The following is a 288,358-nucleotide window of genomic DNA, read 5'->3' on the forward strand; positions in this document are numbered from 1 at the left end:
ATAAAGTGAATAGGGCCAGAATGTCCCTTTCCCCACCACATTATTGCCTCTAAATTGAGCTCTCATATCTCCTCCATCTCCAAATATGCAGTTTCTTTCCCCCCCACCCCCCCATCCCCCAAGTGCTTTTTTCCCCCTCAACTTCTCTTCCCAACCAAAAAAAACTTTCCTGTACTGGAATGCTTTGCATGCTCCTGAATAGGTTACAAGGGAAAGCTTGACTGATAAGCTGATCTTCCTCTCACCTCTAACTTCCAACTCTCTCTCCCATCACCGCATTGCTTCTCTGAACTTTCTTCTCTTAGTGCTCTCAAGCTCGAGGTGCACTCGAGGGGGAGTAGGAGGAAACATGACTCTGTTTCCTCCTACTCCCCCTCCCCACTGCGTCCTCACAAGTCTTGTGAATGGCTTCCTGACTTCTGCCTGGGTTGCTGAATCCGTGTGCGTGTTTATGAGGCGTGTCTCGGGCAGCTTTGAATATAATTTCGGTCCACAAAACTGGTTTCATTTCTTCGTTCAGCTGTGAAAAGTGAACTGACTCTTCGAACCGTTCCACTGAGTTCAGTGAAAGGATTCATTTTGTTCACAACTCCACTTTCCTTTCATACAATTGTGGTGAATTCTAACTGTTACAACCCTTGGCCGCCTCCTGAGGAGAAATAAAATAGCCTTCATCCTCCCCATGCTCATCAAACTCTTTGCTTATAATTGCTCCTCAGTGAGTCTTGCTCTCATCCTCCTTTCCTATGGGTCCCATGCCTACCATTCCTTCAGGCCTCTCCAACTCCTTGGCCTATTCCTTTACCTGTTGTCAGACTCCGCCACTGTGAAGTGCTCCGGGAGGCTACCCCGAGTGGAGGGCGCTATATAAATGCAACTTGTTGTTGTTGCCTACTATCAAGGAATAAGACTATGGGGGGGGGGGGGGGAGTCCGCTTGGTTTGAAAAGAAATGCCTCAAATCTCCTGGAATTTTTTGAACAGAAATTAAACCAGTAGGTGAGTGCAATCCTGTAGAAAAAAAAATACCTTGTTTATAGTTTCAAAAGGCATTTGATTAGGTCCTAGATGTGAGATTTTAGAAGTTAAGAGTGAATTGTGAACCAGTCAGCTCAGTTGGCTTAGCAAATAAGAAACAGCTGGGATAATAAATGGAAAAGAATCGAAGTCTGGCGAGGGCCTGATTCGGGCACTGTGCTGCTCTCATTCCAAAACACAAAAGGACAACACTGCACTGCATTATGACACTTGTCTAATCTGTTTGGGTGGAAAATGTACATTTGTGGTGGCCTTTGCTGCCAGAAACCTGTGACGAGGGAAACCAGGCTCGTTCCATCTTATTTTCAAATAAGCCCCAGGATACAAGCACGCACCTGACAGCTGAGTGGCTGCCAAGGATATTTGCACAGTATTGGTATTGTTGCTGTTCATGTCGTGAGGCCGGAGAAACTCCCTGCGCAGACAGACACGTGAAGTGTCATGGTTGGACAGAACCGTTCGCAAATTGAGTTTGAGCACATAATGTTCAACACAATGCAGGTTGTACACACTGTGAGGGATGGGATAAATATTTAAAGTGCTCATTAATTGACTTGAGATTAAAGGAGGATTCATGCAGAGGATAGTGAGATGGTAGAACTCGCTGCCTGAAGTGCTGGTTGAATCAGATAGGATGCATGCATTCTCGAGGAAGTTAGACCTTCACATGAGGGAGAGGGGAATAGAAGGGTGTGGGAGGGAGTAAAGGAATGTGTGGAGACTCGTGTAGAATATAAACACAGGCAAGGACTGGTTGGGCTGAGTGGCCTGTTTCCATGCTGTGCATTCTTTGTAAGAACCACACTGCACCGTTAGTACAAAGAGAGGTGTGTGGTTCTCTGGCAGTGAGTATAAATCATCTCAGTTGTGCAGCGCAGAAACCATTAGCTTAGATTTCAAAAGTGCTGGACGACCCTTAAAGACTTTTAATGCCAATGAAGAATTAGCAGGAAAACTGGCTCTTTATTAACATTATCGGGGGTATAACTCTGTGCCCAGCTTGCGATGCTCCACTGTCGACTTTGCCAAATTGGTGCTGTATTACAGTACTGTACACATGCTTAAGAAGTGATTAAGCTTTTAAAATATACTTTTGTTGAAGAGGTGGAAGTCTCTTTTTGGTCTGGAAATAAACTGACTGCTGTTTTCATTGTTCTGGAGGCAACAATTTTTCAAGTCTCTGTTGCACTTGCCTGACCTGGTGACATTGCAGTGAAATTAATTCCACTTCCAGGATGCGGAGTAACAGGACATGCAGACCTCCCTCAGTGCCAGCCCTTGTAATTGGGTTGTGTGAAGCCTAACAGTTTTGAATCATGAAATAAGTGCTTGGACACACATTGGTACACACGAGAATCTTAACTTGCACTGGAACTGTGCTGTTGAAGAGAAATGAGATCGACTGAATTATCTTGTGATAAGCAAAAGTTGGTGTCCACTACAACCTCAGATAAGAACCAACAATACAAATTGATACTCCTTGTAGCTTTCAGCCAATGCCTTCAAGGTCTCTCCTATGCCAAGCAAAGTTTATAATGCTATATTTTATAATGAGGACATTTACCACCATGTTGTGGATGCAGAGCATAAGGACCCCGGGTGAGTTTGCCAACAACCCATTGTGTGCAACTCTACCAGAAATCGTAGAATTATACAGGACAGAAGGAGGCCATTCGGCCCATCGTGTCGGTGCTGGCTCTTTGAAAAGAGCTATGCAAATCAATCCCATTCCCCTGCTCTCTCCCCATAGCCCTGCAAACTTGTCCTCCCCAAATAATTATCTACTTCTCTTAAAAGCTGTTTTTGAATCGGCTTCCACCACCCTTTCAGGCAATGCATTCCAGTTCCAAATAACTTGCTGTGTGTAAAAAAAAAAATTCTCACCTCCTCTCTGTTTTTTTAACAACTATTTTAAATTGATGTCCTCAGGTTACCAACCCACCCGCCAGTGCAAATGCCTGGAATGGACATTCAAAGCTGATCCAATCTGGCCATAGGTCACTTATATTTAAAAACAGGCATGAGAAAGACAGGTTTATGTTGTGATTGACCTTTAATCAGGTCTCTGATGAATAGTCACGCTCGAAATGCACTTTTAGATACTGACTTGCCTGAGGTACATTTGCAATGATTCCAGATTTTTAGTCTCTACTGCCTTTCTTTTTATCTCAATGGTTAGGCAGCCTAAGAGCAGATGCTTTCTATACTTTGATTTGGCATCGAAAATGTGGTTACCGTGAAATTATGAACGGGATTGATGAGAATCATGCTCAACATTCAGGACGCCATATCAGATGACTGTAACAAGTATATTTTATGAAACGAAACACTCTTAAATTTCTAGAAAAAAACCCATCCTTGTTCACATTGTAAGGCAGAAATTGAACCGAAGCCTTTCAGCGACTGCTAAGAGCATGGGTTACGGTCTTCCTAAAACCCAAGTATTCGATTCCGCCAGGAACACAATCTCAGTCATTTCTAATTGTCAACAACCTGAAACATTTCTTTCGACATATGCAAACCTACGACTCAGTCCCTTTAGTTCACCAAGCGGTATCTGCTATTGTGAGCTGTTTAATAGACACTAATGTATGTAACATTTTCTTTTGTTATTCTTCCACTGTTTCTGATCTTGTTTCAAATGCCGTATATTGTATGATGTGAATGAATATTACTGTTTTGACATTAAACTCGCAAGTGTGTTGGATCGATCATCTAGATTCTGAAGATCTGGAGATAGGTGATGTAGGATGCTGAGACGTTGAGATAAGTGTTATGGGATCTGGAGATTTGGGGATTAGTGTTGTAGGGAGGAATGTGGGACTCCTGAAAAGGATAGGTACAGCACCAGATTATTTTTGAGAGTGAGTATGTGGAGACTTGATCTCCTCATCTTCAGCCTGTTTGGTTCAGCATTTTCTCTTGCAACGATTCAGAGTGGATTGCTGAATGAATCATTACATTGGACAGGGTTCTCGGATGTGCAAATTAGCTGTTTTTTTTATTATCTGCAATGCATTTGAAATCCTGCTGAGAGCAGAACCTTTTTTGGCAACCTGGCCTGTGTGCTCATCATAATTCAACTATAAAGGATGTGCGCCAGTGGGATTTTGCTAAATTGAGGATGTCGTGAAAGATGAAATACAGAATCGAGATTTCCAATTATCTGTTTTATTTCAGCTCCCTCATTTTGTTGAACTTACTTTAAATTGTTTGCTCTGAAAGGATTGCTCCAGGAAAAGCAACTTAGATAATATTATCTTTAAATATTCATGACAAATCTCGCTCCTGCTTCCTGAAAACCCATTATTTCTATGTTGCGCTTTTATGAATTCTCTTGCGACGCCATGTCCTTCCTTCTAATCAAGGCTGCCTGATTTGGCCCATCTTTCTTTAATTTCTTTTATCTTTCTCGCTTGCCAATTTTCTTCTCTCCTGAAAAGTGTTTGTTTTTGTTGGAATCGATGAGATTCTGTGTGCTTACGATGCTGGCGTGTTCAGCCATTTTACCCCCACTTTATGGAACTCTATCCCTCCATCGCACCCACTCCCTCCATTCATTCGTCCTCACTTTATAATAATGAAAATCATCTTTGCATTCGGTATAATGCCTTATCATGTTTTAAAGACGTCTCAAATTGTTTTGCTGTGAATCGGAGTGTGCATTTGCAGTTGAACGCGGCAGCCCAATTGTGCACAGTAATGTCATTCGAATGACCATTTTTTTTAATTTGGGGGTTGTTGGTCAGGACATCAAAAGAAACTCCCTTCTCTTTTTTTGAATTGTGTCATGGGATCTTTAACGTCCACCTGAGCAGGCAGACAGGACCTCGGTTTCACATCTCGTCCCAAAGGACTTTCAGAGCCTGCTTTAAGACCTATCCTTTTGACTGGTGTTTTCAGTCAGGTGCTCAGTCAGCTCTGTGAAGTGCTTTGAGTCATCCTCCTCTTTGAGACGCGAAAGACACTACATCAATGTAAATTGTATTGTATCGGTAACTTGTGCCATTATAAGTCGCTCACAGATTACAGACAGTCAGACTCTGGCTGAAAGTTTCCAAAGTGCTGCATTTAATTAACTGAATCTGTCAACAAATTGAACTCTTGAGCGCAGCCTGCCAGGAGATGATCAGAAACAATGGGAGGAAAAAAACCCTATAAATCCGTGGATAGAGAGTGTTGTCCTCAGTGGAATGATGTCGGAAAGGCTTATTTTCATACTGGGGAGACGGGAAGTAAGAGTTGATTCAACATCTGTTTGGCTGCCTCCAGGCTGAATGAGATAAAGCCTTAACCAATCAAACTTAAGTCTGTACATCAAGTTTCATTCAAGAGATTTTGTTCTCTCTGACCCCATTTGGGGCAGAGAATGGGCTTAAAAACACAATGAAAAGAGAATGTTCTAAAAAAAGTCCTTCAACAAAGGGCAGCCTTACCATCCAATGGACTATGGAGAGACTTAGACCCTCATAAACAAGTGTAGGTTTGCTTGCGTAGGTGGCAGATGCAATGGGAAAGCGTGCATCAAGGGGAAACATACTTGAAAGTCAAGCCGTTAAGAAATTGAGAGGGAGGCTTGGGAGATCCAGAGGGTTAGCATATTGCTTTGCTCCCCATGAGCCCAGAGTATTAACGCATTCCATACTGATATGTTGAAAATGCGCATTGACCACTGAGCAGCCAGGCAAGCTTGTTACATCCTCTTTTCATCACATTGACATCCCAAAGACAATCAAATGCCGTGCCAGAGTCTGACCGACAGAAAAAGGACAATTACCTGTGAAGCATTGTGAGGTGTATGAAGTTTGACTTGAGGTGCAGACACCGTATGCATGGATTATTATATTAGGTTATTTTCAGCAACTTAGTGTGTGAGCTGAAAATGCACAAAATCGGTTTGGCTGAGGAGATTGAAGCTTGGCATTTTCAGGGTTAATCCTATACATGTGTTACTGATTCACACCTGGCAGTATCGAGTGTATGGGCATTTACAAGGTGTCAGACAATTCTCAGTTTATTTTTTAATTAGTGATTGGAATAATAATTATATGATGGCGGCAAATGGAATGGCAATTAAAAATTGTTATTAAACCAGCACGCTTGACTAGGCATCATAAGCATGCGATATGGTTGTATTCAAGAACGGCCAACGAAATGTGTCTGGAAGCTTATACTGGAAATTTTCACAGCTCATTAAATGCTGAAATGGCTGAAAAACAGCTAATGTTGCGAGTTAGGTCTTTTTTTTAAAAAAGGTCATAATCACAACCCTGGGAATTATTAATGCACTATTAGCTTCATGTTTGCAGTAGGAAGACACTGACGTCTGTCGCAGTGGAAGCGATTTTGAGATATAGTAAAGGGACTCCTGTAATTCCAAGCTACGAGAGGTAAACTGATTGAGATCTTTGACGCTTTAATGGTTAGATAAAGCAGTGTGGTGGATGTTACTTAACTTGATTTTTCAGAAGGCGTTTGATAAGGTGACTCACCCTGTGTGATAGAAGGGGGAGCTGTAAATTTTGTCATAAATTGGGTGAGTAATTGGAAACAAAGGCCAGTGATTAGAGAATCTTAATTGGAGAACTGCCAGTGGTGGAGATCCCCAGGGCTCTGCCTTGGGGCCTTTTCCCTCTTGCTTCTCCCCCCCCCCGCCCCCCCATGATATTTATAAAGTATCATTGGGAGAAATATATACACTTGGAAAGAAGAATGTTCAGAGATTAAGGGATCTGGAATGATTTGGCAGATGATTCACGCAAAGAATAGCAGGAAATAAGGCAACACTAATATAGAAAGTATGAATCCCAAACGTGATCGATCGAGGAGAGGTGAATTTTCAAACCGTGTCCATATATAGCTGGGGGAACAGACAGTGAATGCATTGTCACAGTTTAGTTAGAAGTTCAGTGGCGAAAGTAAAAAAAAAGTTGAAATGTAACTAGGACTTATGAGGTGAAGATGACACTTTATAAAGAATCAGTGGTGCAATACAGTACAGATTGCCTACAAATACACAGCCACTACACTTTACAGTAAAATTTTGCAACGTGCTTTGAGACATCTTGACAACTTGATAAGGCTCTGTTTTAAATCGGAAAATCGGAATCTGTTCTGAACAGACAAAATAATTTTATGGAAGACATTGGTTTGGATGAAGAAGGCCCTTTGGCTCTTTTTGATTTTATCCTTCCAGAACACCCACCCTATCACTCTATTTTTTAAAATGTATCCAGTGTGTTGGCCTCAACCACCCTTCCTGGAAACTTGTTCCAGTGATTAGTTGCCCTCTGCGTAAAGAAAACCTTCCTGGTGTGTCTCCTGAAATTGCCCTTTACAAACTCTAAACCTATATCCTCTTGTTCTACTGTCTTGGTGATTCTGAAAGTATTGGTCTGGGTTTATTTCTCTCAATCTCATTTAAGAGTTTACACCCCTCTATAAGGTCTCCTCTGAGAATCTGCTTTTAAGGCTGAGATCCGAGTATTAAGTTAATGAAACGAATTGATAAGATGACTAGGGAGGGGAGGAGACCCACAGCATGTGTTTATCAGCAGAGGAAAGTACAGTATAAACTAAACATAGTTCCCAACACTGGAATAGACTGCCACCTAGTGCAATAAAAAGAGACTCAATGAATGGTAATGAATCTGTTGCAGATTCTGCAACCAATGGAGATACATGGATCAACAACAACTTGCATTTACGTAGCACCCTTCACACGGGGTAGCGTCCGGTAGCACTTGATCGGGCAGGAAAAAGATGAAAGATGTTACCTGATGGAGTGAGCCAGGCCGGCTGAGCTCCCTTTGCTCATTCCTACATTATTGTGTTGTTAGATATCATAAGATGGTAAGAGAAGCTCAGTTGAAAAAAGCATTTCGGCCCATTTAATCTCATTTTGCTAGTACACCCACCCGACTGTCCTCCATCACAGCTTCACACTGTTTCATTCACTTGAATCTTAGGTCCTGGCAGAAGGGTGTGGGGTTGTGGTAGGGTGGGGGGTGGGGAGGTGGGTGGTGGGGGGGTGGAGTGAGGAGAGAGAAATGAATTTCACTACAATGCTAAGATGTAGGATTCTAATCTGCACACTAAATTTGGATATGCATTTTAATGCAACAAACACACGCCTTAGATTTGAGTAAACAGGGTAAGCACAGAATTAACATACAGCTGATGGATTGAATACTGGATTGCCAGGAGGTATTTACGGGCTGGAATCTAATCAAGGGGTTCAAGTGGTTTATATGAAGAATATTGGATCCTTTGGTTTAAGTTACAGGCTGGATTCCTATTGAGGGGTTCGGGTAGTTTACAGAATATTGGATTTCCTGGAGAGTTATAACCTGGATTGTAATTAACTGGTAGTTCAGGTGGTTTAAAAACCGAATAAAGCATACTTAGGAATGAGTTACAGGCTTGAATGTAATCGAGGGATTTGGGTGTTTTATATATAGAATAACGGATTCCCAGGAGAGAATTCTAGGTTAGAATGTGATTGGGAAGATAATTTATTTTTAGAAGCCATTGCTGAGAAAGATTGCAGGCAGCAACTAGATTGAAGGGTAGATTATATTGTAAATGGTGTGAGGGAAAGTCATAGCAATATTTACGTGTCTTCTGAACTCTGAGATTAGATTAGCACTGTGAGCCTCTCCTCAGTGTGGTATCATGTGTGAATCACACTGTTTTCATTTAACATGTGATTTTTCCTAACGGAGGTTACAGTGCTTTTCTGGCATCAGATTGATGTCTATGTGTGACAGCTTTCAGTCCAGGGTGATCAAAGGATGGTCAATGCAGTTTCATAACGCAACCTCGGAAAGTGGGTTCCCGGGAAAGTCTGCGATGAGTGCATTCGCATTTTGATGTAGCGCCTTATCACTTCTTCGAGACGTCTCAAAACTGACGTCTCAAATATACTGTAAAGTGATTTGACTGTGTAGTTGTGGGCAAAACGCGGGGGCCAATTGCGCACGACAGTCATGGATTGTGTGACCAAATTATTATTATATATATTTAGGGATTATTACCCTGGAAATGATCCGCCAATTGACTCACAACAGGGTTCCTACTTATACTTTTATATTTTTATATGTATAATTATGTACAGATAAAAATCCTGACATTTGACATTTGATTTCATGTTGGGAGGGAGGACGTCTGAAAGCGCTTCACAAGATTTTACTGCGACTGTGTCGTTTGTAGGCAAACATTCAGGAGATTGAAACCCAACAATAGTCAGCTGGAGTTTTGCTTAAATTTCCTGCCATGAGATCTGAGTACCTGCACACTTTTTTTGAAAATATATATTTATAAATATAATATTTAGTACAACAGAAATCGAAAACAAACACAATATCTTCTGTGACAATTTTTTCCTTTTCTCCTGATGCAAAAAAACAATCCGTTGTTGATGGGAAGATTCCTTCACCACACACAGGTTGTGCACACATCCTGAGCACCTGCACCCAACCTCGGTTGAAGTGCATCTTTGGATGATCTTGTGGAGTCCTGTAGCTCAGTGGTTAGAGCACTCGCTTTGCAAGCGAGAGACCTGAGTTCAATTCCAGGCAGAGGGCGAAACCTTGGGCAAGTTTCCTTACTCCACACACCTAATAATAATCCCTCCAAAACCCAAAACAATAATAAATTGGTCTTTTTCAATGTACGACTGTTTGTGGGACATTGCTGTGCGCAATTGGCTGCTGCGTTCGCCCACAAATATACAGTCGATTCACTTTACAGTGTGTTCTGTGAAGCGCTTTGGGACGTCTTCCCAACGTGAAAAGCGCTATATCAAATGCAAGGATTATTATTATTATTATTATCTTCCCAGCCCCAACATTTCCCCCCACAAAACTGATTAGAAATTCACGAACCACACTGGTCGCTTACAACCGGGAGCAATTTGGATTGCGGTACATCAGGCAATGATCCTGTGTAGATCTTTATTAAACATTGATGGCATCTCAGTGGTGCAGGGAGACACCTGTGTAGTTCAGTTGGGGGAGGGAGGGGGGAATCAGACCAGAGCTCCTCACGTTTGCAGCACCGTCTTTTTTTAAAGGAGTTTGCATGTGTGTGTGTGTGTGTGTGCGAGAGAGAGAGAGAGAGAGAGCTCAGAAATCTCTTTGCATGTGCTGATCAGTGCATGAATGGAGCCTGTGCTGAAATGGTTGTGACTGTCAGCTGCACAGAGCTTCCAGTGTGAGCTTTATTCATCTTCTCCGGCAGCTGCAGTCAACATCAGGTGACCTTCTTTCCAAGTCGAGATTTTTTTTGGGGGGGAGAGTGTATGTATGTGTGTCTAATGATTAAGTCCCGGGTTTTAAACTTGATTGCAATTGGTGATCAGCAGAGGGCTGGAATTGAACACACACACCCTCCCCAGGCTGAGCTCACCTCGCAGCTGATGCCCCTGTGATCTGAGACGCCTTACAAGCCAACGCCTGAACCTGAGTGATGTCCACTTTTGGGAAACTAACCGACTACTTCCAGCTTCGGAAATCCAGAGCTGATCTGCAGGTTACCCGGAGGGACTCCAGGAGAGGCTGTGACTGTGGCAGCACCGAGGCAAGGTACAGAAAGCTCCACCAAGTAACCTCTGCAAATCCTTAGGATTCGGGAGGGATGCAATGCTGACTGGTGGTCCTGCCCTATTTTTAGGGCGATGTTTGTCAGCGTGACCTGGAGCAGGGAGGGAAGTGATTGATTCAGGGCAGAGTAAAGGCTATATAATTCAATGCATTTGCTTTTTGTTGTTTTGAATGCCTTATTGTGCAGACTGTGCAATGTCCAGAGTAGATATTTTAAAATAACAATTTGCACTACATTCACTTTCAAGTCTTTGTGATGGAGATGGGAGGGGGAGAGGGAGGGGAGGGAGGAGATCCTGTTTAATGTGACAGTGTGCGCCGGACGGGTTGACAGCATTTTCGCACGTAACAATAATAATAATACTAATAATCCTTGCATTTGATAGAGCGCTTTTCACGTCTTCGAGACATCCCAAAGCACTTCATGGAATATACTGTAAAGTGAATTGACTTTACATTTGTGGGCGAACGCGGCGGCTATTGCTCTTCGCCTCGCGTGGCTCTGACCCCCCCCCTTGTTCTCGTTCTCGACACATGAGGGACATTGTGCGCTTTCGAGCGGAGACGCTGCGCCTTTAACTGCGTGACGGGCCGCGTTGCTCGTTTCAAACACATCGGACGTAAATGCTGAAAGAGCCTGTGTTTTTACAGTGATTTACTTTGAGATACCTCAAAGTGCATTGTAGTAGTTACTGTCAACCTGTCGCGGTTGTTTTTGCGGGTAACCCCGGCTGCCATTTGCAACAACAGAGACCCAGAAGCAGCCATTGATGGGAAAACCATTTGAATTGGAGGATTTCAGGCCAGAAAACCAATAGAAACTTCCTTTTTCCCGGAGTGTCCAGGGATGTTTAACGTCCGCTTGACGACGTGCAGACGGGACCCTGGTTCATCGTCTCATCTGTTCAATGCCGAGTAGTGATGCAGAGCTTCCCCAGTTCTGCGCTGGCTGGCAGTCTGCACTCTCAGCTCAAACCCCGTGACCCTGAATTGAGACTTCCCTCAGATAAGCCAAACTAATTCAAGTCTCAACATCAGGATAAGAGTCAGGGAATGTTAGCAAGTACATCTGTCAGTCTGAGATGTGGCTATCGCAATGTCTGGCAATTTAAACATTTAATTTAAAAAGATAAATACAAATCTGTTCTGATTAGCCATGCTCGAATAGTGATGTCTACAAGGTGACAAACACATCCCCTTCACTGTTGAAGTATATATCACATTTATTTTTAGTGAAATGCTTCTGGAAAGTCTAGTCATAATGTGTAAGGAGGGAGCAATCATCTACTGATGGATTCATGCATTTAGCTGCTCTCCGTTTATATAGAGTTCAAGGCATAATTTGAGAAGTGGTCACACTAGTCTCATTCCAACGCTAGATGAGGGCACGAGCTAAATGGAGAGATGGGTGTGTTTTATTCACAGAAAAGGGGGAAAGGAAATGTTGCTGTCTGCTAAACTGCCTGGAGGAGGCGTTGTTCTGCTCTTGGCGACTGTGTTTTGACTGTGTCAGCAGGATGTGTTTTCTTTATAATGATTATCTATCTGAATTCTACTCGTTGCAGTGGGCATGTGGAGAATTTCAACAATGTATTCACACGTGCCTAAAAAGCTCCGAGTCTGTAAGTGAGAGAGCAAAGTGGATGAATTGAGCTATTTGTAGATGGACGTACTGGTAACTATTGACATTGTACCCATAGTGGCTTTGTCCCTGGGATCTAAATATGCCATGTTATTATACACCAGCAGCTCTTTGGGAGCAACTTGAGGTTTCTCACTCAGCACCTACACTTCAGGTTGATTTACCAAATCCTCCAGCTGCTGAGCGGATGGGGGATTTGATATCGCTTCCAGCTGTTCAGGAGAAGCAAATGTTTCACCAAATCACAGGGAGTTCAGGGAATACCCCTCCTGCACCTCCTCCCCCCAACTCGTTCATTATCACTCCTGTTCCAGCTGAAGTGCAGTGGTGCGGACACTCCATATATATGAGACCGGGCAGTGGCGAACTCTCTCCTCGTAGTCTGTTAGTGACATGATATCTGGAGATTTCCCAGCACCATCCGGCTGTGCAGAATGGTCTACGATAACCAGAAGGTGTCCAGATGCTCTGTGAAACCAATATGGACCTCGTTGGCAGGTTTCCTCACAGGCTGTTTGATTCATCTTAATGTTATTTGACCATCTCTCGCTAATGTATGTCCGTAATACAGAGTTAGCTATCTCACTCAGTGAGAGCACGAATAAGGAAATGTGAAGGAAATGGAAACGGTTTAGTGTGAGCGTGCGTGTGTGTGTTCACTTCTGAGGTTGGGTGAATGACCCGCGAGAATATGAGTGCCAATTGCACAATGGGTGGAGAGCTTTAAAGTCCCTGTACAGTATGATCTGACGCAACAGGTGCGGAGGAATGTCACTGAAGTTTGCAGCTTAGCTGTGGTGGTAAGAGCATTGGGAAGAGGTGACCTCACAGTGTCAGCACTGTTGATTGCTGCAGGTGCTTCATATTCATGTAGTGTCTGAGATATTGAATGGGGGATGTTTGCGGAACTGAATTTAAATCGGTTCCTTCTCAGCACTGCTCCTGCCGCATCCTGTTAACCTCAAGGCCATTGCACTGTGTGCTGAAGTATGCAGGAGTGAAAGCTCCAACTGCTTCCAGGCCGGAGGCTTTTCCTGAGGGCTTATTGGGCAAATAGACCACGTGGTGTGGGGCTTGGCAAAAAATCATCTTTGAGTCCAGGTCTATGCTGAACTGGCTGATCTCGCTCAGGCACTTGTGGGAGACGGTTTAATTTGCCTCAGTATCCCTGATCCCATGTGTGTGGATGTCAGGTGAGAACAGGATCAGACAATCCTGCGTTGCCCTCGATGGTTAGAAAATAATCCCAGCTCAGCGCTCTGAAACACTATCCAACGTGAAGGGCGCTATATAAGTCCTGTATCTTAGTGGTTAGGGCCCTCGCCTCGGAAGCGAGAGGATTTAGGTTCGATTCCGGGGCAGGGCGAAACCTTAGGCAAGTTTCCTTACTCCATATGCCTCTATTTACCTAGGAGTAAATAAGAACCTGGTTGTTAGTCGATTGGTGGATTGCTTTTCCGGGGGGAATAATTCCTTATAAAAATGTGGTAACTCAATCCATGACTGTTTGTGGAACACTGCTGTGGGCAATTGGTTGACGTGTTTTGCTTACAAAATATACAGTCAATTTGCTTTACAATATATTCTGTGAACCGCTTTGAGACGTCTAGAAGGCTTTATATCAAACGCAAGGATTATTATTAAGAATTGCAAGTTCTTGTAATCCCAGCTCACACATTTAAGGTGATAGGTTTAGGGAGACAATACTCTACGATGCTGAGTGCTAATTCAGGTGGATGTTAAAGATCCCATGGAAATGACAGTGGTGGGTGTCTGTAGTGAGCCATTCAGAAAGTGACGAGAATGTGGAACTCACCACCAGAAGAGAGGGAGAAGAGAACAGAGGGAAATAGGAGGGGTGGAGGCTCAGGTGGAGTATAAGAACCTTCAAAGATTAGTTGAGGCAAATGTCCGCTTCCTGTGCTGGAGCGGTCATTCTAAAAAATTGTATATAATTTTGAATCAGTAATTGGGTTTCTCACAAACTGAAAGGTTTTCTTGCACAGCTCAAGGTCACAGAAGCAAATTGATGAACTAATCATCCATTTTCGTGAATGGAAAGCTCCAGTTGTTGAGGTTTTCTAGTCTCTCTTCACGCAATTTCAGAACCAGTTTATATTCAGCCCATGGTTCCGGCTCACCAAACAGCACAGTCCCAGGGGACTGTGAGTGGATGGGCTTGAGTTACAATCACACATTTGTCAACTGGGTTTACACTTCATTTTCAGAATATAACTCAACAAATGCTCTACTTCAAATGATCCTTGACAAAGTTACTTACTCAAAGAATGATCTGTTAAACAAAAAACAGTGGACTCATAAAGTTTTCACACAGACGCAATCAAAATAAATGGGCGAACTTTTAACTCCTCTGGGGACTCGATTGTGGATGTAACATTTAAGAGAGCACCTCTGAGAGAGTCAAGTAGGTAAGGAACTGAAATAGGCTGCACAGACCAGAAAAGTTGCAGGCTTCAACTCTGTCCTCTGTTGAGTTAGCTGAGCTCAGCCAAGGTGGAAGAGGAGGGGAATGGTGTGTTTCACTGCTATTGGGTCTCGTAGTTAGGGAGGGCAAAATCATTTGTCTTTTCTATCCTTTGGTCACTCAATTCACGACTGTTTGTGGGACACTCCTGGGCGCAACTGGCTGCTGCGTTTCATCTGCATAAATATACAGTTAAATATACACTTTACAGCAATATTCTATGAGGCGCTTTGAGACGTCTCAATGACGTGATAAGACGCTGTATCAAACGCAAGGATTATTATTATATGAAATGCAAGGAATATTATTATTCTTATCCTTATCCAGATGTTTCCTGGAGGAGGGTGTGCGCGACCTCAGATTAGGACAGGATTGGACTTGGGTTTGATGCTACATCTTATCTCCCTCTCTCGGATGAGTGTTGGGTCAAGTAGCTGATTGTCATGATCGTGTATAGTGGCTGATTTCAGCTCATCGAATGCTCTCTGTAGCCGCTGTTTTGAAAGAGAAACAGCCAATTCCAGCAACTCCCAAGATACCTTGTCGCAAGCACATATAGTGTGCATTGATTTCCCACGGGTACTGATGACAAACTCAAACTAGCTGAATCAGACAATACATTTATTATTGCTGTCTCTTCCTTTATGAGATGAAAATATCAATAAATCTCTCAGGTGGTAATTGCTTTCCAATTGTAAGTTTAATAAACTGCTGAAGACGAAACACAATGCAGTCCAGAGCATAATGGAGTAAGTAAGAGAAGAACAAAAGCAAAAGAGATTGTACATGAGAATTTTACCAAATTCTTCAAAGTGGTTTCAACCCAGAATTACTTTAAAATCCAGGATTTCTCTGCCGACAGAAAGCCCCACCCCCCACCTCTCTCTCTCCTCTTGGCTTGTCATGTTTTTTTTGTTCTCAGTTTCACCCTTGCAATGACAGCCTTTTCACAGATGGATGGTGGGGCCTTGTCTGCAGTGGCACTGGCACAGACTAGCTGAACTGAATGACATGTTTCCGTGCCATATCTAACTCCGTGTTAGCCTTTCCTCTTAATGTAGAGCAGCTCTGACCACTGGAATCTGCTGCATTGCTATATGCTGAACTGTCTCCAGTATGTGGTTATTCCTGTTGAAGGAAAGGTACCCCAAACTACACCGAAGGTTGCGAAAAAGACCTCAGCAGATAACTGACTGCCAGTGCAACTGAGGCAATAAATGACTTGAGCCTCGAGTGGTCTATGAATGTCAACAGAGCAAAGAGATTGAATAATTGATTTACAGTCACCGCTAGATAGTTGCTATTTGTTGCAGTGTAGTCAGTCCACTTCTGTTTGTCGTTTTGCTTGGTAGAGGTGGGGGGGTGTGGACATGTAGCAGATGATGACAACGACGACGATTGAGATTGAAGTGTATTATTGGAGACAGGTTAACGTAGAGGCGATTAAAATTGGGGCTATAGTAAGGTGGTGTCAGCCCCCTTGAATAACAGTATATGGCAATGTCAGGGTGCAGGCCAGTGAAATACCACAAAATGTATTGCTCCTTATTAATGTTCTGAGCACAGTGGATGAGTTCACTTGTCCAAATGTTGCTGCTGATATCGACGAGTATTCTTGGAGAATGGCATTTCTATTTTGGTTTGAACTAGATTGACCTACTGTACAGTATGACTCTCGGGGATATCTGGGATCAATACCTAGAGCCTGGGTTCTACATTTTGGAAGAAGTGGAAGAGATGGAAGAAGAGGGGTGCGTTAAATAGAAACATGGGTTAGAACAGGTTGATGAAGATTTAAAAGAGAATGAACATCAAGTTAAAATAAAAATAGTAGAATGGCAGGGCGGAGGCAGGGAAAGCAAACAGTAAAAAAAAATTTTTTTTTTGTACAATTTGCGGTTGTTTTGGAGGGCCAACAATGCAGCCCCCACCAACCCCACTCACCCCCCCACCCCCACCTGGAGATTCAGCCTAGACTATGAGCCCAAGTTCTGCCACCATCTTCTGACCCAGAGCTAAACGTCACTTGGCGCCTTCAAAACCAATTGACCCAGGAAGGCAAGAGTTTCTGCAGTCCTGGCAATAATACGGCACAGTTTAAATATACAGCACAAATGTGGTAATCAGAATAGTTTAACATAATACTGTACACACTGCACACAAAGCTTAGGAAAACTGTGTTGCAAAGGCAGTGTGATCTGATGAACTGTGCGATCTGAAGCCTGAGATCACCCAGCATTATTCTCCCAATCACTGCTCTAAGCTTATCTACGGGAGCAGATATAATGGCAGAAAGCTGCAGACTGCAGGCGACTGCCATGTACAGCCACATGACTTGAAGTGAAATGCTCTTTGTATCAGGGGATTAGAACTGCAGTGAAATTAGTTTTTTTTCGTTTTACAATATGCTGCAGAGGAACAGAATAGACTGCATAAAAATACACTGGACTCGGGGTATACACCTTATTTATACACTCCACAAAGTATTAATATTCTGCAGGCTGTCTAATATGACGATATCACACACTAAAAATAGGCACTCACTGATTGGAAGGCACATATATATGTATGTATATATATATATCAGAAGAAGAATCTTGTATTATTATCCACGTTTTCTCATTATTGTTGAGCTTTGTTTATCCAATTTCTTTTTTTGATAACATCTAACATCTAAACTGGATTTCCCTCTACAAGCTGCAGATTAATCAGAACTCTGAAGATCATATCCTCTACCGTATCGAGCTCGGTGAACCAATCACCCCCATCCTCGCCTGGACCCACTGGCTCCCCATCCTTCGTCATCACTTTTAAAGCCCTCCACAGTCGTGCTCCTTTCTACCTCTGCGACCTATTAACACCGTACCAACCTGCCCGCTCCGTCCACTCCTCGGGCATTGATCTGCTCCACGTCCCCTACCTGCCCCACCATTGGCGATTGGGCCATCAGCGTTTCTGCCATCACCCTCTGGAACTCTATATCACACAATCCCTCTGTCTCGCCGCCTCCTTCAAGTCCCACCTCAAGACCTTCCTCTTTGACCATGCCATATCCACACATCACATATCCGTCCTTCCCTCTTCCCCACCCCACCTCACACACGCGCACGCCATCATACCTTACTCAATTAACAGCTTCTTGCTTTGGCGATTCACAACACGCATCAAATTATTATGAATCAGATTGGAGGAAACAGTTGCCATGGTTACTGCCTGGCGTGAGCTGCTTTGGCACACTGTGGGTCAATGGCAATGAGTCTGAAGCTCGTATACGTTTGCTGGGTCCTCGTCTAAATGTTTCCCCTGTGTAATGAGCTGGCAATTGCTCGGAGAGGATATCTGAGCAATAATCTTTCCGAGGCTCCTGAATAACACATCAGGCAACAGACATCATTGCTGAGGTGCTGGGTGAGGGCAGGATTGGGCTCGGCTGCCTGTATTTGAACAGGCTGCTGATCTTGATTGTCGCAACTCTTGACTTCACGGCTGTTTGTGGGACATCGTTGACCAATTACCCGCATTGTCTGCATGGGGCCAGTCCCAATCTGTACTAAGCTGGTAGTCGTCTCTCTACTATCGTTCACTTTTGTTCAGTTTAGCTTAACTTAGGTTGATTTAGCTCAGCCTAGTTTACCCGAGTTTAGTTTCATTTAGCACAGTTCTTAAGATGTTAAGGTTTGTTCTCCTGTGTGTTGAACCTAAGCATGGACCATGACCAAAAGGTGAAGTCTGTAACCTCTCCAAAACTGATCGAGTGCTACAAGACTGCTGACAACCTATCAGTAATAACACGAGTTGGCAAACCCAAGGGTGAACCTCAATCCTCGAAGGTTAAAAATAAATCAATGAGGCTGATTTCCACCAGAAAACAAGTACTAGAACTAAACAGAATGTGATTAATGGGACTCTGTAGGGCACTTTACTTTGCATCTCGCCAGTTTTGTACATATCCTGGGATTGTGTCATAAAACAGCAAAGTTTACCGTATAGTGCTATGGCTCACGTGCATAATTGGGGCAATGTACAGACAGATTTTAGTCTTGAACTAGGGAGAACTTGACTATAACAGTGATGAGCTTCTATGTATGACGCACATTTATGTATGAGCAACATTTCACCCCTTCCGGAGAAATATTATTCTAATAATTTAAGGTGATTCAGCTGCTTTTTGTTTTTGGCAAAATACTTTTAACTACAGACTTCTTATTTCACAAACAGACTCGATAACTTGTGAGAGCCATGACACACACGTAAAGTAATCATTAAAAGAATTAAAGGGGAGGTTAGAAACAAACATTCTTTATGCAGAGAGAATTGGGAAACTTCTGACACACACACAAACCATTGTAATGCTTTTGTCAGAGAATTTTTTTGGGGGTTGGTCAGGTTTGTGTCTGTCATGTGGAAACCCATCATTATGCTTAACAGTCTCCAAACCAAACTGCTGAGGGATCCACAAATGAATGGTTTTCATTTATCTGATCTGGAGTGCACACTGTCTCCCCAGAGTTGGTTATTTCTCTATAATCGTGGAGAATGTAGGTGCAGATTGGCAACAACACCAAGGTTTGAAGACCCCACAGAGTGCAATGGGGGTGTTATGGGAGTTTAACCAGCTAAAACAGCACAACCTAGGGATTTACCTTGCAGGAGCTGAGTGAGAAGAATCCCAGCCCCTGTGACTGGCCTGCTCCTACAATTCCTGCCAATGACCTGGCCTGGCTGGTCCATCATGGACATTTTGGAGCATTGTGGACCTGCCTGGCTCAGGTATCGGACAATCGAGGCAGTCACGGAGGAACCACTCACAATTCCGATCTTCCGTTTACCAGGCTTATCACCTTGGAGTCAACTCAGCTCCAAAGTCCCTGCTTAAACCCATTCCCCTGCATCTCTTGCGGACAGTCACCAGTTGGTCATCTGACAATCGCAGGTTTGTGTCATCACTACAGGTGGATAGCAGGTATCAGACATGCCTCATAACATGCAGACACCATCAATTCTTTTAAAAGGGAATGCGATAGAGGAGGAATATTGAAGACTTGGCAAACAAGTAGACTTCGGCTGGAGAAAGCACAAGCACAGACTTGTTGTACACAATAATGACCCACAAACAACCATGAAGTGAACAACCAATATAATTTAGGAGTTTGTTGGCCAGGACACCGGGATAAATCTAGGTATATATGATTAGATGAATTTGAGAGATTCCTTGCAGCTTGGAATGAAAGCACTGTGGTTTCAGAGTCAGGCATATCTGGAGTCTTGTAGAATCCCTATTTTACAGTAGCAATGGAGTATCTGCATCTTGTTTTTTTTTAAAAAGGTGCATTGTAGATGAATATTGTTCTGCATCAATTAATGCGTCCACTGAAGTTGACTTGTTGAACATTCTATTGAAGAGGGGTCAATCAGTAATTTGAGTGAGATCCTGGTCATGCCCTTCGTACGTACTCTGTGCTTCTCCCGAGGATTACATTGACTTAATGAATTCCCCCATGGGCCCCCTGATATAGCTTTATTCTGGTGAAGTGTTTAGATGATCGATTGCAAGCCGGAAGCAGGAGGCATACAATTCCACATGGTATATCTGTACAAATTGTCTGTGTCTCTTCCCCCCCAGCCACTCAAGCAATGGATTTAAACTGGGAGAATTTGCTGTGCATATTTGTGTCATTTTTGTGCTTTGTTCCAGGTAATAACCTTTTGCAGCTAATTGGAGGTTTGTACCCAGTGCCTGTGTTAGATTTCATAACACACCTACTTCTCTGTTCCCCACTGCAAAAGCAGATGCACAACCACATCCAATTTGCAGATCCAATTATATTGTCCCGAATCAACAGTGCAAAGCTGTTGAAGTGAGTATACAGGGTAATAACGATAATAATAACTATTTATCATCCTTGTATTTGGTGCAGCTCCCTATCACGTCATAGAGCGGTCTTTAAAACAATTTGCTGTAAAGTGTAGTAACAACGCACTTGCAGGCGAATATATCTGTGAATTTCTGTGAAAGGTTGATTACCCTTGAAGTTCACATTGTGGATACCTTAGTAAGAAGAGTGACTCATTATTCAGGACATCTTTTTTAAAATTTGAAATTGACGATTTCGGGCCAAAAATCCCAAATTCAATAATCAGGTCACCGCCATAATAAAGGCAAAATAGGTCAGTATTTCACTGCCCTTAATACCAGGTTTCATTGTAATCTTTGCTGGTGAATATTTAAATGGGTCATCATCAGCAGTTATAATAATAATAATAATCCTTGAATTTGATATAGCGCTTTTCACGTCGGGAGGACGTCCCAAAGCGCTTCACAGAACACACTGTAAAGTGAATTGACTGTATATTTGTGGGTGAACACGGCAGCCAATTGCGCACAGCAATGTCCCACAAACAGTCGTACATTGAAAAAGACCAATTTATTATTGTTTTGGGTTTTGGAGGGATTATTATTAGGCTCTGTGTGGAGTAAGGAAACTTGCCCAAGGTTTCGCCCTCTGCCTGGAATTGAACTCACGTCTCTCGCTTGCAAAGCGAGTGCTCTAACCACTGAGCTACAAGACTCCGTTATGTAGATAAGGTCACCACTTCTGAGGTATTTAAAGGTGGTGAAGTGTAAGATTAACAAGGGGTACCAAGCCTCCAGACCATATTTTCTGGTCACCATCATTTTCTTGTGTTAAATCATTAAAATCCAATTGACCAAAATTATTTGACAAAGTTCAAAGATATTTTCTATAGGGAGTTGGGCATATTACTGTATATCAGATCCTGTTCTGTTTCTATCAAAATACTGAGACCTAATGGTTTAGTGTTAGATTGAAGTACGTGAGAGCATTTTTCAAATGTTATTTAGAGCGTTACTGCATTCTCAGGGGATGGATGTAGAATGCAATACATAGACATTATATGAATCCAAGTCAAAATTTCAACCCTTTGGGACTGGGTAGTGCATTGGCTAAATGCTGTTCTACACGTCTAGCCCCAGGATTGAATCCAAACCATACAGTTTTAATACAGCAATGGATTTAAACTGGGAGAATATTTGTGCAGTTCTCCCAGTTTAAATCCATTGCTTCAGTGACTGGGAAGGACAGAGTAAAGAGACGCAGATACTTTGTGCAGATATGCCATGTGGAATCACGTGGCTCCCGCTTCCATTGTCCGTGTTTCAAGAAATTAGTTTAGTTGGGGACAGTCTTAACCCAGTCTCGTGGGTGCAGATTCACATTACGAAGGCACGCACAATCTGGTTACAACTTCAATTAACACTTGGATGTCCCCGGTCCAAGGAGAGGACAAGGGTACAAGGGTAGGTTGTGGGAAATGGAAAAGGTATGCCTTAATGTGCATTGAAAAAAAAAGGAATTTTTTTTGAGGTTTTCGTTAAAGAATATTGTTGAGGCAGTGCCGACGAGGCTTGTTCCAGTGTCTATATTTGACCTAGGAATATTTAATGAAGCAAAGAAGGAGCTGCCACTGTCTCACACCGCAGGCCGCCAAAACCCTCATTACATCGAGGCTCGACTATCCTAACTCATTACTTGTCGGCCTCCACAGGCTGCAACTCATCCAGAACTCTGCAGTCCGTGTCCTCTCCCGCACTAGACTCCGTGACCCTATCACCCCCCTCCTCGCCCAACTCCACAGGCTTCCCATCACACAGAGGATACAGTTCAAGATCCTGGTCCTCACCTTCAAAGCCCTCCACGGTCTTGCTCCCCACTACCTCTCCAACCTCCTAACTCCCTACCATCCAGTTCGCTCCCTCCGCTCAGCCAGCTCGGGCCTGCCTCAAGTTCCCCCACCTTGCTCACCCCACCATTGGCGGGCGGGCCTTCCACCACTCTGCACCCACCCTCTGGAACTCCATCCCGCTGTCCCTCGGTCTCGCCTCTTCCCTCACCACCTTCAAGACCCACCTCAAGACCCTCCTCTTCGACCGTGCTTTCGATTTCCCTGCTTCTCCCCCCTGCCCTCCACCCTCCCCCACCCTACCCCCAGCTCGGGTCCATAACTCTGTCTGTCCAGCGCCTTGGGACGTCCTCCCGATGTGAAAAGCTCTACACAAATGTAATTTTGTTGTTGTTGTTAATCTGCAATGGTGTACATGACCTGGGAGTGCTGGATGGGATAGAGTATCTAACCAGTGCTGTGCCTGACCTGGGAAATGCTGGGTTAGACAGTGTGGAGGGAGCTTTACTCGGTATCTAACCCGTATTGTACCTGATCTGGGAGTGCTGGATGGAGCACGGTTTAAAGGGGCATTGACATTTCTTGCATTGATGAGCACAAATATTCAAACAAATGAGGAATGAAAGAGCTGTTTTGCTGTTGACTTGCTCCAGTGCACTCAAAAGGCTTAAATACCTTGTAGTTCAGGAAGCTCACTCAACACATGTCATTGACTCCTATCTAGTAAATGTTATTGTATAGTATAGCTTCAAGTTCAATAACTTCAGGTAGACCATGGAATAAATGACTGTTGCTCTCGTTCTTTAACTTTTTTAAATTTAATGGATTGATGGGCAAATGCTTTGTTGGTCTTTCTTTAGGTCTTTAGACAGGAAGTTACAGCGGCCTCTGCTGGCAAAGTCTCGTACCCTGCCCAGCATCCCCCAGTCGCCTGCCACTGCAAGAGCCTGTAAAGAACTGCTACCCGAGACCAACGATGGGCCAAGTCCCAGCAAATTCCTCTTGGCGTCAGGATCACAGAAAGGCTGTACGGTGCCATCAGTCGGTGAGTCAAGGTTGGGTTGACAAGGGGCTTATTTTCTGTACTGGAGTAACTTCACACAATGGGAGAATTGGCCTGAGCAAGTCGACATGAATCCAAATTTGAAATTATAATTCTTTGCAGCGACATTTATGATGTGACTGACAGGAGCATTCGTTCAGTGTTAGGCGAAGGGATTGAGGGCGAGAGTTTCAGAACGGAGTAGCTGAAAGCATGGCCGTCATTGGTGGAGCAGAGGGGACGAGGGACAAGCAGGAGGCAAGAGATTTCATGTCACAGCTTAGTCCGATTCTGCTATCACCCAACATTCACATTCAAACATCAAACACTGGATTATGATCAGAAGCAGGGATGCTTGCCTACAAAATACACAGTTGCTACAATTTACAGTAAACCCAGTGAAGCGCTTTGAGACAATGCAAGGATTATTATTATGTTGATTCCCCCATCCACCGAATCCAATGCCATTGGGGCCACATGTAGGTTCTCCCACTATAATCCACCAACTCAGCACAGGCCACTGTGGAATCTCTTCATCGATCCAAGCTAACACATCTGATGTTTGCAAGTGGTTGTTTTATTTGCCTGAAACTGTTCCATTGTACTCCTCCGAGGGCTGGCACAACAAGAGCAAAGAGCTCTCGGGACTAATGAGTCTCATTCAATTGCTGTGGATGAACTGTTGAAAAGGACTGTAATCTAATAAATTGTTCAGGTGGCTTTTCGAATCGAGACTGGCATGTCTGTACGAGGCTTATTTTTAGAAAGCTCTGTCTCTTTTTATAGACAGACTTGAACCACAGTTGACAACCCAGGCACAGAAATACAGGAATCCAAAATAAATAGTCAAGCCTTTTTCATTTCAGCAAATCTCTCATTTGCCCTCCTCGGTTGCTGTTTAATTGAAGGGCTTTTCTCTCCAGAGTACTCTTTAATATCCGGTGTCAAATTGACAGCTTTCGACTCTCTCCAAATCATTGCATTAACCAGCGCTGGTAGGCTTGGGTCTCGGTTTATGAAACGGCGTTTGATGTATCGAGTCTCTATTTGTTTGCTCGTTCAGAGCACCTCACCTCACCGTAAATTTCATGCAGGAAAAAGTGCTGCATGCCTCTGATAAAAAGAAAAAACGAGTTTCAAAACACGTTGACAGGTCCTGAGCACCATTCAAAGCCAACTGCTGCTTGTTTTCTTCTGATTGTATCAGAAAGCAAGATAGGTTAAATTACTGGTTGGTTGGCCCTGACCTTGGTTGTTTAATAGCCTGTAGATTTTGGAGGAGGAGTTGGAGCCAGAGGGAGCTTAGGAATTTCACAATCTTGAAGACTTGGGAAAGGATAAGGTTGAGTAGAAAATGTGGTGTGTACGAAGTTTGTGTAGGCTGTTGTATTTGAAAATTAAGGTGGATGGAAGATAGGAGAGAAAAGAGTGAATACTGTCTCAATAAAAGACAGCCAGAGATTCGATGGTTTGTGTGTGGCAATGCAGGGCAGAAAGAGAGAATTTGTATTTTTACAACACCTTAATTGCATCGAAGCACCTTAAAGCACTTTGAAGTAACGATTCTCAAGTCTTTATAGGTAGGCAAATACGAGAGCCATTATGCGCATTGATAGGTCCAACAATTTATTTGGAAGACTGTTGGCTGTAAAGAAAGGCAAAGGAGGTTGGTGGACAGAAAATTGGAGGGGGAAAAGTAGAGGGATAGAAATTAGAGAGGTGAGATTGAATAAAGAATCACTGTTATCCTGATGTCTTAGAAGGATTACTGAAAAAGTCTCTCAACATGGATCTCTGTAAGCTCTAACGTGGTCTTCTTTTTCTTACAACACTGATCAAAGAATCATAGAATTATACAGTACAGAAGGAGGCCATTCGGCCCATCGTATTTGTTCCGGCTCTTTGAAAAGAGCTATCCAAATCAATCCCACTCCCCCGCTCTTTCCCCTTAGCCCTGCAAACTTGTCCTCCCCAAATAATTATCTACTTCTCTCTTAAAAGTTGTTATCGAATCGGCTTCCACCACCCTTTCAGGCAATGCATTCCAGATCCGAACTTCGTGTTGTGTGAAAAAATTTCTCCTCATCTCCCCTCTTTTTCTTTCAACAACTATTTTAAATCGGTGTCCTCGGGTTACCGACCCACCCGCCAGTGGAAATAGTTTCTCCTTGTTCACCCTATCGAATCCCCTCATAATTTAGAAAACTTCTATTAAGTCTCCTATTAACCTTCTCTGCTCCAAGGAGAATAATCCTGGCTTCTCTCGCCTCTCCTGATAACTGAAGTCCCTCATCCCTGGTACCATCCTGGTAAATCTCTTTTGCACCCTCTCCAATGCCTTGACATCCTTCCTAAAGTGTGGGGCCCAGAACTGAACACAGTACTGCAGCTGAGGCCTAACCAGTGTTTTATAAAAGTTCATCGTAACTTCCTGACTTTTGTATTCTATGCCTCTATTTATAAAGCCTAGTGTCCCGTGTGCTTTTTTCACAGCTTTATCTACCTGTCCGGCGACCTTCAAAGATTTACGTATATAAACTTACAGGTTCATTCACTGTTCCTTCTCTCCCTTTAAGATTGTACCATCAGCTTATATTGTCTCTCCTCATTCTTCCTTCCAAAATGCATCACTTTGCATTTATCCACATTAAACTTCACCTGCCATTTATCTGCCCATTTTACCAGTCTATCTATGTCCTCTTGCAGTCTGTTACCATCCTCCTCAGTGTTTACTACTTTTTCTAGTTTAGTATCATCTGCAAACTTGGAAATTGTACTCCCTATACCCAAGACCAGGTCATTTATATAGATTAAAAATAGCAGTAGTCCCAATACCAATGTCTGATATTTTTTGGAGTGGGATCGAACCTTCCTAAACCTTTTCACAGAGCACCCATTGCTCAGCACCCAAGAGCCAGGACTCTGACGAGTCGTTGTCCGCTGTTTTCGAGCTGGCAGGTCTGAGAGCATCTGAAGCATCACCTTGTGTTCCGCAGGTCTGTGGCTCCCATGGGGATGATTAATGGTCTTGCAACTAAATTACAGTGGAGTTCCCCTTCAGCTCAACTAGCTATTGAACTCTTGACAAGGTTTGACTGTGAATGCTGGTCAGTGACTATCTGTCCACATTCTGTGTATAGACGTGGAGTCCGCACTAGCGAGGGGAATTCAAGCAGACGGAGCATTGTAAGCTCCGCTCTGCCTCATTTAAACTATTAATACCTTGGGATGACATTCTGAACAACAGGGGCTGATTTCACAGGAAGAGACATGCTGGCAATTACACAGACAGCTTGTTCTGATTTCCAATGTTTTTCAATTTTTACCTCTTTCTCCTGCCCCCATCCCGGCGTATGTTGGGGTGCAGTCTTACAAGTGCAATCTGCATTTAGTCAGCCTAGCACAGTGGTTGGACTCTCACCTCTGAGTCTGAAGGTTGCAGGTTCAAGCCCCACATCAGGACTTGGAATGGTCTAAGTTGACACTCCAGTGCAGTGCTGGGGTGTGTTGAATTGTTGAAGGTGCCGTTTTTCGGATGAACCATTAAGCCGAGGTCTCATCTGCCTGTTCAGGTGGCTGCTGAAGATCCCATGGCACTATTTAAAAGAGAAGGGAGCCTGTGATCCTGGCCAACAATCCCCCAAATAAAATTGGTGACTCTCGCCATGGCTGTTTGTGGGACTTGGGCAAAATAAGGATGAAACATCAGATCATTAAAACGAAATGCTGTCAGTCTGTGTTTGTTCACCTGATCTGAACAAGGGCTGGAATAATATCCTTAAAATCAGCCTTGTGTCTCCGAGGAAGGGTAAACGTCAGCCAGACTCTCTCCGTAACCCCATTATCACTCTGTTTGTTGTGTGTTCAATCTAAATTTGGAAACTGGTTTCCTGCAATTCCTGAAAATAATCTTCTTCCAAATTAAGAACGAATTTAAGAATTTTGCACAATTCCACCTGACCATAAAATTTAAGACAAAATGATCTCGCAGACTTAAACCTTGGTGGAATTTCAGATCTATTATGTCTTATTACATTCATGCCATGTTACTGCCAATATCCTTAATCTTATCTTGCATCTTTTGATTGAAGCTAATGGGCATAATTAAAGGCAACTGATATTTGTATTCTGCTTTGTCTGCTCACTGTGGAGAGGGGATTGTGCAGGCAGAAAGCAAGCAAGGGAAATTTTTGCAGCATTGTAAATGAATCCGCCTGAGAGACGAGAGCAGCATGTTAATGTTAGATCAGAGGTTTGAAGTCTTGTCGTTTTGAATGCTCATGGGCAGGGAGCCCCGGGAGGAGAGGCCTTTCACACAATCACACAGCACCGTAGGGAGTATCTAACGTGAACTGCAAATGGAGATCACAGGTCTCTTTTATTCAGTGTGTGTATCCACCTCCACTTGATCAGAATGTACTGCTTCTCTGTGGAGCAGCGCATGGCCTTGTGGGGCCATGGTACAGGGTAATGTCTAGTCAAATTATTAATTATAAAAGCAATAATTTAATAATACTGTTTAATTTAATAATAATTTTAATAATAACAACTACTCTCTGGAATTAGGTAAGCAGGATGCATCCCTCCAGGGAGAGAGTACGCATTCCATTCCAATAGTCTATCTCATACCATATCTCTCGTTTCCTTACTCTGTTTGCTGAGCAGTGAGTAGGAACCCGGTAGTTAGTCGATTGGGGGATTGCTTTTCCGGGGGTAATAATCCCTTCAAAAAAATAATAATAGTAATGTGGTCACTCAATTCACAACTGTTTATGGGACACTACCGTGTGCAATTGGCTGCTGCATTTCACCCACAAAATATACAGTCATTCCACTTTGCAGTGTGTTCTGTGAAGCGCTTTGAGATGTCTCAAACATGTGATAAGGCGCTATACCAAATGCAAGGATTATTATTATTATAACGCCCTTCATGCGGCTCAGCTTCTCGGAGCGCCTAACAGAAATGGAGTTTGGCACCGACGAGCCAGGGAAAGAGGGCAGGTGACCGTAGGCATGTAGGTCGAAGAGAAAAATCTTCAGGTATGATCTGTAGATGGACAAGCTGGATGGATTGAGGCAGAGGGTTCCAGAGTCTTAGGGCATAGTGGCTGAAAGCACGGCCACCGATGGTGGAGCCGAGGGGATGAAGCATGTGAGGGAAGCTGGAGCCAGTGGAGTGAAGGGGGCAGATAGAGTGGGATGTGGAGAAGTGAAGGCGAACTGGGGGAGATATTAGTGGAGTATTCAACATCTTAAAGGGTGTAGATAAACTGAATCCCAGTCATTTATTTAATATGATTACAAACTGTAGAAAAAGCGGGTACAAACTCTATCTCAGAAAAGGTAAGGTGAACAGACACGTTAGATTTAAGTACTTTACAGAGGTGAATACGTGGAATAAACTGTCCTGGAAGGCAGTAGAGGCTATGAGAGAATAGTTAGCAATAGAAGGTAATAATAATCTTTGCGTTTGCTATAGTGCCGTATAATGTCACCGAGACATCTCAAAGCAAGTCACAGGATATACTGTGAAGTGGAGTGACTGTGTTTGTTGTGGGGAAACATATGAGAGTTATGAAAGGATACGAGATCACAAAAAAGGTATAGAGATGGAGGAACTTGCTTTATGTTGGGACTGGCCAGGTGGACTGCACCTTGCTGATTCTGTACTTCTCTGTGATCCAGACTGTGCCGGTTTGCAAAAAAAAACCACATGAGTTATTGGAGTTTCTAAACTTGCATTGTCTCTGGTGTTACTACAGTGCAGGCTCCAACGTCTGATCTGCAGCTGCCATATCAACAGAAACCTCGTTAAAAATCCCAAGCATTTATAATTCTGTTCACTCCTTTCCCAGACTCCACACATCCTTGCACATTTGTATTCCTATAAGCGTGTCTTTTATATAAAAAAATAATTTCTCACCAGTCATTAAGACTTTTTTTTTCTTCGTTCTGTGTGAATGCTAATCTACTTAACAAAGTAGTCCTGTCAATTTCATACTTGGTTCAAAGACATGTCAGCTGTGATAGTTTTAAGAAGGGTGGATTTTCACAAGACAATTGTATCTCATTCAAGCAGGGCAGAACTCTTTTATTTCTTCAGACATCTTTATTCAATGAGAATGAGTCAATCTGTGCTGCATTATTTTTTTCTCCACCTCTCCCCTCCACTTTCCTCTACTCACCTTCACTCTCCTTCCCCAAATAGATTTGATTCATTATTCACAAGAACTCAAGAGACGTTCGGATGGAGAAAGTCGATTTGATCTCATCCTCCACAATCCCCATACTCCTATCACAACAACAACAACAACAAAATTACATTTATATAGCGTCTTTCACGTCCCAAGGCGCTGGACAGAGTTAATAATAATAATAATCCTTGCATTTGATGTAGCGCTTTTCACGTCTTCTAGATGTCTCAAAGCGCTTCACAGAATAGACTGAAAAGTGAATTGACTATATTTGTGGGTGAAACGCGGCAGCCAATTGCACACAGCAGTGTCCCACAAACAGTCGTGGATTGAAAATGACCAATTTTTATTGTTTCTTTTTGGAGGGATTATTATTAGGCGTGTGGAGTAAGGAAACTTGCCCAAGGTTTCGCCCTCTGCCTGGAATTGAACCCAGGTGTCTCGCTTGCAAGGCGAGCGCTCTAATCACTGAGCTACAGGACTCCAGGAGTTTCGGAGCCGAGCTGAGGGTTGGGGTGGGGGAGGGTGGGAGGGTAGGGGGGGAAGCAGGGAGATCGAAAACATGGTCAAAGAGGAGAGTCTTGAGATGGGTCTTGAAGGTGGCGAGGGAAGGGGGCGAGACGGAGGGACTGCGGGATGGAGTTCCAGAGGGTGGGTGCAGAGAGCGGAAGGCCCACCCGCCGATAGTGGGGCGAGCAAGGCGGAGGACATGAAGCAGGCCAGAGCCCACTGAGCGGAGGGAGCAAACAGGAAGGTAGGGGGTTAGGAGGTCGCAGAGGTAGGGGGAGCAAGACCGTGGGGGGCTTTGAAAATGAGGACCAGGATCTTGAACTGTATCCTCTGTGTGATGGGAAGCCAGTGGAGTTGGGCAAGGATGGGGGTGATAGGGTTGCGGAGCCTGGTGAGGGAGAGAACACAGGCTGCAGAGTTCTGGATGATTTGCAGCCTGTGGAGGGAGGAGTTGGGGAGGCCGACAAGCAGTGAGTTTGCATAGTCGAGCCTCGATGTAATGAAGGAGTGTATGAGGGTTTCGGCGGCCTGCGGTGTGAGACAGTGTTGGAGCCGGGCGACGTTGCGGAGGTGGGAGCAGGTCATGGCACGAACATCGATCTGTTTTTTCTTTAGTGAGTCCAGCAGCATTCTGGCCTTAACAACTTATTCTGGTAACCTGTTCCAGTTAATTACCCTCCAGGTGAAGAAATATGTCCTGGTGCCTGTCCTCAAATTACCCTTTGCAATCCTAAACTTGCATCATCTTGTTCTACTGTTTCAGTTGTATCCGAAAGTATTGTTCTGGGTTTACTTTCTCAATCCCATTTACAATCTTTTTCACCGCTATGAGGTCCTGTCTGAGACGTCTCCTTTCAAGACTGAAGATCTGATAGCTTTTCTAATCATTTTGCCCACAGCTCATTCTTCTAACATTGGGGATCATCCTGCTTGCTCTCCTCTGCACTGCTTCTTGGACCTGGGCAGGTTGTCCGTTTGTGATGGCGAACTGAACAATGATCAGGACTGTATGTCGGCAATCTGTATAATTGAATATGACGACTGGGGATGTCTGAACTTGACTGATTTGGCACATGGCCCAGCTTCCTGTTTGCCTTGATTATTGCTGCCTCACACTGTTTTGACACGATGAGCCCCTGTTGTTTGGTACAGTTCCGCCGGTTGCTTTCCTCATCTCCCAGGTGGCTGTTGTTCATGTTGAGACTTTGCAGTGATTGTTGGTCGGTTGTTTGACATGGTGGGGGGGGGGGGGGGGGGTCTTTGCTGCTGAGCAAAATCCTGTCCTGAGATCAGGTAACGCAGCACAAACTGAGGATGAACCTTGGAACTTCTCTGAGTTCTGGCTCAGCACCACAGTGGATGAAACTATCACTCATTTGTGTGAGGGGCACGCTGTCTGTTGCTCACCCTGTCTGTCATAAAAGAGTTTCAGAGCAGGAAAGTGCTTTGCCCCTTTGATCTCATCTTTCAGAATGACCTCACTGAGCAGTCTTCCCATGACAGCATCAAGCTATTTAAATGAGTCTTGCATGCTGGCCTCGATCACTCTTCCAAGTGACCCATTCCGGATACTATTTACTGTCTGGGTAAAGAAATACTGACTTTCCCATCTCTGAACCTGTGCCTGCTCATGTGTGGTACATCTACAAGTGTTGTTCTGGGTATACGTTACCATTTAGCGTCTTACGTAGCTGTATAAGGTCCCCTCTGGCACAACCTTTTTCAAGGCTGAGGTGCCCAAGTTAAGTCGTATGACGTTTCATTAATGGTAGTAACCTTCAGAGTTGAGAACATTTTAAGTAGTGTCGCTCATTGCACAGACTGGATGTGATGGTGGCATCAAGACTGGTCTCGGTTGGGCGAGTTTCAAATGTGCCTGTGAGATTTCAGGCTTCAAATAAAATCTTGGCTTGATTAGCATCCAAACTGTCAAAGGAGCTCTCGGAGAGGAATTAGCACAAGTCCAATTAGAAATGGCTGTCAGGCTGTGGAGCCAGCTCTCCCAGGCTTGTTTCAAGCGATCCCTTTCTGCTACGTTCATGTTCAGGATACAGAGAGTGGCAGTGAACATGGGGCTCTGTCAGCTCAGGGTGCTTGACTCAACTGGAGTAAAATGGTTAAATGAGCAGCAGGATTTTTTTTTAAAATTATCTTTTTGTTAGAACAAATTTCAATCCTCCCTCCCTCCCCTTTAACGCCTTTAAAAGGAGGAGGATTTATTGCCCGAAGTCTGTTGGGGCTAATTTGTCATCTCCAGAACTTGAAATAATTTCACCAGGATTTTTAACCAACCGTATAAGTGCCTTCCTCTGTCAGACACTGACTTTGTTCTGACAAAGGATGCACTCTGAAGTATTTATATGTCACCCTCCAGCTTTGAAAGACGCAATGTGTCAGTCCAATTACTAGGAAAAAAAATCTCTCGGGATTTTACCAGAGCTGCAAAGTGGAGCTCCTCTCCCCACCTTACGAGGTTCTTCCTGAATATCCGTGACTCAAACCCATCTATAACTTAAATGGTCTCCATTCTTTCACAGGGAGTTCTTGGCTCATGGAACGCTCTGCCAAGTAAAGGTAGTAAGAAACAACAACAACAAGATTCCATTTATAGAGCGCCTTTCAGCAGAGTCTGCTCGAGATTTCCAGAGGGAAGTAGATGGGTACACGAATGATAAAGGCTTGAAGAAGTCTAGAGATAGTGCGGGCAGTGGTATTAAATGGACGGCTTACCTGAGAGCTACTGCACCACTGAGATTCAAATGAGTCTTGGGGTTATTACTTTTGAGGCTATTTTCTCCCAGTGCTTTTCCTGTCCTCTGTGCCACACCCTCTGTCCTGTTCCATGTTGCGAACCCTTGACTGAGCTGCCAGTAGCGCTGACAAACTGTTTGATTATCACCAGCCGTGAGTTTTGCCCCCTGCCATCCCCCCCCCCCCTTCCTCCCTCTCCTCCGGAGAAAGCCTCATTTGTGTGGCTGGCATTTTGCCAGAGAGCCGGCGAAGATCGGTGAGTCATGAATGGGCAGGAGCTTGGTGAAAGGCGGGGGATGGGACAATTCAAATAATCAGACTCAGATTTAAAACGGATGAAAATCCCCCAACTATTGAATGTGAAACGTTTGACTTGCGGAGTTTATTGGGGGGTGGGGGGGGGGGAGTGGGGAGAGAGCTCAAGGGTGGAGCCCCTTTCCCGCTAGCTATCAATCAAAATAAGAAGCCAGAAGTGGAATAATCAATCTGGCTTCATTTGTTGGCACTGGGAACACTGTGGGGGGTGGGGTTTCTACTTATAGCGTGTCTGTGCGATTCCTATTCAGTACTTTTAGCTAAGATGAAGTGTGGTTTTAACACGTCGTTCCAGATGGATTTGGAAGCGATGTCTCTGTTGCCTTCTGGCGATGGGGAGGGAGCTTGGTTTGAGAGACTGGATCACGGTAACGATGTTGCTCTCGACACACCAGCCTCAGCCACTATGGGGTGGGGGGAGGTGGGAATTGAAGCAAGTCTGAACAGCAGCGAGGTTTCTTCCTCTGGGACAGCGAAATACAATCCTATTCAGCCGTTTAAGGAATTACTCCATTTATTCCACATTGTAGTGAATGCGGCATAAGGCTTAGCACAAACAAAAGCGGCTCAATGGGTTCCAATAGCCAGAGCGGGTCAATCTCCTCGTTACCTTTGTGTCCAAACTACATTCGTTGGCAAAGTGGTGGGAGCTGAGCCATTGTGTGTTGTAGCTGGGGGGGTACATCAGCGCTTTGGGATGTCCTCCCGACGTGAAAGGCTCTCTATAAATGTAATTTTGTTGTTGTTACATGGATGAGCGAATATCCTACAACTCGGTACAAAATCTAACCTGAAAAGGTTGCGACTAAAATTTCAGCAGCTGAGCGTTAGGGACTCCTTCTCTATTGCATGACATAACTAAGAACCTTAGAGGGAAGTTGACTTCATCAAAGTGATTGTGTTTATAACCTGGGCCCATAGAAAAGTGCGGACATATTTGCAACAAAAAAATTGTAGAGCCCTTTGCAGACCCTGAGGGGAATTGCGGTGACTTTGCTAAATGCTAAATTTTGCGGTGGTGATTGCGGGGATTGGTTGGTGCTATTGAGGTATATATTTTACTGCTGCATTTGTTTCACTTTATTGATCAAAACTAAAGATAAGGAAATAGCAACACGTATTAGATTGTTGCAAAAATAAATATTAACTGCTTCGCCTACAAAAACTGGGTGGCCATTTCATTTTGGGAACATACACATACACACACACACCAGCGAGGCTACAGGAGCTCACCACCTCCTGCCTCACACGACCGGCATTGCACAGAGACACAGGGAGACACATTCATGTACATATACAGACAGAGCGAGACACACACACACAGACCCAGAGAGAGACACACACTCAAAGACACTCAGAGACACAGAGAGACACATTCACAGACCCACAGAGAGACATACAGAGAGTGAGACATTCAGAGACACAGACTCCGAGAGAGACAAACATACACAGACAGACAGCGAGACACTCATAAACACGCACACACATACAAGAGACACGGACAGACTCACAGACAATCACAGCAGTGGGGCCTCCGCGTGTGGCCCATTTGCCGCTTGCGCTGCACTGCGTGTGCGAGTTTGGAGCCGCTCTGCCCACAGCGCGAGCGGCCCATGGGCCAGAAGCTGCACTTGTGGTGGGTTTGTGATGGGTCGCTGTAGGGCAAAAGGTGCGTCCGCACTTATTCTGTTGGCCCAGGTTGTAACCAAGAGGTTGCATATCAATCGATCTGTCTGTCTTGGCCCACTTTCCTTCCCCTGAAGGTCCTGATTAACAGGGGATGCGATTCCTTCTCCCAAATGAGCCGAGACAGTGAGAAGAAGGAACGTGACTGTGGGGAGGCATCACAGCTGAGCACGGGGCTGATATGCATGTAGATACTTTTCAGCGGAAAGTTAATAGTTTCCTTCTCTTGCTCAGGGGAGGAAATTATCACACGATTACTGGCACTCCAGCTGAGATCAACTCAACCTGGTACCTTTCTTATAGACCCGTGTTCTACCCTGCAATCCTTTTTACCGAATAAACCAATTTGATGGGGGAGGGGGGGGGTTGGGTTAGGAGAAAGAGTCCGGGTTGAAGCTTCTGTGAACTGAACTGTTAATTGCAGTGTAAACAATGAGTAGTTGGAATTAGCATTATTAATATCAGGCCTGGGACTGCATTGGGACATTCTGCACACGACCAAAGTGAAGTCCGGTCATTCAAGCTTCATGACTTAATGTAGAAGAAATAAAAAATACTATAACCTCTCTACTCTCTCACACACACACACTCACAGACACCCATGAACATCAACAATTATGTTGTGAAAGGAAATTGAGTGTTCAGAATGGACGATTAAAGGTGCAACACAGGTGTACTGTTCCAAAGTATCGCTGTTGCGGGGGAGAGGGGTGGGGGGAAGGGAGATCAACCTTTTCTGGCGGACCTTTTCTGCTACATGTCGTACTAATTGGGAGCGTTATTGTCCTTTTGAAAACTGGCTGACATTTCAAGTAGGGCAGGAGAGCCAATCGATACTACATCATATAGATGCCCACAGATTGTCAGGCAGGGAGTTTCTCCGCTTCAGTGAACTTGTGTCCAATTTTCGATCGGTCGTGCTCAGGATTTTCATACTATTCATCTGTGTCTTGTGAACGCTTTCCTCTCAATCGTGATTGCTGTCCATTTGATCCTCTGCCGGAACGTGATGGTTTTGTCCTGGCGTCAGACGTGAGTGGATTGAGCCCAGTCACAATGTTCGCTGTAGTTAATCAGTTTGCCGACAGTGTCAAAGTTTGCAAGTGAAGAATGGTTGCTTGGGCGAGCTATCAAAGGACAACTGGCGCCTGTAAAACTGGGCTCCAGTGTGGTTCAGCAACTTCAAGAGAGGGGGAGAGGCAATATTAGAGAGCAAAAAATATTTTCTTTTAAGACACTTATTGCTTAATTACCTATTTACTCCAGTCCTTGCCAAACTCCACTGGCTCCCTGTCGCAGAGTGGATCGACTTCAAGATGCTCACTCTAGTGCTTAAATTGCTCCATTCGTTGGCACCCCCCTATCTCTCTCACCTCCCCTCTCCCCACAGCAGTACATACTGCCTCCACTCCACCATCGATGGCCATGTCTTCAGCCACTAAGCCCCGAAACTTTGGAACTCCCTCCCTCAACCCCTTTGCCTTGCCCCTTCCTTCCCTATCTTCAGGTCACGCCTGAAGACCTTCCTCTTCGACAGCGCCTATGGTCATCTTCTCCCTCCCTCTTGCTCGGCCTCGGCCATTGTTAAGTGTTCTGAGACGCTGCTTGGTGTGGAGGGCGCTATATAAATGCAAGTTGTTTTTAATTAGAGTTTGCAGGGTAAAGCTCCCTCTATACCGTGCCTCCGACCACTTTGCACTCCCAGGAGAGGTGCAGTGTGCGTTAAATACAAAGTAATCTTCCCTCTAGAGTGTGCCATCCAGCCTTCCAGCTCGCAGGTTAGCCACAGAATAAACCTCCCTCTACACTATGCTCCGCTGATCGCTCATTTCTGGTATCTGCGTGCGTGTTTTGGCTGCCGCCCCCCACAGAAAATGTTCCTGCTCACTCAAAACACAAACCCGGTTGCTCGAGTGCAGAAGGCAGAAATCCGACCTCACGATTCACCGTCAGCTGTGGCTCGAGCACCTTCGCAGGTCAACTTCGGTCACATCTCTCCCTCCTTGAGCCCCTGTAGTCTGGTTTTCACCCTGTCCGCAGCACATAGACAGCACTTGTCAAAGTCACAACCAACATTCTCTCTATCTGTGACCAGGGCTTCCTCCGCCTCCTCGTCCTCCTGAATCTCTCTGCCGTGTTCGACACAATCGACCATGCCATCCTCCTCCATCTGCTCTCCTCCCTCATCTACCTTTGAGGGACCGCACTCGTTCGAGTCCTACTTAACCAACCGCCTCCATTTCATTTCAGCAACTGGTTTGTCCTCCCGCCCCACCCGGTCACCTGCGGGATATCCCAGGGCTCCATCATTGGCCCTCTTCTTTTCCTTATCTTTATGCTCCCAATAGGAAATGTCATTCACAGACACGGGGTAAACTTCCACATGTGTGCAGATGACACACAAATCTACTTTGCCTCCTCCAGCACCAACTCCAGGTCCACCGATGTTCTATCAGCTTGTCTGGCAACCATCAGGGCCTGGATGAGTGTAAACTTCCTGCAGCTGAATATGAACAAGATGGAAGCCATACTCCTTGGCTCCTGTCAACGGCTTCACTCCTGCGGATCTGAACTCCTCAACCTCCCTGGGCTCTCCCTCAGACTCTCCAAACCAGTACGCCACCTAGACGTCCGGCTCGACCCCCAACTGTCCTTCCTCCCCCACATTTGGTCCCTCACCATGATTGCGTTTTTCCACCTCCGCCACATTGCCCGCCTCCAACCGTACCTTACCCAAATGCAGCCGAAACCCTTCTGCATGCGTTTGTCACCTTCCGCTTGGATTACTCCAATGCACTCCTTGCTGGTCTTCCCAATTCCATCATTCACAAGATCTAGCTCATTCAAAATTCTGCTGCCCGCATACTGACCCAGATCATACTCCGTAACCACATCTCACCAGTCCTGGCCAGGTTTCACTGGCTCCCCATCACCGACCGGATCAAGATCCTCACTCTCGTGTTCAAATCCATTCACTCTCTGGCACCTCCCTACCTCTCTGATCTCCTCACTTCCCACTCCACCACCCAGCGCCTCTGCTCAACTGGTACCAGCCTCTTTCTCTGCCCCACCATCGGATGTTGTGCTTTCAGCCACAAAACCCTGGAATGTCAATCCCTCTACCTTGCCTCCTCTCTCCCCTCTTTCAAGTCCCGCCTAAAAACTTTCCTGTTCGACCGTGCTTACGGCCACCTCCCCATTCCACCCGGCTCGGAGTCAGGCTCCACCACTGTTAAGTGCTCTGAGATGCTGGAGTGCATTATATAAGTGCAAGTTGTTGTGGTTGTTGTTGACACTGACAAGAGTAGCCATCGAATCCTGGATATGAAGAGCATGTGCTCCAGGTAACATCTCCCAACGGCCCTCGTCCCAAGCCTCAGAATTTCCTCAGAAGTCTTTTGACAAATATCCACCTTAAGCATGGTAGAGAATAACAAAATATGTGCTTACCACATTGAAACTTGAGTGGTCCATGTCCACTATTATGTACCAGGCTTGTGATTAATTTTCCCATGTGTGGAGAGTGTGGGATTGTTTATCGTACTGCACATCGTGTACAGCACAGAGATAATGAGACCAATTGTTTCCCACCCGCTTATCAGCATTCTGGGGAACAGTTCTACCTCGGCTCAGATTTACTCGATTAATGTAGAATTTTAAAGCGTTCAGAATTTGGCAAATTCTTAAATGTAGCCTTAATTGTTCAACTGGGTTTTTGTAGGAACTTTTAAGATCTACAAGCTAAGATTGAATTCAACAATTTGCCAAGTTCTGGACGATCCAAAATGCTACATAAATATCTATCGTACGTTCCCTACTTTATTCTCAAATGATTTTGAATCTGGCACTCCAGACCAGTGCCAGGGGAGCACAGCATTTTCAGAGGCGCCATCCTTCTGATAAGACATTAAATTAAACCCATCTGCCTGTTCAGGTGGCTATTGAAGATCCCACAGCACTATTCGAAAAGAGAAGGGAATTTCTCCCCTTTCCTGGGCAACAATCCACTGGATTAAATCAGTCATGCACTTCATAGGTATTTGTAGGACATTACTATGCACTGCTTTTGCCTACACATTCAGTCACTGCACTTCACAGTAAACCCCGCGAAGGGCTTTGAGATAGTTCGATGATGTGAAAAGATGCTATATCAAATGTAAGGATTATAATTTGGGATCCTTTAAGGCTGTTGCTGACTCTCTTTATCCTCTGTCTAGCTTTGAAAAGCAATTTGGTCACTCATTCCACGACTGTTTGTGAGACATTTCTGTGTGAAATTAGTTGCCTTGTTTAGCCTACAAAATACACAGTCTATCTATTTTCACTTTGCAATATATTTTGTGAAGTACTTATAATAATAAGTGCTTAGAGACGTCTCAATGATGTAATAAAGTGCTGTATCCAAGGCAAGTATTATTATTCTTATTATTGCCAACAGGGGAGGCCTGGAGACTGGAAGATGACCGGGATGACAGCGAGATGACTGTGCGTCAGAGTTCTGGGACCTCGGTTGATGACGCGCCATTCAGGCACTTCAGATCCAGATCAGTCTACATGAGGAAGAGTGTCTCGGTGGACGATCATCTGGGCTGGTTGGACTATTCGCAATATCCTTCAGACAGCAGAATGGACAAAGCAAAGGTCAGCCTCAGCAGGAAATTTGTGAGTAAAATGATTTTGATTTCTCATTCTGATTAGTGCGCGCGTGTCTGAAAGAAAGAATATAAGAACATTGATACAAAGCGGAGAAAGAAAAGGAGACCGCAATGATAACTGAGCTGGAACCAGAAAAGTCTGACTGTCAGATGCTGGCGTGGGTTAATAGCAGTGTGTTTGGCAGAGATGAAGTTTGAATGGTTAAGCGGATAGTCTTTGAAATAGAGCTCTTCGTCACTCGCAAATGAGCTCAGAAAGTGAACTTGCCTGGCAGATGGGAGACGTGTTGGTTTTTATTCATTGTTGAAGTACAGATAGGGGCTGAACAAATTAGCTGCTGTTCCAGGTCTTGAACTGTGCACGTCTAGTGGCATTTTTGGAACCTCTGCAAGTTCAGCGGATGCTCAACATGTTTCTCAGTGTTTATGCCACAGAAAAACACACCTTGCCGTGCAGGTACTGTGTACGTGGTGCGATGATTGCAATCTGTGCTCCTCTCCATCCTGTGTTTGTGAACGGAGTTGGGTATTTTATAGCTTCATTATGTATTGGGTCCTCAAGACATTTTGCATACTGAGAAAGCCTTCATCACTACAGGTGACGGGCTGATGATTGTCTTCCCCCCCACTCACTTCCCCAAGAAATCCGTTGCTCTATTTTTAGCCACAAGAGATTTAGGATGACTTAAGGCTGGGGGAGGGTTGGAAGATGGCAAACACTCTAGCCTTCTCTTGAAATTCCAGGGATCAAATCGCTGCCCACACACACACCCTACCCTCTGACCCCACACGTACCTTTCCCTTTGCTGACAGTTGTAAACCAATGCCCAGACCCCTGTGTTGATGGCTGGATACTGAAGCTGAATCCGCGGATGGTGGGTGACACTGGATGCCTTGTTGTGTGGCTGATCCTCTTACTAATGACCTGCTCGACAATATCATTAGGACACAATGAACCTGAGATGGAGATAAGGCTACTCGATGCTTGTGGCTTTAGTTACACAGTTATAGTTACAGCTACAACAAAGAACTCGGTTTAATTTGGAATCGAGATGCTCATTGCAGCAGAGCAGCTGAGAACGTTACTGTCCACTGCCAGTCTGGGTTTCTGTTCCCCATGGCAGGTTGAGGCTTGGGGCAGTACCTGTGTTAAAGTGTCTGCAAGAACAGAAGGACCACAGAGAGGTTTGGTGCGGTGGTAAACACTTTGCCAATTGGCACTGTGTTAAGCCATAGACAATGGAGAGACTTTGCTTTGGGGTAAGATAGAGCTGTGCTTTCCATATGTCAATGCATTCAGTGTGTTGTTTCTTTATGGGCCGGGCTGGCTCAGTTCAATGTGCTGCTCCCTGAGAAGGAGTTTTATCGGCTCTACTGTAGATAAGAAGCTGAGTGATTGAGGTCTGACTATGACAACATTGAGAGTGATTCCCCTAAAGGGAGTTTTTCAGCACCTCATTGTTGAGAGAGCGAGAGCTCAGCCCATGTAGACACTATATTATGCAAGTTAGTTGAGTTTCTCCTGCTGTCTTGGTCAACAATCCCCTAGATAAAATTGCTCTTTCATTTCATGGCTGTTTGTGGGATTTGGCTGTGCATAAATTGGTTGCCACATTTGCCTACAAATAATAATAATCCTTGCATTTGATACAGCGCCTTTGGGGTCGATGAGATGTCTCAAAGCGCTTCACAGAATAAATATAGCAAAGTGGATTGACTGTGTATTTTGTGGGTCACTATCACTACATTTTACAGAAACGTCTTAAAGTGCTTTGAGATGTTCTTGACATTCTCAATGTTCTCAGCTGTATCAAATGTAAGGATAATTATTCTAACTATAGCAATTCCTTTGGTGACTCACAACTAAAATCAGTTCCAGCTTGGAACTGTCCTGATCTAGGTAGCTCCTTGCCGTACATTGGGATGACAGGAGCCTCAGACAGAGAGCAAGCCATCCCCTCCTTCAAGCTCGTCACCAAATACCTTTCTTCAACTTAGTCAGTCCATCTAAGAAGGGATTATTTCTGCGTTCTATTGGCTGTCTGTCTCCCTGGCGCAGGCAGGTTTTCAGGGGCGTCCATTCAACCAGTAAATGATTCCTGCATCCTCATGCTCCAGCTGTTCTGCCACACACCTACATAGCACAGGTCAACACATAGCACAGGGCTTTAGATTGATTTTACACAGCAATACAAAGGGAAGGACTGTGAATGGATGCTGTGAGTGGATGCTGGGAAGAATTTGCTGAATTATTAAGGAATGTAAAAAGTTGTTGAAGCTTTGTGTTTATTGACTTCTTGGAAGAACCCATCTCTTGTACATTGATATTTATTTAATTCTGCTTCCTCTTCTCATCATCTTTCTGGTCTCTTGTACCTGCACCAACAACCCTCTTCCCCCCTTGAGTTAACTGACCCCTTAAAGTGATCTAGTCCCCAGGTCCTTGCCAGGGTAGTTCTGGATTTTATTCTACTGTTAAGAAACCTGGGAGAATTCACAGCCTCCAGTGTAGGACACCATGAAAAGTAGGAAAGAGGATCAGATAAGTTGAGTAGCAGTACTTGTAGATATTAGGAAGGAGGGAAGTTACAGAGTTGAGGAGTTCCACATATGAAGTCCTGTGGAAGAGCAAGCTAGAGTATGAGTTAATGCATTGAGTCTTAATTGCAATGGAGAGCATAGAAATGCAATGCAGGGAAGCATGCTTATAGCCTGAGAAAGGTGTTCAGAAGGGCAATGGCAACAGTGGAATCCTGTAGCTCAGTGGTGAGAGCACTCGCCTCGGTAATAATTCCTTCAAAAAAATAGTAATAAACTGGTCACTTCAATCCACGACTGTTTGTGGGACACTGCTGTGCGCAATTGGCTGCTGCATTTCGCCCACAACATATACTTTACAGATGTCTTGAAGATGTGATAAAGCGCTATATCAAATGCAAGGATTATTATTAACAGTGGGATTCATTGTGAATGACAAAAAAAAATGTTAAAGCATTGGAGCGCTGTGTCACCTAGTGGTGATTTATGGCTTTGCACCCAACACCCCACACAGAAATTGTACTGACTGAAAACCCGACTCCTTCCTCCTGGGAAAGAAGAGAGGACCAGAGGGAGAAGATCCCTCTGGCTGCAGACAGGCCCCGGTTTAAGACCAAGAAAAAGGAAATGGGGGAAAAACACCTTGAAAAGGCGGAACAGAACCTAGACCAGAATGGATCAGTTGGCAGCACTCTCACCTCTCATCCTTCCAGAACACCCACCCTCATATCGTCCTTTCATTTTTCGGATTAAAATGTTTCGAATGCTGGGAAGAGAAATTCTCCTTCCTAATGATGAGCTATTTGGGCCTCTGGAACGAAAGGATGGAGGGAGGCAAGTTGCCTTGTACTATTCTGTGAAAGGAGAGGCTGCTGTGAATGGCATCTGGCTGTCTGACGAGCCACTGTGCATTGATATTCACAGATAGACATGAGAGAGATTGATGGTGACGGCTTCCCACCTTTGAGAGGCAGTGACCTGCCTGCAATAAGTTCACGTGTATCAATTTGCCAAGCTTTATACCTGTTTGGATGAAAGGTCTCCCATTGCTCTATTTATCGACTCACTTGCATTCTGCTGCCTCGCTTGACAGCTGCTTAACCCTTCGAGCGCTGCAGTGGGCTCAGTGTGGTCAGAGCTCAAAGGCAGCCTGAAGCCTTTACAAGTTTACAAGCTTGTGAGATGCGAATGAAAGAAAAAATTTCCATTTTTACACTGCCTCCTTCAAACCTCGGAAGTCTTAAAGCGCTTTATTGTAATTGCTTTCAAGTGTAATGACTTTTCAGAGCAAACATGGAAGCCATTTTGCAAACAGCCAGGTCCCACAAATGGTTTCAGACAGACAGAAAGACACAGGGCAGCTTTGGAGAGCAGAAAATGTCAAAATGGTACAGTACTTTGGTACTTTTTCTACATCTTATCTATGGTAAGACCATGTATTCACTGTCTTATCTATGCAGTATATTCTGTGAAGCGCTTTGAGACGTCTCAAAGACATGATAAGGCGCTATATCAAATGCAAGGATTATTATTTTATTGTTATGATCCCTGATCTGAGAGTCCTGGAGTGGATAGTATAGAGGGAACATTATTTTATATCTCTAATTCTTGCTGTAGCTCACTTCTTGGGCCAGTGTTCAGGGATCTTTATTCTGTGTCTAACCTTTCCTTTACCTGAACCTAGAAATGTACACATGATGCAGTTGACTGGCTTTGTTCACTAGATGGCACTGTGAAGCTGTAGGAATCTGCAAATGTCTCCTGCAGATGAGGGTTCAAGTGGATCTTGTGTGTGTATATATGTGTGTGTGAGAGAGAGAGCAAGAATAAGTCGGTGAGTCCATGCTATTCTGCTCCATGCTGCATCGAGTAGCAAATTATAGACACGGATGGTGTGAGCGAATGCCATGGAATAACTTCCAGTGGATTATTGATGGTATTTTAAGCCTCTTACCCACTGCACCACTTAAGCCCCTCTCCCCTAAGGACTCTGAGTGAATCTGCTCTCCATCGAATGGGGCTGGTCCTGGCTTGCTTTTGCTGAGTTCCTGCACTGTGAATAACAAGTGAGCTGTGACCATGTCTTCACTGTCACTAACTGTTTGCAGGTTATGGCGAGTAATGAGAGTTACAGAACTACGGGACAGTCAATCAGGGATATTGCTGATCACATTCCAGTGATTCTCCCCCCCACTCCCATTCACTTAACTTGTGGGACATTGTGGTGTACAAATTCACTGCCATGTTCACCTACAAAATACACAGTTGCTACAGTTTACAAAACCTGAGAAGCGCTTTGAGATGTCCTTCCCAAGTGTGAAAGATGCCGTATCAAATGAAAGATTATTATTATTAATAGTAATAACAAAGACAGTTTGTTTAAAAGTGTCGGGAAAAGTCACGGGCTGCAGAGAACAAGTGAGAAACATTTTAGAAATGCCCTTGCGAAGTCAGCCCTCTCTTTTCCTCCCTTCCTCCTCCTCCTCCACCACCCACCGCCACCCCCCTTCCCTCCCCACCCCACAGACCGCCTCCAACACAGAAAACATGTAAACAATTGGCAAAAAAGTTTTTTTTTCTTTATCCAGTTCGAATTGCCGGCTGAGATCCTTCAATGAATAGCAAATACTGTTCGGAGACTGAGAAAGTTTAATTTTAAAAATAACTCGTTGAAATGCGAAGCTCGGGGACTGCCAATGAGCTGCTTTCACCAGAGATTACCACAAATTACCTGTGGATTTTTTTTTAATGAATAGTAAATTCTGTTCGCTCTCCAAGAAGCTAATTTTTAAAATAACTCAGTCAATTTATTTTCAGCACTGCCAGCTTGATGTTTTTTTGGTTTGAGAGGCTGTAGGGGATATTACCAGTGGGAATAACCATCAAGTATTTCCCATTTAGTTTGCTTTCTCCAGCGTTACGCTCTGGCCCTTATATTATATGAAATAACAACCAGCTTGGACCGAGCTTCTGATGTGAGTGAGGACAGGAGCTGGGTCGGAGCCAGCTGACAGAGAAACCAATATTACTTAAGCCGAAGGGCGACCCCACATATGTTGATGGTGCACCCTTCTCCTCTGAAGCTGTTAGTGTGTAGAAGAGTGGTGGGAGGCGGGGATATGTGGGGGGAGGGGTTCTATTTGACTGTGGTCACTAATCCTCTGAACCCTTTCCTCTTCCAAGCTCTGAAAACACCGTCCCCACGAGCTCTTTCTCCTCCCGGCACGCTCTCTGCAATCACTGCTTCTTACTCAAATGTCATCCCTGATCCCTGAAGCCTGTGGCACACCCTTCTCCCGACTCCCCCATTTCCCATTGCCCTCAGTTTCTCAGTTTGTCCTCTTCAAGGGTTGAGAGTTTACCCCTTTCCCCATCCTGACGTGTTACCCTCCTCAGCTCCCTTCTCGTCCAGCTCCAGTGTCCAGCCAGCTGTGTAAAGCGCTTTGAGACGTCCTCCCGACTTGAGAGGCACTGTATAAATGTCAATTATATTGGTCCCTTCTCCTCCTGCAGCTGTCGGTCTTAAAAACCCAAGCTTGGTGTCAACTTATATTTCATTTAGCTGAACCCTGGCGGTGTCCTTGCTTCTGGATCTCAGCCTCTCCACTTGTGTTTCCCACATCGTTGCATCACCTCTGAGTGAAGTGAAGATAAAGGGCAGGCGAAGAGCAAAGGGTATGTGGGGAGTAGCTGCAACATCAGGGAGCTTCTGACCCGACAGCAAATATGGTTGTCAGAAGAAAGTGGGTGTTACAGGTCTATAATTATCCAAGAACACCGGCTCCTGAAGGTGGGAACAGTAGATTTAACTGCGAGCAAAATACTACATCACTTCACCGTAACAAAAGACCTGACTGCTCCACAGCCACATTCAGTCATTTCAAAAAGGATCCTGGATCAAGAAAAAAAACTGAGTCATTTGATGGGTTGAGAGTTTGGATTTAATCCAGATCGTTTGAGGGCCTGAGATTGATCGGTTTGAGGTGACACATTGGATTGAAAAGCCTATTGGAACTTGACGTCTCTCTCATTCTCCTTTTATCTACATTTGCCATAGCTCCTGTTGCATTTGAATACAGTTTTCAGACAGATTAATTGACAACATAGAAAGGTTAGACCCAAGAAGTAGTTACAGAAATGGAGCGCTGAGGGATTAACAGGCTTCCTAATTGCTGAGCTAACTGAAATGTTGATTACATAATGGTCAGGAGAGTAAAAGGAATAAGTAGCTGGTGCATTGGCCTAACATGCTGACCTTTCACTTCTGGGACCTGGACCAAAATCCAGCTTAGACTGGTGGGGTAAAAATCTCTCGTCTGGTGGCTGAAAGGTTCCTGGTGAAATATATTTGGATTTGGACACATTGCCCACTCAGATGGTTGATTTGGGTCTCACACTGTCACTGTCTAGCTTGTGGAAAGGGAAGACTTCAGTAAGATCACTCCACAATCCTTGGTGTCAATGTAAACATTCCTGGGTTGACAATCTCTCCTCAGAGTTCAAATGCTCAATCCACCGATCCGCGAAACTTCGGATGAGACGTTAAACTGTGCCTGTTCAGGTGGACGTTAATGATCTTATGGCATTATTTTATTCTGTGAAGCGCTTTGAGGACATCTCGAAGATGTGATAAGGCGCTATATCAAATGCAAGGATTAATATTATTATTGAAAAGTGAAGGGAATTTCAACAATCCTGATTTTAAAAAAAAGGTTCATTCACTTTGTGGCAGTTTGTGGACATTACTGTTTGCAAATTGACTGCTGTGATTTGGCCCCACATAACGTTATAGTAAATCCTGTGAAGCACTTTGAGACATCCCCCTGATGTGAAAAGCGTTGTATCAATTGCAAGGATTATTATTATCATTAATAACTTGCCCCTCTTTGTACGTTCTCCAGTGCTAGGATGTCACTGCTCCTCTATGTGTTATGTTTCGGCTCAGTGCTGCCTGCAGATCAATTACCCAAACTGAACAGTTCGGAGCTGTTTTGTAGGAGGTTTATTTTTCTCTGGTATTACCAGGGGAGATGGAGGTGGCACAACCGAGGTTAGAGGGTAATCATTAATGAGGTACTATGTTATTTTCAGGCTTCCCGTGTCACCACTTTCAGGCAAATGTATGTGTTTTTTATGCTCATATGACGCTATCATGCGATGGCTGTCTGCACCCCTTTGTAAGGAAACCAAACCGGGTCATTAAAAATGTGCTCGGCTCCCGTCCGCCAGTAAATGCTGATGGTTAAAAAAAATGATTTTTAGAAGTCCAGAGGCTTGTAGCATTTAAATGTCTTAATGTACATGCGCAATGCACTCACTCACTCACACACACACACATATACTGGTTCATACCTGCCCATATGTCCACATGCCCATACCCACACAGACAGTTGATCGTACACTCAGACGTACGCACACACACACACACACACACACAATACATACGTGCACACTGATACAGAGTATGTCCCCTCCCCCCACACATACATGCACACTCGCATGTATGCACGGCACATTGAGTTAATTTGAAGTTTGTTGACTTTTATGCAGACTTTCGTGCTGCAGCAACAGCCTACGCAAACCTAAGATAAAGGATTCGATCTGTCTGACATTTTGTATGTTAGTTGCTGGAATGCTGGTGGGTGGGGGGGTCGAGGGGGCAGATAGCACCTTTCTCAACAGGAGAAGAGGTTTTGCAGTGTCTGATTTCCCCCCCACCCCCAATTAGCCCTGGTGGAATTTTTATGAAGAAACGTTTATAACTCCCCAAGCGGAGATGCTGAGAGTCTAAACAGGTGGTACAAGAAAGTGAACAAGATCAACTGAGGAGAGTCAAGGCCTTGTAGCCTCCTGATCAAGTTGTGCAGCTTGATTCCCTAAGACGTCAGAAAAGAGACATTTGTGGACAAGACATACGTAAACTCCAACAAGATGCGAGAGTTCACAGGGACTTGCCGGGGACTGAGGAATTGCCACACCCTGCTTCACAGTGCCTGTGCGCCTGTTGAGGCAAAGTTGCAACTCTTGTAGACGCACACTGTCAGCCAAATGTTAGGAGTGACGGGCTTCAGTGAGAGAGCCGGGGATTTAAACACATAAAGACACGCTCCTTTCCTGTGTTTCTGAAGAGTGCACGAGGGAGTGCTCCACTCACTGTCCGAGTGTTAAAAGGGGAGAAAGGGGAGAAACTAGAGGTCAGCCTGTGTCGAGTCTCTTCAGGTAGGCAGGGAATGGTGAGGAGCTCAGGCTGGAAGCGATCTCCAGAGAGGAAGAAAGTGAAAGATGAAAATATCATTGAAAGTGGCATGAAATCCCAGCGTTGTGACGTTCTAGTGAGACTTGTACATTCACATTGATTATTAATATCAGATCACACAAGGTCACTTTTTATGTAGCAGATGCTGCAGCAATCGGACAACACTGAGCCCTTCAGTCATCACAACTGGAGAGATCCTAATGGGGGATCATACCAGCATTGATGTGTAATAGAAAGTCAACAACCAGAAATGGTCACTGAGCTCAGCAAGTTCACAACCTCCACTAACCAGTGGCAGATGGACTATTCTAGAAGAGAGCCTTATCTGTATCTAACCGGTGCTGTACCTGATCTGGGAGTGCTAGATGGGACAGTGTAGAGAAAGCTTCACTCTGTATCTTACCCATGCTGTGTCTGACCTGGGACTGTTGAATTGGACAACATAGAGAGAGTTTATGATGCTAACTCGAGCTGCCAAAAGTGTTGCAATGCTCTGCTCCCCAGCCCTGACATCCCTCACCTTAATGAGCACAAACATTTACTTAAAGAAAACTAGTTCCAGATGGTGGACAAAGTATGAGGTGTGAATTATGATGCGAGATATAAATATGAACGTTTTAGCTCATGAGATTGCACAGGCTGATCCTGTGTGATGCTGCTATGGGATGTGGGAATGGAACAGGCACAAGGAGACAGGCTGGGTCGCTGATCACTCCAAAGAAGAATGGAGATTGTGGTTCCCATGTGTTTATATTTGACAATACAGTCAGTTATTGAATGGGTTTTCTTGAACTTCCTAAATTGTAACTTGAAAACAAAAAGTCCCACATTTAAAGTAAAAGTCTATTTTTTTTTTACCCAATTGCATTCACACCAAAAGGTGCAGTTCTCTGTCACTGTAAAGTGCTCCGAGACATTACTCTATGTGAAGAGCACTAGATAAATGCAAGTTGCTGTGGTTATATGTCTTAAGGTACAATTGTACAATGCAATTCATATAGAGTCCTTCACATCGGCAAGACATCTCAATGTAGGATAGGCACCTGACCTGGGGGGTTGGAGCCAACGGGGTGGGGAAAGATGACAGGAAAAGGCATTAAAAGAGGTACATTTTGAGGCAGACCTTGTATCTCTTAGGATGAAGCTCTGTGTCTTTGGTTGCAGAACCGTGGACCATTTAGGTTTTCAATCAGTTTAAATCTCGAGGAAAATAAACCTTTGAACTGGAGCTTGTGTCCCATTCACTGCGCTCTATGCTTTGCCTTTACAGAGAGTAGTTTGGATCTTTGTTTCAGTGACACAAATGGGTTGCATCGTTTTGGCATCTTTTTCTTTCCCCCTGTAAATATGCATATGTTTCTATCAATTTCCCACTGGCTCTTTCTCCAGACCTCTCCTGTCAGTGTGGACAAGCAACGCTCTTGTATTCTTGGTGTGAATGGTGGAGAGGGGGGAAGAAAGAGGTTTCAGAGGTAGACAAATTAATTGCTAAAATATTTGCCCTCCTGCATAGGTGAGCAGGAGGCCTGATGCGATCCTGAATGCCATTAACGTCCCTTCATTCCAATTACTTCATTTCCAACTCTTTCCAAAGGACTGGCTGTGAATGCGAGTGGAAAGTGCCAGGGGCCTTGATGGTCCTACCTCACGTTTCCCTGCTCTGGGCACTCAACACTGAATCTCATTGACCTCGGTGTCTGAGGGGATCTGAGAGGCTGTTGAGAGGTTTAATTGCTTTAGAAACAATCAGGCCTTGAAAGCCTTGCAGCCTCTCCTGTTTCATCAATGCTGGTTTGTATCTGTGTGTAAATCTAAACCCGCGCTTGCCATTCGAAAGGATTGTGTCATCGGCATAATAAAACATTTGGATTGTTGCATTGTCCTCAAATGACTTGATTTGCTGAATTTCCTCCATTATTAAATATCTGCGGCCGTTTTGCCTTTCTCTCCCGAGGCCTACGAAACCTCACAGCTATAATGCCACGTACGTGTGTTGGTGAGTATGCGAGTGATAACCACCAGGATATAATGTCATTGAATGTGCTAAACGTTGGCAGTGCTTTCGACCCTTGCAAACAGGCGCTGGGTATTAAACACGCGGCTGCTATGAAAGGTGCAGAAATGTTTTTAGGCATCGTTTAGATGGAAATTCATTAGTCACCGCACAGCGAGTGGAGACTTGAGCTGCACAGGCGGACAAAGCGTGCTTAGTCTCCGTGGCTGAGCTCTGCCCACAGTCTATGAGACCATGGCGATGTCTTGCTAGTCCCCCTATGGTCTGGCTGGAGTCCAGCTTCTTATTCCTACTACTGTAATGGTCTGAGTCTATACTTTCCTACCGAAGAATTAAACATTTCTATTTTTTTCCCCAAAAATTATTTTGGGCTCTTCTACTTCTCTTGAGGTTCCTTGTTGTCTGAGCTCTCTCTACTTTCTAGGTGAGAGAGAGAGAGAGATGGGCTGAGATGTTCTGCTCAGCCACACCCAGTTGCACTCCGCTCAGAGTTGAGGGAGAGTGCCCCAGAGTGACTCTTCCTCTGATCTTCCATCACCATCCAGTTGAGAAGTGTCTCCCAGTTGCCTGTAGTGAGATCAGGGAGCTCATTATTTGGGAGTGGAAGATGGCATTATCCCTCCTGTCGCTGTTGCTCGGCACACGTTACACTTTTTTCTTACAATATTAAAATCTGAGTACTGCACATTGCCTCTGAGATCTGCCATGTTTACTTAAAACATTGTGTCAGGTGTCAACCTAGCTCTCACCTCTGAGTAATATGGTTATGGGTTCAAGTCCCATGTTGGGACTGGGAGCTCATAGTGTAAGCTGACACTCCAGTGCAGCGCTAGGGAGTGTTGCATTGTAAGTGGTTCCGTCCTTCAGGTGAGACCGTTTATGTCTATTCAGGAGGATGTTAAATATCCTATGCTGCTATTCGAAAAGAGAAGGAGTTTCTCTTGATATCCTGGCCATCGAGATAAATTGGTGATTCACGTCATGGTTGTTTGTAGTATATCGCTGTGTGCAAACAGACTGTCACTGAATAGCATTTTTATAAGTGTCCAAAATCTCTTAACTGGAAAACCAATGAGCTTAGAAAGGGAATGTCAAATTCAAAATGAAGACAATCGCAAATCACATCAGGGTAACAGCAGGTTCAAAACAAAATTCTAACGTCTGAATTCTGAATCAATATCCATGTTTTTTTTNACGACATTGCAAATGCCAGTCTCAGCATTGCTGTTCATTCCGTAGGGATAGGAGCTAGAAAACAGCAGTAAACCCCTCTTGCAATTGTCCAAATAAAGTCTAAAGAAGACTCTGGGCATATCTATTGCCCCCTCGTGACTTTGTCCATTTGTCTGAGCAGACAGGACTGGTAAAATGTGAAAATCAGAACAGGATTAATGGGGTTGGGAGAGAAGAGAGAGAGTGAGAGAGCCATGGATGACTTTTGCTGTGCAGAATGTCTTTACTCTGAACTGTTACAGGCATGATAAGAGGTGTCATTTGATCTGGGTGCTATTGTTCTGCCTGTGGATAAGGAGTAAGGCTAAGCCTGCAACAAACGAACCAACCTAACTGTCCCATCTAGTGATTGGCTTCCCTATTCCTGTTCACTCCAGCCCTGCAACATTGCCAACATCAGAAAAGCATGATCAGAACATTCAGAACACCACCTTTGGAATCTCCTGGTTGTGCAGTATCTCTTGATGGTGGAGACACAGATTGACAAGCACACACAGCCCTCAAGTTTCATCAGCGAGGATTCAGTAACAATAAGGGCACCTAGCTCATGAATTAATATGTGTGATTACGTGTCTAAACTCAGGAAGAGATTACGAAAGCTGGGAACGTTTACACTGGAGAACAGAGGAACGAGAGGTGATTTTATTAAAGTTTCCCAGATCTTGAAGGACAAGATAGGATCCAAAACCTCACTCCATATGGTCCATAACAAAGAGTCCATGTCTCTAAAGCAGAAGGGGATGGGTCAATAGAGTAGATAACAATAATCCTTATATTTATCACGCATTTCAGGTCAGGAAGGCGTCCCAAAGTGCTTCACAGGATATACTGTAAAATGGATTAACTGTTTATGTTTTGGGAATGAAAGTGGCAGCCAATATATGCGCAGCAATGTCCCACAAACAACCATGATTTAACTACTTTTCACAAAGGGTAACTAAGATATCGAACTGATTGCCCATGGTGGCAGATAGTGAGGTTAATGAGGTTTAGGAGGAAATTCTATATGTCTGACCGCAAAGGGGATTGGGGGCATGGGAGGGGTGTGTGTGGGAGAATTTGCAACATAGGAAGGGATGGGATTTGAAAATGAGACTGGCCAGGGGAACGCACAATCTAATGTGCTAACTCATCTCACAATTTATTGAGATGTCAACTTGCTTCTTTTGGGAGACTTGGCAAGCAGGCTGCTGGACAGAAGGTTGTGGGTTCAAGACCTTTGAGGACACTTGAGTCGTATTCAAAGCGGATGCTCCAGTGCAGGACTGGGGAAGCACTGCATTATCAGAGGTACCATTGGAGATCTGTTGACACTCACTGTTCCAAAGGAGAAGGGAGTTTCTCCTGGTATTCTAGCCGACAGTCCTCATTCATTTCACGGATGTTTGTGAATTCATGCTGCGTGCAAATTTGTTCTTATGTTAGTCTAATATAGCAGCCTCTCAATAGCAGCCTTCGAACAGTAAGTTCAGACATATGTATAGACAAAGTGGGTGAGACACAGTAGTTTGCTTCAGTGCATAATCAGGAGGCCGTGTGGCACTTTCTCTCTGTGCTGGGGTGAGCTGCTGCCATTGGAACTATTGCCCTATCCCATCCCGACGGATCTTTCCTTGTACCCTTTAATGCTGTTTTCTTTTGTGCATTGATTTGTAGGCTGTAGTTAATGTGCCTGAGCTTTGGAGGAGAAGAATCCAACAGAGCTTCCCATTGTTGATCACTATCTAGTGACCTCTTCTGGAAGGTTTACGTGTGAGGATTAAGTCAGGATCAGGCTTGTTGTGGGACCTGTCTGACTGAGGTCAGAGTGATCGATATTGGGATTGGAGTTGAGACAGAAGCTGGTTTATTGAGGCCAAGCTGGAGTCACATTTAGCCTCAGGTTCAGGGTTGCTGAAGGCCCAGTAACCAGCTGGTTCCTCTGTAGACCTGCTGCTCCAGGTGTCTCTGAGCATGTTTGTGGATGGCATGGCATTGGGGTATAGTCAGAGCTGGGATTCATTGCTGTTCCCTCTCCAATGCTATCCCAGGAGAGCAAGCGAGGGAATGCTAATAAGAAGCAGCTTATAGAGTATCCATAGAGTAATGAAAGGCTCTATTATAACTATAGGGTCTCCAGCTTTAATAAATATCGGTCCTGGTTTTCTCCTCTTCCTGTAGAGAAGTCCCCAGCCTCCTCTTGGTAACGCCCCACAGTGCACAGATTGAAGCCAGGAGCTCCCTAAGTGGGGAATCGCAGACCCAGGCAACCCCTGGCTCCATGCCTCAGGATGTTGCATTGTTACTGAGAACAGTGGCCTCAAGCAAGACACTGTTTGGTTTTGTGACACTGAACAGAAGCAGAGACACAGATTCTGCAGTAATGCACTGCCTTTCAGACTGTAACAGATTGGACTGCAAAGAGCATTGGTTTGAGCTGAGCCTTTCCTTAAACAAAATCCTGAAGCAATAATTTGTATGTAAGTGGCCCCGTGATTTGTTTTCTGTGTGCGGTGGGACTAAGGAAAAGACCCAAGGGGAGTCTCTTTATTACCTTGCAGTATTCTACATTGATGTATTCTGGCATCACTGGGCTTGGAGTAGACAGGTACAGAGTGTTCAGCCAGCTCATGGCTGGATCGCCATACCACATAGCTTGTGGTGATTATTATTGTTCAAATGTAATTTGTATGGAATTTGACCTGGAAATCTTCATTGTAAAGGGAGTTTTGCTCTATATCTAACCCGTGCTGCACCTGACCTGAGAATACAGCATGGGACAGTGGAAAGGGAGCTTTACTCTGTATCTAACCTGTACTGCGCTTGACCTGGGAGTGCTGAATGGCACAGGATAGGAGGGAACATTGCTCTGTATCTAACCCATACTGTAACTGTACAAAGTGTCTGAATTTCATGTTGCCCAGAAAACCCATAATGTCATAATGACCACAGAATCTCACCAATTTTTTTAAAAAACAATGTGCAAATGGTCCAATGCGCTGGTGCCTGGCTGGGTTATTGATCATGACTCGGGGGTGGCTCGCTGCCTACACTCTGAGTGATGTTAGAGGAGGCTGCGAGCAGATCGTATGCTGCTTTTCCCAGGAGAGAATTAATTTGGAGGACAGGATGGGACGGGATTCGATGGCCCGAGGGAGCCTTTCTCCCTGCGTTCCAGACACTAACGTAACGTTTGGGACCGCATTCAGCAATGACATGAATAACTGGAGTGAGAGCAGTGTTAAGTGTTGCAGAGAGAAGGTGAAAAAAGTTGAAACGTTGGAGAGATATTACCTTTGATCTCATGGGGGGTGGGGGAGGTGAAGTGGGTGGGTGGGGGGATAGGGGAGAGAGTTGAAGAAGAGCGGGAATGACTGTCTCAGCACTTGATGCTGTGACGTTTCAGTTTGTATTCAGGTGATTTTGGTTGGAGAGTTTAAGTAATTACCCTGAATGCTCAGTGTGATAACCACACAGACACTTTGGCACTACGAAGCCATTGGCACAAACGCAGTGACTGGCATCAATACACAGCCTGGATTCCTTGGCAGGTTCGAGCCAGCATAATGGCTCCTCCACACTGACAGTGCTCAGGGACCACTTCCAAAATTAACTTCCTGTCTAGTCTTGGAGTAACCCAAAGAAATTTGTCTCCGCCGCCATCTCATTCCACAGTGTAGGTATTTTAGAGAGCTTCAATCTCCATTCATCCGCTGATTTGAGAAAGGGAGAGTGAAAACAAAGTTTTTTTTTAGTTAAGTAGGCAGCAAAATAAAGAAAAAAAAAGGCACAGTTAAACTTTTAGATGAGAGTCTGCTACACTTGCGAGTTCTTCAGCTTTACGTCTGGCAACAGACTTTGGAGATTATTTGGGGATTGATTCACTGACCGTCGAGACATGTAACCACCTCAGCGGGCAACTCACTATTATTCTCTGCTGAGGTTGGATTATCACTAACTGTAGTAGCCTGCCCTAAATGAAAGAAAATCGTATTTTTTTTGGTGCTGTCAGTAAATCCAGTAGCCGGTGTACTGGTGTGTGTGTACGCGCCTGTGGATATATGTTTTTCTCTGTGCCTCTCGCTCTTTCTCTCTTTCTGCGCCTCTTTCTCTTTTTCTTTCCTTCTCTCTCTCTCTTCTCTCTTTCTCTGTCTCCCTTTTTCTATCTCACTCTCTTTCTCCGTTGGTGTCAGCCTGATGTAAGTAATGGGGAGTTGATTTATGAGCTTGAAAATGAAAATGGCTTTGCACGTCAAACACCGGAATGCTGTTGAGCATCGGCATCTAGAGGCTCATGAATTCTGATTATTTATAAACTGGGAACAACTTGAAAGTCTGGAATCTACCAAAGCAGCCTCCCAGGAGGCAGTGTGGTGAAATCTCTAAAATCCTCAGATTGATGCAGAATAAAACTCCATTAAAATGCCATTAAATCCCTATAATTGCCTCAACATATTTTTGTTTTAATTCTTGCTGAAAGTGGCTTTCTCAGGAGCCAATGTACTGCAGCTATGAAATGCTTACTGTGCGCCCAGGCAGGTATGTGCCAGGGAGGGATTGGGAGGGAAGGTGGGGGTGGGCAGAGCGGGTGTGAAAACATAAGGTAACTTGGAATGAGGAAAAGTCATTCGGCCCATTATACTCACTGGTTCTATGGACTGTGTGTAATCTGTCACTTCTTAAACAGTTCTTAAATCCATTTTAATCTCTCGAGTTAAGGGGTTGGATAAATATCACTGATCTATTGAGGTTATCAAGCAAATACTCCAGACTGTTAATCCATCCAAGTATTCATCACAGGCCTGTTTTCTTTCTCTCTCCCTCTTCCCGCCCCTTCGCGAGGTACCCGGCACAATCCTTCATATTAGGTCATTTTTCATACAATCCAGCTCTGATTACCTCAACCTTTCCTGGTTGCTCTCTCAGTCTCACCAGCCAGTGTGAAACCCGGTGGCTCTGTGTGTGCAACACGGTGGCTCTGTATGACCATTGGCTTTATTTCCGTCCCTACACGCACACGGTCCCCGATCAAAACCGCTTTTCTTTATCTTCTCCAAATTACCCGCTTCTGATCCTATCTCATACCGAATGTTGCCAAAAACCCTTACCCACACTTCAGTCAGTTCCAGCCTCAACTTCTCCAATGCCTTTCTCACTGACCCGATCTCCCTCTTCCTTGTCAGAGTCCACTGTTGTTGTTTTCTAGCAGATTGACTTCAACATCCTCACTCATCCTTTATTGGTCTCTGACACATACAGAAACCCATCATCATGCTTAAGAGTGTCTAAACCAGATTGAAAGTTCCACACATGTGCGTCACCTACATGTGGAAATTTCCCTGTGTCTGGAATGGAATGTGCAGCTTTTCCCTGGAGGAATGCACTCTGCTTACCTTATTCCGAGAGTGCGAGAAGCAGGTTTGGGGACCGAGAGTATATATTGAGGTACTACTCTAGTTTAACCAGCTAAAACAGCATAGCTTACCATTGAGAGCACTTCCTGCCAAGGTTCTGCAGCTTGAACTGTTAGGACCACCCTACGTTTTATGATTTGGGCCTGCAGGGTTAGTAGCAGCTCCCTGCTCTTTCTGAGCTGCAAATGACTCAATGGGCCTGTGACTGCACAGGATTGTCTCTGTCACACACAATATAGGTGGTGCCCCAGTACTTTTGAAACCCATTTCTTATCCCTGTTTGATTTGAAGCCTGTGTTTCCTGTTCATTCCCCGCTAAAGGTTTCTTCGAAATGGCTGGACTGTCCTTGATCAGGGTTGAACACACTGTGTCCATTGCCCTTTGAGGTACAGGCAGATGATAAAGTGGCTGATAGCAAAATATTCTCCTGCAAAGCCAATGCTTGTAACGGCAGCTACCCTTTCTCTGCGCTTGATGCCGGCCACTAAATAAGCTGGAGATTCACACCGTGCCTCAGACAGACTTGCATCCTGAACAGGTTAAAGGTCCTGGGTTGAATTACCTTGCCGTATACTGATTGAAATAGCGATGGAAGCTTGCAGGAGCATAAGCCCCCGAGCCACACAATCCAATGACACTGTTTCAAAATTCTGCTTTGTTTTATTAACGTTTCATCCGGAAACATTTTGTAGCTGCTTTTCGGAATCCCTTCACAAATGTAAATGACAAAAAAGAAAAAATGTACAAGTGAGGATAAAGGGATTGCTTTTCTGTTTGTTCTGTTTTTATTTGTCAGCTTGGCTCATATGGAACCACTTTCGCCTCTCTCAGAAGTTGGTCAGAAAATTGTGGGTTCAAGCCCCATGTCGGGGTATGGGCTCATAATCAAGGCAGATGCTTTGGTACAGAGCTGGGGGTGTGTTTCATTGTTTGAGGTGCCATCCTTTGAATGAGACATCTACCTGTTCAGGTGGACATTAAGGATCATGTGGCATTATTTGAAAAGAGAAGTAAGTTTCTCCCAATGTCCTGCCCAACAATACCCTCGATAAAATTGGTCATTCATTGCTGCTGTTTGTAGGACATTGCTGAGTGCAACTTGGCTACTGAGTTCGCCTAAAAGCACAGCGCCTGCATTTTACAGTGAATCCTGTGAAGTGCTTTGAGACATCCTCCTGACATGAAAGGCGCTGTATCAAATGTGAGGATAATTGTTATTATTCAAGCATTTTCTCCAATAAAGAGGGGGCAGAGAGAGCTATCCTGACAGCTTCTCCTGTCTGTCCCTGAATCTTTTAAACATATTTAAGGAACTTAATTGTTGGCAGTCACTGAAACCTTTGCGTACACACACACAACCCACCAGGAGTGCAGTCAGGATTGTCGTTCATCATTAAGGTGGGTATGTATAGGTATTCAGCATGCGGAATTTATTCAATCTTTAGTGGATGATGAATATATTCTACTTATCAAGGAACTAAATAGTGATGGAGCACTTTCCCATTTCAAGTAGCTAGAATTAGAATCAGAAGACACGCAAGCCTGTGATTGAAGGGGAGTAAATTCAGAACAAATCTGTGGAAACACTACTTCAGTGAGTGAATAGTAAACGTATGGAATAGGCTCCTTAGCGAGATGGTGAAAGCAGAAAGTGTTGATTCTTTCAAGAGCAAATTAGATAGATTTCTCTTAGGAAATAATTTCTTGGGACACAATATATAGTTTGGGACATGTCATGCGACTACCAGGATGGTGGAAGGCGAACTGGATGGACTTTGCTCCTTCTTTCGCCTAGCAAATTCTTATGTTCTTATGTAGAATCGAGCACTCCCAAATCAAGTACAGCCCAGGTTAAATGCAGAGTAAAGCTTCCTTTGTATCAACTCATCTGGAGCTTCTGTGTTCAGGATAGCATGGTTTAGGTACAGAATATCAGTTCCTCTCTGCTGGTACTGGGTGAGTTTCCCACACCGGCTATCCTCCTCGTCTTTCTGAGTAAGACTGCCAGTTTCAGAATGTGATCAGTGTGGTTGACATTCGGTAGATACTGTGCCAAACTCAATCCTATCAACGCCCAGGCTGGAATTAATCCTCAGCTGTAGAATTTTAAAAATGTTTATTCATCTGGGGTTCCTCTGGTTCCGGTCTGCTCCACACCCCCCGCCCTACCATCGGTGGCCGGGCCTCTCAGCCCCTAGGCTCTGGAACTCCATCCCCCAGTGCCTTTGCCTTGCTTCTTCCCTTTCCTCCTTCAGGGCCGGTCTCAAGACCTTTCTCTTCAACCATGCCTTCACCTCCCCTCTCGACTCTCTACCCCCTCCTCACTCCCTCCCTTCTCTCCCCTCACCATTTCCCCCCTGCTCGGGTCCTGACCCAACTGTCCAGCGCCTTGGGACATCCTCCCAACGTGAAAGGCGCTCTATAAATGCAATCTTGTTGTTATTATCATAGCATCTTAGTAAAAGTTATACTGATTTCTGAGGAGCTATTTTACTGTGTTTTATTGTGTTGAGAGTGTGCGGGAAAGAAACAAAATAGAACTTGGTTGGCCCAGGGAGTTCAGGAGGTCTCCAGATCTGTTGGTAGTTTAAAGATGAGAGTGCACTGATGGAGAAGTTCTTTATATTGGACATTGAGAAGTAGCCAGTCCAACAAAATAACATATGAAATTACTGTTTGACACTTGGTGCTCTTAGCTTCTGCAGTAGATTGCAATGGGGGCTGTGGGTTGTGAACCGTTTAATAAAACTGCTCATACACTCTGCAAGATAAGCCTTTTCACACTTTGGCTCGCGCCTGTTTTGCTTGAGTTCCTGAATTTGGAGGAAGGGGGAAAAAGTGTGGAGTGAAAAGGATGCATCACCAAGTTGGGTAGCGCAGAAAACTCATCTTTTCCTCCCCACTTCCCTTCCAAACTCCCCTTTGCCCACTCATCATACCAGGGGGTCGAGTAATCACACAGGTCAGTTTCTTTGCTTCCATGTGAGCGTCGGAGAGAAACGGAAAAAATAAAAAATCCCTGATTCTGAGATAACTGTGGGGCCCGGCGCTGTTATTAAAGCTGCCTTTCATGACCCAAAAAAGCAGAGCAGTGAAAGCAAATGATATAATGAGGCACAGACTGGCTCTTTCAACACTGGGTGGCTGAGAGCAATACAGTTCTGTCATTCTCTGCGCATTTAACCTCCATCGTTCTCTCTCGCTCTCCACCCCGCTCGAACGCCAGGTCCTACTTGATGGGCAACCACGTCTGTTTTTTTGGCAGTGACAGGCTTTTCGTTTATATTAAAAAAAAGGTCTTTTTTTTCCAGAAAACGGCCTCTTTCAGAGCTGTTTACTTTGAAAATTCCGAGTGGTGATGTCATACCGTCCGTGTCCCCCCTCCCCGCCCCCCCCCCCCCTCGCTTACCCCCAGGAACAAATTTATCGTCAACACCTAGTCAATCACGGCCCCCATCAACACTGGCAACACACACAGAAGCGAGCACTTCATCTCGACTTGTAGGTTAATGAAAAATGACACTTTTGACAGTGCAATTACTCACAATCAGGTGCAATAAATAGATTTGCTTTCGCAGGTCGAGTTATTTAGCTAATTGACTCAGGGGGGGTGGAGGGCAGAACAAGACCCAACTGAGACAGCAATTGAAATACAAGAGCCTCAATGAGCGACTGTGGAAGGCTGTAACTTGCAAATAAGTAATTGAAATACATGGTCTGCATTTTAAAATCATATCCTCCTTTGTTTCCCTCCCAAAAAATGTTCAAGAGTTTAATCCAGGTATTTATTCTGACAGATGTTCCTAATTTGTCTCATTGTGTGACTGATATGTTAGTGGTGGCTTGGATGTTAGCAATGACTGGATTCTGGGTATGGTCTTTTGAATGTATCTGATTGTCTCTCCTGGTCTCCGGTGACGTACTGAACTGGTTTCTTCTTTTACCATAGAGGAGTCTACTGTTGTGATATTTTTACTTCTCACACCAGCTAACCTTTTAGTGTTTTGTGCTATTGTTTCAGACACTAAACATTGAATTGGGGCTGTCCCAAACTGATTGTATTTAGCTTGTTAGTAGCCAGTTTAAAGCAAGTAAGAGAAAGAGATGACAGCTCATTACTTTGGGTCAAAGAACATTGCTAACAAATTGCTTGTGTATAGGAGATTTCACTTAAAGCAACATCTCAAACAGCTTGTGGCGGAGTAAAGTGCCTTCTACACATCTGCGTGTTTACCCCTATGCTGGCTGATCCTTTCACCCTCGACAGTCACCAGAAAGCTAGTTTAACTCTAGTTTTTCCAAGTCGTTGAAGTACGGATCTGCAAACGAAAGAGTTTCGCACGGTAGCCAATGCTCCAAAGTCTTCTTTTGATTGAGGAACAAGGATGAAGAGCCAACATCCATCATGGGATACTAGAGATGAGAGGTTTTACTTATGAGGAGAAACTGGAAGAACTGGATATTCCTTAATAAAGTCCACAGTGAGAAATAATTTTCACTGGTTGGTGAATCAGCAACTGGATGGTGTATAATTAAGGTTTTTAACCAAATTAGTAAAGGGAAAGGTTAGGAGTTTATTTTTTATTTTTACACATGGCTGTTAGGACACGGAATGCGCTGCCTAAAAAGTGTTTAAGGCAGAATCTATATTTGCTTTTAAAAGGGAATTAGATAAATATCTGAAAAGGAGCTTTTTGGAGACAGCATTAGCAAAGCTAAACTCCTCTTCACATTATGGGCTTGTGTTTGTCTTCCTGCTGGCGACTAGGATAGGTGATCTCTTTTGTCTTGCTGTGATGACAGCTCAATGTAACCCAGATGAGTGAATGGAATAGGATTAGCTGTGACTGATGTCCTAAATGTAACTAGGATTTCAGGCAAAATATAAGATCAGAGAGAGAAGTGGGGGAGACACTAGAGCTTGAAGGGATTTGTATGTGAGGGTGGAGACCTTGAAGTCAACCTTTTGGAAGACAAAGAGAGCTTGGAATCTGGATGGGATTGGGGTGATGGGCGTACAAAGTCTGGTTTGGGTGAGAAGATTATTATGGGTTATATTTGAGCCGTCATCACGTCAAATAAAAGTTTTGGAGGATTTTATGGAATAAACTTAATTAGAAATGAAGTGAAAGTTATATAGGTGAATGCGGCAGTTAATCTGGGCCTGCAGCATGCTGTGAATGACAATGAGATAAAGCGCTAATTAAATTTGAATTTGGGGACATACTTGAATGAGATGGGGAATTTGAGCTGGGGTAATGGGGTTAACCTGAATCACCAGCACTCATGTGTACTGAGGCTTCACTTTAGTCCATGCTGGTTTCCAGAGTGACTGCTTCACTGCATCAGAACGTGAGTGGTGACTAGTGCCTGTTTTTACCCTGTGAGCACTGGAGTTTTCTTAGGTCAAGTAATTTTGACAGCAGAATTGGGACTTGTACATAAACTGTTTTTGTCTGTCACAAATGACAGAGATGATAATCAACCAACACCCCCCCCACCCCCCCCAACTTTAGATAGAGGGGTAGAAGTTGTCTTTTTTCTGTGCTCATTCCACCACCACCCCCAGATCTACTCACAAGATAGTGGTTATATGCTTACACTATGTAGTCTACACTTAGTGCCTCCCCCCTCCCTCTCCTGCAGCTCCATACTGTTGGGGCTCTGTTCTATCTCTTGCTGTGTAGCATTCACGAGACATCAGCGACGTTTGCCTATAAAAACAAGTGGAATATCTGAATAACCATAAGCAATGTCCTTCTCGGTTGGGATCGAGTTTACGGCCACAAACTGGTAGCTTCTAAGCAATTACTTTTGGCTTTTTCTTTTCTAAGACTCTTGGTTTCCACTTCAGTGGCACAGAAGGCCACACCAGACCTGTGTGACTATGTGTGGGCTGAGATATACTGTCTCTGATCTGATACAACCACTGCAGCACGTGGCTGACTTCTCACTGATGCACCATGTTATTTTACAAACCAGTGGAACTATGTCCATGTTCAATTTTCTGATAAGGCTTTAATACCCAGCTTGTGTTTGGGGAAAACTCCTATCTTGATGCAATGCAGTGGGAGATGGGTGGACTCCAAGTGGAACCAAATTATGTAAACGATGCATTTTTTTATTGAATCTGAATTGAATCCAGGTCATACACCAAATTTGATTTTTCTCCAAATTGAAATTGCCTTCCAATAAATTGGACTGGTGTCGACTGTTTACTTCACCCGGAGGGCAGTGTTACATGTGGATGTTTGACTTGTTCCCTGTTCCATCACAGGTCCTGCTGTGGGAAACCCAAGGCAGACATGTTGAGAGCTATTTTTGGTGGCTTTTGTGAGCCCGTCTCTGGTGGTATTGGAAACACTCTGTAAGGTTTGCTGTCCCCCTATGCAACTACTTGCATCTAAAGTGTCTACCAAATCCACAGTGCGGGGGTCGTGGTAGCCGGTCTGTGTGGATGTGCACACTCAGTCATGATGATCCTCACAGGATTTGTATTATTCTGTCAGCCCCATGCGGTCTTGGCTCATGCTCCAACTTTCTCTTTGAGGCTTCCTTGACCGGCCAGGAAGCAAAATCAGTATGAAGTCATACAGAACCGAAGGCCACACATTTGATTTACGGTCTATGCTGGTAGCTAATCTCGGTCGTTTTGAGTAGCCCATCCCTCCAACACTCTGAATCAGCCTATTCGTCTCCTCTGTTCTGCTTCGAGGCCCAGTGCAGGCCCTTATCTTGTGGTGAATAAAGCTCTACATAGTACTCTAGGACTGCCCTCATCAGGCTGGCTGTATCTGTCTCTGACATGCATTCCATGGTTCCCAGCCTTCTGGGTGAAGAAAATAAAATTGGCCATTCGTTTCATGGCTGTTTGTGGGACATTGCTCTGATATTTGCAATTAGGCTGCTGCATTCACCTACAAATATACAGTCATTTCCCTTCACAGTTATACCTGTGGAGCGCTTTGGGATGTCCTTCCCAAGGCGCTTTACCACATGCAAGAATTAAATTAAGAAATATTTCCTGTGTTTTAACTGTATTACCTCTAATTTTAAGATAATAATTTCCCTTTATGCTTTACTCCCTCTCAAGGTTAATACCCATGCTGTGCTCCATTCTGTCAGCTCTGTAGGCAGCCAGGTCACCTCCGCTTTACCTTCTGCTGCTCCGTTTGCTAAAGAATTGCCTGTGGTGACCTGGGCAAGTCCATGTTTCGTTCAACCATGACGGAGCAAATGGCCTACATTGTCTTCCTCTTTTCAGCCCCTCCTCCCCTTGCAGAACTTCTGCTGGATGCCCTTTCTTCCGCTCTTCAAAGTTTCGGTGTCTCGAGCCATAGACATTTACAGCACAGAAGAAGGCCATTCAGCCCATCGTATCTATGGAGGCTCCTTTAAGAACAATCCTTTCAGTCCCATCCCAAGCGCTCCGAGATGCTACCTGCATGAAGAGCGCTATATAAGTGCAAGTTGTTGTTGTTGATATTTACCTGCCCTTTCCTGTACCCCTGAGTGTCTCCCTTTATTTGCTTATTTGCTCCTTCGGTGTTCCGATTGCTCTATCTCCAACCACAACAATAACAACAATTTGCACTTATGCAGCACCTTCCACGTAGTAGAACATTTTCAAAGTGCATTACAAAGCCTGAGTGGAAGCCCAAGCTTTGAGGGAGGTAGATGGAAAGTGGCTGATGGCGCAGTCAAATACATAGATTTTGGGGTGGATTTTGATAGCACAGATAGGAAGGGAGTGAGATGAAGGGATTTTGGAAGAGAGGGTAAAGTGGCTGAAAGCCTACCCAGTGATGGTAAGGCTGCTTACCCAGTGAGGGTAAGGTCCTTCTTGTCCTCCAATATATCAGCGTGTCTATCTCTGTACCTTCAGTCCTCAGCAGGTCTATCTCTTTACTTTCAGTCCTGTTATTGTGGTCAGCCCCAGTGTCTGACACGTGTGGAATCCCATCACCATGCTTGATAGTTTCCAAACCAGACTGAGAGTTTTATGCATTTGGTTTGGATACTCCTAAGAGTGGTGATGGGTTTCTGGATGATGGATATCAAGACTCCCGGCTGACCAAAAAAAACAATTGTTAGCATATCTGTCTCTCTACCTTCAATCCTCAATGCCTATCTCTCCAATCCTCTGACTGATCTTCGGTCTGCCAGGGAGTTTGAGATCTTGATAGAGATTAGGGTCACCTGATGTCCACCTGTTGACATAGCTTTAAGAAGAAAGTGCTGTATGACCAGGCAGGTGATTGGATTAATAGATGAGCAGATTGAAATCTGACCAGAGCTGCCTAGGGAAGGGTTAAGAGTTTGTTTCTTCCACAGGTTTTGATCACTACCAGTATTACATCGACAAACCAGGAAAGCAACTTGCCAATTGTTTTATCAGTGTCTGGTAGAACACTGGCAGTCTGCATGACATAGCCTTGTTAGTTTATCACCTCAGTACATGCTGTGATTTATTTAAGTGTTGCACTGAGCCAGTCGATCATCAGGCAATAATATAAACCCAGGATTCCCTACAGCACACGAAGGCTGAACAAGCAGAAATGCACACATCGTAGAGAGAGATGGATTCATTTTATATTTCTGTTGTGCGGGAGGCATCAGCTTCTTTAGTAGCTTTAGACTGTTGCAGCCAGTGAGAGAGAGAACTCCAGCCCTTCCGATTGCCATCTTAAATGGATTTGATGGTTAGCCTCTCAGGCAGAGAGCTCTGCAAGATGTCTCGGAGATGTGACCAAAGAGGCTGTGGATTGTGCTCCTGAGAGCATTGACATTCGGCACTGCTCCAGGAAGCTTGACCGTCTTCCTTTCAACCTGTGTGCTTGCATTTGATCAGTCAGCCAGTTTCAGCGAATAAAGATCTTGACCCTGTGGGAATAAAGGGTCGATGGTGGAAAAGGTGCCCTTGTATGGAGATTGGATCAAATTGAGATTGCCAACAATGGAAAGCACCTTCCCAGTTTTTTTTTAAAAAAAACTTACTTTATTCACAATAAGAGTACTATTGAACAGCAACAGAAGCACGTTTGTTAAACTGAGAGTGCTTACTGGACTACAGACGTTCCCATTATGGCTCGTTCACCAGCACCAACAGCCCAACAGATGCTGCCTTCATTCAGTCTGAGTACTTCTCGGAGGCTGGTAAGAATGAGAGTTAAGTTCCAATTATTTTGTCTGTTGGATAGGCTAAGAATGAACGTGCACATACGTTCCTCCCTCTTCCCCCACACACACATACCCTTGGCGCTTGCCTTTCGTGTCAGGGGTGCTTTAGTGCCAAAGAGATGCAAAGACGGGAATTGCAGACTCATCGTAGATTGATCTCTGGGTTTGCTGAACCTTGAGTAAGACTCTTCGGAGCCTTCCTTGGGCTGAGATTGCTACATTAGCAGCCCTCCCTCCTTAAGAGTTTTGAACCTACGCTCAGTGACCCTCTAAGGCAATGTAACTTTTAAGGCCATGCAAAGACGCATGGGACAGCTTTGTCCATTGTGCGCTGCGGGAGCCCACAGAGGGTGCATTTGTGTGGAGAGTGGCTCCGGGGGGGGAAGGGGGAGGGGAAGCGGGAAATAAGTTCCCATTAAACGGCTTGCATTCTTCACAGTTTAAGTTAACAATTCTAACAGCACACGGGTTAATGCCAAGTGTACAATAGCTGTACTAAATGAATGAGGTCAGTCCGTAATTAAAGCACTGGACTTTTGCCTCTTGCTTTAATTAGTTCTTCCTTTCCACTTCCAACATAGAGCTGTACTGCAGCCATCACAAACACTGTTCAGTCGCTCACAGAACATCTCGTACTCTATGCAGGACTTGCATTAAACTTGTGCGGTTCTCAGGAAACCCAGCAAATGCAAAATGGCTGCTTCGCTGTTGTGATGCTTTACAGGCAAGACTCACCATCAATCGCTTCTGTGGGGAGGGGAAAAACCCATGACAAACATCTCCCTGATGTACTGCTTCTAAAATATTTAGTGCCTTTTTTACGCATTGTGATGCATGCGGCATACAGACTAAGAAGGTCCTTAGTTCTGTACCTGGCCTAACCTGAGTCAGCTGGGATCAGTGATAGTGGTGTTGCCAAACTTCACTCTCCCCAAGCCAGGGAGCAGGGAAAATCAGCCAGTCTTCCCAATCCTGATTGCTAACCTTCGATCCCCTGCCTGTCCGTGTGTGTGAGGAGTCTCATTGTTACAGTGAGGAATGTGGGGTGTATCAGTGTTCCAGTTGGGTCAAAGAAACAAAGAATAAATAGATTAACAAGTTAGGGTGTCGGGGGAGAAGATTTATTTCTATACTCGGTTATTAGATGCTTTCTTTTAGCTCGAGTGGCGAGTTCTGCCTCGCACACCAATTAACTGTTATCATGAGTGCCATTTACTGGATGTTTTATTAATTCCCATCAGCGCAGAGTCCCTCATCTTGAACTCAATACTCGCTTTGTGCTTGTTAATCTCTAAATGTAACTAATGCACACACAGGATCAGCATTACTGCCTCTTGCACAGACGACAATACCTCCATTAGGCTTCTGCTCCATTCAGTTGAGCTGCTCTTTAAGGGCAGTCACAGCCACAGTAATTCATCAAATGCTTTCGTTCCTGGGTATATCGCTGCATGTAATTTGTGGCCGTGTGTCAGAGCTATGTACTTATCGCCTATTCATTTATATTGAACAGGATATCGCACTCTGCAGGTCCTGCCTTCAGTCGCTTGCTGCTCTCCTAGCAACCTGCGACCACTCTTCACTGGAGTGAGATGACTGTCGACACAATCAAAGAGGCAGGTTTTCAGGTGGCTTTCATTGAAAATAGTGGGGAGGGGAAGGGATTTTGGTAAGAAATTCCGGAAGGTAAATGTACTCTATTGGCTGAAGACTCAGCCTCCAATGGTGAGACACAGAAGGCGGGGGATATGCATGCAACAGATCTGAATTAACCAAGTGGAGGGGGTGAGCAGGAGAGCCATGGATACAGTGAGCCTGGTGAGGGCAGGTGAACCTGGATGCATATGGTTAAATTTTGGATTTGCTGGATCTTGAGGATAGTAGAACTGGGAAGACAGGCAGGGGGGCAATGGAGAAAGAAGCTCAGTCTAGAGGTGATGAAAGTGTAGCAAAGATTTTGGGCCACTTTGGGAATTAGGGAAGGATATAGGCGGATGACGTGACAAAGTTAAAGAAAAGCAGAGACCAAATACAATACAAAATTACATTTGTATATGGCCTTTCATGTCGGGAGGAGCCAGGAAGGCTGAGGTAATCTGAGCTGAAGGTAAGGAGGGGTTATCGGAAGCTGAGTCGGATGGTTTCCTGGTGACTTGCCTGGTGTCTGAAGCATTTTTGATGTTGGTTAAACCCCAGAGAGATCTTGCTTACTTACCTCTCTTCATTCCTTCCCCCACCCCCTTCCGCCCCAAGCTCCAAATCGTTCTCGTTAGTGAATATCAGCCCTGTTAGGCTGATGGTCAGCTGCCGTTTTATATACTAAGCAAGCAAAAATCACAAAGAGAATTAAAGAGAAGGTTAAAAAAAACCTTACACAAGGGTTGGTGAGAATGTGGAACTTGCTGCCGGACGCCTGTGGTTGAAGCAGAAAGCATCAACTTATTTAAGAGGAAACTGGATACGACATGAGGGAGAAGGGAATAGAGGGGATTAGGAAGGGTGGAGGCTCGTGAGAAGACCGGCATGGACTAGTTGGGCCAAATGGCTTGTTTCATTGCTACAACATTCTACGTCATTTTTTGTGGTTGGAATGTGGAATTCCCTGCCGCCAACTGTTGTTGAAGCGGAGTCAGAGTCTTTTTAAAAGGGAATTGGATAGATAGATGCTTGAAGAGGAGAACTGGAGAGCAGGAGGGTGAGTTAGAATCGCTTGTGTGAAGAAAACATTACCTGCTTTCTTGCTGTAACATTCTGTAACTCAGTACGGAGTGGGATTGGCATCACCCGAGCTCGCTGATCACAAACCCCATGTGTAGCTGAGTGGGTGATACTGGCAGGTCACCAGCTGAATGTCAAGGGCATCAGCACATTCCTGCTGGGATGACAGTACTCACCAGCATCTTGGGATGTCCTCCCGACGTGAAAGACGCTTTACAAATTTTATTTTGTTGTTTTGTTGTCTGGATAGTCTCTGGGTAGTGATGAGAAGCAAGAGGCCTGGGTTGCTCTCCCTCCTACAGTGATGTCCTGATGGTAATTGCAACACCCCCACGATGATGGTTTAATGTGAGGTCAGGCAGCCGTCTAGATTTACAGGTAAACCAGACTGGGTGGGCAAATTGACTAGTGACCAAAATATAGAAACCATCCACATGTGGGGGACTCGGGAGATGCTTTGGTAATGCTTTCTTGTTATTCCTAGGGTCGGAGAAACAGTTTATGTGATCAATTTATATTTTTCAAAAAGTTAATGAGCTGACAAATAATAAAGAATATATTTCTTCACTTGTTACCTGTTTGCATTGGCTTCACAAGCGTACCAAAGAAACTGGCAAAGCTCCAAGCTGCCAAGCCACTCACAAAAGCAGAACGCATTCTCCCTCTGTCAGTGTGCGTTGCCGATGGTAACCGCTGTAAATGGTGCTCATTTAGACTCTGCCTTGTTTTTCTTTATTTGTCAGTAATGCTCTTTATTTCCTTGGGAGCAAAAAAAAACTGAAGGAAAAGTCTTGGAAAGGCAAGAGCCCAGCATTCAGCTGGAGGAGAGTGCATTGTCTGACAGTAGCTTAAAGACACTTCAGAGCTGGTCCACAGGCAATAAATGAGGCAATTATCAGCCCGGTTCTCTGCCTTCCCTCCTTCCTGGCTGCCTTTATTAATGCACCTTCAGTAATAGGCAAAATCAATCTTAGACTTTGTCCTTGCTGCAGACCAGTGCATCAGTGGCTTAATATAAGAAAGAGCAATATCCTTCTTGTTCCCTTTGCCTGACTGTTATTTGCGAATTATTGAGAGACCGTCCACCATCCACTATTCAAATCACATTATCCCCAAATTGGACAGGAAGGCCAACACTCTGACCAGTTAAAGGCTCTGCTCCTGATCCAAACCGACTGCCCTGAGCGCTGTCTTCGGCTGATGTGAAGTGCTCGACTAATGGCCTCTGGTCGCCTTTAAGCTTATTTTTTTTAAGGGGCTTCAGCAGGATTTAAAGCTGGCATCCTGTGTGCGGCTTGTTAATTACAGGGCGGTTGACACACCGTCGGATTTCCTCGACTCTACGTGAAGTTCCCTTCACGTAATCCACAGCAACAATCAATAGAAACAGACGGCTTAACCTTAATTAATTCTCTCCCACTTTATTACTTAATGCATTCAAACTGTGGTGTTGGATACCGATGTAAAGATGATTTGGAAGGCTAGAATGGGTGTTTCTGTTAAATGTACTCCCTCCCGGCCCTATTGTCTTAATACTAGTGGAGCGATTCTTCCCTCTAGGAATGGAATTGAGAGTAAGAGTACACAATGTTACAGATTGAACTCAACCAGTTAAAAGTGATATCATTTCTTCACAAAGGGATTGTGGAATGCAGAATCAACAGACTGTTTTAAAAGGGCAATAAACAGACAGATAAGATAGATTCATACTTGGTAAGTAACAGTATTCAGAATATGGAGAAAAGTCAAGAAATGGGATTAAAAAGATAAAGAGCTGCCACGATCTTATAAAATGGTGGAGCAGGCTCGATGGGCTTAATCGTGTCACTATGTTTGAAGGCAAACATATTGGTCTGTGAAAGACGTTTGAAAGCAAGGTGAAGGGTGCCAAGAAATGTGGTGTCTGGAAGAGACGTTTAGAACAGGAGATAAGAGTGTGATGGCTACATCGATACAGAGCACATTATTGAGGGAGATTCACATTGTTACACCTTTTTACCCCCGACAGGGGATATTCTGCTGTAGGCGTCTTCTGTGCCAGTGTTTCCACCCCTCGCCTGTGCTGAGGGTATCTTCCTGGTATCTTTCTTCCTGCCCCCCCACCCATCATGGTGTCTCGCATCTCCCCATCACCTCCTCTCCACCCCACTGCCCACCCCGCCCACCATCCCGGGACCAGGCATCACGTCAGCCTAACTCTGGCAAAACAACTCCAGATCCAAAGTAGAGTAGAGTAACAGGCTGTCAGGTGAATTCCGTGTTGGGAGTTGAGTGACATTCCCGAGGGTCATAAGGCCCTGCACATTTGTTGAAGCCAATCCTCCTTCAATTGGCAATTGGCTTGATCGAGGAGAACAGTGCTGGGAGCCACACGTCATTATAGGTACAGATGGCGGCTCGATGTGAGGTCAACATCAGAATCTAATTACGTCTGCTGATTTGTTTATGCTTCACGGGACGGAGAGAGGAATCCTTGTCCTTCTGATTTGCAGTGGTTGTTCTCGATTGATCTAAAAGGCTGGGAAACCCGGTCAGATTGGGATGTCGGACATGGCTGAGGATGAGGAGAGAGTAATTGGAAGTGATGGAGAATTAGTCAGCGTTTTCACGGTGAGTTTAAAGGTTGATTACGGCTGTCTGTGGATGGGAGCGACGGTGTGTGCTGAAATGGGCTTCTCATGTTGTACCAGCAAGTGTCAAGTCAGAATCTTATTTTTATCGAAGTGAGAAAGTGAAAGGGGGGGTTAAGATCATCAGGGTCCTGGGGGAGGGGGGAAGCATGGCTGTCCATAATGGAGGGAACGAGGGACAAGCAGGAAGCTGGAGACAGCCAAGAGGAGGAGGCTGGAGTGGGGAGTTAGTAGGTTAGAGAGGTAGGAAAGTGCCAGGGCATGAAGGGATTTGTAGACGAGTGTGAGGATCATAAGTAATAGTAAGAGTAATATAGTAATAATAATACTTGCATTTGATATAGCACCTTATCACGTCTTTGAGATGTCTCAAAGCGCTTCACAGAATATACTGTGAAGTGAATTGACTGTATATTTTGTGGGCAAAATGCGGCAGCCAATTGTGTATTGAGACCCTATCCTGCGTGGAGGATGCTATATAAGTGTGCAAGTTGTTGTACAGCAGTGTCCCACAAACAGTCGTGGATTGAGTGACCACATTATTTTTTTAAAAGAAAAATATTATTACCCCCGAAAAGGAATAGGCTAACAACCTATTTACCGCTAGGTAAACCGAGCCATGTGGTGTAAGGAAACTTCCCCAACTTTTCGCCCTGCCCGGGAATCGAATGCAGGCCCTCTCGCTTGCGAGGCGAGTGCTCTAATCATTAAGCTACAGGACTCCAGAAAGGACCTTTGAAGCTACAGAACTCTTTGAAGCTACAGAACTCGATCCGTTCTGTGATGAGGACCAGGGACCGAGGCTGGGATGGTCTTGAGCTGGGTTGCGTGGCTGAGTTTCATACCGGTCTGAGGACTTGCTCGTTGCAGGGTGGGGAGTGCAGGGGAGGAGTGGAGGGGACGGGAGGGAGTGGAGCCCAGAAATCGTGCAGCTCGGTGCCTTAAATTGCACAACACAGCAAAAATAAATGAGAAATTACCTTGCGACACCAAGCCAAACACATTGCCATGTGTTCTATAAAAATACTATCGGGAGTCCTGCATAAATTTTACCCGTCTGAATTTTATTGCAGTTTGTGGAAGCGGCTCTTTGGTTGACTGTAACACAGCAGCCTAATTGCCCGACCGCACATGTTGGTCTTTTTGCTCGCCCCTGTGGTGTGGGGGTGGGAGACGGGAGGAGGGGAGGAAAGGTGGACACAAGAAGCAGGGGTGTTGCTGCTCTGGAGAAGCGAGAAGCGGGGGTCTCGTCGGGAGCTGGCGCTGTGGAACGCCTGGCTGAATCTCGGGAGACGCGCTGCTTCCTGTTTGTGTTGGCTCCGATCGAGCTCAGTCACTGCGCACCAGCGTCCAGCACAGGCATGCAGGAAATTGAGATTGATGTGAAGCACTTGGGGAAATAATCTATTTTCAATGAGACCATACTGCTGAAACACTCGGCTTACTGCTAACCAGCACACAGCGTTCCGCTCTCGTTCACTGCAGCTGATATAGCGAAGGTGATAACAAGGAACAGAGATTGCTTCAAGTTAAGCTGCATGGAAAAATTGAAGCGACTCAGTTTAGGTTTTTAATAAAGATTATCGTCAAGATGTGGGGGGTGCGGTGTGGGCAGGGAGGAGGTTTTTGGGTTGATGCAACGGCCTGTTAAGCTCACGCTGCCTCATTGCCGGGTGCTTTATTTACATCGCACAATGCTGAAAGTTGACGTCAAACTCTGTGAAGTTTGAGAAGAGCCTGGTTCAGGGGTCTTTGGGGGAATATTCTGTCCACGGAAGCCAAGAACTGAGAAGAGCTCCTTACGAAATGGTGCAGCACTGGGCCACACAGACCACATGGTGGCAGAATTATATTTCCAAGTGAATCCCGAAGTTAGCTATCACAATTGTGTGTGCTCCAATTGGCCCCAGTCCCCTGGGTTAGAGAGGGGGGAAGTGATCAGAATTCCTGCTGCTACGTTCCTCAAGGACAGTATCGAGCTCAGCTGTGATCACATCGTTTTGACATTCACCATTCGGATTCACAGATGAATAATGGGCAGGGAGGAACCCAATGGGCAAATCTGAAAATTGGTAATGGTTGCTGATAACTTGTGCTCCGAGATTGAGTTCCTTGTTGGTTCACCAAATTATTTTTTTAAGCTTAAGAGTGTGACTGTACATTGAGCCTTTGAGAGAGAGAGAGAGAGATTGAGATCTACACAAACGAGAGGTATTGGATGGAGAGATTGAGTTAAAACATGGAGGTATGGAGATAGCGGGGAAGAGGGAGGGGAAGAGAGAGGAGAATCATTTCTTATTCACAAGTGTCATTTCCTTTTGCCTGAGGTGTACACAATCGCCTGGCCGGGGGTTGTTAGACAGATGATGTTTCCAGATGCTGGCCACGATCCCAGAGGCTACAGGTTGTTGGTTATTAAAGTGTTGGCGTGCTGCATCAGCAACAAATGTTCCGTGAGAAGTAGTGGGCATGTCATGTGCCAACAAACATAGCACTGAGGAGTGGACACACCGTCATCTGTGCCAAGCTGTAGCTCTAGTCTCATCAGGTTTTGTGTCCCTTTCCTCTTCTACCATTGCAACTTGCAGTTATAACGGGTTTAAGGTAGGACGAACGTGTACATATGCCATAGCATTGCTAACATGTAAATCTGTGGCGTTGTACAATATGGAACTGTTATTGACACGTATGAACTGTGGCACTGGACAACAGATATGGCTGTTCAACACTCCAATCAATGGAGGAATGGAGCCCCACAGGAGCTCAAACAGCTGGAGGAAAAAGAGAAAATAATAAGGAAAAGGATTAAACGACCCTTCAATGTATGAATGCATTCTGCGCAGGAGTGAGTTAATAAGAAGTGGACTTATGAGAAAATACAAAGAACCTGAAGTCTGAGGCCGTGAGTACCTTGGCTTGCCTGGACTGGAGGCTTTTGGCTTCTGGAAGGCTGGTATCAAGCTCATGGTGACCCTGTTAATTTCCTTTGTACAATTCGTTCATTGACTTGTGTCATGATGTCTGGAGCGGAACAAGGTCAGATTTCAAAAACCTCAAAGTTACCATTAATTTCCTTTATCTCCTGAGTGACTATTTGTTTCAAAAAGTTTTTTTGGAGAGGAAGAGCCTTTTGTACAAAACAAGCAATTGTAATGAGAGTAAATGCAACAATTTCCAGTAAACACTGGTTTATGAAAAAAAAACACTTGCCAAACTCAATGTATTACAGTTATTTGGAAACTACTAAAGTTGTTGGTTGACAGTGTGCAGTGGAAGTCCAGATTTGAGGCATTTAATAAGATTTTTCAGTGGAGTTTTGTGGCTACTCTCTTGATGCTCATATTTAACCTCCTTTGCCTTGCTATTTTTCATTCTGCCTTAAAACCATGCCTTTGGTCATTGCTCTTAAATTTTCCTTCCTTTCCCATTTATAGCTATAGAGGTTTTGAGTGTGGATTTGTGGAACAGACTCCCAACTAAAGCAATTTGTGTGGTAGGCACAATCCATGCTTGAAAAGAGTAGGAGAGACAACTGGATGAAATTGAGATGTACAGTTAGATGACCTCGAACTTAGGCGCTGAAAACCTTTAGAGCGTAGGAGGAAGGGAAGACTGAGAGATAAAACTCCCAATGTTTTGAGGACCTGAGAAAGATTGTGATTGAGGAGAGAGTGTGATGAGTTGAGTTTAGCAAAGTGAGGATGTAAGGAGGAGGGAGATGGGATGGGGCATTAAGAGCTTGGGAGGAACTAGAGAAGAAAATTCAGAGGAAGAATGAACGCGATTGTACAATAAAATAAAGAGAAGAAAGGTTGTGCCAGAGAGAGAGAGAGAGAAAGAGAGAGAGAACTTGGATGCTGGATGTGAAAGAATGAGCACCTCGTGGATACCAACCTCTTCTTGTATTGTATCTGTGAGCGGGAGAGGTGCCAGGAGAGACTCCATGGATGTGGATAGCAGTGCTAGAGTCTTGTACAGAAATAGGCTTTACAGAGAGGTGGCGAGGAGGGGGGAGGAGAGAATGGTCATGCTAAAAAACAACCCCATGTTGTCAGTCTGTCTCCATTTGAGCCTGTCCCTTAATCCGTTGCAGTTTCACCCTCAACAATACTGGGGACCCTTTGAGGCCTGACTGTCTCAGTAAGCCTGAGCTGAGGTTTGGCAGGGTTTCCTGATTTCAGCACACAGTGTACACTGCTGGAAGAAACATTGAATAATTAGCATTTTTTTGGAAGACTTTGGCTGTCCTGTTCAAATGTGCTTTACGATAGTGTTTCAAATGCTGGCCGGTATATAAATCACTCTGGATTATACTAGGCCTCACTCTGGGGTCCGCTCCTCACTCTGGTGGGTCACTTGCCCACAGTTAACACTGTAACTCACGCCGGTCACGAGAGCAAATGTTTTCAGCATTTCCTTCAGATTTTTGCCTGAAGGTAATCAGCTCATCCAAGGCTGTTGCAGTGGCCAAGTTAAGACAAACGAGAGCCAAGCCATACATAGTATTGCAAATCAGTGTTAGTCTAGGGCCCACTACTCATTATCTGAGGCATTTTAGACTCGCATGAAGAAACATTTCAACACTTTCTCAGTAATGCTGACTTTTCACTCCTGTCTGGCACTGTATGCTTTGTCTGTGTCAGTTCCCGTACATGTTGCATGTTAATTGGGTAAAAGAGAAAGATTCCCTCCCATCCAGCACTGGATGGCTTGGCCTACTGCCTGCATTGTATATCCTTAATGTGAGATATTAAGAGGCAGAGGAGGGCAACTGAGTGTATGTGCGGTAGGTAACTAGCTGGCAATACTTCCTGGGGCATAGATTGAGGAGGAGGAAGCTTGGCTGCCCTGAGGGAAAGTATATCACACAAAGTAAATGTGATGGGAAATCGGCTGACCCCCAAAAAACACACCAGCCAATGCCTTCAGGAGGGGAGGAGGGAAGAGTTGGGCCTTGGGCTCAGATTTTGATCCAGCTAAGGCTCCTTATACTGAAGGATATTTTCCATGGGTTTCATGACATTAGAACTGTGCAAGCCGTCCTCTCTCTAACTCTATTGCTCAGACTCATTTCTCTCTCTCTCTTTAACTCTCTCTCTCTCTGTATAAATCTCTCTGTGTTTGATTATCCATCCCTTTATACCATTTATTTCCTTCCTATTTGCGTTAATCCCATGCAATTTGGTGCACGAGTAATTAGCTTCTTTTGATGTTAGACACCTCGCTGACCTTAAAAACCTTGAAATGGATCTTAAAAAACTTCTGAAAATGAAAGATGAAGAATTTTGGTTGCTGTTTTGAAGATCTCCCTGAAAGGAGCATTGGAGAGTAAACGTGCACCCGGGCTGCAGTTCTAAAGCGCGATAAGACCGAAAGATGCGTGTAGGAGTAAGATGATGAAGGGTTACTGTTCAATTCAGTAGATTACACTTCCCCTTTAACGTGGCAACAGTGGCCCTTCAGTGATTGCACACTAGGATTGACAAGCGTGATAGCTTCTGTGGTTAGGTCTCTTAGTCATTCCTGCCAGGCCTCAAACAGTCTGGTAATGTGGTTAACCTCAGCACTTAACTGTGGACACTTCCCACAAGAGTTCTAATGATCTGAAGTCAACTACTGTTGGGTTGTTTCGATGGCTCCAGTGTAGGAGAGTGTCGGTCTTAGCTTCTGATTCCAGCCTTGATTGACACTGATCTTTTTTTATTGAGGATCAAGGGTGACGGGCCCATGCACCGAGTGTTGGTCAGCGAAAGGTTGAAAAGAAAAAAGATGAGATAAATTCAGAAGCGGTGAAGCAGTAACAAAGTGTAGATGGTTCCACCTTTCCAAACAACCGAAGCCACAAGATCGACAAAACCAGAAATTTCTTACCAAATCGAGATAAGGGGATATAAGCCATTGCGATGGTTCACTGTATTGAAGCACAGTTTTTATTGCGACGATTCACTTCCTTTGAATCTTTTTCATTGGATCTTGACCTGTCAAGTGTGGTATGATCTGGGGAATATTGGGAATGTTTGCAAGTGTAAGTTAGCTCTGGCTGAGACACCGCTGCAGGAAAAGCGATCTGTTGGATACTAACACAGTGACGGGACCTGGAATATCTCAGCCCCTGGATGCTCTGCACAGCATAACAATGGTATTATTTTGTACTCATAGAGTGTCAATATTGTTTTAAAGGGTACTTTAATGAAGTCTTTGGCAGAGCTTTCTTTTTGTGTGGAACATGACCTGCATACCTTGATTTGCCAGTGTCATGTGCAGACAGCTTTGCTTTATTGAGCGAGGCAGCTTTCACCACACATTATGTGGATAAGGATTTGTTGCAACTGTAGGAGTGAGCGCAAATCCGTTCTTCAAATTGCTTTTGCTTCTTTTTCCCTTGACTGTTGTGACCAGCAATATGATAGCATCAGCCTGTGCACCGACCGATTTGTACCTTCCTGCCCCCATCTTTAACAGATATCTGCTTCTAACGAGCGTTCAGAACAAAATATACAGTCAATTCACTTTGCAGTATATTCTGTGAAGCGCTTTGAGACATTTCGAAGACGTGATAAGTCGCTACATCAAATGCAAAGATTATTAATATTCTTCAACACACAGACATGTAAATACAAGCAAAGTCTTCTCTGCAGAGTTCGTTGGGATCTGTCCACTGTAGTCCCAGCTTACTTGGTAAATATTGAATCCTGCCAATAACTGGAGTATACTGTCCAGCGGGGGACATGGAGCGGGGGATTTATTCTGGAAGTGAACTGCACTCTGACGCAATCCTCACGGGTTGGAGAGGTGCATATCTGGTGACCAGCAGAAATCAGAACCCAGCAATCTTTGGGATCCTCTTAAATCCTCTTAAGACTCAATGGTGTTTTGAGTGCCATGGTCTGCAATTCTCCATCTGTGTTTTTAATGGAACGTGCAAGGATTATGTCTGGGGATTCCCAAGATGTTATACAATTTCTTGGTGACCGAATACCTCTCTCTGTTTACTGCTTTCCCCCTCTTTTGCTCGTGCAGAGCAGCTGTTGGGAACAGCGTTGGGAACAGCTGTTCCTGAATTTCTGCAGGAATTCTTTGTGACACAGTTGGATTTGCGTATCCAAGCCTTTCAAAAAGGTCTGAAATAACTCAATGTTTACCTCCCACCTCCAGGAAGACAGCCTAAATATTTGACGTGCTTTGTTCAAGAACGATATTCAAAGTGTTTAAAGTGAAGCGACAATCTGGGAGTGTTTTTTTTTGTGTCCTCCCAGCCTCTGTGCCGTTTCTCAAGGATGCATTTCCTCCCAGCGAATTAACGCAGAAAGTCAGTGTCACGTAACACTGCACGGGACCAGGGCCCCGGCTGCTTCAGCAGTTTCTGGAGACTTTGGCTGTATTAGATTTCACTGTTTAGTGCTTGACATTCCTCAATATATATTCCCCCCACCCTCCCCCATCCGTAATTATCCTGGACATCCTCACAGTTTCTGTATTGCACGTCTAAGGATTCACTGTTTGTGGGACACTATGTTGCGCAATTGGCTGCCGCAGTTTCGCCCACAAGCATACACTTTATAGTATATTCTGTGAAGCGCTTTGAGACTTCTCAATGATGTGATAAGGGGCTGTATCAAATGCAGCAATTATTATTATGTTCAGTTTACTGCCTTTGAAGAGCTGATCCAGCAACATAACTTCACCAGTCTGAGCTATTCCATGAGCCGGTCTGTAGAGTCGTTAACCTTTGTTTCCATGAGACTGGGGGAGAGAGAAACTTTAGATAAACTTGACCGCTCTTGGTTGTTATCCCACCTCATTCACAGGCCTGCTTGTCCTCCACTCTTCTGCATCCTCACGATGTTGAAGTCAAATGTCATCGCTCCGTCTATCACTCTTAACTCAATCTTTCCCTTCGTTGCAGCTCTTCATGTCCGTGGAACTCCTCACCTCTGTCTTCCCTTCACTCCGCCCAAACCACCACTTCCTGATTTACCTCATTCGTCTGTATGTTTTTCAGCCTTGGTGCTGATCTGCACAGTGAAGCTCTGACCTCTGCCCAGGTTTCTGTCCTCACGTGGAGTCAACTTCAAAGCATATGAACATAGGAAATTAGGAAGGGCAGGTCATTCGACCCATTGAACCTGTTCCACTACAAACCTCCCCTCTCCCGTAATACGTTTTACATAGAATTACATATAATGTGACCGGTTGGAAACGGTTCATTTGACCCAACCATTCCACATCAGCATTTATACTCCACATGAGCCTCCCTGCCCCCTCTTAATTCCCTCTATAGCACCCCTTTCTTCCCCTCTCCTTCATGTGTGCATCAAGTTTTCTCTTATGCATTGGTATACTTGTTCAATTCGTAGGCATTCATATAATGTCACAAAAGTTTGCTGCGTGTAGTTGTTGTCAAGTCACTGTTTTTGTTGGCAAACACGGAAGGCATTTTGTGCACAGCAAGAACCCACAAACAGACCATGAACTGAATAAGCAGTTTATCGGAGGATTGTTGAATAAGACAGCGGGAGACATTTCCTTCACTTTCCCTCGTATCAAGGGTTCTTTAGGAGAGTAGGCGAGATGTACAGAAGAAAGGATGAATGTGATGGATGAATTGTGCATAAATTTTCTTCTGACATTAGGAGAGGATGGTTGGGGGGGGCAATGGATGTGGACTCTGTGGGTCACTGTCCTTTACTGCTTTTATTCTCTTCTCATGTTTTTCTCTCTTTGTTTCCTCCTCTCAGCACCCCGCACTGAGAACAAAACCTGAATATACCCAACGTCTATAATAATTTTAGAAACTGCAATGAAACTCCAAAAACCCGGAGGGATCGTGGTTGCGTAATGCGTCCTGTCAGGCTGCGGGGAGCGGGGGAGGGTCAGCCCCTATGGCCACTGTACTTTAAATCACTGCAGGTAGCAAGATCCGTACAAATAAGGCCTGTGCTTTGTACTCCTGCAGCTGTTTGAGCTGTTGGGGTGGGGAGATATTTGTTCTAATTGACGGCCAGAGAGGAAAGGCAGATTTGAGCTGCAACTCAGAGCAGTGTATGCTACATAGGCTCAAGCTGCTGGGTGGCTACCTAGGCTGCTAATGAACACCGGACATGCTGAGTATTTCTGGCTTCCATTTACAAAATATTAACTGCTGGATTCTGCGTGTGTGTCTCATGCTGGCACTCTGTCTCTCTCTCTCTCTCTCCTTGATTTGGTGGTGTTAGATATTGGATGTTCTTAGACGTTGTGTTTATTAAACATTGGTTTACTGGCTATGCTGTGAATTGCTCCAGCTCCAGAAAATGGTTCACCAATGGTTCAGCTCCACACACGCCACGCACAGCTAGAGTTCACACACACACACACACCACACACACATAAATAACAATCGTTCCCTCAGAAAATGTAAACACAACAACTTACACTTGGAGTCCTGTAGCTTAGTAGTTAGAGCACTCGTCTTGCAAACAAGAGGACCTGGGTTTGATTCCCGGTCAGGGGGAAACATTAGGCACATTTCCTTACTCGCTACATCTCTGTTTACCTAGTTGTAATTAGGAATCCGGTTGTTAGTCGATCAGCGGATTGCTTTTCCAGGGGTAGTAATCCCTTCAACACATTAATAAAAATAATTTGGTCACTCAATCCACGAGTGTTTGTGAGACGCTGCTGTGCGCAATTGGCTGCCGCGTTTCGCCCACAAAATGTACAGTCAATTCACTTTACAGTATAATCTGTGAAGCGCTTTGAGACATCTAGAAGACATTATAAGGCGCTATATCAAATGCAAGGGTTATTATTATATAGTGGCCTTCACGCAGGGTAGTGTCTCGGAGGCCTTAATAGTGGTGGACACTGACTCCGACCCAGGGGGAGGGAAGAGATGACTGTAAGCACAGTCGAAGAAGGAGGTGCTCTTGGATCACAACCTCTTTTAGGTTGTGATCTAAAAGAGGGTGAGGGGGGGAAAGAGTTCCAAAGAGTTCAAAACACACAGAATAAGGATGAATGTACAGACTGCGCACTCTAACACGCACTCGAGTGTGCATTGATACACCCATGCCCTTCTCCACACCCACCCACGCTACCATGGATTGATATACCCACCAGTACAATGCATGTGCACACACATGATTGAAGTGGTTTGTCACTAAAGAAGCATACTGATCTTGAAAACAGATAAAAACTGCATTTCATTTACGTTTTCGCTGGCAGTTCGATGGCCAGAGAGCTCGCTCCCTCCCTCCATCGCCTTCCCTTTCCTCCAAACACCCTCAGCGGAATAATTCTTTGCCTCCAACGGAGGAGATATTGAGCTCCTCTGCCCTTGTTTGTGGCTTAAATCAAACACTGCCCCTCAACACAGGAATCAACACTGTAAATGAGTAATGAAGATGGATTGCTCCCACCAAGCTGCTACTCTGGCTTGCTGTTCCACACGAAGTAACCTCACGCATGTGTGCTTTTTATGGCCTGTTGTGCAGACAGGCATCTTCGATGCGTTGGCAGACATTAGCTGCTGTGCCTGCCTTTGGTCAGCAGGCGGCAGTATCTGTACGTAGAATGAAGAAGGTATTTTCGGTGCTGGATTGATTGCCCGATTGAAATATCTTAAGTTTCCGTGATTTTGTTGCAGTCAGGCACCACTGAATAGGCTCTGTGCCTAAGTCACTTTAAAGAAACGGCACCCTTCTAAGCACCATATGTCGTGCCCCTGTGTTAGCCGTCACAGAAAGGTTGGCCGGACACCTCAGCCAATGCTCTGACCCTAGCGCTAGGAGATGGGTGGGCGCTGAGTATCTGATTAGCCTAGTTTTGGAGGGGAGACAGTTGGAGAGCAACCGCACAGGGTGGAGGGCGTGATAAATCACAAAGATCAATCCGCATTGTGCCATGTGGTGCCCGTGCACTCTACCAGCTAAATGCCAAAATACCTTTATTTTAAAATAATGTACGCCTGAGCGCTAGCTCCTCCTGTTAGTCTCCACTCAGTCTGCAAGGTAGTGGGTCTTTGAGGAGCAGAGCAGTCAGTGGGAGCTGGGAGTCTTCCATCTCGGCGCCTGTTAACCTTGCAAGCCAAATCCCTAATGGGTAGGTTGGTCCTAGCTGGACAAGCAGTGGGAAGCTTGCCAGGGTTCACTAGAGTAGAGGCTGTGCAGTTTTCATTTGGTTTAAAACCCAGCAGTACCACAATACACACTCTGGTCTTGGCTTTTGCCTGAACTCTCAGAGATTAGGCAAATGCAGGATACATCCCTCTGGGTGGGTGGGGTTGGGGTTGGGGAAGTGCACACTGATAGCAGACAAATGGAAAACATCCATTTGTGGAACTCTCAATAGTTTTTGGGTGTCTGCGTGCATCAGATACACGGCTGAGCAAACAAAAGAAATCTCCAAGTCAGCAACAGGGAATTGGTGGGAGGGGTGGGGGGTGGAAGTGCACTGCACCTGACCACACACAGGAGGGGAAAGAAAATGTGCTGCCCAGCTCTGGAGGTACTCAAAACCTTGAGGTCAATGTTGGAATTCTCCTTGCATGCAGAATGTTTTTGAATTTAATTTAATTTTGTTTAAAACTGGAGGGACTTTAAAAGGAACTCCAAGATTCCAGTGTACCAAGATCACGATCCAGCTTTTTCTTGGATGATAACACTGTTTTTTTTCCCCTTATATCACTGCTGTAAGTCCCCTGATCTTTTTCCGATATAATGTTCTCTCTTCCTCCCTCCCACTCTCCCCACCTCGATTGTTTTTTAACCACTCCTCTCTTAAAGGTACTGACTTGCTCTGGGTTGTGAGTATACAGGCGCTGGGCCCGATCACGAATACCTCGCCCACAACTTGATTGTGAGTCAGGATAGGCAGTGTTGGCAGTCGATTTGACATAGAATCTTGCAGCACAGAAAGTGCTCCCACCCCAACTGTCTCCTCTAATCCCGTTTCCTTGCACTTTTTCCCCATACTCCTTTACATCATTATTCTTCATGTTTTCATTTGAATTCCCTTTCTGTAATTGATTCGCTTTCGATGGTTGCCCGTGAGAACACATTTAAATCCTAATAACATTTTTTGAAAAAAACTAATTCCAAACTGGACTTCTATGCTTTGCTGAGTGCAGTGAGTCCTCATCCTGTTCTCATTAATCTGCTCAAAGTTCTCCTGCTCTGGACCTGATCTTTATCTCCTGTCACTATTTGTGTCAGTCATTCATTTCACCTCAAGCTCTCGTACAAGTGACAATCTCACTGCACATGGCCAGATGTATCGAACATAAAATGAGCCACTGTATTGTGTTCATACAGACGAGCATTCAAGGCTCGGTGGGTAGTTTGGACTCATCCTTGAATCCTCTGCCCCTTGGTGGGACGGATCAGGAATGGGACATGAAGCAGGTTAGTGTTTGATGGGCGGAGGGGGCGGTTAGGGCACTAGGGTCACTTGATGTCATAGAGATACAGTGAGGCGAGGCCGCAGAAGAGTTTGAAAGCGAGATTGAACATCTTGAGTTTACTCCCACATCTGTGGGATGTGGAGCGTGTGTGTGTGGGGTGGGGTGGGGAGGAATGAAAGCTCACAGAACCTGATATGGAAGAGGATGAGTCCTGCAAGGTTCTGGATGGTCTGCAGCTTGTGGAGGTGGGGAGTCTGTTGATCAGGGCATTGAAATAATTGAACCTGTACATGATGATGGGGTGGGTGAGGGTCTTCGAATGAAATGAAGGAGGGTTGCTGTGTGTGTGGGGTGGGGGGTCGGGGAAGAGAAAGAGCCTTCCTCCCCTGGGACTGGTGGTTAAGGGTCACTGTTTGATCAGTGGAATGAAGAGATTTCATTTGATTTCAAATGTCCTCAGTCTGAGAAAGCAGAACTCATCGAAATTCCTCCAAGTGAATAACCCATTTGCTGTGGTATGTAATTCATCCGTCGAGAGGATTAATTCAACAGGAATTCAGAATAAAATATCAGCAAACGTTTTACGTTTCTCCTTCAAGTCTCTAACTGCAGCGGAACATTTTCCAACACGTAAACTGTTTCATATTATTCCTTTGCTGTAAGTTGGCAGATTGTTGAATTAATAGAAGCCACACAGTCTGTCTGTGTGGGATCAAGGCTGGGAACTTGGACCGAAATGTCATCGGAGCAAAGAGGATTCACGTAACCGGAGTCAGAGTGCCCAAACCATTCGGTTATGTATATATATATATACATATAATGTATATAGATAGATATCATTCTGTATAATGTATATTCTGGGAAGTGCTTTGAGACGTCTTAATTATATAATAAGGCGCTATATCAAATGCAAGGATTATTATTATTGCTCCTGCCATTCTCCTCGCCTGTCTGCCAGATCCTTTGCCATCTGCCCATTGTCATCCTTTCACTCAAAGTTTACAACATAATCACAGAAATTATCAGACAGAAGGAGGATTACTATTGTAACAACACGTCACCGGTAGGGTAAAAAAAAGCTGTCGCATGTGAGTCTAAGCCTAGCTCACGTTCCGTATTCACGGGTGAACGTTTGGTGATTTCTGCCTAGGGTGGTGTCAGCTCGTTTGGTGGAGCTGTGACCTCTGATTCCCTACTTTTTCCGCATGGTGATTGGTTTCCCTACGTGTCAGACACCCGGCTGACCAAAAAAAGTACTCTTTCTCCATGTCTTTTTTTTATTGTTTCCCTTTGAATACGTACCCACTTGTCAGACCCCAACCCACCGTTTCCTTCTGCAGTGTGATTCAACCATTGCCTTCAGTGACTTGACTATCAGCTGTGAGGCAGAGGTACCCAATCCATCATCATATCTCGCTGCAAGATGCTGTTACTACAATAGAAGCAAACGTTCTCAGGAAGACAGTGCAGCTTGTGATGGGTGATGCGAGAGAACTGTTTTTCAGTTGGTGAGGCTGGAGGAGTAGATAAACACACAACAGAAAATGGTGGGTTACAAAAAAATAGCTGGTGCCAGACAGCCAAACTCCTGTCCCCACGCGTGTGAGATGGTTCTGACTGCTGCGTCACACGGTTCCAATGTCAGACTTTACATGTGTGTTTGCACGTGTTTGCTTTCTACCTGATACATGCTCTCGTGTCTTTGTAATACTTGACTCCTTATGAGGTTTGGATCAGTATTGTTGTGTCCTTCACTGCATGAAGTTGGATGGTTGATGATTTTGTGTTGGTGATTTGTACTATTGGAGATTGTTCAGTGTGGGGGAGGGGGAGTTATTGGATGCAATTGACCACCACGCTGGAATTTGATTATGGAACCCAGTCCAAACACAGTTGGTGATTCTCAGTGACGACAGACATCTCTCAGTCAAGGAGGTATTACTTGGTCCAGATCCTTTGGTCCACATACTTTGATGGTTGGAGTTGAGGGGAATGGCTTGAATCTTAGAAATTACCATTTAAGGAGGTGATGTTTCAGTCCATCGAGGCTACAATAGTGGCAGTTCATCCATGATAACTACTCTAATCCCAATGCCCTGCTCTTTGCCTGCATACATCCATTCATTCATTCTTCTTCAAATGTTTATCCAGTTGTTGCTTGTGGCAAACCATTCCAGATTTGTGTGAGTGTGAGTGAGTGTGTGTGTGTGACCGCTTGAAAAACATTCTCATTACTCCAGTAACAAAACTGAGCTGCTGCCACGCTTGTTGCCGACTTTCCGAGCAGTGGGAATAAATAAAATACCTCATAAATAGAGAAAGAAACATTGATAAATCTCTGTGGTTTGTTTCCACACAAGTCGTGGGTTGCCCGTGACGGCTTGACTAGTCGCCCCTATGTTCTGCTGTGAGAACTTTGACCCATGCAGAGCCAAGGCTGTGCCCTCCACGCTGTGATAGTACTTTGTTGTTTGGCTCTGATACCTAAGATGCCACAGGTATGGAAAAATAAAAAAGCTCTAATTACAACACAAAAGGCCAGGCTGCTGTGAACGTCTGTTTGAAGTTTGCTTTTTATTTTAACGTTCAACTGATATTTTATGGCAATTTATTTTTACTGGATAATATATCCAAGTTCCTTCACCGTTGCATATTTTCTTAAAGTCATATCCCCATTGTCTTGCCATTCCGGCCTTCAGAGGTACGAGGATTTCCTTATCGTTGCCATCCTATTGCCAGTGGTGCCAGTTTGTGGGTAGTGATGTGGGCATTGCCTAACCCTATTGTGCCAGTTTATCGAGCCCTTCTATTCACTTCTGCTTCGTGTAGCATTAGTGCACTCCCGGGTTGGAAAAAAATAAGATGGTTCATGTGGTGGAACAAACAATTGAGATCCAACATTTGGTTGTTTTGACCCCTGAGAGTTGTACCAAAGTTGATGATGAGCTCAGTTAGGGAGAGGTTAGAGGAACGGAGGGCTATCACAATATGCAATTTCAGCTCTATAGCTACGTTTATAAGGGAAATGGATAATATATTAAACAAAAGATAATTATTTGGGGAGGACAAGTTTGCAGGGCTTTGGGGAGAGTGTGGGGAAGTGGGATTGATTTGGATAGCTCTTTTAAAAGAACTGGTGCAGACACGATGGGCCGAATGGCCTCCTTCTGTGCTGTATAATTCTATGATTCAATGAAAAGGTACAGGGAAGTAAGAGGGAATTGGGATTAGAGGCAGTAGGATATGCATATCTGCATGGCGACTTGGTTTATCAGCACATAGTCGATGTTGGCAAAAAAAATGTTAGTTGTACACAGCTCCCAGGTCCGCGATTTAACTGCGCAGTAGCTTCTGTAACCCAGAAATGCGAGGTAAAGTGTTGATTACACAATTTTTTTAACCAGTGCGTGTAGAGTTAGATGATGTTGGAGGAGAGGAGAGAGAAAATCAGAGAGATATGTAGCAAAAGTCTGAGAGGGAGAGAGAAACTCAGAGGAGAAAGAAATGCACAAAGAGAGAGAAACATGTGACAGTAGACTGTGACAGTATAAATTATGATTGAAGACCTTTTTGGTTAGCACTGTAGCCAATTTATATTTTGCGTGCTGAGCTGTAATCCACATTGTTTCCATATCCAGAATGGGACCAGTCCCAATAAGTGTGGATAATGGGCTTTCTGCTGTGGTTGCTCCAGTGGGGAGCCAGCACTAGTTTAGGCTTGATGGGTAAAATGACCTTCTATATGCTGTAACTCCTACGATATTCATTATTTGAACCCAACAGCACAGGTGCCATTGTGTCCCAAGAAGTATTTCAACGTTCAGATGGGCTAAAGGGCTTTTTTCTTCATCTTGTGTGATTACGATCCATCTCTGTAACCTTTATCCTTTTCCCTACCCAATACTTATCCACTTCCATTTTGCAGGAGTTAATCAATAAAGCATCAATGGTCTTGCCTAGACGTCTATTGCTCTATCCTGTGTGGGATTGGGGAGGGTATGTAATACAAGTCTTGCTTGAGGCTCAGCAATTTCATACATGTGCCCTCTGCTCACAGTCTTACACTTACATTATCTACGCCTCTCAGCTTTTAGAAGAAGTGAATCATGTTTCCCTTCTGTTCAGTAATGAAAAGAACTTCAGCTAGGCGAGTCATAGTTTAAACCTTCCATTATGCTGCAGTTCCTTTCGTCTGATAGATATTGCATTGCATATTTGAAAGATGTAATTTTTCCCGTCATGCATCAGATGCTCCCAGGTCATGTATAGAGCAGTTACTGATACGGAGCAAAACCCTCTCTCCTCTGCCCCCACAATGTGCTGAAACCACAACCCCATACACGTGCGCTCTACTGTACCTGAGGAGCATTACCTGAGTAATTTCCTTGTGGCATCTCTGCCATATTTGTGCTGTGAACTCAGGTCCACTAGGAATTGGGTTTTGCCTGCTTAAACTCAGGTCCCTTGTCGCAAGCAAGAGAGTCAAAGAGTTTGGTCCCATCAACCTGAGCTGGATTCAAACCAAGGTAAAGATGAAAGACTGTCTGTAGCTCATCGCACCTCATGTCCCCTTCCAGAAAGACCACGTTTTACAAATGCTCTTGAGCGCTAGAAGGTAATCGGGTATATTGTGTATGTCTTTGTTATTGATGTATAATTTGCGTTCTACACTTAGAAACTTTGAACCTGGCCCCGGCAGAGTGGAAATGTTGCCTTTGCAATTTATTTGTAGCTTGGTATTTAATGAAATATGGAAAGATGTGCAGTCTGGCAGGAACAGAGATGCTGCAGTTAGTGTTCAGGGACTGCTTAAAACATCTCAACACTTATACACTGAGCTGTCTACTTCAGAGAGATGTTGGAGGTTGCATCTGGTGTGAATGGCTCAGTGCTATGTGATTACCCACTGAAGTCTTCAAACTTTACTTTTCAATGTTTATACCAGTGAGTGGGGCGTTTGTGTTTGAGATGCAGCAGTAGCTATATTGTACTGTTTCTTGGTGGAGCTGTCACCTTTTACATATGCGTGTCGCATAGCTATGGAAACTGTATTGAAAGCAAATTGAGGGGAAGAGGTTGTAAGGATTCCGCAGGCAGTCTCTGCAACGATGCATCTTTCTTGACCTTGCGATCTCCAATTGATGCATTTGTCTTTTAGCGGTGCTGAATGATGCAGCTTATGTGGAATTAGCCTGTTCATTAACAACGCTGAGAGTCCTGGTTAATGGACGATCCCGATACCTTTTCATCAGTAACAGGCTGTCCGTTGTGGCTTTCTGTGAGGCTGAATTCTGGCGGCCAGCCAAGAAGAGCTGAAATCTCCTGCTGAACGCGTCGGTATAAATTGATAGGTTTGAACAAGGTGCTGCTGAGTCCTGTGGCCACAAACGAACCTGGATCTCAATTTTTTAAAAAAAATGTAAACTTTAAAAAAAGCTGAAATGAGAAAATACAAAGAAAAATGTCTTCTCTTTCCCCCCCCACCTCCCCTGTCTGAATGGCACCATTAAATAGAAGGATTGACCACAGCAGAATTCTAGTGCACTCTATCATTTGAGGCTGGAGCTCACTGCATTAACACTAATTAATGATGACTCAATTTGAGGGTAAATCTCTGTCTGAAATGATTTGGATTAATTGTACAAATTAGGTAAATTACACTTGACCTTTCTGTTTCCCACATTACCTCCTCCTTCCTGCAGCTCTCTGTCTTTGAGTTGCACAGACAGGCCGTAACACTGAGCCGTGTTGTGTAGCGGAGCGGGTGTTTCAGACGCTTTCTCCGTAGGGGAGGGAAGCGTGTGCGTGGTATCAGAGTGAGCTGTAGCGAGAGGTGTGGCCATTTTATACCGCTGCTAAGGGCCACAATCCATGCAGGTTCGATCAGATAGTGGTACCAATGATCCAGTCAAGCAGCTCCCATGATAACTCAAACAGCTTAAACCATTTCTGTTTGTACAAAGATCAGATTAAATTCTCAAATTGCCTGGGAACTATTTGGTGCTTTTAATATATGCCGAAGGGTGAACTTTTTTTTGTGGATTATTTATTTTTTGTGTTCGTCTGTTCTTGTAATAATACTGTAATAACCCTTGCATTTAATAAAGCGCCTTTCACGTCAGAAGGACGTCTCAAAGTGCTTCATAGGATCTATCAAGTTTAGTGACTATTATACAACTTTGAATTTTGCTGCAATATCATATGAGACTTGTATTCGATTCAGCACTTCACCAGGTCATGTCTCAAAGCATTTCATGCATTAAGTTATTACTGTTATTCTATAGGCAAACGTGTTGCCAAGGGTACCTGCACCAGCCATGTCCCCACGTAGGCAACAGTGCGACAAATGACCAATTTAACTTGTATGAATGAAGTTGCAGTCAAAAAGACCTCTTGTGTGGTTTAGTGGTTGAATGGTTCACTGGTTGACTTTGAAAGGTCTGAACTTGGAAAGCCCAAGCTTTCGCTCAGTTAGATGGGGCTCATGGCACCAAGCTATGGAGATGTAGTCGTCTTCATCCTCCTGGTATTTGAGAGATCAGGAAAAAGAATAAATCAACCAAATCACTCCCACTCAAATTAGCCGCCCTTACCTTTGGGCTGGTGGTGGAGAGGGGATGTCTTGACCAGAATGCAGTTGGGCAAATGTGAACAGAAATTCGCACTCTCAGAAGACCTCAGGATGGTGAGTAGCTCATACCAGCATTATTGACCCAATGGATGGGCATGCTATGATCTCTTTTCAAAAGAAAGGTTGGTGCAAATTATCTCCCTAGGAGGAGTAGGAGGAACCCATTCAGCTTAATGAGATGATTCTGCTAGTTCATCCTCTGGGGGTAGGGGAGGGAGAGCGAAGGAAATCATGGCAGATCTTTTAATCTCGTTTCCCTGCTGCATCTATCTTCCATATAAACATTCAAATTGGTTCTGCTTCAATGGCCTTCTGCATCCCACATTTTCCTAACCCTCTGTGTGAAGAAATCTTGGCTGATCTCATTCCTAAGCTCCAATTTTTATTGTGTCCTAAACTGTGGTGCCGTAGACAAAGCGAAAGGTAAGGCTCTGAAAGTCAGACCTCGCTGCTTTTCCTTCTCTGGAGTCCAATCTCGAAGTTCAAATAGATTGTGAGGTTGTTCTGACCTTTCAGTGGGAGCAAGAAGCTTGTCGGAGTCCAACGTTCACTCCTCTCTCAGGCATTGTCTCTCTCCCCCCCTCACCCCCCCACGTGCTGCAGGATCTGTGGTGTCAAATGGCTCCAATGTTCCATTCTACCATCTGTTGGGTTTGTTGCTGAATCAGCCCTGTTCTCACCCTGTGGCTGTGGTGCAGACAGTCTTTCTATCTCTGCCCTGGGTGGGTGGGACAGGGGGAGGGGGTGCTAGTTTGTGCCTCTGACTGTCTCGCAAACGTTCTCTGCTGGAGACAGTGTGGTGGTGAGCCTTAGGCACGGAAGAAATATGAGGAGGCGAGAGGAAAAAAAAAATGTCTCAAATATATTGCAGCACTTCTCTCTGCCATTCCACTCAGTACTAGTCTAGAAATAGCACTGTTTACTTCACTGCGAGTTATTGTCAGACTCTATTGATGTGAAAGGGAATCCAGCCCAATCCCACTAGAGAGACCATCTCTGTCAGTGGGAATCCAGCCCCATTCCCATCAGAACGACTGTCTCTTTGAATGGGAGCTCTATTCTCCACTTCCTCTGGTATCATGTTGCCTAAACTTTTTGCCATCATTTTGAAATGCTTTTCTCCTGTCAGGTTAGATTCCCCCTCCCCACCCTTTTCCCGTCTCCCTTGGTCTCTGATCCAAGGGGCTGGTAGAGAGCGCCCGGTGTGGTCTAGCGTGACTCAACATCTATTAATTTTCTGAGAGCAGACTCCGAGTCACCGCTCGACAGCCTTCTGCCAGGCATGGTGACACTCCATCTCACTAAACCAGCAGGGGAAAGGAACCTTTTCAAGTAATGTTTTTAGAACGAGCCAGCATTTAAAAGGTTAAGGTACATTTTGCCTTACCAACTCAGCAAAACCTCTCTGCATTGTCTTCACACGTGTTGATTATTATTATTATAATAAATTATTTGCCCACATTTTTTGATCTGATAATCTCTGGCTTTGTCAGTGTGGTTGGCAGCACGACAGGGCAGATATTATATCAGCCCACAAAACCACATCAATAAAACAAATCCCAAACTATTTGTACATTTCCCCAGAAACTGAGAGAAACCCATTTCGGCAACAAATATTTTTTTAAAAACTTTTTTTTCACTTGACGTGCAAAGCGTAACATAGCTTTTTTTAAAAAAAATATTAATTAGGCAGAATGATTTATAGGGAGAAATTACAGGAGTAACTGTAAGTGATATGTTGTGTGCCATGCGTCTAGACTGTGGCTTAATATTGTTTTTTATCTCCGTCTTATCTGAATGCCAGTCTCCCAAGTCTTTAAACCTCACAAAGCGTATTCAGTAGTTTCAACCACCCTCTTATAGTCTGACATCCATTCATAGGGGGTTTTGTCTTTTAAAATTTGATTCAGAGGCTGAGCAGTCTGGCAGGCACCCAGAAACACCAGTGAATAATGCAGTCCTTCATCTGAATCCTCACTCAGATGAAAACACTACTGGCAAACCTACAAGAAACATCAGACAGACCAAAGACACTGTAACAACAATTTGGGAAGGGTTTGGAGGAGGAGGAGAAGAGGGTAGTGGAGGAGGAGAAGGGAGGGAGAGAGAGAGAGAGAGAGACGGACGGATGGAGGGTGAAAGATTGTGGTGTTGGGGGTTGACATTTGTGTCATTGTGGTGTTGGGGGTTGAGCACGATTCCTGCGTCATTTTAAAAATACACATTTTTTTAAAAAAAAGTGCTGTCTGTTTACAGAGCAACCAAAGACTCTTCACATGAGAGGCTCTCAGACCTTGTAAATTCCACAACATCAAAAATCTTGGCTTTTTATTTTGTTCTGTAAGAGCCAGACAAAATAAATCTAAACCAGATACTGGATATTTATAGCTGTTCTTCAGCCAAGAGACAGATTTAGTTATGTTTTCGATTATTTCAGCATTAGCAGAGTAGTACCTTATAGCTTAATATATTACTTACAAATAGTGGCTGTGCTTCAGGGCGGGAATGGTGCCCTATTGAGCTGTGCAGCACTTTGTCTCTCTGGGTGCAGGATGGTTTCAAAGAGCGTAGCAGGGTCCTTCTGTGATTCACTCAAGCGCGCATCCTTAATCTATTGCCATTCAAGCCAACGCCGTGGAATGGAATTGGAGATCTGGTTTAAATGGCTGGTGAATCAAGGAGGTATGGGAGGGAGGGCGGGGGGGGGATCGCACCTTCAAAAAACTCGTGAAAATCACAACAAAGAATGCAGGTTTACTGTAGTTCACTAAACGTAGAGAACAGTGCCCAGAGGGAGGAAATAATCCCTCCAAAAACCAAAACCAATAATAAATTGGTCATTTTCAATCTACGACTCTTTGTGGGACATTGCTGTGCGCAATTGGCTGCCGCGTTCGCCCACAAATCTACAGTCAATTCACTTTACAGTGTGTTCTGTGAAGCACTTTGGGACGTCCTCCCGACGTGAAAAGCGCTATATCAAATGCAAGGATTACTATTATTATTAAGTTCCAGGCTGAAATCTGATTGAGGAGTTTGTGTGATTTTACACGTAGACTTCTAGATCCCAGGAAGTGGGTTGCAGGCTGCGATCTAATGGAGGGGTTCAGGTGTTTGTTTTTAAATATAAAATAATGGATCAATTGGAAATAGCTTAAAGGCTAGAATCCAATTTGAGTGGTTCTTGCGGTTTATATTAGAGAGTAAAGGACCAGCGGGCAAAAGGCAAAGTACTGCAGATGCTGGAAATCTGAAATAAAAACAGAAGTCACTTGGAACACTCAGCAAGTCGGGCAGCATCTATGGAGAGGAAAGTGAGTTAACGTTTCAGGTCGATGACCTTTCGTCAGAACTCCAACGGCTGGAATCTAATCGAGGCGTTGGATCGTATTTATGTTGATAAATGGAGTAATTTGGAAACTCTACCTCCTGTTAAAATATCACTCTGAAGCCCAGAGGTGCAGTGAGCTAGCACACCTACTGCCACCTCTGGGACTAGTATTCCAAGGGAATTTGAAATGGAACTAGTTTGAGTTCTCCGTCCAGTGCCCAATGGATGTGGTACAATGCTCAAAAGTGGCCTTTGGGATGGCACAGGATGGTAGTGTGTGCATATTACACTGGTATAGTCGGTGGCACTCTTGTGTGTTTGGGACCGAGGCACGGAGTTGGAGTCGCTGACTGTGGAGCTGGCTACACGGTCGACCTTGCTGTTGACAAAAGCTGGTTCACAAAAGTACAAAACATTTTCTGTTCTCGAGCGCTGAAATTAATGGTTTCAAGCAGGCAGGACCGAGATTAGAATTGTTTTTCCCCACAGAGTAGTGGATACTTAGACAGATTCCAACGAAAGCAGTTGATGTTGAGACCCCATTAGCTCCTTCAAAAAATGAATTCTATGTAGCTGCCCGATAACAATTGTGTTGGATATGAGAGAGAGAGTGAGAGAAAAAGCGAGAAAAAGCAATGGGTGAATGAGTAATTAATAATCCCTATGGATTTAGCGGTTGATGCAGACAGAGGTGAAGAAATATCCCAAAGCAGACAATGGTTTGTGTGCTGTTCGTAGCCGAGGGAGAGGGATATGTCTGGAGGGGAGGAGGCCAGGGATTTTTTTGATCAGCCGTGTGTTTGACAGGCACAGAAATCCATCACCTTACTTAAGAGTCTCTAAACCAAACTACTGAAAGTTCTTCAAAACTTTGGTTCCAGTTTGTCTGGCATGGAGGGCACACCCTAACCTCAGAGCGATGCACCCTTCTTGCCTAATCCTGGAGAATTTAGGTGCAAGGTGGCAAGAGCTAAGGCTTGGGGCCCAGAGTCTGATTGGGGGGGTACTGATGGAGCTTAAGCAGCAAAAAGTCATAGTCTGGGCTGATATTCTGTACAGTGCGAGGAGTGCATTGATTTTCAGAGGTGTTATCCTTTCGATGAGACGTTAAAACCAAAATCCTATCTATCTGTTTGGGTAGACATTAAAGATACCATGATATTGTTGGAAAAGAGAAGGGAGTTTCTCCCAATGTGCTGGTCAATAGTGCCGTGGAATTTTTTAAAAAAACATTCACTATTTCATTTTTTTGTGGAACATTGCTGTGTGCAAATTGGATACTGTGTTTGCCAACAAATTTTTATACAAATATACAGCCACTACATCTAACAGAAAACTCTAAAATATTTTCAGATGATTTTGACTTATCAAATGCAAGAATTATTTTTTATTTAAAAACACACAATCTAACATTGTAGAGCCCTGGTAAGGTTCCCATTGCTTGCCCGCCTCGGACCACCTCCAGTTGGGGCTTTGGTCTGCAGAGTTAATCAGGTAACAAGTGCAGATGGGAAGAATCACAGCTGATTACTGGTCTGATCATCCATGTCGTGCCAATGAGCCAGGCTGGTCAGTCCATCATTAACAGTGCCCTAGAATACCATGGACCTGCCTGGCTTAGATATCAGATGACCAAGAATGCCACAGAGGATAGACTCAGTTCTGATATTACATTTTCAGATGAGTCGTCATAGTGTCAACGACAACAACTTGCATTTATATAGCACCCTTCACACAGGGCAGCATTTTGCCTGAAGGTCTATATACATTACCCTAAACAGATCCTATATAACTCCTTCCTCCTAGGAGGATAGTTAAACCAGGGAAGAATAGTGGGAATAGCTGAATAGTCTGGAGATTTGGGCTTTTGGTATCATTGTGTTTATGTACACCTCTCCCCCAGGAAACTCAAGGGGAGAAGGTCTATCTGAATCTCAATTTACTCTATTTATATAGCATTTTTTCTTAAATACAGCCTTCATTTTTTAAACAGTTTTTCTTTGTTTTTTTAAGAACTAAAGAAAATGACTTGAGCCTGAATTCAACAATTTGCCAAATTCTTGACCCGCAAACAACAACAATTTGCTTTTATACAGCGCTCTTCACGTGGAATAACATCTCCGAGCAACGTATCACATAAATGGGTGAAATCCAGAACCCAGGTGGAATTTCTCTTCAAGTTAAGTTGGGTTGAAGTCTATAGTTGGGTAGATTTTCTTTGTTCTGTAGAAAGGTTGGATTTGATGGGTCAGATGGGCTTCCTCATTCCCTCCTGTTCTTCAGCCTGGGATTCAATGTGAGAATGTTGCAGCTGCCACCAGGGGGCACTCTCTCACCAGAGTTTTCCTGTTGGTTCTTCCAGGCCAGAACCTGCTTGAAAAAAATCCCAATATGTTATGCCACTGCAGTAAGTGTATATAAATGTGGAGGAGGCCAATCTTTATGTTGCAGCACAACAGCCCCTTTGCAGGAAATACGGACAATATCCGCTGCCAAGCTGTGCTCACAGACAACTTGGTGACAACCTCTGGGCTCTTGCTGTCACCTAAGTTACCGAAAGGATGGACAGGCATTGGCCTGGGATGATAATTCAGGGTGGGGCATAGGGACAGGGCAATGCAAAAAGGTTGTAGATGCTTACAGGATAGGAAACACTACGGGAGGTAGCAGGGCAATTCAGTAGGTGATCAGTGAATGTTTCAGGGATGGTCTGAGTACTGTAGGCAGCTTGGACACTTATTCAGCTTGGTCCCCCTGTTCAAAATGGGACAAATGAGATGAAAGATTTCTGTGTTTCTGTCAGTCTCTCTCTCCCTGCCTGACTCTGTCTCATTCTCGGTCTTGCCTTTTGCTGTACAGATGACGTCTCTCTTTCTCTCCACCTATTGCTCTACTCTCTCTCATATACCTCTTGTTTTCATTGTCAGTTTCACATTGGGATCAAATCATGCATTGAACCCAGAGCTTCAGGTTGTGTCTTTATAATGGTTAAAACACGTGGTAAGGATTACTATTTTTATTGATCATAGAATCATAGAATTATACAGCACAGAAGGAGGCCATTTGGCCCATCGTGTCTGTGCTGGCTGTTTGAAAAGAGCTATCCAATTCAATACCACTCCCCCGCTCTCTCCCCATAGCCCTGCAAACTTGTCCTCCCCAAATAATTGTCTACTTCTCTCTTAAAAGCTGTTATCGAATCGGCTTCCACCACCCTTTCAGGCAAAAGGATCCCCGTTGTCTCCTCCTATTATCTACCTAGCACACTCTCCCCGTCTTGCTTCTTGGCTGTTTTCCTCCCCTGTGAGTGAGCTCTGTGCTGCCTGCAGACAGTTCCCAGAGGGGTGTAGGCATGCAACCCCAAACTGCAGTCACAGGTCAGAATTGGAATGGAAAGTCTTTCTTTTCTGTTCAAAAAAAAGAAAAGCCTCACGCTTATTTTCAAACAATTCTGTACAAATCGTTTTATTCCTCTTTTTGTTGTAATTGTGCCAAGGCAATGAGGCGTCGCTTTTCATCAGACAGATCTTAAAACCTTGTGAAGCAGTTTCAATTCTCCTCAGTCAGCGGTCTCCAGGCTAAAAGATCGGTTTGTGCCTCATTGTCTGGTTGAGATGGGACGTGGAAAAGGGCTGGGATCAACAGCTGCTATAATAATATAATACAATAATATTTAATAATACTAATAATACTTGCTTTGATTTAGCACCTTATCACGTCGTTAAGACGTCTCAAAGCACTTCACAGAATATATTGTAAAGTTTGGCCTACAGATACAGTCAATTCACTTTACAGTATATTCTGTGAAGAGCTTTGATACGTCTAGAAGACGTGGAAAGCGCTATATCGAATGCAAGGATTATATTATTTTTTATTTTATATTGTAGTGACTGTATATTTTGCATTTGATATAGCACCTTTCACATTGGCAGGACGCTTCAAATGTTTCACAGGATTTACAACAACAGCAAAAAAATTACATTTATAGAGCGCCTTTCATGTCGGGCGGATATCCCAAGGCGCTGGACAGTCAGGGGTCAGGACCCGAGCATGGGGGAGGGGTGGAGAAGGGGTGAGGGTAGGCAGAGCGATGCGGATGATGTCACCAAGGGGGAGCATGCAGAAGGTGAAGAGGAGGGGACCAAGGACAGAGCCCTAAGGAATGCCACACGAGACGGTGCGGGGGTTGGAGGAGAAGCCATTTACAGAGATTAAGTAGATTCGGTGTGAAAAGTAGGACCTAAACCATTCAAGAACAGAACCTTGAAGGATGAGGTGGGAGGAGAGGCGGTGGAGGAGGATTGAGTGGTCCACAGTATCAAAGGCGGCGGAGAGGTCGATGAGGCAGAGGGAACCCTGATCACACATAGTCAGGATATCATTTGTGACCTTGACCAGAACAGTTTCCATGCTGTGGGCGGGACGGAAACCCGATTGGAGGGGCTCATGGAGGGAGTGGGAGGAGAGGAAAGAGCGAAGCTGGGGGGACCCTAGACAGAAAAGGGAGGATATGGTGGTGATGACAGGGGGGGGGGGGGGGTGACAGATTTACCATAAAGTGTAATGACTGTATTTTTGTAGGCAATCATGATAATAATAATTGCATTTGATATCGCACCTCATCACCTTATCGCATGAAAACAACTTAAAGCGTTTCCAAAATGTGAAAATAGAGGCAGGAGGGAGCAAAACTAATGAAGGGCGACAGCATCATTTCTGAGCTCTGAGCTTAGAACCGCAGATTGTTAAGTGCACAAACAGTTAATTTGGGCCCATCATGTCGGCCCTGGTGTCTTTTCGTCACACAAGCTACTTTGTCTAATTTCACTTTTCCTAGTCCGACCCCTTACCCTTTAATACAAGACCTTTCCGAGCTTCTATGCACTTTTCTTTTAAATGCAGTTATATAACAGTAATATGAATGCAACAGTTTGTGGCTGAGAATCTCCACTTTCCCAGGTCTCTCTGTGTAAAGATGTTTCTTTAACCTCCCCTTTATGATTATCTTGAATTTGTGCCCTCACAATGCTGACTTGCCAAGAAGCAGGAATAACATATTACTCTTTATCGTAACCCAACGTAATCTCGAAGACTTTTATCAAATGTCATTATCATTTATTATAATTATCATTATTATCATCGGGTCACCCCTTAACCTTCTCAGCTGTCAGGAAAAAAANGCTCCTTCTTGAAGGACAATATCTGCACGTTCTGTGTTTCTGGGAGGGAGACGTGCAGTATGGAAGGGAAACACAAGAGAACTGCTGAGGTGGAGTTACCAAAGTAAAGCTGCCTCCGAAGGATTGTCGGTGAACTTGGGGGAAATTTGAAGTGTCATGGAGATTCTCCTGCGACCCTGCTATCGCCTCTGGTCTGGCGGAGGACGTGCCGCGCTCCCCCAGCCCGCAGCCAAGCAGGAGCCCCCACCTCCGCAGCCCTGGAGAGTGGAATCTGGTTTTGTGGCTCGGCGCTAGCCTCAGCCCACGCGGGGCATTGAGGAACCTCCCGCCTGCCTCGTGGGAATAAGCCCTGGCATTGTTCGCAGCAGCCACCGAGGCTATCGGGCAGTGAAACTCTCCGAGCCGTTTCGCCATCTCGTTCCAAGGTCAATTCATCGACTCTCAAGAGCTCTTTTGAGTTGGGTGTCTGAAGAGCTTCGTCGATTCAAGTAGGAAGACAAAAAAAAAAACTCGAAAAGTATGTGGTGCTTGACATTTCCCGGATCATTGTGGCTGCTGACAATAGACTTTCAGTCTCGAAAGCGCTTTTCTTTCAAAGAAAAGGCACAGTGGTGATACTGCCGTTGTCTCCCCCCCCCACACCCACCCACCCCCAGCCCCCATGATGCAGTCAAACCCAAAGTTGAGTCGGTCAGTTGATGTTGGTGTGTAACCTTATGTATGAGGGTTTGGCCACTGATGGCACTGTCGTCATGGAGATTTATCCTCTTGGATCCACTTGGATCAGGAATGCCAGGCATCTAACACTGTTTTGGTGATTGCCGTGGCTGTGGGAGAGTTGGAGCCATCTTGATCATAGTGGCCAGTGGGCTCTCTGCACAAGGATACCAAGAGAGGGGGAGCTTTGCTCTGTATCTAACCCTAACTACATCTCACCTGGTGTGCTGGAGACACACCAGCTAGAGAAGGCTTTGATGGCCAGAACTAACGTCCTTCACAATACTTTTGTAGAGCACCCTTTGTGTACCGTGACATCAGATGCTTTACAGAGCAGGGGTGCCAAACGGTGAGGTAATCATTGGCATGGTTGATGAGGTAGGTTTTAGATGGCTTTTGAAGATGAAGACGGGGTTGAGGGAGGGATTTCCAGAGGCTCATCTGGGATTGATGTATGACAAGCAGGCGGTCAGAACAACAGTGGACCTGGAATCAAGGGGAGAGGTAAATTTGGTGTTGACCGCGTTATGTAATTAATCGCATTCCAAGTGGTGAAGTTGTAGGTTGAAGACTCACTGTGACAAAGTTCATCCTTTTATTATCAGTGACTTGGACAACATGGGGAGTTTGTTACTGAGAGGATAATGTTTCAGCAGCAAGCTGCGCACAGCACAGAATAGCATGTGTGGCAAGCACAGAATCATAATAATAATAATTGTTGCATTTGATATACTGCCTTATCACATCATTGAGACGTCTCAAAGCACTTCACAGAATATATTGTAGAGTGGATTGACTGTGTAAGAATAGCATGTTCGCCAAGCACAGAACTGGGAGAGAGAGCATCATATCCATTGGACAGACTGCGCAGGGGTTTTAGAAGATTCCTACTCAACCTTCCTCATTATACAGGGTGACCAAAAAGTCGTGATAACTACCCTATTATCCAAAACAAAAATATCATAATTTCTTTAAGACTTATTAGACATTGCAATTGTATCACAACATTTTGGTCACCGTTTATGACTCATTCTGTGCAAGTTCTCTTCACTTTCGTTGTCAAACAGTGTAGGTATGAGTGCCAGAGGCCATCTGGAAATCATTCCTTGCTCATCTCTATCTGCACCTATCCTAATAAGCTCTCGGTTTTATTTCTTGTTATATAATTATCCTTTATGTTAAAAGATAATTCTAATTGCAAGACTTATTTGAGGCTGATTCCTGCTTGTAGTAGTAATAATAATAATCCTTGTATTTGATATAGCGCCTTATCATGCTCAAAGCTTTTCACATGATATACTGTAAAGTGGATTGACTGTATTTTGTGGGTAAAATGCGGCAGCTAGTTTGCACACAGCAATGTCCCACAAACAGCCATGGAACAAGTGCTGAGTTTTATCTGAGAGATTGTTGGCCGGGAAGTGGAAGAAACTCCGTTCTCATTTCAAATAGGGCCATAGGATATTTATCGCCCACCCGAACAGGCAGATTGGAAACTTGGTTTAACGTCTCATCTGAAGGATGGCACCTCCAACATGCAACACCCACTCCCGACCAGCACTGCATTTTGAGTGTCAGCCGAGACGATGTGATTCCAAGTCCCAATGTGGGGCTTCAACCCACAACCTTCTGACTCAGAGGTTCTGTTTGCCGTCTTATCTCCTTTGGTGGACAACTGCCGAGTGACGCCTGGGAGCGAGTCAGGTGCAAGATGCGAGTGGACGGGTCGGGGAGAGAATGATTTCAGAATGTTTGTGACGGAGAACAGCTTTAGACAGAGCGGAGCAAGGCTGCTCTACCCTTGCGGGTTCACATTCCCGCAAAGAACGTGCAGATTCTATTAAGCGTGGAGCTGGTATTTTGCCAGCAAAGAGTGCACAGTAGACCCACGCTACAATACAAAGCTCCCACTGCAAATAATGTACAAAATCTGACTGCATCTCAACTGGAGGTGCAGGGCAGTAGTAAAGAAATGGAATGGATTTGGGTTCGTAAACTGTCATTGAAGGGTGCAAACATTTGAAAGATTGACTGTGGAAGTATATTTGTGCTAAATTCTCCCTCCTTCAGCACTTCTGTGAGACCCCAGTTTAAATACTGGCCCCCAGAGTACAGAAGGTTTGTAAATGTTGCAATCCTTATACAAGCTTATTTACTGCTCCCTGATTCATTTATGTTCTAGTTTAGCTCGGTTGATTGTATTCTTACCTCTTTTAGAAGGTTGTGGGATGAAGTCCCAGATAGGGAGTCTATACGCAGTCACTGCATTGCTGTGGGTGCTATCTTTTGAGTAAGACAAACTAATGTCTTGTTTACCAGTCCTCCAAGTGGATGTAAAAGAAGGCACAACATTTTTGGAAAAGCGAAGGGTATTTCCCCTTTTGTCCTGGCTATACATTGTTCACCAAAGTTAGTCAGTCACTTTCTGGATGTTTGTGTAAACATTGCTATGTGCAAAATGGTTCCGGTGTTTGCCTATATCATTAAAAATTGACAATAATTGTGTTTGAGGGTGTTTGGGTGTACAATGCGCTATTAAAAATGTGCTACGTGCTATTTCGGATTGATTGCAACGATGTTCTGAAGTTTGGATGTGATAAGATGAGATATCAAATACCTTTTTTTATTATTAATAATAATGCGGCTAGTCGGAGGTTTTAGGTGCTTCAGAAACGGAGGGCGGGTTGGCATTTCATTCCGAAATGCGTGTGGCAATGTCACATTCCAGCCTCCCGGATCCCAAAACAGGACAACAACACTGCGCACGGAGCTGGGCTGGTTATCTGTCCGTCGGGAATGAGTGCAGAGAGATGGAGCTGGATGGAAAGAATTTGTGGTTAGGCCCTTTGTAGATTATGAGGAAGCATGCCTCAAAAGCAAGCTGAGTATTAATAGGATAAGGGACAGCAATTAACCGCCAATTGGTATTCTGAGGACTGGAATTGCATTGCTCCCATTATTGCTGTCAGACTTTTCCCTCGCATAGTTTCCCCATTCCCCGCACACTATGCTCTCCTCCCCACACTCCTCCGCCCTTCAAAAATAGGCTGGAAATATTGACCTTGTTTTCCTACTTTCTGTTAGCGCCCCCTTCAAAGTGCATTTTATATTCCCCTTTCGCCTTCAAATTTATACCCAGATTCGAATGAATTGGCTGCCCATCTCGTTGATTAAGGGTCGCTGCTTGTTGCAGATTGATTGCCAACCTGCACTTTTGTTTCTATACTTTGCAGAGTTTTTTGAAGGATTTTTTTTTCTTTCTCGCCTTAGGATGTGCTCAGTTGCAAATCGCTCACTTCCTGTATCTCGCCCCAAGTGATCATTCTTCATGTATAAACCTAGAGATGAAACATTGGCACGTTATTTGAATAGTTTGGGGGTGGGAGGTGGAATTGATCACAGCACGACCAGGGTCCTTGCCCAATAATCTGAGTGCACACCTGCACTTTCCAACAGGGGTCGATCAGGGGCATGAACTGTGAACCCATCCAGTGGCTTTGAAGTCAACAGCATTGATGCCTCATCTCAAATCAACTAACCGTACACAAGACCTGGGACCTTGTTGTTACTGTCAGGATGTCCTGAGCCCGCTCCATGCCTCCTCCTCGATTTTAAGCACAGTCAAGCAATCACAACACTTGACGATAATTACTGTGAAGTGTTTTGAGATGTTTCAACACGATAAAAGTGTTGTAAAAATCCAAATTCTTTCTTCTTTTTGTCCTGAAGCTGAGGAAATAACCACCAGAACCTTCAAGCATAACCTGTTGCTTCACTGGGTCTGGCTGAGACGTGCATGTATTGTATGTGTGCGTGTGTGTGTATATGTGCGTGTGAGGAAAGGGGGTGGTGAGGCTGCACCTGAAGAGATGTGGAGAAACTACAATAAATGGATTACAAAAATAAGAAGAATTATACCAAGACAAACTCTTATCTGCCATTAATGAGCGAATGCTTCCCAGTCCTGCGGCAGCCTGGATCACCTGCCCCTTTAAAATGACTTGCTATTAAGTGAAGGAGACAACTCGAAATACATCGAACTTTAATGGAAAATGAAGTGCTCTTAAAGCGACGGTGTCCCCTTTCCACTGATCCACTTGGCATTCTGAAGGACACTCAGGTGCTGACAGGCCTGCACTAGCACAGGAACAGCTGTTTCCCAGTGTCAGGTCTGGCATTTTGTGTCCCTTTAATTCCAGCGCCAGTGAGTTCTGATGTATATCCGTTTTAGATCTTTTAATACAACAGGATGCACTCCTTGGAATTGGTTGTGGAAATGAGAAATTACAAGTGCCCCTCGACTCCAACATGGAACCGAGCCACGTAGAGCAGGAACGTCCCAGTTCCGACCCCTGGTCCGTGCTGAGTTAGTTGACCTTAGTCGGGGTCAGCAAGACTGGCATTACGGTTGGCTTCAGTGCCCCTTTGCTGCGGAGAGGAAAGTAAATCTGCCAGGGTCGCTTCTACCGATTACAATCCAGTGACTCCTGTTGTAAAATGTGTAGAGGGAAATGCCCTGTGTATAGTATTTATACCAGGGAGCTCTGAGATCAATTGAAGTATCTCCATTGCTCTGCCAACTCCAGCAGAAGTTAGACACAATGTAATGCACCTAATTCATGCTGTAGCTGGCCTGTGAGTGCTGGATCAAACAGTGTAGAATGGGCTTAACAATGTGTTTACCTTCTGCTGTATTTGGATGGCTGCAGTGGGAAAAGGTTCCATTCCACACCCTCTCACATGTTATGGAGATGCTCGAGTGAACTTGGATGTCCTGAGGCTGTCTCTCTCCCATGTGATTGAATGGAATGAAAAACGGAGTGCTAGATTTCTGTTACCGGCTAACCGCTTCCTCCAGGCTGAAAGGAATGCTTCGCAGTGTGTGCCCCCAAGTGAGGATTGTACAGATCAAAGCCTTCACGCCTGTGCAGCTGCAGGAGATGGCTAGTTTCAGGACTGGATGTTGTGAAGCATCCGATCAGTTTCAGGTGCAGCTCAAAGTGAAGTGAAGAAGTTTTCCCCCCTTTCCCCCACCGGACATCTTTGGATTGGAGAGAACGAGAAGGGAATTTCTCCCAAAATTCTGCCCCCCCGCAACCCAATAAAATCGGTCATTCACTTCATGACTGTTTGTGGGACATCAATGTGTGCAAATTTGCTGCTGCGTTTGCTTACAAATATACCGTTTCCTCACTCCACACGCCTAATAATCCCTCCAAAAACAAAACAATAATAAATTGGTCATTTTCAATCCACGACTGTTTGTGGGACACTGCTGTGCCCAATTGGCTTCTGCATTTCACCCACAAATATACGATCAATTCACTTTACAGTCTATTCTGTGAAGCGCTTTGAGCCGTCGAGAAGACGTGAAAAGCGCTGAATCAAATGCAAGGATTATTATTATTACAGTCACTACACTTGACCATAAATCCTATTAAGCACTTTAAGACACTTCAGCGACATAAATCGCTGTATCAAATGCAAGGATTGTTAGCAGGATTATATCCAGATTGTTCTGAATTAGTCCATTCCAGCTGAGCTATGTGTTTGCTGTGTAAACTGAGAACTGAAAGTTACTGTAGTTTTGTAACACATACTAGACATTGAGTAGAATGTTAGAAACACAGTCACTAATGTACTAGCGATAGCAGACTTCAGTAAGTAACTCACACAAGCTGTACTCTGGCTCATCGACAGTTACTGACTTCTTGTCATGATAACTGACAAGTGTTTATAGTACTGTGCTAAATAATTTTAGAGTTCAGCAAATGATTTGTGGTTACCTCCTCCAAGAAAGAGGCAGTTTTGATCTGCTGCATTGGTAACTCTGTATCAGAAGGTTGTGGGTTTGAGCCCTATTTCAGGACTTGAGCTCAGAATCGAGACCGACACCGACACTGAGTGTAATATTGGGGATGTGCTGAACAATTTATTTGTTGGATGTTCAGATAAGTTGTCACACCACGGTCCCATCTACCTGTTGTGGTGGTTAGATGGACATGATCCTGTGGCTCTGTTTGGAAGAAGAGTCAGAAGTTCTCCAGGATCCTAGATAACACTCCTCCCTTCCATTTAGATTCATCAAAACACATCAGTGAGATATTGATCTTGTGGCCAAGTGTAGGATGGGTCTGGCAGCGTTTTGCCTACATAGTAGTCACTGTGCGTCAAAGTAACTTTTTACTTGTAGGGCTTTGAGACTATTGGAAGAGATAAGGTGCTCTAACATACTCATTATAATAATAATCCTTGCATTTGATATAGCGTTTTATCACGCTGTCAAGACAGTGACTGGTCAAATGTTCTCGCAGTGTGTTCTTGGGAGTGACTGAAGTAAACTGATACAGTGCCTTACCACATCAAAATGTCTCAAAGTGCTTCCCACAGTTTTTCTGTTAAGTGCAGTGACTGTGTATTTTGTAGGGAAAAGCAGCAGCCAATTTGCCCAAGGCAATATCCCACAAACGACATGGAGGTAAATGGTTGCCCAGCATACTGGGAGAAATGCACTTCCCTTTGCAAGGGTGCTACCATCTGTACTAGGCTGACATCCATAACTTGGGAAACAAAAATTATAGTTCCGAGGATAGGCTTAAGAAAAATTGTGCTATTTTCACTGGAACTGAGAAAATGAAATAGCGGTTTCAAAATTCAGATGTGGTTTGAGAGGATAAATAATGAAAGATTGTTTCTGCTGGCTGGTGAATTGGTAACAAGGATGTAGAACCTCAGGATTGTCTCTGGAAGAGTAGAAGACTGGAGAGATTAGAAACAACTTTTTCCCTCACAGAGTGTTATTGCACTAGAGAATGTTTTGCCACAAGTGAGGCAGAGACCCATGAAGTTTAGAAAGGAACTGGATAAGTGTTTGAAGAAGGAAAATATACAAAAGCTTATGGGGAGAGAACAGGGAATTGGAAGGAGAGTAGGTGAGCTAGTGGAGGAGCCAGCACCATCTTCGTTTGAATGCCCTTGGACTGTAACTATAATAATAATAACAATCCTTGCATTTAGTATAGTGCCTTTTGTGTCGGAAGGATGTCTCAAAATGCTTCACAGGATTTACTGTAAATTGTATATTTGTATATTGGGTATTTGTAGCTGAATGATAAAAGCCTTCAAGATTTTTTGGGATTACGATAAGGTAAATAGTAATAGGTTATTTCCATTGGTTGGCAGTGAGTGCATTTATTTTTGTAGACAAACGTCTGTGACAATTTGTGTGATCCTAGAAGCTATCTGTTTCTTTCCATCAAAGTAACAAGGAAATATTGTCTCCGTGTCTGCTCCATGAAACATGATGACACGTTGCTGTTGGTGTGGCCTTGTGGGGACTGGGGCAGTACAGTATAATATTTAGTTGCACTCCTGGCTGCTGTGCCCTTTTACAGTGAGGGAATGCGACTTGAATTTTCGAGAGGAGCTCAGTACGTGAGGAAAAGTAAAAAGCCCTCAAGCCTCTGGGTCTGAATGGCTGTGCACAGCTGTCACTTTAAAATAAGAGACCACAGATCTGTAAAAATAGAGACAGTGACGGGAATCCTTTGAATATTGTCATCATTTACTGGAACGATAACATAATTTGGACTTCTGGCTGGGATGATGTCTGTGCCTCTCAAATGCAGACTGTCTCTGAGCCACCCACCTGCACTTCAGCCCTTTCCAATGATTTACTGGCACTTATTTTGCAATGTCCTTCTGTTTGTTCTGACCCACGGTCGGATGTGGGAGATTAACCCAGCAAAACTCAGGCCATAGCATGTTTTGCGCAATCAATTTGAGTGGCTTACCCCCTCCCTACCACCGCAATCTATTCCAGCCCTATTCTCCTGCTGGTACTCTCAGCTAATTCGCTTTGGTGGCCATTGGTGGCCGAGCCTTAAGCCACCATGCTCCTGTCCTCTAAAGCTAGTTCCCAACCTATGTAGATGGCACACATATGTGGAACTCTATCTGGTTTGGATACTCTTACGTATGGTGGTAGGTTTCCGCATGTGTCTGACCAAAAAAAAATTCTCTACACCTCCTTACCTCGCTATCTCTGTCTCTACCTCTTAAAAGTGCATCTTTTTGACTGTGCCACATCCTTCATTCTCTCTCTCTCCAATGCCCCCTATGATATTTGTTAAGCACTTTGAGACAATGGTCCTATGAGATGGGCTTCATGGAAGTGCCATTCATGTTGTGAATGTGTGTTTGCTCCTATATGGGGGTGGGTGGGGGGGGCGAGAGGAATGCAGTTTTAATGTTAGTGGATCTGTGATAGTTTTGAGCCATTGCTGCAGATCAGCACATATTCTTAGCAAATATGTAGCCATGGTTACCTTCTCTCCTGCCTGGAGAACACAGAAATGAATTTACACTTCAGGATTCTCCTCACACAGAGAGGAAAATATTAATTCCAAAGCTGTATTTTTTCACTTAAGAGATTTCTTTTGCTGTGGTAACATTTAGTCCTCCTCAAAGCAAAGAAGGCTCTACACATTCCACTCAGGATTAACCCCAAAAATCTAGGAATGCGATTTCTTTTCAAGAAAATATCCTTCTTGTACGGTCTAATGATAATGTTCACAATTATCCAATGTGAAAATGTCCTGTTCTGTGTAAAGATTTTTCTTCTTCCCGAGTTAATTCCAAACCCCCCCTCCGCCCGAGATGAGTTGACATTATTTGGATTGATGAGCTGATAAGAGGCGACTTGGTTTACACTGAGAAAATATACAGTCAATTCACTTTACAGTACATTTTGTGAAGTGCTTTGAGACGTCTCGAAGGCGTGATAAGGTGCTATATCAAATGCAAGGATTATTATTATTGCATAGAACAGAATTAGCGACTTGGTGATGCCATGATTGGATTTTAAAACCTGTAGACTGTCAGACGAAGGAAAGACTGGATGATCCTGATTTGGGACAGTGTAGAGGAAGCTTTACTCTTTATCTAACCTCTCCTATTGCGGACCTAGGAGAGCTGGGTGGACAGTGCAGTGAGAGCATTACTCTGTATCTAACCCATGCTACACTTGATTCTTTGACCTATTAAATACTTTACCTGCACAGTGAATGAATTCTCCCCTGGTTCTCTCAGCAATCTTTCCTCAGACATGCACTGTCCCCTAATCTGGACAATGTGGTTTAAAGATAATATATTGTAAATAATGTATTCTTAGTTGTTTAAACAGTATCGCTACCAAATTAAGGCAGGAATTTAAAATTTTCCAGAGTTTTACGTCATCTTTAGTTTTAAGACAATTTTAGAAATGTTAGGCCTCTGAGAATTGAAATTTCACCTAATTTTAGCCCATGAGACCATTTTTGCTATAAAATTTATGATCCTGCAGAATTGTAGAATATTCAATTCAGTCTTAATTTGGAAGTCGTTTTTTCCGCAGTTAAAAAGAACAGGCTTCCAAATTAATATTAACCACGAGTCTTGAAGTCTTTCAGGTAAAAAAGCTCATGTCTCGGGCTACTTTTGCAGGCAGCAGGGATGTGTTGCATGTATCTAGAGAGGGTATATAAATCCAGGAAGGGCTGAGCTGGAGATGAAGACTGTCAGACAGTTATGGAATTTGTATTTTTTTGTTATTTAGTAACATTTCAGAATAGCTTTAGTTTTCATGCTAATTGTCGTGGAAGTTCTTTACTTTAGAGAGGGGGTGGGGGATATAGAAAACCATGTATAGCTCGCAGGCAAATCGGTTCCTAATCTTGCAGCAGTGACTGAAGGCACCTCTGAGAGGAAACAGTCGCCTGCTCACACAGTCCGAGCTTAACACAGTCGCCTTTCACAGGATGGCTATGCGCTTTGAGTGAGTTCTGGGGTACAAGAGGCAGTGTTCATTTATCTGTCCAACAGGGGGGAGGGCTGGGGGGGGGGGGGGGGGGGTGGCGTGCAGGATGCTGTTGCGAATGCCCCACTGAAACAGGGTATGCCACCCACCAACAGCTCCAACACTGTACACAGTCAGGGAGTTTATTGGGGCTGGGGCTCACAAATCTACTGCCATCAGACATGCTGGAAAATAGTTGGCTCCTATTGAGCTGAAAGCAACAGGCTTTCACTGTGTGCTGCCTGGCTTTGAAAAGGCAGAACGGAAAATGTACTGTCTGTCTTTTTTTATTCAAATTCCCCTTCACCTTCCTCCCTGAGGGTGTTGATTTGCGCTGAGGCATCCACTGATACCTGCCCAAGTGGCCGTGTTCAAGCATGACAGGAGGTTCAATGGGGTGGGGGGGGGGGGGGGGGGGGCGGGGGTGGTGGAGAGCGAGTGGGTGGGGGATGCGATATCACAGTCGAGATCAATCCTCTCCTCATCCGACACCAACAAGACGGTCTCTATACAGTATGATTTACATTTATAATTATAATGATAATCCTTACATTTAATATAGCGCCTTTCACGTTGGGAGGACTAATGTCTCAACGCGCTTTTCTCAGCTGGCTTGGGGAGGGGGAATATAGCAGGAAATGACTGAACGCACCTGGTGAGGGAGCAGGAGCGCTGGCTGATCATTATCCCCTCCTCAGCTCAGAGATGCTGAAACCAACTGCAGGCTGGCTGAGTTCATTTTTACTCTACACAGAGCAGAAATGGCTGAAGTTGACTCTGGGCATGGACCTCTTCTTCTCCTCATCCATATGGTCATTCTTGGCGATGTCATCCGTAGATATAAACTTCCAAATGTGTGCAGATGAAATACAAATCTAATTTGTATCCTCCAGTATTGACCCCAGGTTCGCTGATGTTCTATCAGCTTGTCTGGCAGACATCAAGGCCTGGATGAGTGCAAATTTCTTGCAGCTGAATGTGGACAAGACGGAAGCCATACTCCTTGGATCCCACCAATGTCTTCACTCCTGCGGATCTGAACTCCTCAACCTCCCTGGGCTCTCCCTCAGACTCAGTGCACAATCTGGGAATCTGGTTGGGCCCCCAGCTGTCCTTCCTCCCCCACATCTGGTCCCTGACCTGGACCACCTTCCTCCACCTCCGCCAAATTGCCCACCTCTGACCGTACCTTCCGCTGGATTACTTAAACGCACTCCTCGCTGGTCCTCCCAGCTCCACTATTAAAAAAATCCAGCTCATTCAGAACTCTGCTGCCCGGATACTTACCCGGACCAAACTCTGTACCTCCATCTCACCAGTTCTGGCCAGGCTCCACTGGCTCCCCATTACCGGATCGACTTCAAGATCCTCACACCCGTGTTCAAATCCAATCACTCCCTGGCACCTCCCTACCACCCTGTCCTCCTCGCTCCCCAATTCACCACCCAGTGCTTCCGCTCGACTGGCACCGGCCTCCTGCCCGTCCCTCGCACCCTCCACCCCACCATTGTTGGTCGCGTTTTCAGTCACTACACCCCAAAATTCTGGAACACACTCCCTCAATCCCTCCGCCTTGCCCCCCTCTCTCCCCTCTTCAAGTCCCGCCTGAAAACCTTCCTTTTCGACCGTGCTTGTGGTCACCTTCCCCCATCCCCCGGCTTGAAGTCAGGTTCCGCCACTGTTAAGTGCGCTGAGACGATACCCTGTGTGGAGGGCGCTATATAAGTACAAGTTGTTGTTGCCATTATCAGCTGAGGCAATGGAGACTGTTTGATTTTATCCGTGTTTTCAAAATGTATTAAATGTTTTTCTTCTTTCCTGAAGGCATTAGACTCCTTATTCCTTTCATGTGCCCTGTTGTACCTCTTCCATGTGAGAGTGTTGTCATCGCAACCCAATCTCACAACACTCTCAATATTGGTGCTGGGGTTAGTAGCTTAGAAATAAATGTGGACTTGTACATCTTGTTTTACCACACGAAGGAGGGAATAGAAATAATGGTGCAACTTCTAAATGCTGGGACCTGTACAAGAAAAGTTATGGTAACTGATCAAGACACCGGCTGGATCAGGTACAATTATAAAGTGCTGAATCACAATGCAATGCCCCACAGGCTGCTCAAACCCCTCGTTACTTGATTGGAGTTGAATGGAAACAACAGGAAGTGCTGGAGAAAATCCTAACAGCATCTCCCAGAATGATTAGAGCTGGAGTCTCTAGGTGAAAGTTGGCAGAGGACTGAGTGTATTTAGTGTGGCTGTGCAATAAAATCCAGATAATTGAGGAAACAGTTTATCCTTGGATCAAGATTTTCTATTTAAGTGTTGTGTTTGGATCAAAGACTTTGCACAAAAGGAATGAATGGGAGGAGAGGTTTGCTCTGTTGGAATTTCGGCTTGGATTTGTGCTTAGCTTGGTTTACAGGCCCAGCCAAGGATAACTGTCTTACTTAAGAAAATTTCTTGTATCAAGATATTATTCTTGGATTTTTCTAATTTTTGAGAAAAACATTCAGGAGAAAACTGGAACCAGTAAACTGAAAAGGCACTCCACTCTCGCAATTGTAAGCATCAATCAAGACACCAATTAAAATTATCTCAATGCGTCTCTCAATGGTCCTTCTCAGAAAATTATTCCCTTTCAGTGCAATAATCAGCTTGCATTGTAAGTGCCACAACTCTGCAGATTCCTTCATTTTCATCAGAAAAATGGTCTGAATTGAACTCAGAAAATATCCCTCCAAATTATTGTTTTTATTATTAAATTACTCCCGACTTGAAAGGCGCTATACAAATGTAATCTTGTTGTTGTTGTTCATTTTTGTGATTACATTCTTCCTGATTTTCAAACTGGAATGTTACCAATTTCAAATCCATAACAGTAATAATCCTTGATGTAGCAACTTTCTCGTCAGGAGGACATCTCAAAATTTTAGTGACTGTTTGTAGGCAAATGGACAGAGTGAGTTGGGTGAAGTATTTGCTCCTTCAACACATAAGGCAGTTGTCTCCCTTGAGTCAAAAGTTTGTAGGTTCATGTACTATACTTTTATTCATTCTCATGATTCAGGCTGACATTCCACTGTAGTACAAGGAATTGGTGCATTGTCAGATGTGTCTTACTTCATGTGGGATGTTAAATTGAGATCCTGTCTGCCTGCGTGCTCTTCAGGTGGATGTTAAAGATCGCTGAAACCTGTGAAAACGAAATGTCTCCCAATGTCCTGGCCAACAGTGCTCCAGATCAATGAATCATTAACCTCATGGCTAGTTATGGACCCTACCCTGTGCCAAATAGTCAGTGCATTTGACCTCAAAAAATCATTACACTTGATAGTAGTTATTGTGAATTGCTTTATGTTTGCATTGCTAAAGCACTATAAAAGTGCACATTCTTTCTTTCTATATGGCTGTGAACTCTCTCCATCCCGAACGCTAAGGTCTCTCTGGGCCTATTCATGAGCTGCCTGACTTTGGAGTGTTCCTGTAAATCTTTCACTGTATTCTCATCGAAACCAGCATCGATGAGAGCATCTGTGTCACCAGAGAAAAACTCCCAATCCTCTCCTCTATTTCCCGGTGAGAGAACGCAAGGGAAAGTGATTGATTATCTTTACATAAAACTACATCTTTAGTAGAATCCTGTTCTACTGTACTGAAGAACGGTAGAACCATATTCTAGCCCCTTCTTTAGGTTGGGTTGTGTCTGGCAATTGGTAATACTCGCATCTTGAAGCTCCCCACATGGAGAATCATGGACCCAGATCCCCATGGTGCAGGGTGTTGCAGTGTTACTGCGAGTGGCTTTTGAGAAGACTATATTAGATTATATTTCTTGACTCTCTGGCAAAATATCGTCTGAGCAAGGACCCTGATCGCAGGCTTCTCTTGTTGGCATAGATGAGAACACAATGAAGGATTTATTGGAGAAATACAGGGAAACATTGTGAGGGTTTGTACGGCAAAATGATTGTAATCTCGGAACTGTATGTAATTCATCCATCTGGAATTCTGAAAAAATATGAGCAAAGGTTTTAGGTTTCATCGTCTCCCACAGCCGTGTAAACTGCAGTGCAACATTTTTCCAACACATTACTTTGAGTCTGCCGTGTTCTGGCAGGTGGTTGGAATAGTATCAGGCTCACAGACCGCGAGGAGGGGGCTGTGTGTGTGTGTGACCAGGGAGGAATATTGCTCGTGAGCAAAGAGGATTCATAAATGAGGGCACATTTGGAATATTGTGTGCAGTTTTGTGCTCCTGGACTCTGAGCTAGTTGACAGTAGGCAGGGTGTAGAATTATGCAGATATATTTACAATACAATACGTTTTACATTTATATAGCACCCTGCATGCCAGAACTTCCTAACGTGCTTTTCACAGATTGAAAGGTACATTTTCAGGCTGGCTTTGAGACTGGGGAGGGACAGGGTGATTAGGGGTAGGGGAGAGATCTGCAAACAACAACAACAAGATTAGATTTGTATAGCGCCTTTCATGTCGGGAGGACATCCCAGGGCTTTGGGCAGAGTACAGCATTTCAGGTCAAAAGACTTTTGACCGCAGTGACTAGAACTGTTTCTTTAACTTTCAACCTGATGAATAAAAGTTTCTCATTGGCTTTACTTGATAGGTAAATCGAACGAATTGCAAAGTGAACCACTGCGTTTCTGGCACAAACAGGATGGCTCTTAGCGGGCAGTGCAGGTGGGAGCGTTTGAATGAGTGGTGGTCTCTGTCTGCCGGGGTCTGCTCCAGCCTCCTCTCTATCCCATGCCGTGTTTTTCCGAAGCTTTCTGGGCGAAGCGAGGGACGGCTTACCCCTTGCATTTCCATTGGTTCCAGTGACCGGGCGTGAGGTGGTAGTATTATAGAAAGATCAGCTTTGTATTTAACATCTGCTCAATACACAAGGCCTCATTGAAAAGCTTGCTCATAAACCAAGTGTTATTTTGTTCCCTTTCCCCACCCTGACTGACCTCTGAGCAGCAAACTGACTGAGGAATCTTCCTATCACCCAACACCCACCTCTGATCAGTACTGTAGCCATTTCTTCTCCTACCCAGAGTCTGGCATGGGCACCCCTTACCAGCTATCTGGAATCGTGGGACACAGTTTAGAGCTAGGCCACACAGGAAGGGATAACAAAGCTCTGTGGAGCATGAAGTGACCATTGGGTTTTCGTCCATCTGTCCAGAGAAATGGATGTATTCATGCAATATTCATAAGAGGCCTTCTGACCAGAGATCATTGCAGATAGTGTCAGCATCCTACCGCCAGATCAGGGCAATGCACCGAGGCTGATCACGCACCTCACTGTTACTGGTTTCTTAACATCGACTTCACTCATTAAAGAGGAAGCCGATAGGATTCAATCGTGTTGATTGGATGAATATCCTGGAGAATTTTATTCCTTTCAGGGATCAGAGAGTTATTGCGCGCAGCTTAGAACCATAGGTATTTACAATGAAGAAGAGGCCATTCGGCCCATTGGTTCTCAGAGCAAGCTGTTCGTTCAATCCCACTGCCCCACGCTATCCCCCTTCAAGCCTTTATCTTTCATGTAGCTGTCAATTTGCCTCTTGAACCCAGAATGGATTCTGCCTTTCCCATCTTACCATCGGCCTCTCCACATCCAAAAACTCAGTGGGAAAACAATTCTCCTAAGCTCTCCTTTTAACTTTCTCAATCACATCTGTCTAGTCATTGCTGGTAGACTTGGGTCACCCTCCTACCCTCCTCCACCCCTCCTGATTCCAACCACCAACTCAGGTGCGGATCCCTGACTGTCCAGTGCCTTGGGATGTCCTCCTGATATCAAAGGTGCTATACAACTGTAATTTGTTGTTGTCGTTGTAGCTCCTTGCTGCATAACTGGGGATCAACCTCATTTAGAGTGCAGAAGAGGCCATTCGGCCGATGGAGTCTGAACTGTCTGTAGGGCCTGAGCAGCTACCCAATGTTGCGGCAACCAGAACTGTATGCAGGACTCCAGATTCTGAGCAAGATTCGAATCTCAGGGCTTCCTGGTCTGGCATATGCACCCAATGATCGTTTTGTGAAGGGGGAGAGCTTGGGAATTTTTTAATGCAGTATATAAATTGTATACAAGGAGTAGTGGTTTGTGCAGCATTCAAGGTCTTTGCACTGAATTTAAGCAGTCTGATGGTCGACTCTTGAGCTCAAACTAGAGCTCATGTAACTTTTAAATGAATTAAAAACATCTGTCTGAAAAGTAAAGGTGCAATTTGATATATCATTAACTTTTACAAGCAAAGATTAAAACTTTCAGCGTGGAAATGGATGAGGAGTTTTCCAGAACAAAGCCAATAGCAGAGTGGAACTAGCAGGCAAAGCGACTCTCTGGGGATATTGGAATTTGAGGGGGATCAGAGTGTTACTAAAGTTTTGTCCTGCTTGCAATTGTCCGAGGTGCTTTTGTGGGTTTTTTGGATAGTCCATTATCTGTAAACTTGGAAGATGTATGTGAGTGATCCAGGGTCAGTCACATTGTGTGGTAGAGAGAGGGTTTGAAATTCCACCTAGCTTCAGACTGTAAGCCTGTTTTTGTCTTTAAATTTAATATCACACAAAACCGTGGAGAATTCTTAAATTCAGCTTTCACCTGGAAGCTGTTTTTACGCGGTTGTTCAATCGAATTGGCTTCCAAATTAAAATGGGATTGAACAGTTTTCTGGAGGTCTGCGCGATCTTGCATTTTAAATAAAAATGGTCAAGACTGGGTGGAATTTCAGGCCCAGGGAGTGAGACACAGCGCACTTCATTTATCCATGAGTTATAGACCCCTACATGTGGCTGCTGTCCCAATGAATGCCACCTTGTTCTGCTCTCAGATGTCAGCCCTTCTGAGAGGTGAATGTACGACTGATGCAGCTGCTACTGAGACACGGGAGCTGCACAGTTGTAAGTTGAGGAATTGTTCCCGGTTTAGCTACTTTGTGTTGTGCAGGGAGCTGATGCTGAAATCCTCAATAATTTATATTTATACAGTGCGACTAAAAAGTTTTGATACCGTTTACAATGTCTAATAAGTCTTAAAAAAAGTTGAGATTTTTGCTTGCTATTAGATGCGATCACGACTTTTTGGTCACCTCGTATAATATAATGCCTTTTACGTCAGGTGGTCATCTCGGCTTCACACAGCTTCCCAGCACACAGCCCAAGGTGTGTGTGTGGGGGGGGAAGGTGACTGAAACCGGGGTCACAAAGATAAGTCTTAACATAGACTTTGAAGGTAGGGAGGGAGGGGGCAAAATGAAGAGACAATGGGATACAGTTACAGCGATCAAGGACAGAATGGCTGAAAACTCTCGGAGTACTTAAGTCATACAGTAATGGATGGGACTTAATTCAGTGTTTTTAAGCTGATGGTTATTTCCAGTCCATTCGCTGGATTTGACTCCAGACCTCTCTACAGTCGAGATGGTACGGAAAACTGTGAACGCTGGAAATCTGAACTAAAAACAAACCTTGCAGGAATGGAACAGGAGGTCAATCGGATTGTGCAAGAGAAATGTGCAATATAATAACAATTAATAATAATAATAATAAATAATAGTCTTGATTTGATACAACGAAGGGTCACACTCAAAAAACACTAACTTCTCTTTTGACCTGATAAACCAGCAGTTTTTTTTTTAAGTTTCATATTTGGAATTGTCTTTCAGTGCAAGTTGAAGGTTCATAGGCCTGAGTGAAGGCATTGCATTTCCAAGGCCAGAAATGTCACCGAATTGCCGTCTCTAAGTTTGTTGTTTGATTTAAAGTTTAAAATCATGCAGAACTGTGAAAGAATTTTTTAATTCAGCCTTAATGGCTGAGACTTGATGGAAGAACTTGAAGCCTCTTGTTTTAAAGTAGATTCAATGTAATATGTTCAGTTAGAATTTGCTATAATTGTCCTGGAGGACAAAGAGGTGCCTGGCTGGCTTGCTCGTTCCTCCCAGTTGCGGGTACATTAATAGCCTGAAAGAAGAAAAACACACCACTAAATGGAGAATTAACATCAGTCTTGTCTTCCTCCATTTACTCAGTTGATAAAGAAATATTAACCCAGAAGGTCCCAGGTCTTCGCTGAGCTAACTGATCTCGGTCATGGAGGCAATAGGAGTCCTGTAGCTTAGTGGTTAGAGTACTCGCATTGCAAGCGAGAGGACTTGGGTTTGATTCAACAACAACTTGTACTTATAAAGTTCCCTCCACGCAGAGTAGCGTCTCAGAGCGCTTAACAGTGACGGAGCCTGACTCCGAGCCGGGGGGAGGGCGGAGGTGGCCGTAAACACAGTCGAAGAGGAAAGTTTTTAGGCGAGATTTGAAAGAAGGGAGAGAGGGGGTAAGGCGGAGGGGTTGAGGGAGAGTGATCCAGAGTTTGGGGATGTAGTGGCTGAAAGCTAGACCTCCGATGGTGGGGCGGAGGATGCGATGGACATCCAGGAGACCTGTGTCAGTCAGATTCCTGAGCAGGGCAAAACGTTGGGAAAGTTTCCTTACTACACACCCCTCTGTTTACCTAGCAGTGGTCGTAACCTGGTTGTTAGTCGATTGGCAGATTTCTTTTCTGGGAATAATAATCGCTTAAAAAAATACTAATAATCATAATCGATCACTCAATTCACAACTGTTTGAGGGACACTGCTGCTGTGTGCAATTGGATGCTGCTTTTTGACCACAAAATATATCAATTTACTTTATAATATGTGCTTTGAGATGTCTCGAAGACGTGATAAGGCGCTATATCGATTGCAAGTGATTGTCATTATTATTATTGCACAGCACTCGACTTCCAGATTCATGTGTTAGGTTTGGGAAAATCAGACAGGATTCTTGATCGAGATCCATTGAGCTCTGCTGGAAATCTCTTGTGAGTGGTCGTGGGGTGAGGACATGCGGAACCTCAGCTATGCTCGGCTATAACTTCCCCACTGCCCAGTAGACTATTGGCACTCGCTCTCTGGGCATCTGTGGAACAAGCAAGAGTCAACACCTTTGCAAGAGGAGGAGCAAGCGGATTCAACAAACAAGTTTTGTAAAGAGAAATTGAACAAAACTGAAAACTCTTATCCTTTGCAAGACATTAATCTTGCTGTGCAGGTGGCTCAAAATCTATATTCCTTAGACGGGGATTGTTAATCCAGAGAACTAGAGACCGTAATTATGCCATCGACTTGTCAATGTGTGTGTGATTCTACTTTTGGGTGTAGGTTTGACTGATTAATGTCGGTTATGTTGCGATACACGAGGTTAGTTAATGCACTGATTGTATGTTCGTTGTCCATTCATGGCAGGAACCCGACTTTATGAATGACTCATGGACAATTTCTCAGAGCATCTGTGCTGCTCCTCAGCCATGGCACTGCAGGCCGTACCCTGACAATCTGCAACAGATTTGATAAATGGCTCCAATGGGAGCGATATAACAAAACAATTTATCTTGATCTTTTGGCGAAAAAAACCTCATGAGGTTCAACATGTTGAAACATTCAGAACGAATGACTGAACTCTCTGTAAACTTGGGGCTCATCCTAGTCATGAATTTTCATGATGGTTGTGTTATGACTGAAGAATGCTTTTCCAAAGTGGGTCGGTGAACTGAGCTTTTCCATCCGGAAATCCTTGAGTCAGTTTTCCACATTTTGCTCTAGGGCTCACGCATCAAAGCCAGAATCCATAAATCATCCCTGATGAAGACCCCTGCAGATGAGTGGCTTGCTCCATGCAGCTCTCTTCTGTGGGTTGGCGGGCTGCGCATTGCCAGGGTTCTCTCTCTCCAAACTTCCAATAAAACCAAGAGAGCTGACAGACAAAATAGGGTTTCCATTGCGCTCTGCAGCACTGATCAACCATTCCAGGCTTCGCAGACATTGAGTTCACTCACCAGTTCCACGGCAATGTTCAATGGAACTTGGAACAATCACCGTGTTGGGTCCTTCACTATCGCCGGCAGTCAGCTCTGTACCAGCACTCGTCAAGCAAACCATGATTCTAATAATAATCCATGCAGAATAGGGATTTTTGGCCCTATTCCATCAAAACATCTCAAAGTGCTTCATGGATAATTCCCATCAAGTATTCTAACTATTTATTTGTGGTTGAACTCAGTCGCCAATTTGAACACAAGGTCCCACAGAGAGCCATGAAGTGAATGATCAATTTCTCTGCAGGATTGTCCGCCAAGAAACTAGGAGAAACTCCGTTCTCTTTTCCAAATGTTGTGATCACCAGGAGAATACAGCAGCAATTGCACTTGTAGAGTGCCTTCCACTGTAATGTCTCAAAGTGCTTTACAGAGATAGAGTGGGAGCCCGAACTGGGTGGGAGATGAGGGTAGCGATAAGTGGCAATTGCCTGAAGAGCACAGTGAAAGAGAGCAGTTTTGAGATGGGCTTTGAAAGCATAGAGGGAGTTTCGTGAGATGGGGGGGTTCAGAGTGCGGTGGCAAATTCATTGAAAGCTCACCCACTGATAAGAGCACAGGGGATATGATGCTGGCCAGAGCAGAGGGAGTAGGGAGGAAAGTGGACAATTGCATAAAGATATTTGTCAATTCACTGGGGAATAGAGAGCAAGTAGTAGAGCCTGTTGAGGATTGGAGTGATGTCCCTGCGGATCCTTGTGCAGGAGAAAATACAGGCTGTGGATTTCAGTGTGATGTGAAGCTTGTGGAGAGCTGGGAAAGCTGGCAAGCAGGGCATTGAGAAATTAGGTCTACGGGTGTTAAAAGAATGGATGAGAGTTTTAGCTGCCTTGGGATGAAATGGTGACTTAGAAGAATAATGTTATGGAGATGGAAGAATGGAGAATTAGTCGGGACTGGATGAAAAGCTTAAAGGAGAGGCGAGAGTTGAAAACTGTTGAGATTTTATACCAGCTCCAACAGCTGGACTCGATATGTGTTGGTACCTATTGAACTGTGGCCATTACAGCTTGAACTCCTGATATGTGTGGCGTGTGGATCACCCTTAAGTCTGTGGCCTTGCCAACTTAAAATTGTAATGGGTATCAGTTTATAGGTTGGTTTAGATCCTGCTCGGTACAGATTGCAATTTAAGGGCTGGGTGGATTATGATGAGTGTTGAGCGAGTGTGGGTTTGAGGGGTGAGCGAGTGTGGGTTTGGATTTCGGTGCATTCAGAACACACTGCTTTCTGAATCTCAGCAATGTGTATCGTGTTGCCTTGTGTCAACTTTGGTATTGATACTAATATTAATCATTAAATAATTATTTGGTCACTCAATCCACGACTGTTGGTTGGACACTGCTGTGCATAATTGGCTGACATGTTTCGTCCACAAAATATACAATCAATTCACTTTACAATATATTCTGTGGAGCGCTTTGAGACGTCTCGAAGACACAATAAGGTGCTATATCAAATGCAAGGATTATTATTATTATTTGTCATTCACTAGGCTTTGTAGTTTCGTCAGCATGATCTCACGTGGGTGAGATGATCATCAACAGAACATGAGGAGTTATTGCTTCTGGCATTGTGTTACTGGATTCGTTTACGAGCTCTGAAATGGCAAGTGGAAGTAAAGACCATCAAGTGGACTGTGCCAGTATCAGCTCGGATGTAGAGCGGATCATAGATTGACAGTCCCTGCTAATTGAGAGAACTGGGTCTATCGCACGTCGATGGGATTTCCCATTATAAACAAGTAACCAAAAGATCACTATTTATAGCAATTCGCTTGTGATAGATCCCCATGTTTAAGGACAGAAAAAAAGAAAGGAGCAGTGGAGGCCTAGAAAGGCTGGGACATGCGATCTCAAGTCATTAATTGTACCAGAAATTGACCCCTTGACACTGAAAGGAATATAAGTCAGTCCCAAATGCAGAATGAAGGCTGATGAGGTGTAAATGTGTTGATACAAGTTAAAAGATTTGACCTCGCTCGTCCCCTGTGTTTGATCCGCATGCTCACTGCCCAGCAGTCGGTGTGCATTCCAGGGATGTGCCAATTATAGGAGGTGTCTATTTAAAACAATGGCTGTCTGCGGAGAAGACAAAGCTTGGCATTAGCAAGCCCCATCAGTCTCTGCCGAGGCTGACATGAAAGGCTGTGCCCTCCACAGCGCTAATCCCGCTGTGCTTTGAGGGGTTTCGGGCAGGATAGCAGCAGATTAAGCAAGAGGTGAAGAGCGAACAACTGTTCCCACTTCCTGTCTAACTGCTTCTTTCATCAGGAGTCTCTGGTGTGAATTTCAAAGACCCTGAAGTGCCCAGAGCAAGTGGTCATTGCTCTGCCAACCTTCCCACAGCCCCCCCCCCCCTCACCCTTCCCAATAATGTGAGGAAGACAGAGTGGTCACCAAGGCTAAATGTGGAGTATTATTTGAGGGTTTTTCTTTTAACTTTCACTGGGGTATTTTTGCTTTGTTCAGTCAGTGCATCACATCTTTCATGTCGTACTTACACGTTGAACCCTTCTTTACACTTTAAATATTGCTTTTCAAATATTTGTCCAATAGATATCTTCTCTCAAATGGCTTGGTGGCGTGAAATGAACTTTAATAATAATAATTAACAATTAAGCTTTTTTTTGATACAGCGCCTTAGCACGTTGTTGAGACATCTCAAAGCGCTTCACAGAATACGTTGTAAAGTGAATTGACTGTGTATTTTGTGAATGAAATTTTGTAATATCATGTTCTGCACATTGATAATACAGCCAAGTACTCAATTTTTTTCAGGACAAAAAGGTCACAGAAGCTGTAACTTTGCTTATCAAATAATAACAACTTGCATCAGATAACGCGGAGTGCTGTTAACTCTGAATGAAAGGCTTGAAAATTACAGAAGGTGGGGGTCAGCGGTTCATTTAATGGAAATATAAGACAAGGCCACATTTGTCTGATTTGGTGGTTCAAAGTCATTCAAAGAGGATCAGAGTTCAAGTACTCAATAAAAATGTACTAGTGTTTATTGTTGAAAGAGATTTCACTTTGGGAACCCCATGTGGATTGTCTGAGGTTCTTTGGATGGTGTTGGTCTCCTGAATAGGAGAGCATCATTGTGTCTAACTGTAATTGGTACCTCATCCTGTTGGCTGTTCTTAATGCAAAATGTGCCAAGTGAGAGTTGGCAAGCTCTCTCCCTGTGGGCTCGATACTGCCCTTGTCTGATGCTTACATGTTTGCTTTCTAAACAGGAATTATTTAGATAGAGGGTCAAGGAGCAAGGACATTTGCTGGGTTTTCCTTCCCCAAAAGGCTACGATCATCCCAGCTGAACTCATCTAAATCAGAAAGAAGTGACTTGGCATGGTTCCCAGTGAATTCCTGCCAAGTGTAGTGACTGTTTTTTGTGAGGAAATACGTTTACCATTTTGTGCAACGGGAGGTCCTACAAACAGTCATGAATTGAGTGACCAATTTATCTGGAGGTCTATTGCTCAGGATACCAGGAGAAACTCCCTTCACTTTTTAATAGGGTCAAGGAATCTTGTAACATCCACGTAAACAGTCAGACCAGATGAGACCTCAGTTTACATCTCATTTGTCCATTCAGCACTGACTGAAGATTGGCAATGGGCCCTGTTGTCTAAGGCTCAGCTTGACCCTGGCAGTCAACACAGCGGCTGAGCAATTGGGTAGGGAAAACTAAGGCAGTATATCTTTCATATAAAATCCAGAAAGGAACTATTATTTAAATGGAAAAAAAATAATATGTATGGAAAATGAAAAGGACCTTGGGGTCCTGGTTGACAATAAATTGGAGCTTTCACAACAATCCTTGGTGGCAATGAATAAAGCAACCCAGATGTTGGGATGTATTAAAAGGTCAACATCGAGCTGAAATAGTGGGGTAATCCTGCCACTTTATAAATCATTGGTGCGATCTTACTTGCAATACTGTGTACAGTTCTGGTCGCTGCAATACAAAAAGGATATTGTAGCGATTAAGAGGATACAGAGGAGGGCAACCAAATTGATTGAGAGGATGGAGGGACTGGAATATGAGGAGCAATTAAGTAAATTGGATATGTTCTTGCTGGACAAGAGAAGGTTGGGAGATGATGTGATTGCTGGTTTTAAGTTTCTAAAGGGACTAGATAATGACCATGACAAGCTGTTTCATCTTGTTCGGAACAGAAGAACCAGAATACATGTCGTGTGATTGAAGGGGGGTAATTTCATAACAAATCTGGGGAAACTCTGTTTCAGTGAGCAAGTGCTCCCAAGGGAGACGGTGAAAGCAGAAAGTGTTAATTCTTTCAAGTGCAAATTCAATAGATTTCTTTTAGGAAATAATATTTTGGGATACAGTAAATGAGTTGGTCAGGATATGACGTGTGCAAGTGACTGCCAGGATGGTGGAAGACGAAATGGACGGACCTTGATCTTTTCTCGTCTAGCATTTCCTATGTTCGTGTGATTCCTTGAGACTGAGGGCTTGATCGATGTTCATGCCCCTCGCAGGCGGTTGGATTTTTCGCTGTGAACAGCAGACATGGGGTGCTGTCTGTCTGTCAATGGATTACCAAGCAAGAATCAGATTGAAGAATTCAGATGATGTGATTATGCGGGTGAGCGAACTGCTCTATAATCCCTCTAATCTCACGCCAGACGCCCGGTGCTTGTTAAATTCTATACACTCCATTGATGTGGGATGACAGAGGATACTTCAGGGTGGCTTAGGAAGTGACTGAGTCCACGACAGGATATCAGGAAGTGACTGGAGATTTTGCAGGACATTGAGTTACACTCGTAGAGGATCAGAAGCTTGCCAGCTTGTCAAGATTGTAGAACATCTGCTGTGCACATTGCATCTTCACTTATCAATTAATGTCTTTTAAAGCTAGAACGTGCTGACAAATTGGGCCTTAAGCAAAATGACAGGTGTATAATCTGAGTGACTGACCCTTAAGGTAATATTCACAATATTTAACACTACCTTAATGGGATGCACAATATTAATCAGGGCTGAGCCAGTGTGAATCCTAACTTGGAGAAGGTGGATTCCAGAGCAGTGTAATTGATACCTTCTTTGGGTGAGATGTTAAACTGGGTCCTGTCTGCCTGTATGGTTGATGTTAAATATCCCAACCCTTCTATTCGAAAAGAGAAGGGAGTTTTTCCCAGCGTTCTGGCCACCAATCCCTCAAATAAAATTGCTCCCTCACTCCTTGGCTGTTTGTGGGACATTCCTGTGCATAATTGCCTGCTGCATTTCACACAAAAATACAGTCACTCCTCTTTACAGTATATCCTGTGAAGCACTTTGAGATGTTGAGACTTCTCTCTCTCTCTCTCTATATATACATATATATCACTCACACACCACACAAGCACAACACATGAACAAACATATGCGCACACACCACACACAACAACTTGCATTTATATAGCGTCCTTCACGCCAGACCCACACGCACACGCCTGGGTTGGATCACCGCTCCCACCGGGTGGCTCCAGGAAAGCATTCGGCCGAGAATGTTCCAGCCACAAAATGAAAGTGAGCTGGATCTCATGTTAGGCTAAGATGAAAGGGAAAATGTTTCATATCCGACACACAGCGTCTCCATCAGCTGTTGTCGTCAGAGAACGAATCCAGGGCTCAAGTGACCTGGCTATAGACGGATTAAATCCCAACTCAATATATCTCATTCACCGGGAAATCCATCCCTGTTTTGCAGAACTCAAAACAACTCGACTCTCCTGGTTCTGCCAATAAAGAGATATGGATTAGGAAAGTATTAATTATCCCTTTATCTCAAATGTGTTGATCTCTGGCTGTTTAAGAACATCATTTAACCCCAAATGTTCAACTTGATTGAGATAAAGTTTCAATGCTCCAAACTCATGGCCTATTCCTCCCCCACTCCACTCCCCAACCCTCTCCACTCTGGAGTTGTAATAAATCTGTCCACCCACTTGTACCATGGCATTGATGTGCCAAGACAGCTCTGGCATCATGGGATTAACTGCTATAGTGTTCATTACATTGTAGAAGGTGTATCACCATCAGGAGCCCTGTTACAGAGAGAATCTCACCTGTTACAAAAGAGATTAAATCTTGTGAAAAGACCTTGTTAGAAGAGAAATGTCACCTGATGAGAGTCCTTATCCCTTAACATCTAATGGTCAAGATCTTCAGAGGACATAACCCTAGTGTCCAGCGCGCAGGTTATGTTGGTTTCAGCATTGTGCTGCCATTGATTGCATATCTTCACAAAGCAGTTGCTGTGTGTTTGATGACCCGTGTGTTTTGCGAATACATAAATTGTTGTTTAAATGAATTTTCATATGCCAACGCTTTCATTTCATTCTTTCATTTTCACTTCTTTTTACCATCTGCTCCAAACTCAACCAGGAATACTTTACTTTGACCTCTTTATTTATCCCACATCACGACTTGAGTTCACAGTCCAGGCCGATTCCCCAGTGCAGTATAGGGGGAGCGATCCTTTGCTGGTTCTTCCGTTCTTCAGGTGAACATTTAAAATTCCTCAACATTATTATGAAAGAGGAGGGAGCTTCTCCCTGTCCACCAATCCTCCAGAATCATTGAACATTCACCTCATGACTAACCATTCTCCGCATATAATGGCTGCTGGATTTGCCTACAGAAGAAAGTTACTGTCGGGTTGAGACTTTCATCCTTTGGATGAAATGGTCAACTGAGCTCCCTCTGCCTGTTCCGGTGGATGTTAAAAATCCAATGGCACTATTCGAAAAGAAAAGGGGGTTTCTCCAGGCATCCTTAACTGATAATTCCCCAGGAAAAAGAATAGTCGTTCACTTCATAGCTGTTTGTGGGACATTGCTGTGCGTAAATTGTCTGCCCTGTTTTGCTTACAAAATTCAGTCACTACCCTTTTCAGTATATCCTGTGGAGTACCATGAGATGTCAATGGAAGGATTGTTTCCACATCTGGGATTAGGCCGCTGTTCAGCTGTCCCTGCTCCTGATCTCAGATCATTCCTGCTGTCACTGTGCTTTACAAATGGGGATATTTCAGGCTGTCTCCTTCAGAAAGCTGCACAGAGCAGACCTGAGCAACAACCCACGGAGCGAGAGCACACTTTCCGCTCACACGTGTCCCATTACACAAGAGGCATCAAATGAGCTGTTCTTTTCTTTGCCTCCAATTTCCCCGCTGCTCCTGGAGGTATTTGATTCCTATCCCAGTACAATGGCACAGTTGTACCTCACCCAGGTGCCTGTTATTCTTGTATGAGCCTTGGCCAGTGAGCGTCGGTCGGTTGATCAACTATTCAAGCACCAGGGCCGTTAATGCAAAGTCTGGGACCAGTCCCCCAAATAAAATTTACCCCCTGGATAAGACTGGCCATTCACTTCATAATTGTTTGGGAGTCGTTGTGTAAATTGGATGCCACTCGCCCTTCCATAATACAGTCACCACACTTTACAGTAATTCCTGTGAAGGTCTTTGAGACATGAATGCTCCATCCAAAAGATGTATCCAATTGACCTCTCATACACCCCCCCACCCTTCCCTACGTGAAAGGCATTGTATGAGATGCAAGGATTATTAATATTATCGTCATCAATACCCACGTGTAAGAAAATCTGTCAGAGCTATGCTGAGGTGGCAGGAACAGTAGTTGTTGCATTTAAATTTGCCCTCAATTCCTCTGGGTTAGGAAGGAAAAAAATCAGCAACTTGCTGTTGTATAGCTCCTCTTCATGTGGGATGAACATATTAAATCATTTCACTGAGACGGTGACAATCACTGAGGAAAGGAGGGGAGATTTGAGTCCTTTGAGCAAAAGAGAGGAGGAGGAGGGGAAGAGCATCGAAGATGAGAAACCCAGTCAGGATTTACCTGGGGTCATTCGCCAGTGGATTGACCCCAGACGCAATCTGAACTAAATGCGGCCCCTTAAGACTTACCTGGCTTCTCACGCAAGAGTTGTCACAGAGCAGGCTGGCAACGGAGGTGCTGGGAAGGAGGACTGTGTGAAAGTTCACATAGAATAGAATTTTTCGGCCTGTTCGGGTGGCCGTTAAAGATCCCGTGACGTGACATGGAAAGAGAAGAGAGTTTCTCTCGGTGTCCTGGCGACAATCCCCCAGATTTAAAATAGCTGCCGTGTGTTATTACAACAATGATGCCTGGCACGGGAGAGGGACTGTGCCCACTGACTGTGACTGGAGAGAGTTTGATTGCGATCTCAGCATTGACTGGACTGAGGGGGTGGGGATGGCGGGTGGTGGGGGTGCTGACTGACTGAATGAAACTCCTGAGCCCCCACTCTCCCGGGTGCAGTGGACTGAACAGAGATTAGTCGTTCAGGGAGTTGGGGGGAGGGGGGGAATAGAGGAGCAATGTGAAAACTGGGAGAAAGTGAAGAACAGTGTGGTCCCTGTGCTGTTGATGTCAAGAGAGCAGGTCTGTAGTGGATCAAGACAGTGCACTATTCAAACCGCTTGAACGCTCAGAGCTCAAATAGTTTGCAAAAACATTTAAATTTGTGAAAATTATAATTAGATTACAAGCACAGTAGGGCCTCTCTCTGTGGTTCTAATGGAGAAGCCACACAAAAAGTGTCTTATACTGAGGGCATGCTCCAGAGAGGCCAGTTCATTTGCTGCACTATTCATCAGGGAGCCGGCAACAATGGTCATTTCATCACATTTTGGAGGAGTTTCGAGTGAAGAGCTATTGTGTTCTTAAGAGAGATCATCGATCGGTTTCGAAGTGTGTGTCAGGGAGACACGCGCAGCGAGACGGTGAGAGATGGAGCCAGCGAACAAGTGAGCGGTTGAGTACGTTAGTTTTTCCTATTTTTGAGGTTGGAAACGCGATGTTTATTACCTACGTTTGCAAATAGCAAATGTGGAGTTCCTGCCGGTTGACGTGAAGCATTTCTGAAAGTTGTCATTATGTGAATAGAAGTAAAGAATACTACATTTTCGTCCCCATATGTCAGTATCCAGGACTGCCAGGTCTGGTACAACATCTCATAGGTTAGACACAGAGCAAAGCTCTATCTTCACTGTCCTATCCAGCACTTCCTGGTCAGGTCAGCGCCTGAGTAAAGCTCCTATATACTGTCCCAGCATAGTACCTCTGCCTCAGATTGAGAAATGCATCCTCTTATACTGTGGCATCTTCACAGTGGTCTCTGAGGAAGAGACACTGTAAACTGAGTGCTGAATTATAACCAGTTTTGCCCCGAAGAATCGCGACCACAAATCGCTGGGTTGAGCCAACCCTAAATTCGGTTCCTATACTCGACTTTAATTTAAAATAGCGCCTCAGCATACTGAAATATCTCAAAGCGCTTAACACAATAGGGTCTGTCATGTGCAGATCGCTAAAAATAACGATCGTTTCATTACTTGTTTATAATGGGATTTCCATTACAAAAATGGCTATTTTTAGTGATCGGTGCATGATAAACACCTACCGAGAGTTACTTTGAAGTGTCACTGACTGTTGCTATGTCGGAAAACGCGGCAGCTAATGTGGGCCAAAAGCGTCCCACGTACATCAATGAGACAAATGACCAATTAATCTGCGGGGGGAGTGTGGAGGAAGTTGGATTTAGGAGCTTTATAGCCAACATTGAGAGAAGACTTTCATCACCTCAGACTGGGCTGGATTTGGACTCTGGTGGTCAGAGTGGGCAAGCCAACACGTAAACCCACTTGGTCACTCACAGTCCTTTCATCTTGAACGTTCCTGTGGCAGAAGGTCAGCAATGAGAGAAACGCCAACTCACAGTGCGGAGGAGCATAGTGTATGAGGCAGTGTATTACGTTCCTGTGAGCTGCTGATCTCTACGGTGCTGTTAATCACCAATGATCCGTGAATTTGATATAGAGTCTGCGTTGAAATGTCTCAAAGTGCTTCACAGGTAATTGCTGTTATGTGTAGTGACTGTACTGTGTAGGCAAACGTCGCAGCCATTTCAAACACAGCAATGTCCCACAAACATCTACCAAGCGAATGGCCAATTTGTCTGTTGAATTGTCAGCCGGGACACCGGAAGAGAAGAAACGTCTCCTGTTCCAGTGGTGGATCTTTAACGTCCACCTGATCCAGGTAGACAGGGTCTCTGATTTGAAGGGCAGCACTTCTAGCAACAAATTGACCTTCCCCCAGAACTGCACTGGGATGTCAGCAGAGACCCTGAGCTCGAGTCCTGACGTAGGGCCTGAACCCATAGCCTCGTTGTACGTTTGGTGCTATGCCATTCTGAGCTGACCTGCATGTGGGCCGGTGGTATGTCAGGCCTGCATCTTAAAACACTGCCGCGTCGTTCAGCAAAGAGGGAAAAGCTATGTGGTGCCGCGGACGTTACCCAGAATATCACAGAGGCTCGCTCTAATGAGTAGTAGCTCACTGCAGCAAGCAGCTAATTAAAGCGACACTGCCTGTAAATTGCAGCACCAGGGAGCCAGAGTAGAGCTTTCACAAGCTACCTCTGAACACAAGCATCAAGCAGCCAGCAGCTGTTTGGCTGGGAGCCTGTGAATTTTATTTATTCCCCTGAGTTACTGGAAATGGCACGGTGTTAAACTTTACAAACACGAGCACATGACTGTTGCAATAATCCGAGTGGGAGGTTGTTTGGGTGTGGGCTGGAGCCGGGTGAGGATTACGAGTCACTGCCTGCCTGTCCAGCTCTGTCCCATCGTTTGAAATTTTACAAGGTTTGTTCTGACCTGACTTTGCAGTTAACACTGTACGAAGCACACAACTGCCTTTGAGCTCCTGTCAAATGCCAGATTGATATCAGATGATATCCCGCTGATGGGAATTGATGAATATGCTGAAAAAGTGGAGTATAATGTGCATATATACAGGTTAACGGATCATCAAGTTACAGGCTAGAATCTAGTTGTGTGGTTCGGATGGGTTACATGCAGGATAACCGTTCCTCAAGTGAATTTCAGATTGAAACCCAATCGAGTTCAGATTTTTGTATATAGAAAACAGCCGAGAGGTGATTACCCACACTAATTGGGACCGACTCCATTGCGGATAAGCAAACATTGCAGATAATTGGACATCAAGCAAATTACAAATTGAGCTAACTCATTATGAGTTATACTGTTTCTCTTGTCCCACACGGTGCCAGCTCTTCTCTCTCTGACTTTCTCTCCCTCTGACTTCTACTCTTTTACTTTCTGACACTCGGTGTGTGTGTGTGTGTGGTGTGTGTGTGGTGCATGTTTTTCTTTCTCTGTCTCGCTCACACAGAGAGTCCTTTCTGAGAGTTTCTGTAACGTTCTATCTCTGTCTCTACCTCTGTAATATCTCAATCTCTAACCGTAAACTGTGATGTAAAGGCTAATCTTTACTCCTGACAAAATAAGGTCCTTATTGTGTGAAATAGTGCACATGCGAGCGAGCTTGCTAGGAGAGCAGAGTCGGTGAAGGTACACTTATGCGCCAGCAACTCACAGGCTCATGTCCAACTGATGCATTGCAGTCCTTTGTGGATAAATGATGTGTGGATAAACAGCCTTCTGCTGCGTGAGAGTGAGTTACAGGCTGATATCTATTTGAGGGGTTTGGATGTTTTGAAAACAGAAATCAAACTCTACACGAGACTCTGAGTGTCAGATTGCGTATTCGGTGTAAAAAATCCTAAGAGGGCACTATCTTCTCATTGAAGGATCGTAATCATTGCTTGCAAATGGTATCAAAACCTCTTTCAAGATCCAAGCATTGCCAAGTGCTATCATTGATTGCAAAGGAACAGTATTACTTTGATGAATAAAGGCAGTAAAATGGCACCTAATGGAATAGAGTGTCTCTTCATCGAAACGTTTAGCATATTTGTTTTATCGATGTTGCCTGTTTATTGCTCCTCTGAACTTCCCTGCCTGCAATTGCACTATCCTACACATTCTTCCCTCTCCCTCATTCACTTTTAAAGCTCTCCACGGTCTTGCTCCTCCCGGCCACTGCGACCTACTAAAACTAAAACCAACCTACCCGCTCCCTCCATTCAGAGGACACCTGATCCATGCCCCCCCAACCTGCCCACCACACTATTGGTAGTTGGGCCTTCAGTCTTTCTTCCCCTAACCCTCTGGAACTCCATTGTGGAGTCTCCTTCCTTGCCTTCTTCCAGGCCTATCTCAAGATCTTCATCTTTGACCGCGCCTCCGGTCTTTCTCCCACCACCACTCCTTACCCTTCGTTCCTCTTGACTCCAACCCCCAGCTCGGATGCAAACCCTTCACTGTCCAGCGCTTTGGGACATCCTCCCGATGTGAAGGCACTAAATGCAAGTTGTTGTTGTTGTTGCGTCCTCACTGGGCTAAATTCAGCATGTGTGTTCAGCCTGATTCAGTTGGTAGTACTCTCTCCTCTGGGTCAAAAGGTTGTGGGTACATTTTGGGCATGTTTAAAATGTAAAGCATAGATCACAAAATACAACTGTGAGCCCCTTCCCTCCATTAGTTTTCCTTTATTCCAATCATGGCTGATCTTCTAATCTATCTCCAGCTATTAACATAAGCCATATCCCCATATCCCTTAATCCCTTTTGTAATAAGAAATCTATCTATCTCAGTCTTGAATATGTTCAAGGACTGAGCATCAACAGCCCTTTGGGGTAGCGAGTTCCATACATTCACCACCCTTTGAGTGAAGAAGTTCTTCCTCAACTCAGTGCGAAAGGGCTGGCCTCGGATTTTAAGGTTGTGACCCCTGGTTTTAGATTCTCCAACCAGGGGAAACAATCTCCCACTATCTACTCTATCATGCCCTTTGATGATCTTATAGGTTTCTATAAGATCCCTTCTAATTCTTCTATATTCCAGAGAATATAGGCCCAAATTGGTCAGCCTATCCTCGTAACTCATTCCCTTCATCCCTGGTACTAACCTGGAAAATCTACGCTGCAACCCCTCCAAGGCAAATACATCCTTCCTTAAATGAAGAGACCAAAACTGGACTCAGTATTCCAGGTGTAGTCTCACCAGGGCCCTATTCAGTTGCAACAAGACTTCCCTACTCTTATACTCTAATCCTTTCATAATGAATGCTAACATACGATTCGCCTTCCTAATTGCTGCTGCACCTGCAGACTAACTTTCTGTGATTGGTGTACAAGGACACCCAAGTCCCTCTGGACGCTAACACTTTGCAAACTCTCCCCTTCTAAAAAATAACCCGCTTTACTGTTTTTGCTACCTAGGTGGATGACTTTGCACTTCCCTACGTTATACTTCATCTGCCACCTACCCGCCCAATCACCTATCCTATCTATGTCTTGCTGCATATTTTTTAATGTCGTCCTCTGTGTTGACACTTCCTCCTAGTTTTGTGTCATCCGCAAATTTAGATATATCAACTTCGATGTCCTCATCAAGATCGTTGATGTAGATGGTAAATAGCTGAGGCCCAAGGAATGATCCTTGTGGCACTCCACTAGTTACATCCCGCCAATCTGAGAAGGACCCGTTTATCCCTACTCTTTGTTTCCTACCCGTTAACCATTCCCCAATCCACGTTAATATGCTCCCCCCAATTCCATGGGCCCTTAACTTTTGGACTAACCTTTTATGCGGCACCCTATCGAGACTGTCCTGCACTATTCACTTGAGTTTCACAATTAGCAAAAGCTAATGCCATTATCTTACCGAATAAACATGGCATACAGCCAAGGCTACGATTATGAACAGTTTGAATAGAGCTCTGCACACTGAAAGCCAATGCCCGCTGTACCAAAGAATTTGCAGTATTTGTTCTATAGGCCTATAAAAATGTATTTTGAGATGAGGGATTTTTTTGAACCGAGACAAGCAAGTGGGGTAACTAAATGAACAGTGTGTTTGCCGGCTCTATCCTCCTGCTCCCCAAGGCTATCATTGAATCTCCACATTAAAATTCAGAACTTTCCACAAGTGCAACATTGAAAATGCAAAGTAGTTCATTAAATTGTTGAATTTTGTCTTCTTCGGGGTAATCAGAGTGTCGAACGCACTAGCAGGGGCGGCTGTTAGACCAACCAATTGGGGGCGTTGGAAAGGGAATTAGATGAGGAAAAGGAAGAGTATTAAAGGGAAAGAGCGAGAATTGGGATTACGATAGATGGCTTAGTCGCAGGAACAAGCAGTGACACTGTTAATGAGTTGAGTACCTCCCACTGTGTCATGGAATCTGTGGTTCAAACTGAGGAATCATAAGTAGTGGCCCTCAGAGCACTTTCCCATTTCAAGCACCCATTGTCAGCATCCAGCACTGCCTGTCAGGTATAGCACAGGTTAAACACTGAGTGAAGCTCCCTCTATACTGCCTGTCCAGAGCTTTCTATCAGGAACAGCATGGGATACATAGTCACAGTCACTACACTTTACAGTAAATCTCGTGAAGCTCTTGGAGAACTTTTTGCCGACGTGATAAGGCGCTATATCAAACATGAGGATTATTATTACCTTTGAAAATAAACTGGATAGGTATCAGTTGAGGAAAAGGGATTGAGGGTTTAGGGATATAAAAATAGATACAGACTCAATAGACATGATGATCTGTGCTGGTAGGATTAGTGAGTGGAAGGCAGACGGCCAGGGTTGAAAGTGGAGACGATGGATAGATCCTGCAGTTACATGGAATAGTCTTTGGGAGTGTAGGAAACATTTCTAAGTGGAGATGAAATAAGTGGGGAGGACAGGAAAACCCATGTTGTTATACATAGGGTCTGAAATTGTGAATTTCTTGGTCTGTTTGGTCTATTCTGCTCTTATGTTCACAGACGACTGCGTATTATTGAGGACATGGTTTAGAACATGTACACACTTGTAATGGGATATCACAAAGAGTTCATCGATCAGCTACCTTTGTGTGTTTTGGCGCATTTTCCTGAATGAATGATTGACCAGCTTGAAGAGAATGTAGAGGAATCTTTGCTCTGCTTGTGGCCTGGGTGTGAGAGTACAATCACTGAGTGTACGAATTCAGAATGCATTAGGACTCCATTCCTAAGTAGACACTTACTGCACCTCGATGAGCACAGAATGATGAATTCACCAAAAGTTGTGATTGATTTTTCAATGTCTATTTCTATCATTTTGTGTCTGCTCGTGCTCTAGTTGGTGAACTGGCTGCTGGAACAGTCCCAGTGTGTGAGCGAGCTACTCATCAGTGGGTTCAGTCATTAACTTGGGGCTCTTCAGCAAATTATCATTAGCACTGGCTGGTTGGGAGAGTATGTTGGTCCTACCAGGCTTACATGTAATTCCTCCCAGTTATTTTTCCCCCAATTCTTTCCTCCTCAACCCACACAGTTTCCCTTTGGTTCTTTCAATGTTTCACCCAACGTGATGAGCTAAGCTGGTGTTGGGAAGCTTCCAATTGCAGTTAGCCAGCGTCAGCATTGAACCATCCCAACTCAGGTACAGCAGAGCACTGCACAGGGCAGAGTAAAAGCTTCCCTCTGCTGCAAACAAAGCAATTTTGTCTTAGTCCCAGACTCCGATGAATTCCCCCTCCCATTCCAACGATGAGGTGTCTTTTCCATTTCCCATGTCAGTCAACCCTGTGCCTCCTCGTCTAAAATTGTCAATTATTGCCAAATTGATGGCAGTAATGCGTTGTGATCCATGTCTACCCTCATCACCTTATACCTCGGGAGTATCAGGTGCAAAGATTATTAATACTCTCAGGGACGAAGTGAGCAGGGTACATCCAACCCTCCAGGGAGAGAGTGCACATTCCATTCCAGATACAGGGGAAATTTCCATGTGTAGGTGGCGTACCTGTGTGGAATCCGGTCTGATTTGGATACTCTTAAGCAGGGTCATGGATTTGCACATGGGTCAGACACCCCCCCCACAAAAAAAATGCCCCAGCATTGCCGTGCCTAGTTGTTCTGCTGGGAGCCTGTGCCATCCCATCTGCACTTTTATTTTTCCATGTTTGGATCCCTTGATCCATATTTGGACAGTTGCTCTGCTGACCAGTAGTTATTGGCTGTAAAGAAGTTGCAGAATGTAGAAAGATTCCAATAAATTTACCAGCTGGTGATGTTAATCTCGGTTGTGGAACGAGAACCCAAAGCACGGTCTAAACCAGCTTGTTCATTCACTCATTCACCAACCTCTTCAGTATAGTGCCATTGAAACATCTCAAAGTGCTCTACAGGGTTTTACTATAAAGTGTTGTGATTGTTTGTAGGCCAACAGTCCAGATCTCACAATAGCAGGCTTTGCATGGAGATATTGTAAAGCCAGTGGAGAGAACAGTCTTCAATGGGAAGTTTGAAATTGTTACTGATGGTAGCTGGTGTACACACTGCGAAGGGCTGCGATCTGGATTTAAAAACTCTAGGCCATGAGGGGGTGCGTAGCTTAATGCTTAAGGTTAGTCACTATCAAGGAAAATATTATTCAGCTACAGAGGTATTTCTTTCTAAGCTTTTAAGCTCCTGAGTATTACCAGGCCAGATATATTGTTGCAATTGGACTTCCTATTTATTATACAGATCATACTTCCAGTCTACAGAGTACAGCATAACTATTGCGGGGCGTGTGCCAAACATTGCTGGATGGTGACCCTGGGTTTAAGTGTGTTGTGGGCCTAACAGGCTCTGTTTCTTGACAGGAAGTGCTCTGAGGATGTCAGACTGCACCTGTTTCACTTCTGTTTCCAACAAACTTTCACAGATCAAATTATTGGGGCCTGGGGGATGGGGTTCTGTTTGCAGGAAGAGCGGATCAGGGTTGAATTGTGACAAGAAGGACAGACACATGAAAATTCTGGATGTGTTGCTTAAAAATCATTGTGATAATCGACACTAACCTGCTCTTGTTTAGCACCTTTCGTGTAGGGTGAACATCACAAAGTGCTTTACTACAGGGATCACTAGGCAGACAGGAGGGGAGTTTGGGTGTTGATGAACTTCGGCCAGGAAGGGCAGATTTGAGATTGGTCAGCATTCAAAGAACCCTCACTTGCCTGAGTAAAGCTAGACAGGTCCACACTTATTCACATTCATTACTGTCGATGGCCTTCTGGAGCATCAGTGGGACGTCTAGAAGACGTGAAAAGCGCCATATCAACTGCAAGGATTATTATTATTATTATTATTACTTGGTGATGCAGATGAATCCTCAGCCCTGCAGAAGGGCAGGCAGCTCAGTTGGACGTATTTTGTGCAAACGGGTCCCATTGTTCTTCCCCATCTCCTTCCCTACTCAGCGTTGAGATTGTGACACTGATGCTGACACGCTGTGGAGATGAGATGGTTTTCACAGAGAATAGCAGTTTGCGGGTATTTGCCTAGAAATACAGTCACAACACTTGACAGTAGTTTCCTGTGAGACGCGTTGAGATGTTTTGACATTCTAGGTGTTATGTGCAACCCAGGAATATTATTATTATTACAGATTGGAATGTAATTGAGGAGTTTGGACGTGGTCCTAAACAGACAGTGAGTCTGGTGGTGTTTAACTTGAGATTTACTGTCTGTTTTGACTGATGTTTCACACAGTCTGTGCACTTGTATGCGTGTTGCGATGGCCTGACTCTGTGTTTGATGCGTGTTTGCTGCCAGCACCTCTTGGCTTGACAGGCCAAGGTTGACAACCAGTGGAATAATGACATAGCTGCAGCTTTGTGGAGAATGTGATGGAACTGGCTGCTGCGAAATCACAATAAACGCAGCTCGTTCATCACTCGCCTCCTTTACCCATCATCTCCCGAGAGGCATGAGTTATAGTTCCAAAATGACCAGCAGGTCTCCGGTATCTCAGCCAAATGGCAATTCTCTACGTGTGAACATTGACAGTCAGTGACTCTTCTGCTGTGAGGGAAATTAAAACAGATCCCTATCCAACCCTCGCCCAAGGCACGCAAAGCACCACACAAGAAACGTATTGAGTATCACTCAGTGTAACTTTTAGAAACTGCAAAAAATATAACATTGAGCAACAAAAATGATTTATGTTTTTATAAATTGAACTGTACTGGGCACAGAAAGAGTTAAATACATGACTGTGCAGATGTGGCCTTGGAGCCAAAGAATCAGATAATAATAATAATAATAATAATAATAATAGTAATAATGATAGTAATAATAATAATCTTTGCATTTGATATAGCGCCTTATATTGTTAAGTGGATTGACTGTACAATAACAAAGTATAAATAAGGACGTGTACTGCAGTTGTCCTCCGAGTAGTATCTGCTTCTGGGTTCTGGTATTTTCAGACTGCAGGGGCACTGGTACCTGCAAGTCCCAGTTTAATTCACATTTGCAATGCAGCTGACACCATCCTTGGAGCATACCCTGATGACTGTCTGCAAAATTACCCAAATACCAATTTTTCAACATATCCAAAGCCTCTTTTGTTTTTAAGTTTCATTAAAAAAAGTCATATGAAATTGGGGAGGACAAGTTTGCAGGGCTATGGGGAGAGAGCGGGGGAGTGGGATTGAATTGGATAACTCTTTTCAAAGAGCCGGCACAGACACAATGGCTGAATGGCCTCCTTCTGTGCTGTATAATTCTATGATTCTATCTTTTTCCCTTTCCAAAACTGAAGACTGCAAGTGTCTGAAAGGGTTAAAAGTTAAAACAGTTAAAAGTTTAGAAAGATAAGACTGGGTAGAAACTAAAATTAGGACAGATCCAGAGACTGGGATGGAGAGTCAATTAAGAGGAATAAAGGGACCCTGGAGATTGGGAAGCAGTCAGGTGTGTGGATAGTGGCGTGTTTTAGACATTGGATTTACAATTGTATTTTCATTGATTTATTTTTCTGGGTTAGGGTTAGTGCTGCTATGCAGCTTTCTTACTCTAATGCCAGCACTGTTTTCAGTGTCGCAGTATGTAAGCTCAAATGGGGCAAAAATGCTTGGCCCAGGGAGACTGGAATATTCCCAGAATTGGTGTCATTGGAAGGGTTAATTTTTAAAATGTGTATATGTATTTTAAAAAGAGACTCCAATTTTCCAGTCTCAGTACTACAATGGAGTTTTTTTTCTGTTGCCTGATTAGAGTGAAGTGAGGTAGGGAATGTCCTGCCCTGTTAAAGTGGGCAGTGGGACCTCGGTTACATTAGAAAGCAGTCGTGAGTGCGGACAGTCTGTCCTGCACAAGTAGCCGTCTCCACTCTGGGCTACTTTTAGCCGTGGAAGCAAACCTGATCCTGTCACTGAAGATGATGCAAAGCTGAGGCCGTTTCTGCAGTGGTCTAGGGTTGCAGAAGATATGCCCTGGGAGGCAGGGTGCACCAGCTCAAGAATGCTGGGAGGCGCCTAAGACTGGGTTATTTCTGAGAGTCCATGTGGAATGGGACTGCGTATGAATGAGTGATCTGGGAATAGAGCAACAAGTCTTTCATAGACTTGTCGAACACATGTACCTGATAATGAAGGGAACAGAGTGAACCCGATGTCTGTCTTCACTAGACTGAGCTGTAATATTGGTGCTGGCAAGCTGGCTGTGCTGTTTAATCACCAGACAGAGATAGCTTTTACGCTCTCTCTTATTCCTTCTCTCATTCTATTTTTTGCATTCTCTTTCTCTCTCATTCTCTTTTTCAACTTCCCTCTCTTCTCCCAACCTTCGTCTTTCTCTCACTTTATCCTCTCTTGCATACTTTCTCTTCTATCTCCAGCCATTGATGTTCGATACAATTCCACAGACTTGTCGTTATTTCTCGCAAGAAGAAGATTTGACTTTGTAACTACTTTATTGAAGAAACAGGATTGTTTAGAAAACTTGCTGTTTTGTTCCAATACACAGGTCGACCAAGAATTCGTGATATCTACCCTATTATCAAAAACAAAAATATCATTTCTTTAAGACTTATTAGACATTTTAATGACACCACGACTTTGTGGTCATCCTGTATTATGTATATATGTGTATTAATGTGTTCTCAAGCCTTTGTGTATAAGAGCAGTACATTTATTTTCATTGTTTTAAAACAAAAAAATCTATTGCTTTCCCAATAGCTCCTCATACAAATAAAACTGACATTTCTGTCCTCATCTTAAACCACTGATGTGTCCTGGAGCCATGGATCTCACCCAAGTGGCCACTCTTTATACACTGGCCTCAGCAGTGAGTGGCTGTAGATTATGCAGCCGTGAGGGGGCTTTGTGTTTGATAGTGATTCTGTCCACCCCCCCACTTGCTCCTGTCAGGTTACCTATACCTGCTAAATAGTTGGTCTGTTTCTATTGGGAACCTACTATTGATAAATCAATGATTTTTTTGTTATAAAATAATAAGAATAAATGTGTTGCTCTTCTTCACAAAGTGTTGAGGACACAATAATACATTTATGTACATAGTATTTTAGAACAAAAATGCGACCGGAGACACGCACATCCCAGAGCTGATCAGAGAATGTTATTCTGGTCACACGACTGTCTCTCTGACCATTAAAATCTGAAAACCAGTTATAAGACTCCTGTCCACTTGTTTAGTTTCACACGGTCTGTGCGCTGAGAGAAATATAAACCCCACTCCCCAGGGCGTCAGGACCTCCAGGCAGTGTGAAGACATTCACGTAGCATTGAGTTTCCAATGAAAATCCTCTGTCAGGCCTTGGCGCCAACTCTAGGAGTGTCAATCATGTCACCTCACCACAACAGAGGGTGCTGCACGGAGCTCTAATCTCTTCCATACAAATGGACAGGATGTGCGGTAGACACCGAAATAACCCATTCCATTCATTCCGGCGAGTGGAATACTGGGCTGGACCTCAAGGGCACTGACTGTAAGTTGAAATAGGTTATAACCTTGTGCGGATCACTGTTTTGAGGGCATGTTTGGAATATGGAGGCCTGATTGCTAAAAATAAGCAATCTTTTTCACTCTGTCTTTGCTGTGCCAATGGCAAATAGGGAGATCAGAAAATATTTCTTTGCGTGGAAGTGTGTGAAAATGTGGACTGTTGCCACAGAAGACCAAGACTGCAGGATTGATTGGGCTTTTTCAAAGGAGATCTATCAATAAGGGATATAATACTAAATCTTGAAATCAATATTCTTCACAGAGTTTTTCTAAAGAGTGTGAATTTGTAGAAATTGTGGGGATTAAAAGATGTAACTTGTTCTAATAAAGTGGCATAAATTTCCATCGATTTAGTTAAGGACATAGGAAAGAACAGACAAGAAAGATCCTTTTGATTCAATAAACCCATTCTTTATGCAGATCATGCATCATCCACCCAATAAGGGCCTCCAGCTAACCTGTGGGAAGCTTCTATCTGTCAAACAAGGTAACTCTAGCAATACAGAAAAATATCCATCAAACCTTAGATCCTATACTGCAATTCTCAGACCTGTTACTTCCCTCAGCTCACTGTTGTGCAAAGTGTTGATATCTCTTTATACTTAGCCTTACTACCCTTGGTCCTACTCCTAACTCCTTCTTCAATGTGTTAATCCACACATCAACTTTACCTTGGAATCCAATCCATGGTAATAATAATAATCCTTGCATTTAATATAGTGCCTTATTGTATCATTGAGACGTCTCAAAGCGCTTCACAGAATATAGTATAAAGTGAATTGACTGTATATTTTGTGGATGAAACACGGCAGCCAAATGCGCACAGCAGTGTCCCTCAAAACAGTCATGGATTGAGTGACCAAATTATTATTTTATTTATTTTTCTGAAGGGATTATTACCTCCGGAAAAGCAGCCCGCCAATCGACTAATGACCGGGTTCTTACTTACTGGTAGGTGAACAGAGGCGAGTAGAGTAAGGAAACTTGTCTAAGGTCTCATTCTACGCGGGAATTGAACCTGGGTCCTCTCAAAATGAAGTACTGTATTGTTTTACATTATTTGTTCCAGTGTATTATGTGAAGTGTATATAAGAGAAGTGAGTGAGTGAATGGATTACAGAGCCATATAATAGTATAATCATTTTTACATTTGCTGTAGCGCTTCATCACATCGTTGAGACATCTCAAAGCACTTTACAGAATTTGCTGTAAAGTGCAGGGACTGTATATTTTGTAGGTGAATGCAGCAGCCAAATTGCACACAGCATTGTCCTACAAGCAGAGTTTAAGTGAGTGACCAATTTTGATCTGGAGGATTGTTGGCCAGGATACCGGGAGAAACTCCCTTCTCCTTTTGAATCATGACATGGGATCTTTAAGGTCCACCTGAATGGGCAGACAGGACATCAATTTAATATCTGAATCTTCCCACAGCCCTGCACTTTCTCGTCGAGTCGTAAACCATCAAAAATTGAGGAATATCCCTGGCAATATTTATTTCCCCACCCCTGAGTTCTTAACAAAAACACATAAATCACCAAACATTGCACAAACAGGAAGTGTGAATCCAGTGGACATTCATGTGGGTTCCGTTATAAAGCATCCCCCAAACCCTGCGACCACAAAATTGGGACCTGCTCAGCAGTCTGCCGTTGTTTATTGGTGTAGTGGGCACCATTCCTACAGCCTAGACTGGAACGTTTAAAGATCCCAGCAAGACGAAGCCTCACTCCAGACCTTTGCACTAAGGACTTGGCACATCCCTCAGCCTCCCAGCCTAGATCGATATTAGTCAGCCAGTCTGAGTCCTCCAGCACCCTTTTATCTGAATGGATGGTTTTTGTTATGGCTTAAAAATCGGAGCCACCAGTAATTAGGATAAACCACAGTATGGGCTGCCCTGCTTCCCAACTGAGACACAGTGCTCTGCTGCTGCAGGCTCCTCACCTCACCGCAGAACCACTCCACAGTCAAAACATGGGCTACTGTTAACCATTGAGGGGCTGCAGATTAGATTTGATGCGTTTTAAGGTGAAATGTCTCCAGAGGTTACTCTGCTGACTATCCATGCGTGAACTAGCCCATCGTATTCTCAGTTTAGTATATCTTTTAAACCTGTAGAAAACAACAACATCATCTTGCTTTTATATTAGCGCCCCAGAGGTAGGATCCCAGAGCGCTTGATAGTGGTGGAACATGACACAACAGTGCAAGCTTCTTCTACCCACCCCCCAACCCAATCCTCTGGAACCTGCTTGAACCCTCTTCTCCCCCCTAATCGCCGCTCTTCTGACTCTGCGTCCGTTACTTGTTCCTCATTCTCCCAAACTTTCAGCCACTATGCTCCCGCTCTCTGGAATGCTTTCCCCCAAATTCCTTCACCTTGTGCCTTCACTCCAACCCTTGAAAAAGTCTCTTCAAAAACTCATCTCTTTTGGTCAACATCCTCAAACACGCTCCCACTCCTCTCCTGTCCTCTGTGCTTGGGGTTCCTCATCAACTCTGTGAAGCACTTTGAGAGGTTCAGTCTGTGTGAAGTGCCGGTATAAGATGTTGCAATGCATTTTGATCCTAAGTGTTGTGAGATAGGCTGGAAATTGGAGGGAGGAATATGCAGGGCAGAGGACCTGGATTGTGAGAGGAACAAATTAACATAGTAAAGTTATTCCCCGAGCAACCTGTGTCCAGAAAAGAGGAAGTGTGAAACTGGTGCTAAATAATTGGGAGTCTTCTAACACTCCCCCACCGGGGGCTTGACCCTTGAATCAGTTTCCCCACAGTGGCTGGGTTGAAATCACTAACTCAATGTGTGCGTGTTGTACATGTGGAGGGGAGGGCAAAGGTACTTGTGCACTTTTCTCACCTCTTTGCTGTTCTTTGCTCCTTCCCGGATCCCTCAAGGTTTACAGAAATCCAAGTCAAATCTCTATCCTGCACCTTCACAAACACTTATTACCATTTCTTCAAGCCCTGAAAAAGATGAAAGCACCATGCGCTCAGATCCACAGCCTGGAGATTCTACTTTGAAAACCAGTCAGAGAATGGATCAGAAACATAAGACATAAGACATGAGCCAGAGAACCCATGATCAGCTCATGGATACACAAGGAGCTCCCACTCAATTTGGACTTGTTGTCCTGCAGTCAACACAAACAATCTTTAAAAATTTCAAAGAAAATAACCACTGAAGATTTATAGAGAGCTCGTCACAACGCCAACCCTTTAACATTACAGAAGTTACCAATAGAACATGCTCGGTTTGGAAACCTTTGTACATGCAGTTGGAGCTTGCCTCACAACAACGATAGCTTTATAGTTACATTTATATTGTGCCCTATATTGTAGGTAGCATCTCGAAGCTACCCGGTGAGAAGTGATCGGGAGCAGAAAATATAAATCCTGCTCCGAACCTCTCTGCCACCAGAAATTATGTCCGCTCACTGTAGGAGCACATTAGGGGCTTGTGAGCCAGGCACTGCCACGAGACACTGTCAGCTTTGCATTAGCTGTGCTGTGGAGGTTTTGCTTCAGTTTAAGGACTGGCTTTGAATCTTGCTTAACATGTGGTGTGAAAGCTCTTTCTTTTGATGTGGTCCGAACAGTTTCCAGTTTGAAACAATTGCTAAAGCTTGACACTTCTCTCCAATCAGGCTTCAAAGACCGGCTGTGCCAAGCCGTCGATCATCAGAGTGGAGATTTTCTTACCAATACATTAAAGGTGATTAAAAGGTTAACTAAGGTGCTCCCCTATTCTCCCTGCCATAGGTTCAATGGATTTAAGACTAAGACCATGGGACCATTATCTTGCACATACAGCAGAGATGGAATATCTGCACGAATTGGGACCGGTCATGTGAGGTCCTGCACCAAACGATTGTTCTTCATTAGAACATGAATGCCCGCTGGACTCATACTTCATTCATTGAGAGAAGACCTGGTAAAATTGTTCAAAACAATGAGGGAGAAACTATTTCCATTGATTGGTAAGTTGGTTGATAACTAGAGAGCATGAATAGAGCACATGATATCCAATTATCTGCACTGTTCGCTTATCTACAAAGTCTTAGACATTGAAATATGTCAAATCACTTCACAGTTTTTTTTAGTGTCTTTTGTAACCGAGTGTGGCTGTCAATTTGCCCCAACATTGTCCCACAAACAGTTATGAAATGAATGCCCAGTTTTATCTAAGGGATTGTCCAGGACACCAAGAGAAACCTCCTTCACTTTCCAAATAGTGTCATGGGATCTTTAACGTCCACCTGAACAGGCAGACAGACAGACGAACAGACAGGGCCTGGGTTTACCGTTTAATCCCACAACCTCACTGGCGTGTCGACCTAGTTCCTAAGCTCAATGCCCCGAAGTGGGGGTTGAACCAGTAACCTTTCGCCTCGGAGGTGAGATGGTTGCCAGTTGAGCCAGGCTGACATAACAACATATTTCAGTTGAAGCCTCTTATTCTTAATATCTCAGTGATGGTGAGACAATTTCTGTAACAGGGCTCCTGATGGGAGAGAGATTTCTGCCTTGGCGTCTGTCCCTGGCATTCCGTGCTGGCTGTGAGCAATATGCTTGCTCAGAGAAAGGGGGGGGGAGAAAATTCACAAAAATGATTCATTATGTCATTTCAAAACAGCGCCACTTTAGAATTCCGTCTGGTGTGAGTGTGACAGGGCTGTTTTTAGCGCATCACTGCTTCTTTCCGTCTCTCCCACATCTCATTGATCCTGATTATTAGTCTGGGAAAATATTGCCGCCAAAGGCTGTGGAAAATCTCCACATCCTGTTTACGCTGCAGATTAGCCCATTCTCATTCCTACAACCCAGTGTGTCTGTCATCAATTTACCACTGTCGTGTGGGGATTAGCTCAGCACTCGTTCAACTCTGGAAGCATTTTTTGTATTTTTTGGGGGTTGGGGGGTGGGGGGGCAAAGAGAGAATTGTTAGGGAGGGTGGGTCACATGGTAGATGTTTCACTTGGGCTAATTTGAGGCTTGCGGAGAGACTGATGGGCTGACTTTCTCTTCTGTGTCTCACCCAAGTCAGTATCTTCCCCCCCACCAATGCCCCCTCCCTGATTCACTGAGCTGTTATCACTCCCAGAAGGGTTGAGTACAATTTCATGCAGAATCACCAGGTCATGGTACAGCTAGGCCATGTGTTATCAGGTCATGGTAACACCAGGTATGGAAAGACTGAGTAAAGTAACCCTGAATACAGTACAATGAAGTGGGCAGAGCCTCGCCACATCTCCAGCTTTATGTGACCAGAGAGATGTCTGTCCTCACCACAAAAACTACTTACAAATATCCATAAACTAGATTATGGTGCAGCTTGCCTTAACCACTAAATGCCTTCTGTACTCTCTCGTCCCATAAACATCCAGTTCACGCTCGATCTGCTCTGCCCAGGTTCACAATCAATTTGACTCGTGACTCTTTCTTTCCGCCAGAGTGGGAGCTCCTGTGGATTAAGGCAAATCTCCTTTCCAAGCAGTAATCAAAGATTCCCCGGTTTTGGCATGATGGGTCAATCGCCTTAAATGCAAGTTGTTGTTGATTCAGAATTGTTAGGAGCAGGATCTGCAGAGACACTGAGCTGACTCGGCACAGTCTGGGATTGAACCTGGCACCCATGTGTGGCTCAGAACCGTACAAGGCGTGCATTTAATCTCAACAACTTTATATCAACTAGCAAAAATACTCGATGGTGAGTGAAAATGGGAGCTGGTGGTTAATAATAAGCTGAATCACTCATTCAGTCTTTCTGCCTCTCGAATGGCATTTTCCATATCACTAGAAGGTTTGTTTTACACTAAGTGACAGACTTCCATTGTGTGACATCTCTTTATATAGTTCACAGCTGTGTACAATAAGGGCATCAATACTCAACATTAAAGCACAATTAGGATAACATTCCTATGTGTTTTTTGTAGGATGACTATCTCTGCTCTTACTGATTACTGGGTCATTCCTGAATATTTATCAGTGATGATGTTTCTTTCAGTTATGTCAGTGGATTGTCTGTGAACTCCTGTCTGGCATCATATCCTGTATGTGTCAGCTTGGTTCAGTTGGTAGCTTTCTTGCCCCTGGATCTGAAGATTGTTGGTTCAAGCCCCATCTTTAACCTGAGTTGAAAATCGTTGAGTTCCTCAATCTCGTTTGTCTCATAACCACCCAAATACCTACCCAGGACAGCACCCCACTCTCCCTGCCTCTGCAGATATGAGAACAATATTTGAGACTTTGATGGAGTCAAAGAAAGAAGAGATTTGTTAGCCTACACCAGCTTCCTGGCAACCTTTCTACTGATCCCACCTGTGTATTCCCAATGGCAAGAAGATTGTATAAATTACCGATAATCAGCCCAAAGGAAATGCAAACGTTTCCCAAGACAGTTTGGGGGTGAGGATTGGTTTACTCGTTTGCACCATAAGGGTCCTTAATGAGCTATGCACCTATTAAGCATCATAAAATGCTTTGTATTATTATTCATAGCCTATTAATATAGCCGTCAGTCTGTTTGGAGTGGAGTTCAATGGCTTCTCCCATGTCCTGCCTCTTTGAAAGGATGACATTTCACACACACACACACGCTGTCAGTGGATGAGTTGCTGCCTCCAGTCAGCTGCCAAGCCGATGCATGACTAACGCACCAGCTCTTGGAGGCCCTTGTAATTTCAGTCTGTAGACTATAATTAGGTGTGTTTTCTAAATATGCCTGTTAGACACGGAGGAAGTAAAAGCACGGCATAACATGAGGGCAGGTTGTAATTTAAGCAAAGTAATTAGATTTTGGAATGCAGGATTAGCAAGACACGGTAACCTTTAACCTATAACAAGTTTGTTATGGAGTGTATTGTGATTTCTGGCCCTGACGGAACTAAATGGGATTCTTTGTGGTGGTGCTACTGATGACAAGGCTGAAACGGCCACAGTCTGCAACGTACACAAACACGTTCTCTATTGTAAATGGCAAAGTCAGGAGGCGGTGTGGATGAAAATGTCTATGCAGTATTTTAATTCAAAATGCCCTTTTGTTCATTTGTTTGTGTTGAGTTTTTTTTTAAACCTTTCCAAATTCTCCCTCTTTCCCTGTCCGCAGACTGTGAGCTCAAAGTCCCGACCCGGGGCTTCGACACACAACCTTCTGACTCCAAGGCGAGAGCACCACTAATTGAGGCAGGACGACAGTGGGCAGCGGTCAGTGGGGCAACCCTGGCTTAAGTTTAATTTTCCTCTCTTTGTATTTTAGTCGGCTGGGTGCCTGACACATGCAGAAACTCATCACTGTGCTTCAGAGCATCCAAACCAAACTGAGAATTCCATGCATCCCACCGACACATGGAAATTCCAGAGATAGATTGTTGGAATGGAATGCGCTCTCTCTCCTTGGAGGGATGCATCCTGCTTACCTAATTCCAGAAAGTGTTAGACCCAGGTTGGAAAGAGTCAAGGCTTGGGCACTCCAGAGTGTGCGTTGAGATGCTGCTGGAGGTGCTGCGTGATCATGAATGGACAATACACATTCTGAAGTGTATTACACACAGGATAACACAGGCTGGAGCCTGTTATAATAATAATACTTGCATTTGATATAGCGCTTTTCACGTATTTATGGGCGAAATGCGGCAGCCAATTGCGCACAGCAGTGTCCCACAAACAGTCATGGATTGAAATGCCCAAATTTATTTTTTTTGAGGGATTATTATCAGGCATGTGGAGTAAGGAAACTTGCCCAAGGTTTCACCCTGCCGGGAGTCGAACCTGGATCCCCCGCTTGCAAAACGAGTGTTCTAACCACTGAGCTACAGGACTGTTACATAAAGTGCAATTTTAATGAGAAACCGAACCTGAATTTAAGCCTGAGAAACATCCCAGAGTTAGTAGTCACATTATCTTTTGTATAAAACTTTTTCACATCGATCTAACCAGAGGATTCTGGTAAAAGGTGTGCTGACGAGATAGGATGGCATCCAGTTTAGTGGCAGCAGCTTTTCCCACTTTGGAACAGTCACTCTTAGAATGCGGCTTCATTAATCACATCGCAGAAGCAATCATTAAACCCTTTGTTCATTAACACGTGGTGCGTGATAATGTGAAGCTCCCTCTTTTCATCAAACAGAAGCAGAGAATTAGATAATAGTTAACTCTTAATCTGCCAAACTATGTGAAGTGACACAGCGAGTAACCCTCACCCTGCTGATGATCATGAGCTATATATAGAAGAAAGAAAGAACTTGTAGTTTTGTGGCACTTTATCTTGTTGAAATTACTTTACTATAATTACTTTCAGTGTAGCAATTTTGTGTAGGCCAATGCAGCAGCCATTTTGCACATAGTAAAGTCTAAAAACAGACAGCCATGAGTCAAATTGTTGATATATTGGCCAGGACCTGGGAGAAATTACCTTCTCTTTTTGGATAATGCCATGGGATCTATAACGTTCATCTAAACAGGCAGCCAGATCTCGGTTCCTCAATACCTTACTGAATCTTTATGTATTGTGTACATCAGTGTGGGGATTCAACCCATTTGCTGGGAATCGGAGTTACCTCCCATTCAGGTATCCACTGCTGAATGTTGTACAGGGAGCTATTTTCCGTAAGCTGTATATTCACGTGCTACTGAATTGACAGGAATCCCTCGGGATATGAGCCTTGTTGTGAGCTTGCCATTCTCTCTCTCTCTCTCTCTCTCTCTCTTTCCATGCTGTTCTCTGCCAATGCCCCTTTCTCTCTATTGTTCTCTTTGTTGCTGGCAATCTTTCTTGCTCCATCCCTCTGACAACTCTCTGTCTTAAAACTCAAACTCCCGTTCCCTTCTCTCTTTCCCTTTGCTCAGTGTATCACCTGCTTTCTCCTCTCCTTCTTCTACTCATCAATCTTCTCTGCCACCTCCAGCCGTGTCCACACAAACAAAACCACAAGATCACAAGAGAGATTTGTGTAAGGAAGAGTGTTTGGCCAACTGAGCTCATATTCCCACCCTAGTGCCTTCAAGCTATTTGTTCAGCGAGTCCAGTATCCTGGCATCAACCATCTTTTTTCGAAACCTGTTCTCGCTGTTGGTTTCCCTTTGTGTAAGGAAATTGTTTCTGGTGTCTACCCTAAACTTGCTCCTCACGATTCTAAACTTTTGCCCTCTTTCCATTATCTGAAAGTATTGTTCTGGGTTAACATTCTCTAGCCTGTTTCGCACTTATTATACAGATATATGGTTCCCTTTGAGACATCTCTTCTTGGGGTTAATGAGCCCATCCCACGAGCACTGGGGAATCAACCATCTTGCTTTCTTCTGCATTGCCCCATGCGCCTGGGCAGCCTCCTTATTTTGGAGGGTCCAGAATTGTACGCAATACTCCAGGTGAATTGTTTATTGCTGCTTCACACTTTTTGTTAATGGTGAGTGATAAGTCAGCTACTATCCTTTAGTCTCCCTCAATATCTCCCTTGCTCTACTCCATCCACAGAATAAATGGGCTTCCTATTTTACTTATATTTTCAGTACTTCCCATTCCATTGTCGCCTGACCCCACTGGCTTCCCATCACATAGAGGATACAGTTCAAGTTCCTTGTCCTCATCTTCAAAGCCCTCCATGGTTTGCTCCCTGCTACCTCTGCAACCTCCTAACCCTCTACTATCCTGCTCGCTCCGTCCGCTCAGCGGGCTCCGGCCTGCTTCACTATTGGCGGGCGAGCCTTCTGCCACTCTGCATCCACATTCTGGAACTCCATCCCGCAGTCCCTCCACCTCACCCCCTCCCTTGCCTCCCTCAAGACCCATCTCAAGACCCTAGTCTTCGATCGTGCTTTCGATCTCCCTGCTTCCCCCCCCGCTCTACACCCTCCCCGATCCCGACCCCCAGCTCGAATCCAAAGCTGTCTGTTCAGCGCCTTGGGACATCCTCCCGACACGAAAGGCGCTATACAAATATAATTTTGTTGTTGTTGTTGCATTCCAAGGACTGTTGCAGCCCAAATATCTTACATTGGCCATGACCACTGTGTCACATCTTCTCACACGCCTCACTGTACACATTCATCAGGTACTTGGGAAAAGCAGACATTTAGCCTGTGAAATTAATTTCTTTTATAGATGTTCTGTATTTACCACAAGCTCACTCTTTGTTTACAAGTGCAATGGAAATCACGTTGAAAATCTATCACTACACACATTATGTTGTCATGACAAAAATTGCTCTAATCCTTTGTCAAACAAAATCCCAGTGACTTTCTCATTTCTTTGTCAGAGATGTTGTGATTATCAAGGTGATTGGCATTGTGGATTTACTGTTCACCGAAACGTTCCTCTTCGGTGAGGGCAAACGGTTCAAAGAGGCTTCAGACACTGAGAATTGGCATCCAACTTTCTGAGGTCAGGTCCAACTTGGATTAGATCCAGAGTGCAGTTCCCTCTCCTCAACTCCGACGATGTGTTTGAGTGGATCCTCAGAAGATCACTTTCTGCCCTACCCAGAGTGGCATTTCCATTTCCCACACAAGCCTCCCTGTGGTCCTTCTAGGGGGAAAACGACCATTGTGTTGAAGGACGGTAACTTTATGCTGGAAGTCTTACACCCACCAGCTTACCTTAAACCCATTTCACACAGGCAGCCAGCAGACAGATGAGACTCTCAACCCCTGAAGCTAGCCTGTACCAAATACCAGGGTTCTATGAACAACTTGCCCACACCAAAGAGGAATGCTTCAGTGGAGACTAAATCCAGCTCTCTTTCCCCCTCCTTCCCATTACTGCATGTTACAAACCCAGGAGCTGTGGTCTCTGAGGTTGCTGGGAGTACTATGTATCTACTGTCTATTTTCAGACAAATTTCCGCTCTCCCCAATGCTCTTCTATATTTAATCAACAAATGCTTGGTCTCTTTCATCTTCTGCTGTCATTCAGCTGCAGATGTTGCACATTATGAGATGACAGGTTACTGCACTAATGTCAAGCTCCCCATACTGTGGGCTTGTTTGGAGTCATTTGATTTGTGTGAATGTTTCTTTTTTCAAGTGCATACTTTGCATATTTGGTTTGTGACAAATCATAACAAGATTTAATTGATTTTATTATTTTTTTTAAAAAGAAAACATTCATTTCGGAGAAGTAACCCACAATAGCAGCTCAGTCTAAAAGTGACTGAATGAATGTCTGTCTGGGTTATTGTGAACGGTTAGGCTGGTCAGCCAATTCATAGAATCATAGAATTATACAGCACAGAAGGAGGCCATTTGGCCCATCGTGTCTGTGCCGACTCTTTGAAGAGAGCTATCCAAATCAATCCCACTCCCCCGCTCTCTCCCCATAGCCCTGCAAACTTTTCCTCCCCAAATAATTATCTATTTGTGCTTCAAAAATCCAATTCAATAACAGTAGACTTGTTTTACGTGGCTTTGGTATCTCATTAAGGCCAGATACAGCACGGGTTAGATACAGAGTAAAGTTCCCAATACACTGTCCCGTCCAGCAAACCTAGGCCATGTATGGTCACCCATCCTCGGAGAGCCTGTTGTCAGAGTTAATAGTGAACGCTTTATTTGGCAAATATGAATACTTGAGATGTTTGAAGCTTTGAATCACAAGCTGTAACATGCTGTTCCGTGAGCGCTGCAGATCTGGGGAAGGGCAGGTGCAGACTTGGCTCACAGCCTGAATTTTTCATGCTGCGTTTTGTGCTGCATGTGTGCCAATGAATTGCTGCGGGTTCTGAAGACATGCAGTGAAACCGGGCTTGAGAAGGCACCAACATCCCCGTCGCTACCTCTGATATCGCTTTACGCCCCGGGGAAAGCCATTCACACCAGGCTCGCATTCCCCATTGTAACCAATGGACTGAATGACGTGTTAACATTATTAAGATCCTCGCTCTACATTCTGACCTCAGCATAAGCAGCTCCTCTTGATTGAATGGTACACGGAACCTAAAATATAAAACCAGATTCCCATTCCACAGCTTCCCTATCATTGGGTGAAACTTGGCTCGATTCAGAACTATAGACAGCAGCAAAACTGTTCGACAATTTGAATGGTTTTTATCTGTGCTTTTTTGGGAGTGCTTTTTAGTGGCGGTGACAGGGAGAGGGGGGAAGAAAGGAAAGAGGGGCAGAGTTATTATTGTGCTCAGCGGTTTAACATTCATATCTTTCTGGACTGCATACAGCCTTTGGCTGAATTACTGCTGCAATAGGCACCTGTTAATATGTTCCTTGAGCGTTTGTGTCGGTGAATAAGCTAAGTACAGGAATTGCTTTTCACTGGTAATAATAATAATCCTTGCATTGATATAGCGCTTTTCACAGCTTCTAGACGCCTCAAAGCGCTTCACAAAATATACTGTAACGTGAATTGACTGTATATTTGTGGACGAAACGCGGTAGCCAATTCCATGCAGCAGTGGCCCACAAACAGTTGTGGATTGAGTGACCAAATTCTTCTTCTTGTTTTTTTGAGGGATTATTATTCCCAGAAAAGCAATCCACCAATCCACTAACAACCAGGTTCCTACTTACTGCTAGGTAAACAGAGGCGTGTAGAGTAAGGAAACTTGCCCAACGTTTCGTCCTGCCGGGAATTGAATCCAGGTCTCTCGCTTGCGAGGTGAGTGCTCTAACCACTGAGCTACAGGACTCCATGAGTGTTATTCAACAACAACAACAAAATTACATTTGCATAGCGTCTTTCACGTCGAGAGGCATCCCAAGGCGCTGGACAATGAGTGTTTCGGACCCAAGGTTGGGGTCAGGATCGGGGAGAGTGGAGGACAGGGGTGGAAAGGAGAGAAATCAGTTTATCCTGTGCTGGGGGAGTGCTGGGTCCAGGCTGAGTGACATTCCTGATATATCAACATAACATGACTCAGGTTCTAGTTGCTAAGTCAATGGAAAGATGGGCTCTGCTAACCAGACCAATACCTTTTGATGACATCATTGGGCGACTGGAATAGACACCACTCACCTGTTGGTATGGTTGGGAACTTCCTGGTAACCAGCTCCTTCTTATCACAGACACTGTGCTGAGCCGAGCTTTGTTCCTTTGTAGTGTTGAAAAATCTGTGGGACCGCTGTCAGTGAGTTTGTGTCAAGGGATGGATAGTTGGGTTCAATGATGGCTTCTTTCAGACAGATGTTAAAATTGAATTCTGGCCTGCCTGCGGATGTAAAAGATCCAATGACACTATTCAGAAAGATGGGCAGTCCAGGCCCGCTGTCTTCCAGATAGCATTCGTCATTTACCTCATGGCTGTTTGTGGTATCTCAAGCGCTAAATAAATGCTGCATTAGTCTTCGAAAATAGCCACTACACTTGACATTAAATCTTTGTGAAGATGTTTCTATGTGATAAACGCCTATAAAAATACAAGTTCTTTCTAATTCAGCTGCTCTAAACATTTATCTTAGCTGTGTACATTCAGTTCAGCATTGCTTTTATGGGAAACCTATCGTGAGGAATGCTCAAAGCCAATATTACGGTTATCCCCATGTGTTGACTTTACTTATGATTTCCTGTCCAAATACTTAGCCATACACTGGCCCTTCCTGTGTAACCTTTACCAAAGCCCAATACAATGTTTTCTTACGAAATACATTTAAAAATTCTTGTGTGTTTTTGTTCCAGTGTGGGGAGAGCAGAGCTAAACAATACGTTTCAACATGTGCGGAAGATTAACAAGACTCCCAACTATATATTTTTTGGGTGTTTCCTTTACCTCACTATCAAATCAAGAGGTAGGAAAAGAAGTATGAATGCGACGTGGGTCATTTGGTGTTTTATCGGTTGGACTTAGAGGGCCAGATCAGTCAATTGGGGAAAGCTTTCCAATTAGCTCTTGTTAGCTCTGCAAGTGTAGGATGGTCCTAGCTGGACAAGCAGCAGTGAAGCTTGCCAGACAATGGCAAAAACTATGCACTTTTAGCTGGTTAGACTCTAGCAGTACCCCAAGGCACACTCTGGCATCCCCAATCCTTGACTATTGCCAGCCTTAGCTATTGCAAGCCTGTGCCTAATACTTTCCAGAATTAGGTAAGCAGGATGCATCCTTTTAGGGAGAGAGTGCTCATTCCAGTCCATTACACAAGAATTCCTATATGTAGGTGGTATGCATGGAACTCTGTTTGGTTTGTGGGTACTCTTGAGCATGGTGAAGGGTTTCTGCATGTGTCAGACACTCGGCTGAGCGAAAAAAAATTATAGATACGAAGTACAAAGTCGTATTATTTTTAAAAATTCTATATATTTATATGGTTTACTCTGGGCCAATCCTGATAGGTCATAATGTTCATTTCTGCCCATGCACATTCCTGATGTTCAGCATCATTAAAGTCACTCCAACCATAGTCTACACACAAATTACTTGAGAGGACTGGAGCGGACTCTGCTTTCAGTTCTCCAAATGTGGCTTACATTTCAGTCCAAGACAAAGGGAATTGTCCTTATAATCTGCTCCCTTCCAACGTCTGACAAAAGGTCTTTGACCTGAAACGTTTACTCATTTTTCCTCTCTCTGTGGATGCTGTCTGGTCTGCTGCGTATTCCCAGTGACTTCTGTGTTGATGAGGGAAATGAAAGATCATTTTCTTTAACAGCAGCGAGTATCCCCTGTCACATGAATTTTGGGGGAATCTCAAACAAATCGCAACCGAGAGCCCAATGACAAAACATTCAAGAAAAATAATTAAATTGACAGAAGAAGAAACACAAAAAAATCACTCACTCAGATTTTAACTACAGTGCTTGAAAGGAATATTCGACGGTTTAATGGTGTCCTACATTTCTGCCCCCCTCCCCCCCAACCACACCCCATAGCAAAGTAGCATTCCAACTCATAGGAGACTAGAGCAGCAACACCCTACAACATCTCTGGAGCCTTGATTATCATTTGCTCCAAATTTGAGATGAGGGCGAAGCTCGAAAAGTTGAAACATTTACCTGGAAGCCCATTAAAGTGCAGGCACTGAGAAGAACAGGATTGAGCTACAGGTAAATGATTATATCAAGCAGTGAAAGGATTACACATGGTGTCCATAAAATGCAAATTTTGTCCCAATGCGCAAGCTGTTGCACTGAGCCGAGAGAGAGAGAGCAAGCGGAATCGTGTAAGGCATTTAACACATGGTTAAGTGCTGGAAGAGCGGTACTTTAAATTGTTGTTTTATGTCTGAGCAACAACGAAAGCTCAAAGCACTTGGGTCATTTGTTCCAAAGAGTGAGCTTAATAACTGTATCGGATCGGCCTCTCCGCACCCCTGGGATGAGGTGGGCTCTTGTCTTCCTCAGGTATTGAATGAGCGAAGCCGACCCATTAAACGCTTGGACTGTTATGATCCCATCAAAAGTATTTCAACCTTTTTTAAACGCCTCATCGGTGTCCATTCAATAGTGAAGAACATTCTGTTAAAATTGCGAGTCGGAGGTATTCAAACCTAGTGAATGTTTCTCCACTTACTCCACTCGCCTTCATTCAGCTCCATTTGTTGTTGCCCTGCATTGAATATTGACTTTAACTCCAAACGATTGAGCTTCTGCTCCACAAGCCTGTGATAATAATAACAATAATAATCTTTATATTTGATATAGTGCCTTATCATGTCTTCAAGACGTCTCAACGCCTTTCACAGAGTATACTGTAAAATCAATTGACTGTATATTTTGTGGGCAAAACGCGGCAGCCAATTGCGCACAGCAGCGTCCCACAAACAGTCGTGGAATGAGGTGACCAATTTATTATGTGATCGATGTGTTGTGTAGAAATAGATAGAGACATTGGGCTTGGAGTGGGGTGGGAGGATGCGTGGAGTAAATCTGGTAAACCCCTGCACCTGATCACTGTCCAGTAGCTAATGCCTACCCTCGATTTGGAAGGATTTCAGGTGAGGACAGGATAAGATGAGCTCTGATGACTCCCGTGCTAACAGTGCACAAATAAGGCCAGAAACGTTGCTGGAATGCTTTGGAATGGGAAAGGAGATGGGGTGGGACAGGGTGAAATAGGGAGAGTAAGTGTGACTGAATTTGTTCTAAGCAGGAATGCCTAGCAAAGCCCTGGAGATCTAGACTGTCCTGAACCGTGCAAGCCAAACCTGTAACAAGCACGGTGGCACTAGCAAGGCGAGCAATGTACGAGACAGGCACTTAAATCATATGGAACTTTACTCCATATCTAATCTGGTCCCATTTCCTTGCATCACGCTGGGTTACATCTGCTCCCTGGTTTGATTAAGGTTTTATCCTGGTTTCAGGGCCTTGCAAGTTCATGCTTCGATGCATTTTGAGACCCACATTGAGAAGTCACTGGTGTTGCTGTCATTGTGCTGATTATTTTCATTTTGAATACACAAATGGTTGCAATACGTAACTGTGTCGGTCAGTGCTCCAACCATATATACAAGTTAATACAGAATGACCTGTTATATATATTTAAAAAACTCACATCCCTATTTTTAAGCAAATTTTCTAAGATGCATTGGTGTAAAGTTGCACTGGGTGCAGAACTGTACTTAAATGAAGCTTTCAAAATATCATTAGATATTGATTTTACTGCAGTTCGTACTGTAAGCATTATGCATACTATTGGAATACACTGAGTTAAACTGTAAAAATACACTACTTTAAATGCACAGTTGAGCCTCTTTGAGAACAAGATACTGTAAGATCATTTAAGCTTTAAATATCAGCTTATATAAAAATTTTGTCCTTTTATATTTTTCCAACCGTTTAACCTCTATAAGATCACTTTTTAACCAAATGCATTCAAGGTTTCAATCACCCTGAGTACTGAGTTTTTACGTCATTGGTAGGGCTGACAACCCAAAATCTAACACGAGTCTCCTGGGTTCCTTAGGAGTCCTGTAGCTCAGTGGTTAGAGCATTCGCCTGGCAAACGAGAGACCTGGATTCGATTCCCAGCAGGGCGAAAACCTGGGCAAGTTTCCTTACTCCACACGCCCAATAATAATCCCTCAAGAAAAAAAGCAATAATAAATTGGTCACTTCAATCCACGACTGTTTGTGGGACACTGCTGTATGCAATTGGCTGCTGGTTTCGCCCACAAAATATATAGTCAATTCACTTTACAATATATTCTGTGAAGCGTTTTGAGACATCTAGAAGACGTAAAAAGCGCTATATCAAATGCAAGGATTATTATTATTGCTGGATCTGACCTGGGAGTCCTGGATGGGACAGTGTAGGGTAAGTTTTACTGCATATCCCACGGTGTACCTGATCAGGGAGTGCTGAATGGGACACTGTACAGCAAGCTTTTCTCCATATGTAACTTGTGCTGCACCTCAGCAATGAGTGTTGGATGGGACAATGTAGATGGGGCTTTATTCTATGTCTGGCTTGTGATATACCTGACCTGGTATTGAATGTGTCAGTATAAAAGGGACATTACACTGAATCTACCTCCTGCTGTACCTGATCTGGGAGTCCTGGTGCTTATGGTAGAAAGTGAGCCTATTCCCAGCTCTCATTCTGATGATCAGAAACCGGTCCTGAACAAAGTTAGGCCACAAACACTGTATTTAAAACTTATCAGCAGATGATACGAGGACTCTCGCTGTGGCACGTGACCCGTTGTGCTCCTGTCTCCGAAGCAGATGTGCGAAGCCGTGTGGGAGGCAATAAATGAGAGATATGATGGGGAGAGACATATAGAAAGAACACTCCACTCGGCACTGTGGGACTCATTCACCAGCTGTTGTACACTGCGGCACTTTATCCTGCCCATGACATTTCATGTGTGACATTAGTTTGGAGTGAGCAGCCTGTACCCAGCTCACCGCTGCACCCCAGGTTAACGAAAGCATAAAGTCATCACTGTGAATCAGCACACATCCCATTAGAAGGATCACGAGGGATCAATGACAAGAGGCGATGATTCAGCCAGTCTTGATATCAGAACCACATGTGATTTTCCAGCATCACATTGTGATACACAAATGTTATGAGCTGCTGCAGAAAAACATTACGGTGCTCGTAAATCTCCTTGGGAATGAGTGGAATTAAATAATTAGCGTCTCACCAAATGCTGGATGTCGCATCATCTAAGCTTTCCACTTTTTCTGAAGAGGTCTTATTTTTGCAAATACAATTAAAACAAAGTAGAATTTGAAATGTGCATAGAATGGTGGGGGTGGGGTATGGGGAGTGATGCAGTGATACATTATTGCTGTGCAAGCGTCCCACAACATGAAGGAGACGGTTTGCACAGTGCAGGATGTTACAGAGACACTGGGACAAATGCACCCATTAGTGGAGAAACAATTAGATCAACTGTTACAAGTTTGCAGGGCTATGGGGAGAGCGCGGGGGGAATGGGATTGAATTGGATCGCTCTTTGAAAAGAGCCGGCACAGACACAATGGGCCGAATGGCCTCCTTCTGTATGATTCTATGTTCATCTTGTATCTGGACTCTTTTAATAAGCGTCCGGGCACTCGAGCGAGAAGCTCCGTGATGACTGGTATTTAAACACGATCATTTGTGACATCATTTGTGGGGTGTATTCCCCACAGGCTTGATTGGACCTGAAGCCAGAAATCTATCTCTACTGAAGAACCTTCAGCTGAGATATTAACTGGACTCCATCTCGTACCTGACCTCTTGGGAAGAGTGGAGCCGGGAATGATTTACTAGTTATAGTGGCGGGGGAGATGGTTACATTGGGGTGGGGGGGGCGCGGGGGGGGGCGAGGGTTACATTGGTGGTGGGGTGGTGGCGAGGGTTGCAGGGTGGGGGATGGGGCTCAGCTCTACTGCCTCCTCACCCCTCTATGTTTGACAAGCTGCCAACAATCACTGTGTAAATTCACGCAACACAATGGCCAAGGGAAGTGGCTGTGAAGGGAACCAGGCTGCGGTGAAAGCTTTCCCAGCGCAGAATCGGGGAAACTAGAAGAGAAAGTCAGTTTTGTAAAAACTTATTAGCATAATTCATTAACATGTTCTCCCTAATGACGTAATTAAGTTTGCCTTGTTTCATATAAATCAGAACACTGGGAGTTATAGAAGCTGTTTTCTAATCAGTCTGTGTACATGTGTAAAGCAACTGCCTTTAGTGCACTTCTTAACCCTTTGGGTGCCAGACGGTGTGGCGAAACGAGACTGTCTGGGTCAAGAGGAGTTCTACATTTTCAGCTCATGTACAGCATTGCTGACAGTAACACAAATCATACAGTAATGAAGCTATTCAAACATTGGGAATAGTTATAATACTGTAACATTAACCTTAAACCCTATAAGGAGAGGTGTCATCCTTGCTCAGATGATCGCATTCTTGCCTCTGAGTCAAAAAGCTGTGGGTTCAAGCCCCACTTGAATGCAATGCTGGGTGTACACTGCTTTGTTGGAGAGGCCGTCCTTCGGAAAATACGTTGAACTGAGGTCCTGTCTTCATAACGCATTCATAACATCCAGGCTGAACTACACAAACTCCCTGCTTGTCGGCCTCCCCAACTCCTCCTTACACAGGCTGCAGATCATCCAGAGCTCTGCAGCCCGTGTCATCTCCCGTACCAACCTCCGTGACCCTATCATCCCCATCCTCAGCTGACTCCACTGCCTTCCCATCACCAAGAGGGTACAGTTCAAGATCCTGGTCTTCACCTTCAAAACCCTCCATGGCCTTCCTCCCACTACCTCTGCGAACTTCTAAGCCCCTACTAACCTGCCCGCTCCCTCCGCTCAGCGGGTTCTGGCCTGCTTCACATTCCCCGCCTCACCCGCCCCACCATTGGTGGGTGGGCCTTCAGCCATTCTGCCCCCACTCTCTGGAACTCCATCCCACAGTCCCTCCGTCTCACCCCCTCCCTTGCCTCCTGCAAGACCGGTCTCAAGACCCTCCTCTTCGACCGTGCCTTCGGTCACCCTCATTCCCCCCCCGCCCTCCACCTCCCCGATCCCAGTGGTCATTCACTTCATGGCTCTTTGTGGATACATTGCTGAATAATAGTAATAATCCTTGCATTTGAAATAGCATCAGAAGGATGTCTCAAAGGGCTTCACAGAATTTACTGTGAAATTGAGTGATTGTGTATTTGTAGGAAAATGCGGCAGCGCAGTAAGTTGTTGTAAACTACTTGAAGAAATACAAGAAGGCATTTTTAGATATGAACAAAATAATTATGACCTTCTCTGCTTCCGATGTCCCTTCTCTTGTGTTCTCAGCTCTCTGTTATTCATTTTTGAAAAGTTACATTTTTACTTCTTCCTGATCTTATATTTCTAACCATTTCTTTTCCTTTTTAAAACAGTAACTTTCACACCATCCACCTTAGCTTAGACTCAGGGCTATTTCCATTGGTTTCTGTTTGTGCTCTGGAAGATGAAGCTTCTGAGTTCTCAGTGAAGAGTCTTTAAGATTAATCTGTGACCCGGAGGTAGAGAGAGAGAGAGCAAAAGAGAGAACACACGATCTTTTAAATGATCTTTTGATCTCCTTGATCTTTTAAACTGAAGCTTGGGGTTGACTTTGGGATTCGATTTTGACTTGGAAAGGATGAACTTGCAATATTTTTATTCACACCAAAATGCCTCAAAGCACTTCACAAGCAAGTGTACTTCAACTGTTTTTGTAGATATATGCGATAATCATTTGATGAACAGGAAGGTTCCCACAAACTGTGGGTTGCGTGAAGCATTTTATCCAGAGGATTGTTGGCCAGGACACCAGGCCAAGCTCACTTCCCTTTTCGAAAAGTGTCATGGAACTGTTCACGTCTATCTTACAACTTTGCCAAAAGTTGGCACCTCACTGAACTGGAATGTTAACCTCGACTCAGAAAAAGAGTGGAGAAAGATTGGGAAAGAAAGAGTGATCATTTAGAGAAAGATAAAATGCAGACACCATGAACACCGTACGTCCATCCCATCCATTGGTGTTCTCGGCGACAGTTTAGTCAGGAGACGTCGTTCTTACCCAGAGTTGCTGATACTAACGTACTTTTAAACAAGCAGAGTCCGTTGCGTTGTTACCGATCAGATCTTCCGTGGGCTAAGCCATTGTTTCAAAGAGGGGTGTACTGCGGCGGGGGAACGAGGGAGCAGATAGGGTTTAAACCAATTGAGGCTCCATCGCAGCCCGAGATGCCTGTGATGGCTGATAGGATAGAGTTACGCTGATTAGTATTCTGGCCCTGTCTCTGCAGCCAGGAGTTAGCCAAGCTTATTGCCTGGCAACACAATTTAAAGTACAACAGAGGAACTGGCCCTGCGAGGAGCAGAGCAAGCACGCTGTGCTCCGTTATACAAAGCAAGTAGTTTATGGCAGGTGACAACTCTCCTCCGAGACACAAACTGCAGGAAAAGTACAAGATATGAGAGGAGACTGGCTGGCAACTGTATTGCCGTAGAAGAATTCTCTCGCCAGCGACAGGACCCATTGCAACTAAGAACGGGTATTCCTGCTTTCTTTGTGCAGAGGTATGTGTGTGTGTGTGTGTATGTGTGTGAGTCGCTACTCAAAGCTCGCTTGTTCCAAGCGCAGAGAAAAACAAAACTGTGGCGCTTTGTAACGAAGCTGATCTGAGGTTTTGAAAAGCTCACCGAAAAGGGTTGTTTCGAGCACAGTGTGTGTGCTCAAAGTCTCCGCGACTCCGTGACTGGTTTTATTCTGAGGCTGAATAGACGAAAGAGATTTTACTCGAGCTGTCTCTCTCTCGCGCTCTCTCTCTTCCCCCCCTTCTTCCCTCCTCACTGATCGACGTTAGAACGCTAAATTTCCGATGCCTTTCAGATCTCCCCTCCCCCCCACTCCCGACTCTTGCCTTCAGGAAATGTAGGCAACTGAAGAATACCCCTTGGTGAATAACTGTAGAGGGTTACACGATGGAGAGCTGCGGTTTATGAAATAGATTAAGCAGTTTAGTACATCTCATGTACGCCCATTAAGAGGTGATAACACTGTATTTCGCAAGAGAGGTTCCAGAATTTCACAGTGACATGGTTGCAGGACTGGTATGTGGGTGCTCTACAAGTCAAATACTGGCTCCTTCATCCACAGTGCAACCTGCTACAACAGGTCCACTCTGGTTCACAGAATCCGTGGGAAAGATCGGAACACAAGTCGTATGAGTTAACAGAAGAGAGTGAGCTTCCCATTCTTACCCAGTGGACCTTGCCTAAGTGTAGGTGTCAGCAGGGACGTGAGAGCCAGACCCCAACATTATTACTGATATTACTGACCACCACTGACCAGCCTGTGGTCGCAAGAGCTGTGGGAAGGGGGGACTCGGGGGGGGGATAAATTCCTGTTGAAAAACCTTTCCTAAACAACAAATTTATTAGATTTTGTTTCAGCTGTGTATTTGCCTGCAATGCTCCACTAAAAATTTTTTTTTGCGATAAGTGCAATTAGATATTAAGTGGGCGAGAAAACTCTATTACAAAGTAAAGAACGATTGGTTGTTTATGAAAAATATACCAGTAAGCCCAGCAGATTCTGATTCAGTGTAATAATCATTGCATTTGATACAGCGCCTTGTCATGTAATTGAGATGTTTCAGAACGTTTCACAGGATATTCAGTAAAGTGAATTGATTGACTGTGTATTTGTGGGCAGCCAATTTGCCCACAGCGACGTCCTACAAACAGCCATGGAGCGAGTGAGCAATTTTGTTTGGGGGATTGTTGGCCAGGACACTGTGACACTGTGACAATGCAACAACCCCCGGGAATGCATTGGAGGGTCAGCTTAGGCTATTTGATTTCAAGTTCCGACATGGGGCGTGAACCCACAACCTTCTGAACCCAGAGGCGAGAGCGCAAGCACCGCACCAGGCTGACGCACAGCCAAGAAGAGGGTGCTCCGGAGATCATGATACGGTCAAGTTTGATCTTATCCTGAAAGATAAGAGCACAGATTAGACTGAGGTGCATGACATGAGGAAATGCAAGGTAAAGAGATATGAGAAAAGCTTGGAGGTGATTAAGTGGGAAAAAGAACAAGAACAGTCAAATCAAGAGAAAATGGAATTCTTTCAAGACCACGTTTAGCGGTGGCAAGAAAATGCATTTGTCGGAATAAAATGAGGGAACTAACAAAGCGTGGGAATGCACACTAACTCAGTAAGAAGGTCAACATTTACCTAACATACAAACAGAAATAATAGGTTTTAAGATGAGTAAAGGTTAAAACAAGTCAAAAATAGCGAAAAGTTTAGAGACAGAGTGAATAGAGGGAAAGAAACATGAGATACTGTAACATTATTCTAAATTGTATTCCATGTGTTCGGATTAATACAGCAATGAAGCTACCCTTATACCTGAGTGGCTTTTACTCAGTGTAATATTGGAGGTTTTCACTGTCATAGTGTGAGCTAAATCCCCAGGGACAGAAGTTGACATAGATCTGATGGCAATCAAAGTGCTAATGCCAATCAGTCCAAGATAATATGTGTTGGAACCCAAGACCAGTAATAGCTCGTACACTTGACGGTAATTATCTGGGAAATGCTTTGCGATGTTGCGATGTGAAAAAGGACTATAAAAATGCAAATTCTTTTTTGCACATTGAAAGGAGGACTGTTTGCAAAGGTGGAGAAGCAAAGTGTTGGATGCGATTATTGCTCACTCACGGAAAGATTCCAGTTAATATGAAGCTGCTATCAACAATCAAATTCTAAATAGCATCTTTATAGCCTTTGACTGTAAGCCAAAAGATGTTATTCTAACTTTGCACAAAACTATACTCTGTATTGCCACTGTGCTGAAGAGTATAATTTTGGGCTCTCTACCTTTAACAGGTTGTCGAAGCATTAAAGATCTTTCACAGCAGACAACACGAATAATTACAGGATTTGGACTCACAAGCTATAAGGAGAAGTTCTCAGATCTGAACTTACATTCATTGAAATAAAGCTAATAATAACCCTTGCATTTGATACATCACCTTATCACATCATCAAGACAACTCACAGCGCTTCACAGGTTTTTACTGTAAAATGCAGTATTTATGTATTCGTGGACAAATGCAGCAGCAGTATTCCACAAACAGTTATTGATGTGAGTGATCAATTTTATTTGAGGGATTGTTAGTGTTAGCCAAGACACGAGGAGAATCTCTTTCTCTTTTTGAATCATGCCAAGGGATCTTTAACATCCACTTAACTAGGTAGACGGGGCTTTTAACATCTCATCCAAAAGATGGCAGCTCTAACTGCAGCCCAGCACTGCATTGGAGTGTTGGCCCAGACTTAATTTATGGGCCTTGAACCCACAACCTTCTGACTCTGAGCTGGAAGTGCAAATCATTGACAATGCGATTGCTAATATTATTTTACTGTTTTTTAAAAGAAAATCTTTATGTCAAGCATTGATCCGGTATTGTGTCCAGATTTCTCTTTGAGATTAGGTTTAAGTCAGTAGACAGAAGCAACTGTTTCCAGGGATAGATTCTCCCCTTACATTCCCAAAGGAGTTGGCATAAAGGCTGCAGGGGAAATAGACCATACCACACCGCTGCCTTTATCGCTGGGCTCAATGCCTCCTCGTCAGTTTAGTATGATTGTGTAGTGACCAGCTGTGTTTCTCCTTTTTCTTTCAGAGTCTGGGCTCAGTGGACAAGAAAGATTCACAGCAGAAAAGGTAAGAAAAGGAAACAAGAGCCAATGTGTGGTTGCCTTCTCTGCCTTTAAACGGTCAGGAACAAGAGTTGTCAACACTCATTCTGTTTTGCACCATACTGTATTGGTGCCACCATTGGGAGATACTTTGAAGGATTCAGGGTATTGATGTTGCATTTTACTGAGTATTGGTTGACTAAAGCCGAGGGCTTCCCTCTAAGGGGGAAAGAGTTACTCTCTGAGCTCTCGTCTACTCCTCCTGAATATCACTGTAAGAAAGTAACGGGAAGTGTCCTGAAGACTGCAAGTTTGGGGAATCATTGAAATCATAAAAATCATTTGAGAGTGTTTTTGGATGGTAGATGGGGCTGTAGGAACTTAAGCAAAATGCCACAATGTAGTAGTGGAAGTGCTCAATTCTCTCAGGCCATCCACACAAGCCAGTTATGATTTTTGGTCATATTTTATCTGTGATCCACCAGGGATAGACCTGTCAGTGATATAATGCCAACAAAGAATGCCAACAACTGCTTGACAAGTGTACTTGGAGCTCAGGGTTTGGTTTAAGACAAGACGCCAGGAAGCATTTCTTTGCACCGAAAGTAATAAACAAATGGACCAAGGTTGCTGAAACCAGGATGCTGAATTTATTTAAGAAACTAATGGGATCCTCTACGAGATGAGATTAAATAGGCCAGGGGGGCTTCTTCATCCGAACGCCATTTGTAATTTTATGAACCTTTCCTAGTAGCTGGAAGAAATATTGTTGTTTGTCTCCCATGAGCAATAATATCCTTTTGCTAAAATTAGATGAACGGAATAGCAAGCAGGATTCTTTCTCCCGAGTATTCTTTACCTGCTGTTGGCAGCATCATGCAGAACATCTCATAATTAGTTTTACAGTGAGAGTGCCAGCTCCAAGCTCGTTTACCGTGCCTCCTATTATCTCCCTGATCCTGCCGCGCTGGGCTTGCAGCTCTCTGTGTGCCATCATTGCTTTATGCCTACCAATTTCCTAAGACGGCTTTCAAGTGCGTCATTGAACCAGATAAAACAATTCCTTTGAGTTTAGCTGCAAACAAATTAAACAGATTGAAACAGGACGGAACCATTCGGAATTGCATTTTGGCTTCTACAACGTTCCTTGGTGTACTCCATTACAGGAGCTATTGGAGAAATGAAGGCGGCCCTTTGAACCCGCAATTCAGAATGATGCTCCTCTGTATGGCTTGCTGCTAGACAGCACTACATCCTTTCAAATACAGCCCAATGACTCTAATGGCAGGCATTACTCCCTCTCACTCAGTCACTCCCTAAAGTCATTATTCCGTGACGTGCAACCATAAATTCCTGATATGTGACAGTATTCTGATAATAATAAAATAATCTTTGCATTTGATGTAGTGCCTTATCACGTTTTCGAGATGTCTCAAAGTGCTTCACAGAATATACTGTGTATTTTGTGAGTGAAACGCAGCAGCCAATTCCGCACAGCAGTGTCCCACAAACAGTCTGGATTGAATGAACACATTATTATTTATTTATTTATGTTTTGAAGGGATGATGGTCAAGGGTTTACTTTCACAGGGATCCTGAATATGAGAGTTGGTGGGGTCTGAGACCAAATGTCTCTTTGCAGGGAGTACCTCTTTTTATTGCTGCTCTAACTGCTCTGTGCGGTGCCTTTTAAAGATTTCATTGCGTCCTCTTTAATGGATCCAAGGAGTGAGACTCCATCATTAAAGAGGGACTTGAACAAGAGTCTATCCCTTTTGCAGGAGGATCCTGACAACTCGCCTCTTTGGTTAAAAGGATCTCTAAAGGAAGAGTATCTGTAAAAGTGTTTGGATATGGGGATTTCTTCTGTCTGTTAATTTCTGAATTGTTTGCTCTGTGTGGAGTTCTGAGCCTGAGTAGGGCAAACTCGTTCATTAATAAAACAAGCCATTTTCACTAGCAATGAAATGATTACAGAAATGAATTATGCACAAAGGTGAGGCCGTGTGGTGTTCATTTGGGGACATTCTCTTGACGTGAAGAAGGTTATACAAATGAAAATTTTTATTGTATTGTTTGGGAGAAGCGTCAAAATGTGTTTAAGCAGAGAGTGTCGAAGGAAGTGCTTTGTGGGGAATGTATGTGAAGCTGTTATACAGTCAGAGATCGTGTTGGACATTTATCCGCCTGTTGCAGAGCTTTCACAGGCCACATGATAAACTGCACTCAGACAGTACAGTGCTCTGGTCAGCCTGCACTTTGAATACTGAATGGACCTCTGGCCACCAGAGCAATAATACTAATATTAATAATATCAATGAGCCTTGTATTTGATAGAACACCTCATGCAATTGGCTTCCCCACCACCCACCCCACCCCCCACCCTCAGTTAGGGAGGCCAATTTAGCCCCTATGAGATCAGCTAACGCAGCATAAAAACTTTTAACACTTTAACACAGGGGAATCCTCCTGGTTGCTTCCCTTTACTGCCAAGACATCTCTTGCTTAAGCTGCTGCTAAGCCCTGGCTGAGGTATCTGAGGGTGTCTGATGCCCATGGAATTGTACTCCGGCACGAGTCACTGCCTTCAGGAAAGGAGGGGAGAAGAGGTGAGAAAATTGGCAGAGAAAAAGCAGTGGTTAATTTCCAAGCCAAAGAAGGAACCCCCCACACTGGAAATGATGACAGCCTTTCATAGCTGAGTGAGTCGTCTGTCACCACCTTTCAGCTCCAGAAAGGGCCTCTTTTTGCCAGGAACTTGTGGCTTGCCAGCCAGAAATCTCTGACAACAGCACTCATTCATTTCTTTTATTGAGAATCCCAGGTGAGAATCCCAAGGCCCCCGAGCGTAGGACACGACCGAGTAGGAGAGAAGATGAGATGAAACAAGCCATGATCAGGTAACCTGAAGCTTAGCTCTTAAAAAACCTGCAGATCGCAGGATGAAGGGAAGATTGAGGAAAGGCTGAGGTTCTGGACGATTGATGTCCTAAGGAAAAAAAAAGTCGATGTGACGAATTGTGATTTCAACGTAGAGGAGAAGAAGCACATGAGCGATGATGGGTTTGCAGCTTGGCAGAAACCAGAGTGGAAAGCTCGCAATAGTACAAACTCGAGAAAGATGGGAAAGGGTGCGACTGAGAGAGAAAGAGAGGGTTGAGAGACGGAACAGTAAACACATGATATTGTCTTGTATCCGAAAGTCACAGACTCCCTTCACTCTTCAAAACCGAACAAATTGATTTTTTTTCCCCCCCAAAGACTTAAACTTTGATCAAGCACTGTTAAGGTGTTGTTGTGTGTTGTGTATCTGTTGAAAGGGAAATCTTACACAGGGACAGTACGAATGGGACTGTGAGCTTGTGCAAGTGCCGCAACCTGGACATCTGGATGGAGTTAAAACTGAGTTTTCCCACAGGCTTTTTACAAATTTTGCTGTAAAAATAAAAGGGATATCCATTTCAAACCACACTCTGAGCTGTTTAATGGGTTTCCGAGCAGCTCTCCTGTACATTGATCTGGACCGAACGCTCTCACTCTTGCTCGCGCTCTCTCACACTCAGTGTTGACAGGCCACCTTGTCTCCCTTGAGCCGTCCGTGGCTCTCACAGGTTGTTATGTTCTGCACAGCAGGAGGAGAGTGCGGGCAGTAGAATAAACACAGTCACAAATAGCACTAGTTGGGTGTTTTCTGGAGCTCCAACGATGGCCCAGTGGGTATCCATTGCTGTACAAGCTGAACCAGGCAGGTCATGGGTTCGAATCCCACCACTGTGCCTAGTTAGCTGATCTCAGTCACGACAAGAGTAAGGGATACAATTGGCTTAAGGTCTGTGAGTCAGGTAGAGGAAAATCAGCCAGCGTACCCTACCCAATCGCTATCCACAGACCCCCTTTCACCTCTTCCCCCCCACACCCCCTCCACCCGACTTTGAAAGTGTGTGTGTGGCCATCAGGTGAGAACATGATCAGTCTTGGGTGTGAGGTCCCCTGTGGTTTAATAGAGAGCTAACACTCAGCTCAGTGTCACAGCTCGCAGATAAACAATGGACAGTTGAGTGAGGACACCTGTGGATCCGTACCCTACTGGAAGGAAAAAAGTAGCCAAACACCTTCAGGAGGTGATGGAAGAACATTTGAGGAGATCATATTCAGTTTGGCATAAAAGGTATTTCTTTTCCCCCTCTCACCTTTTTTTGTCACTGTTAGTGAATCCAACTAATATTAAATGAGTCCAACTCCCTGACCTCATTTGACGTATGGTAAACCTTGTGTGGGAAGTTGATGGGATGACAGCTGATGTTGTTTTCGTCTTCCCAGCAGGAGGCAGCTTGGTTAGAGATCCTCTCTCCCAGACTGACTCTGACAGATCTGTCCAGACGCACACTCTGAGCTGTTTAATGGGTTTCCGAGCAGCTCTTGGTTAGCACAGTTGGCTTTCTATGAAGGTGGTAGGAAAAGAAACAAAGGTCTTTAAAAGTGAGCCATCTCCACAAGCCCACAAAAGTAAAACATCACTGCCCTTTGCCCACCAGACAGCAGTGAGTGCCGACTGGTCCTTGGAATCTGCAGTTTCTGCTTGTATATTCTGAGCTCCTACAGCTCCCTGCTGAAGAGGGTGACAAAGATGTTGGTGGGATGAGCTATGAGGTACAATTCAATAAGCTAGGGCTCTTTAGTCATAGAGAGTTCTGAGAGGGGACTTTGTAAGACGCTACTGAAGATAGAGAATATAAACTTAGAACAATACTTTCAGATATTCCAAGGATGCAGCAGATGGTATAAATTCAGGCTTGTGAAGGATGATTTTAGGTTAGCCACTTGGAAGTATTTCTTTACACTTAGGAAAATCAATAGCTGGAACTGGTACCTCGGGGGTTAAATCAGGCCAGAGTGCTTGGACTCATTTAAGAAACAGCTTGATGCTCCAATGGAAAGACAGTAGCGTGGATATTCTGGAAGAATGAGATCAAATGGATGAAAGGACATCCTTCATCCTTACCGATCTTGTGAAAGACATTTATTATTGATCTAACGCATCCTGCAATCAGTATCAGTTTTGTTACTGTTCAGGGGGTTTCTCAGTTAATTAGGCCACGATCTCACGGCTATTTGTGGGACTTTTCTGCATCCTCAAAGAAAGGCAGGCACTGCACTCGTCAATAATTACTGCAAACCGCTTTAACGTATATAAAAATGGAAGTTCTTTGAACATAAATACGGAGGACACAATATGAAAATGATACATTTCAAGTACTTTACTGTGCTCCCCTCTGTTATTCCCTTCGCTTTCTCTTCTTTTATTTTACCTATAACATTATTATACTATTTTCTGCTTTTTTTAAAAAAAAATAGGTTGTACTGTCTTCCAGCTCATTTTCTCTGTTTTGGAAGATGTGAACAGTTTTTTTTTAAAAAAAGCAAAGTGTTTTTCTTGGCTGTAACAGGGTTTAACAGGACAGTGTTTGGAGCCAGTGACTCTAGGGTGAAGTCTCACCCTGGGTGCCTTGGTCAGGGAAGCTCAGCTGTGAATGGGGATCGCTGGCCGTTACAGCTCTGACCCGGCTGAATGGAGGCTCTGTCACCGTGAGTGACAGGAGCCGCCGACCGTTCTGTTTACCGAGAGGCGATCTGTGTTCACAGTGTTTGCCTGTGTGAGGGGAGCAATGTATGTGCGAGGAACTTTGAACCAATTTAATTGGCTGAGCTTACACTGAACGCAGTAGTTTCCCTCTAGCTCTGGAGGTTTGCTCTGCACTAAGCTCACCTCTGCACTCCAGCTGGTGCAGTGATAGGCACCCTCTAAGATTGTGATGAAGTCCTGTAGTGCATTGGTCGCCTCGCAAGCGAGAGGACCCAGGTTCAATTCTCGGGCAGGGAGAAACCTTAGGCAAGTTTCCTTACTCCCCACACTTCTGTTTAGCCAGCAGTAAGTAGGAACTTGGTTTTTAGTTGATTCATCCATGACATTGTGGGACACTGGTGTGTGCAATGGGCTGGCGTGTTTTGCCCACAAAACATAGTCAATTTAGTCATGTCTCAATGACGTGATAAGGCGCTATATAAAATGCAAGGATTATTATTCATTCTTCTTTGATGCTTACAAATCCAGTCATGACACTTGACGGTGATTTCCTGTGAACCTCTTTGAGGCAGGTGCTTTATCAACTGCAAGGATTCGAATTATGTGAGAGAAATCCTGGATTCCTTCTGCTCAGCAGATTCTCAGATAAAGCTTCTATTTTTGCCTTGCACCTTCTCTTCCTCCCATCAAAACCTTCTGAAAATCTATCTATCTGATTATGGTTTTGGTCAACAGCCTCAAACTCTTATTTCCTTTCTTCCTGCTTTTGATCCTCATTATCTTTGTAAAGACACTATAATGAAAGGCCCAACAGCGGAAAACTTAACGTCTGCACTACTTGGGACAAATAAACTCATTGTGGATAAGTAAGCAGTGTGAATAAGTGCACACCTTGCAATACAAATTGGCTTCAGCACCAACATTTTTCCCTTCAGGAGTTATACTCTCACTGTATTATCACATTGTTCGCTCTTCTCTCTCTACCTTTCTCATATGGGCTCTACCTATCTTTCTCTCGCTGAATCTCAATAACTTTCTCTATATATAATCCCTCAAGAAAAACCCCCAATAATAATTCGGTCACTCAATCCACGACTGTTTGTGGGACCCTGCTATGTGCAATTGGCTGCTGCATTTCGCCCACAAAATATACGGTCAATTCACTTTTTTCAGTATTTTCTGTGAAGCGCTTTGAGACGTCTGGAAGACGTGAAAAGCTCTATATCAAATGCAAGGATTATTATTATTAAATCTATATTTATATATCTCTGCCTATTTCTTTATCTACCTTGGATAAAAATAAACTGTATAAAGGCTTACTTCTGCTACAGCAAAAAAATCTGTTTGTGTGAAGTTGTGCACTTGTGTGTGAGGTTACTAAGAGGGCAAAAATCGTGTTCAGATCACACCTGAAGACCTTCCTGTTCATTCGTGTCTAGGGTCAACTCCCCTTTCTCCCCAGCTCTGCCACTGTTAAGCACTCGAACATGACCCAGCATGAAGGGGGCTATATCAATGCAACCTGCTGTTGTATTCACCGAGTATTTGAATGCGATCCAGCTATGTTCCTGGCCTCATGTTATATATCCATTTTCCAGTGGAAATGCTCTGTCTTTCGCATCCCTAACCCATGGTCTCTGAGACTAATTGAAGCCACAACCACTGCCTCAGCTGAGATCAACTCCTTTACCCGCTGGACCATCATGAAGCTGTTAGTCACTGATATGAGTGGAACCACACCATGATTAAGAGAATACGATCTGTCAAGTATCTCAGACCGACTAAATGGAATGTTTCCAGCCACTGGCGTGACAACATGTCAACATTATACAATGATATAAGTGACATTGATATACACTGATCTTTCTCACCCTGTCTGTGCAAATAGGATTAAAGGGGTTTCTTGGTGGTGAGAATTCTGAAATAAAATAGCATTTGTAATATTAAGTGAATTTAAGATCGGATCATAGGATCGTCTAGCCCTACCTATAATTTTGTATAATTGCCACTAAATGGGCAATTTTTCTCACTCACTCTCATTCCTCAATGATAGCAGGGGGAATGTCTCACCGAGCACAAGGGGTGTGCACAGTAATGCCTTGTTGGGCAAAGTAGAGGGAGATTTATTATACATTACCTGGGAGTGCTTTATTTTGACACTGGGTGCCCCAAATTGTAGTGTTCCATTCTGCAGTGCTGATATCTTTAACCCAGTGAGTACAAAACAGCAATAAAAATATTAATCTGAAAGTAGTAGTAGTACTAATCAGTAGTAATTAGACCGCAATCGGCTGTTCCCGAGTGGGGGAACAGCCAAGCTGAACTTGTGGCCTGATCCCCCACTGCCACTGTATGAGCATGCTACAGCATATAAACTTTGTAAATGCTTTCAATTGAACATGCTTTCATAATAATCCTTGCATTTGGCATAGCCCTTTATTACGTTGTCAAGACGTCTCAGAGTGCATCACAGGATTTTATTATGTTCTGTAGTGTACTGTGCTGTGTATTTTAGATGAAAGCAGCAGTTCACAGTGATGGCTCCCACAAACAGCCATGAAGTTAATGACCAATTTTATTTGGCGGATTGTTGGCCAGGACACCATGAGAAACTCCATTCTCTTTTTGAATAGTGTTGTGGGATCTTTAACGTCCTCCTGAACAGGCAGGCGAGACAGGACCTAAGTTTAATGCCTCATCCGAAGGACAGCACCTCTGATAATGGATTGCTTCCCCAGCATTGCACTGGAGTGTCGGCCTAGACAGTGAATTCAAAATCTGTTTCTCTGCTCATAAGACTACAATAATAATATGCATTGACATATCAAACTCCACACTCAGAATGCTGTCTTCTCCTCTAACTTGCTTTTTTCTCTCCTTCCTCCTCCTACACTCTCCAGGCTCTTAAAACTCAAACCTATCCGCTAACCACTACTTTATTTATCTTGTCTCCTCTTCCACTCATTTAACCCTTGTTGGTGTCCTACACTGTGTGCCTTGGTTCTTCACCCAATTTCCCAGTTAACAAATTAAGAACATTACAGTAAAGAGTTTGTTACGGAGAGAATTTTTGATTAACAGTCGGTGAGTAAGCTTAAAAAGTGTCTGTTACATGAGATGTCCCAGTACTTCAGAGAGCGCATGCAGAGAGCATGTTTATGGTGCCTCTGTTATGAAGGAGCCATGAGCAATGTTTCTTACACTGCAAGCTCTGCTATTGCAGTGTTACAAGGGAGATTTTTCTAGAGTAAAGGATCAAGCAAGAGATGGCCTGCTGGGCTTGCGTTTTATAATTGGTGAATGGTTTATAGACAGTGGCTGTGTGAGACCTATAAACAAGCTGTGATGCTCAGTGTCACGGAGAAGGTTTGATGGGGTGGCTGGATCAGTGTGGGGTAAATCATAAACCGCCTGTTTTGTTCTAAGGTTCCGGTGTATCAGAGAGTGTTCCGGTTGGAAGCTTCTATATCTTATTTTTATTGAGAAACCTCAAGTCAAGGGTCAAAGCCCAAAGTGCAGGAACCCACCAAGGTTGAAAAGAGCAGGAGGGGAGATGGGATAAATCAAGAAGTCATGGTTAGGTGACCTCAGACTTGGAGTTTTAAAGGCCGAAGGAAGGGAAGACTGAGGGAGGTGCAGAGTTCCACACCTGAGAAAGAATGGGTTTGAGAGGGAGACACAGCGATCAGCTTCGATTTCAACCCAGTGAGGACATAGGCTGTTTAGAAATCAAATCACGTGTCTCTAAAGTGTCAGCTTTTATTCACGGGATCTAATCTTCCTAAATACATATTTCGTGATTGCAGTCATGATTCACAGATTCAGTTGGATTACTACATCACATGTTCAATGAAATGTGTTGGGATTTATTGATTGATTGATTGATAGGTGCAGAGAGGCAGAGTGCCCCATCAGGCCGTACAAGTTACTTATCCAGATGAGTTAATTTGATGCCGGACTCTGGGTGAAAATCTGTCATTTGACATGACAGCAGGTTTCTGGTGGATGATGATTGACTAAGGAGGGAGGCAAAGGAGCAACCATCTGCTCGCGAGCAAAAGGCAAAGAATATATTGAGCAGAGAGTTAAGTCATGTTATTATCAGGCAGTTTGAGTGCCTGACATGGAGCTATTAGTGCCATGAATCTGTACTGAATCCCAGTGCATGAAGCAGCGAGCACAGAGGCAACACTTGAGAACATATTTTTTTAATAATATTGATAATCCTTGAATTTGTTCCAGCGCCTTTCACGTTGAAAGGTCTCAAAGTACATCACAAGATTTATTATAAACTGTAGTAACTGCATTTTGTAGGTGGGCCATATATCTATTGAAAATAGTGATAATTTTTGCATTTCTTATAGCACCTTTCACATCAGAAAGTCTGTAAAGTGCAGTGACTCTGTTTTATGGGCAAAGAAGTTTAGTGACTGTGTATGTTGGCAGCCAATTTACACACAGCAATGTCCCACTTTTTGCCACTTGAGGTTAAGACCTAATCAGGGTCTTCATGGTTATGAAGGGTTGTGATGGAGTAAATGGCAATGGATATTTTTCCACTGGTTGTTGAGACAGGAACAAGAGGACACAAATTTAAGATAGACACAGAAGAAATTAAAGGGAGGTTAGAACACATTCCTTTTCACAGAGGGTAATAATAAAGCAATAATAAAGGGCATGTGAAGCAAGTAGGAGACATGGCTGATTTAGAGAAAAAATGGTCTGTGCTCCCCTCACTGCACGGAATGTCTCTGAGTCACCTTCTCTTACCAATAATGATTTGGACCCAATCCTGGTGGATTTCGCTGATCTCACGAGCATGAAGCGGGCAGTGTGAGAGTTCAGTCGGTGAGTCAGATGTTAGATGTTAGATCTGCATTCTCTCCTGCGTTCGCTGCTCATACTGTCTGCAAGCTGCCTCATTAGACCTGGGAGAGCTGTTGGTAAATCGTACTGGCAGGTAGCTTACTCAGCCCGGATCATTTGCATGAGCTGTCATTCTGGACGGTAGTTGAAAAATAAAAAGTTTGGAGAAAGACGGAAATCTATTTATAAGAAGGTGAATCACCGCAATAGAAAGTAAAACCGGGCTACTTATTGAGTAAGCAAGTCTCATTCGCAGAGAATAATCTTGCTAAGTAGCCTTGGCAGCACTTTTTCTGAGTGATCGCATTCCCTCATTTTTATAATAAAATGCCTATCTTATTTCTTTATAAGTTCGTTGATATTTATTTATGCCCAGCGATAGTGTCAGAGTCGTGTGTCAAGTTCAGGGAACAGTGCAGTCGGTGTACGGACCGGTTGAGCCAACGTACAGGACAGTTCATCCAGTGCAGCGACCAACTCAGCAAGAAAAGGGAGCTTTCTTCTCAGATCAATGGAGTCATAACTCCCATTCATGTCAATGTTCCATCGTGTGTGTTGAGACTTACAATCATGCTTAAGAACTGGGAATGTGTCACACAAACACAGGTGCTAATGAAACAGTGATTCGAACTTGTCTGGAGCTCCTGTGTTGTGTGACATTTCTCACTATTTACACAGCACCTCCTGGTGGAAGGTTTTGGTAACTCTGCGCAAGTTCTGCATGGGCCAGAATCTGTCTCTGTGAAACTTTAAAGTACATTCCTGCGTATTACAATTTTAGGGAAATGCTAGTAACACACAAACAACCTGTTAACATGATAACAATCACAATGTGAGCTGTGCGGGGTTGAGAAGTTGATCGGGATAGGGTCAAGATTGGGTTGGGGGAAAGGAAGGGAGAGAATGGAAACAGGAAGCTGGAATTGGTGCATGATGAAAAGGTGAGAAACTGAGAGAGTTACAGGAGAGCAGTGAGCTGGGAAAGGCATTATTAGAGGCAATGATTAAATGAAATCGAGGCATTGGACAGGTGAGTGGAACAGGTCTCTTTAACTGCTTCCCAAAACCTCTTGGCACATTGAAATAATTTCCTGTCTGACTGACCCTGCAGGGTAATGCTTGAAATTGCTGAACATCTGCCACAGGTTTGGAGTTGTCTCCAACCAAACAGTATAACAACAACAACTTGCCCTTCACTCGGGAAAGTGACTCAGAAACTCATATATCTGATTGCAACGGACTTCTGTCCTAAACATGGATTAGAAAAGCTTTAAATGCCATTCCCCCGATCCACCCCTCCTCTCCTCCTGAACTACCCCCTCAAATATACTCGCTCACATGCTCACTCCCACCAGCCTGCGGACTGCAGGAAGAATAGGACTCTTTTGAAAGAGGGAATCTTGTCACCGGGAACCCCTTTAGAAGAGAACAAATGCAACTGTTCAATGAGCTGCACTGTCGGTGCTACATCAAAACCAATCAACCTCTTTGATCAACCAGCTAATCGTGTTTGTGCTATGACCCAGATCGAGACGCACAAGAGCTGACCACAGACTTCGTCACGACATGAGCCAGCGTCACAGATCTATAGTGAGCTTTGTTTTATGCAGTATTGCTTTCAAAAGGGAATCAGGCAAATATTTGAAAAGGAAAACTATAAAAAGGAATGGGAGAAGGTGGGGGGTGGGGGGCGGGAGAGGGTGCAAGAAGGAAGTGGGACTAAACAGAAAGACCTGACAGAGAGCCGGCACAAGTATAATAATGGGCTGAATGTCCTCCTTCAGTCCTGTAAAATTCTATGATTCATTGAATTCTGACATTTCATTCCTCATCAGGAAAAATATTGTCAGGATCAGTAACTCCTCTCTATGTTACTGACTGTATCTCTAATAATGTTACTCCAGCTTCCTCATGCCATAAACATAAGGCTCAGTAGCTCTTATCGACCAGCGTCCTGTGTTATTACAGTAATTATCTAACGATGTTAATCCAGATCCCTCGCATTGTTGAGGTTAAATAACTCTGCCTTGTAGGAGAGTGCTTTATTGTTTTATCTCCCAGGTAATCATTGGTATTTGTATTCAAATCAGTGCTGCTTTTAATATGAAAACAACTGAGGGCATTCAGTGATACAATGGAGGAAGTGAGGGAGAGGTTTGGCTAGTGTGGGGAGGGGCTCGGTCTGTGCAGGACAAGTTGACCCTGGGGAAGGGGTCCAAGATCCACAGTGCATGACGCATCATATTTGGAGAATAGAAGAGATAATCCATTCAGCCCACTCCCTCTAGAAGTTCTGGCTCCTAATAAGTCAAGCTAATGGACCTCAGCAACTGAAAAGTGTCAGACTTGAATGGAGAAAATATTTATTTGAAACAATTCAATAAACAGAGTCCCGGGTGCGAGCCTGTGAGAGACAAAACAGCAAGTCCTTCAAGCAGTTCATATTTTTTTTATTATTATTGAGAAACGCTTATGTGGGCACTTCAGCAAAGCGCCAAGGTTAGAATGTGAGGAGATTAAATGAATTGGGAAATAATGTTTAGGTGACAACAAGCATTGGGTTTATCAGCTTGTATATTATACAAGGAACGGGAGACTCAGGGAGGTGGGTTGGAATTCCAAAGCTCTGAGGGCTTGGGGTAGATTGCTCAGTTTGGGTTTACATACAGTAAGCTTGGGGATGAACAGAAGAACATTCAAAGGAGCAGCGACCATGGTGCTATTACATCTGGTTAGACCCCAGCAATACTCTAACCCATACTCTGGGGTCCCCAAGCCTTGGCTCCTGCCAACCTGCGCCTAATATTTTCAGAATTAGGTAAGCAGGTTGCGTCCCTCCAGGGGGAGAGTGCACATTCCATTTCAACAAACTATCTCTGGGATTTTCATGTGTAGGTGGGATGCATGTAATTCTCAGCTTGGTTTGGATGTTCTTAAGCACGATGATGGGTTTCCGCATGTGTCAGACATCCTACTGACCCAAAAAACACTGTTGATAAATCGATATAGATGACTCTTATGCTCCCTCATGTATGTGGTTTTCACAAATCACCATTAGCCTTTTTGTGAATATTGCAAATTAAACCTCACTGAAGACTGCACCAGAGAGGGAAAGAGGTCAGAGGTGGTTGAGAGAACGGATCACTATCAAATGATACGCAGTCTCTTGCATCTTGCTGAGGAATGCAAGAGAGGTGCCTCCCTAGATATAAAAATAGCGTTCAAGTCTTTCGACAGCCTCAGCCTTATAAAGATAAAAGCATTCAATTATTCAGTGGTAAATTGCCATAGCATCAATTGGTTTTACTGGGAATCAGTGCTACATAACCACTATGCTTTGGGAATAATTATTTTCTTAATTTCCAGTCTTTCCTTAGGTACACCCGTTTACTTTGGTACTCCTCAGCATTCAGCATTTACATATTACATACAAGTCTGCAATCAATTCTCCGCCCCTCCCCTCATCGTTTGTCTACCTTTTCTTTCCCAGGCTCAACTCGTGATCCTCTATTATCTTGGTTTCTGATGGAGGGCATTAAACAATTAGTAAAGTCATTTTATTTAATTCTGCAATTCTGGTAGGTTTGTCATTTGATTGGCAAGAGTTGCTCAGAATTTCAGGAGTCGATATTGAGACCACTGCTGTTTTTGATCTATATAAATTACCTGGACTTGGGTTGCAGATGATATTAAGCTAAGAAAAGTAATAAACAGTGAGGAGGATATTAGCAGACTGCAAGAGGACATATAGACTGGTAAAATGGGCAGACACGTGGCAGATGAAGTTTAATGTGGAGAAATGTGAAGGACATTGCTGTCCTGACAGACTGTCTGTCAGACATCAAGTCCTGGTTGAGGGCAAATTTCCTACAGTTGAATTTGAACAAGACTGAGGCCCTCCTGATTGGCTCACTCCAGCGCCTCCGCACCTCAGGCTCTGGCAACATCAACCTCCATGGTCACTCACTACAACTCACCAAGCCAGTCAGGAACCTAGGTGTCTTATTCGACCCTCAACTGTCTTTTCTTCCCCATATCCAAGCCATCCCTCACCTCTGCCTTCCCTCACCTCCGTAACATCGCCGGACTCCGCAACTACCTCACCCCTCAGGCCGCTGAAACTCTTGTTCATGCCTTCGTCACCTCAGGCTCGACTAAGCAAACGCTCTGCTTGTCGGCCTTCCCAACTCCTCCCTCCACAGACTGCAGGTAATCCAGAACTAACTCTGCAGCCCTGTCCTCTCCCGCACTAAACTCCGTGACCCCATCTCCCCCACTCCCGCCTGACTCCATTGGCTCCCTATCCTTCAGAGGATCCAGTTCAAGATGCTGGTCCTCACCTACAAAGCCTCCATGGTCTCGCCCCACCCTACCTCTGTGACCTCCTAACCCCCTACCAACCTGCCCGTTCCCTTCTCTCAGCTGGTTCTGGCCTGATCCACGTCCCCCGACCCACCTGCCCCATCATTGCTGAGAGAGGCTTCAGCCACTCAACTCCCAACCTCTGGAATTCCACCCCCTCCGCCTCGACCCCTCCTTAGCCTCCTTCACGTCCCGCCTCAAGACCCTCCTCTTCGACCATGCCTTCGGCCATCCCCTTTCCACTCCCCTCCCTTCTCCCCCCCCCGACCCCAGCTCGGGTCTGAAATGCTGTACCCTGTCCAGCTCCTTGGGAAGTCCTCCCGACGTGGAAGGCGCTATGCAAATGTAATCTTGTTGTTGTTGTTGATGCATTTTGGGAGGAAGAATGAGGAGAGGCGATATAAGCTACATGGTAGAATCTTAAAGTGGGTGAAGGAACAGAGAGACCTGGGGGTTCGTATAAGTAAATCTTTGAAGATGGCAGGACAGGTAGATAAAGCTATTAAAATAGCATACGGGTTACTAGGCTTTATAAATAGGGGCATAGAATACAGAAGTCAGGAAGTTATGATGAAACTTTATAAAACATTGGTTAGGCCTCAGCTGGAGTACTGTGTTCAGTTCTGGGCACCAGACTTTAGGAAGGATGTCAAGGCATTGGAGAGGGTGTAAAGGAAATTTACCAGGATGGTACCAGGAATGAGGGCCTTCAGTTATGAGGAGAGGCTAGAGACGCTAGGATTATTCTTTGGAGCAGAGAAGGTTAAGAGGAGACTTAATAGAAGTTTTCAAAATTATGAGGGGTTTCGATAGAGTGAACAAAGAGAAACTATTTCCACTGGTGGGTGGATCGGTAACCCGAGGACACCGATTTAAAATAGTTGTTAAAAGAAACAGAGAGGAGGTGAGGAGAATTTTTTTCACAAGAGTGAGTTGTTCGGAGCTGGACCCTTTTGCCAGAAAGAGTGGGGGAAGATGATTTGATAACAGCTTTTAAGAGAGAAGTAGATAATTATTTGGGGAGGACAAGTTTGCATGGCTATGGGGAAAGAGTGGGGGAGTGGGATTGAATTGGAAGCTCTTTTAAAAGAGCCGGCAGAGACACAATGGGCCGAATGGCCTCCTTCTGTGCTGTATAATTCTATGATTCTATGAAGTCGAATGTCATTCATTTAGGAAAGGTTTTATAATAATACAAAATAGAGTTGGGTGGATCTTCTACCCTACCGTAAATTTATTGATTTGACTGTGACTCACAGCTACATTTAACAGAACATTCTGTAACTGAAGGAAGTAAACACTGTTTACCTTGCAGTGACGAACACTCTCCGACATACAGCATATGGCAACAAAGCAAATGATATGGCAGTGGGGGGGGAGGGTAAGGGTTCTGCTCTTGTGGGTAAAAACATAGTTGAACACTTTTTCTGAGTGGTGCGTTAAGTATGCAGATACTGGGCTTTCTGTATAGAGGCTTCAATTTAGGTCAATGCCACCTTGTGCTATAGGTGACATTGTTAATTCTGATGTCAATGGCGGTTTTCCAAATGATAACGTTGCCAAAGATGCCTTTACCAATCAAGTGATTACCAATGGCAATTTATCAGTTGCGGCATTGTCAATCATAGAATCATAGAATTATACAGCACAGAAGGAGGCCATGCGGTCCATCGTGTCTGTGGCGGCTTTTTTAAAAGAACTATCCAATTCAATCCCACTCCCCCACGCTCTCCCCAAATCCCTGCAAACTTATCCTCCCCAAATAATTATCTTATTAGGTCAAGGGCGGGTTTCACCAACGAACACCAAGCTGCAATTGATTTCCATTTTTTAACAACCTTAAAAGTGCAAACAGTGCTTGTTGTATTAAAAAGCACTTGTTATGCTAATCCAGCTATTAAGGGCGGAATTCTAAATGTAATGGAGCAATGTCAAAATGACATACAGAGATTTGGAACCAGGTGGAAATCCCAGCAGGAAAACAGAGAGAACACTGACTTGCAGAAGGAACCTCCTCATAATGCCAATCGTTTTCCAATGAAATATTCTTTGCAACAAACATTTTACCAAATTGATATTTTGGATGCATTTCCCACAGCTGGAAGCCCAGTAGACTACTGAGGCATCATTTATCACATCTGCCTCCTGCTTGTATGGTACATGTCTTGCAAACACTTTCAAAAGCTGTTGTGTGCAATGCAACTTAAGCACTCTGACTTAGCTTTGCTGGTTAAGATTTCAGTGCTGACACTGACAATAAGGTAACTTGATTTTCTTTACATGTAATACGCCAGAAATATTTAGCAACCTGGAGTTGAAGGAGCATCTGTGAAATAGACATAAAAGGCTTGAGAGTGAGGAAAAAGATTTAAGACTTAAATAAGACCAATTTTGAAAGAACAAGGAAGGAATTAACTACAATAGAGTGGGAGGGAAGGTTAGTGGGAAAATTGACTGACAAACAATGGAATCTACCCATGGCAGTAATTAATGGCTTGCAGAAACAAGTCTATAACCATGAAAGGAAAAGGCTGCACCTATGGCATGATGCAGTTGTGATGTACGAAAATGGTTAGGACCAAAGTACAAAAGAAACGACCTTGTAAAGGACAAAGCAAGGTACAGAGGCAAGACTGGAGATCGGGAGGATTTTGTTATAAGGCAACAAAAGCAGACCAAGAATCTAATGCAGAGAGCAAAGCAATAGTATGAGAAAATAACTTGCAGACGGGACTGAAAGTAATAGCAAATATTTTTATAATTGTATCAAGGAAAAAAAGTGGGGAAGCTGTTGCAATACAGATTCGGGTGGGATAACAATAGAGGACCCGGGAGAGCAGCGAAATGAATATTTTGCTTTTGGTCTTCACACTGGAGACAAGAGGATCGTGAATGGAGAAACTTAAAACAGAAAGAAAACAATTGAAGTGAATAAGCGACTGGGACTAAAGCCAGACCAGATCCTGACAGTTCCACCCTAGGGGTATTGAAAAAAATAGGTGAGGAAATTGTATTTACTTGTAATCTTCCAAAGCTTTCTGGATTTGGTAAGAATAGCAGAGGAATAGAAGATAGCAAACATGATGCAGTTACTGAAGAATGGAGGAAGAGCTGCACCAAGTAGCTGTCAGCAGGAAGCTCACCAGCAGTATTGGGGCAATTATGTGGATCCATTAGAAACAAAGTAAATGAGCTCAAGGGAGTCAGTATGGATTTATGAAAGGTCAAACCTAATAGAGTTCTGTAATAGAACATCTGAGGTGATAAGTAAGAACATAAGGTAAGACATTAAGAACAAGTTAGAACACACAAAGGATGTTGTTTGCATGGATTTTCAGAAAATATAAGCGATTAATTAATATTAGATACAAGGCCCCTTTCAGAAACTGTGTAATAATCAGACTGCAATAACCCAGTCCCTGAAAGGTCAGAACAGCTGATTTCTGTACTAGGCAATTCATGGTGTTATTCGCTGACCATGCACCTTGACTGTAAGCCGATATAAACATCCTGTTGACTGTGTGCTATCAGGCATAAATTCAGATTACAGTACATTGTAGTTCTGTCAATGCTAAACCATGTTGCCCTGGATCAATGGGGGCTAATTGCACAAAACACTCACAGCATATCACTCGAAGGCAATCCTTTCAGCAGCTCATTTGTAATGTATGTGAATTATCATAATACAAATGGATTTCATGTCATGTGCTTCACATATCGTACTGTTACATCCTTACAAGAATTACATGTATGTATTTTGAATGCCCTTTCTGCATGGATAAATTTGTGTATCAGACTGTGTCTGCTCATATTTCTGCTGGTAATTCTATACAGGTGGGAATGCAGTGAATATACACAAATAATTAGTGCAGAAAGATTTTGGCCAAGCAGCCACCTCTCTACATTTCTGATGTTACCCTCTTCAGAATATAGCTTACTGAATTCTCGATGTTCTTTAGCACAAGGGCAATCTAGTTGAGATGTTTGGGTGCTTTATGTATAAAATAACACTTTCCCAGGAGTGAGTTTCAGACTGGAATATAATAAGAGACATTCGGGTGATTTATATATAGAATACCATTTCCACAGGAATGAGTTACGGGTTGGAATCAAATTGAGGCGTTCAGTTGGCTTATGTGTAAAATATTGATTCCTCAAGAGCAAGATGCAGGGAGAAACTAACTGTGGCAGTGTGTAGAATTTGGGGAGCCTGGAAGCAAGATATAGACTGGAATACACAGCGGTCGAGGGGTTTAGGAGGTTTACATGTAGGATACCAGATTCCAAGAGAGCGATCCATACTGGAGTGGGCTTGAGATGTTGTGCACCTCGTGACTAAATGTTGAGGAGTCTGAACCCTGAGGTTACATTACAATCTGTAAATCACCATTGATATGTATTTTATTTTTATATGGTTTGGTTTGGAGTATCGTCTGTTTGACTCAGTGAGCGTTTTATTTTCCTTTATATTCTTGTTTCGGTGCCAACAGTTGGTTGCGGTTCAGGTGGACACCAGGTGCTGTAACAGTGTGTGTGGTCTAACTTGCAATATTTCTTAATCCGAGTTACGCGAATGGGGGCTCAATACAGCACACTGACCCACAGTAACTCCACTCTTACGTGATATATATTCAAGCCTGAGTTTTCTGCACGACGATCTTATAATATACTTTCACTCACCACACAGTGCGCGCACGCTTAATCTCAGCGGAAACATGTCTCAGTTTCCTTTGGGTTTGGCGGCGGCGATTATTGGCTCAGTAAAAGTTTCTAATGAATCTTCAACATGTGTTTGATTAAAGATGGCTTCCTTCCTTTCTCCATTTGCACAACCTTAATGTTGCTTGGCTCTGCCTTGCAAAGGATTGTTTTGGTGTGCGTGCATTCTGTTTCCAATCACAGCCAGAGCTCCTCAAAACATGTTGTTTTGAGGAGCTCAGAGGAGTCGAGGTTAATCCGAAGTCCAAAGACTGAGTACAGGAAGCCCCTTCCATGGACTAGTTCAAGCACAGTTTGGCCAGCTCGCTGGAAAATGGTTGGCTAGTCACCATAACCACACGTCCTATATAAAGCTGCTTTAGTTGTGGTTTGGGGATTTATTCCTGACATTTATGAGCCACTGTCACAAGTGATAGGAAATACCAATTTATTTTTCACAGTTCTTCCAATTTTTCACAGTTCTGTGTGAGCCTGGATCAGTTGATAGAACTCTCGCCTCAGAGTGCGTTCAAGTTCCACATTGGGATTCTGAACCCAGAGTCTAGAGTCTGACATACTGGTGCAGTGCTGAGAGTGTATTATATTGTTGGGAGGTGCTGTGCTGCAGAAAATACATTAAACTGAGCCCCGTCTGTCTGTTCAGGTGGACATTAAAGATCCCTTTGCCCTAGTCAAAAACATCCTGGCCAACAATCTCGCAGATAAAATTGGTTATTTACTTCACGACAGTTTGTGGTAAATTGCTTGCGTAAATTGGCTGCTGCGTTTGCCTACAAAATTTGTTTGTAGGTATTATAGTGTATCCTGTGAAGGGTTTTGAGCCATCTCAGTAACATGAAAAACGCTTTATAAAATGCAAGGATGATTATTTTAGGAATAGTTTTGCTCTATCTCAATAGGTGAATTCCACAGCGAAGAGCTGGGGTTCTGTTTGTTTATTTCTCTGCACTGTCTGCTATTCAGTGATAGGCGTCTGTCTGCCCATGACACTGACTGCAACTCATCTCCTGGGGAATCTGGCAGCCACAGAGCAGCTACAAGGGTACGAATGAAACAATTCTCTTCAACGATAGAATTTGGGGAGTTGGGAGGGAGGAAGCAAGTAAATTGAGTACAAAACTAGAGTAGCCAGAACATGATGCTCCCTCCTTTCCTCCATCAGAAAAAACCTGCCCTTCCCCACAACCCAGGCAGAAGGGAGATTCTCCTGGGTTTTTTAACGTCCAAGGGAGAAGGGGGCCCTTGGGATATTGACTCTCCAAGTTAACACTGTACAACAAAGCCAACTGTACTGGGCCTGTCCTTGGTATCAGCGTTTCACTAGCCAACAGCTTCGCCCCCACTAAAACCACTGAGCTGTGTCTGTCTGTGCCTTGATCCAAATTCTCTGACCTGTTACTAGGGATGTGGCTTCTCCGAGTCACTGATTTTCTTTGTTATTGGAGTGATAACTCCCACTCCTGGGTGGGGGATGGGGTTTTGGATCACTTTTTTTTCCTCCAGTTTTCTCCCTTTCTTGTCTAAAGTTTGTATTGATTGTCGGTAAATCTACCAAAAAGACGAGGACTTTGGGATCTCTTCACTATTGTTTCTATTGGAAAATTTCCCTCACCTCCAAAAAAGACCTTCTAAATATTACTGTCACCCAGAAGTTGGCCATACTGTAGCTTAATCACAAAAAGTGTTTAAAACAATGAAAATATAAAATGTGGCCCCAACACCTGCCCTTTTGCACCTTTTCATTCTATGTTTTCTTCTTCCCTAATTCTTTCTCTCCCTCCTATATTTTAGTTCAGTATTGATTTTAAACATAATCTACCAAGTCCAGGCCAGGACACTGGACTCAATGTTTTTAAAAAAACAGTTTGATGCTGTGATGGGTAGATAGTCTGGAAATATAAGATCAAATGGGCAAAAGAGTTTTCTTCATCCAAACCTCTGTCGTGATATTGTGAGTTTTTTCCTGATTTGGGCCTGGCTCAAGGATGAAAAGCATGAGATCGGGAGCCGAACTGCTCTTTGGGACTATAAATACAAGGTGTTGGCACTCCCAGGGTTAATGATCAAGAAAATCTGTTTCGCATTGTTAAGCATCAGTTCTGATAAGAGGCCTGTCGGTCAATAGAGAAACATATTATTAAAAATGCTAAGAATAATAACCTGTGCATTTGCTATAGCACCTAGAGTATCATGTGGAAATGTTTCAACGTGCTTCACATGTAATTGATGTATTGTGTATTGCCAATGGTACAAAAGGGAAGAAAGGGGAGAAATTGGTAAAGAGATACACAAGAAAGATCTATTAGTAACATGACATACGAGTTGAAAAAAGGATGTCAAAGATCCCATGGGATTCAAGAACGGATGGAGTTTATCCTGGTGTCCTAGCCACCAATCCTCCCAAGATAAAATTGGTCATTGACTTTGTGACTGTTTGTTGGACATTACTGTGTGCAAATTGGCTGCTGTATTCACTTACAAAATATACAATCATTGAACTTTACAGTAAAAAAATCTTATGAAGATGTTTCGACAACACGTTAAGATGATATTTCAAATGGAAGATTATTATTTTATCTCTGAGCACCAAACAAGTCAAGTGAGATTGAGGATGCTTTTCTTGTGCGTTTCTTGCCTGTCTCATCACAATCTGACAATAAGTTCCAGCACAATTGAGGAATAAAGTGCCCTCTGCACCAAAAGCTCTCAGGTTTTGTGCACCATGGGATATATCCAAAGTAAAGCTCTGTCTACCCTATCCCATCCAATGCTCGCAGATTATGTACAAGTACAGGTTAGATACAGAGTAAAGCTCCTTCTGCACTGTCCCATCAAGCGCTCCCAGGTCAGGTATATTTTCCCACTGTGCTGCAGTCAGAATGGTTATGGTCTGAATAATGAAGTGGCTTTCTTCTTTCCCATCCCTGTTCGTGATGTGTTGCGTCGGTATGTGGGAGATGACTGAATGGGGTAAACCAGGACCCAGCACCATGACACTCCATGTCAGCGGTCTATGCTGCCAGATTACCATCAATGCTCCATCTTTCTTTTATTAAAAAAAACTTTCTTCTGGCCAACAAAAACGATCCTGTCTCTTTAAATAGATCCCATCGCTCTCACTCTGTTGGTAAACAAATAGCGCTCTGTTGCTCCCCAGGCTCGAAGTTTTCAAACATTCCTATTATTTACAAATTGGTGATTTGCTACCTGAATATTACTGGTGTACCTCCTTCCCTTCCCCACCCCCCCAACTCACATCCACTTTAATGGTAATGAATATCAAGCTCTCTAGACTGCTGGGGATTGACATAGGAGCAGACTACAGTTGTGTTTTTTTTAAAAATCCGACCGTAATCAAAGCAAAGTGTTTGGCGTTCTTAGAAATAGGAGGCGGCTTTTATTTGAGTCATTGAGATCCACAAAGACAAGATGGTTTAATAATCATGGCTAGCCCTGTGATGTGGTTTGGCTTTTGCCCTCATTCGTAATACCAGTACTTCCTACTGTAGTTGCTTGCCAGAGACCAGCACAACGATTGGTAGGTGACTTTAAGAACTACGTACAACATTGCATTACTGAAAGTAATCCAGCTTTTCTAAAAAAAACACATCGACTTAGTCCAGTGAAAATAGGCATTAGAGGAGCAGACTGTCAGTAGGCCAGAGTCAGCCTTGACGCCAATTTTATTTGTGGCTTTTTCTCTTTGTAACGCTACAATATTGTTGTAATTTTTCAGTATTGCTCCACTGCCATTTTCTCTCGCAAAACAACATCATGTGCAATCATTTAGTCAGTGGGAAGGCACTCTCAAACAGTGCAAGGAACGATAGGCAAAATAACCTGAGTGAATTATTGTTGCGGTTCCCAGTCGAGTGCATAGTTTATATTGGGAACTCCGGGGGAGACTGAAAAGAAAAAAAGAAAGCAGAGCGGTGAAATGCCTTTCGAACAACTCTGGCAAAATGAAGAATTAAAAAGAAAAATAGAGTTTATGTAACAGGAGTTTATTGGCTGGTGATCTGCACATCGACACGTTGCTGCAAAGCTGAGACTCTGTCTTTTGGAATTGCACACAAGAACAGTTTTACATTGGTGATGTCTCCAATACGTTCGCGGTCCCTGAGCAATGAGTCAATGTGCCAAGTGCCATGACACATCTGAACATTCTTGCATGGCTTGTGTGACAGGTCAAATGCCTGGATCAGTGCGCTGTTAACCAGGATGCGGTGTGAGTCTTATACTCGTTTTTGTTTCAATATTTGATGAAGATTTCTTTTCCTCAACCCGAGGAATGTTTGTGCTGCAAGAGAGGAGATTTTCTTTTCTTTTATGATCGTTCATCAACACCCACCCCCAGGCCCCGGGTCAGCCAAACTACATGTCAAGTATGGACACCCCAGAATCTAATTGAGGGGTTCAGGCTCATTATGTAAAGATTCGTGGAGCCTCAGGAATGATCTACAGACTCCAATCTAATTGAGAGGCTCGGATGGTTTATACATAGATAGAATAATGGATCACCAGGAGTGAGTTAAAGGCTGGAATCTAATCTACAAAATGTTCTTTTACTGCTACCATTAAGTCTCCAATGGCCCATACAGACCCAGAGTATGCAATGTTATTGTTCTCAATGAAGTGTTCACTTAAGGTCAGCTGTACACACAGAAACATATATTCTGTGAAACGCAACAGCTTTCTATTACCAGCACATCTGAACTTGAATTACTATGAATTGAACCAACTTCAGGTTTATAATATTGGGAAAGCTACACCTTAGCAAGATGTTAGTGACTAGCAATGAGACCAACATAACACATAATGTCTTGTTTGTTACCTGTAACATTGGAGCATGATGTCAGGAAACAATAAAGAGAGAGGAGCAAAAATTGATCTCTGTGATTGTGGCGGACTGTACCTTTAAGAAATTCAAACTTTAGGGTTATAGTTAGTATTGAAGGTTCAACAAATATAAAAGTGAATTGGATCGATGCCTGAAGAAGGGAAACATTATCATTATAATTGTTGCATTTGATATAGTGCCTTATCACTGTTGAGATGATAATATACTGTAATATAGTATACTGTAAAATGGATTGACTGTGTCAGACACCCAGGTAACCAACAAACAGATATTCCCAGAAACTCCCTGATCAAGCAAAATTTCCCATTTACGGCATTGGTCCCAAGCCTCTCCCTTCCATGGAAAATATCCTCTCTCAACCACCAGGTCTCAGGATGACAGAAACTATTGTGTCCTGTGCAATGTTTATTCATCCCATTCAACCACAAAACAAACAGTCACTACATTTTACAGAGTATCCTGCGAAGCACTTTGGGACGCCCTCCTGATGTAAAGGATTATTATTATCCCAGTCTAGGCCTTAGGGAGACGATAATAGGGTTCAAGTTTCCCAATGGGGTTTGAAAAGAGTATGTCAATATTAAATGCTACTGGGAACTGGATGTGCTCAGTCCCACAGGAATTTTTCTCCAATGCGATTGCGATTGGGGCGGTGTTCCCACAGCACTGAGTGATCTGGGATTTGATATCTCCACAGCCTCTTAGAATCACGTTGTCAATCCTGCAGTGCATAACATTTATGTATTGTGCTTTTCAAATGTCTTTTCTCTGTTCAGTTGTAACTCCGGCAAGATGCTGTTTTGTAGTAACAGAACGTGAATTAAATTACAGAGCTTACTGTATCATTACAAAACTACAAGAGAGACCAACATAGTTTGGTTAAGTGAATAGTTTTGGTCTGTAATTGGTATTGTGAAATTAAAATGACCCTTTTGTGTTGGTGACAGTCTCTGTCTTCAGGATTTTGTTGGTATAATTATAGTGTTGAGAACAGCATTGAGGATTGGGGAAGGGGGGGTCTCCTCTGGCAGCACAGAAACTATTGTGTCCTGTGGAGTGTTTGTTCTGCTCGGTGTAGACCTAAGTGAGCTGATGATAGGGTTCTCCTCTCCCCTTCAACAAGAACTGCCCATCACCCATACCAAGCGATTGAGCAAGATGTTATGCCTTTGACAGTCACGAAACATGGTACATTGGGGTCAATTTGGTTTCATTCAAGATTTAGTGCATTGAACGGACCTAAATGCACTTGGATATAATAATAATAATCCTTATATTTGATATAGCACCTTTCACATCAGAAAGGTATTTCAGAACGCTTCACAGGATATACTATAAAATGTAGTGACTGTGTGTTTTGGTGTCGAACACACCAGCCAACATGCACACAACAATGTCCCACTGGGAGGGCTGGAATGGGTTATCAGGAAATGTACTTGAGCTTAAGACGAGGGCAGCAGATTCATTTAAGAAGAAGCTTGATTTTGTGATGGGAAGATGTTGGGGTACATATTCTGGAAAGATGAGCTCAGGTGGGCTTTGTAGATTGACGAAAAGGAACTTGGAAAGCCAGCTTCGAAATTAATTGATGAATTTCAAATAATTCTGCAGGATCTCAAATTTTTAGATGATGTTCTTGAGGCTAAGACCATAATAAATTTGGGGGCCTCGGCTCTTTGAATTGCTTTTATTGCTGTAAAACAATTCTGCTGCAAAAAAAAAGGTTTTTTTTTAAACAAAACAACTTAGTATTTCTTCATTTATCCTTTATTAATTACAAGCTGTACCCATTGCAGCTGCGCTTGCAACCATTTTAATTTAATCGACCTTCTCTCTTTCGCCTGCCATTTTTATTTGACCTTGAAAGGCTTGATCTTCTTAGGCATCTTTATCCCTTAAGATTAAGAAAATGTGCTGACTCATTAGCATCCCTTGTTCACATATCCTTTTTGGGAGGACTCCTGTGGGAGGACTGACAAACACACATTCACACACACATACAGAAATTTTATCTATGTAGATGTATATCTCTCTAGAAAGCTGTGTCACTTCTGTTGCTACTTTGTTGCAGAATACCATGCATACTTTTTTGGGAGCTTAATGAAAGCATGTTTTCATATTTTTTTAAATATAGCTCATCAACGATAGAAGATCCCTGAAAAACAATATGCCCATGACACCCCCACATTCAAGACCTTTCCGATGAGGTATAAATTATGTCTCTATATCAATCATTTATTGAGTTCTTGGTGGACAGCGGACACACAGACAGACATTAGGTCTTGTTGGGGGTGGGAAAGAGGTGGGGTGGGGGAGTGGGGGGTGCGTGTGGTTGAATACGTTGTGGTGACCACTACTGGCTTCAGGTAGTGAACAATCAAGGGATGAGCACTTGAGGGATTGAAGCGTTTAAAATAATGGAGGAAATTGAGGAGTTGGATAGTTGGCTACTCTTCCCTCTGGTAGAAGAATCTAAAGCAAGAGGACATGATGTTAACATCAGTGCTCAGACGGTTAGAAATAGATCTTCATTCAAATGGACATTCTTCACACGTGAGTCGCTCCTGTTCACTGAGGTCTATGGTATGACCTCACTTGAATGGGATTTACGATTCTAAAAGCACAATTTAAATGAAAATGGGGTCAGCAGGAGAGTGGGTGGGATCCTTGTTGCGATGAGATTGGGCCAAGGGGCCTTTCTCCTTCGATGTTGTTGAGCATTGAAAGAGCTAATCAATCTTCACTGAGATACCGAAGTGAAATTGATTTCATGCTCTATGATCGATCCGGCTTTCACAGCTCCATCTGTGAGGAATAATTACTTTATTTGTTTCTTTGTTGTACTACGCGTACCTTGAGCGCTTGAGGAAATTGATATTTGGAGACAAATAAAAAGCTATGGATTTCATGTATCAGATCGTCTCGATGAAAGAGTGAATCTGTCTCTGCGTTAAGAGTTTATGCAAGCGTGTGTGCTTGACTATATTCCCCGGTGGGTGTTTGTGTATCTATGTGCATCTGTGTGTGAACGCGTTTGTGTGTGTGTGTGTGTATGCATGCATTTGTGGGTGTATAACGAGCGTATTTGTGCGTGCGCTCGTTAATGTGTTTGTGTGTGCATTTGTGTGTGTCCATTTATTCATGTGCGTTTATGGCGTGTGTGTATCCGTGTGCATTTATGTGCGAGTGTGTGTTTATGTGTATCTATGTGTTTGTGAGCACCTTTATGGGTGTGAATTCATGCGAGCATGTGTGTGTGTGTGCGTGCTTACGGGAGTTTATGTGCATGTGTTTGTGTGCGTGCGAGTGTGAGTGACAGGATAGCTGTTAGCAACAATGCTGTGTTGTTATGTAAAAAAAACTGCAAGAGGAATCTTTGAGTGGAGGAATGTAAGTCACGTGGAGCTGCTTTTATCTGCTGCTAATCTGATCACCATGGAAGCAAGCTTTGACAAAAAAAAGGTTTTAGACCATTAGCTTCTTCGGTAAAATATGGACCTGTGCCTCTCAGCAACAGTTAAAGAACAGACAGAGATGTGATCTCTCCTCCCAAGCTCCCCGCTCGGCTTGTAGAGGTGCTTAGGTGTGGGCTGCGATAGGCAGTGTGAATATCCTGCAGGGAAAGGAATTGGCCAGAAACTAACGTTAACCAGAGGAGCAGAGACTTTGCAGAGTGCAGGTGCTGGGCTGGTGACTTCCAGGTGAGTTGCGAGTGTGAGCTGCTGTGGATCTCAGTGTTGGTGAAAGGATGGCTTTTTCTCTGCTGTCTGAATGCGACACAGAAGTTTGCATTAACGCCATGTGCTCGTTCAAGGGGTTGGGGATGGCAGGATGCAAACAATTCAGTTGGAAATGTCAATTGCGAACAGAACGCCAGCGTGCGCTCCTACCCGTAGAGGGATGCTATTAACTGTACGAGTGCTGGGGTGTTTTGCATCGTGTGGAAACTGTTTTTATTCAACCTGGAACGCAGATTTGGATTAACGAATCCTGTGTTCCAGAAGCTAAGGGATGTCAATGGCACTTCAAGGAGCCCAATGTCAACATTCAGCACCCAAGGTCAGGTACAACAGATTATATACACAGTAAAGCCCCTTCCACTCCTCTCAAATGACCTGCCTCAGTCCCAACCTCCAAAGATCGCCCGCTTTGTGTTTTTTTTTGTGCCCCCTACACCAGCCATCCTGTGGCTTCTCTGGTGAGACTAATAAATTAATAATAATAATCCTTACCTTTGGTATAGCGCCTTTCATGTCAGGACATTTCAAAGCACTTCACGGTATATATTGTAAAGTGGAGTGACTATGTATTTGTGGGCAAAGACCCACAATATGGCAGCCAATTTGCACTCAGCGACATTCCACAAACAGCCTTGGAGTGAATGACCAATTTGATTTGGGAAATTGTTGGCCAGGAAACTGGGAGAAATTCCCTTCTCCTTTCAAATAACGCCATGGAATCTTTAATGTCCTCCTGAACAAGCAAACGAGAACTTGGTTTAACGGCTCATCCGAAGGACATGGGAATTTTGTGCTGTCAGCTCCCTCCTATTGGGAACTGAGTTTAGACTGCTCAGACTTTGCAGGGGACCCATGAGATAGGGAGACAGACAGATGAGATTTCTTCATATGAACTGGTCCTGGAGATGATGACCAGTGTGCTAACTCACAACACTAGATATGCTGTCTCTTTGAGACCTTTTACTCCTTTTACCCATTCTTGGTATCTAGCTCTCCCTTGCTGAGCTAAAAGTGGGGGGAACACGCCAACTGCTCCCTCTCCTGGTGATGCTCTGACATTGGCTTCTGGGAGTTGTATAGTCCTGGAGACTGCCCCTCCTTGTGGTGAATCACCTGACCTTTGCTTGGTGTTGCCCAGAGGCAACCTTCACAGTGCCGTCCATTCTCACCTCTTCATACACAGCCGAGTACCATCCTGCTGTTATCTGACATCCACACAGGCGCGCATTCTCTCCAGCAAGAATCAGCGCCCAGCAATCAGGATTTCTACCAAAGCCCTCCAAGTCCTGCCTGGCTGGCTGCTCCGTCATCATCAATGCCTTGGAGCATCATGGACCTGCCTGGCTCAGGAACCGGATCACTGAGACTGCAGTGTAGTGGCTGAAAGCACAGCATAATTGGCGATGGAGCAAAGGAGATGAGGGACAAGCAGGAGGCCACCAGCCGAGGGGATGCAGTGGGTGGTGGAGTGGGGAGTAAGCAGGACGGAGAGGTTGGGAGGTGCCGGAGCATTACGGGATTTCTAAACGAGTGTGAGGATCTTGAAGTCGATCGTTGCGACTTCAAGAAGAGGATAATTGCACGACTGTAAAGTGCAATGACTGTGTTTTCTAGACAAAGGTTCTACCCGATTTTAAAAATTAAGTCAATGGTCTCAAGGCTCAGACCATGAGAAACGTTGGCCCGCCAAGAGGACATTGGGCGAGGAGGGAGGAGATCAGATGTACCTCCTACAGTCAGAAAGCATGGTGACCATCACTCTGCAGGTTTAGCTACGGACATTGGGCACTTGGGTCCATTCCCCAGCACAAGTCAACCAGGAGGAAATTGCAGGGCAATAAATAAGCAAACATCTCAGTGCTTTTTATTCATCATCCAGCGACCAGCAGACTATCCAAGGAGAAAAACATTACCAAGAATACTTTCAGGTTCCGAAATACACAACAAACGCTTTATTTTAAGGATTGCAAGCCACAAAGTGACAGAACTGCACCCCTTGTTTTCATTGAAATGTGCAACATGCTCTTTCCTGTATATTTTGCAGCCTTCCTTCACTCTCTTGGCAAGACAGATCTATAAATAGCTTCGCTGTTCAGTGCCGTGTTGACTCACAATGCAGACATATTTTCTAATTAGCTGTTCGGTCACAGTTTTGCTTTTGAAGCTTTGTTTTGCAAGGGAAAAAAAACAATGCCAACGTTTCCATATCTTGAGAGTTGCTTTGAATAAATGTAACATATAATAATCATCTTGGCAATTGAGATAGTGCCCCATCATGTTGTTTAGACGTTTCAAAGGACTTCGTAGTGTTTACTGTAAAGTGCAGTAACTGAATTTGTAGATGAACACAGCAGTCAATTTGCACACAGCAATGTCCCACAAAGAGCCATGAAATGAATGACCAATTTTATCTGGGGGGAATTGTTGGCCAGGACACTGGGAGAAACTCCCTTCTTTTTTCGAATAGTGCCATGGGATATTTAATGTCCACCTGAACAGGCAGACAGGACCTTGGTTTAACATCTCAACAGAAGAACGATACCTCCGACAATACAGCACACACCCAGTACTGTATAGGAATGTCAGCCTACAAATGTGCCTTCTAAAAATTGAACTGAAGACAGCCTCAGAAAGCCTCCTCATCTGGAGCACAATACCGAACTCCAAGGGTGAGGGCAGGGTAGTGGGATTGTAATACAGCTTGCTCAGCGAGCTGGTGCTGACTTGAATGGCCTCCTGCGCTGCAAATTTCTATGATTCTATGAACTGTGTGAATTTGGCTCAGTCAGCAGCACTCTCTCGCCTCTGCATTATAAAAATAATAATAATCTTTGCATTTGATTCAGGGCCTGTTCGAAAAGAGATTTTTTTCTGTTGCCCTCGCCAACAATCCTCCAGCTAATTAGTCATTCGCTTCACGGCTGTTTGCGGGGCCATATTGTGCACAAAATAGCTTTGTGTTTACGTACAGATATGCAGTCACTTGACAGCAATTCCCTGTGAAATATTTTGAAAAGTTTTGACATCATAGGAGCAACATCAAAGGCAAGGATTGTTATTAGTAATAACCCAACTTCACAGCGCAGATTTCTCTCCCTGACCCTAACACCTTCATGTACTGTAAACTCAGCTTGTTTTAGGTAATACTGTACACAAAGCGAGAATAGCAGCAACAAACATTTCAAAGGAACGCAATTGAAATTTTTTTCCTCAAGTTTAAAATTGGTATTTCTTTTTCTTTCTTTAAGTCTCCCTTGGGTCTCAATCACCGACCGAAAGAGTTGAGCAGACAATCAGAAAGCAGTTTTGGGTCTCTGCCAAAGTAGATCTCTTTTTTTAATTCTTATTTTAAAACGTATGTAAATGGACTTGCAAAAGATTCAGGTGTCTTCTTCAACTGAGGACCATTAACAGGTTATCTGAGGCAGTCAGGTTACCTGACACAGCAAATTGGCTGCCGCATACACCTGCTGGGAAGCATTCTGAGACATCCTCCTGACATGAAAGGCACTGTATCAAATGCAAGGATTATTGTCATTATCCTGACTGGCTCGCACCAGCTCCTCCGCACCTCAGGCAGCATCAGCATCCACGGATGCGCACTCCACCTCACCAAGCCAGTCGGGAATCTAGGTGTATTGTTCGACCCTCAACTGCCCTTTCTCTCCCACATCCGTGCCATGACCAGCTCTGCCTTCCCCTCCTCAACATTATAATAAATAATAATAATCCTTGCATTTGATATAGCGCTTTTTCATGTCTTCCCGACGCCTCAAAGCGCTTCACAGAAAAAACTGTAAAGTGAATTGACCGTATATTTGCGGGCGAAACGCGGCAGCCAATTGCGCACAGCAGCGTCCCACAAACAGTCGCCGATTGAAAATGTCCAATTTATTATTGTTTTGTTTTTTGGAGGACCTATTATTAGGAGTGTGGAGTAAGGAAACTTGCCCAAGGTTTTGCCCTGCCTGGAATTGAACGAGTGCTCTAACCACAGGACAGGACTCCACATTGCCCGACTCCGCCACTGCTTCACCCCTTAGGCCGCTGAAACTCTCATACGTGCCACCATCGGCAGTTGGGTCTTCAACCTCTCTGCCCCTACCCTCTGGAGCGCCATCCCATGTTCCCTTCACCTCGCTCCCTCCCTTGTCTCTTTCAAAGCAAGCTCAAGACCCTCCTCTTCGACTGTGCCTTCGGCTACCCTCTGTGCCCTCCACCCTTCCTGATCCCAACCCCCCCCCCCCCACCCGCTCGGGTTCCTAATCCCTGACTGTCCAGCCTTTTGGACATCCTCCCGATGTAAAAGGCGCTTTACAAATGTAATTTTGTATTGTATTATCATTTGGAGATACATACGGTGTATAATGGGATTCATATATTTGATGCAGTTCAGTACATTGGATGGTGTTATTTGCTGGTGGGGGGGTGCTGGGAGTTTTCAACCATGCGCTGGGAGTTTCCAGACAACGGGAAATCGGGAGCACAAACCTTCGTTTTGCCCAGGGCTAAAGAGCGAAAGCAAGAATTAATATTTGCATTCGACTTTCAAATTGTACCGGCATTCAGTGATTGTGTATATGTGTATGCAAGTGTATGTGTATATATATATATAATATGTGTGTGGTGTATGTGTGTACATATGTGGGTTTGTATATGCACATGCGTATATGTGTGTGGGTATGTACTTGTACAATATATATCGGGAGTTGGAACCCATACAGTCTATCATGACGCTCCAGTGCAGTGCTGGGGCATGCTGCATTATTAGAGATGCCGTCCTTCAGATGAGATGTTAAACCAAGGTCCCGTCTGCCTGTTCAGGTGGATGTTAAAGATCCCCTGGCACAAAAAGAGAATGGAGTTTCTCCGTGAGTCCTGGCCACCATTAATTGGTCATTAATTTGCTAGCTCTTTATGGGGACGTTGCTGTGTGTAAATTTGGCTGCCACATTATCCCACAAGGGACATAATCGCTACACTTTAGAGTACATCTTTTGAAGCGCTTTGAGACGTCCCACTGACGTGACAGGCAGTATATTGAATGTACGCATTGTTATTATATACGTTTGTATGTATATATGTGTGTGTATATATATCTGTGTGTGTATACATTTATTGACTGAAATTAGCAGTATCTCTGAATATTGATATTTTTGTACCACTACAAATTGATGTTGAACACCAACGGTGTGGAGGCGTCACGCAAGGTCTGCAGCATTAGCTCAGTAACAGGGAGAGTGATCAACGCAGATTCTTTACAACAAGGAAAAAATAAAAACTTACAATAAAAATAAATGAAACATAAAAAAGGAGGAAAAAATCTTCATTCAACCTCATTGAAAGGTGACATTCCTATCTGCTTACTAACCATTTCCAAAGTCTTTCCTTCTGTCTGGGCACATTTTGTTTATTATAGGGACTAATGATCTCATTAACTGCTCATTAGGAGCCTATTAAGTGCTTCACACGGCCTCGTCTGCATCTACAATTAACCCTCAGAATGCTGGCAGGTTTATTGGAAACGCGCATCTGATGATGCTGAAAAGCATTACTGAGAACAGGAATATGGCTACTCAAGTGTTGTTTAACGCTGTTCACCCACTGCCAGATGCAAATTGCTTCTGAATCAACCTCACCAGAAAATGGAGATGAGAATTGTATCCACCCTTCTTCTGGCCTGACCAGTCAGCTCTACGCCCAACCACTTGTCAAACAGTGCTGTCTCATCACAGTGCCGCTCTCAATGTGCCTCTGTCTCTTCCTTCACGGGCTGTCCAGCTGTGGGGCGCTCAGTGCACATTGAAGTTCCTTCTGTGCTTCTAACCTCTCCTTTTTTAGCTCTTCAGTTAAAGTGAATGGCATTAGGAGAATGATATTAGAAGAGAATCCTGCTTCATCTGCTGGTTGGAACTTGGTTCCAACTAGCAGCTTAGGTGGGCTACCTTGGATACTCTTAAGCTTGGTGATGGTTATCACCATGGTGATGTGTTAGACACTTGGTGGGACTGGAGTTATAAGGATTGACCTCAATGCCTCATTGTGGAAGCCCAGGGATATGTCAGAAGTGACACAGCGACACAAAAGGAAGCTCCTATTAGAAGCACACAGCATCAGAGTGGCTGCACTTTGTTAAGAGGAGTTTATCGGCAGTCGATGCTTAAAATCAAAAGCACATTTGCTTTTTATCCCCTTCACATATGTGTTTGCGAAGAAGAAAAATGTGTCAGTCGTTGCCCCCAACACCAGAATTTGGTGCTTGTGGTTGGCCATTGAAAGTATAGTTTGGCTCCTTCTTGGCCAACAAAAAATGTGGTCAGGCCACAAGTATTTTGTGCTGATGACGCAATGGTTCATTGTGGAGCCACCGACTGCGGTTTTGAGGGCTGACGTTCAGAGCCCTGTGTTTAATTCCAAGTCCTGATGTAGAGCTTGAACCCACAACCTTCTGACTCGCAGGCAAGAGTGCCACCAACTGAGCCGGGCTGACACCTGATAGGTATTGTTTATTTTAATTTTAACGTTCTCCTCGGATCGCAGCAGGTGACCTCCCAGGTCCTGTTGGTTGAGCGTGGGCCTCTGGTATTGGGTAACACGCTTGTACGTCCCTGCTCTCCATTCTGTCAGGCAGCAGCCCAGAGTCAAACAGTCACACCAGTAAGAGTTAGATCAATGTGAGCACTCAGAAGATTGCAGGTTCCTGGTGGCCCGGATACCCGAACTGTGCTGGCCTTCCTGTGGGTGTTTGTGCAAGAATTATGACAGAAAAAGGTCAATGGATCCTTATAATAAGCCACTTATCCTGATAACAGAAGGCTATTCTCCAAACTATTTCACGGTAGAACACCCTTGCTAGCTTATTACTCCCAGTCAGACCAGGTCTTCTAAACACAATTTGTATCAATTGAAATCTAACCCTGTTTTATTATAATGGGTAGGGAGGTGGATAGTGGGGGAGCTTCCAATCGAATGCACTGCACGATGACCAAGAGGCCAAAGAAAATCCAGTCCAAAACCTTTACCAGTCCCACTTGTCATCAGCTTGTCATCCCTTGTGAGAAATTTGGGGAAGGGTTTCGTTAGAGTGGGCACCGTGGCTGGTGGATTAATGGTGTGAGATTGTTTTGTCTGCTAGTGCTGCCCCTTTGGAAGTGCAGAGATGACGTAAAAACGATGTGAATTGACAGGCTCCTGTTTGGTGGTTGTGGAGCAGCGATGTAAAATGGCCTAAGTCAAAATAAACTCCAGCAGCGCCATCCCACGTGGGATTAACGATTAGACTGTGATGGAATTTAAATTCAAATCTGTTGTCTAAACAGAGTTTAGTGCTGCAGAATTGCCCTGGGCTTGTTTCAAGCTCTTCACCCAGAGCGTCAATGCAGTACGGGTGCTCTTTCACTCACGCTGCTACATGGTCCCTCTCGGCGATGTCCACAGACAGGGGTTAAATTTCTACATGTCAGCAGATGATGCCCAAATCTACTTCTCCTCAACCAGCTGCGACTCCAGGCCTTCTGATGTTCTGTCAGCTTGTCTGTCAGATATCAAGGCCTGGATGAGTGCAAACTTCCTGCAGCTGAATGTCAAAAAGACAGAAGCCATACTCTTTGGCTCTTGTCAACGTTTTCTCTCCTGTGTGGCTCTGACCTCCTCAACCTCTCCGGCCTTTCCCTAAGATTTAGCTTACCTGTTAGGCATATCTTTTAATCCCAATGGTCCATTCCTTTGCACTATGCCTTAGTACCTTACATCTCCGAAGTATCCAACTATCTTTTATTTAAGCAAGCCTGTTGATTCCAACTCTACAGCATCCTGGGACTGCAGCATTCTACATTTTCAGAACGTTGTGTGTGAAGAAATGCTTCTAACCTTCTAAAGGAGCAAGACAATATAGAACATGACAGGCTGTTTCAACTTGTCCAGAATAGTAGAACCAGAGGACACGAAAGGGGGTAAATTAGTAATAATCCTTGCATTTGATATAGCGCTTTTCACGTCTTCTAGACTTCTCAAAGCACTTCACGGAATAGACTGTAAAGTGAATTGACTGTATATTTGTGGGCGAAATGCGCCAGCCAATTGTGCACAGCAGTGTTCTACAAACAGTCATGGTTTGAAGTGACCAATTTATTATTGTTTTATTTTCTTGAGGGATTATTATCAGGCGTGTGGACTAAGGAAACTTGCCCAAGGTTTCACCCTGCTGGGAATCGAACCCAGGTCTCTCGCTTACAAAGCGAGCACTTTAACTACTGAGCTACATGACTCCACAAATCTATTCAGAACGAATCTATGCAAACACTATTTCAGTGAGCGAATAGTGAACCTGTCGAACAGGCTCCCTAGGGAGACAGTTGAAGCAGGAAGTATTGATTCTTTCAAACTATATTAGATAGTTTTCTTTTAGGAAATAACATTATAGAATATAGTACATAGGTAGTTTGGGACATATGTGCATGCGACCGCCAGGAAGGTAGAAGGCAAACTAGATGGACATTGGTCTTTTTTCATCTGGCATTTCTTATGTTCTTATGTTAACTTCATTTTTAATTGTTTTAATTCTGTTTCTAAGCCTACTACTGGATTCCTGTTTCAAAAGGAAGAGTTTGATATCTTTCACTATCTACCTTGTCAATTTCTCTCATTATTTTAAATTCCTCAATCAAATGACCCCTTAATTTCCTCTGCTTTGTCATAGCAAAACCCTTTAGATCAGGTATTAATCTAATGAACTGTTTTTCAGGTGGGGGTGTCGGGTGTTGGGAGGGTTGGTGAACTGGGTTATCACCATGCTTAAGAGTATCCAAGACAAGCCACATATGAATGCCACTTATGCAACGTCCCTGCATTTGTATTGGAATGTATGCTCTCAACAAAGATCCAGTTTACCTAATTCTAGAAAGTAGGACGTACAGGTTTGCAGGAGCCCAGCCTTAGGTACCCCAGATTGTGTGTTGAGGACACTTCTCTTCTCCAGAGGAGGTGGACTGCAGGACTTATTCCAAGCTCGCTTTGCAAGCGAGAGACCTGAGTTCAATTCCAGGCAGGGCGAAACCTTGGGCAAGTTTCCTTACTCCATACGCCTAATAATAAGCCCTCCAAAAACCAAAAACAATAATAAATTGGTCATTTTCAATCTACAACTGTTTGTGGGACATTGCTGTGTGCAATTGGCTGCCGCGTTTGCCCACAAATATACAGTCAATTCACTTTACAGTGTGTTCTGTGAAGCACTTTGGGACGTCCTCCCGACGTGAAAAGCGCTATATCAAATGCAAGGATTATTATTATTATTATTATTATTAAGCTGCCATCCTGCATGTGTGATAGTGTCAGCAGTTTATTCACCCACTGGACGCATTACATCCCAGCTCAAGATCTGTCTTAACCCAACATCCACATATTATTTGGACTTTGCCTCTTCCCCCTTTCATGCTCGATTTTCATTACCTATCGAGCTTTTCATCTTGTGCATAAATAGTTCCAGCAGGACTGTCAGGGCGAATCACGGCTCAGAACCATGATAATTACACTGCTGTCAATCAGTTGCTGCCTTCAACATGCAGCCCGACACCAGTGACAATCGTTCTTTGTTATTGACCAGAAAATTGGTGTTTTCAGTAAAGTGAACACGCTTGTGTCCATGACAGCATTAGTAAGTGTAATTATACAATGAACACATTGTAAGGTTAGAGAATTTGTCACTGAACTCTTATAAATAACTGTAAATAAGCTTTAAATTATAAACTCAATTGCATCGCACAATATTAAATTACAATGATAAAATTCGACTGTTATTTTAAGCGCATGGTAACTGATAAATGTAAATCTGGAGCAGTGTAGCTCCCTATGATTCCAATTAAGAGTTACTGTGTTGAATAATATTTGCAAAAAATCAAAGGTGATATAACATAATGCCAAGAAATGTATTTTTTGCAGTGAGGGGAGTTTCAGACTTGGAAGTTGACTAGATAGGCGTTGACAATAGACTTTTCAGATAGGAGTATATACAGGTCAAAAAAATGGTAAATGGGATTGAGAATGTAGAGCAGGAACAATAGTTTAAGATATATCAAGGACAAGAGTTCACAATTTCAGGGGTGTCAATCATAGAATCATAGAATTAAACAACAACAAAATTACATTTGTATAGCGCCTTTCACGTCGGGAGGACGTCCCAAGGCACTGGACAGTCAGAGTTTCGAACCCACAGCACAGAAGGAGACCATTCGGCCCATCATGTCTGTGCCGGTTCTTTGAAAAGAGCTATCTAAATCAATCCCACTCCCCCACTCTCTCCCCGTAGAAAAATATGGGTTAGTAAAGGATAGGCAACACAGGTTTGTTAAAGGCAAATCATGTCTAACAAATCTGATAGAGTTTTTTGATGAAGTAACAGAGAGGGTGGATCAAGGTAGTGCAGTTGATGTAGTTTGTTTGTTTGTTTGTTTGTTTATTTAATTTAATTTAATTTAATTTAATTTAATTTAATTTAATTTTATCTATCTATCTATCTATCTATCTATCTATCTATCTATCTATCTATCTATCTATCTATCTATCTATCTATCTATCTATCTATCTATCTATCTATCTATCTATCTATCTATCTATCTATCTATTTATTTATTTAATTTAATTTTCAAAAGCCATTTGATTAACTGCCACATAAGAAACTTGTAAGCAAAATAGAAGCTCAAGTATTAAAGTGTCAGCATGGATACAGAACTGGCTGGTGCCTAACCAGTATTTTACAAAGGTTCATCATAACTTCCTGACTTTTGTATTCTATGCCCCTATTTATAAAGCCTAAAGTGGTGGTGAATTGTTGTTTTTCTGACTGGAGGGAAGTGTGCAGTGGGGTCAGTATTGGGACCGCTGCTGTTTTTGATCTATATAAATGACCAAGACTTGGGTATAGGGAGTACAATTTTCAAGTTTGCAGGATACGTAGATAAAGCTGTTAAAAAAGGATACGGGATACTAGACTTTATAAATAGGGGCATAGAATACAAAAGTCAGGAAGTTATGATGAACCTTTATAAAACACTGGTTAGGCCTCAGCAAGAGACTGTGTTCAGTTCTGGGCCCCACACTTTAGGACTGGTAAGCACAACATGTTTAAGAAATAACTGGAAGTTGTAATGAGAAGGCAATATTGAGGGAGGATGAGATAAAATGGGTCAAAGAGTTATTCTGATGATCTCTTGAAATAAAGAAGCAGAGTTTGCATTTTGTTCAAAAGTCTTAACTTTATTGGTGCAAAAATGGTACTGTATTGACAAGCGGGTTAAAAGCCCAGTGATTGTGATCTTCAAAGAGAATGGGTCTGAGAAGGAACAGTATGTAGAGGCTTCGTTGAGTTCTCCTTCAAGCTTACAATCTGATACATTTGCAATTTCATCATTTTTCATTCCATCACTGTGCTGAGAAAATCATATTTTATTTATGTCTTGTAGATGATTTGATCCATTCCATTTTGTTGTGAACCCATAAACACCTTTGTGTTCTTCATGTCCTCCGCATCAGGATCGAAAGTGGTATATTGAAACTGGCTCAGCGATTTGCCCAAAAGGAGAAGTTCAGCAAGCGAAGGAATGCAGTGATCGATCAGCCTGTCCCTCGCCCCCGGCCTCGCTCTGTCAGTTTGGACTGGTAAGTGTGACCTGTGGGGAGTCCCGTACGTCAGGCTGCAACACACTGGTTCCTCACCTGGAAAGTCTGTGTGCGTTGAAACTTCCAAAGCGGCATTTCTACAATTCCTTCTTTGCTTGTGTGCAATTTCGAATCAGATTTTCTGTGCCATCACTACTGAATATGGACTGTTGTTTTACCCCTGGTCTTTCCTCTCAAGGTTCCAATCTCTAGCGACTGCAGTAAGTGATCTTCATCAATCGCCAATGTGGTCTCATCACCTTTTAAGTTATCACCCATTGATTGTTTTGTGTAATTTTCATCAGCATTTAAGACTTGATTTCAAAAATGTTGCATATAATCTTTTCGCCATCGATGTATTTGCGAGCTTGGTCGCGTTGGTGACTACCCTGTAGGGCTAAACATGTCCAAGGTGCAGACTGTAAGGAACGTATAGTGAACCCAGGCATTGAGGAAGGTGCATCAAATAGATTTACCGTTCTGCCAACTGGGAAGGTAAATGACAAATGATATTACAAATGTGCAATGTTGAATATCGTTGGTAAAACAGCACTTATAATACGAATATATTAAATAAGATACTGGACAGAAACAATCTGTAATGCTTTTGGTCAGAGTGCACTTGCTGCATTTTGGCTGCGTCTTTATTGCCTCATCTGAAGGACAACATTTCAGTGCTCCCCCAACACAGTACTGGTGTGTCAGCCTAGTTCAGAGACCCAACGTGGGGCTTGAACCTGCAACTTGCTGATTTAGAAGCAAGAGTACTACCAACTGAGGAAGGCTGACACCTTAAACAGTTACTGGAAAGGTTCAGAGGAAGGCAACGAGGATGGTATTGGAGCTTAACTTCAGCAAATCAAATAATTTCTCCCAACAGAACATACACGCTTTGTGAATAACCCCAAGTTATTTAATCTCTTAAAGACGATGAATAATCAGAGGGAGAATGTTCAAAAGATTTCTTTGACATTACTTCCGATTCTCAAAGATAACTGAGCAAAGATATTTAACGCTAATTACAACCTAAGTTATCCAGCTCTGACCAATTGTTAACAGATGAAATCCCCATTGCTGAACCAAGACCGGAACCTTTGTGATCCAAAGAGTATTTGCGTCTCTACGAATCACCCTTAATTTTATTCTTGGCCAAATGCATGGAGGATAATAATAATAATAATAATAATCCTTGCATTTGATATAGCGCTTTTCACGTCAGGAGGACGTCCCAAAGCGCTTCACAGAATATACTGTAAAGTGAATTGACTGTATATTTGTGGGCGAACGCGGCAGCCAATTGCGCACAGCAATGTCCCACAAACAGTCGTAGATTGAAAATGACCAATTTATTCTTTTTTGTTTTGGAGGGATTATTATTAGATAAGGAAGAAAAGTCTCTTCTTGCTCTGAAGGCAAGAGTTTTGGGGAGACCTCTTATTGGTGGAATAGGTTGATCTCATGTGGTGATCTGTAAAGGGGCTCTTAATAATGAGCCTCCATTTGTTTTTGTCCCTTTCGATTGCTTTTGTTCCTGTTCCAAAAGGCAATGGTTCACACCAATTCCATGGACACCAGCAGTCCTCAGTACCTCATCCAATTGCCCATTCTTCATCTGTGCCTCCAGGCACTGAGCGTTGGCAGCCTGTTTGATAATAACGGCCACCAAAGCCGAGCATAATCCTTACTTGATATCGATTGGGAGAGGTTGGATAGCGAGCATGGGGCAACCTAAGCTGATTTCATGCTTCCCTAACACCAGGAGACTAAGGCTAAGGAATTGAAGTGCTTCCACTACCATCTGTGCTGAGATCAACCAAGATGGAACTTGGAATTCACTTGGTCTGTGTGGATCAGAACTAAATGTAGCTTTATTAGAGGAGAGAGGCCATGATGGTGGCAATTTGTTATTGAAGACTGGTGTAAATCTTTTCTGAACTCAGCAATACAGAAAATAATCATGTGCTTCCTGGCGAGTGTTCACTCCAGATCATGCAGGGCTAAATTGCACAGTCATCTCACTGTGAATGTAACTTCAATCAAACTCTTGCTCCTGCCAAATTCTTAATACGCCGTCCCACACATTCTTCGTCTGCCCCTGCATCCTCATTGTGTGCTCTCCTGCTTGGCTCCTTGTTACCTGTGGTGCTGACAGCATCATTATTCATGGATGCAAACTCCACCTTACTAAGCCAGTACAGAATCTTGGTGTCTTGATCGATTTTCAGTTATCCTTTCAATACATATCCGTGACTTGACCTATTCACTTTTGCCCAGTTTCGTAACATTGCCCACCTCCACTGCTTCTCTCCTCGGGCAGCCAAGAGCCTTAGCCATGCTTTTATCACTCCAGATTAGACTATGCTAACGGTCTGCTCGTTGGTCTTCTCAACTCTTCTCTCCACAAGCTGCAGACTATTCAAAATTCTGCTCTCTGTGTCTTCTCCCACACCAGCCTGTGTGAGCCTGTCAGTTAGGACAGAGTACGTGAGAAACAAGAGAACCGGAAACAGGAAGGAACATAGAGAGAATGAGAGCAGGAACATAGGAACAGGTGTAGGCCATTCAACCCCCCCGAGCCTGTCCGCCATTATATTAGATCATGCTGATCTGTACCTGAACTCCATTTGCCTGCCTTTGCTCCATACCCCTTGATACCCTTACCTAGCACAAATCTATCAACCTCAGTCTTGAAAATTCCAATTGATCCAGCATTGATCAGCCTTTTGGGGGAGAGGGATCAAGCTTTCTACGACCATTTGTGTGAAAAAGTGCTTCCTGATTTCACTCTTAAATAAGGCGCTATATCAAAATTGGAAGGATAATTAAATGGAAATAGGGGTGAGCAGTGGCAAAGCAGAGTAAGAGACTGGGAGAAAGGCAGACAGAAATGAAAAGCCACTTCATAGCTTCATCTGTATTTAAGCTGAAGGGCTATTACATGGCTATATCTGGCTGCTGTGAATTCATGTTTGAAGTCCACTTTTATTTATTATTTGGCTGAATGGTTTGAAAATGAGTTTGTTTAAAGCCTTCAATTAACATTGCCCCATGCATGCTCACTTCATTTAGCGAGTGACGCGCAGCTGTGAAATGTTATTGACCATAAAGCAACTGAAATACGCAAACCTATATATGGGTGCGGTGGCAGAGCCCTGATATCCTTACGTAGGTGGTTTTCCACCCTCTTCATCTATTCTCGTTGATAAACGATGATCGTTTTTGGAATGGAGTGGACTGAAAACATTGTTGGTAATCAGTTTTGCAATTTTCCTCTTTTGTACGCCTGTTAAGGTGCTTTGCAATGTAATTGCACATCTGAATGGACCCATGGACCAACGTTGCTGCCTTGTGAATGCAAATCCAAAGTGGCCTCACTCTAGAGAGGAGCACTGGAAAAGGACATAGGATGGAGGTGGAAGATAGGAGCAAGAAGTAGTGGAGGTAGATACAATGCTGCTCCGGACCTGAACTTCAATGGATTCGAGAGCTCAGTTTCAGGACAGATTAGGTGCACATTGCTGTACCAGAGCTGGCAATGCTAGATGGGGCAGTGCAGAGGGAGCTTTATTCTACATGTAAGCAGTGGAATGTGCTCGCAGGCACAATATCCTAAAGCTTCTGCTTTATTGCTGGTATCTGAGTGTGTAGCAATTAGTTGCAAGTGGGTAGTGTGAGTTCAGATGAGGATTACAAGGTTCAGAACGTTTACTGGTTCAGTCGGTGACATTGCCTGACTTTGTTTCGGATTACATCTTTGTAATCACTCCCAGCGATCGATTGATCTCTCTTTAATTTCGGGCCCCGTTGGTATGGACAGCCCCTTGACCTAACTCACTGCTCGGGAGGCAACCAAGATGCGTGTTATGATGAGGGTGGGTTCAGAGCTGAGAGTTCATTAGTTTATATGGGCCAGGAGAGTCAGCAGCTGGGAATGTTTAGGAGAGCAGGGCAGTATCACACCAAGGCAACAGGAGTGGCGTGTAGAAGAGCCAAGGCACCGAGACTCAGAGAATTAAAGCACAGTCAGGGAGCAGCTGTGTGAAGCTGAGAGAATCTCCACAACATTAAAAAGCCAATTTTTTCCCTTTCTTCATTTCCACTCATTCGCCACACATTGAATCCTACACTCTCTCTGCGATCCTATCCAGCGCTTTGGAACTTCATCCTGACATGAAAGGCGCTATACAAATGTAATTTGTTGTTGTTGTTAATTCTGGTGATTCTCCTGCTCCTTGTTTTCTGCACTTTCAGCGACAACTGTACAGAATTCTCCTTTATCTTCCTTCAAGCCAATGTCGCTCACGTGGAATCATGGAATTTCACAGCACAGAAAGAGGCCATACAACCCATTTTTGCCTCTCAGAAAGAGCCATCCGTTTAGTCCCAATTCCTTTCCTCATAACCTTTTAGATTTCCTTTTTCAAATATTTCATTCGTTTACAACAGCGCTATGGGATGGCCGCTTGAAATGAAAGGCATTGTATCAAACACAAGGATTGTTAGATATTTGCTTAATTCCCTTCTAAAAGCTCTTATGCATTCAACCCCCTGTTGGTAGTAATTCCATTTCCTAATAACCTTCTTATATTAATCTCCTTAGGTTCTTTTTTAGGTAATGAGCTTAAATCCATGCTCTCTCGTTACCAATTTACAGACCGGTGGAAATGGTATCAAAACCTCTAATAATTTTGAACACATTTGATCTTTATTCTGTATCGAATCTGAGCTGTGTGTAACATTTGATGGCTGGATTGGACAGTTTAGAGGATCTTTATTCTGTGTCTAACCTGACTTGGCATTGCAGATTGGACAGTGCAAAAAGAGCTGTCCTCTGTATCTAATCTGTGATATACGCCCTGGGCCATTTTATTTCCCACACTAGGCTTCTGTGTCTCCTCTGAAAGAGGCTAAGGGCAACTCTGTGAAGTGGGTCCCTACTCATTAAACTGTGGACTGAGTAGCCCCAAATTCAATCCCCTTCTTTTTTTGTATCAATCGCTCGTTTCCACTTCTCTTGACTTTTAAGCAGTCCTATGATATGTATGAATGTTAATCAGTAATTCCCTGGGGAAATTACTTTTAGCGTTGCCGTCTGATCTGTTTTCTCTCGCCTCAAATAAGCGCTGTGCGGAAAATTTGGTTCCTCGCTTGACGGGATTGAAGCAAGAAACTTATTAAGTGTTTTCTGTTTTGCCAATTTTCTGCCCACTTTGTAATGTTTAACACAGTGAGTCTAATTCCTGTAAACTCAACCCCTTCCCCAACCTTCCTACTTGAGAATCTTTCAGTCTTTGTTGTATTGTGTTCAGATTCTGGGTTGACGTGTCACTAAGTCCTAATTTGAGGTATGTTCAACGCAACCTGACTGATCTCCTCCAACTTTGCTGGGTTGTTAGCCACTGTTAATGGGATCAAATATCTTGCACATATATAGAACCTCAGTAGGGCTCACAAACAACCAGCTCTGTACCAAATTGGTGAAAGGGGCACAGAATACTGACTGGGTGTTTATCTGCTGGGAGATATTGTGAGATTGAGCTACATATAGTAAGTGCAGTATGCTTGGAAGAATGAGGCAACTTTAGACACAAGATTCCCAAAGCTGTTCACACTGTTGTAGACTAATCCAGACAGAATTAATTGCTATCAGCATCTCCATTATTGTAGCATGCCACTACCAGAATGGCAGAAGGTGAACTAGATGAACCTTGGTCTTTTTTCGTCCAGTAATTCCTATGTTCCTACCCAAAGGCTACGAGGGGTGACTTGAGGAGCAGTGAATCAGCCGTCCTCTCAGTCAGGAAATGCTGGGTAACGTGTAACAAGGGGCATGAAGAAACCAATTAAACCTCCTTCTCACAATTGGGAAATTGGGATTAATATTTATTTTGAGGGCACAACATTTGCATTTTATGTCTGGACACCAGGCATTGGAATTGGAACTACAAAAATGTGTGTCTTACCCTTTTCCTCCTCGTCATGGCAACTGTAGCCCAGCTCTGCACCCAAAGCAGTAAATAAAGGAAGACTGGATTTCCGCCTGAATATTTCCACAATACCCCGGGTGCTCTTCACAGAAAGCATTTTACAACCTGCAATTAGCCCCGAGAAAAGAGTGAAATTACTCTTGTGTGTTACTGTGAGGGCAGCACAATAAACAATGGGCTTCTTGTAATCCCTACCTGAGTCTCGTTCAGCATCAAATGCCTCGTTTACATTGTAAGGCACTTCAGAACCGCTCAAGACAAAAATGCAGTCAAGATTGACGATATTAGGATAAAATCTGGAATAAAAACAGGAAATGCTGCCAATTTTGGTTTGGCTGGTGGCGGGGTATCCCAAGGCTCCATCCTCTTTTCCTTATCAATAAGCTCCCTCTCGGCCATGACATCGGCAGACATGGGGTTAATTTCCACATGTATGCGGATGACACCCAAATCTACTTCTCCAGCTGTGACTCCCAGTCTGGAGCTCTCTCCCTCAATCCCTCTGCCTTGTCCCCTTCCTCCCCACTTTGAAATCACGCCCTTCCTCTCCCCCTACTCGGTGTCAGACTCCGCCACTGTCAAGCGCTCCGGGACACCACACTGCGTGAAGGGCACTATATAAAGTCAAGTTGTTGTTGTTATTCCAGAATTCACCACGCAAAAAAAAAGATTTAGTCTTTCAGCTAATTGCTGTGCTGCTGGTGTAGGTCAGTTGCTGTCTTTGCTTATAATGATAATAATGATAATAATCCTTGCATTTAATTTTGTACCTTATCGCATCATTGAGACAGTTAAAACACTTTGTAGGATTTACTGTACATTTGTGCATAGCAATGCCCCATAGACAGCTATGAAGTGAATGGCCAAAGGTAACAACAGTCACTACGGTTCAAAGTAACTGATGGCCGATAGTAGTTGGTATATTTAGTTGGTATAAGATAGACTCCACCATGGGAAACCTGTAGAGATTGTTCAGTGTGATTCTTTTGCCAGTGTGGCCTGGATTCAGATCTGACTCCCAGGGGTGGTTGGATTATCTGGGTGAGTAATCCCAACCACCCCCACTCGGTTAATTTATAGAGCAAAAAAAACAAGAAACAAAACAATAACCACTTGTGAACGTTTCTCGTGTGGAAATAGTATGTGTGCAAATACAGCTTGTATGTTCAGGCAATTTAGTGTCCTTGTGCAAACAGCTCTCATCTATGTTTATTTACACAGTGCAGCAGGAAATAGTGCAGGGCAGAAGGTGTGAGCAATATGCTTTTCTTTCTTCCAGTCCCTACCACACACATGCATACATACATACATGCACACACCACACACACACAGACACATACAGATTAGGACCACTAATGTTGAAGACATTAAGTTGTATGCACTGTTTATACCCCACGCAGCATTCTCTGCTACACCGACTTCATGGCTCTGATCCCAGCTTCACAAATCTGTTAATCATTCCTCTAAATGGGTCAGTTTAACACCTCATTACTCATTGTCATTCTCCCATTCCTGTGAACGTCCTACATCGCCAGTCCGCCACGCTCTATTTTTAAACCTTTCCACACAGCAGGAAGATCTATACTCGACTTTAAACAAGCCTGTTTCATTTCCGGGAAAAAGTTCCCCATTTTTCCACCAGGGGAACACTTACCCCTGCCTCTTCTTCGTTGGCACCTATGGCAGTTGTGCCAATCACCTTTCACAGTGTTGCAATGGTCACGTCATTTTCATCAATTAGGATCACTTTCAGCTCTGGGTCAGAGAGTTTAGAGGTCAAACCTTGCCTTGGGACTTGAGCTCATCGTCTACACTAGAACTCCAGGGCATTGAGGGGAATCCACTGGATTGCTAGACGTCCCGTCCTTTGGAAAAAAACGTAAAAACCAAATGCTGAATATAAAGACCCCACGACTCGATTTTGAAGAGAAATGTTTCTGTTGCTGTCCATGCCAACAATCCTCCAGATTGATTGATCATCCATCTCATGGCTGTTTGTTAGACCTTACTGTGTGCAAATTGGCAGCTGCATTTGTGCACAGAATCACAGTCACTACACTTGGCAGTAATGACTGTAAAATGCTTTGAGATGTTTTTGACATGATAAAACATTAAAAAAAAAGGAAGGTCTTTCTTTCTAATCCTCAATATTCTCTTCCAGAATACTGACTTTTCTGTTTGGGCATTGTTTTACATGTAGGATATGTTGGCCCCTGGAAATGCTCTCTCAGCCAGGGAGCATCTGTTTCCCATAGCAACTCCTATTTGGAATCGCACACATTTTAGGACACTGCTCAGAGGCAGGACACTAATTTCCATTTCTTCCTGTGCTTCAACAATTCAAGCATATGGCAGATTAGGTCAGATTACATTGTCCCGTCAGGATGGAAGCAAGTCTCTTCAGGTGCCTGCAAGGTGTCAGAGACGTTGCTGAAAGGGTTAACCTGCCTCCTCGAATCCTAGCAACGCAGTCTGTTTCACTGGGAACTTTTAGAAAACAATTTTTGTGTTATCTAAGTGTAACAAATATACTCCCTAAAGACAAACAGGGCCACACAAAGCATTCGTTAGAATTGAAACTAGTGGAGTTCTTGGAACGTGCTTTCTAATGAAAGGTTGTGTTGTTTCTATTCACTCCATTGTATCACCGAATTGTCACTCCTGACAATTGTGGAACAAGTAATGATTGGGGAGGGAGGGTTGGGCGGGAGAGAAAGGTATGTTAATGCAGTTACCCCCAGGCAAGGTGGCTGCCGTGTTTGCCTAACAAAGCTAGTCACTACACTTGACAGCAATTGCTTGTAAAGTGCTTCGAGATATTTTGACGTTAAAAAACTATATCAAATACCCCGTTATAACACAGTGTCTTAGGTCCAAAAATGTGGACACTGATATAACGGGTTTGCAGTTAAAAAAAAGGCTACCAAATCCCTCTTCTGAGTCGTCAGGTCATCGCTGACATCACTTCTGGTGTGGAGTGACCAGTTTGCCAGCTTGTCAGTGGCAGAAACTGGAAGTATACCGCGATTCTGATAACTTCAGGTCCACAGGACACCTACATTTTAAGTGAATGAACACTCCATTGAGGTGTTCTCATATTGTAGTTGCTCCGTCCAAGTATTCTAACTACCAATCACCCTTCACATGGGGTAGATTCTCGGTGCCCTTAACAGAGGCAGAGCTTGACGCCGATTCGGGGAGAGGGAGGAGGTGACAGTAAGCACGGTTGAAGAGGAACATCTTCAGGCATGATCTGAAAAAGGGGAAGAAGGGGGAAAGATGGAGGGAGAGATAGGCTCCTTGCTCTACTCTTGACTCTGCAAACTTCTTGCTTATCGGCCTCTCCAACACTTCCCTCTAAAGGCTGCAGATCATCCAGAACTCTGCAACCTGTGTTCTCTCCCGCACCAGGCTCCATGACCCTATCAGCCCCATCCTTGTCCAACTCCACTGACTTTCCATCACACAGAGGATACAGTTCAAGATCCTGGTCCTCATCTTCAAAACCCTCCATGGCTTTGCTCCCCCCTACCTCTGTGGTAGCTCCTAATGCCCTACCAACCCGCTTGCTCCCTCTGCTCAGCAAGCTCCGGCTTGCTTCGTGTTCCCCCACCTCGCCGGCCTAACCATTGGCAGGTGGGCCTTCAGCCGCTCTGCCCCCACTCTCTGGAACTCCATCCCGCAGTCCCTCCGCCTCACACCGCCCCTTGCCTTCTTCAAGACCCGTCTCAAGTCCCTCCTCTTCGACCGTGCCTTTGATCACCCTCCTTCCCCCCCTTCTCTCCACCCTCCCCAATCCCGCCCCCTAGCTTGGGTCCGAAATACTGATTGTCCAGCTCCTTGAGACGACCTCCCGACATGAAAGTCACTCTACAAATTGATCAACGTAAATTGGTCAACCTACTCTTGAAGTATGCTGAAGTTGTACAAAACTTGGTCAGACCACATTTGGAGGACTGTGTCCAATTAGGATCTCCATAGCATAGGAAGGATATAGCAGTGATGAAAGAGTTCCGATTATGTTTGCAAATGTGATACCAGAATGGCAGATAACTGCTATCAGGATAGACTGGTTAGGCCTTTTTTCTCTTGAGAAGAGACTTTAAGGGAGGACCTAATAGAAGGGTATAAAATTATAAAAGGGGTCAATGAGAAGAATGTAAATAGGCTGTTTCTACTGGTTGGGGAGTCTGTAACCAAAGGACACAAAAGGAAGGAAGATAGCGACTAGGGATCAAAAAGAGAATTTAGGAGGAATTACTTCATGCAGAGGGTAGTGAGATTGTGAAACTTGCTGCCTGAAGTGGGGGTTGAATCATATAGTATAGATGCATTCAAGAGGAATCTAGACCTTCACATGAGGAAGAGGGGAATAGAACAGCATGGGAGCAAGTAAGGAATGTGTGGAATACAAACACCGACATGGACTCGTTGGGCTGATTGGCCAGTTTCTATGGTGTACAGTCTTTATGTAGCTTTATATACCTTTAAGAGGAGAGAGGCTGAGTATTGTCTTCAGACCAATCAATGTAGGTTGGATATGATTTCTAAACTTTCTCCATTCCTTTGATACGCTTTCTGCATTTTGAATGGTCACAAACAGCATCAAACTGCCTGGACTTTATCCATCTCACATGCTTCAGAATGAGAGCAGGGAGGGTAGCAAGAGGGCTCCTCAGCAGCAGCTGAGATTGCAAGGTAATAGTCTCCCTCTCAGTTTGGTGTTAATTAACTGGAAAAGTTGCCTTTTCCCTTTGCCTTTGAGGATTGCCGCTGGTGCCTGTGCTGAGGTTGCTAAAGCCTTATTGTAAGGACTTTGAAACGTGCACCATTAAACTCTGCTCGAGGCTGTGTTGCGAAACAGAGAAACAAATTAGTCTGTTAAATAACTCCCACGAGGCCTTAATGTTTAGCCAAGAAACCCTCTCTCCCCCCCTACCTGTCTCATAACCTCCCACCCCCCCACCCTAACAGAGTCGAGTATCTCTGCTTCGAGCAGAGTTTCAGTGAGTAGGATTCCCCCCCCCCATCCCCCCAAAAACATAGACTGTCACAGTGCGAGTGATACCGCTTTATGCTATCAGTTTACTATTAACAGATAACTGTGGCTGGGGAAAGTATGCAGGGCCTTGTAACCGAGCCCTAGTGCTTCCAGTCTGTCTGGTGCCAAGCCTCATATTACACTTTTTTCTTTAAATGAGCCACATTTAGACTAGCTACACTTGACGGAATTTGGAAGACCGAGTGCAGAATTGCAATTACACGCTCTACAGTTTCAGTGATTTATGAAGCCAGGCAGTTACAGCAAAGGCACATTCAGGGGAGATAAGGCCAGTTTGTCAGTAAATTGCTGCCTGAAATTCACTCTATATCTGAACTCCATCTGATATCCCGGTTACAATATTCAACTAATCTCCCAGTAATGATGGACAAATTACACTTGCACCTCATTGCTAACTTGTGTCTGTGTTTTTGAGTTTTGTGAACGGTTGAGTTTTAATTCCCCAAAGCGGGGTCATTTATTCCCAATGCACTTTAACCTCTGCTAATGATGCACGGCGGTCAAGCAAATAGCTCGCAGAACAAAGCTGACTTTAAATCTCTGTTTAAGGTCGGTGCATTTGTTTGCTATTTAGCTCTGTGTATGTTTTTTTTAAAACAAAAAAATAATCCTGGTGAGGTCTTCATTTAAACTTGATTAGCTCCATATGTCGTTCTAGTCAAAGAGTGTCGCCCAGTGCTAAGTTCCCATTCATTACACAGAGATCGGAAAAATCCTTGCAGACTTGTTAACACTGCACTGGAACACTCCCCTCGGCCAGCAAGCGGGCTGCCTATTTTGTTACTTAACATTTTAAGTTGGACAGTTCATGATTGGAAAAGTCAGAGCAAATCTGTTTTTATACTTGGCTTTCATGGGGTTGTTCCTCTGTATTTTCTGGGTGTTCAACCACTTTCCTTTATCTGACTGATTTAGACTCACCGGGGACTATCCAGCCAATAACCCCTTCCTCAGAGACTCTGTGGCTCCTGCTCAGAAACTAGCGGAATGGAACTCCAAACTGCATCTGGGTCACCCTCCCCACACACGCACACATAGCCAAGCGCAGTCTAAAACAATCTTTCATTTAAGAACACCCTTTCTCATCACTCTACGAAGAGTAGGTTAAGGATGTGCACCCTCAAATATACGCTTATTTTCTTCCTTGCCCTTTGCTATCTGAGGACAGCTATGGTCAGCCAAGTCATGGATTATAAGTGGCAGCATTGGGAAGCTACATTATAGCATGGTTTTCACAAGAGCAGTGGAGGTGAAGTAGGCCTGTCAGCCTATTTGATATCATCCTTTCCTATCATCTTCCCCATCGTGGCATTGAGCTGTCTCATATGAGTCCAGCTTTAGACATCCATCTTTCAACTAATTTGACACCATACACAGTATATACAATACATACAGTGCAACCAGCAGTGTTGAAAATGGAGATCGTCTGGGAAGGGAATAATTGCTGATGACATTAAGGCATCCTCTAGCTTTCTTTTCCAAATAAGTTTCTCCTTTGATCGGGTCTCCCACCCAACAGCATCACCTGGGTTCAGTGTGTTCTGAGCAATCCATTAATGTAGCCTCTGGGAGCAGATGTGGGGAGGAAAATATGACCTGGCCATGTTTGACTCACGCTCTGAGATCCCGACTACTCCCAGAAGGAAAGGACCAGCCTTCATTAAGTGATTCGACATATGGAGAGAGACCACCCATCCAGAGTGACAGTTTAGCACTGCCTCAGCAATAACCCATATAGATAGACCATCCACAGTAATTCTTCTGAAATAACCTGTATAGTCCAATTATAGCGACATTCTAACACTATCTCTGAAATAACTAATTCATCCCCAGTGACAAACCTGCAGAGAGAGAGACCAAGTAGGGTTTACCCATATGATGAGCTGTGTATAGAGAGAGCAGGTCTTTTTATTGTGACCGCTGGTTCCAATCACAGCAAAGAAATGGACTAACACGGCCACAAAGGAAGCTCCTCATGAATGTGTACCCGAGTACCTGGAACCTAAGACACAGCGACTTCTGAACTTGCGGTGCTCTGAAAGTACACTCTCTAGCTATGTAAAAACATTAATAGACAAACATATGACCTATAGGAAAGCAAGTTGAAATTAAGATTCCTATAGGATGTACCTTCTGTTACAGCAGAAGAGAGACTCAGTCCCTGACCGCTTCAATCCAGTCCAAAATGACTGGATTAAACTCCTTTCCTGGCCAGCTCTGTAGATCCTGTATCAATCCTGGAGTCCTAGAATCTCTTGTTTCAGAATTAGCTCAGTGGTTAAAGCACTCACCTCGCAAGCGAGAGAGCTGGGTTCGATTCCCGGAAGGGCGAAACCTTGGGCAAGTTTCCTTACTCCACACGTCTGATAATAATCCCTCAAGAAAAAAATAATTTGGTCACTCAATCAACGACTGTTTGTGGGACACTGCTGTGCGCAATTGGCTGCCGTGTTTCGCCCACAAATATAGTCAATTCACTTTACAGTATATTCCGTGAAGTGCTTTGACACGTCTGGAAGACATGAAATACGCAATATCAAAATGCAAGGATTATTATGATTATTATATATTATAATCCAGTTCCTATAGATATTATTATTATTATGCAGCTCCATAGTACACAACTTTAGCTATGTTGCCACAGCTCCACACTGAATTGGTAATAGACAGGCCAGAAGGATGTCCGGTGTAGGAAATTGAAACTGGAAAGTGGGAAGGAGGACAGCACCTAGGAGGGTTCCTCTGCATTTAATTGTACAGCACCTCATTTGGGAGTCAAGAAAGTGTCACCCTTCATTCACCCATGATGTACCTGACTTAGGCCAACTCAACTGGACATTGCAGCTAACCTTGATCGTGCTTGATAGGCAGTCTTAGGAAAGCTTGGGTCTGCACATAACCCATGATGTGCTTCACTTGGGAATGCTTAATGCTGACACCAGTTGCAAAAATGAGTGTTCATTTCCCCAAAACAGATAGATATCTACATTTGTAGTGAACATAAAAATAGCATCTTTACCTCTCCCCGCCAAGAAAACACTCCCCACAAAATTAAAGACATTGTAACTTAAAGGACCTGTGACTATGAACCCTGGTACACACCTCATATGGAAGCTGTACACCATTTGTGCAGGAGATGGTTGTCACTTGTAGGCGAGATGTCTACCATTTGCTGTTTACACCAGCCATTACTAGCTTCTCCAGTACAAAGGCTACTTGGTTTGGTTCCAAATAATATCTCATCTGTTAAAATTTAGAATGCTTTCTTTACCTAAGCTCCAAATACCCCCTCCTACAAATTCTGAATCCTCCCTGGATCCCTACTCCATTGAAATCAAAACGCATCATATTGTCTCCTCCTGTAACTCATTCTTTCCCAGGAACACAAAACTGTGGAACTCCTCGTCTCCATCAATCTTTTCTTCCTTCTACAATGTACAGACTTTTAAACCTAAGCTTGACATCACCTAACCACTACTTCTTGAATTATCTTGACTGACCTCATGGTATTTTCAACCTTGGTGATATCCTTCACTCTCAGCCTTGACTAAGGCTTCTCAATAAAACAAAGTTGACACTGAGACAAGAACCAAGATGTGTGAGTGAAGTTTCAGTTTTAATCCAGGGCTATTGCTCACATGAATTTAAACTATTCTGATATGTAGTGCCTTTCCAAGAGAACTGGGAATTTGGAAAGAAAAGAGGTATTTCAGCTTCCGTTTTCATCTTGGTCCATGGCCCATGCCAGCCACTTGTATCTCAAGTTGCTTTGAAGTTTAAACCAAGTCCATGTCGATATTCTGTTCATTCAATTGGCAGTTCTCTTTGCAGTTTTCAGTGCTTAACGCAAATCTACATTCACTACACTAGGTGGCAGCCTATCCCATGAGGCAACAACTCCAAGTGTGAAAAATGTTATTGCTGATATGACATCAAATTGGCATTTTCAAAAGCTCATAATAGAATTCCTTTTCTCGACTTCTTCAAGAAGTAAACCACATCCAAGCTGCTGATTCCATCCGTGATTGAAATTCTTCTTTCCATTTAGAATGGATTGATGTCCCCCATTTTAGCTTCATGGTCTAAGATTGTGCAAACAGCAAGATCACAGTTCTAAACTCACAATAGTCCTGTTGTCTGGGTGCCAGCTTTTGAATAAGACATCAAACCAATGTACAATCTGCCTATTCTTCAGGTGGATGTTAAATATCTCATGACATTATTCATGGGCTCTTTCACTTGTATGGGCTCAGTTGGCTCAGTTGATAGCTCTCTAGTCTTTGGGTTGTATGATTGTTGCCTCAAGTGTTTCCAAGTCTGACAATCCAATGCAGTACTGGGGAGTTCTGCATTGTCAGAAATGCTGTCTTTCAGATAAATTAAATCTAAGTCTTGGCTGTTTATTCTTCAGAGGGACACTATGGTATTGGAAAAGAGAGTTTCATCTGGTATTTTGGCGAACAATCCTTTATTCTATGTCTGTTTGTGGGACTTTGCTGTGTGCAAAATGGCAGCCGTGTTTGCCTACAAAAAACAGCCACCGCATTTTGACAGCAATGACTATAAAGTTCTTAGAGATGTTTCAATGTTTTAGGCACTGTAAAATTTAAGTTCTATTCAAAATATGAAGCGATTTTCTTCTGGTATCTTGGCCATCAATCCTACAGATTAATCAGTCATTCACCGCATTGCTGTTTGTGGAACTTTGTTGGCATAAATGGCTGCCATGTTTGCCTAGATAAACACACTTGACAGTAATTGCTTTTGCACTGCTTTGAGATCCTTCGACAGGATAATGCACTACAGTATAAAAAATCAAGTTATTTCTCTTCAGATTGTTCACATGTATGTAACCATAACATTCTTCACACCTTGGTTAACACTGTCACACAACAGTGATGAACAATTACACCAAGACATTTTGCCATGTTTAACAATATTTAACATTCTTAATGCAAGGAAGGAGCGGAGAAACCTAGCTGTACAGATCCACAGGTCTTTAAAGGTGGGTGTAGATGTTGGCAAGACCATAAAAAGTCAAACAAAGTTCTAGATTTTGAAGCAAAATCCATTGACGACAGGAGCAAGAAGGCTGCACATTTGTATGAACGTTGATTTAGGCTGAAGTTGGTTATTGCATCTAGTTTTGCACACCTCATCACAGAAAAGCCATCATAGTCATGGAGGTGAGAGGTAATAGTTTTGGGGAGTGACTTGAAAAATTGGGACAGTTTTAAACTGGAGCAGAATAAATTAAGGTGGATTGAATAGAGATTTTTAAAATGTGGAATTGTTTTCATAGGGTAAATAGAGGAAGACTATTTGATCCACGTGTCAGTAACAGGAGAGCATGAATTCACTAGAGGAAAAAAAGGGGAAGTTAGAAGAAGTATTTTTACCTCCATGTAAAAATATTTCTTCTAACCTTCCCTTCTTCTGGTTGTTGATATGTGGAATGTTTTAGCACATAGTAAACTAGTATTTAAAAGGGAATTGTATCAATATTAAAATATAGTTTGCAAATAATATAATTAAAATAGTATTGAAGGATTTGGGAAGAATAGCAGGGAAATGGGATTAGATAGATAGCTCCAGTGGAGAAAGCAAGCACCTACAGAGTTATAATGAAATAGTCTCCTTCTGCAAAGTAAACATTTAATGATTCTGTGTACCCTTACTGATCATTCAAGTGTGGACGCAGGGAGGGCTTACTATTGAGTGCTGTGGGGAGGTCGAGGAAGTTGATGATGAATGTATTTCTTTGTTGACTCTTTTCCTGGCAATGCCTTTGGTTAGTGTGACTGCGTTATTCCTTGAATCCTGTCTTTTGATTGGCAAAATACATGGCCACGCCTCAAACTCCAGAACAAAGGATATTTCTCTGGACCTGTTGCGATTGTAGGAGTTAAATCCCCTCAGGGCTAACCCAGATGGGTTTGCGTGTTTCACAACATGAGTTGATGCAGGACCTGTTGAGTCAGGTCCCATCACTAAGGGAGATGCAGAAGTTGAGCCAGGCTAAAGGAAACCAGACTTGCCCTCCCATGTCTTCCTCCACATGTTGGATAATCTAGGATTGGAGACAATTGTGCTGTACACTTATTGAAGACGGACAGGATCATCTTATGGTGAGTAACAGGTCATTCCATTTTACAGATTCATATTTATTTTTTGTTCCTATGTTAACGTGGCATTTCCTGATTTGGTTACAGTAGCTCTAGTATGCAACATCTGGCTACCACTGCTTGAATGGAGATCATGGTGAATAGAAACCCTGGCAATCAAATGAAGGAGAGAGGGGCATGAGATAGACTCATCTCCAGATGGCTTCTTCACCTGGTAAGCTTCTGATTGGGAAGTCCAACAAGTGTGTTTTTGGTGATACTCCATCTATTTAAAGCAAGTCTCTTTCCAAGGTCCATGGTGTGATGTCATTAATGTTGCCCATGTATTTTCTATGTCCAGTCAATCTGGTTTCCATGGTTGTTGCGATGCGAATGGCCTTGTTGCAGTCCATGGCCTAAGGCTAGTCACCAACAGTACTATTTTTTCCAAATGCTTGGCTTCAGATAAGATGATATATTAGTGTTAACTTGTCTCGTGGTACACATTGCGAATCCTAAAACCTGAGTTGCAACTTGACATTCAGTGACTGACAAGATTCAAGATTTATGCTTTTAAGCACCTATTCACTTGAATATAATGTGTACAATGTAAAGATAGTGCAGTATTCTTAGTTGGTAAGCGAAAGATAAAAGGATATGTTATTGTTGTGTCTCACTTACAACGCCTATCCAACCTACCACTACGCATAACCAGTCTGACACAAGTAGCTAAACAAAGAGTTCTACCAAACTACTTATGTTATGTCTATTTTCAGGATGAGATTAAACTTATCATACATGCCTATGACCAATGTTAAAGGGTCGCCGAGACCCTGATCCACATAATTATTACGTCCCGCCTTGACTATGCCAACTGCTTGCTCGTTGGACTTCCCAACTCTTCCTCTACGAGCTGCAGATCATTCAGAACTTTGCAGCTTGTGTCCTCTTCCGCACCAGGCTCCGGGAACCTATCAACCCCATTCTTGCCCGGCTTCACTGGCTCCCCATTCCTCAGTGAATTGAGTACAAAACCCTTGTTCTTACCTTCAAGGCCCTCCATGGTCTTGCTCCCCCCCTACCCCTCCAACCTCATAGCCCCACATCAGCCTGTCCGCTCTCTCCGCTCGGCGGACACCGGCCTGCTTCAGATCCCCCGCACTTTCCGCCCCACCATTGGCAGTCAGGCATTCAGCATCTCTGCCCCCACGTTCTGGAATTCTAACCCGCAATCCCTTCGCCTCACCCCCTCTTTTGCCTCTTTCAAATCCCATCTGAAGACCTTCCTCTTCGATCAGGCCTTCGCCCACCCACTGACCCCACACCCCCCTGTCTTCCTCCCCTTCTGACTCCAACTCCCAGCTCGGGACCAAAAGCCTTGATTGTCCAGCGCCCTAAGACGTCTTTCCGATTTGAAGGGCATTATAAAAGTGTCATTTGATGTTGTTGTTGTGAAACACATGGCCAGGTGTCAGGATGACAGCAAGATAAGGACTCAACCCATATGATATTCTGAATAAAGCTATAACTCGATGGACTGCAGCTCCACAAATTTAACTTGGTTCTGGCTGGGCACATGGGTCATGAAACATCTCACATTAATACCCATATGTACCATGATGCAAATAGTTTTATTTATGCACTATAGCTATTAAGAGCTCCAGTGTACTGACCACCCAATCTCTTAGACAATGTGTTTTGTAATTATCCACATTCTCTTATCCTAAGGTCTTTGCTAGAAAGTTCTAATTCACATTTAAGCAGATCTTGAGTTAATAGGATTGCAACTTAAAACACCTATTGTGAAACAGAAGTCTGTACCCCTTTGGGGATTAACATTGGCAACTGGAACATTATCAATTGACTAACATTACTTTTGGCTTTGTTTTTGCAGTCACTGCATGAGATCAGTCTGAACCCTGAAGTTGCACCTCACAGCAGCAGTGAGAAGGAAGCGATCAAGAAGCATCAATCAAGAACCACAGGACTACTGTGGAATGCACAGAGCTATTTAAAGGGACAGTACAATCTATGGCTGTTCTTTCCGTACAGTGGACTGCTTCCAGATATAGAAGAAGAAAATATTAATATGCAATAATAATTTAACTGTAGCAAGAATCCTGGTCTTCCATCCTTCACTGGCATAGGAATCCTCAGTGGCTGTGTGCTGATGATCTAGCACATCCAGGAGTGATTCCATTTAGTTTAGGAGGTGTGAACTAATTGGCCACTGGAGCAGGTTACTCAGAATGTTGAATTCTATTAAAAAAATGGTTCACAGTTGTATGGGAAGACTGTAGGGTGAGTATTCTGGAAGGCTGAGATCAAATGGACCAAGCATCCTCCTTTATCCAAACCTTTCCCATGATTTTTTTGTGTAATCTGATTTTCCTGAGGTTGAGCAGGGTTGGATCAGGTTCCACTCCAGCTAAAACACTCAACCTACTTCGACAAAACTTAACTGAACCACCATGCTTCCTTCCTTTAAAATAAATCACCAGAGTGGCCTAATATCTGAGGGCAAGTCACAGAGAAGCAATTAAAGCAGAGATTGCATGTACAATCTAACTGTACTGAATAGTTTCTTCTATAAGTTGAAGAAGTACTTTGAACAGAAACACTACCCCAGACTTTCCTTCCCTTTTAAGGTGCCGCAGTAGTATGACATATGTCTTCAATAGCAAGTTGGCCTGTCTCCACAAACCTCACAAAGCAATCTCTTATCCGTGGTCTTGAAAATTCATTTTCCTACCGATTCTCTCCCCTCTATTTGAGGTGCTGACTTATGCTGCAATATGATTGTACACTTCCCGTCCCTGTTGCTATCTTACCTTCACCTCAGTCAATCAATGTTGCCAGGTTTATGACCATGAGGGTCAATTGTTCCTCATTCTGTTCTCAGTCAAGCCCCCCACACAAGAGGGAAACTCTGGCTTTCTTTAGTCTCTGACCAGGTTACATAGAGCACCTTTAACAGAGAGGCCTGCTGCTGCTCTGTTGAAATCAGCTAGCACAGCTTAGACCCATGTGCCTTCCTGTCTGTATGGCTCAGCTCCACACCACTGAGCCAACATGGGAGCTGCTCTTGAGAACTCAGAAGACACTTGCTTCCACTGTACTCAATGAAGCTCATAACAGCTGATAAAACAGCTGGAGCTACTTTCACCCTGAGGGCCTGGAAGGGGATGGGCTTCTGACCTAGGTTAGGCTCAGTGCTGAGGCTCGCCAGCAATTGAATGGACTCTAGCAGAGATGGAAGTCTGGCAGGCTCCGGCCGCTCTTGTATGACATATGGTACTTGGTGGGAAGAGGCGGGAGATGGAGCAACTTGCGGAGCCACGATAAAACAAGCCAAAGAGGCTCCCAAATTAGATATGCTGCAAATGCCGTCAAATCCTGGCTGACCGTCAATGAAAAATCACTGCCGACATTCAGAGTTTGTGGAAAGCAACAGAACATTTTGAATTAACAGCGTTTCCAGTGCCTCACAGATCAGCACCTGTTGTATCACAAACAGCCTTACGTACTAGAGCTCTTTGCCAGCAAACGTATGCGTGAAGAGACCCCCTGAAGCCATGCCTGTAATTCTAATGTCACGGTATATGTAGCCACAAAATCCACAATCTGAAATGTTCCAGCAGAATGTGGCATTGCACTCAGTGGAACTGTGGCTGTTGGGAAGTTTGTGAGTGTTCTGATATGACAGAAACAAAGCCTGTGACAATTTCCTTCCTCCGAGATTGTCCCTGTATGAAGCTGCCACTCTGCACCGCTGGCTGCTCTTGAAGAGACTGATTATGCTGGCTTGGGAATCCCAACTCCTTCCTCTGGAAAAATGTCCTGTTGGATAATATTGCTGAGGAAATTTGGCTTTGAAGTCGCACTTTCTAAATAAATCTCTTGAATCATATGTAGGAGGGAGTAGAGGGAATTTGGAGAATCACCTGGGCAAGGGACACCCCAACCAACCATCCCACCTACTCTGTGCCCACGAGGGGAACACTGCATTGTTGGATGTATCTAACTGTCCTCAGGTGGATGTTTAAAGAACCCATGACACTGTTTGACAAGAGAAGGTGGTTTCTCGAAATATCCTCACCAACAATCCTTCAGATTCATTAGTCATTGACCCGATAACTTGCTGCACACCAACGAGATATACAGGAGTAATAAAGAAAGGAACAAACTGTAGTTTTAGTTTTTTTTGTGGTGGTTGGGGGGTTGGGTTCTGTGCTATACACTTTCTATTCGAGTTTTTGATTGTGAATGAATCAGCATCATATCTTATAAGTTGCTCTAACAATGGCACAGTGAGCAAAAACACTGTGTACATAGTCATATGATTCCCACTAGGGTGGTGGATGTGAGGGGTGAAATCTACAACATTGGAGTGCTCCATATTGGATTGTCAGTCTCAAGACCGAGTTCAAAGTCCCAATAGGGCTTGAACCAACAATTCTGACCCAGCAATGAGATTTCTACCAACTGAACCAAGGCAGTAATAATCATTGAATTTGATATTGCGTCTTATGTCCACAAGATGAGTGAAAGTGCGCCACAGAACTTACTGGGACGATACTGGCTTAAGAGTTTCTCTGACAGTATTTTATGTGTAAATAGGACTGTAATTACTTTCATCTTAAATCTGTTAGTTTTTTTCATATTCAAAGATGATTTCAACATCTCCAATAGCTCCAGTGTAAGCAATGAGTCTGCAATTTCACTCACATCTACACATTTACAGTAATTGTGAATTTTAAGAGTAAAGTCTCGGCGAGGGCAGGTTTGAAGAGCATCCTAGCTTATAACTTCTGTTTGTTTTAGTTGAAAACAGAGTGAATCCGCTGCTGGCGATGGCTGCATCGTTGTGTTGACCTTTGTGAAATGTGATAATCCACATAACAAATGTCAGCACGTAACCCTGCATGCTGTGACATTCCCGGTGTCACACTGCAAGGGAACAAGTGCCCGGAGCCAGCTGATCAAGCAGCAGTCACTGTTACTGTGCTTCCGCCTCACCTTTTACATTGAGGTCATTGCTAATGAACCAGGGAGCAGCACGTGAGTGCCGCCAATAGACATGTCTCGCTACTTACACTATTGCTGCACGGACACGTCTGACCATCGACACTACTGTTGCGTAAACATGTCTCATTATAGTCACTATTGCTGTACAGACGTAGCCCACCACATTCACCATTAAGGTACAGACGTGTCTCTCCATTGATAATTACTGTAGACATCTCACTGCTAACAGTATTACTGCATGTGTCACTGTTGATAGGTAATCTTTAAACCTTCCATCAGATCAACTCGTGTTTCCTCATTTCAAAAGGGAGCCCAACTCCCTTCAACCCTCTGCACAGCGTGCTAAGAGTTGCAATTATTTTGGTTGCTTCTGTACTTACTCAGGGATAATAAAGGCTTGTCTGTCAAGACATGTTTCTCTTATCTCTCCAGCTTCCGACCTCCTTTTCTGCATTCTAGCTACACTCTGATCACTGCTCCTCTGGTCTTCCCTCTTATTCGTCTCAAGTTCTAGATTCCCTGCTCTGCCTCCTTGCTGAATCCTCATGGAGTAGAAATCAAACCTCATCTTACTTTTTTTGACTCCAACCCATTCTTTCCTTGGACCTCAAAACTGTAGCACTCTTCATGTTTCTAATCTTCCCTACACCCTACAAACATTTACACCCAAGCTTGACATCACCTAAACCTCCACTTCCTGATTTACCTCATCTTTGTACAGTTTGAAACCTGAGATTTGAGCCTGAATAGAGATTAAGTATGAACACAGAATAGTACTGCAGCTCATGATAAATCACATTTCACAGATTACAATTTTAAAAAGTGTAACCCTCTGGGAAGATGAAGGTTTATTGCAGTAAACAATTACTCACTTAAAGATAACCCTTTAACTCGACTTCCTGCTATGTCTGCTTTTTAATATGTACATATTTACATAATGAAATTAGATTGAGTACACTTCACGTGGCCATTTCCAAATTATAGCATGACATTAATTTTACATCTGCTTTTCACTGGGTAGCATTCGTACAATAGCGGAAAACTGTTGGTTTTGCTAATGCTCAATAGGGCAGAAAGCTTCACGGTAATTTTGGAATCGCTGGGATGTGGTTCTGTGTACAAGATGAACGGAAAATAAGCTGCACGCAAGCATTCCAGGCTTCCCAGTCCCCGCCAATGCCGGAGCCCCCCCCGCCCCCCCCAAGCTCTGCGGAGGAACCTCTGCTGTTCACTTCTGTCACTGTTGTGGCGAGGCTGCGACATCTGCCCCTTTGTTAAGCTCACTGACGCCAGGTCTGACCTGCTGTTAAACACTCCTTTTTTTACGACGAGGCTTCTCAGTGGAAATGTCCTCCTGATGTCCTTGAATATATTCCTAACTGGCGACATTTGTTATTTCTTTCACAAATGCTTTTGAGTGTTAGGGAATTTAGGTGCAGCGATAAGCAATTTGGCCGTGCTAATAATGCCTGATATTCCTCCCGATTTGGCACACAATTACAGTTTCACTTAATGTTAGCCAACCAAGGTATAAATTTTGCTTCTTTCAAATAAGTGTAAAGATTTTCCTTAAACAACTGCTGTTACATTTACTGGCTTGGATTATCCAGGCGTTTCTCTGTGAATTATGGGGTTGGATTAGGTGAAATTGAATTACTTCAGGGATCAATGTTTTGCATCCTTGCCTCGGGACCCAAGTACAACAGGCTGACTTGCTGCAAGCATACAGCAATGGGGTTCACTCGTGATGATGATGATAATAATCTTTGCATTTGATATAGCGCCTTATCACGTCATTGAGATGTCTCAAAGCGCTGCACAGAATATACTGTAAAGTGAATTGACTGTGCATTTTGAGGGTGAAACATGATGGGAACTGATGCTCCTTCTTTCAGCTGCTTGCACTCTGTAACTCGAGCGGTGCCAGTAGATATACTGGAGGTAATGATAGGATTAGAATACTCTGGGGTAAAATCTTTACCAACAGGACACCTTTTAAGAACTGGCTTAAGAACCAAACTCTTGGTTGCTTTTCAGATCTTCTTTATTTGCTCGGCCTGTGTTTTATAGGCAGCGAATGCCGCTGATGTCATTGGGATTCCTGGCTTGGAAAAGCCACTGAATTGACAGAGTAAAGCAGCTGGAAAAACATGTACAGTGCATGCTTAGTTATTGTCTCAACTGATGTTAATCCAACTCTCTCACAGGCAAAATCACCATCTCCTCAAAGGCAGCACCTTTATTACTGACTATCACTAAATTAATCCAGCTGTCACACTATCGTTCAGTAACTTCTCCCAGCCAGTCTGTTTTATTGACTGCCTCCTTGCATTATCACACAGTAACTGCTCCAAGCCCAGTGCCCTGTGTACTGACACAGTCTGTACCGATGCTAATCCAGGGCCCTCTCACTGTGATCGACGTTGCCAATTACCTAAGTACAGTACTGCCACTTATTTCCTATCATTACCCGAAGAGACAGGTGAACAACAGGTTGAAGGCATATTCAGAGCTTGATTTGCCACTCACTCATCAGGTGGGTAGTCACATAGGTGACACTTGAAATAACAGGTTGAAACCATTTTTATTTTGTACAGTTATGTTGTGGAAAATAAACCATTTTAAGCAGTGGTCTGATTTATTGAAAAATATTTTGTAGCTTTTTCATCCCTCTGAAAGTCACACTCATCCACATGTCACACTTTCTTCCAGAGTTCAATGGATAGAGAAGTAAGGATTGTACCTATTTCCTGTCCCCTTCTACCCATCTCAACTATGTGGACCTCCATCAAGCACATGCCAACTATAATCCTCTGCATTATCCTGAAACTCATACTGAATGTGGATGCTACTAATGTTACAAAGGAGCTAATTGTATTGGTTTTGACTTGGTTTTGAAAAACTAGTTAGACATCTTCAATAGGTTCCAGACCAGATTTAAAGGTGAAAGAAACGATAAGGAAAAAACGTTCTCTACAAAGGATGAACTCCTATTCAGGCAACAGAGTGACCAAGACTGACTGGGTGGAGTGGGAAGAAGACTTCACTGTGTACTCTAAAACAAGGGTTTATCTTTCAGCAAAACCTAGAAATCTGTTTGAACAAAATGACACCTTGGAACAGAATGGAAGAGGGGCAACACTGTCCAGAGTAAATGGTTAAAACTTTGTGTCTGAAAGAACTAATCCTTGTGTTGCTCCTTTGGCAGGTCCTCATCTCCCAAGATGACCCAGCAAATGCGTGACCTCCAGCAGGCTCATGGGAAGAAGCTGGTAACGCCTTCCTCCCCAAATGCAGCAAAGAGGTTGTACAGAAACCTTTCAGGGAAGTTCAAGGTCAACTACACCTCGTTCGATGAGACAAGCTTGATGGGGAGAAATGAAAAGAACAAGCAGCGCAAGTCCTGTGTGGTAAGAATTTGGGAAGTCATAACCCTGCTCACACTCTGGGCACCACACAACGAGATTTCAAGTGCGAGTTCTTGTATACACATAACACTTGCTACATTCTGTATATCCTCAAAATATCTGGGTGCCATATTTGGGGCACATTCACGTTTCTACATTAATCTTAAATCGTTTGTACTTGGAGTATCGTTTCCGAGATTGGCATTGTCTGGTGGTTGATGTTAAGAAGATAGCCAAATAACCCCTTGAGCCTGATCTACCACTTTATTAAATCACAACAGCAGATTTTTTAATCCAATTTTCGCTTATCTTCTCTGTAGCGTTAAGTGCCCTTACTTTACAAATATCTACCGTTCCCATTTAAACATCCCAATTGATTCCGCCTGTATGGCCCTCTGGAATGGTGCATTCCACATTGTCACAACCTCTGTGAAGAAATGTTGCCTGCACCCATTGCTGCTGCCATTCTTGGCACATGTCCAGAAAAGTAACCGCACACAAGATAGGACATAGCCCTGGTGCTCTGTGCTCTCTAGGCAAAGGGAATAGCTAAAGAGTGCTGGGTGGCATTGAGCTGGGACGTCTTCCAGCGTATCCAGTGTCGCGTGTAACTGTAGATAGTCCCAGAGATGTGATGTGGGCAGGCTAAATAAATAGAAAAGTAACAAGCCAATTCTTCAAGGCGCTGTATCAAGTTCAGTCCCTGTGCTGGGTCCTGGCCTTTGTTTGCAGTATGGGAGGTGCCGGTGAGTGGAGGGCAGGGGCTTCTGTGTGAGAGGGTGTGCTAACGGGCAGCTGGTGCAATGAAACCTGATATGTGTGTCTGAACCAATTACAGCATTAAGTGATGACAGCAGAGCTACGCATGGGAGCTGACAGAGGCCACCACCCAGCAGTCGTGTTTTACTACGTTAAAATAAATACTAGACGAAAATTTAGGCGGGAGAGAAAAACATTGTTTCGTTCTTTTTCCTTTTGTAGAATTTTCACAGTAATGAAGCTCTGTTTGAGGCAGTGGAACAGCAGGATCTTGATACGGCCCAGATGCTCTTAAACCTCTATAGCACAGAGGAGCTGGATTTAAACACACCCAACAGTGAGGGCTTGATGCCTCTTGATATCGCCATCATGACCAACAATGTACCCATGGCCAAGATGCTACTGCAGGCTGGAGCTAAGGAGAGCCCACACTGTGAGTCCCACCCAATTGTTCTGACGAGTGATGCTTCCTTACCTCAAATGGAGACATAATTAATATTATAAATAATCTTGCATTCAGTATAATGCTTTTCACGTCGGGAGGGTATCCCAAAGCACTTCAAAGGATGTACTGTACAGTACAGTGACTGTGTGACAGTAGCCAATTGCATACAGCAGTGTCTCATAAACAGCTATGGAGTGAATAAGCAGTTTTATTTGGGGATTATTGGCTAGAACACTGGGAGGAACTCCCTTCTTTTTTCCAACAGTGCCACGGGATCTTGAATATTCACCTGATCAGGCAGATGGGTTTAAACGTCTCATCTGAAGGACGGCACCTCCAGCACTGCATTGGAGTGTCAGCTTAGACTATATGAGTTCCAAGATCCAATGTGGCGCTTGAAGTCCCAACCTTCTGACTCAGAGGCGAAATCAGTTGAATTGAGACTATTACTGCAAATATATCTCACCACAAGTACTATTGCTGATCAGCCATGTCTCACGAATGACTCCATTACTGATCAGCCATGTCTCACTATAACTAAACAGATTTTTCCTTTATGGGATGTGTAACAGAAAAAAAATATAGGTTAAGGGGAGTGGACTCCAATGTCCCTGATCAATAAAAATAGTGATCTTTCCAGTTAAATCTTTATACTGGCATTCCCTGTTGTGAAGACGTAGGGGATAAGATCAGAGTATTTTAGGAATCAGTGTACGTAGGACCTCGGAGTCTGTGTTGGACTCGTAAAAAAAATCAAAAGAAGAGCTTTGATCCTTTTAACATCTGTCCATTTCTGCTATATCTAGTTACAAAATTTTATTGGAATTGATGGCTGATGTTGTAGGATTGGGCGGCGAGTGTAATTTAGCTGCACGTTTTGGGGGTGAATTGCTGTGATTCTCTGTGAATGATGAGCTGGCACAGAGGAGAGAGAGAGAGAGTGTGTGATGTTCGCCAGAGTTCCAGGCAAAGGACTGAAGGGCTGCAGCTAATCGTGACCTCTTTCTTCCAGTTGTGAGTTTGGAGAGCCGGGCGTTGCACTGACGACGCTGGTGAGAGAGGCTGAGCAGCGTGTGAATGAGCTGACTGCACAGGTCGTGAATGAAGCTCCCAATGCTGACTGCACAGAGAAGGAGAAGCAGCTAAAGGCCTGGGAATGGCACTACCGGCTCTTCAAACGCATGAAAGCTGGCTTTGAGCATGCACGTGAGTAGCAAGAATCTGTCACTGAGAGCCTGCAGCCCATTCTCCCCAACAGCCTGTGCACTCAGCTTTCAACTGTCCCTCTTACCCCAAACGTTAAGCTTCCTTTAGCCAGAGACATCTCTGTGGAAACACGAATGTTACTGCACCTAGCACGAAGAATGGTTCTGACATAGGGTCCTCACTCTTCGTCCTCCCCTCCTCTCCTACCCACCTCTTCCTCCAGAGATGAAAGGCTGGATTCAATGGGAATCAATGGAATCGCCTCACTTGCCCTTACCTGCAGCATTCTGACTGAGAACAAACAGAGAGTCGATAATCATATTTAAAGATGGATACATTGAAGGAATCTTGCGGAGATTTGGATAGGTAGCGAGATGGCTCAATAGCTCAATGTCCAGCTATCTGACATCTCTTTGTTTCTTGATTCTTCAATTACTTTCTTGCCTTGAAATTGCTTACAAAGATTGGTTATCTTATTGACCTCTAAACATTTGGGAACTTGCCATTTGGTGAAGTGAGTGCTCGAACCAGCAGCTGAGATGCTGAGTGTTTCACCATGCATGTATCGTGCCCTGCTGTAACTTGCTGGAAACCCCACAACTGTATGTAATTTGTAGTATTTGCACAAAGGGGTAAGAAGTACAAACTGTTATCGCTGATAGCTTAGCTTCCAAATTTGTGGAAAAAAACTCCACCGACCTTGTTTGCACTTTGATGGCTTTCAGAAATCACAGAGCCCAATCTGACCTGTTAGGCTGACCAAAAAGACTCAAATTAGCAATTCCCACGCTGATTACTATTCTTGTACTGGACTCACAGGAGCTCCCGAAGCCCCAGCCAACGTCCAGCTGTCTGTTGCAAGCAGCTCCTCTTTGCACCTCACCTTCCAGGAGCCTCTCAGCTTCAACTCTGCTGTGGTCACAAAATACAAAGGTAAGGAGGTTTCATTTCAATCTACATGTGATTTTAATAAATGAAGCTCTTACGATGATTTTTTTTCCCTTTCCTGTCCTGATATTGACTTGTGCTGGAGCGCGGTTTGATGGGCACCAAGCCCCTTATGCTTTTCATCCAAGTTGCTATTCTTGACGTGTGAGAGGAGACAGTATCGTGAGCCAAGCTCAATCTTATCCCCACCCAATGTCTATGTATACGTTGGGCTCTGGATAATGATCAGAAGCAGGAACCCAGGCATTGGCTGATTCTTCCAATTCCATAATGCCGAAGCCAATTGTGGCCCCAACTTGTCCATGGACTGAGATCAGTTAACTCAGCAGTCTGGAATTCAAGCCTGCAGCCTGTGTAATTTTAGTGCTGCGCCCACAAGACCATCAGCAGAAGCTCACAAAACATTTCTATAAACGTTTATTTACCAAAATGTGCATCAATGAATCACATGAAGAGGCAAGGTGACAAAATGTCAATGTGACATTATAATAATAATAAAAAGAATCGTTGCATGTGACATTGCACCTTATCACATCATCGAAGCGTCTCAACAACAACAAGAAATTGTCTTGAAGGATTGCGGAGGATTTATTGTAAAGTGTAGTGACTGTGTTTGTAAGCATCTGGCAATTGAATGACTTTTTGCCAGATCTTATCTAAGATACTGACTTTGCAGTCTCTCCCTGTGCTGATTCTTTCTCTCTCTGCAGTCGAATGGAGCAGCTCTCCCGACTTCACTGCGGTAACAGGAGAGGCCGTGCTGGAAGAGTTGAAAACTCTACAGCACACGATCACAGGCCTGGTCACAGTAAGTAGCCCACAACCTGCTCACATACCACGATGGTGTCAATCAAAAATTACACGCAATACGTGGGAGGCGTCCAGAGATCAAACCCAAGACCACTTTTATGGTTAATTAATGACCCCAGGTAGCATCGCTATTAGGTTTCTCAGTTGTGGATTCAACCCCAGTGCTAATGGGGTCACAGCCTGGTGGGAGTGAGCATTGTTCAGTCAGGAGAAACACTGTTGATTTGTGCCTTCATATACTGGGTAAACATCAGGCTAACGCAGTAACGGACACTGCTTGGAGGTCACAATCGGTAATGGTGGGAGGGTTCGACTTGGCCCCAGATCAGCATTTTGTGACCTGTTTCTCTTGATGTGTAAAATAGACCAGTTCTGGAGACCAAGAATCGGTCAGTGTTAGCTTCGCCACTAATGAGAGTCCACTCAGCCATTCTCCTCGTGGAGACAGTGAGTGTGAAGCATTGCACATGCACAGGTTAAGAGAATATAAAGGACAATGTGTATACTCCAACCCTAGTCACAGCTCCAGTAGGATTAGCCTGTGTGGGTAAATATTGAGTTACAGCACATTGTGTCCATGAGAGATGATATTACAAATGTTTTGTTTGGGTGGAGAGAAGAGCTGGAAAATATATGATCATACGATTGGTGACGTCACGATGCAGAAACACTGACCAGCAATCGCACTCTGTTATAAAGCTGGTTGGATCCCAACCAAGTTATAAGAGACTCAATGGGTCAAGGTTCACACATGAAGAATGACCAATTGACAATATACTGGAAGGTGGCTGGAGGAGCCTATGAGGAGAGGTAGGGAAATAACAGTAAAGAAAGTTCTAAAAGATGGTTATTTTCAATCTACTTTCTCTTCACTCAGGGAGTTCCTTACTATGTCCAGGTAGCAGCCTATAATATGAAAGGCTGGGGTCCATATCAAGATTCCTCTCCTCCATTTGCAACACCATCCAGTAAGTAAATAATCCTTGCATTTGACAATGATGATGTTAACATTCTAGTTATGTTACTAGCCTTATATTAACAGCCGCCCATTGGTTCCTTTCTCCTCGTCTTCTTCCCCCAGACTGGAGGGAGTGCATTGGCAAAGAATCCAGAGCCAGGGGACAGACGGAAGCTCTGGACCAACTACTGAACCAGATTAGGAACACCCACCAGCACTGCATCTGCCACGGTTTGTGCGAGCAGCAGACCCGCTCGGTGGGGAGGGGGGGAGAGGAAAATATTAATCACCTACTCCGATAACAGGCTGAAACCTGGGGAGGGGGACAGGAATGAGCGATAACAACTTGCACTTATGGGATTGTCTCAAAGTGCTTTTAATGCTAATGGGAATCACTGAACAGGGAGGAAAATGGCAAGAGTGTGAGGCTGCTCCTCAAAGGCACAATGAAGAAAGGTAAAATGGTGTGATATGAAACGATTTTGATTGACAGATAGTTCAAGAGAATGGAGGCATGGTGACTGAAGGCGCACTCACTGATAGTGGGACTCAGGGAACAAGGCCAGAGCAGTAGTCAGAGTTGAATTATTGTTCACATATGTGTAGTGCGGGGCCAGGGAGAGAGAGCTGTGTTTGATGTGAGAAATGAAGAGAGCGATGTGCATGTGTGTAACGGAGGGAGAGAGAGAGTGATGTGTGTGTGTGAGGGAGAGAACGGTGTGTGTGTGTGGCAGTGAGAGAGGGGAATGATCGCTTTGGTCCCAATCAGATCCAAATTGAACCACTGAGCTTCATTGACATAAATTGGTCTGAAACCCCTTAGTTGGAGGAGGGACAGATTATGAGGAAAAAAGAGACAGTGAATGTGAGAGACAGAACAAGGAAGACAAAGGTTCAGAGGGAGGGGGTAGATGAAGAAAGAGAGAGCAGCAGTGAGACAAGGGGCAGTGAAAAAGGGGACAGGGGGACAGAATGAAGCTGAGAAATTGCGAAATGAGAGAGGAAGAGACAAGAGATGTAGCAGAGAGCGAAGGAGAAAGAATGTGTGTGTAAGGGAGAGAGGGGGGAGGGTTTAGATTCATGTTAACCTATAGAAGTAATGCTAGTGCGTATAGTGTGCACTGAGTGAAATTAACAAGCATTTCAGTGTTTCACAGCAATGAGTCTTCAGCACAGTCCCCACATTGTACACTGGATCTCAGCAAGACAGCAAATCACAACCAGACGCCTTGTGTCTCAGCAGCCGCTTGTTTTCCTACCACCTTCACTTGCCCTTGAAGACACAAGCCACTTTTGTTGTAAAAAGCCAGAATTTATTCAAAAACCAATCAGGTTACTAAATAAAGTGCAGCGACCCGCTAGCTCTACTGACAGGAGAGGCACTGGATCGAGCAGGCTGGTGCTGAAAGCTCCCAATATCTGGGCTTCCGAGGGTCACGTTGCTTCTATCATAGTAATCTTGTCAGCCAATTGCTGGCGTCTGCTTGTCACCCTCCTGGTGCTCTGTGATATGTCTCACAAGTGCTGGACAGAGGCTCCTCTAGGAATGAAGGCTTTGTGTGGAGCTTGTTCTAATGGAACACTGCCCACTGGTGCCACAATCCCTGGTCCATGGCCGAAACCTTATGTCTGCCTTCATGCTGCTTCTCACTGGCAAACACCAAAGACCAAGAAGAGACTGCTGCTTGCCTGTTTACTTGCTATGTTCTCTGTTAATAGAACATCAACTGAGTGCTCTGAGACGCTACCCCGTGTGGAAGGAGCTATACAAGTGCAAGTTGTTGTTGTTAATACTTCTGAGTATCTCCATTGTCTTCATTGAAGGAGTAAATTGGCAACACCTATTTTTGTTGCGAACCAGAGAATACAGCACTTCATCTTTTTCTCTCAAATTCCCGGGATCAGGTCTGTGGTCGTTCTTAATAGGAAATCCTAATTAAATATATGTGTTGCCTTTCTAGAAAATTCCAAGATTCACCCCCAGGCCGAAAGCACTCGATGTCCAAGAGTTTGAAGCATCTCTTTCAGCCGACGAGTAAATTTGTCAAAAATCTCAAAAGGTAAGCTGCTTTGTGCACCCCAATCTGAAGGAGAAATCAATTTAGATTATTCGTGTAATCTTTGAGCCTCTGATTTTCTACTTTTTACAGAAATACTTCTATAGATGGGAAAATGTATCACATGATGTTACTGAGTCATAGGAAGGTTCTAGGTTTGTGTTCCACCTACTCTCCCTCTCAAGGAGAGAAATTACACAGGTGTTCTGTGTAACACTGACAGTATCGACATTAACAGGATTTCTGCATCATCAGAGTTACTACATGAAACGCCAACCGGAATTGTAGCTCACACATGAGCACTTCCGATTGTTATCACTAAACAGAATGAACAAGAGCAAGACTGTTTTTACACAGAGCACAAGTAGATATGTGAAATAGGTTCTCAACAACAACAGTGGTTGCTCTGCTGATTTAATCCTTCAATCTTCAATTTAATCTTCAACCGTGCCTTCAGCTCCCCTCTCGACTCTCTACCCCCTCCTCGCTCCTTCCCTCCCCTCACCCTGACCATTTCCCCCCTGCTTGGGTCCCGACCCAACTGTCCAGCGCCTTGAGACGTCCTCCCGACGTGAAAGGTGCTCTGTAAATGCAATCTTGTTGTTGTTGGTCAATGGAGAATTGGCTAAGTATCTGGTTGGCGTTCAATTAAGAGCAGAGAGGAATGGGATTGAAAGTTATAGGTTGAGACCTGGCTTAATGAGGCTGAACTCACTCTCATAAAAAGGCAAGCAAATCTATTTTAATCCAGTGCCTTGTTGATGATTGACCAGGCAATTTAGCTCATCATGAGACTTGGAGATGTCATCATCTCCTCAAATCCTGTGAGCCAAAGGTCTAATGGATATTGCAGTCCCAACAGGGGATGTAGATTGTCAGTATGACCTGAGTTACACACTGGGTAGTGTGTATCCCTTTATCAATCAGGCCATAGAATGAATGTGAGCATCAAGATTAAAGCAAAACGATTTCACACTCTGTGTTGATTTTTTCCAATAACTGTCCATTGTAGGACTGGACCATAACAATTGATAGCCTGTCTAACTTTATATTAGTGTTGGTATGAACCGAGAATGCATTTTATATTGCGATGAGTGTGGCAATTAAGAGGATCGAGTGGTACTGAAGATTGTTGGTTCTGGTCTGCTTGTTACAGAGGCCTGTACTTGACAGCGATATTCTACAAGGGTGAAGACATCCTGGTGACACATGAAGACCAGATTCCAGTGGTGGATATGGACGATTCGTACTCAAGTTCACTAATGCAGGATTTCCTTTGGTTTACCAAGGTAAAGGGACAGGGTTAGTTTGCACCCATTGTTCCCGTGCACAGTAGTAACACACTGCCCAGCCTCAAACAGAGCACAAAGTCAGAACCTTTGCTTGGCTCACGTTAGACTTATTTATGAGAAGTGTGTTTAACAAAATGCTTCAACCTTTGAGGCACTGCAGACACACCAGGGTACTGCTGGGTCTCAGAGGTTGCTAATGTGGTAACTTCCTCCTTTCGATACAAAAAGCACATCACATGAAACGACCATATCAATTATCCATCTTTAAGCTTCCCATTGGTTGCAAGGCTTGTCTTGTGAGCCAATTTATAGGCAACGAAAAACACTTGTTTTTTTTTAAAAAAACTAAAAGTACCTCCTGCCTCTGAACTGGATTGAGGGAGCTGGGTTTTAAAGACAAAATAAAAAATATTTAGCTTTGAGTCTGAAATTCAGGGTTTGCATTGTGTGGAATATGTACAGAATTTATACAACTAAAATCAGGTTAGGGATTTTATCCCAACGACAGTTGGTTGGGGTCTCAACACGAAACGTCCCTTTAGTTCAGCTCTGAACTGGTGTTCTCGGTCTTAGAAGCCACAGGACAGTTGCTGCAGAAAATGCTGGGACGATGTTGCAATTGGTTAATTTGGGGTACTTTCCAGAGATTTGAGCCGATCAGAGCTTTACTTTGCATGAAACACTTCTTTCTGCCTGACCTGAGATAGCTGATATACGGAGTCTCTCAAACTATGTAAATCCTTCATTTTCCACCTCGCTCACCTCAATAAAGACATAACTTCCTCCCAAAAATGTATAATAATGTGCATGTTTAGTATGTTCAGCGCCAGTGGGTTCTCTCACCCGGCGTCAGTGATATCTGCTTGAATAATTCAAAAGAGAGAAACCTTTGAAACAGGCCGTCTGTATTTATTTATATAAAATAATTTATTTAAATTAACACCACAACTTCAAGGTATTGAATCTAAGTTTCACCATTGCATGGCTCAAAGCTGTTGAATTAACAACACTCAGTTCTGCATACAGGAGCTAGATTGGAAGGCACATTAGATGAATTGTGCATGGAATACTGGCATCGCTGACCATTTTATTTTGTCTTAAAAATGAGAAGTCCCATGAAAAATCACTCGTGTTAGTGATTGGTGCGGGATTGATTCCATGTAGAATTTATGCATTGTTGGTGTCATTGTTTAGTGATAGAAGTTGTCCCATTCCCTCTCGACTCAGGTATCCTGCATGTGGGAAGACAGTCGCTGGCTGCGCCAGTGTATGAGTCCTTCTTTATCCTCCTGTTCCTCCGTACTCCAGGCCCGCCATAAGATGCTCGTGGCAGTCGCTCAGCTTCAGGTGAGAACCGTGCGTTCCTCATAAAATCTTTGAAGAAGTTACATCTCTTGTGAAGTTGGACAAAATCCACTTTGTGCTTTGGTGATAGATTAATCCTTTCCACTAACTGCAGATTCCACTTTACATTTCATGATGGGTTTCCATTCCATTAACTGTAGCTGATAACATTAAATGTTTTTGAAATGCATTAATTCCAGTAACTAGAGCTTTTTTCACTCCATGTTTTGGAGTCTATTACTTGAGCATTGTCCACTCCTTGTTTGTACAGTTTCCTTGGGAGAGGCACTAAGTCAAATGAAACGATTATTATTATTATTGCAATAACTCAGGCAATCTATGTGCCCCGTTTTTTGGAAGACTCATCTATGTTTAGTGACTTATTCCATTCACTGGAGTTGTCTCCAGTCCTTGTCTTGTGGTCTATTCTATTCACTGGAGTACTTTTCATGTGTTGACACAGATACAACAACAACAAAATTACATTTGTATAGCGTCTTTCACATCGGGAGGACATCCCAAGGTGCTGGACAATCAGTGATTCAGACCTGAGCTGTGGGTCGGGATCAGGGAGAGTAAAGAGCATAAAAGAAAGGAAAATGACTGAAGACACGGTCAAAGAGGAGGGTCTTGAGACTGGTCTTGAAGGAGGCAAGGGAGGGGGCCAGGCAGATGGGCTGCGGGATGGAGTTGGATGAAGGTGGGGGCAGAGTGGCAGAAGGCATGAATTAGGCCGGAGCCCACTGAGCAGAGGGAGTGGGTAGGTTGGTAGGGGATTAGAAGGTCACAGAGGTAGGGGGGAGAAAGGCCATGGAGGGCTTTGATGGTGCAGACCAGGATTTTGAACTGTATGCTCTGTGTGATGGGAAGCCAGTGGAGTCGGGCGAGGATAAGGGTGATTGGTCGTGGAGCCTGGTAGAGCCATTAAGTCTTTACATATGGCGTGAGCTAGGAGCAAATGGCTGAGGGGGATGACTATAATAAACAGCATTCACAATGTATTAGAACTGTTTTTAGTTTGGCAAACCAGTTTTCTGTGGATATAGAGAAGAGCCAGAAGAAGCACAGATCTTTTTTTGTCACTGTGTCACCATAACGGAAGTGACTCAATGGTGGGTGTCACCTCATGGAATAGTGCTGCTTAAACCCAGCGCCAAACTTTTTCATGAAGATAGTTCCCTCCGAGCCCTTCTCTAACTTTCTCCTCACTAAAGGTGTTGCTTCATGGTGGGATATGGTTCCAGAGGTGCTGTGCCTCACACAAGAGGTCTTTTTTTCACGTATAAAACCTAGACAGTGAGTGTTGGCAGTCTGAGTGGTCTTGGTGAGGTTGGGTGCATCACAGCAAATTGAGATGCTTTCCTTGCCTAATTTCCACACATGCTCTCTCAAGCAGATAGGAATCAGGAACAGGAATGCTAGCCAATTCCCCCCCCCCCCAATTCAGAGATGGATTGGCAATTATATCACTCCAAACCAACAGCTAAATTGTGATGAGTGAGGTTGACTAGCTGTTAACACATCAACTTTGTCTCCTTTCTCCAGGGGCTACTTGGAACCCAGGACCTTGGTCAAGTATACTTTGAGCCGATGAAGGACAAGCATGGCAATGTGTTGATAGTGACCTTGAGGGAGCTCAACTCACACCAAAGCTTGGAGAATGTCAGATGGATCCCGCTTTCAAAGATACCAAGTCAACGCAAGTCTCTCTCCTCATCAGAAGAACCCACGGCACTGGACACATTACTCCTGACACTCCATGTATGTTGGATGGTTGTAATGGGTTACATATTACAAATTGGGTGTGAAAATGGTGAGCCAATGCAGTTTGCTGTAAGAGCTGGCAGGGGCAAAATCTGTATGTGTTAACGTTAACAGCCTAACGTCAGTGGTAGGGAAACTTGTAAAGACTATAATCCGGGGCAAGATAAATTTTCACTTAGAAAAATATGTGCTAATAAAGGACAGCTAACACAGATTTGTTAAAGGCAAATCGTGTCTAACAAACCTGATAGAGTTTTTTGATGAAGTAATGGAGAGGGTGGATGAAGGTAGTGCAGTCGATAATCCTACATGGATTTTCAAAAGGCGTTTGATAAAGTGACACATAAAAGACTTGTAAGTTAAATAGAAGCCCATGATATTAAAGGGACAGTGGCAGCATAGATACAGAACTGGCTGGGAGACAGGAAGCAGAGAGTGGTGGTGAACAGTTGATTTTCTGACTGGAGGAAAGTATGCAGTGGTGTCCCCCAGGGGTCGGTATTGGGACCACTTTGATCTACAAAAATTGACCTGGACTTGGGTATAGGGAGTACAATTTCCAAGTTTTGCAGATGATACTCAGCTAGGAAAAGCAGTAAACAGTGAGGAGGATAGTAGCAGACTGCAAATGGACATAAACAGACTGGTAAAATGGGAAGACACGTGGCAGATGAAGTTTAATGTGGAGAAATGTGACATCATGCATTTTGGGAGGAAGAATGAGGAGAGGCAATATAAGCTGGTGGTACAATCTTAAAGGGAGTGAAGGAACAGAGAGACCCAGGGATTCATATGAATAAATCTTTGAAGATGGCAGGTCAAGTAGATAAAGCTGTTAAGAAAGCATACGGGATACTAGGCTTTATAAATAGGGGCATAGAATACAAAAGTCAGGAAGTTATGATGAACCTTTATAGAGCAGTGTTTAGCCCTCAGCTGGAGTACTGTGTTCAGTTCTGGGCACCACACTTTAGGAAGGATGTCAAGGCATTGGAGAGGGTGTAAAGGAGATTTACCAGGATGGTACCAGGGATGAGGGACTTCAGTGATGAGGAGAGGCGAGAGAAGCCAGGATTATTCTTTGGAGCAGAGAAGGTTAAGAGGAGACTTAATAGAAGTTTTCAAAATTATGAGGGGATTCGATAGAGTGAACAAGGAGAAACTATTTCCACTGGTGGGTGGGTCGGTAACCCGAGGACACCGATTTAAAATAGTTGTTGAAAGAAACAGAGGGGAGGTGAGAAATTTTTTCACACAATGAGTTCAGATTTGGAATACATTGCCTGAAAGGGTGGTGGAAGCCGATTCAGTAACAACTTTTAAGAGAGAAGTAGATAATTATTTGGGGAGGACAAGTTTGCAGGGCTATGGGGAGAGAGCAGGGGAATGGGATTGATTTGCATAGCTCTTTTCAAAGAGCCACCACAGACACGATGGGCCGAATGGCCTCCTTCTGTGCTGTATGATTCTATGAATTGTTTTTATTTTTTAATCGCCCACAAAATACTTCACTTTACAGTTTATTCTACAAAGCGCTTTGAGATGTCTTGATGACATGATAAGGCACCTTATATGCAAAGATTATTATTGTTATTATTATTATTTGAAGAGCTGCACGGGAAATCCATTACTGGGAGTGCTATTCTACTTTATTTTATTGCCAGGATTCCACAATACAAAATGACCCTCACAATTCATCCGAACACACAATTTTTTTAAAAAGAGGTAGAAATAATTGCTTGAAGATAGCAAGTGACAAAATATTGTATCTGCAGAACTGTGCGAAACCACATCTATTGCCAGCCTCCGCACATAAACATGTAATTGTAAAGCCAGAAATATGATGGGTGAAATTACTGTCACAGCTCTCAGAGGGTTAATACAGCTGTTCTGTCTCCATGGTTACTCTTTTGTATTGGTGTTGTGTCTGCTGGATTCAATAAGTAATGCCGGATATTATCATGACCAATATTAGAAAGAATGTTTTATTTGTGCATCGTGCCTGCTTGCTGTGAAGGACTATTGCAGATAGTGTGTTGATCTAAGTTGTGTTTGGGTTGCCTTTAGGAAAAGCTGGCCTACCACAAGAGGAGCAACCAGTCCCTGACCCCAGGCCTCTACCTCGGCTACCTAAAGCTCTGCAGCTCTGTCGATCAAATCCGAGTGCTTGTCCCTCAAAAACTACCCAATATCCTCTGTCACATCAAGATACGGAGCAATCCCAATATCTCCAGGTAATATTTTTTGGGGGCCAACCGGGTGTCTGACACATGGGGAAACCCATCAGCATGCTTAAGAGTATCCAGACCAAACTGAGAATTCCATACATCCCACCTACACATGGAAATTCCAGAGATAGATTGTTGAAATGGAAAGCGCACTCTCTCACTGGAGGGACGCTTCCTGCTTATCTCCAGGTAACAGGACATCAAACACAAGGGGAACTATCCGCTATCCCTCGCTGATCTTTTTACAGTGGATTTCCAAACACTCCATGGGGGTAAAGTATGTAATGTGTTGCAGTAACTAATGGCTTCAAGCAACTTTATAGACTTAAATAGTGTAGATCTGATTTACAACCAAGGAGTATGAAATCCTTGGCACAGCTGTTCAGAGCTCAATGGTACCCTCGGCAAGTAAGAGCTTGCAACTGTCTGGAGAGCATGCTAAATGCCATCAGAGAACAGACCATCCAAACTAAAGTGTGAATTTTAAGAGGGAACGCATGCTGTGCCATTTCTAGCGAGGGAATATCGAGAAATGTGTGACTTCTGTCTTACAGGCCTCCCCAGTGCACCAGGTCCTGATTCACACATTTGTTCATTGGCCCAGATTCAATGAACGGGCTTTTGTACATCTGTGCTCACCACATGATGGAGAACGAACACAAGGTCGTTCTTTCTTGATATGTTGTCATGAAAATGATTGTGGCTCCAGGATAGGCTCCAGGATAGACAGAATTCTACTTTTCTTGTGAGACATTGAGGCATCTGGGAGAAGGTGCTCTCCTTGGACTTCCTGCCTTGGTGGAGGCAGAGCTGCAATATGACTGAGTCATCTTTTGGAAATGCCACTTTTTTAAGACAATACTTTTCTTAATCTCGGTAAACAACACAGTGGATTTTGAATGTGAATGAACCACTTAAATGCTTTCTTGTGATTTCTGATGTCATCTGAACTCCTTAAAGTGTTATTCCTTATAATTTATCCCCAATTGTTGTTATCCTATATACTCCTAGCGATTCTCCAAGCTATTTGTTCCGTATGTGTTCTAGCCTATATGTTATTCCTAGATGTGATGCACTTAATGACTGTCGTTATGGGCACATCTCTTCTTTCCTCCCCCAGAGATGAGTGGGAATGGCTGCTGAACCTGACCGACCTGGAAGAAGCCACTCTGGCTGAACCTAGTCCTGAAGATACCCAGAACATCTTTCAGCAAGAACTCAGGATATCCATTACAGAACTGATGAATCAGATCGGAATTCCGCTCTACCAGGTACAATAAACAGTATGCCCGGCAACTCAATTCCAACTGCTTTACAGCAGCATCCTAAGTCCTGTACATAGCTTCAGCCAGAGCAGCAATTTGTGCCTGCTTCTGCAAGCTAGAATTGCCACACATTATTCATTCTTGTACTAAAAATAATACCCTCATATTTCACATTATAAGGAGAACTGCCTGATTTTTAATGGCTTTCTTACATCACACTAGACTGCTTCTGTTGGTGGTCATTTTTTTCACCAGATTGGAGTTCTAGTTGCTCCTCTCTTTCTACTGAATATAAGAGGCTGAAATGAAAATGAGGTTTTAAAAAAAAGTAGCTCAGTTGTTAACAGGCACAGGTTATAATGTGATAGCAAAGTGACTTCATTACCTTTGATGGTGACGAAGTAGTTTAGCAGATTACATACATGGGATGGGTGTCTACGAGATGGTGTGCATGATTTGTGGAAGGTAACAATACAATGCAATTTACATTTACATAGCGCCTTTCATCGGGAGGATGTCTCAAAGCACTTGACACAGCTAGCACTCACACTTATATAGCATCTTTCATGTAAAATAAATACCTCAAAGCACTTTACCAAATAACATTTTACAGAAGAAAATCCGATATCCGTACCAATTAGGATTATGGAATTAAGATAGATGGTTTTATTGGAGGAGCAAGATTCAGCACTAATGGGTCAAATAAAATTGCTCGTTCACTCCATGGCTGTTTGTGGGTCATTGCTGTTTGCAAATTGTCTGCTGAATTCGCCCACAAAATACACTTTGCATGATATCCTGTGCTTTGAAGCATCTTAGTGACGTGATAAGGCGCAATACCAAATTCAACAATTATTATAATTATTGTTATTATAAATATTATGTGTTGTAGATTTCTAAGGGACTAGCCTCATCACAGTGTTGAGTCTCTGGCTCTTTAACTGAGGCGCGTGTGTAGATCTCTCTCTTTAATTTTGTGCTCACTCGGATCGGATTTCTTTACCTCATGTGCATGCACATAACTAAAAAAAATAATTTCCCGACTTAACTCAGAGCTCTGATGTGGACCTGTGACATTTTCCTCTAATTTGAAATAAAATGGATGATGTTATGGAGACAAACGTACCATGCACCAGCATCCAACAAACAGCAGCAGTGAGATGAATAACCAGTTATTTTGGTGTGAAATTTGGTTGAGGAAGGAATGTAAAGGAGATTAACTGAGCACAAAACCTCTTATGTTTATTTGAAACAGGGGTGGAAATGGGAACGTAAAGTTCACCTGACTCACAAGCCAGAATCTAAATGAATGACTCGTTGAAAACTAATGATCTGGAAATAATTAAACGTGGTTGTTTGATGAATGGTACGGAAAGTGATTCATCTTTTTGTCGTTTGTCTCGCTAGGCCAGAGAGTTCCGTCTGTACAGTCAGGAGGTTTTGGAGTTTGGGGACAAAGTGTCATTTCTCCTTCTTCTGCCGCCCTCGGATGATGTGTGCACAGCTCCTGGACAGAACAACCCCAACCCGCACTCCGGCTTCCTCACATTGCCTCTTCAGATCTTTGAGCTGGGTGAGTAACGACGCTTTGTATTGTAGCCTTGGAAAAATATGGGGGTGGGTTTTGTTACTTAACAAAGGAAAGGAGACCTACCATGAGGACAAGTGTTACAGAGGGAACTTCACCATCAAGCCCTCAATTTCAGAGGGAATATCTCAAATAGGCCCAATGTTACAGGAGGGAGTCTGTCCAATTAGAGAGAGAGAGAGTCTCATCCTTGGGATCACCTGTCACAGGATATATCTTATGATCAGTACCCTTCTTAAAATCTAGTGGCTGCGAGGAATTGCGGGAAGGATGCTTTTGATTTGTTGTAGAGCTGTTGCCAACAGATGCTAGAATGTTCTGACAAGACTCTGGTTAGTGATAGAAGAGTTCAGGTCTCTTGGGGGTCACAATTGAATCCTTTCTTGGTTCAGTGAAAAATGTACCATGAGAGTGTTGGCTAATTTGCTTCTTATAACAGATAGGCTCATATTTTGTTTATAGCCTTGCATTTGTCAGGATTTACAAAGGTCACAGGTTCAATCTATCCCGAATCAGCAGCTGAAGGTGCTGCAACTGCCCTCATCACCACTATACTCGAGAGGACATAAATCGTCCAGAGTTACCCATTCCTGATCACTTTCCAGTGATTGTGACTACAGTGGAGTCCTGTAGCTCAGTGGTTAGAGCACTCGCTTTGCAAGCGAGAGACCTGAGTTCAATTCCAGGCAGGGCGAAACCTTGGGCAAGTTTCCTTACTCCACACGCCTAATAATAATCCCTCCAAAAAACAAAAACAATAATAAATTGGTCATTTTCAATCTATGACTGTTTGTGGGACATTGCTGTGCGCAATTGGCTGCCGCGTTCGCCCACAAATATACAGTCAACTCACTTTACAGTATATTCTGTGAAGCGCTTTGGGACGTCCTCCCGACGTGAAAAGCGCTATATCAAATGCAAGGATTATTATTATTATTATTATTATTATTGATTCCAACAAGCAAGTGGCCCAAAATTACTATTGGTCTTCACCTAAAGACCATTGTCCGAAAATGTCATTCATTGTGTGGAACTTTCAAACATTCTTCAATTTAGTCTTTTTCTAAAGCTTTTTTTCTCTCTTGACAACTGTGACAACTTCTGAATGAAAGCTAAATTTTAAGATGAATCTCAAGGCTAAGACCGTCAGGATTCTGGTGAGCACAGAACTGCACTTGGCTGTGGGGTGTCCAAGAGGAATAAGATCCTGCACTGCAATAGGTAGAATGCTGTAATGGAGTCTATCTCCACCATGAGAAGACATTAGCCAGGAGACTGTTAAATCATCCCATGCCAAATCTAACATATTTCTGCAGTTTACAAGAGTTGCTGTGGATTTGAAAATCATCCCCCCACCGTCCCCACCTCCCCCATCACTCCATGCTTTAACCATTTGACATATTTGAGTTCCACATCTGGCAACAGAGCTGCTATATCTTTGAGCAAGCCATCAAGCTTTCCCGTCGGCACCACCTTCACCATAATCACATTTTCCAAACTCATTTAAAAGCTCGCTCAGGCTTTAGAGTCGCATTCAAGTACCTGCTCGGCTCCTCCGTGAGGAAAGGGTGAAGACCATCTTTTATCTTGTTTTCTAGACTTGAAGCCATGCTTACATTGTTAAATGTGAGAAACGGTTTCTGCTTAGATCAGATGCCAATGCAATACAGTAAAGATGCCAGTTAACAATCTGTGACAGTGCTGGCTGTGGATTCAGAGGCCAGTGGGAAATTGTTTTTATTGCCCTTTTCTTTAAACTGATTTATTTTTTAGCGTCCACCCCCTCTTTCAGTGGTTCAGCAGATCAATGTACCATGTGCTGTTATACTAAGCCATAGAGCGTCATAAGATTCCCTGGTTTGATCTATGATCTTTTTTGCTGAGGTACTTGGAGTTAGTAGAGAATATAATATGGTTGAGGCACGTCCTTGAACCCAGTTAAAGGAGGAAGGGAAAATATCAGCACAGCTACCTTTGCTGATTACTACCCTTATGTCCTGCTGGATAGAGCAGCCATTGAAGACATAATCAGTTTCAGCTTCCTTTTATAAACTGAGAAATCCAGAGGGCAGCACCCCACCAAAATTGTAAAGAGTGGAAAAGAAGAGAAAATAATAATATAAATCGAGTAATGGGTAGCAAGAATGAATAGTGGCAAGGCCAAGAGTGGGGTTCTAAACACCTGTAAAGACTGAGGGAGGTGAGGAATTCTATAGGCTTGATAATTAAGAGAAATTGATTTTCAAGACTGAGTTCAATAGATTCTTGTTAGGTAAGGGTATCAAGGGATACAGAGCAAAGGGGGGTAATTGCAGTTGAAGTACAGATCAGTCATGATCTAATAAAATAGCGGAATGGGCTTAAGGTGCTGAATGGTCTATTCCTGTTCCTGTGATGAGTTTGGATTTAAACACTGTGATTTGCTGTAGTGTCAAATAACCTGACTCTACTGACTGTCAACTCACACGGTGTGAATAACTTCCTGAGGGAAACATTGAAGGGCACCAGCATTTGTTGAATCATCTCAGCATTCTATGTCCATCCTAAAATACCTTGCAAAGCTTCATGCACAAAATTTGTCCTGCCTGATGAACTCCTTTGAGCAGGTCTTGTATCTATTGTGCACAGACATTTCAATCCAAAATTAACCATCACTTGCTGTGTTAGTTGTTGTAGGGTTTATGAGACTGCAGAAAATTTGTCGCCGATCAATGCAAGGTCTTGAAATATTTCTGATCTCACTTGTCATATCTTCTTACCAGCTTTGATATTCTTCTTGCAATAATAGAATCATTTTGAATATGCTTTCTTACTAGCTTCTATGAATAATTGCTTTGGCACGTGTGTTTCAAAATAAATAGAAGGAAATATGTTGTGTGGCTTGAATTATAGAATGTTTGAAACGCTGTGCTCAAACAGATATATGTACCTATGAACAAAATGTTTGAGGGAAACCACTTGTGAGATACTGAGTTTGGCATGAAACTGTTTGGTACCATTTGATAGAAGAAATTCTGAGAGGATGAACCAGAAAATTATTGGTCGTTCAATGGATGGCACCAACTTCGTTCAAGAAAGGAGTCATTTGACCAATGGAAGTGTGAATTGTGAGCATCATTTCATTGAGGAAGCACACTCATAGGAGAGCTTAAAGGTTCCAGTGAAGAAATCATTCTGAACAAGTTGGAGTCAATCTGGCTACTTCATTCAGTCTTTGGAATTCAAAATAAATTGGAAGGAATCTTTGGAACTGTATTCTGGTTCTCTTCTGCTGCAAGTCTGCAATAGTAAACAGGAAAAAGAGGAGTCTTTGGCTGGCACTCAAAGTCATTGATTCATAGAGCTCAAGAGAGAAGATATAGATCATCAAGACAAGGAACAGACAGTCATGTTCCAAGAAGGGATGATTGAAGCTTCTGTACAGACAGCTATGCGATATGATTCTCTTAAGAATTTTCCTGAATTGTTTACCATTTTCTGATCAGTGACTAGCACTGGAACACGTCCAGAAGGAAATATCATTAAATAAATAGGATCCAAAAACCATCTCATGTTATTAGCATACAGTGTGAATGGAGACTGGAAGAACAAGATTAAATTAAAGAACTTCATATCTCTAGGGAAGTTTTTTTTCATGATACGTTTGGTGAATTTCATGCTACTCTTGGTTGATCAATTTAAAGGATGTCATTGATTGAGATTAGAACACTATCTGCCTGTTCAGGTGGACGTTAAATAATCGCGGGGCACTATTCAAAAAAGAGAAAGGACTTTCTCAGAGTAAATTGGCTTAGTTCGCCTATAAAATATAAGGTTTACTGCACTTTCTCAAGGTTTCAGCCCATGATGAACATTTGTCTTTTGTTCAACTTTTCAGTTCACTTTTTTACCTACGATAAGGCGTTCATAAGCCAGTATTGTCAAGTGTCAGCACTGTTGGAGCTAGACTCCCTCCTCTCACAGCAAGCTCTGAGGGAAGCATTCTCAGACTCCGAGGTCGTGGAAGCCAAGCAGAAGCACCAACAAGTGCAAGACTTCATGCAGGTAAGCAACATTCTACTGTCCAACCTGAGCAGGGCGAATACTTAGGCAAGTTTCCTTACTCCATACGCCTCTGTTTACCTAGTAAGAACCCGGTTTCTATTCAATTGTTGGATCTCTTTCTGAGAGGAATAATCCATCCAAAAAAAAATAATAATTTGGTCACTCAATTCACGACTTTTGGTGGAACTCTGCTGTGTGCAATTGTCCTCAGTACAGAGTAGCATTAACCCTAGAGGATTAATAATAATAATACAACCTTCTGCAGATTGACTGAGACAAAATCAGCAACTAGTTGACCGGAGATGTTATGTTAAATATCTGTGAAACAATCCATGCTGTCCTGGTAATAATCTACGATATCTTTTAGCAAATGGAAGAGATTTGGCGGGAGATGCGTTGGATAATGGATGTTCTGCAATATGCAAGGTACAAACAGCCTCCCGGTGGGATCCCTTTGACCTGGCTGATGTATTTTACCAAAAGTATGAGCAAAGATGGGGCACAGTCCACTTTGTGCAACCCAGATTACCTGCTCTCCCCAACTCCATCGCCAGAGCCTGGTCGGAAACAGAATTCTGGTAAGTATCTGATTAAAGACTCAAATGTCGTAATGTGAACCCAGTGTAGTCAGGATTCATGAACTAATACTATGTACCTTTCAACCTTTCAAAAGGTTTTGCTGCCCTAAGCCTCCATGTACTATAGTTCTATAACATAAGATAGTAGGAACAAGAAAAAGCTATTCATCCCCTCCAGGAAACCCTGTTTTTTAGGTCCATGTACAGGGAACATTGAGACAATATCATCTTTCACTTCATTTAAAAATGCACATTCCTTAATACATTCAATAAAAAATACATCTCAGAAATGTGTTAAAGTAATATTTTTAAAGTGTTCTTCTTGAGTCACCTAAAATTTTACATTTTTGATGCACAAATATTATTGCAGTCCTACAAGAGTCCCAAATGCATGGCGTCATGTATATCTCATTAGGCATCTTACATTTCCGTGGAGGCAACCGGTTACAGCAAGGTCAAGGATTGTTGAGGAGGAAATAATTGGATAATAGAATTAACATGAGATCGCTGGCAGTGTATTCAGTGGCTATCAATACAAGGATTAATAATCCAAAGGGACAGACACTGAGTAGTGCTGAGTACGTTTGATTTTTTTTCCAGATTCTCATGGGATATCAGATGAAGACGGTTCCTCAGAGGTATTTTTGGCAACAGACAGTGATTATGACTCCAGTAGAGCTCAGAGTCCCAAAGAGCTGGACCTCATCTACTCAGCAGTGCCCGATTGCAGCAGAAGACCCAATCACATCCTGCGTGACAGCGCTCCCGATGTCCTTCGAGCTTATGAATTCAGATCGCCGATTGCCAGCAGCAATCAAGAGGGCCCAAGGCATCCGACAATCTATGACAGTGATTTTGTCCTTCCCAGCAGACAGCTGGAACTATTGCATATCACAGAAAAAAGACAAGCCTATTGTGTCCGAACGAGTAGCCTTGACATGCCAAAGCAGTCGTTCCATATTCAGAGAAAGTGCTGGTCTCGACCTGAATCCATGGATGAATCTTCAGCAGAACAAAAGTCCAATGAGTCAGAACAACAGTCCAGTGGGTCATATACGACTAGAAACAAGCCCTCTGTGTCCTTCCATCCAGATACGGATCTTCCTCCTGAAGACTACTCCGGCCCGTTCTGCAAAGAGGAATCTCATGATTGCACAGAATGGAGCAATACATGTCAAGGAAGTGTGGAGAAAGGGCCAGAACCAAATGGAGGAAAGAAACTGAACTCTGTGAGTTTAAGAGTTTATCCAGAGTACCAAACAGGACTGCCAAAGGAGACCAGTGTGAAGGTATGCTTGTTATTGAAATGAAGCATTTTCCTATGGGATCTCCCATAGATTGTGTTTGCTTCCAGTGTTTTGTGGAAGTAGCTGTAATCAGTCGCAGTAGGAAAACTAGTCTTGGGATGTCAAATTTTTTTATTACCTTTGTAGATTCTATCTAATTCGCAGTTTTAATAAAAACGCAAAAATGCGCCATGATCAGTCAGAAGTACAATTTAAATTCTTGGTTGCTCAATGTTATTGAGGCTTTCTTAATGCCAGCCTGCCATTCAGAGTCAGCATTGTGCATACTAATTAAAATCTTCAAGCCGGTACACAAAGGTGAAAAAAAGAAAATGAATCAGTGTGATATATTCTATGTCTCAAGGTCTTCAGTGGAACATATGTATAGGGCGACCAAAAACTCATGATACCATTACAATGTCCAATAAGTGTTAAAGAAATTATATTTTTTTAGACAATAAGGGTTTTTAGATAGATTTAGAAAATTTGTTTAGGCAGTGATATCTATATCATGACTTTTTGGTCGCCCTGTATTTTCCTCTGAACAAAAACAACAAATTACATTTGTATAGCGCCTTTCACATCAGGAGGATGTCCCAAGTCACTGTCTTGAACAGTCTGGGAACTGGACCTCAGCTGGGGGTTGGGATTAGGAGTGGTGGAGCGTAGGGGTATGAGGGTGACCAAAGGAGCAAACAAAGAGGAGGGTCTTGAGATGTGCCTTGAAGGAGGCAAGGGAGGGAGCGAGGGTCTCAGCGGCCTGAGGGGAGAGGCAATGGTGGAACCAGGCAATGTTACGGAGGTGGGGTAACACAGAAAGGGTCATGGCACGGATGTGAAGTAGAAAGGACAGTTGAGAATCAAAGAAGTCGTTGAGGTTCCATACTGGCTCAGTGAGGTTCAGTAATACAGGGGAGGTGCCTGGAGAGTGGTGCCCATCTTTAAGAAGGGAAATAACACAAACCCTGACCTGCCAACTACAGCCAATCACCATGGATGGAGATCCTGTCAGTGCCTAAGGTGTGGAGGCACTGACGGGAGCCAATCATAACATAACATGTAGGAGCAGGAGTAAGCCATTTGGCCCTTTGAGCCTGCCCCGCCATTCAATCATGGCTAATCTTCTAATCTAACTCCAGCTAATAACCTAACCCTGCCTTATCCCTATATCCCTTAATCCCTTTTGCAATAAGAAATCTATCTATCTCAGTCTTGAATATGTTCAAGGACTGAGCGTCAATGGCCCTTTGGGATAGTGAGTTCCATGCATTCACCACCCTTTGAGTGAAGAAGTTCTTCCTCAACTCAGTGCGAAAGGGCTGGCCTCTGATTTTAAGGTTGTGACCCCTGGTTTTAGTTTCTCCAACCAGGGGAAACAATCTCCCACTATCTACTCTATCATTGCCCTTTGATGATCTTATAGGTTTCTAAAAGATCCCCTCTAATTCTTCTATATTCCAGAGAATATAGGCCCAAATTGGTCAGCCTATCCTCGTAACTCATCCCCTTCATCCCTGGTACTAACCTAGTAAATCTACGCTGCAACCCCTCCAAGGCAAGTACATCCTTCCTTAAATAAGGAGACCAAAACTGCACACAGTATTCCAGGTGTGGTCTCACCAGGACCCTTTACAGTTGCAGCAAGACTTCCCTACTCTTATACTCTAATCCTTTCAGAATTAGACTTCCTAATTGCTTACTGCACCTGCAGACAAACTTTCTGTGATTGGTGTACAAGGACACCCAAGTCCCTCTGGACGCTAACACATTCCAATCGCTCCCCTTCTAAAAAATAACCCACTCTACTGTTTTTGCTACCTTGGTGGATGACTTTGCACTTCCCTACGTTATACTTCATCTGCCACCTACCTGCCCAATCACCGATGTTGCACTGCATTTTTTTAATGTCATCCTCTGTGTTGACATTTCCTCCTAGTTTTGTGTCATCCGCGAATTTAGATATATTAACTTCGATGTCCTCATCTAGATCGTTGATGTAGATGGTAAATAGCTGAGGCCCAAGAACTGATCCACTAGTCACATCCCGCCAATCTGAAAAGGACCCGTTTATCCCTACTCTTTGTTTCCTACCCGTTAACCATTCCCCAATTCACATTAATATGCTCCCCCCAATTCCGTGGGCCCCTATCTTTTGGACTAACCTTTTATGCGGCACCTTATCGAATGCCTTCTGGAAGTCCAAATAGACCACATCCACTTATCTAGTTTACTCGAAATATCCTCAAAAAACTGTGAGATTTGTCAAACATGACTTCCCTTTTGTAAAGCCATTTTGACTTGGTCTAATTATATCGTGCTCCCCTAAATACCGCACTACCACATCTTTAATCAATGAGGGCCTTGGTCTTGTTGACATTCAACTGGAGAAAGTTAGCTCTCATCCAGGTCTTGATGTCTTACAGACAATCCGTCAGGACAGCAGTAATACAATAATTTGACACAATAATAAATTTTTCAGTTCCTATCTTAATATCTATGAGATCATTGTTTATAGTAATTATAACTAATGGACACTTGTACTGATCTACTTGGCACTGAAGATGCTTGGCTAAAGCAATTGTCTCCTTCTAATCAATCCCAGAAATCAGAAGAGCAAACTGAGCCGATGGGAGTTTGGGTTTTCCAACTGTTCCTCATTATCAAATCATAATTCAATTAGAGCGTCATGGACTCTCCCACCAGCGCAAGCCCAGAATTTCTCTCCTGGCTCGTAGCCTTTGTATAATCAATGCAAAGTGGTTCCCTTAAAATTTCCTCTGTCCATAATAACAGGAGGTTCCTTTATTATGGCACATGTGTTGCCCATCGTTAAGAAAGGTAACAACACAGACCCTGCCTCACTTCAATCATATGGAAACTTGTGGAAGGCCTCCTGGAGGGTGTGATGATGGAGGCATCAGGATCCACCTGAGTGGTGTTTGTAACATAAGATTGTGGTTGACAAACTTAGTGGGGGGTTTTGAGGAGATGACTGAGCTGGTTGATGCCAAGTCAGCAGTGGATGTAATCTACCTTGATTTGTAAAAAGCCTTCAACAAGGTGCCTCCCAACGGTGTCCTAGTCAAGGGCAGGAAAACAGGAGTTGGGGCATGGGGTCAAAGGGTGGATTGAAAATTGGCTGAGCAACAGAAATTGGATGTGGTCAACAACAGAAGGGAATCCAGCTGAGGGATGATCATCGGTATTGAGTGTCCTTCTGTTCATAATCTTCATCAACGACATTATAATAAACATGAATAACATTATTGCCACCTTTGCCAATGATGCTAAAATTTGTGTCAAATGCTTGCAGAATGAAGACGGACACATTGCCAATTGATCTGAACAGCTTGTTCGGATGGGCTGAAAGCAATAATGTTGTTTATTATGAGGAAGTGCAGTGTAATGGAGGTTGAGCACCAGAACAAGCTCCCATTTGATACTGTCTGTTTATATAGCATTCACTCGTTCAAGAAAAATCTAGACAGTTTTTTTTAAAGGAAGAGGTATAGGCAGGGACCCAAATCCGCCACGTAACATCAACAGCAGTGTAGAGGGTACAAGGAGATATTAAGCGATGCTCTCGTGTTAGTGGTGATTCAGCCCTCCCCCTGGAGCTTGTTTGTTTTCTGGAGTCAGCGAAGAATTTTCCAAGTAAATCTTTTTTTCTTCAAATTGTCCATTTTCTTGTTTTCTCTATAGTACCGTGCACTCTGGCTCTTGTTTTTCCATAACAAATTGCACCTCGAATTTCAGGTTTTAGAGGTTTAAGAGGTGGGAATACTGGTAGCGGAACCATTTGCTTAGTCTTCATTTATTTTCCAACATCCTTCTTCCAAAATCCTCACAGCCAAAGCAATCTCCCTTCCAATAGGTTTTTATGACATGATTTAACTTAAATACGGACTACCTGACACTGCCTTAAACTGTTCCATCTTTCTCAGTTAACTTGGTTCCTGACGGCAACTTTTCAAATTAAAATGTTACTCCTGTAACACTGGGGTCTAAAATTCAGTATTTGTAACAGAAAGTCACCCAATTCCGAATCTTACCTTCAGATTCATGTCAACCGTTGAAGACCACCAAAGGTAAGAATCACAATTTGTGACTTTCTGTTGCTAACCTTGCTTATCTGACATGGGAGTGCTGGATATCGCACTGTAGTTTTAGTCTGTAAGCTAACTTGTACTGAATGGGACACTGTTCAGAAGCTTTATTTGCTATCTAATCCCGGTGGTGCTCTGTGCTCAGCACTAATGTCCCTCAACAACAGCAACACCAAAATTACATTTGTATAACGCCTTTCACGTCCCAAGGTGCTGTGTTTGGCCTCAGCCCAATCAGCAGAAAAATATTTAGTTGAAGATGTTCAAAAATTTAAATTTTACAAATAACAATGTGACAATGCGAGCTTGTAACTTTCATTGGGAAATACGTCACAGCATCGTGTCAAAGACGGAATTTTGACATTATTATTAAGATCCTGACTATTAAACAAATAGGAGATTAATAATTAGGAAACTACAATTGGTTTTGGTATCAATTACTGAGTAAGCAGACAATATCTTTGTTAATCCAATCAATGCTTTATTCATAATTGGTTCATCATTTCTGATCTGTGTGTTTTGATGCTGTTTTCGCCGACTACAGGGCTCAGTAACCCCCGAGCAAAGTTTGCAATGTACTGCTCATTCATAGTAACGTTTGTGAATACTGAAATGATGAGCAATATTTTGTCCACAATATTTACAGTCAATTCACTTTACAGTATATTCTGCGAAGCGCTTTGAGACGTCTTAAAGACCTGATAAGGAGCTATATCAGACGCAAGGATTATTATTATTATAACATTGGTGCTGCTGCTGTCACCCATATTCTGGTTACTGATGTGCGCTTCTCTGTTTTACAGCTCCAAGTCACAGTCAGCACGTCCGCATGTGAGATCGTCAAGCTGGTGGTGAAGGAAATGAATGAAGTGTCGATTAAAATGTCAGGAAGCACGGAGGCGCTGTGTTACAGAGATGATCAACTCGATCATTTTGGCCTGATGCTCGTCACAGACACTATGGAGAAATGGCTACGGGATGACTTCCAGCCACTTTGCCTCCAAAACCCATGGACCAAGGGCAGACTGTGTGTCCGAATCAAAGAGTTCTCGCCTCTCTTGCTTCAATATGGAAAAGCAACAACTGTATGAAAATATCAGCAGTCGCAAAGTTATATTATTAACACAAAATCTCCACACTCCTTTCCCAGCACAGCACCGTAGTGTGAAAAGCGCCCTCGGGCAAGCGACCACAGAAAGAAATGTACTTCCTTACCTTACCAAAGACTGAGATGGGTGGACGGGTGTTGCAAAGAAAAGTTGTTTCCAGCTGTTGGGAGTTAATATAGTATCAAGGGTGACATGTTTGGTTCTTCGCAGTATTTGTTTGCTGAATTTCTAGGGAAGAAATTATTGGTGAGGAAGATGGAAGCAAGGGTGAAGGACTGCAATTTCAGTGCACTGTTTGCTTTCAGGGTTAGGAACACTGGAACACAATTGATCTTTGTTCAACAGCCTCAACAATTTTGAAACGGGAATAAAGAGAACACCCAGCAACTCTGTCCATAGGAAATTTCTCATCCTGACAGGAATTCTGAATTGTTGTATCCTGCTGCATTCGATATTGACTTTTGTTCTCAACAAGGAGCAAAACAGCTGTCCTCCTCTTGTTTACAAGTAGAAAGAAAACTCTTAAAACAAAACTGTGGTTGTTCATTCAGTCCAAAACCTAACAGCATGATATTATGTTAGCGGGACACTTAAGTGATGTGATTTTGTGATATTTATGGTCAGTATGAAGGCAACAACGTGTTTAGTTTGTGTAACATAATTTAACTTTATTTTTAATTTGTATGTCATAGGAAATAGCATCTCTGTTTGGAGATTATACCATTCCACACTGATGGTGTCAAACTCTGCCAAACAAACATTGTGTTTCCATCCCTGGCTTGCTTCTTTGAGTAATCAGACTGATGTGGGATCGACAGTGACATCACATGCTTTTAGCTTTTTACAAGGAACAAGATGGGAACCAAGATGGTCCAACAAGTGAGCACAATGTGCTCTGGCCTGAGGGATATGAAATGGCTGAAAAACCTTAACAAGAACCGGAGGGAGGAAGTACATTCAATGGAAGAAATTACTTAAACGAACAGGGTTTAGTTTATTTCAGAAGTATTTTGTGAAAATTCTAAGTATGTTTAAATTGGTAAAAGAGTCAATATATGTTTGATATCCTCTTCCCTCCATATAAAAACATTGTAAATATGTTTGTATGTTCAAGCATGATGGAGGTTTAACAATGTGAAATGCAATGTCTTTATACTATATACTATATGCCTCACATATTATCATGTGTGGATCACCTATATTGAAATTCTGCGTACAATTTGCAATAGTAGGTAGGGTGTATTAAGGATGGCACAGAATGTCCTGTCTGGTGAAAACTAAAGCATACCCTTGGCTGTTCTCCTCTACCACACCTCCCAGAGTCCACAAAGGATCTGGGATTAAGGCAAATTGAAGCAGTCAAGTGGCAAAAATCACAAGCAATTGTTTACTGAGGCAACCCCTCTGTCACAAGCCACTGTAAGACCCATATTCTTTGCTGTGCTCCGTGTCATGAATGTCTGTGTCCTTTCATAAGGGATTCAGGTCTAGATGGAGGAGCCTCCAGCACACAATCCCCAAATGTAAGTGAACATGGGCTTCCCTCAACCAAGTGAAACACTGTATGGTTTGAATAGCTGTGGTAAATTTTGAGATACTCTGAAATCGTGTGTTAATGTAAGTGGATTTTTTGTTCTTCAAAAGTATCACGTGTGTTAAGCCTTTGGAGCCTGCAGCAGCAGTTTTAGATTATATCCACAGGACTATATTTCTTTGGAGTATCTGTTTTTCTACTTTATGTTGTCTTATGAAGAGGGACATATTCAATGTGCTACATTCAACAAAGGTGTCTTAATGGGAACATATAGTGTGGTTGATGAAACATTCTCTTTATTCATCCCCTTCCATTGGGTAGGGGGAGGAATAGATTGGTGTCTCGGAAGCTGTTTACACTGGTGAAGATTTCCCATAACATTGCACCTATTGTAATTTATTTGCATTGTGTGTGACATAGACATTATGTTTATTTTTGTAGACTGTAATATTTGACAAAAAGAATTCAGCATTTTGTTTGCAGGAGTTCAGTGCAGGTATTCCATTAACAACAGGAGCAGAGTATTAATCTGGAGCATGGAAGATCACTCAGTTGATGTAGTCCAATACTCCAGCACCGGTTTAGAAGCTCTCCTGACTTGAGATGCTTTGTTAGCTCTGGCAGCGAAGCACTGGCTTGAAAGATACCTCAATTAGCTTTGGTTCATTCGTTCCAGCAGCAAATCTCTGGCCTGTAGCCTGAAACTTCCTTCAAGTGGGAATGTTCCATTAGTTCCAGCAGCAGTGTGTTGGGATTCCCATCCTGGGAGCTCCTTCAGTTAAGGGTAAACTCTCACAGCTGCAGGACTAATAGAAGTCTGGACCTCAGCCTTCATATATGTTTAGAATTGCTGGTTGCCCATGTGGGATTTTTCACCAGCTGGTTTACCACATTTTTCAAATTTGGTCTAATTTATAATAATCATCCTTACATTTGGTATGAGACCTTTCGTGTCAGGAGGATGTCTCGAAACACTTTGCTGATATACTGTAAAGTGCCGTGATGTTGTTTTGTGGGCAAATTACAGCCATTCCTAACAGTTTATTAACAACTCTGAATTGGAAAAAATAGCTACTCTTTCTTGTAGCTAGAAGAACTGGAAGTATGTCAACTTGATTCAATCTACTTCCAGATTGATCTCGTCGCAGGTCAGAGTGGCAAACTTCTTGCTGCTGGAAAGAAATTTTATTTGTGACTTAGGTCATTATTAACTCCTGTTAGGAATTACCACAATTTAGACCTCGAGTGCTGAACCCAGAAGGTGGAGAAGGACACAAACTGGCAGAACCAGCTCATCCTACACTGGTTGACCTCTTTATCAACTCGTCACAGTGATGCATTCAGACCATATATTCTGAGGTCCATGGCTCAGCCCTCTTGCCTGAAGGAGAATGCACAACCATGAGCAACCGGGGGTGAAAAGCGAGAGACGGTAAATTCTTTAAAAATCCATATGCGTTATATTTTATTATCAGCGAGGTGTGAGGCCATATGTCAATTAAGAGATCGGAAGTGGGATTTTGTCGTATTTAAAAAAAGAAACTGAAATGAATGTATGAAGTGGTCAGTTTTTACAGGTTCAATCCTCAAAGTGTGCTGAGTTAGTTGATTTCAGCCAAAGCAATATAGTTGGCCTCAGGGAGGGAAAATAAGCCAGGATTCCCGATCATGGTACACTGTCGAGAGAGTCTTGCTAAAAGGTGTGCAAGTGTGTATGTCAGGTGAAGACAGGTTTGTACTTCACTAGTGATGCCACATCAGAGTTAAATAGCCTGTCAGTTCTACCACAGGTGAATACCAGCCACTTGTGAGTGGTACTGGAGGCTGTCCGTGAACAGCAGAAGGAAAAAAGCAGAGTCAACGCGATCCCATTCAGGAGGGGAGAAGTAAAATTGACATCGAATCACACTCTCACCACCAAAGTGAAAGTGCAGAAAAAGCAAGTAATTGAGGAGAGTGCTATCTTCATGGGAATGTTAGCAAGTGCGTCACCGACAGAGAGGAAAAGCAGAACAAGACTATAACTGAAAGCAAACTGTTAGAGTGGGGCAGTGATTACAAGGCCAATAACAAAGGGAAAAGGACCAGGCTGACAGGATTATTTACTAGAAATTCTGGGATGAGTATGAGATTTCATTGTGGGGGATCTTGGTGGATGACAGCAATCAAACCATGATCGGCCCAGAGACAAAACCAAAGGATGAACTTGGGAAAGCTCTTAAATCATAAATGACTTAAACACAGCAATGTTGGAATTATCATACACCAATCTAAATTATGGCAATTTTTATAATGTGAAAATTCCATTGCAATGACATAGCAACAAGAACCCTGATATGTAACATGTACCATAGAGCCAAGCTATGGCTTTATAACATGCTGTTCGCTAATCCTATTATAATTTTCACAACAGAAAATTTAAACAAACAGTACATATTTCTAACTTTTATGACGTGCAACATTCTTCAAACTGAGTTTTGTAACTATCAAGATGTATGATGCCAGTGCTGATGAAACACTTTTATTTTTTGATACCTGAATATCAACCTTAAGCATTCCCAAATCAGCAGCAGGTTCGATGCAGAGCATAGCTCTCTCTGCCTTCTACCATCCAGCATTCCCAGAACATTATACGTGGGTTAAATGCAAAGTAAGTCTTCCTCCACGCTCCCGTCAGGTCAAAATATTTCTATAGTGTCCCAACTTAGCCTAAAGTCATAAGAAAGGTGTCACCTTATCTCCAGTATGTTTTTTCCTCTTCCCACACCAATTTCCTCAGGGCAGAAACTCTTGTGCTGTGGGCCTCGTTGACTGACAATTGGTATCTCTTGGGACCCTTACAGTGTGTACTGAGAATAGAACGCTACTAACTGGCCAGAGGTGGAAGGAGCATTGACCAGACCATGTGGCAGTCGCTGCAGCAAACGTTCCAATTTACTCTTAAAAATGCAATCCCCTTGTTTGAATAGCACTGCTGACTTCAACACATTACATGTAGTGGGTGATAAATTGAGCACAGGTTGGAAACAATACAACAAACAGTAAGTGGCCAGCAATTTTGAAAACAAATCAAAATTCCTCAAATATATAAATAAGATATACTTTAAAGGTTGTCAAGCTAGGATTGTGGAAAGGATGTTGCAAATGCTTTTTGTGCCACTGGGCTAGGGAGAGGAAAAATCAGCCATGGTACAGATGTCCTATGAGGACAGGATCAGACTCCACTGTGAAGTCTCACCCAGGGTTTGCAGGCCTTGTCTGGGTTTGCGCGTGAAGACTGGCCACTTGGGCTAAGTTATGCATGGCTCTCATTGTCGGCAGCCATAACCCAATCTATATCCGAACCTTCAAAGAAGGGTAATAAAAAATAATGTTAGATGAAGAGGTCCCGCTTGACAGCCTTTCACATTAATGAAAAGGATGAATTTAAAGCATCCAGATTTTCTTACAGTTTTATATCTACTTAATATTTAAAAATACTGCAAAGTACTTACATTTTTAAAAGTCTTGCCTTGGCAGAAAGCACCAAGGACTTTTACACTCTGCCATCCTGTGTACAGAAATGGATGAGATGATATCTATGTGCAATTCTTTTTTCATTCAATCAGGACAGTTGATTCCCGACCTTGAAGTGTTTTGTTGCAAAGCACTGTGTAATTTTTATGGTATGTACATTTAATGCCTTTTTTTGTCGATTGCACTTATGTTTCTACTCTTTGCTGGTTGATGTAAAGCAGTTTTGTTGGGAGGCATGTTTAAGTTGTGTGCGTGCGTGTGTGTGTGTGTGAAGTGCTTTGCTCTGTCTATGTATAGTGACATTTCACTGGCAATCATTTCATTGCAATAAAATGCTATTTCTGTAAAATGCAGTTTGACTTTTATTGCTTCTTTCGACTCATGCCAAAGTTTCTCATTTTGATTATACTGTAAAGGAGAAAAGGCACCCTGTACCATGGTTTGATGGGTGCTGAGCTGGTTGATCTTGATGGGACAAAGGTGATGCACGTCAAGAATGACCACTTGGGTTGGTGCCTACAGAAACATACCAGACGTAGGCAAGAGACCCGAAATAAAGCTGGGCAAGAGAAGTACAGGGGAAAAAGAAAATAGGAAAAATAAAGTGCAAGTGTGATAAATATTATGTTTGTGAATCTGACTATATATTGGAATATCTCCATTCTTGTCTTAAGGAATACATCGCAGTTCTATAGAGGGATAGAATGAACTTTTTAAAAGAACTTTAAAGCCCAAGAGTTTTAAAGTCAGATAAAAGTATCGAGGAGGTGGTGGGGGTGGAGGGAGATGGTCATCGTGTCTGAAGCCTTGACAACCGATGATGGGATGGAGGGAAGGATGTGATCGGAATCAGATGAGTGGAGTGGACAGGTGGGAGAATGGAACGGAGGAGATAGCAAAGTTAAGGGAGAGTGGGAATGTGAAGGGATTTGAATATCAGGATGAAGGTCTTGAAGTAAATCCGCTGGAGGAGAACCAGAAAGAGGTCTTCATCCTTGGAATGTTCAACGTTTTAATTGTCTGGTTGTTAACCCTTTGTGTATCTTTTCTGGTTCCAGATGGAACGGCTGGTTGAAATTAGGAACGGTGGAGAATGGGTTAACGAAGAACCAAGCGACTGAACTGTTGATCTCACATAGTAACAGGCTGATGTTGCTTTCTTCCAAATGAAATATTTACGAGGCTGTTGGGTGTGAAAGAACGATCAGCCTCAAAACGCTGCACATTTTCCACCGTAATCCATTATGTCCTCAGACAGACGTTAATTACGTGAATATATGATGTTCAGTTTCACTCAGCAGCTGGTTTGCTGGGTTTCTTGTGGTTGCAGTGTGCAGTGTAAGAGCAGCCAGCTGTTGTGTGCCGAATAGAGACATAACAGAGCCGTTGCCGAAATGCTATTTATTGTTTTAAATGTGTCCGATTACATGGCCTCGGGTAATGACGAGCTGCTGAGTTAAAGCTGAAGGCACCATGTTTACGACACATAAACTCAAAGGTGTCTCCTCGTCGTGCGTGTGGCTGGGATGTAGCTTCACTGATGCGTCTTTTCCCCCCCCACCTCCCCTCTCTCCAGCCACGGCTAATGATTGGCAGTGAGATCGAGTTAGACTCACTGTGCTCTTTGTGGTTCACCACCTAATACTCCATGAATTTTGGACACATTTGTTTCTTGATCCTTCGGAATTAACTGGTGACGGAAACACAATAGGCAGTGGTAACACTATTTCATGGTACCAAACCCCACAGATCCCCCTTTAATTCCTCGCTGCCACCACACAATAAGCAATGGTCATGGATTTCCAGCCGCATCAGAGAGGTTAGGAACTGGCACAATCCCTGCCATACAGTGAAGCTGTGACTGGATGTTATTGAATAGTATGGAGGCGGCACTTGCTGCTATTTCTAGGTTGTTCCGTTCCAACGTTAAAAAAACATTGTCCTCTTCTTCTGTCAAAGCCTTTATCCCTTTCTCTCAGTTTCTCCCTTTCAGTTGCATCTGCACTGATGGCTCCACTTCTTTGCCATTGCATTAGCTTTTTATTCTGCCGTTTCTCTCATCCATGAAGGCCCTTTTATTACTTCTGTCCAACTTCCATCTCTCTGTCATCACCTCTTCGCTCTGCTCTCCCAACATTAACTGATTCTTGTCCTCACTTTCCATCCAACTAGCTCTGTGGCTGACCAGTCATCACTACCACCTACAACATGATTGTAGCAGTCAGTATGTCTTTAACTCTCTATTTTTAGTCTCTCCCCCCATCCCATCGCCCTGCCCCACTATTCACCTGGGGAACGGAGAATATCACAGCAAGACCGATACAGAAAGGAAAACATTAGATTGGGATCAACGAATCCCCTTACTTCACAAAGTCACTGCCCAGTGTCAAACAACCATAGAAACCAGGAGTCTCGAATTCAAGATCCTCATCCTCACCTACAAGGCCATTCACAGCCTTGCTCCCTCCTACCTCTCCGACCTACTATCCCCCTACCTACCTGCCCGTACCCTCCGTTCCTCTGGCTCTGGTCTGCTCCACATCCCCCGCCCCAACCGCCCTACCATTGGTGGCCAGGCCTTCAGCCTCTCAGCCCCGAGGCTCTGGAACAGTATTGCCTCCTCCCTTTCCTCCTTCAAGGCCGGTCTCAAGACCTTTCTCTTTGACCGTGCCTTCAGCTCCCCTCTCGACTCTCTACCCCCTCCTTGCTCCCTCCCTTCCCTCCCCTCACCCTGACCATTTCCCCCTTGCTCAGGTCCTGACCCAACTTTACAGTGCCTTGGGACGTCCTCCCAACGTGAAAGACTCTCTTAATGGAATCTTGTTGTTGTTGTTGAGTCCCAGGCTAGGTACCAATTAGTTGATTGATTTCAGCCAGAATGTCAATAGAGATGCTACATTTGGCCTCAATATCATTGAGTTAGGGAGAGAAAAAACACAGCTAGAGTTCTTGCTCCTATCCAGTAATTCTCTGCTGGAAAGTGCACACGTGTATGTGATGAGAACAGAATCAAGCATATTATCTATCATATCCCCTGTGGTCAAATAGACTGTCAAAGATGACATCGGAAATAACAGTCAATTACGCTAGGTTTCAGAGGACATCCATGGAACCACTCCCTTCCAGGCATGAGTCAATTAATATGACATTAAAGGCTTACTGAAAAAGTAAATACCATATATTAAAGTGAAACTGGCCTCACCAAGGATTCTGTGTAAAATACATCAATAGCAGAATATGCAATGGGTGGCTCCTGTTGTCCATTCACACTTCTGATGTGTTTAAAAACACCAGTTCATTTTTAATCTGCCTTTCTGTTTATATAATATAAATCAATATAACAATTTTAAGTGGTAATTTAGGTTCAAAAGGCAAAAATCAGATGGATTTCCTAGTGCCGAAGGTGATAGGTTATATCTGTGGGTGGCTGGTTTCCATTCTGGCCTCAGTGATCACACACCCATTCCATTTCAGTCAGTTTCTCTGATGAAACACGAGCTGTGAAAAACACTCGTATTTTGAAAATAGCACCAAGGAGGAATTTACATATGTCAGGCTGGTGAGAATGCCACTGAATCTTGCGCTTTGAGATGTCTCAAAGACGTGTTAATATCTTCAAATGCAAAGATTATTATTAATCTTCATAAGTCTTTCACAATACAATTCTTGGTCTTCTCGCTTGTCCTGAAAGTACTGGACCCATGCTGGTGTAAATATCTGCCCACTCTTTCCTTGGGTAAGTGGCCATTCATTTCATATGAGTCTAGACAGTCGGTTTATCGGTTAGAAGTGAGAACGGAAATGTGAGAATGTGGACTGCACTGCCCCTGAAAGCTGCAGATGCGGAATTAATTGGGATGTTCCCCACAAAATACACAGTCAATCCACTTTATAGTATGTTCTGTGAAGTATTTTGAGATGTGATAAGATGCTATATCAAATGCAAGGATCATTATTGTTAAAAGGTAGATAGATACTTTGCCATTTACAAGTGAGTGTATTAAGAGATGTGGAAAAGGCCAAGGGAAAGGAATTAAAAGACTGACAACAATAATAATAATCCTTGCATTTGATATAGCGCCATATCACATCTTTGAGACATCTCAAAGCACTACACAGAATATATTGTGAAGTGAATTGACTGTATATTTTGTGGGAAAATTATCTAATAAAATGGTGGAAAAGGCGCAATGGGCTGAATGGTCTCTGGGTTTGATATGAAGTTTTTTACATTAGGAAGACATCGCTGAGCCCAAATTACAATCAGTTCTAGTAAGGCTCAGCAGTCTACTAGTCAGTGTATTTACCCATTGCACTATTGAGGGCTCGTAATAGCTTACCTATGTGCCAAGTATTTAGTGAATAAAATATGGATACTGCTATATTTTGCATACTGTACAAAGGCATCTGTGCCACATACCACACAGTATGTATTAAATAGAGGATTAGATGCTGCGATGGATAACACACTGGCCGGCCTCTCACCCCCAAGATCTGGGGTCAAATTCAGCCCTGTGCCAATGGTACAAATGTCTTCTCTGTTTGCTTGGACACTGTCCTTTGGGACCATGCTGGAAAGGAACAAAGGGCACTCAGGTCGTTAAAGGATAGCAGAATCCCAATTCCCAAACTCTCTAGAAATAGGTTAGCAGGATGCCTCCCTTGGGAGAGGGGGGAAGGGAGAGAGAGCACTCCATACCAGACAAACGGAAGCCATACATATATGGAACCACCAGTAGTTTGGTTTGAGGATTGTTGAGCAATGTATTGGTTTTGTGAATGATCTTCAGGTAGTGTAATGGGATCTTTAACGTCCACCTGACAAGGCAGATATAAATCAGATATCTCATTCAAAGGACAGAAACTGTAATACTGTAAAACTATAATAGAATTCACAGTTCATTTCTTTAACACTACTGATCATCCACACTCTCTTCTGTATTGCCCAGAACTGTTTGCAGTACTCTAGGATCTGAACTCAACTGATTTGCCAACACAGCATAGCATCCTGTTTGCCTTGTTTATTGCTGCCTCACACTGTTTTGACATGGTGAGTAATCAGTCAACTAACATCTCTTTCAGCTCCCCCTTGGCAAGTTCTAAACCATCTATGGAGTTAAGTGCTCCAAGACGCTACCCCACGTGTAGTGTGCTATATAAGTGCAAAATAGTTATTGTTGGTTGTGGTGGTGTTATACATGTACCTTCTATTTGTACTTGTTATGTGTAATACCTTGCATTTCTCTGTATTGAACTTCAATTGTTAGTTATCAGCCCATGTGCATACACTATCAAGTTCTCTTTTGTAAGAAATTTGCTGCCTCCAAACTTGGTGTCATATGCGAATTTCACTACCATCCACTGTGTCTGCCAATACTGGTTAAAATATGTACAAGGAGCAGTGGGGGTTCCCAATATAAATTCCCATGGCACTCTGCTTAATCCCTCCGCTATTTTGACCTAACTCCCCTAACAACTACCCTCTGCTTCCTTCCCTTCAGCTAATTTCAAATCCATGTCCAAGAATTGCCCATAATCGCCAGTAACATTTGAAAGTCTCCTCTGTGGAGTTAGATATAAGGGTCCTATGTGAAATATGTTTCAATAGTCAACCCAGTTCCTAATGGCTGTGAACTCACAGCACAATGCTGCCCTTTATTTGGCATCAAATTAGAGTCTATCACATGCTGATCACTAAATATAGAAATCTTTTCATTACGTGTTTGTAATGGGATTGCTATTTTTAGCAATCAGTGTGTAATAGGTCCATTGTCAATCCTACTCAAATAGTCCACAAGATAAATGAAATGAAAAATGTCACACTTGTATAGTATTGGGGGTGGGGTTAAGATAAATTATTGTGACAGAGGAGAACAAGCCTTACTATGCATCTAATTTTACAATGGTTGATACTGAGAGTGCTTGATTCAGATACATAAGGGTGGACAAGGGAGGTGAAACTCCACCTTTCTTCAGAATTAAGAGCATTGCCAATGCTCGGCAAAAACATGCTGAATGTTTGACTTTGGCGCTCAAAATTGACAACATTTTATGTACATTATTCTTCCATGCTATTTCAAGCAGCTGTTAAATTTTAATGGCCTGGTCATAAAACCTATTCATTTCACGTTGAAACTGCCTGGAAAAGTTACTAATTGGCTTTTCAGTTAAAATTCCATCAGTGCTAAACTTAGTGCTGCTGAACTGCTTAATTTCATGCTAGCCTTGGCCAGATGTGAAAAGAAGAATCAGGAGGCACAACCTCAAAGATAAATGGTCGCTCACAGAACCGCACTGAGAGTAAATGTTTTTGTACTTGATGGCATTTTAAGGAACTCATGGACATTAGAAAACATGATGGTTACGGAAGAAAATGAGCAGCAACAGTGACCCAAGTCCCAGACAGATAGGAAAAAAAAGCTGCTTAGAACACGCCTGCAATTCCACTTACAAAAGGTTGGTCCATCATGTCACTTTGCCAGTAAAATAAACACTGTACAAAGATAGGACTTGTTGTACAGATACGTGTTGTGGAAGCAGAAACGTTAGAGAATATGAAAATTATGGCTGAGGACAAGAGTCAGGTTTTAAAAATTTTATCTAAATGTGCTCAAGAATAAAACCATATATTAATATTTACAACCCTAGCAATGTGCCTGCCCTCTGGAGTATCTCTATTTCTTCCTAACTCCCAACAAATGGCTACTCCTAGTTTGCTCACTTTTTTGACTCTGTTGCATCCAAAACCTATGAGAGAGAGACTGAGGGACCGCAATGGTGACCCTCCCCCACCAACCAGGGTAGTGGGGTAGGAGGAAGGTGCGGAGGACAATAGTTTTGAACTTTTCAGAAACTGTAATGTATCTGAAGTTGGCAGGTGTGGTGTGCAAGCAATATCATCTGGCATATGCAAATCGGCCCCAAGAGGTTACCCCATGATAAATAAATGAATGCTTGGAAGTTATGATATAACTAAGGCATATCTTGCCCAGGAGCACAGGAATGCCCATAGAGCACAGAAACGGATGGTGTACTGAGGACATGAAAATGCCATAACTACATCTGACGCTCTACACCGACCCACTCTGTAATCCCAATTGCTCCTCTCCAAGGTTCTGTGGCTACCTGTTCACTTGCATCCGTTTCTTTACTTAAGGAACGACTCGCACTTCTCTGCAGCAGTAGCTTAGTTCTGGACTGGGTTCTGCTGCGCTTCTAATTTTATCGTTGAGTCCTGGAGACGGGCCATGCTAATTTTAGATCCAAATGTCTTTAAATAATTTAAAGAAAACATTCCTTAAGTTGCTCAAATACCTGCGAAAACACATATTTCGGAATTTCAGTGAGCTGCCTCCACACTGTGGTCACTCTGCTCTTTTCAAATGCTCAGCCTGCCAAGGCCTAAAAGAATCTACACAGAACTGGCCCCGTTCTGACCATTATTTGGCACACACACCTCTCACAAACCAGGAGCGTGCCAGCAATGCCATAGTAAAGTCCAGTTAGAGTCAAATGAATGGTCTATAGAAGTGCCATTTCAGCTCGCTCTTTGAATGATGCCTTAAATGAAACAGGCAAGCATTTCAACTCAGGCAAATAGTGTTCCAAGAGCTTATGTTAGGGAAAGAAAAGCCTCAGGCCTTCTCCCCAAAGAGAATATTAGAAGTAAATTGGGATTAAGTGCTGCAGTACATTCAGGGCTGCTGAAATAGCTTGTTATTCTAGACGTAAAAAACTGGAGTGGGTGAGCATTGCCCCTGAGTTATCATCAACTCCAGTGTGTGCTTTGGAAAAGCTATCTGGGTGACAAGTAACAACAACAATTTGCATTTATATAGCACCCTTCATGCGGGGTAGAGCCCCGGCGCACTTGATAGACATGACATGGTAACCAATTGGGGACTTGAAATTTTACCAGTGTAAAATCCAACTCATCGTACCAGCTTGGCTCAGTTGGGTCAGAAAGGTGATCTTCAAACTCCATTTCGGGACTTGAGCTCCTAGTCCAGGCTACCAGTGCACGAGCGCCACTGCCCGTATACTCACTCTGCTCTAAACTCGGTACCCCTATCACACCACTCCTCACCACGCACTACTGGCTCCCCATCACAAAATGGATTGACTTCAAGATCCTCACACTCTTCTACAAATCCCTTCATCCGCATCTGCATACCTCTCCAAGTTGCTTACTCCCCATTCCACTACCTGCCACCTCTGCTCGGCTGGCTCCGGCCTCCTGCTTGTCCCTCATCTGCTCCGCTCCACCATCGGCAGCTGTGCTTTCAGCCACTACAACTCAATACATTGGAACTCTCTCCCTCAATGCCTTCACCTTGCCTCCTCTTTCCCCATTCGTGGAGTCCTGTAGCTCAGTGGTTAGAGCACTCGCCTCGCAAGCGAGACACCTGGGTTCGATTCCTGGCACGGTGAAACCTTGGGCAAGTTTCCTTACTCCTCACGCCTGATAATAATCCCTCAAGAAAAAAATAATAATTTGGTCACTCAATCAACAACTGTTTGTGGGACACTGCTGTGCGCAATTGGCTGCTGCGTTTCGCCCACAAAATATACAGTCAATTCTCTTTAGGGTATATTTTGTGAAGTGCTTTGAGACATCTCAAAGACGTAATAAGGCGCTATATCAAATGCAAGGATTATTTTTATTATTATGTGTCTGATAGTGATCAAGAACCAGAACCCTGTCTAATTCTCCCCTTTAATCCTGAATAATTAAGCTCTATAACATGCTGATTTCTATCATTAGCAACTTTTCAAATGCAAGAATTATTATTATATCTTTACACTGTCTCTTACCTCTGGAACCTGAAAGGGTGGAAGTTTTGTACTGTAGGCTTGTGTGTTAAATCTATTTAGTACAATCTCTACCTATTAGTTCCAAGTGCATGTGGGTTCACAGAACAATACTGCCCTTGATGGGGCAATAATCTCTCATCTCACTTGGCGAAGACCACACTGACCACCCTGGTATATTAGGGGTCAGTTTTCTAAGGCTGGACCTCAGGCACACTGTCAATACTTTACTCTGCATTTAACCATCTTGTACTTAACTTGGGAGTGCTTGGCAGGATACTGTAGAGAGACCTAATGTCTTGCTGTGCCCTCTTGGGACACCGTCACCCCTATCCTGGTGCAAGTTCATTGAATCAAAGAGCAAAGAAGAGACAACCACAAAGTTTCTCTCCATTCCCAGCCATCAGCCAGCACCATTCTAACAGAACAATACCACTTCCTTCCCCCAGCTCCAGTGACTAAAGATATCCAACAACGCCAACATAACCTGGATGCTCTAACTGATTTTATAGTGCCTGCTAACCCACAATGCTTTCAATAACTCAATTCGATAGAGAGCTGTAACCGTGAATGAATCATCTATGTATGGAATTGTTACATAAAAGAGTGCAAGATATTTTTAAAACTGTATATTCAGAAGGTGCTGCAGAAATTGCTGGGGTGAAATTCCTTTGTATATTCCGTCTCCTTGTGGGGGTCGTTAATGTGCCAGATTGAGAAGAGAGCCTCTGCACGATCACCAGCACATACTCATCTTATGACATCAGCTTGTGGGAATTGCCTTTCAATTAGCAACCCCAAAGTAATTGTTTTTAGCTTCACAAGCGCTGCAATATTCTGTTACGCTCCTAGTTCTCATTTCGATGGTATTTCAATGCTTCTTGAGTCACTCTGATCTGCTAATCCCATGTGATGTTCTGGTTTTCTCAGGCTTATCATCTGTGACAAGCTTTTGGAAAAAAGTCACATTTGGTCTTCAAGCAGGAACAGCACCGCTTGTGTCCAGTATTATGGGAATGTTCAACATGGAAATTCCTCCTTCCTTTCTCTGTTTCACTACTGGAGGCGCTGACTCATGCTGGGATATGGTTCTATAGGCACCAGCTGCCCTCTGATACCTCATCCAAGCGGCCGCTCTTCATGTGCGGGCTTCCATCCTAATCCCAATTCCCTGCTCTTTCCCCATCCCCTGTAATCCCCTTCCTCTACATGTGCCATCTACATGCCCCCTCCCTCCATTTGAATATGCTCCAACAACCACCCAACAATGAATTCATTTCACGCTCCACAACCCACTTGGGGAGAAAGAGTCCTCCTAACTTCCCCATTCGCACTTCCATTTATAATCTGAAATTCATGCCCTCTCGTCCTCAAAGAGAGAAACTGATAATGTTCCAGATAAAATTGGTCACTTCATGGCTGTTTGTGGGATAATGAATGATTCAACTTCCTTCCCTCATACAGGGCACCAAAGCTAATTTTGGTGAACCCATCCTAATTGTAGAACACCTGTCCTACTACTATTCTTCCTCTCTCTCACTCTCTCTAGCTCTCCAGAGCTTGTTTACTTCTTTTATTTATTAATGTTATAATAAAAAAATTCTTGCATTTAACATCACATCAAAACATCTCAAAGCGCTTCACATGAGTTATTTTGAAGTGTAGTGACTGCTGGTGTGGCTTGATTGAAGTCAGAGGTCACATGTAACACATGCACACTGGTTAGTGATCAGGAGTGGGATACCTGGCTGGATACTCTCATTCCCTATTTCAGGTAAATTGAAATCCATTGCAGCATCTCCGTCAAATCCCAGGTTTAGATTAATGAATGTACAACAACAACAACAACAAAACTACATTTATAGAGCCTCTTTCATGTCGGGAGGATGTCCCAAGGCACTGGACAGTCAGGGATCAGGACCCGAGCATGGGGGAGGGGTAGTGGTGAGGGAAGGCAGAGAGGTGGGAGGGCGACTGAAGGCCTGATCGAAGAGGATGGTCTTGAAATCGGCCTTGAAGGAGGCAAGGGAGGAAGCGAGGCGAAGGGACTGTGGGATGGAGTTCCAGAGTGTAGGAGCAGAGAGGTTGAAAGCCCGACCACTGATGGTAGGGCGGGTCGGGCGAGAGACATGGAGCAGGCTGGAACCCGCTGAACGGAGGGAGTGGGCAGGTTGGTAGGGAGTCAGCAGGTCAGAGAGGTAGGAGGGGGCAATGCCATGGATGGCCTTGAAAGTGAGGATGAGGATCTTGAATTCGATCCTCTGAGAGATGCAGAGCCATTGGAGTTGGGCGAGGGTGGGAGTGATGGGGTCGCAGAGCCTGGCGTGCGAGAGTACACGAGCTGCAGAGTTTGGGATGATCTGCAGCTTGTGAAGGGAAGAGTTGGGAAGCGCAATGAAGAGGGAGTTTCCATAATCGAGCATTGATGTGACTAATGTTTGGGTAAGGGTTTCGGCAGCCTGAGAGGTGAGGCAGTGGCGGTCATGGTGCGGATGTGGGGGACAAAGGACAGTTCAGGGTCAAACAAGACACCCAAGTTCCTGACTGGCTTCATGAGGTTGAATGTGCAGCCGTGGAGGCTGATGCTGCCAGCGCCCAAGGTGCGGAGGCACTGGCGCAAGCCAATCAGGAGGGCCTCAGCCTTGCTAACATATGTAGCACAGATTGGGGATCAAACCTGGGATGTTAGTAGGGTTGATTGAGTCCCAGAACAATCCTCAGTCTAATAACTAAATGCACAAGAATTTGAGTCACTCTGATCTGTTAATTCCATGTGATGTTCTGATGTTCTGGTCTTCTTCCCCTTTATCCCCTAAGAACTAAATGCAACAAAAATTTGTGCATTTAGTTATTAGAGGATAAAGGGGAAGAAGCCTTTATCCTCTCTGCCAATGCAAAATGTTAGCTCACACTCCCCTAGAATTTCAAAGGCAACACAGTAATCCACTGCATGACCCAGGAACGAGCAAACAGCACCAGAAGGTCTCAAACATCTTTTTTAGAAATCTGTATAATTAGCAAATTCATTAAAGTGGGTGTCACGTAATGTCACATAATACTGGAGTCAGGTGTCAGTTGTTTGGAGGCAACACAACATTTTTTCACAGTCCAGTAGCTGCAGACCATATTCACATGACGTCACCTCCTCTCTATGAGGCTGCTGAGTGCCAGCAAGAACACAACAGAAGAGGCTGTCAATTAGAGGAGAGGACTATCTGAGAAAGGAAAGGAGGGATATTGTCTGCATGCAAGTTTTGTGTTTTTTTTACTTAATCTGCAAAGGAAAAAATGACCGAATTGAAGAGCTAGAGAAAGTCATTACAGGGGCCATTTAGTCATGGTTGGAAGGGGTGGGGGGGAGAGGTTGCTACAGTAATTCAATGCTAATACTGACAATAAGCTCACAGAAATATCTGAGCCCCACAGCTTATGCTTTGTGCCTTGTAGTTTTGTTGAAAATAAAGCATGAAAAAATATGGCACCGGGAGAGGCTATTGGGTCCATCAAGTCTGCTTCTTCCACAGTCTGTGCAAAATCTACTGTCACAAACCACACCACCACCCACACCTAGAGGAAAATTCTGCTCATAGACTCTTGGATTCCACAAGGCAAAATCACCCCAATATTTATCCCTCGTCACATCTCCATTATTTATCCCTGGCTTCCTTTCTTACACAGAAACTGCTTTGTCCCGTGGACTATTTATGTATTTAGGTCTGCGGATTTCTCCGCATCCTCCAGTGTTACACTTAATACTCCAAATATTCTTGTAAGCTCACTGTTGGTCAGCCAACACATTCAGTCATTGATGCAATGTCATTGCTGTGTCTGTTGTTGGAGGTGCCTTCCCTCAGTTGCCTGTTCTGGTGGTTCGATAGCTTTAAAAATCCTCCTGGACTATTTTGAAGAAGTCATTCTCTCGTTCTTAAAATCGACACTGATCCCTCATTCAAATTCATCAAAAATTCATCATTGTTGTGTGCAGGACGTTGCTGTATTTGCCTCAGTAATAAGATTTCATATGTTTCAAATTAACGTATTAAGGTTTATTTTAGCGTAATTACTAAATTAGCTATTTTTCTCTTTGTAAACACACAGTGGAAAGATCACTATTTTTAGTGTTAACTAGTTGTACCCATTGCAGCTACACTTGCAAACAATTTCCTTCAATCGGCCTTCACTCTTTCGTCTTGCATTTTTATTTGTCCTTGAAAAGACTTGATCTTCACTTCTTAGGCATCTTTATCCCTTAAGATTAAGAAAATGTGGACTCGTTAACATCCTTTGTTCACATATTTGTACACGTATCCTTTTGGGAGGACTCCTGTAGGAGGACTTCTGTTGGAGGTCTCAGTGGGAGGGCTTCTGTTGGGAGGACTCAGTGGGAGGCCTCAGTGGGAGGACTCCTATGGGAGGACTCCTGGTTAGGAGGACTCCTGTTGGTGTCTCTACGTCAATGGTTGGACAAATGCACAGACAGACATTTTGTCTTTATTAGTGTAGATGTATCTCTCTAGAAGGGTGTGTGACGTCTGAAACTTTGTTGCGGAATACCATGCATACTTTTTTGGGGCTAATTAAAGCATTTTTAAATATATTTTTTAATATAGTTCATCAAAGATAGGAGATCCCTCCCAAAAAAATATGCCCGTGACACTCCCTAATGCAAGGGCGTTTCCGATGAGATATACATCATGTCTCTATGTCAATTGGTTATTGTGTTCTTGGCCAACAGACAAGACACACAGACAGATATTTCGGCTTTATTAATATAGATTAACCCAGCGCACTGTTTTAACTCATTTTGTATGAAGTGCTTGAGATACTTTGATGTGATAAGTTGCTTTAACAAGTGTATGTATTTATCATTAATAATAATAATCATCAGTACAGCTTCATTTGCTATCGAATTAGGATATAATTTTAATGCTGAGTCAAGTGGTCAAATATTTCAGACAGACTGGCTAAACCCGATCAGAGGTGTAATTGTGGTCGTAGCAATAATGGTAAGACACAGAGTGATGATTCTTTGAATGAAAAGATTCTTTAAAACAAGTTTGAAACGCAGCTTCTCACAATGGTTCAGCTGGTGAATGCATTGAGTAGTGTAGATCTGATACACACCCAGGAAAATCCCAGAACAATCCTCAGTCTAATAACTAAATCCACAAGAATTGTCCTCAATGTTGGGCTGGAGATGGGATGGAGGAGAGGGGAGAAGCAACCAGGACTGCCATTCACATCACTATCCAATGATCCAGTATTGGAAGTGTGATTTTGTGTATTGGGTTGTGCAGCAAGTACTATGCCAAGCTTCGAACACCAAACCCACATGCTCTCCAGACTCCACTGGCTCCTAGAATCTCATTGGATTGATTTTAAGATCTTTGCCCTGACTTTGAAATCCCTTTGCTTTCTCTCCCTGACTTCAAAAACCTCTTGAAAATGTATCTCCTTGACTGTACCTTTGGTCAACACCCTCTCCTCTCCTCCTTGCTTGGTGATCCCAATTACCTTTGCTCAATGCTTCAAAAAAATTAATTGTATGCAAAAGGCCCAGTGTAAATCATTGTCAATACACAGTGCCATGTAAATTGGAAGTTTAAGGAGAAAGGAGGGGGCTTTGGATTTCCAATTATAGTACTTTATGCAAAAATTGCACCAACATGCAATTTTCTTCAATCGCGCTTGCGGTCATTTTTCCACTTCCCACCCCATTCAACTCCCACCCCCAATTCGGGTTACCAGCCAGAAGTATCAAGCTCTTTCACATGCCCCCCAGTCCCACGCCTCTCCATGTGAAAAGCACTATATAAATGTAAACTGTATTGTGTTATGTGGTAAAACCTTCTCACCTTGTTGCCTGCTGTACGGTTGCTGATGCGCTTGTGGGCGCTTATGTATCATGTGAGCTGATCTGGAGCGACTGGGCAAATTGCTGAATCCTTTTGTATCACAACTGGAGTCCAAATAAGAGAGCGTTTTCAGGTTTCAGTCACCAAAAGTTAACAAAACAGAATATCAGAGAGAGATAGAGAGAGAGAGAGAGAGAGAGAGAGAGAGACGGAGCAGCCGTTGGTGCAGACAGGAGACATCTGATTACCACCCACATCACCTGTGTGTCTCAAAGATAACATGATAAAATATTCCAGGCCCTTTCATTCATTCAAAAGCTGGACCTTCACATTTCTTTTAGATTTTATTCCCCACCTCTCCTAAAAGAGTGGCATATAATAAGGCCACAGGTACTGGCAGGTCTCACTCCAATACCTATCCTTCACGTGTGAGCTCAAACAGTTACTTGATCATGGAGAGTCTCACAATATCAAGCCCTCTGCATTTTCAAGCAGGATTTGCTTGAGAGCAATTGGAAATAGGAAAATCCTTCCTTTGCCCAGTGGAGCTAAGGCCAATTTTGATGCTCCCTGGACTACAAAACCTCATGACACTTTCTAATGCACGCTTGTGTGTTTGCAATTTGAAAAGAATATTTGGCAAGCATTTATTCGAGAAGGTGAAATGAGTGCCGCTTTAAGATAGATAGTGCCCTTTACATAATAATAAAATAATAATAATAAACCTTGTATTTGATATAGCGCCTTTTCACGTCTTCTAGAGTCTCAAAGCGCTTCACAGAATATACTGTAAAGTGAATTGACTGTATATTTGTGGGCGAAACATGGCAGCCAATTGCGCACAGCAGTGTCCCACAAACATTTGTGGATTGAAGTGACCAATCTATTAATGTTTTTTTTCCTGAGGGCTTATTATCAGGCGTGTGGAGTAAGGAAATTTGCCCAAGGTTTCGCCATTCCGGGAATCGAACCCAGGTCTCTCACTTGCGAGACGAGTGCTCTAACCACTGAGCTACAGGACTCCATGAGCTTTAAGACCATTCTTTCACATTGTCAGTATTTTTTCTTTTAACATACATTAATTTGCATGTTAAAGTTTTGCAATGTACTTTTTGAAAGCATAAGAAAAAATATTAAGATTTGGGTGTTTTTTTTATTAAAGCCAGATGTGCAAAAAAATAAATTAAAATGTTAACAACCTAAGAGTGTAAAATATTTTCTAAAATTGATTATACGCTTGTTAGATCCAGGATTATGGATGGTTGGGAGTGAGTAATTTGGCTGTAATATACTCTGGAGTTTTAGATGACATCATAAGCCATGGGAGAAGCAATGAAGTCGTTTATATCTGTCAACTGGGTCTCGGGATTAAATCAGAGCTGTATTACTCACTCTTCACCATCCAGAATTGTTTTGCTACATGTAATATACGCTAAGGCCCGAATAAAATGAGAACCGGCTGAGGACAGGTGAAAACTGAGCTGCAATTGCACGGGCTGACGTTTGTGTGAAGTCATTCTCATGTGATTCACTGGAACCAGGACATGGTCTTTCAGTTTCAAATCAAAGCTCGATGCAAATGAAAATCCTGCTAAGTGTTGCAGAACAATAAAGTCACCCTTTCGAGCCACTTGCCCTCGTGTGCAAATGCCCCTTTGTCACAGGTTCCAGTGTGCAAATGTCGTTGTCTCACTGGTCCGAGTGTGCAAAACGTTTCCTTTGTCATGGTTGCAGTGTGCATACCCCACTGTGTCACTCGTCCGTACGTGAACGGTGTTTTCGTTGTCTTGCAATCTGTCTTTGTCCCTGTGAACGGTTGTTATTTTTGAACAAGGTTCACAATCTCTGCTATTGGTACACAGTATCTGCAGCAGCATCCTTGGGCTGAGTGTTAAATTCAGAGAGGGGATGAAATCTTCTGTCACAACAGATTAAAAAACTGTTCTTCCGTCTGTGGGACCTGGGTTTAAATTATGTTTTGATGGTCAGTTACAGAGGTGAAGTATTTCTCTCTTCCTCTAATAAACTATATAGTTCAGCGTGTCATGCTCCATTTACACTGCGGAAGAGATGTGATATCGGTTTCAGCTTGAGACAGTCCAGATTTAGACTGCCCGCTGGCACAAACACTGCTTCTGTGATCCAGCTATCCGATGAGTTAACGGAAGCATGTAAGCACGTGGGCTCAGTAATGGTCATAACCTTTGCAAGCACATTTAACCAGAGATCCTAAGACCATGATTTAAACTATACATTTTTAATTTATAACCTGTTTCAGGACAAAGTGGAAGAATGACAGATGGCAAGCAGATTCCGAATTGATTCTCACCATTTGCATTTCTTACTGAGGTTTAAACCAACTTTTAAAGTTTGGTCTGAAACCATTTTCACTGATTTGATGCTAAGAGTACAGTATAGTTGGAGCATTAGCTGTCTGTGCTTTGGTATTGGGTTGAATCTAATCCATACAGATGTGGAGCTTAGTGGTTAGAGCACTCGCTTTGCAAGCGAGAGGAGCTGGGTTGGATTCCCAGGCAGAGCGAAACGTTGTGCAAATTTCCTTACTCCACACGCCTCTGTTGACCTAGCAGTAAGTAGGAACCTGGTTTGTTAGTCGATTAGCGTATTGCTTTTCTGGGGATAATAATCCCTTCAAAAAAATAATTTGGTCACTCAATCCACGACTGTTTATGGGACACTGCTGTGTACAATTGGCTGCCGTGTTTCATCCACAAAATATACAGACGTGATATGACTTGATAAGATGTGATATACCAAATGCAAAGATTATTATTATTACTAATAGATCGACCAAGTTCTCTTTGACCAAAGTTCTCTTGCTGTCTCTTTGGTAGGTTTACTGTTTCTGTTCCATTAACATCTTATATACCCCTATAAGGCTGCTTCTAATCATCCCTTTACAAGACTGAAAAGGATCAGTTTATATAACTCTAACACTGAGGGTCAGTTTTGTTGCTCTCCTCTATTCCCAGGGCCTTATATCACAGTGACCAGGCCTCGAAAATTAGGGATTGCATTCAATACACATGCCAGCAACAAACAATTCAAAAGGTTTAAAGCACCACCTTGCTCTCTGGGTTTGAATCCAGCCTCGGCAGAAGGGATGGATTTAGCATTAAGGGTGGCTTGAAAACTGATGTTGCAACAAAACAAAATCTCAATCCAGGTAATTGTCAATTACAGCACAAATGCGCTTTTAAACTTGACACTAATTGGCCCTTTAAAAGTAAATCTAAGTCAGACAGCATTCAGGAGAAGCTTGGCAAACGGGGAAACTGATTGGATTCCTTGTCGGATATTTCAGCATCTGTTAGTTGGACTGACATTAATGAACACACAGGCGATTTGGGAATGTCCTATATACGGAAATCTCCATCATTTCCGGAAAGAAAAAAAACACTTTGGAATGCTGCGCTGCCTGTAGCGGCAGGCTATGTATGGGACATTCCACGTTTTGTTCCCGAGCTGCTGAAAAGATCTGGAACACAAGAGATCCCCATTGAAGATGATGTCGTGAAGTTCCTTTGATGATAATATTCGAAGGGAGAGGATGCATTCCAGAATCGAAGCCCTGTCCCGAAGAGATAGCAATGCCTTTCCTTGATAAGGTGCACCTTCAATGCCTTGTACAAGTCTTCACAGATTAACCGGCGAGACGGGCAGGAACCAAAGGTTGAAGCCAATTAGGGTTAGGGTTATATTGAGCGTACTGGAGCCTTTTTCAAAGTTGTCAGAAAATCTGTAACTAAGAGAGCAATTTTGTTATATTTTTTCTTACAAAAATAAGAGAAAAGCTGAGCCCCTGACTCTTGTTCAGCTCTGAGATGCCTGGCAGCCTCACTCCTTTCTAATCCAATGTTATGCACAGGAACCTGTAATTGAGAAGGTCGTGTGTTTTATTTCCCTTGGCAGAGATCGTGAAATTGAATTTGTTTTGCTGAGACTAAGTGCACTATAACTTTCAGGTAACCCTTCGAGAAGCTCATGTTCTGATGAATGGGAGTTAAAGTATGCAGTCGAATTGTTATCAGAAAATAGTGTACATTCTCCATATTCTGTAGCTCTTACATCTACTGTTCATGGTAAGATAGCAGGTTAGATGAAAGGGGAAGATCGCAAGCATCCGAGATAAAGGCTGTGTATGGAACTTGCTGTGCGTCTCCCCTTTGTCCGTGCTCTCATACCAACAGGCTATTTAGGGCAGACAAATGACCTTTTCTGAATGCTCTGCCAATGTTGCCCTCTAAAAGGCTGTTATAGGCTGATTGAGGGCAACTCGGAGTGACTTGAGCTCTCCACCATGGTGGGAAGCTTTGCTTGCAATCTTCTTTTCCTCAGGAAATCACTGCTGGGGGAATCGAAGGATTACCGGTAAGCCTGTATTTATGTGAACCATGGCGGAACTTATAGGAGTGCCAAAACTGACATCCAACCTAGCTCTGTATCTATGTGTGTGTGTATGTGTGTGTATGTTTGATGTTAGACAAATCCTTGTCTTTCTTGCTTATGAAAGGTTTATATCATAGATTGTGCAAAGGAAAAATAAAGTCCTGTTCAATGGTTAGATAAGTCCTGCTTGCAACTTTCATGTAAATTTAACGCCTGACGCTTATCATTCCTTATCAGATCTGGCACCGTCCCAGTCTCAAACTACAATTTGCTTTATCTGGGATCTCAAACCCACATAAGAAAAAATTCAACTGCTAAACGCTAGCGGTGAAAGAAAACTAAATGCAAATATGTTGTCCAAACTGGCACTTTGCTGTTGGAATTACAGTGATTAACTGCCACAAGGGAGCAAATAAAAAGCTACAAGCCTAGGCTTGTTTCTTTACCAACCCTTCAATGTACTAATGGGTCTGCATACATGTGCATCAAAACAAAGTTGTAATGAATGGAAACATTAATTATTGTTCTTGTTTAGAAAGTAGAGAGCAGGTTGGTGCAATGGGACTTTAAAGATCTTATAACACTATTCAATAAGAAAAGTACCCTGGCTCATAGTGCTGCAAACTAATTGGTTATTCACCTCATGGCAGTTTGTGAGACTTTGCTTTGTGCAAATTGCCTGCCACACTTGCATATAAAAATAGGTACTACACTTGAAGTTTCAACGATGGGTGCTGTAAAAAAAATATTAAATTGTCACCCACGTTCAGTGGTGGTGGAAAAACAAAAAATGTCACATTGGCGTAATTAGGGAGCGTTACTCTACTCCTTTGAGTTTCGGCAGATTTTTGGGACGGAGTAGAGCCCCTTTCATAATAATGGGTATAACGTGCAAATTTTCATCCTATTGGCAGGATTGTTGGGGTTAAACATTGTGCACAAAGGAAAAATGGTTGCAGTGGAATCCTGAGACAAGAAGTGGAACGCAGAGAAGTGCTCTAGAGATACATTTAATTGATTGTTAAAGCACAGGTTGTTCCAATTGCCTCAATCCAGGCACCCAAATTGGCCTCCACCCCTTGTCACTGATGAATCCTAGCCCAGGCTATTGCAGGCCCAGATCAAGGTTAATCAAAACCTAATTAGATGAAGCTGATAGAGAAGACTGAAACATGGTTGAGTGAGGGAGGATCTCCTTTCTTGAAAGGTTTAATGGAGAGTTAATAACATAATAATCCTTGCATTTGATTTAGTGCTTTTCACATCTTATCGACGTCTCAAAGCGCTTCACAGAATAGACTGTAAAGTGAATTGACTGTATATTGATAGGTGAAAAAAAGTTACGTTCCACATGGGCATCGTGAGTTGAAACAAGCAACAGTGGAGGTTGATACAGGTAGCGTCCGAGGTGAGGAAGTGCTGCAAAGAGCAGTTGTTTTGTCAGTGTTGATGTGGAGAAAGTTAAGGTCCATCAGGCACTGAATGTCTGACAAGCAGTCATCTCGAAATCGAGGATGGAGGCAGAAAGGTAAAATTCAGCCTCATCTTTGTGCAGTTGGAAGTGGAGTCAATGCCTGTGGATAACACAACCAAGATGGAGGGAGCATGGAGGTAAGGAAAAGGAAATTTAAAGAAAAATAATACGTGATATTTCTGATTTTAGACTGGCAACGGGGCCAGAGAAGTTCCTATCCCTCTGGTACAACCAGTTTAGGGTTTCTCAGCTCACCCAGTGCATTATTATCTAACGACTGGTTAAAGTAACTGGACAGTTTATAATATTCACACTTAGTAATTCAGTGTGATGAATTTATAAAGTTCTTCTCGTATAATATAACACTTCACAAATATAGTATTCAACAGAGCAATGAATTAAGAGATTTATGGGTGTTAACCAAAGGCGTGGCTGCAGAGATGTGCTCAGGTTTTCTGAGGGCTGGATAGAATGCTCGGTGAGGAGAGAAGAGCATTTGAGAAATCAAGGAAGGTGATGAAAGGGGTCAATGAGGTGTGTTGGTTTTGGGGTGGAATATAATGTTTGCCGAACTTATGTCATTATCTTTATCTGCATCCGTCCCATCTTTTACCAGAATCACAAGGTTTTACTCGTACATATAGTATAAGAAAGCAGGGGCTTTGAGAGTGCTGTACCTCAGCTCATGTGTTGCATTGTATATCGTCCTCCAAGAGATCAGAGCTAACTGGCGCAGTTTTGTTCCCCACCTTGATGGAATTGCTTTTGATGGAATCAAATCCTGAGGGTGCATTGAAAGCAAGCGTCTATGTGCTTAAGCGATGGCAGCTGCTGGCGGTTCACAGCTTGCACCAGCGGAGACGGCCGGCCAGGATAGTCGGTCTGATTGCTTTACTGATTTTTCGGCACTGCGAGCATCCTTGAATATCACATAGTTGTCCCTCTCTGCCAGGTTGGCATCGTCGATGCCTCAGCACTGATTTGCCAAGGCATTTTGGACCCATTATACATCCAGAAACCGTACAGTTAAATTCTACGGTGAAGGGGAATACAGTGGAACAATGCCCTTTCGCCAGCAACATCTTTCATAGTCTCTGTCTCCTTCGACTGAGGGCAATTATTCTTGAAGCGCCTTGGGTCAACCTCCTGATATGATCATGCTATGTAAATGTAAATTTGTACGGTATGTGTTTTTTTAAATCTCTTGAAGGAAAAGTAGTTTCCTAGCCCTGTCTTCACCCAGCTCATTGGCTTCCTATCCTTCCCTTAAAGTGGATTGATTTCAAGATCCTCAAGATTCCTACTCCTTTCCCTGTCCTGTGCAAGTGTCCATTTCAAATCAACCTTGGCTGTGATACACCCCTCCGTATTCGCATACTGGTGGAGTCATGTAGGTCAGTGGTTACAGCACTCGACTCGCAAGCGAGAGACCCGGGCTCAATTCCCAGCAGAGTGAAACCATGGGCAAGTTTCCTTACTCCACACGCCTGATAATAATCGCTCAAGAAAATAAAAATAAGAATTTGGTCACTTAATCCACGACTGTTTGTGATACATTGCTGTGCACAATTGGCTGCCGTGTCTCGCCCACAAATATACAGACAATTCACTTTACAGTCTATTCTGTGAAGCGCTTTGAAACGTCTAGAAGATGTGAAAAGCGCTATATCAAATGCAAGGATTATTATACCTCGCTTCATCCCTCTCCCATTGTTAGAGCAACCTGTTGACACTCATTGTTTTAACTTAAATGTAAAAAGTGCCCACTTAGGTAAAGGGAGATTGACATCTGTGGAACTTCACATCAGCATGAGTCACCAGCTTCGGGAGAGAGCAAGAAATGGGTGAATATTTTACATTTATTTCAAACTGGCATTTATAACATAAAATTAAATGTCTACTGAAAAATGTAGCACCTAAATAGATCAATAATGGATGAGATTACATTCCACAATTTTGGATTAATCATAGTGAAAAGTCTGTCTATATTTTTGTTTTGGGGCATTATTTGTAATCGTGTCAAGCAAAACCATTCTTCGTACAAGGTGTAAAATCTCGTATTAACATTTACATTGAGAGTGATGTTTAATCTACGTCCCCACTAATCATTGGGTTCCCACCCCAGCATTGTACTTGTAAGATGCTGAAAACAAACTTTAAGAATACACACAAGAGAGATTATTTTTTCGGGTGGTTGAGGGGTTGGAAGGAAAGAACCTGCAATCAGGGACCAGCTTCCTTGCTGCTGTGCAGTTACTGTTACATTCAGTAACAGTTTAAATTGCCCTACACTTTTCACAACAAATGCAAGGAAACTTGAAGTCCATGGATAAGAATTCAATAGCAGAAAATAAATCCGATAAATGGTCCTCTTCTGAAAGATGGGGAGCTTGCCATCTTTTCCTTCTACAATCCCGTGAGACGTTTACCTACCTATCAAGCATTGCCAAAGTTTCTTTTTTTCCCTATGTTTTATGATTATCTGCAAGATAAAGTGTATTGTTGTGGCGCCTGCCAGGTCAGGCTGAGGGCCAAAATATACAGGGAATTCAGATTATTTTTTTAAGGTCTTTGGTGGATCGGTTTAGTTGAGATCTGGGGGTAGGCGGGGGTGGGAGGGTTGAAAATGTCAGGCAGGCAGGTGGTGTATTGGGGGATCAGAGCAGAATAGACAGTCAGATTTTTACAGCATCAGTCGAGCCGCACCTCACTGATCTGCCATCCCCACTCCCCACAGTGAAAGAAAGTGTTTATCAAATCCATCTTTCCTTTCGTCAGCGAGCCAACTTTGTCTGTATTCCTTCCTTCAGTGATACTGCATCACAAAACACTTTACATGGAGTGCAGAATCTCCACAATGTTTCGATGAATGAATACAAGAACCTTGTAACAGAGAAAGGTCACCGTACTACAACAACAATAAATTGCATTTATATGCATCGAAAGCACCTTTCACGTCGGGAGGACACCCTGAGGTGTTGGACAATGAAGGGTTAGCCAACCTTGTTTACCCCACAAATTTGTCCCTTTTTGTTCTCAAATCTGCCTGCCTGGCACTGGGGTGGCTATTCCTACGGGGTGGGCACTGACTGGCACTCCGGTGATCCTGCATGTGACTCTCATTGCTGTAAACCTGTAGCCCATTTCATGCTACAGTAACACTAACAGTAGCACATGCCTCTCATGGCAGCAACTCTCCAACGCTGTATGTACTGAACATCATAAGCTTGCTTTTTGAAGTTGTGAAACCTTAATTGATGGTGCCTGATTAATTGTAATGTCTTGATAGATAGCTCACCCCTATTGCAGCATTTGCATCATTATCTCTGGTGCTGCTGAACCTGAAGCCACAGAGAAAGTCTCTTCACAGCATTGATGGACACTGACTGAAAATAGATGGCAACACAAAATCAGTGTTCAAAAAACATCTGTGTTATTCAAAGTGCTGCTCATTTTTTCTACTCGTGACTGTGGAGAAAACGGTACTATTCCAATGCCCTCCTCGCTGGTCTCCTCAGCTCCACCATACACAAATTTTCAATTTTAATTCAAGACTGCTGCCTGGATACTCACCCGCACAAAACTCTGTACCCCCATCACACCAGTCCTTGCCAGGCTCCACTGGCTCCCAATTTCCGAACGGATCGATTTCAAGATCCTCTCACTCGTTTTCAAATCACCTCATGCCCTCGCATCTCCCTGCCTATCCGATCTGCTTATCCCCCACTCCACCACCCGCTTCCTCCGCTCGGCCGACTCCGGCTCCTGTTTGTCCCGTGTCCCCTCCGCTCCACCATCGGTGGCCGTACCTTCAACCACTCTGGAACTCTCTCCCTCAATCCCTCCGCCATGCCCCCTCCCTCCCCACTTTCAAATCTCACCTAAAGATGTTCCTTTTTGATTGTGCTTAAAATCACCTCCCTCTCCCCCTGGCTCGGTGACAAACTCCGCCACTGTCAAGCGCTCTGGAAGGCTACCCCGCTTGAAGAGCGCTGTATAAGTGCATGTTGTTGTTGTTGTTGTTGTTGTTCAAGTAGAATTGCACACCACAAGAGAAAAAGTGCTCAAACAGTGATCACTGCACACTGAGCGAGGGCTAAGTCAAACAAGGGGTTACTGCATTTCATGGCTTCAGTGCTGGCTAGAGGCAGGCTGGGAGCTGGGCTCTCCCCCCCGCCCCCCCCCCCCCCCCCCCTCCCGCTGGGTCAGTATGAATGGGGACAGCTGTGGGCAGCACTCCACATGTATGATGTAATTGGAACGGAACTTTAGGATGTCACTCAAGGAGGGAAGCTCCGGATGGAACGTCTGCTCCCAGGCTGCCCCTCGCTGGCAGATTGGAAGTGCAGCCTGTGCAAGAAAGGAAACCAGATTGGTGCACATTGTTTAACAGGGCATTAACAGAACTCAACATTTCCTCTTTAATAGGCTAGCATTGTTGTGCGGGGAAATGTTGGGCGAAAGGGAGCTAGAGTAACATCAGGAGAGATACAGGCAGTAACACAGAGAGCTGGAGTAACATCAGCAGAGATACAGTCAGTAACACAGAGAGCTGGAGTAACATCAGCAGAGATACCGTCAGTAACACAGGGAGCTGGAGTAACATCAGCAGAGATACAGGCAGTAACACAGAGAGCTGGAGTAACATCAGCAGAGATACAGTCAGT

General features: G+C 43.6%; 1 protein-coding gene, 1 long non-coding RNA gene and 1 other non-coding gene across 3 annotated transcripts; all 3 read left to right on the top strand.

The window, feature by feature from the left end:
• The first annotated feature begins 71,338 nt into the window (after positions 1 to 71,338).
• Positions 71,339 to 204,649, top strand: LOC103178852. The gene is made up of 3 exons (XR_006085536.1): positions 71,339 to 71,563; positions 164,914 to 164,954; positions 204,591 to 204,649. It is a non-coding gene; the product is annotated as an uncharacterized LOC103178852 (long non-coding RNA).
• On the top strand, positions 157,211 to 157,282 carry trnaa-ggc. The gene has a single exon. It is a non-coding gene; the product is annotated as a tRNA-Ala (tRNA).
• A 25,472-nt stretch (positions 204,650 to 230,121) lies between the features above and the next one.
• Positions 230,122 to 252,578, top strand: LOC103178853 (ankyrin repeat and fibronectin type-III domain-containing protein 1-like). The gene is given in 19 exon segments (XM_042341168.1): positions 230,122 to 230,307; positions 231,286 to 231,496; positions 232,521 to 232,547; positions 232,550 to 232,714; positions 233,534 to 233,647; positions 234,373 to 234,470; positions 235,350 to 235,440; positions 235,554 to 235,661; positions 237,403 to 237,490; positions 238,644 to 238,776; positions 240,007 to 240,126; positions 241,669 to 241,884; positions 243,955 to 244,121; positions 245,236 to 245,386; positions 246,788 to 246,953; positions 250,846 to 251,012; positions 251,380 to 251,590; positions 252,191 to 252,517; positions 252,556 to 252,578. Coding segments are annotated over 19 exon segments (2,769 nt in total).
• Positions 252,579 to 288,358: the final 35,780 nt, after the last annotated feature.

Source organism: Callorhinchus milii, unplaced genomic scaffold (genome assembly GCF_018977255.1).
Source record: "Callorhinchus milii isolate IMCB2004 unplaced genomic scaffold, IMCB_Cmil_1.0 Scaffold16, whole genome shotgun sequence".
Lineage (NCBI taxonomy): Eukaryota > Metazoa > Chordata > Chondrichthyes > Chimaeriformes > Callorhinchidae > Callorhinchus > Callorhinchus milii.